At 44.5% G+C, this 288,358-nt stretch overlaps 1 long non-coding RNA gene across 1 annotated transcript; it reads left to right on the top strand.

Annotated features, from left to right (window-relative positions):
• Positions 1-34,269: 34,269 nt before the first annotated feature.
• On the top strand, positions 34,270-41,289 carry LOC144375276 (uncharacterized). Its single transcript, XR_013434896.1, has 2 exons — positions 34,270-38,657; positions 41,118-41,289. It is a non-coding gene; the product is annotated as an uncharacterized LOC144375276 (long non-coding RNA).
• The last annotated feature ends 247,069 nt before the right edge of the window (positions 41,290-288,358 follow it).

The raw sequence follows: 288,358 nt of genomic DNA, 5'->3' as shown, positions 1-288,358 counted from the left end.
TACTTTACCAGCTATCTGGGCATCCCTTTTACCCAATTATGTTAACACATAAAATTAACTTCACTGTAAGGAGTGATCCCAGGACTCCAGAAGAGAGAACAAATTCCCATTTGTGTCTTCCCTGATTTTTATTTTATCTCATCTTAGAAATTTTTCATGAATACTGATTAAACATGATTTTGACAATTATCTTTTCAAACATTCCATTAATAAAAAGCAGAATGATTGTTCCAGGAGAAACCTATCCATTCAAGTAAGTGTGTGCTGGGAAGAGAGCCGGGCTCAGAAGACAGAGTGATAAGTTCATGTTCATGTGTTATTTTGCACAAAGAGAAACGGCAAACAAGAGGCGTAATCACAGGTTCAATTTTAGCTCCCATAGAAAATAAGAGAATCAAAGGTAGACAGAGAATCCTGGCATAAGGGTCTGATGCAGTAGACCCCTATGGTGTCTCTCAGCAATCAAGTTAAATTCGCTTTCTGAGAGTAGCTGTCACTTACCCTGACACGACTGGATATTTCCTCTATGTGTGGATTCTGCTCATCTGGAAGGCAGAGGACAACATGGAAATTTCTGTGTCACCTTTGCAGGACAGCAATGTCCGTGGAGGTATTTTTGTGCTTGGTTCAGTGATTCAGTGATGTTCCTGGAGACTGGGATGAGCACCAGGATCAGATGAATCATGAGTCTCTGGGAAGGCCTCTCAGAGGCAGCTGTGGTTCTAAAAGGACACCCTTTCACTTAGATGAGCAGGAAATTGGGTCATCTGAGTTGACACTTGAAGTGGCATATCTTCAGTGCTGGTGCATCGACCCTTTTTAGAAGGATGATTTTAAACCTTCTATTCTTGTTGCCTTAACTTTCCTGGCCTGGTAGAGAAGGGCACCTGCACTGGAATGGAAATGCCTCCTGGGAATATGGTGGAAATGATGTTCCTGAGGTGGAGGGCCCCAAGTCCTGGGACTGACCTTGGCTCCTCCCCTGGCTTCTCCCTCTTCTACAGACCCACATCATTGGACGTCCCATCACTTCTGGCTGAAACACTGTGCTTCCCACTCAGATGTTGAAGCCCTGCATGCCAAGGCCAGGGGAAGGTGTATGTGAGAAGAAAGTGAACCAGATGTCCAGCTGTCATTTTGGATGCTCTTCAACCAGAGCCAAGGTGTCATACAATGGGAAGGCTCCTGTTTGGATTGTTTTGCTGCCAGAACCTCAGCTTGCTTTCTATTTATCACCAGCCTGGCCTCCGTCTAAAACACCAAGGGGTCCTCAGCGGGTGATTCAGGACCATCTGCAGAAATCAAGTTTCACAAGCATTGCATGCAAACTCGATTTCTAAATCCCTGGTCATGGAAGTAGGGCATCTTTGCCCAGTGAACTGAGTAAATCCCCCTGCTAAAAGAAAAATGTTAGGCAGATTAAACTTACCAGAATTTAATTAAGCAAAGAAAGATTCACAAATCAGATGGTCCTCAGTTCCACAGTGATTGTGGCACTGCAGCCTATGCAGGGGATGCCAGCGTTCACAGACAGAAGACAGAAGTAAGGGGCAGAGAGGGTATCCCTGGACGTAGCCAGCAAGGGCCTTTCTTAATATGGTCTCATCAGCTGGCCAAGGGATGAGATTGGACGCTACTGCTTATTACACCAGTAAACACCTAGTTAGTCTCAGCTAGTTGACCTGCTAGATTAGGTTGAAGTTCAGTATGAAGGACTCAATCAAGCAGGCCTCGACAGGCTGAATTTGCTTAATTTAACACTGGTGTTCACTTTGTCTCTAGAAGTGAAACTTAGTGGAACTTAAGCCTTAGAAGACCTTCAAATGCCCTCCTACCTCAGGACGCATTTAGTCATCTTTGATTTTTCCTTCACCCTCTGGGCCCATCTTCCATCTGGTCCAGGAGACCTGTATCCACCATGATGATGAGACAGAGTCATCGTAATCACAGGCTGGAACAGCCCTGCTGCTTGGCTGCAGCTCTCCCTGCCACATGCCCACTGCCACGGGCCCTCTCTGTAGCCTGTCCTCTCCCTGTGCCCAGCCAGCAGCCTCTGATCCCTGCATCCTTACTCAGGGCTGGTATGTGGGCCAGGCACAGGCTCAGCCCCTTGCTGACTGCTGGAGGGCCCATCAGGCTCAGCTCTCAGGATGGTCACATGCCAGGTAGGAGGACCTGTCCCTCTTCTTTGAGGGTGGTGAATAGGCCATTGCTCCCAGCTTGCTCTGCCCCCATCCCGGTACAGCAATGTGTGTGGATTATTGGTTTTAATCCTCCCCAGCCTGTAGGTAGGTTCAGACCACATCACGCCACAGGAAAGGAAGCTGAAACATATGTGGGTTATTAAGCAATTAGAGTTGAAATGGAAGCCCTTACTCCAGAGCTTGGCTGGAGTTATAAAAGTCACTACACCATGTGAAAACGATTGGCAGAAAACCACTCCCAGAGGTCTTTATCTGGTATGACCTTTCCACCAGGGACTGTTTGGGGACTGGCCTTCGGCTCACTGGGGAGCTGTGGAAAAATGTTTGCAAGTGCCCAGGAGGTGGAAATTACCCAGTCTAATGGCAGAGCTCAGAGTACACTGAAGTCCACTCGGTCAACAAAGATGCACCATACACACTGAGCTGTGATGGGTGATGGCTTCCCATGACTGCAGCAGAATGCCTGGGGGCGTCAAACTGAAGGGGCAGAGGTTTATTCTGGCTTGAGGATTCAGTCCATGGTGGGTTGGTTCCATTGTTTCTCAGCTTGTGGTGACCAGAACATCAGGGTGGGGACAGCAGGGTGGACCTAACCTGCTCACCTCATGGTGGCCAAGGAGGAAGGAGAAAGGATGAGCAAGGGGGTGGGTCGGAGTCCAAATACACCCTTCCAGGGCACAGCATAGTGACTAACTTCCTCTCAACAGGCCCTACTTTTTCAATTCCTCCAGCTCCAACAGTGCCACCAGCTGGGGACCAAGCTTCCAGCATACGAGCCTTTGGGGGACATTCTAGATCCAGACTGTTAACAGGTAGACTCCTGGGTGAGCACATCAATTGTCACGTTTTAAATACCTCTCTGGACTGGGACTTTGATAATGCTTCCTCCCTAAGACTCCTGATTATCTAACTTCATCTCGCTTTGGACAACACTCCTTCTTGAAACCCGAGTTCAGCTCCTTTTTCATCTCCGAACTCAGATCCCAAATGCAGTTCCCACCCTCCCTTGTACAAAGGTGTGCAAGCTTGCGTGAGAAGCCCCATACCTTGGCCATTTCTCCACTTGTAGTTGTCACCGTGTTTCATGCCTGGCTTCACCAGCACCAGTGCTGAAGGTTGCTCACAATACCCCCATGTCTGTTAAACCTGCTATGACGTGGTTCTCAGGGGGAACCAGCACACAGGCAGTCTGTATTGAGTTCACTCCTGATTGAATCTTCCTGGGGTAATGAGCTTCAATACCTGAGTGCAACCTGGGGAAGTGTGAGAGTGGGAAGCCACCGGGTCTGTGTGTGGTAAGCAGGGGCTGTGGGGGAGGTAAAGATCTCTGACTGCAGCTCAATGTTGCCCACCAGGAAACAAGGCCAAGAACATCCATGTCATCAATAAAAGGCAGGAGCCTGAAATGTAAGCATTTACCTGAAATCTCACTACTTAACAAAGACTGTTGGTGACTAATTAAAATTAAATGGTACCATGGAGCATTTTTAAAGGGAAAACAGTTTAGGACAGATTCAATCTGAAAACTGGCAGTGTGCAATCTCTGAAAAACATACTGCTGTTCAATCAAAAAGCTGTAGCTTTCAGAGTATTTGACATCGATAGATTAAAGCCCCTCTTCCTGTCCTTGGATGTCCAGAGAGGGTGCAACCTACATTGCACTCACCTTTTAAAAAATGTACATATGGTTAGACTGAGAGTTGTGGGAGGAAAGGCAATTTACATTAGGAAGCACACTTTGTGTTTGAAAATTAAGTAAGTCCAGTGTGAGAAATCAGAGCTACAAGGTGTGCCATGTGAAAGAATCATGCATGCATTGAAATCTGTCCTGCTCATTTAGCTGATGAAATTGTAAAATGCTAGTTTGCATTCATGGTTACAAGCAAACCAGATGTGAAGGGCTTTCTGGAAAGCTTTGTATAAAATTACTTATTTTGCATATTTAATTTTAATATTACAAGACTGAGATGATTTTTAAAAGAGCGTGTACCTAAATGAAGTTGGCTTGAAGAATAAGATTTGGAAAATAAGCATGCTTCCCCTAGACAGGTGCTACTGGAATACAGATCTAACTCTAATGAATCTAATTATACTTACACATCTCCATTGATTGTCAACTTGCTGCCATTTTTATTACATTATCTGCAATTTAGACGGCTGAATAATCTTTAGGAGCACAAACAGGCTTGCAAGGCACGGTTTTAAGAGTTTGTTGTTTCACAGAGAAACTGTCTTACTCTCTCAGTATTATTTCTCAGTTCCTTAGACTTGAATCACAAGGGGAAGCAAGAGGTAGGGATGTCTTTCAGAGAGTGAATATCTTTTAGCTGTAAAACATTGTGAAGGAAAGTGCCTGGACATTCAATTTTCAGCTAATCATTTGCTGTTGCAAATATGGGTTTCTTCTGATGAAACAAAAATTTTGATTTTAGAATTTATCCTATTTTCTTCCCTTCCTCTCTTTCCCTTTCTCTCCCATTTTGGAGTGACAGAGGAAACCCTGCTAGGGTTCATGTGCAAGCCATGAGTCCCTGCCAGGCCTTGGCCACGGGTAATGCTGGCCTCACCACAGCCTGGTGGGAGTCCCAGGAGGCTGAGGGATCACAGACCTGTTTATTGTCCTGTCAGTTCCTGTACCAGGCAGTGCTGAGGGCTGGATTCTGAGTTTGGGACCCCAGAAGACAGAAGAGGGGCAATAGCTACAGCTCTGGAGTTGTCCATGTGAGGTGGGGCCCATTTCCTAGGATTGTGGTCAGGCTGGACAGTCCACATGTCACTAATACACAACTATTGCTCTCATTCTTGCCTCTTTTTTGCTAAACTATGGGTTCCGTGGAGACAGCCTCTGTGACCTATTTAGGACATGTTCAACAAAGACATCTTTGCTGAATGATTACAGGTCACAGGCATGGGTGTTGAGGTCCTGAGATACAGAGTGAGCAGCTGAGCTAAACCAGGAGCCCATGCATTGACCTCCACATGCTGTGGCTGTGTGTGCCCTGTCCTCGCCTGGACAAGCCCTGCCACCCATGGTCAGCATGTGGTGAAAGGTGCAGGAGACACTTAAACGCAGGCCCTGCTAGGACAGAGGGTCCTTCCCCACCCTCCCTGTGCTCTTCCTGAACTCTCAGGCAGCAGGGCCCAGGGGCTGCTCCAGGGTCTCCTACTCAGATTAAAGGACATCAGGTGGCCACTGTAGGCAGCTCAATAAGCACAGAGAGACCAGTCAGTGCTCTTGTTAGTGGATTCCTTTGGAAAAACTCTGAATGGACATGAAGCCATCAATTTCAATACAACTTGAAAAGGCAAACACCTGTGCAATGCTTCAGACAGACGCCCTGGCCTAGAAAACTTTTTATATTATATTTATATTATATTCTCCCTTTTTATACTATATTGATAATTTGTCCTGCAGAGGAGACTAAACTAAGACCTTTTGTTCATCAGAAATATCCTTTTCTCTCCTGAAAATGAATATCTAGCAAAAGTGTTTTCAGAGGCAGAGAAGATACAAAGCAAAGGGAGAGAGGGTCCCTCCCGGAATAGCTCTCATTTGCTGCCTGGAATATTCTAATGACAATGGCAGCAACAGTCCTTGACATCTGCTGCTCACCCACTGGGGTCCATGTCTGTTCTTAGCTCTTCACATACGGGAGCGCATGGATTCAGGGGAAAACCAGCATTAGGATGATATTGTTGCCAGCCACAATAACAAATGGTGAGATGCGGGAACTTCAGCTCAATGGCAAAGCCACGGTGTAGACCTCAATCAGGGCCCAGAGTTCGGCTTCCATCTTCCTCTGCCTCTCCTTTGATGGCTGCAGAGGGAGCTGCTGGGTAGCACAAGGTGGCAGGGAGCATGTGGAGGGCTGAGGACTTGGGAAGGGTCTTAGAAGGATGCAACAAGGTGCCAGTGCCTGCACCGCTGCAGCAGGCCATCTTTACAATGAGGGGAATTCAAAGAAGCAGCTGACCTGTGCTTCCTGCAGGGCCCCAGCCTGGGCTATTTCAGCTGCTTTTCCTTTGGCAGCTTCATGGCATGCTGAGAGTGGAAAGTGTGCCTGCCCCTGGAGAATACCTGGGGCATGAGCACAAGGTGGCAAGCTGAGGAGACTCCTTGGGGGAAGTGTCCTGGGGTAATGAGGGAGGAGACAGTGAGCTGGGCTCTGGGAACCTCAGCCCCACACAGACAACCTGAGAGATGATGATGGCCCTGGAGGCAAGCACCCAGGCAGGCTCCCAGGAACTGGAGGGCCAAGCAGAGCATTTAAAGTGCATTAATGCAGAGGCCTGGATAGGGACCCTTGGCAGGGAAAAAAGCAGGGAGCAGAGCCCTGGTCCCCTTCATCACCACCCTTAATTCCAGCCACCCATCTTGTAGCTCAGGTTGAGACATCAATACTAGTTGGTGCACAATTTTTCATATCTTTTAAAAACTATTTTGCTTCCTATTTATACCCAGGTGGGAGTTAGGGCCATCTGTCGTAATATTCAGAGTCTGCACAGAAGGGGGCCCACACTTTTCCCACAGTATATGGGTCTGTGGGTGATGTCAGTGATCATCCCCTTGCACATCCCAGGCAGCTCAGCTGTCGCTGCTGGCTGAGAGCTGCATGCTCTTCCCCAGGCTGTCGCTCAGCCCTGACAGCTGCTGCTGCTCCCCTCACGTCCATCCCTCCTCAATTTGCCACTCTCCTGTGCCCACTAGAATAAACAGGGCCTATGGCTGTGCTACCTGAGTTCTTTCTGAACCTCACACATAGAGGATAGAAGCCTGGGCCCAGGAGCATGCGTCCTGGATGGAGCCTCAGAAGTAAAAATGGAGTAACCCAGCAGACCGTGCTCCCCTAAATTAGGCTCTCCCCTAGAACCAGTTCCTCATCTCTGGTAAAATGAGCCAAGATGACGTGAGAGTGCTCTTCCAGACCTTACCCATTAGCTGAGGGCCACAGGCTCAACACACTTGCAAACATCAAGTGGGTTTCATCTGTCAGCATGATTTGGGGAAACCTTGGAAGCCAACAAAGATCCGCCATCTAAACTGACAAATGAAAGATCTTCCATGTGTGTCCAGCCTTCCTGCAGAGATGGCCACCTTGGAAGGTGTGCCCACCCAAAGAAGGGAGAATCTGAAACTGGGAGTCTAGGTACTAGCGAATGCTGATGTGAGCTACTCAGCCTTCACCTTCAATGATGACCCTAGCTGAACTAGTACTGGGAATATTTCCAGAGATTATTATAATATATCAACATTTAATCTATAGGGTTTTTTTTTTAAGGAAAAATCTATTTGTATCCTTCTAGTTCTCCAGAGGCAGCTGCTTAGTGGCAGACAATCATTTCAAGTGGATATTTGCTAAGTTTCTCCATGAAACTACTTAGTACAGCACAGACAACCTGATTACTATCTGATGGGAAGGAGACAGCTGGGGTTCCTCTTGGGCCATGTGTCAACTTTTAAATATAAAATATTAGAAAATAGTTAAAACAGGGTAAGTGGCCATACATCAAAACCTCAAAAGCCCTTTGAATACCATCAGGTGAATTCTATCCAGCCTTCACCCCACATAGGGCATAAGTGGTTTTAGTTATCGTGTATGTATTGTCAAGATGATTTAAAGCTTTGTCTTGCTGGATCGCTTCAGCCCTTGCAGTCACTGGGCTGCTGCTTCGTCTTGAGTTTCCAGTCCTGTGTAACAAACTTTCATGTCAAGTGACCAAGGAACACACCTGCAGAAACTACTAAAAAGACATGAACACTTACTCAAGAGCTATACTTTCATTACCACCCAGAACCTCTCAGTGGAGAAAGAACCAATGGTGAACTTAGATTAAATGTAGCAAAGTGTTCAGAGACCCTTTGAGATCACTTGGCCAAAAGCACTGGCTCTTCTGGACATTTGGTCCACTTCTTTGAGGACACAAAGTCATCCCCTGTCCTTGCTGGGTAACAGCAAGTCTCAGTCAAATGGGAGTTTCCCTCTGTCACTAGAATCGGTCTGTGGGCACAGATGTGGTAAAATCATGCCTACACCCACCTGACCTCCACAGGTACCTCCACCTTACCTCCTATGACATCATAGACCCCTCACAGTCTTCAACCAGGAGGATGGATCTCCTGGAGGAGACCCCAGAGATGAATTTCTCTCCAATTGCTTTGCAAGAGACCACATAAGGTACTGTTAAACGACAAATGTGACCCTTCACGGTGAAGTAGAAATGCAGAATTCCACCCAGCTGGAAGGGCACACCCATGGTGGACATCCAGGGAAGATTCTCAGAGATGCTCTAACATCCACAGATGACACATGACCCCCTGAGCCAGGAAATGACCTCAGAAAGTGGGCGATTTACCCTCAGGAAGGCGGGCCCAATTCCTGTGGTGTTCATCATCTGCTTTGTTTGATTTTATTCCTCTCACACCTCTGTTGTTACCTCTGGCACGAATTCATGGGGCTCCTTTTCTCTTTGCTTCCCTCTTTGGGATAATTGCTAGTTTGGAATCTATTCCTTCTAATGCATTCTTATAGTATCCCCCTAATTAGCCTCTGCGCTCTGTCTTCCTGACTGCTGGGTGTTATCCTCATCATAAATGGCAAATATCTCTGGGCAACTTTTGCCTCATCATAGGAGACCCCTGGTAACCGTGGCCAACCGCAGGTCAGCTTTCACCCATCTGGAAAAATGTCCCTAAAAATCAACTCTGAATTTGTTTGCTGACCCCTCCTCCAAAAATGAAAAAGAATTGTCACAATCTGTCATTCTTATGCTAGGTAATTCTCAATTGAATTAATCAACCGTCTTAGTGCAATAGAACAATTTCCCCCTGGAAATGGACTAACAGAGGCTCCAGGATGGGCTCAGCTAATGGAAGGGCTTGGTCTGACCTCACATCATGAGAAACTCCAGTTCCTGGGTCTGTTTGTGTCTGGCTTCTGGGTCCTGTTTACCTCAAATTCTTACCTTATGGATTTTAGGAATAGAATTCCAAGGCTTGACTGTATAGAGATACCTTAATTCCACAAGCCAACTCAGACCCAGGAACCAGAAGAGGACCACCTTGGATTATTTAGGTATTCTCTGGAAGAATCATTGACTCACTGTCTCCCCAAGCAATTTGGGCAGGTTCCCAGGAGTGGGAGTCACCTAAGAGGTGACCAGATCTGTAACCTGGTGCAAAGGATGTCACCTCTGTCCTGTAGGATGAAGTTCTGTCTCAGCCTGCTAAGGTGGGTAATGATGGATAATCATGCTGTTCTAGATTTCTTATCAGCTACTTTTGGCAGCATCTGTGCCATTATCAATGCTTTATGCTCACTTGGATTGTTGTGGGAAGCAGACAACAATCAAGAAGCCACAGGCGGCCCTCAGAGAGGAGGAGAGCTACAAACTTCATTTTACACCAGTGGGCCCAGTGGAAAACAAAAATTCCAATTCTTGAGCCCTCATCCAGTTTCTCTTTGGGCATATTTATAGATTATTTGATGTCATCTTAGACCCATCCTATCATTGGGGTTTTCCTCTTTTAAAAAAAAAATTCATAATCTCTGTGGCAGAGGCCTGTGCAGGGTCTCCAACACAAAACACGCTCACAGAAACAGATAGGAAGAAAGGGGTCTTTTCATAGGCCTCTGTTACACTTCAAGAGGGAGTGGTCAGACTCCTATGGCAGTTATGTATCCAATCCCAAAGGTAGAAACCCAGGGTTAATTAGGCTTCCTGGAGAAAGGCTAAGAGGACAAGACTGAGCCTTCCCCAGGCCTTGGTTTCTAACCATGATTGTACTTGCATTTTACAACCAGGTCTGGTTTTGCCATCAGGAATCACTAACACAGCGAAGGTGGAATAGGCTACCCAGCATTTTAAGATTAAAGGTACTTGACTTCTGAAGGTTACGGGATTTATTCTTCTGACTTGTTTGGTTTTGGGGGTCCCTGGTTCTGCAGCCTCTCACAGGGGTTATTAATTGTTTTCATGTCTATCTCAGAAGCCATGATGCTGTCCTGTTATGTCCTCCCCAATCTGAGGATTCTGTGTAGCAGAGCTTTTGGCAAATGACTGCAATGAGGACATGACACCACACAGGTTCAGAGACCTCATGATGTTATTAACCGTGAAGAGAGTGGGAGAAACACATAGGTGAGGTCAGACATGCTGATTACTCCATGAGGATAACCACAAAGGTGGACAGAGAGGCAGAATAGGCAAATGAATCATGGTGTACAGTATGTGGCAAAGCCCCTGCAGTGTCCAGCCAAGAAGCAGAGCCACAAGTGTGCAGTTGTTGGCCCAGCACTGAGGACCTGGTCCACGATCAAAAAAAAAAAAAAAGCCTCCTTTCCCCACTTCTTCCAATTCTGTACCAACTATGATACAGCACCTGAGAGATCCTGATTCTCATCAGCCCACCTGCAGCTTCCTCAAGCCAACAACTTCCTATCTGAGCACATCTGAAACCTCTATGCACTCTTAATCTTCCATTTCTTGCCTGTAAGCTCTGAATACCCAGCATTTTGCTTTCCTTGTCTGTCTTCACATATTTATATACAAAAACAGCAACCGCATGCACACCATGTGCGGTTGGCAGTGCTTGGAGCTGGGAGCAGAAGAATGAGCCACCATTTTGCCTGCACAGTTCAGTCTGTTGGATAAACATCAAGGAGAGGAATAGCTGGGTCACATGGCAGATCCTTTCTGCATCTTTTGAGGAATCCAAAAGAACTAAAATCAGCATGCTATAGCGACACACACATTCCAATGTTTACAGCAGCACAACTCACAATAGTCAAGTTATGGAACCAGCCCAGGTGCCTGTCAAGATATAAATGGATAAAGAAAATGTGGCATGTTTATAGAATGGAGTTTTATTCAGCCATAAAGAAGCAAGAATATGCTATTTGCTGATAAATGGATGGAACTGGAAAACATCATGCTACGTGAAATAAGCCAGACCTGGAAAGTCCAGGGTCAAATGTTTTCTCTCATATGTGAAAGAGAAAGAGAAGAAAAGACACAAAAGTAGGATCTCATGAAAATAGAAGGGAGAACTATAGAGAAAGGAGATGGAAGGGGAGGGAGCAGGTGATGGAGAATGAAATCGACCAAATCATGCTGTATGCATGTGTGAATGCAGCACAGTGAATCCCATTTTGTGTATAATTATGATACTCCAATTAAAATAAATAGAAAGGACACCGGTAGAGTAGATGAAGGGGGTCTTGGAGAGGGGAAGGGGAATGAAGGTTATATGCGTATATGAATGGGTCACGATGAACTCCACACTTATGAATAATTATAAAGCACTAATGCATAAAAAAATGCAGAGTCTAGCAGAGAGGTCTACATGTAAACTCAGAACAGCAAATTCTAGTTTCAACAGCATAGAGGAGGAGTGAGAGAGAGTGACGTGGGTCAGCTCTGGGATGGGAGGGAGCAAGGCATTCTGGGTGGACTGGATAGCTTAGGCCTCTTCAGCTGCCACTGATTGACATTTTTTTAAATTCTTCGAGTCAGATGAAATGTGTCTGTTGGGGGACTCAGCCCCTGAAAGACCTTGCTGTAAATTATTAAGTATAAATAGTAAATGTTCATACAGCAAATTTCTCATGGCGCATGAATGCCAGAGGCTTGCATTCCACCTATGTGTACCTGGGGAGGTGGCTGGACCTCACACAGAGACAAGAGGACAAGGCTGCGTTGGTGGGACATGGCAGACGCCAGCTATGCAAAGATCACAGAGGAACGCAGCTCACAGGAGCCCCAACCACATCCAAGAGGGTGACAGTGGTGTCCCTCACTCTCTGCTTATCTGTTCCCCATTCACTTCAATGTCATTGCAGTAAAAAAAAGTCTTTGGGAAACTTATTGGCAGAATGATGGAGAAATGCACTTAATGTGAAAAGGAAACAATGACTAAAAAATAAGCATTTGAAGAGCGAGAAGACCGGAGTTTTTGATCTGACACTTCCCCTCTCCTCTTAAAGGTGGGGTGTTAAGTGCTGTCAATTACTTCCAAGTTTTGGACTTAATGAGGTTCACCAGCCCCATATTCTACATGTCATTGTCTATGAAGCTTTCATCTAAAAACTAAAGATAAAAGGTGTTTGCCTTCAAAGTAATGTGGCTTTTTTTTTTTGCTGTTTGTTTGTTTATATCTGGTGTCTTTAAGTGGCTTAAATTCAGACATAATGTATCAGACCTCAGTGATAGCCATGTTAGAAGTCCCCCTCCTTGTTCTCTAAGTCCCTAAGGATCATTGTCTTTCCAGGTATAATTGGTCCTTATGAGCAATAAGTGATGTTTATATAGGTAAATTTGTTTGTGCAGGTATCTTAATTTAGAGTATGAATAATCAGGGCAGATCTGGAAAATAGAAGAGAATTAGAAGAGAATATTCACTAAGTAAAAGAGTTCACAGGACTATAAAAAATATAAAGGATGTTTAACACATGGAAAGTTAGGTTCATCTCAGATTTGTAACTCAGGAAAACACCAGTCCTGGTCACTCTAAGCATTGCTTCCTTTGTGGGTTCTGTCTCCAGGGCCTAAGAGGGTGACAGGTGGGGGAAGAGGGCTAGGAGCAGATCAGAGGGCTGGGACTGGCTTTTCCAGGGACCAACCAGCCTCCTGGCACTGTGCCAGGGTGGAGGCATGGAGACCTCAGTGTGGGTGGGGGAGGCGAAATTTCTTTTCCCTGATCTCTGCTGAAATGGCTCCCACTGTACCTTCCACTTGCCTTGGGTCAAAGGCTGGGGTTGAATCAGACAGTGGAGCACCCCTCTGTCCCTGATGTCCTGGGCAGAGCCAGATCACAAGCATAGGCTTTGGTGTGGGACAGATGTGATTCCAAGGTGGCCTTGGGCACACTGCCTGGCACCGTTGGTCAGGATGCTTCACCCTCTGGTATCGTTTCCTTATCTAATTAGTTATTGTTTTCATTTGTTTGTCTGCTTTACCCTTTTCATATATTTTTTATAATTTTTTTTTGTTAAACATGACAGTGAAGTCCATTTGATGTAATATACAAGCCAGGAATATATCTTATTATACTTAGGGCCCCATTCTTGATGATGTACATGATAGTGAGATTCACAGTGGCATTTTCATATGTGAACATAGGAAATTCATGTCAGAGTCATTCCACTGTCTTTCCTTTTTCTACCCCCTCTCTTCCCTTCATCCTCTCTTGTCTAACCCACCGAGCCTCTATTCTTCCTTCCCCTCCATCTCACGCCAGTCAGAATGGCAATTATCAAGTATGCAAGTGACACAGATGTCGGTGAGGACATGGGGAAGAAGGCTCACTCACACACTGCTGGTGGGACTTCAAACTGGTGCAACCACTCTGGAAAACAGTATGGAGAGTCCTCAGAAAACTAGGAAGGCAACCGCCACCTGACCCAGCCCGCCATCCTCTCCTGCGCAAGGGCAGGTCTTCGTGAATTGATAGTGTTTGGCTGGGCGCCTGGAGTGGACTAATGGCACTTAATGGAATTTAATGAGACAATAGTAACCAGCTCTTATAAAACCATACTGTTGTGCTGGGAGACATATTGGTAACATGAGATTATTTTGCTATATATCATCTGTAAATTCTAATCTCCATCCAGAACACATGATTTCAGGAAGCTATAGCTTCCTCAAAGTGGCATGGTCAGCAGGGAAAGCAGAAGAGCCCCCACCTGTTCACAGCCTGCCTGTCCCTCAGCAGTCTCCTCCCCAGGTACTGCACTACCTCTGCAGCAGGTGCAGTTCCAGGCTGCCCAGTCTAGGCCACTCAGCCGTGCAGATGATTGAGGAAGGTGGGCAGGGGGCGGGTCTTGGTCCAGGGTTCTCTGGGGCGGGGCTTTTTTGCATTCTGAGTGGAGTTGGGTCTGATGGCTTCTGCAGCCACTTAGCCCTCAAATGGAGTGGAACAAAACTGTAGGCAGGATGCAAGGTCATGGGTGTGGTTTGGCTTATAAATATATCTATGTCTTTTAAAATGTTTTATTATGGAAACTTGCAAATATGCAAAAATAGGAAGAAGGGTATAATGAATCTGCACCTGCACATTTCAAGAACTGTTGAATATCTAAACCCCAAACAACAGTTTAGGCATCTGTTTGATCTGGAAGCCGAACAGGTGACCTTGGCAATGATTAGTTTACTCCCCGCACCCCTAGTTAGTTGCCTGGATAGTGAAACCATGTGGGTTTGGGACTTTTTTTTTTTAATGTTGATGCAAATCAAGAGGAAAGAAGTGGTTTCTGACCTCAACTCACATTCAAATGAGATACAATCAAGTACTAATCCAGGTGCGCACTAACTTGTCAGGCAGTGGCAGGTGCTCTTTTGGCCATTGGTAAGTTGCAGATAATTCAAAGCTTCTCAATCTGGAATACATGTGAGAACAGAAATCAAGCCTCCCTTCCTCACTCAAATCCCCCTTCTCTCCCCAAATAACTACCACTCTTCTCCAACCCCACAATCAACTCAGGTGCTTGAAGTGCCACACAGGGAATTTTTGCTCTGCAAACTCTGCAAACTCTGCAAGCCTACAACTGCAAATTATTATTGCCAGGAGGTAAGAGTGCTGTCAAAGTGGCAGGGAGGAAATGCGATTTAGCAGCCGTGCTGTGGTGGACGTGTCAAATCACTGCTAACAGACAAACAATTAACATGAACAGAACCAAGCCCAGCATTCCCTTCATTTCAATTCTGTGCTGTGTAATTCTGCCTGATGCATATTTTTAATGGTGTTAAACATGTTCAGAATTAGGTTCCTGGGCATCATATTTTGCAGGCCAATTTAGGCAGGTAAAGTAAGATATTTGAAATAAAAGATACCTGTAGCATTTTTCCCCAGAGTCTTATGTATTTGCTAATAGAGAAATCCAGGTATTTTGAGTTAAAATAATTGACCAAGGCTTGGTTCGGGAGGGACTCAGGCTAGGGGCTAGGGATGTAGCTCAGTGGCAGAATGCTTGCCTAGCATGCACTACCGGGCCCCAGTTTGATTCTAGCAAAACATAAACACATACACACACACAAACACACACACACACACACACACACACACACACACACACACACCAATGAGGGAAATAACACAGAATAATATTCTGAGTTTAACATAAATATGGAGGCATAGTCATGTAGCATCTCACAAAATACAATAACTCTGTGTGGATTGACTTCTTACAGGGCATTTGGGGAAAACCTGTGTCAGTGGCCCAGTGTTCTGCTGGAGTTTGGAGGGAGGCAGACACTATGCTCAGTGAAAGAAAAGTGGCAGAGGACTAATCACACACACTCCTGGTATAAGAAGTGGGTTTAATGTCAGGAACCTGGAGAGGCTGCTCTGCACAGAGAGAGGGACTGCAGCAGCTACTCTCCCTTTAATGTCACCTTTTATAGGCTAGAATCATGGCCTCCCACAAGGGGCAGGAGTAGTCCTGAATGACATAGTGAGCACCCCCTGATCTAGGGGAAGGCAAGTTTGTTTCTTGGGAACAGAGACAGGCAGTTTCCCAAGATCTCAGAGGGGAACAGGGAAACCAGCAGGTCCCTTCACCTTCTCAAGGAGAGAACAGGGAACCAGTATGTCCCCACCTCAGGGGCTGGTTAGTCATCTCCTGTCTCAATGAGAGAACAGGGAGAGATCAGCACATCTCCCGGGCAGTAGGTTTTATCTCAGGCTACTTTCTATTTCTTGGGAAAAAGAACAGTATTCATAAAGTAGGGGTGGGGGGGGGGAGGAAGTTGGCGGCAATTATGCCAACACTCAGCACCCACCCCCACCCACCCTTCATGGGCCTCTCAGACAAGTGTCTCAGGGACACTCTGATCTGGATCCATCTCCTCCAGACCCCCAGGGTCTTGTTTTTCCCTGTTTTCTTCTCACCCTCCTCCTCACCTTTCCAAGGGCTCCTTCCCATCAGCATTTCAATAAACTGAAGTCATTGCCATATTAAGGAGAATCAAACCCTAAGATTCTCTGCTGGCCAATCCCTTTTCTAAACTTTTCAAGTCTCTTTCCCTGAGCAGCCCCAACTCCCTCTTCAATCTGCCACTGTCTGCCTTGTCCCCAGTCACCCCACTAGAACAGTTCCTTGGGGTTGGCAAAGCCCCCATGTTGTCCAACCCGGGGTCTACTTGCAGTGTTTATTTTGATGGGTCCCATGGACTCCCTGCTTGCTGACAATGTCTTCCTTCCTGAAGCACTTTTCTCCCTGGTCTTCCTCGTTTCCAGGGATTTCTTCCCACCAGCGTTTCTGGTCCCTTCTACTCTGCTTGCTGGCTCTCACCCTGCACCACATCCACTCCCTTTAATGTCTGCTTGAATCAGATCAGTCTCTGATGCTTGTTTTCTTCTATCTAAATGTAGCTTGCATACGTTAAAGTACATAAACATCACTTTATGAAACTTTTTGAAACGCATGTTTGTATTAGTCAACCTTTTCACTGCTCTGACCAAAAGACCTGGCAAGAACCATTTTAGAGGAGGAAGAGTTGATTTGGCACTCACGGCTTCAGAGGTCTCTGCCCACAGACAGCTGGTTCCATTGCTCTGGGCCCAGGATGAGGCAGGACATCATGGGGGATGGGTGTGAGGAGGAAAGCAGCTCAGGACATGGAACCAGGAAGGAGAGAGAGAGAGAGAGAGAGAGAGAGAGAGAGCTCTCACTATGTACAAAATATATACCCAAAGGCACATTCCCCAGTGATGCGCCTCCTCCAGCCACACCCCACTGGCTACAGCTACCAGCCAGCTAGTCCCTATAAGTGGATTAATGCACTGCTTAGGTCACAATGCTCCAAACCCAACAATTTCACCCCTAAGCCTTCAGTACTATCTTACACACGGGCTTTTGGGGAATGCCCCATTCAAACCTTAACAATCTTCCTTGCCCCTATACAAGATCTAGGATGTTGGAATCCCAATGTAGCTGAAGAGCAAACATTATTAAATAAGAGTATGGAGAAGTGCGTTTTCACCTGATTGGCCTCCTGAGCTCACGGGGCCCTGAGGCATCAGATGCAGCCAAACTGGTGATGGTTCTTTATTTCTGCATCTTCACCTTAAACCTTTCTTGTCTTCAGACACATGGCCACCCCTGCTGAGTGGCCACTTGGAGGTCTTCAGCAATCAGGTGGGGCAGGGCTCACCATCTCTCCACAAACAGTCTCCTTACCATAGCTGCCGTGCACAGAGGCAACCACACAGCTGGCACTGAGAGCAATGCAGAAACTGTTGTAAATCTTTCTCTCCTTCCTTTCCTTCCTAACCAAATAGCAGCCCAATTCATTCCACTTCCCAGCCATCCACTGATGTATTCATTGGTATCCATTGCCTCCTGCCTCACAAAACCCCAGGCTCTCCTCCTCTCTTCCCTGGACTATGGCATGGCCACAGTGGGCACAACCCCTCCTGTCCAGGCTCATGTCTTTTCCACTCTGAGTTCACGAGGCTTTCCTCATGTTGACATGGCAATCAACTGTGACATTGCTGTGGCCTCCCCAGGGGAAACCCAGACTCTGTAGCAGGACTCTTTGCCATCTGTCCCCCATCTGCATCCTCAGTCATCACAAGCCAGTTTCAGTTCTTGAGATTTTGTCCCTGTTATTCCCAGGAGTAAAGCAGCCATCTATCTCAGGACTGCAGAACCAGGCCTTTCAGGAAGTTCAAATGGATAGAACAACTGATTTTTCCAAAGGAACCAAAGGAGGAGTTTGACAAAGGGCAGAGGGTGGGGAATGACATTAACCATCGATGCATGGAAAACCACCTACACTCCCTGACACCTGCCCACAGAAGACACATGATCAACTCAAGACAAAACAGCAGGCATTCAGGGAAATGAACCACTCATAGGACAACAAGGCTCCGCTGGAACGAGGGAGATGTGGGGCACATCCAAACCCAACAAGGCTGAGTGTCAACAGGGCCGGGGTCCTGAGTGGGACTGGCATGGATGTTGAGTAGGGATCTGAGTGAAAGAATATAACATGAGACAAAGATACTTTGCATGGGCCAGAGCGATGGGCCAGGGAGAGAAGTGTGAGGAATCACATTTCCCATCGGAGGTAAGAAGAGCAGGGGAGCTGTTGCAGTTGGGGAGGAGAAAGGGACTCCTGTAGGAGAGAAGGAAATGAGAAGCATATTTGTGGGAAAGTCCTTGACGCTCTGCACAGTGATTGTGGGTCTCTCAGCAGATCTCTGATCGACAAAGAATTAGAGGCTTGTAAGTTGAACCAGGTTGAGGCCTCTCCTTCCTCCCAGCTACTTCTGGGTGACCTTGGGCTTGCTCAGGAGGCCCCCTTTCCTTACCTGTGCAGGGGGGGGGTAAGAACCCCCGCCTCTCAGCATTGCAGTGGGAACTAAATGAGAAAATCTCTGAAGATTCTCAGCACTGGGCTTGAGAAATAATTAGGTCCTAGTAAATGTCGGAAATTATAATTAACAAGGCTTTATGTTTACTTGAATTTTTAATGGGATTTCCAAAATAAAGTCTGAGTGTTATGAGAAAATAGATGTGTTTTAATCTCCTCTCTGCCTCTCCCCCTCCAGCTGCTCTCAAAAACACATTGGTATTCCTAATTGTCATTGAGTGAGAAGAGTGCCTTTCAGGGAGAATTGTGTCAATTTTTGAAGAAAGAAATAGAACTTGAGCATGAGGGCTGCAGGACAGCGTTGGGGGGCTCAGGCCGCTGTAGCATAGAGATAGATGAGCTTAAGTACAACGTCTGTAGTTGATGCGGTGGGCTTCTGTTTCCTTACCTAGAGACCACATCAGAAGCTAGTATTATCTCATTTCTTTCTTTTTTTTTTTTGAGGGGGGATGGGGGGTACCAGGGATTGAACTCAGGGGCACTTGTCCACTGAGCCACACTCCAAGCCTTATTTTATTTAGAGACAGGGTCTCACTGAGTTGCTTAGCACCTTGCTTTTGCTGAGGCTGGCTTTGAACTTGCAGTCCTTCTGCCTTAGCCTCTCAGGCCACTGGGATTATAAGCGTGAACCACCACATCCTATCTCAGCTCTGAAGTTACAGAGGATATCTGTCCTGTAGTTTCAGATGATCCAGATGCACCCTGTGGTTTGCCCCTTCTTTGCATTTGCAGACACTGATTTGATTGTGGCTCTCCACTGTGAGGCAGCACATTTTGAGGATTGGATCAGTCCCACTGCATTCCCAGGGTTCAGTTCTGGTTTCACTTTTCTTTCCTTTATTGTCCCTTTACAAAGAGAAATGCTCTGTGGCTTTGACTTAAGCTGTGGTGATTTGATGGTTGCAATCATCAAATGTGTAGCCTGACAGTGGATGTGCTGGTCAGTGCTGATAGCCACATGCTTGTGTGTGGTTAATTGCATGGCATGAAAAGCCTTATCATCATAATGATGACTTGGAAACTGTCCCTTTGGAAGGTCAGTGTTGATTGTCCCCTGGTTCCTATCGGATGAGCTTGATATTTATGTGCAGCAAAATCTTTCTGAAAACATTCAGTAAGTCTTTGCTAAGCAGAGAGACTAGAGTAATAACTAAAATGCAGTCCCTTGAAATTCTCATGTTCTAGCAGGAAGACATCACAGTCACAGGAATAGTTTCTATCCAAGGTAGACATGGGGAGAAGAATGAGGAGTTACAGAGAGCCAGTCAGGGCTGGAAGCCTTGGATTTCCCATGAGGTAGGAAGGGATTCTGATGGTAGTGGGAAGAGACTTGCTGGCTGAGCCTGAGAGATGCTCAGGTCTGCAGGGGAAAGCTCCTCCTAGCACTGCCCACATAAATGCAAAAACTGCTCGCCATCTTGCACTCTTAAGGGACTGCGCCTCCTTGGACGTGAGAACTCTTACATTTCCTAGGTGTGCAGCCCAGGTATATGTGTGTCTGCAACAGATATCCTGTGTATCTGTTTTATCTAAATGATACTTGAGCTGATTAAGAAAAGTTCCGAGGCTTTTCAGGGAAACAGTAATGAAAAAGGAGGTCAGGGTTCTCTGCATTGGAGACCTGTCACATGTTCAGCTGAGATGTTTAGATGTGGGAAGAGAGGATACTATAAATGAAGATGTATGTGCATGGGGACAAGGGGTGACAGTGCTTCTGATTTGATTTCAGTGACCAAAGACAGCTGCGTATTGAAGGATGAAAAGCAGGAGTCCAGGGGCTGAGGTGCAGCTCAGAGGCAGAGCACATGCTTAGTGTATGCAAAGCTCTGGTTTGACCAGAGCACCAACACAAGAAGGAAGGAGGGAGGGAAGGGAAGAGAGAGAGAGAGAGAGAGAGAGAGAGAGAGAGAGAGAGAGAGAGAGAGAGAGAGAGAGAGAGAGAGAGAGAGAAAAGTAAGTGTCCAGGCCTGCCCTGAGATCAGGGCCATTGCCTCAAGTTCTGCACTGATTATCCCTTCCTCAGGTTACTGCCTGACCATGGTCCTTCAGTGGATGAAGACTGTATTTTAGATGTCAGTGCATCTGGTCAGCCTGAACAATCACAGAGGAGTATATATGGCATGGGTAGATCTCAAATTGGTACCAAGTTAAATATTTTAGAAATAGGACAAGAGTCCAAGACCATTATTTATATAAAAACACACCAGTAATGTACCATATATTTTCAATGTGTTTCAGGACTTTTGCCATCATATTAGTATGGACAGACATGGAACAGAGAAGGTGGGGCAGGAAAGAAGCAGTGAGCAAGGGGAAGCTCCTCCCACCAACCGAGAGCAGCCTCCTGGTCCTCAGGGAAGCGTGTAGTAGGATCCCCTTGAAGCCTTCACCCAAGCACTTTGTAAATAGGTGATAAGTGAACAAAAGAGGACTCATATATTTTCCAAGTAGATGATTCATGTTTGAGATTATCTGGTCTCTGTGGAGTAACTGGAACTGAATTTAACTTCTCATTTTATACAATCTTAAAAAAAGGAAAATTACATGAGCCAAGTTCTCAGGGCTTGGGTAACAGAAAGCCCAGGTTGGGAGCAGAGAGCTTGAGTTGGGAGATGGTCAAATTGGCAACAAATTGACCTGTACTTCCAACAGGAGGTCACCTTCTTGCATCAACTCATATTGAAATTATTGTGAAATTGTCACACACACAGGATTAATCTTTTACAGCAAAAAAAGATAACACACAAGTAATATTTGCACCTCGTGTTTAAGCAAAGCCCAGGCAGAATCTGTGATTCTTGGGGAACTACTTAAGTTTCTTCTGAAAGGCAGGGTTGTACACAGCATCTGCCATTGTCCTAGACTTCCACAGTCGTGATACAAAATTACATTTGGATTTCATTAATCATTTTTTTTGCCACCTCCTGAGCATCTCCTGAGCTAATAACATTTTAATTACAAGGGTAAAATATGTACATTTGGGATTGGCATTGAGGAAGTATCATTTTGCTATTTCATGATTAAGGATTATGAATTTTCCCTTGGCATGAAGCTGAGACCATTATGATTTCAATTATTACTTGCTACATGTCCCCAAAACCCTGTCCCTTAACACTGAATTCTAAAAGATATAAAATAAGGTACCCAAATCCTGTGGCATAGCTCCTGGGTTTATTCCTCAGCGTGGCAGATACCTCAGTCCTTGTTTCAAAGCAAGGTCCACCTGCAAACCTGTCCAGCCATACACCCCCCATCCCCGTCCAGGAGAAGATGAGCTGTAAATGGAAAAACCCAGCCAGGACCACATGGGAGGTGGCTGCAGGACCAGTGAGAATGGTGGAGCAGGTTCTCTTGTGACTTCTCAACAGGAAAGAAGAAAGCATTGTAAGGAAACAGAATCCTATTCCTGGGACTCCAGGGGTCAAAGTCACAGGGCCTTTGGATAGCAACCATACTCCTAGATAAGTAGGAGAGCCCAAGGTGAACACAGTGAATTTTAAATGGTGACTTAGGTGAGGACTCAAAAAATATGCCAATCCTATAGGAGCAGGTAGACCCCCAATGGGAAGCTGGGCTGGGCCAGGGCGAGCAACTGAACTATGACTCAGTTTGAGCAATGACTGATAGGCCTTTCTTGGTATTGATCCTAGAGATGAGTCATTCCCTGAGAACCACGCAACACAAGGCAGGTTTATTGTCTCCCTCTGATCAAAGGACATGAGTCACCCAATCTTTCTCATTTGTTGGCAGAGAGGATGCTCCAACTAATTTCAAACCTTGGGGTCCCATAGATCAAATGCAAAGTCTAAAAATAAAGTTCTGCCCAAAGTGAAGCAGCTTTGTCTGGGCCACTCTGGTTTATATCATTTTACACCTCTGTGTGCTCATTGAGCAGTCCATAAAAGAATCCACCAGAGGGGAATTGTTCGTCAAGACAAGGAGAAAATGTGCACTTTTCCAAGTGTCAGACATCAAGTATTCATTTCACATGCAAGCTTAAGTGATCAGCTGTCATTCAGATCCAACAGAATGCAGTTAGAAAGACATGCATCTAGAGCAATTTCAGATGGAGCTGAAGTCAAGTTTCCAACAGCTGCTGGTGTGCTCTGCTGCTTGGTGGCTTCAACTCTGAAAAGGAAGAACAATTGGAATTTTAAAAAGTCATGCTCCCAGTCATGTTCAGAGGGCAGCCAGGTACTAGAAGCAGAGAGTTTCTTATTTATCTGGAGACTTCTGTTAGGTATCGTGGACTTGATGCTTGATGCTCATCAAGTATTACTCAGGAAAATAAGAAATAAGTTGGATACAAATGAGAAGGAAAATTTTCTGAAAACATTGGGGAGGTGGAATCTAGTTGGGGATCTGTCACTCACTACCAGATCCCTGGATGGTATTGTCCATCTGAGCTGTTGAGAAACCTCCGAGTGGTGGGGAATGAGTCACGTGGTCTATGAACCCTGACATGCTGCCATTGTTACTACAGGCCAGGTCAGATGGATGGCACGGGGAGCTACCTGTGGGGTGATAACTGTGGACTCCAAGCAGACCAGATGAACAGGACAGGACTCCACCTGGAAGGACTCTCAATAGAAAGAGCTGTTTTGATTTGGAGGAGATAGAGGTAAGTAGTTGAGTGACTCTGGTTCCAAAGGGCACAAGCTACAGATTTAGAAGGCTTGTTTTAAGAGAGAAAGCTACCTGGTGACACTCCTCCAGCCCACGTGTTCTTTCTGGATTTGCGAATGATTCCGTTTTCTATTTTATCTTCATTTCCAGCATCCGATTCCACACCACCTCATATCTTTCTTGAATGGTACGAGGGGAAAGTGTCTTCCACCTGGCCTGTCTAGATGATTGTGAGTGGGAGTGATTTGGTGCATTTCCTCTCCCACACCTCAGTTTTCTTCCTGCTCTGGTTGCTGAGGCGTGGATGCCACCTGCCTGCACGCTCATGCCCTTGAGATCCTTGCTCTTTCTGCTTGTCTTCTCTTTGTGGTCATGGAGCTTTGGTATTCTGGCCTGCAAAACAGCTTTCTTTGTTTCCATCTCAGGAGAATGGGTTTTTAGTCTACTGGACAATTAAACAAGACTATCTTTTTTTTTTTAACTTATTTTCCTTCTGCAAACTAAAATCTATAGAAGCTAGGTTTTCTTTTTTTTATCTCCTTACATTTTATTTTATCTCCATACAGTAATTGAACCTATGTATGGGGGACAGTGTGATATCTCAGTACATATAGGTAGTGTGTAATGATGGGATTAGAATAATTGGTACATGTGTCACCTCAGACATTGGTCATTTCTGTGTTTCAGGAACATTCCAGATCCTCTCCAGTGGTTATTTTGAAATACATTTACTTTGTGATTGCTCTACTGTGCTATGGACCACAGACGCCTTCTGCCATGCAGCTGCAGTCCCATGCCCATTAATCACCCCCTCTCTCTCTCTCTATCTTGCTTCTTCACTCCCTTCCCAGTCCCTGGAAACCATTAATTCCATGAGGTTGACTTTCTTAGCTTTTGTGTATAAGTGGGAACATCTGGCCTTGTCCTGCATGCTTGGCTTATTTCATTTAAAATAATATCTCCTAAGCTCATCCATGTTGGCACAAATGACAAGATTTCATTCTAGTTTAATGACCAAATGACATCTCACTGTGCATATACACAGGATATTCTTGCTCCCTTCATCCATCAGTGGACACAGAGGTTAATTTCACATCTTGGCAATTGTGAATGATGCTTCGATAAACCTGGGCCTACAGGTGTCTCTCTGACATGTCATTTCCCTTCCAACATACCACGTGGTGGAGTGGCTGGCCATAGAGCGGTGATATTTCTAGCTTTTTTGGGAAGCTCCACGTGGTTCTCCATAATTAAGTCTAGAATGGGCCTATGAAACAGTTTTCCTGCTTCTAAAGACTCTGAGTTTCTGAGTTAGAAGGTTGACTTCAAAGGATGAGCTTCTTATTACCTTTAGAATGGTATATTTTTCAAAGTTGTTCCTGTTGCTTCTTTCACCTGACATATTCTCCTCACAATTTGGTTTGAATGCTCCTCTGCCTGAGGATTCTGTCTTCCACTCCCTTGAACTGGGGGCCCAAGTTCTGGCTGAATCATGGCCTGTCACTTTTATGGCCACGTCATTAAGGCTTCCCCCTGGATCTCCAGGCACACCTTCACTCAGAAGCCACTGGGCCATAAAGGAGTCCTAGCTCCAAAGAGAGGTTGGTGCAGAGATCATGAGGCCCACTGAGCATCCCTTGAGCTTGGATCCCAGTTGGCCAGCATTGGTTTGTTTGTGGTGGAAGTAAGCCCTATGGCTGCCACAGGAGATGCTGGGCACAGCAGAGGACTATCTTTCAAGCATTGCAGAGTATTCTACTAAAGCAAAATAAAAGATTAATGTCACTTACTCACACCCCACCACACACTCACACGTGCATGTGTGTGCATTAAGGTGTTTGGACATATTGCAATGGACAACCTTTACCTGGGTTTTAGTGTGTCAGAAAGTGAAGGAACGAGGGGAAGAGAGGTACATTTTCCTAAGCTAAATGCCAGCTTTGAAGACTCTGTCTATATTTAGAAGCTAGACTACCTATCATTTCTGTGAGAACATGGGGTGGTTCTGTTTATACCTTTGTTTCCTAACATGAATATTTGAGAAGGAAATAGGGTGTGTTCACACCAGGCTACAGCCCGGGGCCACATGAAGCCTGGTGCTCCTCATGAGCTCTGGGTGAGAGGCAGCTTGGGGTAGTGGTGGTGACCAAAGAAGCCAGGCCCAGATTTCACTCACTCAAATCCTGGCCATGACATACCCTAGTGCTGTAACCTCATGTCGATTCCCTAACCAGCTTCCATTACTTGCAAACTGGGTCTCCTGGAAGCACCTGCTTCACAGAAGCATTAGGAAGATGGATTGAGCTAATATGGCCATATCAGTGAGTGATATGCAGGGATGGCACCTGCGAGGCTTGTCCATCTACGACAGCGCTCCAGGAAGAGATCCCTGGGGAGTGGGGAAGTATTGACATCTTCTCTGTGACTCTCTTCCTCTAGCGCTCTTCAGGGTAAGACAAGCAACAAATGTTGCAAATCTTAGGTGAAAAATTAGTTACAAGGAGGATCTGGAAAACCCGGAAGAATACCAAGCAAGGATGTGGCTACAAAGGGGACATGGATGAGACAGTCACATGCCAAGCAACCTCAAGTAATATGATTACTTTTATTTCTGTGCTTGTGGGGGAAATAAATACCAAGGGTGCAGAGCTTGAAATCATGACTCTGCCCCTCGTAGAGACTGCACCATGGAGGAGGAGGGATGCTCACCTTTTAGAGGCTGAGACCAAGACCCTTGTTTCATAAGGTATCAAAATTGGCAAGTTTTCTTTTATACCTCAATTGACCCCAAATTTCTTCTAGTCCCTGGATGACTCCAAGTATTCATTGTGATCATCAGGGGAAAAGGGGCTTTTCGTTCCCTAGAAATATAACTTTGAAATAAAGTTTAATATTCATTTGGAAAGAGGTCAATGTATTTTCAAAAAGAAATCAAACCTTTGAAAACAAGGGGGTGGGGTCCATCCCCAGTGTTTGCTCAAAAGAAGAGAAGGAGTGTGACTTTGAAATCTCTAAGGGGAATGATGTCTGTTTGGAGGAGAGAAGCATCCGGGATACTTTATCAATTAGCTTTTTAAACAAATCAACAGAAAGATTCATTTAGGAGATGCTGCTCACACCAGTGTCCTCTGTGGTTGGGGCATGGTAGGCACTCACCAGGAGTTTGTCAGGAAATAACAATGGCTAACATCACTCCTGATGCCAAGCGTTCAGTATGTACAGGGCCCTTGCTGTGTATGGGAGTCCTGCTGCAGATCCACTGTCTACCTCTCTGGACTGGAGCAGGTATCCAGTCTGCTGTGAGCAGGGAGGGGCTAGAGCAGAGTCAGAGCAGATGGGCAGCAGGGCCACAGGTGAGCCTTCCTGAGCTGAGGTCTGCTTCCTCAGTGCAGGGGTGGGGACTGGCTGGGCAGCTGGAAAACAGACCTGGGAGGAAAGCGCCTGGATTCATGTCACAGAACACTCAGTGCTCTTGAGGGTCAGCTGAGGACTGGACACCGTGGACTAGCAGATAGTATCCTCCTGGGATATCCTCCCGCAGGCCTTGACAGTTGTGGAGTCTGTGGTTGACACAGCAGAGAGAGAAGGGGACTTTGTGTGCAGATAATTAAAGAGAATTGCCCATGAGACCCACACGGAGGGGAGGGGAGGCTCACCCAGGAGGGGTTGATGGACAGGAGGACAGGAGGGGTGGAAAGGGACTTAACGAGGTGTGAGGGCAGGTTTCCTAGGGAGGCCCTAGAGGCTGACTCCAGGGGAGGCTACAGCAACAGCACACTGAACAGGCCCAGCAGGCAGGGTGAGGGGTGGCCTTCAGGTTAGCACCCTGCGCAGAGCCAAAGGTCCCTGGTCTTCTCCTGCCCTCCTCAGGGGCATGGCCTCCTTTGTCAAGTGGGGGGCACACCAGCCCTTCCTGGGTTGCTTAGCAGTATTCACGTTTAACTCTTTCCTTTCACTGGGAATGAATCTCCGGTGTGAAATATATTGTCCCTATGTTTATATACTTTAAAGATCTAGCTGTATATATGTGGGATCTTATGAACTGCTATGTAAACTGTGATTTCACTCCCCCAAGCTTGTGTTAAATTGTCTGTAAAACAAAGACTGTAGTAAGTCCCTCATCAGGAGGAATCTAGATCATGTTTGCTAAGAAGATTCATATAAAATGCCCAGTCCCTCCAGTTGGTGTCTCAAGTTTTGATGTCAGAGTGAATTAGCTGCAAATCAATAGTACTTTCATTTTCCTGTAGGTGCCATTACCTTAATAAACTGGCACCATGGAAGAGTATCATTAACTAAATTATAGCTGTGAAGTAATGTGATTATTGATGCTTTACTAGTAATAAGAGTGGCATCTAATATTTCTAGTTATTCAAATAAAGTGATATTGCATGAGTACTTCTTATCACACAATGGCTAAATTGACTTTCTTTTTACAGAAATGGGAACTTTTCTGCACCCTTATTGGTTCACCTGAGATCTGCTCTTTTGGAAAAGTTCTTGGCAGTGACCTTGGGCTGGGAGCACCTCTGTGGGACCAGAAAGGCAGAGGAGAGATGAGAACCAATAGAGGCTTTTCCCCATGTCTCAAGGGGAATAGAGAACATTGAGGGTGAGGGGGCTGAGGATGGGGAGATGGAGTTGGGAACCAGAGAGGTGCAGGGAGCTGAGGATCCTTTCCAGAGACCCCTGGGTCCTCAGCAAAGTGGCCAAGTACAGCCATCTACCATGTCCCTGCTGCATGGAGGAACATCAGAGGACTGCAGGAGGTTAACTAGGCTGGACACAGATGCCAAGTGCTGTGGATTCCACTAGCTAGAGTGGCCACACTCACAGAGCCGGGAAGTGGGTAGGTAGGTGTGACCCAGGGCTGGGCGGTGGGAGATGGGCAGCTGCTGTTCAGGGGTGTGCAGCCTCAGTTCTGCAAGACCGAGGAGCTCCGGGGGTGGCCGGGTGGGGGGGCCCATGATGGCAATGCACTCCATGCCACCCAACCATACACCCCAATGGCTATGCTGGTGAATGGGCGTCATGCATTTTACCAACATTACATTACATTACATTAAAAAGATTTGTCATAGTAATGAGTCCCGCTTCAGAGGAAACAAGCTGGGGAGGAAGGAAGGAAGGTAGGTAGGAAAGAAAGAAGGAAGGGATGAATGGATCAAGGAAGAAAGGAAGGAAGGAAGGGAGGGAGGGAGGAAAGAGGAAGGGAAGGAGGGCAGGAACAGGATTGGTTCAGTGCCTTGGAAGGGGCCTCAGCCAGGGCCTCAGACATAAGTCTGCCTCCCCACAGGGCCTTGGGACCTTCCGTCCCTTGTCATGTCCTTCTCCTCTCTCACACCTGGCTGCTGTCTCCTCCCAGAGCTCAGCTCAGGCTTTAGCTCCTCCAAGAAGACTTTGGTCTTCTGCCCTCCTGGATGAGACTCCACACATAGGGGTCCTCTGTCCAATAGGTGGTAAGTTCACCCATCTGCTGACTCATTGCTCTGTGCCCATTTCTGCCACTGGACTGCAAATGCCATCAGAGTGGCGGCACTCTGTTTCTGCTCAGTTCCTGGAAGACGGAGCCCATCAGAGTACTGGGTCCTTAGTGCTCCCTGAATAGGTAGCCCCTGAGTGACAGGAAGGAGGGAAGGAAAAAGCAGGTGGAGGTGTGGCCAGGCCTTGTGTCTTGTTAAAGCAGGAAGCCGAGGTCTGAGGAGCCCTCAGCAGCACCTTGGGTCCACAGGAGGACCACATCAGAGCCAAGGCCAGGCCAGGTTCTGAGACACCTCATGGGAACCGTCAGCTCCTGGGGAGCAGAACGCACATCCCAGGGTGGTTTCTCCTGGAAGCTGGGGCACTGCTGCCAGAGCCTCTGTTGAGAAAGTGCATGAGAAGATGCCCTGCTCCTGGGTCTGCCAGTGTGGCTTAAGTCCCCGGGGAGTTGTTATGGCAAGGACAGCAAGTTCAGCCTCTGGAGGAGAAAGCCAGTATGCAAATGTATTTAAATGCACTCCCAACACCTCAAGTGCAGAAATCACATGTTGTTGTGCCTGTTGGTTATTTATAGTCTTAACTCTCCTTTCTTCAAAGTAGACACTGCACATCTTTGTAATGACATCCATCAAGGCTAGGTCCTGGGACTTTCTTGTCTGCTTGTTCTTGTTCTCATCTAAGTCATCACCACCTGGGTTTATTGTCTTTGGACGCTATTTTCCGGTAACACTCCGCAGGACAGAGTGCTGAGCTTGAGGCATCAAAGGGTGAGGCAACTGCTGAGTTTGGATTAAAACATGTTCATGGAACACTCAAGAATCTGATAGAACTACTATGTCATCTCTGCTCATGGTCAAGAGCACTGTCAGTTTTAGACCAAAACAATCCAGACTGATAGAAATGTAAATGTAAATCACAAACCTCACGCAAAAGAGGAACTGAGGTTGTAAACGATTTTACTGTTTTTCTATTAGTGCTTTATAGCTGTACGTAATATTGGGGCTCATGTTGATGAATCATAAAAGCCTGTTCCTTATTTTAGAGTAAATGTTTTCAGTTCTCTCCATCCCGCATGATGTTGGTTTGGGGTTTGTTGTGTATATAGCCCTTGCAATGTTGAGATAATTTCCTCATACTCCTAGTTTCTCAGTGTTTTTAACATGGATGGATAGGTGCTGGATTTTGGCAAAGGCTTTTTTCCTGCATCTATTGAGATGATCATATGATTCTTGTCTTTAATTCTATTTATGTGGTGAATGACATGTATTGATTTGTGTCTGTTGAACCAATCTTCCTTACCTGGAATGGAACCTCCTTGATCATGTTGTGTTATCTTCTTAATGTGCTTTTGAATACAGTTTGCCAATATCCTATTAAGGGTTTTTTTAATCTATATTAAATACAGATATTGGTCTATAGTGTTCTTTTTTCTTTTCTCTCTTTTTTTTCTTGATGTGAACTTTTGCCTGATTTGAAGTATCAGGGTGACTCTGGCTTCATGGAGTGAATTTGGGAATGTTCCTTCCCTATTTCATGGAATAATTTGAGGAGAATTGACATCAGTTCTTCTTTAAGGGTCTGGTATAAGAGCCAGGTGTGGTGGAAAATGCCTGTAATCCCAGCAGCTTGGGAGGCTGAGTCAGGAGGATAACGAATTGAGGCCAGGTTCAGCAATTCAGTGAGGCCCTAAGCAACCTAACAAGACTCTGACCCAAATAAAAAAAAAGAAGAAGAAAATTTTAAAAATGTCTGGGGATATAGCTTTGTGGTAAACCTCCCTGACTTCAACCCCCAGTACCTTCCCCCCTAAATAAATAAATAAATGGTCTCTTAGGTCTTGGCTGAGAATCCAACTGGCCCTGGACATTTCTTTGTTGAAAGGCTTTTAACTGATGTTTCAATTTAATTGTTTGATATCAGTCTGTTTAGGTTTGCTATATCCTCATGGTCAATTTGATCGGGTCATATATTCTACAGATTTTCAACATCTTCTAGATTTTTCAGCTTATTGGAGTATAAATTTTCAAAATAACTCCTAGTGAGCCTCTGTGTTTCAAACTGCTATCATCAACTTTCCTCTTAGAACTGTCTTCATAATGTCCCAGAGATTTGATAAGTTGTATTTCTGTTTTAATTTTTCCAAGAATTTTTACTTTATCCCTGATTTCTTCTATAATCAATTCCTCATTTAAAAGTGTATTATTGAATCTCCAGGGGTTAAAATGGTTTCTGTATTTTGTCTTGTCATTGATTTATAACTCCATTCCATTCTAGGATGCAAGGAATTATTATTTTTTTTGTATCTGATAAGACTTGCTTTGTGTCTAAAATATGGTCTATTTAAGAAACCATTCCATATGATGTTGAGAGGAAAGATTCAGTTGTTGATGGATGGAATCTTCTATAGACATCTGTTTGGTCCATTTGATTAAGAGAACTTTTTAGTTCTGATGAGAGTTTACATAGTTTATGATTCATACAGTGGTGAGATTAGTGCATTGAAATCACCCTGTATTATTGTTTTTTAGTCTATTTGATTCTTTATGTTGAGTAGGGTGTGTTTTATGTATGTAGATGTATTTGTGTTTAGGTCATAAATATTTTCAATGATCACATCTTAATTTTTGATGATTCATTTAACCAGCACAAAGTGGAATTCTTTTCCTATTCTGAATAATTTCTGTATAAATTCTTAGTGGTCAGATGTGAGAGTAGCTATCCTTGCTTGCTTTTGTTCCCTATTTGTATGGTACTTTTACCTTCAGTCCATGAATGGGTTTGCTGTAACGTGAGTCTCCTGCACCAACATGTGATCCTCTGTAAGCCCCTTTATGAGGTATAGTGTTGGGTGCCTGAGGTTCCCCACATGGGCTGCATGGGTTTATCCTCAGCAAATGCCTTCTGTGGATCTGTACATTGCAATGAGAATTGAGTGAACTGGCAACCCTTGGATGTCCAGCTGTAGATCCTCCCTGAGGTGTTGGAGCCTGCTTCTGAGCTCCTTCTGCTAGCAGCTCTGAATCACTGAGCACCTGCTCACCTTCCCTGCCACTTGTCCACAGAATGTTATATAAGCACTTGGTGGCTCTCTGCAACTGTGGGTCTTGTGGGTGCAGGCTCTCTGTGGAACGTCTGTGGCACAGGGGCTCCAACCTGGCTGCTGCAGTTCACAGGGCTTTACCCTTCACAATGACAGAGAGAGGGTGTCCATCATTGACCTGTCTTTGCCTAAATCAGACAGAGGCTCTCTGGTCAGCTGTGCTTTCACTGTTTCATCTCTGGGCTGTGGAGGGACCGAGGGTGGCTGCCTAGATCTGCCTAATCAAGTTCCCCAATTGGTTGTAAATATTTTAAACAACACCTTAGGAACCTACATACACCCCAATATGGTGCAATTACTTCACCCCTATATGCATTAAGCAGATCCCTCCTGAAACCCACCAATAGCAATGGGATTCAGATTTATGGGTTCTCTGGGGAGGTGGTGAAGTGCAAGAGTCACTGGACACAAGCTGAGGGGCTCTGGATTTGAATGTTCTCCTGGGCTCTCACTGGTTGTGAGACCTTAGGCAAGTTAAAACCATGGAGCATTTGCTTCCTCATCTCTGAAATCTGATGCTCATTTTATCTTTAACACAGTGTTGGGAAGAGCAAAAGAGACTGCCATGCAAGTTAGCATGAGGGTCCTCTTTATGCGATACTGATGCTAAAATAAAATAGGCTACCCTTTCCCTTAGAGCTGTGCATGGGGTAGCCATTCCTTCTAAAGCTCAAAGCTCCCGTGGGCTCTGTCACATACTAGATGTGCATTGCAGAGGAACATTTTTTCCTGAAAACATTTTTAGAAAATTGTGTTGTTTACTGGCATGATTCAGTCCATTAATTGTTAAAGGCAGAAAGCTCGACATTATCACACCCTGGATTCATGCCGCAAGCCCTCTGGGTGGCCCCCACGCATGGCTTACTTCCCTAAACTCTGTGAGTCCAATAGACCTCATGAGGTTTAAATCAGTTTTTCTCTGTATTCTTAGGTACAAAGGAGGTGGGGCCTGGACACACCACGCACAGAGGAGCCTCCAGCAAGAGTGTTCCAGGTAAGCAGCAGCTATGTTTCCATTACTGCCCAACCGACCTGCCTTTAATTAAGAGTGGTCTCAATTACAAATGGGGGCAGAGGGTAAAATTCCATCAGTAGAATAAACCAGCTGATGCACTGCTTCTAGGCCCAGTAGAGAGCTTTCTTTTCATGAGTTCAAAATTAAAAGCTGACTGCACTATCTTCTTTAATCAGGAGAACCCAGTCATTGGCCTGATAATTAAAGAAATTGCACAATTGCTGAGATTGAGAAGACCATCCCCACAGTCCCAGCCAGAACATGGTGACCAGTGCTCCCTCATAAGCACACAGAGTTTCCTGAAGTGGGGAAGTAATGGGAACAGTTGGGAGGCAGAGCAGTATTGCTCTGAACAGAGGAAACAGGTCCTGATGACCCTGCTGGTCCAGTGAGTCCCTGGGCGGGAGAGAGACCTGGGGTTGTGTCCTGCACTGAGTCTCAGCAGGACCGGGCTTTTACCTGCCTCCATTTGGTGCCCTTCATTCAATCAAGGAGTGTGGATTGGATGCCAACCCCATGCCTTGCAGATGATGCCTGGTCCTAGAGAAAACTAAATGTGACCAGAACAGTGCTGCAGAGCAACTGAGGGATGGATGGACAAGAGCTGGCCTTTCAGGAGAGGTGGCTCTTGTCTGAGTTTGAGCTCCATCTCAGGGGAGCTCCGGGTGCCTGCATTGTTGGGCAGGAAGGGTCCATCCAGGCTGCTGGGGAACACAGGTAGGGGCTGAGTGTGCTGATGACCCTGGATGTCCACCATAGCCTGGGGCTGCACAGAGGAGCTGGGCCTGCCTCCCATTCCTCCCCTGGTCTGGACCACGGCCATCTTGGTGTGCGATTCTGGGGAGGAGGACTCACCAGCAGTCAGTTCCCTTGGTTGATGGCTATAATCAGGGCACAGAGCAGCATCTTTCCCCCTCCCCTCCGCCCTTGCAGGGGTCAGACCAAGAACCCCAAGTAACAGATGGCAGAAGAGAGCTTAAAATATATAATGCCCTGTGCAGGTGTATTTTTTATATTCATAGTGAAAGGTTAATAAAATAGGTACTTGTCACTCCATTTCTCTATATGCTTAACAAAACACTGTTGAAATCTTAAGAACTGTTTGCTAATCTTGTTCTCAGAAATGTGCTGTCCCTAACTGTGGACTGTTTGCTAATCTTGTTCCCAGAATGAGCTGTCCCCAACTGCCAAACTACAAAATGTAACTTCTCTCGCTGCCCTCTCCATGGAAAGTATATAAGCTCTGCTCAAGCTGTTCTCAGGGCTCTCTCTCTCTTTGCTATAGAGGGATCCCCAGCATGCTGGTCTCCAAATAAACCCACCCTTCTGCTTTTGCATAAGACAGTCTCTTGTGGTCTCTTACTCCGACGTTTCGCTGGACCCTTACATTTGGTGCGTTGGCCGGGAACTGTGCATCGCCGGACAGGGAGACCTCAACAAGACTCCTTTAGGGGGGTAAGTAAGGCGCCTTATCTCCTTCTTCTTCTCCTCCTTGTTTTTCCTTTGCGATTGTTTGGCTTCTGGTTTCTGGCTTCTGGTTTTTAGCTTCTGGTTTCTGGCTCAGAGAAGAGCGAAAGCTCTCAGAGCTTCTGGTTTCTGGCTCAGAGAAGAGCGAAAGCTCTCAGAGCTTCTGGTTTTTCTGGTTTTGGGTTGGCAGAGTGTGGTTGTCAGCGGAGAGCGTAAGTTCTCCCTGGCGGTGGTGGATAGACGTGTCCCTGAAGCCACAGACCACGTCTCCTCAAGGGACGCTTTGGGAGACTCTGGGGGGGACGGAGGTGCCCCCATCTGGGAGGGACGGAGGTGCCCTCATCTGTATTCTGCTGCCAACCCGTCTGGTTTTGCCGGCAACTATTCTTTCTCTCAGGTTGAATTCACTGTCTGTTTTTAATCTTTGCCTCTGGATTTGTGTTACACGTTTACTGTTCATTGTGTGTCCGTGTTGGTGTCACGTTTGTATTGTCCCTGTCTTTGTTCAAGTAACTTTCATTATGAGACAGAGTCATTCACTGGACTGAAGTCCACTTAAGGGCTCAGAATCTTTCTTTTTCAGTAAAACACCAGACCTGGCAGACTCTCTGTGCCTCAGAATGGCCCGCCTTTGGAGTTGGATGGCCTCCAGAAGGATCTTTCTACTCCCCACTAATTTGAAAAGTCAGAGATATTGTCTTTGTCTTTCAGCTGGGACCACATAGCCATCCAGATCAACAGCCGTATATCTTAACTTGGCAGGACCTCTGTGAATCTCCTCCTCCGTGGGTGAAGCCTTTTCTTATCCCCGTTCCTACTCCTCCTCCCACGATTCTATCTCTCAAACCCTCTGCTCCTTCTCCACCCTTTGTTCTCCCTGAGTCTCAAGATTTGACTCTGCTGGACCCTCCTCCCTTTCCTTATCCCCTGCCTTCATTCCCCAACCCCCAACACCCTCTAAGAGATTCCCCTGCTGCTGACTCAGCTTCTCCACCACAGGAGGTTAAGCCAGCTCAGTGCCCTTCAGATGACTTTCCCAAGGCACACATAGACCCTCCTCCCCTGGAGGAAGCTAGCCCAGCTAAAGAAATGATTAAAACCCTGAAGCCCCCGTGATACTTCCCCTCCGTCCTTATGGGCCAATGATAGAGGATGGCCATGGTAGAGAAATGCAAGCCTACCAGTATTGGCCTTTCTCCTCTTCAGATCTATATAATTGGAAAAATAACAATCCCCCTTTTTCTGAGGACCCCACCCGGCTCACAGGTCTGATCAAGTCATTGATGTTTTCACACCAGCCTACTTGGGATGACTGCCAACAACTCTTAGGCACTCTCTTCACGACAGAGGAACGAAAGAGAATCCTCCTGGAAGCAAGAAAAAATATTCTCAGACCAGATGGGCGACCGACACAACTTCCCAACATAATCGAAGCTGACTTCCCCTTGAACCGACCCAACTGGGACCCCAACACCTTTGAAGGTAGGGAGCATCTGTCCACTTATTGCCGGGCTCTAATAGCGGGTCTCCGAGCAGCCGCTAGATGGCCAACTAATTTGACCAAGGTAAGAGAGATTATTCAGGGGCCTAATGAATCACCCTCTATGTTTCTGGAGAGAATTATGGAGGCACATAGGAGATATACTCCTTTTGATCCTCAGGCAGAGGATCAAAAGGCATCTGTCACGATGGCCTTTATTGGGCAAGCTGCCCTAGATATTAAAAAAAAAAAAGTTACAACGTTTAGATGGATTACAAGATATGACTTTGAGAGATTTAGTCAGAGAAGCCGAAAAGGTATACTATAAGAGAGAAACTGAGGAAGAGAAGGAACAAAGGGAGGATAAAAGAAGCAAAAGACAGACTGAGGCATTGACTAAGGTCCTGGTCACAACAACAAATAGGCCAGAATTTAAGAGACAGGGAGACAGAAAGGGATACCTGGGTCCATGCCAAAAGCCACATCTGGCTTCAGATCAATGTGCCTACTGTAGAAAAAAAGGACACTGGGTCAAAGAGTGCCCTAGAAGGAAACAGCCACGCCAACCAGCCATTCTAACTCTGGAGGATGACTAGGAAAGTCAGGGCTCAGATCCCCTCCCCGAGCTCAGGGTAACTTTTGAAGTGGAGGGGACCCCAGTAAACTTTGAAGTGGATACAGGGGCAGTATACTCAGCCCTTAAGGCCCCATTGGGCCCTCTATCAACCAAAAGGTCTCTAGTTCAAGGGGCTAACGGCAGTAAATATCGGGCTTGGACAACTAAGAGGACCATGGACCTGGGAAAAAGAAAAATCCATCACTCCTTCCTAGTGATCCCAGAATGCCCAGCCCCATTGATAGGCAGAAAGGTGCTCACCAAACTCCGGGCCAAAATAACTTTTAACCCTGAAGGCCCCCAAATGAAATTTCTAAATCCTTCAGTAAAAACTCCTATAGTCATGGCTTTAACTATGTCAGTAGAAGATGAACATCAACTCTTCACACCCCCCAAGACTGATCAAACAGGCAAGCTATCCCAGAAATGGATAACAGATTACCCAGATGCCTGGGCAGAAACTGCTAGATTAGGCCTAGTCGTAAAACAACCTCCAATAATGGTGGAGTTAAAAACCTCAGCCTCCCCAATTAATATTAAACAATATCCTCTGAGCAAAGAAGCCCTGTCAATTGGCCTGGAACATTCTCCTGCTATCAGTAAAAAAGCCAGGAACTGGGGACTATCGCCCTGTTCAAGACTTAAGAGAGATCAACAACAGAGTGCAGGACATTCACCCCACAGTACCTAATCCGTACAATCTGCTTAGCACCCTTAACCCCGAGCGAAAATGGTATACTGTCCTGGACTTAAAAGATGCTTTCTTTTGCTTGCCTCTGCATAAAGATAGTCAATTGCTGTTTGCTTTCAAATGGGTAAACCCAGAAACTGAAACGTCTGATCAACTAACTTGGACCAGACTCCCACAGGGGTTCAAAAACTCCCCCACTCTTTTTGATGAAGCCCTCCATAGAGATCTCAATAACTTCAGAACCATGCACCCTGAAGTCACCCTACTCCAATATGTGGATGACCTGCTACTGACAGCAGACACCAGGGAAAACTGTAAGTCTGGGACCCAAGCACTATTATCCGAGCTTCTGCCAAAAAGGCCCAAATTTGCCAGCAAGAAGTAATCTTTTTGGACTATTCCCTTAGGGGCGATAAACAATGGCTCACTGAGCCCAGAAAACAAACCGTTGTGCAGATACCACCCCCATCTAACAAGAGGGCAAATGAAGAGGCTAAATTGACAGCCCTAAACAGAGTAACCATGTTAACACTTTCCATACGGGGGAAATATGAGTCAGGAGATTTAACTACATCAGAGCACCCCGACAACTTAACATCTGAGGACACTGAACTCCTTGACAACACTGAACCCAACTTGCAATTTCAGAAAGCCCTACACTACGTTAAGAATATACATCAAATCACTCACCTTGGTTCAAAGAAACTGCAAGCATTCCTAAAAGATCAAGAACAGAGTTTTCCACTAACCGGCTCACAACAAAAGGAAATAGCTGAATGGGTAACAAAAGCCTGTCGGGCCTGTCAATTGGTTAATGCTTACCCCTCCAAGCTTCCTATAGGAAGGCGCCTTCGAAGAACCAGACCAGGACAATTCTGGGAAGTGGACTTCACTGAAATTAAGCCAGCAAGGTATGGACTTAAATATCTCCTAATCTTTGTAGATACATTTTCAGGATGGATTGAAGCCTTCCCCGCAAAAAAAAGAAACGGCACAAATGGTGGTCAAAAAGATCCTGGAAGATATTTTTCCAAGATACGGCCTGCCTAAGGTAATAGGGTCCGATAATGGACCGGCGTTCGTGGCCCAGGTAAGTCAGGGGTTAACCAGGACCCTGGGGATTAATTGAAAGTTACATTGCGCTTATAGACCCCAGAGCTCAGGACAGATAGAAAAAAATGAATAGAACCATTAAAGAGACCTTAATAAAATTAAGCTTGGAGACCGGCATAAAAGATTGGACTATGCTCCTGCCTTATGCACTGTTTCATACAAGAAATACTCTCTCTGTTTCTTTGTGTAACCTCACCCCCCTATAAAATTTTCTATGGTGCCCCTCCTCCAATAAGGGACCTGACCCCAACTCTAAGACCTAATGATTCCTTTCACACCCCATTGCTTGACAGACTTAAAGCTTTTGAAAAAACTCAGTGATACCTGTGGAAACAGCTGGCCACTGCCTACCAACCTGGAAACGAAGGAACTCCACACCAATATCAAGTGGGAAACTTCATCTATGTAAGACGACATCAGGTGTCATTCCCTAGAACCCCGCTGGAAAGGACCATACCGGGTGCTACTTATAACACCTACAGCGGTAAAGGTAGATGAAATCACTTCCTGGATCCATGTCTCTCATCTCAAGCCTGCGCCCTGTCCAGACTCTGGCTGGGAATTAAAAAAGATTGGTAACCCTCTCAAATTGTGTATTCGCCGTGTGGATAGGGCTATGGACCCTCCCCTTGACCATCAATAGTCCTAATCCTCATCAGCCCGTTCAGCAGCAATGGCTGATCATAAATCCTACTGGACAGGAAGTATGGTCTATCTCGCATACAGCCCCCTTAGGTACCTGGTGGCCATCTCTCCACCCAGACATTTGTCAGTTGGCTATAGGTCTTTCCTATTGGGTATCCCCGATAAAGAGGATCCCACTAAAATTCCATTAAATCCCTTCCGTACCATAGATAATGGAAACAAACATTATGGATGTAAGGACACGAGAGCCAGATGTAAATTGGCTAACCTAGATTACTATGTTTGTCCGGTGGACTATCAAAGCCACTAACAGTCACGGCTGTGTGGGGGAAAAACCGACTTCTTCTGTAAGTCATAAGGATGTAAACATACAGGGGCTACCTGATGGAACCCAAACCTCCACCAGTTCTCAGACCATTGCCCCCTTGCTGAAGTAACAGGTACTGAGGTACCTCTCCACCCACTCACTCCTCCCTTCTCCTGTCAGTGCCCACACCGGGTCCCACCAGAACTATCCAAGATGTAATAAAAATGGCCTTTAAAGTTGCTTTATCATTACTAAAAACAGGTTACTAAAAATTTAAAGTCCCTCACAGGCTTTTTGGGATACTCACTCCAGTCTTCCCCTCTGCTCTACCTGTTCTACTACTCAAGTTTTTGTTGCTAGGAAAATCCCAAGCCCCTTTCCCATTATTCTTTTACATCTCTCCTTCCTCATTCTCAGATCCATGGAGCTGCTCTCAGCACTGCCTTCCCCGTCCTCCCCCTCTGTACCAGGCCCACAGAAAAGTCTTAACTGACCTTCTCCAGAAGTCTTCACCATGGCTGACTTTAGGACTGTCAGCAAAAAAAGTCCTTATAAAAGAGTTCAGTATAGATAAACTTCCTCTTTTCATGTTGCCCTGTTCTACTTGGCCATTGGCTGGAAAAATCAGCACTCCTAAGCTAGACACCCCCTTACTAGTTTTTCACAAAATATGTGAACAAGGCCTCTGGCCTTGAGCTGGGGCTTCTCAGAGATGGCTACATTTCTAAGATAAAAAAGTTATCAACTGGGCTCCATGGTAACAGCTGACAAAGAAAAAAAAAAGTTCTCCCCCTCCCAGGTGTCCTTAAAAAGTTAACTTGCCCAGAACAGAGAAAAAAAAAACAGAAACAAAACTGCTTTTTGTGAACTTCTGCAGACTGTGAACTTCTAAGCCCCTTCCCTTACATAATGAGTACAAAATTCTAAAAACTACCTAAACTTGGGGTTCAGGGGATTAATTGATTACAATAGAAACAATGCCCTCTGAATCCGGTTGCAACCAAATAGAACTGTTTCCCTGTCTTCAGTGCTATCTTAAGTGCCTTGCCTTGTCCGTCCCTACAACAATATAATTCTATATACTTAAACATTATTTATATTTTCATAAAATGGTCAACAGATGTAATTAATTATGTAATGGTGCAGATGTTTCCCAGAGTGCTCTATCATGACGCAGGTTCATTTAAAGATCAAATAAGGGGACATACAACCTGGTTCCGCCGGAACCTGTAGCCCTCACTCTAGCCATCTTATTAAGAATGGGAATTGCTGCAGGGGTGGGCACAAGAACTACTGCCCTGGTCCATGGGACACAACAAATGACCCAATTAGAAACAGCAATGGACCAAAACTTAAAGATATTAGAAACCTCCATCACAGCTTTGCAGGAATCTTTAACCTCTCTCTCTGAAGTTGTTTTACAGAACAGGCGAGGGTTGGACCTCCTCTTCTTGAGAGAAGAGGGCCTTTGTGCTGCATTAAGGGAAAAATGTTGTTTTTATGCTGACCATACTGGAGTTGTAAAAGAATCAATGAGTAAACTAAAAAGATGCCTTAAAGAGTGTCAATGAGAGAGAGAGACCCAAAAAGGGTGATATAAATCTTGGTTCACACAGTCCCCCTGGTTAACTATGCTTTTATCAGCCTGGTCGGTCCTTTAATAATTCTTATATTGTTGCTAACTCTAGGACTCTGTTTGCTCAACCGTGTAGTTTCCTTTCTCCAATCTCAAATTGGACAAATCAAACTTATGGTAATCAGACAACAATATACCCCACTAGCAGACACAGAATGTGACACCCCCCAATGATCACTTTTATGATTAAAAGTAACCAGAAAAAGAAGTGGGGAATGAAAGGTTAATAAAATAGGTACTTGTCACTCCATTTCTCTATATGCTTAACAAAACACTGTTGAAATCTTAAGAACTGTTTGCTAATCTTGTTCTCAGAAATGTGCTGTCCCTAACTGTGGACTGTTTGCTAATCTTGTTCCCAGAATGAGCTGTCCCCAACTGCCAAACTACAAAATGTAACTTCTCTCGCTGCCCTCTCCATGGAAAGTATATAAGCTCTGCTCAAGCTGTTCTCAGGGCTCTCTCTCTCTTTGCTATAGAGGGAGCCCCAGCATGCTGGTCTCCAAATAAACCCACCCTTCTGCTTTTGCATAAGACAGTCTCTTGTGGTCTCTTACTCCGACGTTTCGCTGGACCCTTACAGTCTCACAGTCTGTATTCCTAACACACTTCCTGAGAATTTCTGTGTCCACTAATTCAAGAAATTTCTCAACCTTGCATATGGGTGAATTTTCATTCCTGTAAACGTGGCTTTTGTGCAGTTAGACGTTATGTTTTCCCAACTATTTTTAAATTGATATATTTTTAATTGATATTTTAATATATTACCGCAAAACATCAAAGCCCATTTTTTCCTAAACTTAAGTTCAACTTACAAACCTTAGTATGACATTTACAAAGCTGATAAATTTTACAATTTAAACTAACTTAAATTTCTTAAATAGCATCATGTGCCACATACCGTATTTTGATGAGTGGCAGGCCCCAGACGTGACAGTGTTACCTGCTGACACAGTATCCCTTCTGGCTTGTGAAAATATATTCTATGTGACAAAAACTGCCCTAAGGTGCCATTCCCAAGATGTGTCCTCATCATCCAGCTGCTCATGACTACATTTTAAACTGCATTATACACCTAATGCTGTCACTCATTTTCAGGTTATTAAATCGCTCATTAAGAACAAAACTACATGAGTACTTAAATGATCTTAGTTGTCACAGAGGGTTAAACTTTGAAGCAGAGTAGGCTTTAAACATGTTAAATGTTTGAAGTCCTTCTAAACATGCTAATGCTGCTGGAGCTGGAGACCAGGATATTGAGGAAGAGTCAGCCACAGAGACAAGGACTGGGCCACCTTACACACATGTGGAGAAAAACCAAAAGGACCTGGAGGAAGTCGGGAGAATAGTGTTTGCCTCAGGCTGGGGAGAGTGGGGAGGGCTGGGTGGGGAAAGGTCGTCCAACAGGTATTGGTCACAGTTAAAGGAATCAGGTCTCATAGTGCAGTAGGGTGGCCACAGAGGAGGACAGAATAAAGAGCCATAAGAGAGGACTTTCAGAAGAAGTGGTAAATGTTTAAGGAGATCAAAATGTTCACTCAGATTCAAGCAAAGCACAATGCTTATATCCACCAAAACATCATGCCACCCCATAAAGACGTACAATTTCTACGAGTCCATTAAAATCTTCTCAATACATTGAGTCACCTAACAAAAACAGGAACACAAATGACAATGTGCCAATATCATTTTAGAGTTAGTTGTCCTTTAAAGTCTTCCAACTCAAGTTCACTCTAATGTTATTGGCTAAGCTGGGGGTTTTAGTGGAGACTGCAGGGCTAACATGTGACCACGAATTGCAAAGTCTTAAACATTTCAAATACTTAAAGACAGAATATACTACATTTATACCTGTAAAAACACTGAAATATTGACAGAGGTTGGCATATTCTTTTCCTTGGTGCATTGTAGCTACACACTGTGGGGTTCATTCTGTCGTATCTGTATGTGCAGGGAATGTAATTGGAGCAATCTTTGCACCTGCACCTTCCTTGTCCCTCTGGTCCTCCCTCCTCAGATCTGCTTCCTCCACTCCATGAATCTCCCATCTACTATTGTAACTGTTATGTAAACTAGTGTGTTATAATTATCCATTTATTATACACTATATACGTATAGATGACTCATCATAGTGAATTCATAGGTGGGCTTAGCATGGTTTGGGAGATCTCCTTCCCCAGCATTTTCCTCTGCCTTTTTCTCCTCCCACCCTCTCAATCCTGTTCTTCATTGCTTTCCTGATCACCCCCATACATATGCAGAGTTTTTAAAATTATCCAGCCCCCCTCTATAGATTTGGCAAGAGAAAAAACATTCAACCTTTGACTATCTGAGACTGGTATAATACACAAAACATAGTGTTCTCAATTTCCATCCATTTACCAGCAGATGACATAATTTCATTCTTTTTTATGGCTGAGTAAAACTCCATTGTGTGCATATACACATTTTCTTTACCCATTCATCTGTTTATGGGCACCAGGGCTGGTTCCATAACTTGGCTATTGTGAATTACACTGCTATAAATATTGATGAGACTGAGTTTCCACAGAGTGCTGATTTTAGTTCTTTTGGATAAAGAACCATGCAGTGGGATAGCTGGGTCATATGGTTGTTCCATTTCTAGCTTTTTGAGAAATCTTCACACTGCTTTCCAGAGTGGCTTTCCTCCTCTGCAGTGCCACCCACAACATTTAAGTGCACCTTTTCCCTAATCTTTCCCCAAATTTACTATGATTTGTATTCTGAGGATTTCCATGTGTACTGCAATGAGATGAAATCTCAAGGTAGTTTTGATTTTCATTTCCCTGGTGGCTAGCAATGTTGAATTCTTTTTCCATATATTTGTTGGCCATTTTAGAAATGTCTGCTGAGTACTTTTGCCCATTTATTGATTGAGTAATTTCTTTGGTATTATTATTATTATTATTTTGAGTTCTTGTGTATTCTGAATACCAATCCATTGTTGGAGGAGCAGCTGTCACAGATCTTCTCCCATCATGGAGGCTCTGTCTTTATGCTTTTTTTCCCCTTTGCTGTGTTCTATTTACTATTTGTTGGTTTCATTTCTTGAGTGTTAGGAGTATTCATAAGGAAGTGAATGCTCGTGGTAATATGTTGGTGTGTTGATCTTATGCTTTCTTCTAGCATTTTCAGGGTTCCTGGTGGAATTCCTTGGCCTTTGATCCACTTTGAGTTGACTTTGGTGCAGGACAAGAGATGGAGATCTAGATGCATTCTTCTACATATGGATGTTCAGGTTTCCAAGTGCCCTTCGTTAAAAAGGCTATCTTTTCTCCAACATATGTTTTTGGCACTCTTGTCATGGAATAGATGACTGTAGCTATGTGGGTTTGTTCCTGCATCTTCTATTCTACGTCATTGATCTTCGTGTATGTTTTTACTGTCAGAATAATGTGCTTTTTGTTGCTTTGGCTTTGTAGTATAATTTGAGATCAGGTATTGTTTTGCCTTCAATCTTTCCTATTGCTCAGGATTGCTTTGATTATACTGAGTCTTTATTCTTTTATAGGAAGGACTTTTTTTTTTCTGCTTCCATGAAGAATAACATTGGTATTCTGGTGGAATTTGCTTTGAGTTGTAGATGGCTTTTGGTAACATAACTGTTTTAACAATATTAATTCTTTCTATCCGTCAATAAGGGATGTCTTTTTATCTTCTGAGGTCATCCATTTCTTTCTTCAGTGTCATATAGTTTTCATGAGGTCTTTCACCTCCTTAAATGGGTTTATTCCCAATTACTGAAGCTATTCTGAATGAAGAATTTGACTTCTTTCTCAGCAGATTCATTATTGGAGTACTGCAAAGCTATTAATTTTCATGTGTTGATGTTGTAATATGCAACTTGCTTATTAGAATGAATTTGTGAGAATTCCCTCCCTTTCTATTTCATGAAATAATTTGAAGAGGTTGGGTGTTGATTCTTTTTTCCAGTTCAGATAACTCAGCTGAAAAATCATCTGGTCTTTAGCTTTCCTTTTGGGAAGGCTTTATATTTTTGCTTCAATTTCGTTGTTTCATATTGGTCTGTTTAGATTTTATATATATCCTCTTGATTCAATTTATATATGTCACAAGTGTCTAGATATTTGTCAATGCCTTCTATATTTTCCAGTTTATTATAATACAAATTTTCAAAGTAGTCCTTAATGATACTCTGAATTTCAGAAATGCCCAGTGTTATCTCCTTTTTAAATTTTTATTATTTTGGGTCTTCTATCTCTTTGTTTTGGTTAGTTTGGCTAAGGGTTTATCAGTCCTGTTTACCTTTCCAAAGAATCAACTCTTTGTTGCATTGGTCCTTTGTATTTTTTGTCCTCAATGTAATTAATTTCAGCTCAGATCTTAATTATTTACTGCCTTCTATGTTTTGTAATAAATTTGTCCCTTATTATTATCTATTCTGCTTTGCTATGGGCTTGAGATGGAACATTAGATTTTTTATTTGGGATCTTTCTTTCTCTTTAATGTAGGCAATTAATGCTATAAATTTTCCCCTTTAGAACCATTTTCAGGGTGTCCCAGATATTTTTGAATGTGGTATCACTATTCTCATTTGATCCTAGAAATATTTGAATTTCTCCCTCATTTCTTCTATGATTCATTTCATGTTAGAAGGAGTGTATTTGACTTTCTTATGTTTATGTGGTTTCTATAATTTTTTTGCTGTTGATTTCTAATTTCATTCCATAATGATCTGATTAGGTGCATGAGATTTCATTTTGTTATTGCTGTTGTTTTGTTTGTATTTCTAAAACGTGCTTTGTGACCTAGAATTTGGCCTATTTTGGAAGTTTCCGTGAGTTGCTGAGAAGAAAGTGAATTCAACCCTTTTTGAATAAAATTTTCTATAGATGTTAGGCTCATTTGACTTATAGTATTCTTTAAGTCACAAATGTCTTTGCTAATTTTATGTATGGATGACCTGTCTATTTGTGAGAGAGTATTTTGAAATCAACTAGGACTATTGTATTGAGGTATATCTGGGTCTTTATGTCAATAAAGGTTTGTCTTATGTGAATAGGTGCACTGATATTCAGGCATAAATATTTACTATTGTTATATCTTCTTGTTGGATTGTTCCATTCACCAGGGTGCAGTAACTTTTGTCTCTTCTGATTAATTTTTTATTGAAATCTGCTTTTGCAGATGTGAGAATACCTACTTCTACATGTTTTTGTACTCAATTCACATATAATATCTTTTTTCCACCATTTTCTTTCAGCTTATTGGTATCTTTGCCTATAAGATAAGTTTGTTACAAACAGCACATAATTGGGCCCTGTTTTTTAATCCATTTTTCCAATTTTTGTCTTTAGAGAATTGAAACCACCTACATGCAGAGTAATTAGGAAGAAATGCTTGTTGTTTTCTACTGATTTTGATTTGTTTAATATATTTAATCCAGTATTAATTTTTCTTTATTTAATTGTCTCCTAAGGAGCTTCATCCATTTGACAGCCTTGAGATTTGTTTTTGAGTTACTTTTTATATAATGTTTCATTAACTATTTTCTGTATTCCTGGCTTAGTGGTCATGAATTTCTTTAGTTTATCCTTATTATGTAAAGTTTTTATTGATTCTTAGGGAGTTTTTTTGATCTTGTCTATTTAGGGCTCTACATGCATCCTGTATTTGAATGTCTACCTCATTCCAGGGATTAAAAAATTTTGGAGGATCTGGGGATGTGGCTCAAATGGTAATGTGTTCACCTGGCATGCACAGGGTGCTGTGTTTGATCCTCAGCACCACATAAAAGTTAAAAAAAAAATAAAATAAAGATGTTGTGTTTACCAAACACCAAAAAAATATTAAAATATTCTCTCTCTCTCTAAAAAAAAAGAATTTTTTTTGATATAATTTCACTGAAAAGTTTCTAATGCTATTAACCTGTCTCTCCATGTCCTCTTCTATACAATGACTTATGTTTTGTCTCTTGATGTTGTCCAAGAATCCCTGTATATTCTGATCATGGTCCTTTTTTCCCCCTTTATTACATATGAGTGTTGAAGTCCATGTACCCTGTCTTTGAGGCCTAGAGTTCTATCTTCAAGGGATGAAGGTCTATTTTCTATATAATCTGTTGGTGATATTTTCAAGTAAATTTTTATTTGATTCATTATCTTTTAATCCAAGCGCTCAGAGTGTTTTACTTTCAGAATCTCTCTTTATTGAAGTAGTGTTTCACCTCCTGTATTTGCTCTCAATTCACTCCTTAGAACTTTGAAACATTAAACATTTTACCATTTATTTTTATAGACTTTCTCTAGAATTTCATCCAGTTCAATATCTACAGGTTACTTTATTTAGTGATTATAAGTTTTGAGGGTAGAAATATTGGCTTGTTTTCTCATATTTTCACAGGTTTTCAACTTGCTTGTCTATTGAATGGATTCCTCCTTCTATTTCATGAGTGTGTTCTTTGGTGTGCAGTTATCTCTTTTGTAGTAAGTATTATATTGTTGGTGTATTAAAGTTCCAACACCTAGTCTCAGTGTTAATTTCAATCTCCAGTGCCACTCAGTTTGATGCTATAGAATTGCTAAATTAATTCACTCTTGGAGTGATTCTATGACACTATGGGTTCCTCTGAGCCATTTTCTTAGGACCCCCTTCTATTTTGGCTATATGAATAGATGTCCAGGAGTGGAACTTGAGGTACCTCTCTAGCCATTTCTACTCGGGGCCTAGTCATTGGTTTGGGGATTCTGTCTCCCATATTCTATGAGTTATGATATATTGCTGGAGCTTTAGTGGAGCTAGGTTTTGTCTGGGTTGAGGTTTATTATCATTTGACTGAGTTTGGGGTATATCTCAGCACCAGAGTCTTCACCCTGTGAACTTGTAGTGTTCCAGTGGCTTCCCAGAACTTTTAGAAAAAGAAGAAGTGAGAAGAAATAGCAACAATAATGACTAAAAATTAAATTATAATAAACAACTGATGTTTACTATGACATCTACAACACTAATTACCACACAGGAAGAAATGGTGAGGTCAGCAGTTAACATCAGCACCAGCCCTAAACAGCTGGGAAGTATAGCTAGCATTCAAGTAAACATCAGGTATCAACTGCACCATCCACAAGATAATAACTGTAAAAAATATGAATGATGGGTCACAGTCATTAGATAAATAGTTCTAAAATACAGTTCTAAACAATCTAAAATATATTTCTAAATAGTTCAAAAATTATATATCTGTTGGTAATATTTTCAAGTAAAATTTTTATTTGACAAGAAATGAAGTAAGAAGGCAAAAAAGGAGCTGTTTTCCAGCCACACTCTTCCACCATGAGGTTCTCCCTCACCCTGGGCCCAAAGTTATGGAGTCAGCCAACCATAGACTGAACCTCTGAAACCAGAAGCCAAGAGAAAAGTCTCCTACTGTCTTCTTTTCTTATCAAATGTTTTGGTCACAGCAACTGTAGAAATAATTTACTATTTATAGTTGCAAGTGTCACATTCCAAAAAAACTTGTTCTTATTGTCCTATGATGTTCAGCATCTTCTTCATTTGGCCTGATTGCTTGTTGATGAGACATTTTTAAATGGGAAAAAATCTGAACCTGTAAATATTTCATGGGCTTGTTCTCCCCATGAGGAAGAGCTGCTGGCAACTTTTCCAACATCTTTATGTCTACCTGGGTTCTGAGTCTATGTTCCCAGCAATAGGCCCTCGGTAAGGACATCACACAGTGAGGTCACATGATTTGATTATGATCTCTTCCATTCAGACGATCTCACCTCTATCCTAAATAAATGATCCTATTTACTGCTGTTTGTGTTCTAAATTCTATCACCATCCCTCCTACCTATCAGGACCTAAATAGCTATATTATGCACATTCATTATGTTTTTTTCAATTCAAATGTTTTAGGATCCAAAGCAATCCATAATGATGACACTCACAATTGTTATTTTAAAACTTTTATAAAAGTATGTTTATGCCTTTAGCTACTTTTTACTAAGTTTATTAAGTTAAGTAAATAACTGTTTTCAAATTTTGGTGTGAATGTCTCTTTTTTAATATTAATATACTTTCTAATAACACAAATAATGTATGCAAGTGCTGTATTATAAAACATTTTTCCAGTGTGCTTTCATTTTTTTTGTATTCTGAAATATCAACAGAATAGATTCAAGGTTTTTTTTTTATTATTTTACTAGTGTCTTTAACTAAATATACAGACATAATTCGAAACCCTCTTTAGTCATTATGATTCATGCTACAGTTTACATCTCAGCTGTCCCACAAAGGCCTGGATGTTGAAGCTGTGGTGCTCAAGGGAGGTGTAGGGGCTTTAGGAGGCAGAACCCACTGGGAGGAAGTTAAGCCCTTGGGGGGCATGTTGGGACTCCAGCTCCCTTCTTCTTTTCTCTCTCTCTCTCTCTCTCTCTCTCTCTCTCTCTCTCTCTGCCCCCACCCACCATGAGGCATTAAGCTTCCTCTACTGCACTCCTGCCATGATGTACTAGGCATCAGGAAAAAGCTAAGAATTTGCTATTTCTGGGAAATTTGTCCTAATATATAGAGGAGTTTCTGATATACTTCTTTACCCCGGAAATGACGAGTCCTCCACAACTTTGTGATTTCCAAACTGTCCCACAAATGGGATTACATAGCGTGTAATTTTGTGAGACCTGCTTTTTCACTCCTCAGGCTTCATCCAGACTGTTGTTCTATCAATGGGCTATTTGTCATTGCTGAGCAGAATGAGATTGTATGGATTATCAGTTTGTTTATTTAGTTTGTGAAGGAAATCTAGGCAGTATTGCTGTTCTGGGCAATTATGAATAAAGTTTTCATCAGCATTTGTGTACAAGATTTTGTGTTTACCTAAATCTTCACTTCTTTGACAAAAAGCCCAGGTACTCAATGGCTAGGTTAGGTGACAATTGTGTGTTTAGCAATTTAGAAAGCTCGCAGAGACTTTTGGAGATTGAATAAGATACTGTGCATCAGAGTCTCTCATGAAACATGGAGTGAAACAAGCCTGTGGTTATTGACCTTACTATTAGTAACAGAAATAGCAGCAGTGAGGACTTAAGTTTAACTACTTAGGGTGTGTGATTAAGTCATTGATTGCCACATGATGGCATGTGCTGTCACCATCCTGTTCTCTCCCAGTGACAGGACTTGTGACAAGTTCATTTCCAACTATAAATAAAAAGAAATGAAACAACCAAAAAAGCAGAAAAGAATCAATTGATTGTCATGTAACCCCATAATTTATAATATTAAGGACTGTTGTGTGTGCTTGGGCTTCCTGCCTGAGCTCAGCTGCAGATGAGGTAGGAGGAACTCATGTTATCCTCCTTAATCCCCTCCTAATCCATCTCCCCATGTGCCTGTGGTGATGACCAGAGCTGACTGGGCCCTAGGCTGAGGGGGCATGCCTTGTCTCATGTCTCTCATTCACAGGGCTTTGTAGGTAGACAATGACCAGCAAGTCATTTTTCAGTGAATACACAAAAGATGTAAATCATATTAATAGCTAATGCTTATTAAGTCGATAGCATTTCTCAGAAGATGTTCTAAATATTTTGCATCTATTAACAGACTTCTTTGTCACAGAATTGCAGCCAGAAGAGTTTTGCTCAGTCTATAGGACAAGCTATTAAAGAATAAAGAAGTAGAAATAAAGTGTGCTTTGTGGGCACTGCAGCAGATACTGTCATGATGACCAGGTCCTCCTCCAGGACTGGGCACTCGATCCCAACTGCCAGGAATGGTGGCAGTGGATGGCTCCTAGCAGCTAACCTCAGGGTAATGCAGAGAACTGACCCCCTTGCCTCAGCCAGTATGATGTGAAAAGGCCACCTCTGCTCCATAGCTCTCTGTGGGACTGGCTATCAGATGGTACTTCGGCTTCTTCCTCCATCCAATCCTGTCCCCCTCACTCTCTCACTGTTGACTCCCCACAAACACCCCCCAATATACTACCAGTATGCAAATTCTTATATACAGTGTGCACTGTTTCTTTTTATAGATTCCTAATTATTGCTTTTAAATGAGAGTCCTTGTTACACAGAAACAGTGGACAAGAGGGACAGGGAATGTAGAGACACACTTAAGGAATAATGTGCACAACCCAGCAGCCCATTTACCCAGGGAGGCAATGCTGCACAGGCTCAAATAAGATCCCAGGTATATACAGGAAGTATGTTGGTTTCAGAGCTCAAAAATTCCACCAGCTGTAAAGCTGTGCCTGAGGCTAATACAGCACAGGAGTTCAATTTGTAGTCACTGTTGGTCTGGGCCAGGGGCAGGGGGCGTTGTCAGAGAGCTGATTACAGAGTTGTCATCCACAGACATCTATAGAAATAAAGATGGGCTAATGTGTAACCTTGTGCAAAGGACCCATTCAATCCTCCCAGCACTGATGACCAAAGCGAAGCCCATGATCCCAGTGTGCACCTTCCCCAGGAGGATCAGGCTCCCACACTCAGAGAGGACCTGATGCCTACGGGTGCCCTTTGTACAAGAACACCCCAAATGGGGCACATGCTCTTTCTCACTGGTCATTGCTTTCAGGAGCTCAAAGGACCCTAAAGACCTAAAGCTGGGGTCACAGGTCCAAGACCCTCTATGGTCAAGCTGCACCATAGTAAGTGATGCGGTGCTGTAGGCAGGCCTCCAGCCCCCCTCCAGCAACTACCTCCATGAGGCCGCAGGGCTTATCTGCCACATCGTCCACTTCTCCAAGAGGAACCAGGGACTTGCATTTTAGTGTAAAACTTGTCAATATTGAAGTATGGATAACTAATTCAAATTTTGTCAAAATGCCACAAGCCATACCCACCAACCCATGCTTCCTTACACCTGAAAATGCAATTCAGAATTTCACTGGGTGTTAAAAATTCAGGGATTACTGGATGACTGGGTCTCCCCACTCTTCCTCTTTAGAGTTAGTAGGAGCTGATTCTCTGTCCCTACATCTTGCTTCCCATCCACACCTCTGGCTCCAGAGCTGGTCATGTGAATGACACCTGGCTGATTAGAGCATCTCACATCTGCAGGCTCCGCTATGAGTGTTGGTAAGGTGCAGGTCTCCAATGAGAGCCCAGGAGCGCACAAGACCCAGGACTCTGTGGCCCTGGTAGGAAGTCAGAGAGCTTTTGGCTGCTGAGTTTTGCATGGGTACTGTACCCCAAGGTGCCCCAGGAGCAAAGCTAGTGGCAGGTGGAAACAAACAAAAGGAGAACAGAGATAAGAGCTTGTGGGAGAGCAAGTAGCTGAGGCAAGATAAGCAAGCTCCTAATGTGCTTCAAGCCACTTGCATTTTATTTCCTGTTCTGTAAAAACCCACAGTCCTCTCATTAATGCAGCTTTTCCCTAACAGCAGAGACTGCATTTATAATGCTTTGCAAGAAGACAAAAAGTTGGCTTAGCAACTATTCTTATTGAATTAAATTGATCGTATTTGCATGAGTATTTCTTATGAGACTTAAAAACAGGGGTGATCTGTTTGAAAAGAAAAATAAACCTAAAGCTCAATTTTAAAACATTTTAGGCATGAAAATAGACATGAATAGAAAAGATGTTTTTTTATGCAGCCAGATAGATAGATAGTGCTGTGACAGGGGTCTTGGTCCATTTTGTGCTGCTCTAACAGAACAATAGATCCTGGGAGACTCTAAACAGAGATCTGTTTCTCACAGTTCTGGAGGCTGGGAAGTTCAAGGTCAGGGGAGTGGCATCTGTGAGGCCTTCCTTGCTGTTGTATTGCATGAAGGAATCAGAAGGACAAGAAAGCAAACATGCAGAGAGGGGAGCTCGTTACACCCCCATTTAATCAGGAACCCCCTCCTGAAGTTGGTAGCACACTCTCACAGAATTATAATCCACTCTGGAGGCAGGACCTAATCACATCTTAAAGGTTGTACCTCTCACTGCTGTTACCTGAGAATTAAGCTTCCAACACATGAACTTCAGGAGACAGGTTGACACCACAGCAGTAGAGCTGACAGCTCAGGAAAAACCATGAGACCAGGCCAGACTGGCATATGCATATTTGAGAATATAATTAGACACTTCTACTTATGGCACAATTATGTGGGCATGACACAGTAAGGGCAGGTGGCCTCCCAGTAGCTCAGAGGCCCAACCTGCATGCAGCAGGCAACCCAGGCACAAAAAGCAGAGGAATCTCATGCCCATTCATTTCACCTATTGCTCAGCATGAAACAGGTTCTGTGTTGCATTTGAATAGCAATTGGAGGTACAAAGCCTTCAAAAGGGGAGGCTGAGACTCAAGCTTTTACTGTGGAGGTTCTGCCATTGCTCTGAGCTGCCCTCCTCCCTTGTTCTCAGTGCCCGCCCCTTTGTGTGGGATGGCCCTGCTTTGGAGACCCAGAGGCCCCATCAATCACTGTCACATGGGCTTTCTTGCTTGCTGTGGCATCAAAGGTATTCAGCCCACTTTGGCACCAGAGTCTGCTGTGTGCTCAGCTGGGCCTGACAGCTCCTGGCTGCCCTGAGATCACCTGCCTTGCCCCAGTTTGCTCTAAGGGATGATGGAAGGGAAAGAGCATGTGCAGATGCCAATGTGGAAGTCCTCATGTCACCTTTCCAAAATGAGACAAGAGAGGGAGAAGAACAGACTGCTATTTTCAAAAAGGACATTTCCCCCATCTTATAATCTATTAGATGAGTGAAGAGAAAAGGCAGCCTTAATAAAAATGGATTGGAATTCTATTTTTGACTGGAGCCAAAATCCAGGTCATGACATGGTCAATGAATCATGAGCATTATGAGCATTGGCATTGCACCTTTTTGGACATGTTGTCTCTCTCAGAACAAGGGACACACACATGTATATATCAGCATTCTGTCCTCAGTTCATTTGTCAAGTTTTGTTTCTGGGGTTCTCATCTAATGAACATCTTTAATAATAATCAACAGTGGTAAATTTTTTACTCTATGGACAATATTTTGAGTGGGACAGAGAAGAGTGGTACTCAGGAGTTCACCAATCTAGAACCTAGCCCTTCATGTTCTAGCCTATACATAGACCTTTCATCTTTGTTGGATTTCTGAGAAGATTCCATAAAAGCACCCCTGTCTTGGGTATGGAATAAACTGATATATTAGGTATAGAAGGAAAGGGACCAAAGTTTCACTTGTCCAGGTCGGTGGGGGTGTGATGGGCAGGCTGCAGATTATGGTTGGGGTTGGTTAGGGGAGAAGATTCTCTAACATGGAGCTCCAGGTCAGCATGACTTACTCACCTGGACCCAGACAGTGACAGTCCAGGACAAAGGACCTGCAATGCAGAGTGGCTGGCGAGATAGGAGCCCTGTGCTGACAGGCAAGTCCTCTAGGAATGGACAGAGTTGGTCTGAGCACACTCAATCCTCTTCCCCCCTTTCCCCAATCAGAAACGCCACTGCAGGTGCCCCAGGAGACTCGTCCTCATCTCACTGTCCCCAGTGTACGGGCCTCCTCTGCCATCGTACTGACCCCTGGGCCACTCCTACTCTTTCTGGACCTCTGCAGTTGACTAACATAATTTAATAAAGTTAGTTTTTACAAAAAGGAAACCAAAATAGTTTGCCAAATATTCTTTTCTACTCAAGAAAAGGCAAGTGAATGCAGAAGGCCCGGTGTCTGTGGGAGAAGAGCAGAGCAGAGCAGGGGGGAGAGTCGGAAATGCAAAGAGAACAAGAGCATTAACAGGTCTGCACACTGTCCTTCTAATTAGAGAGCACCCTGCAGCAGTCACGGGAGCGTCACATCAGTGAGTCAGTTTCCAAAGAGCCCAGGTAGGTTAGGACGAGAGGCTGGAAATTCCCAGTTCCCAAGGGCAGGAAAGAAGCACACAGCTGGCCCCGTCTGTTGGGCAGGCCTTGGTCAGAGGGGACCATCCCTGGGGAGAGTGGCAGATTTACATCCTCCCTTGAAAGTCATTTTCTATAGAATTTTTCCTACTCAGCCAGTGATTGTGTCTGCTCCTCACTGTCACACAGCCCTATGAGGGGGGACTATCCTATCTCCATTGCACGGGCGAAAACACTGAGATACTGAGGTGTGGAGCTGATGGGAAAGCCGACCCCCAGGACTCTCAGCTTACAGGAGAATGAGCAGGATGCAAACCTAAGGGCTGGTGCACCAAGTTCACCCTTTCTGAGCCCACATTCAACGCCACAGCTGTACTGGTCTGTCCTCACCTTTAGCTCCAACAGAGGTAGAGTTGCAGAGTGGGTAAGGAGGCCCACACATGGATTCTGTCTCCTCATTACTGTGTGATTAACTCCTGGATACCTCAAGGTATTCATCTTTCTACTTATTAGTGACATCAGTCACTGCAGTAATGGGATGTTGGCCCTTTGTATGAGCTGAAAATGTGGTGAACACTGTGGTTACAGACCCAGCGTAACTACAATTTCTGTTTTAATGGCATCTTCTATGTTAACAGCATAGATCCAGGCAATATGTCCACACTCCAGACTCCTATTCTCCTGGGAAGGCTTAGTGTTCCTTCTCTCCCTGAGTCATGCTGAGATGCCCGTAGGATTAAGAAGGCTGACCCTGGGCTTCCTATCTGTCTACCGGGAATAGCAGTTGGGTGCCAATGCGGATATTTGAGCAGAACAGTCTGTTTAGGGAGTCACAGGCAGCCACAGACACCTCTCTGCACCAGGGAAACTCCTTCATAAACATGTGGCCCCATGATGTGGATTTGAACTTCTTGCCCCTTTGTCCTTCCTGATAGACCTGTGCCATTTTCTATGTGGTTCTTTGCAGTTATCCTATGGGCTGACATGGGCTGAAAACCAAACTCCCCTCCCAAGAGCTACTGCGAATGAAGCACTTGGCTCTGTTCAGGTCAGCAGGGCAGCTGGTGTCTGCATGAAAGAAGGACCCTGGACAGTTCACCTTGCAGAATAATGACCAGCGGACATCAACTGTGGGCTTAGGTGGAAGGCCTCTTGGGATTAGGGCTCATTCTACTCTTCCAAAGGCTGCTTCTCTCTTTCTCTGATTCTACTTCTGCTCAATCCACACAGTCTGGTCACTTTCCCTGTCCAAAGGAGTCCAGATTGATTTTGACCTGCTCCGAGCAGCAATGTCATGGTTAAGTATCTGAAGAAGGCAAATACTGATTGAAGAACTAAAAGTAAAATGAATGACTGGCTTCTACAGTGGGAAATGCTCTCTCTACATGTGGTGCTATGTGGGGTAGGTGAAGATTTCTTAAGCAAAGAGAGGTTTATTCTCAAAAAAAAATAATAATAATAATTAGTGAGTTAGATTTCATCAAAATTAAAATATTCTGCTCCCCAAACATCATCATTAAAAAAAAATACATTCCTCAAACTGGGACACCCCACATGTAGTATTTATATCTAGATTATATAAATTAAAATAATATAAATTAATAATAAGGCAAACACACTAATAAAATATGGCTCAAATACTTAAACTGAGAATTCACAAAAGAAGATATATAAATGGCCAGTTAGTATTTTAAAAGATGTTCACCCCCATTAGTCATCAGGAATGCAAGTTAAAATTATGAGGGAGATTCATTTCACACACACTAAAATAGCTTAAATGAAAAGATTAAAATTATGAAGTGAATTGGCTGTGGAACAAATGGCTGGGGTCCTCAGACACTGGAAGTGGGAATACAAAATAGCACAATCACTCCAGAAAGGATTTGGCAGTATATTAAGAAGTTAGTTACCCTCTGATCTAGGCATTTACCACTGAAAGAAAAGTCTTCTTCCACAAAAATAGGTGCACCCAAATTGTTATGGTTTAGATATGAGGTGTCATGAGTAGACAATGCAAGAAAGTTTAAAGATGAAATAGTTGGGTTATAAGAAGTTTAACCTAATCAGTGAATTAATCTCTTGATAGGGATTAACTTTGTGAGCACTGGTACAGTGTGGCTGGAGGAGGTGGGTCATTGGGAGCATGTGTTGGGGACATATATTTTATCTCTGGAGAGAGAAAAGTGTCTGATTCTTGGTGACTGAATTCTGACCTGTTTTCCGCCTCCACACTCTTCCTCATGATGTTCTGCCTTACCTTGAGCCCAGAGGAATGAAGCCAGCCATCAATGGACTGAAACTTCTGAAAATGTGAGCCTCAAAATAAATTTTTCTCCTTTGTTTTTGATAGGTTTTGTGGTCACAGTGTGAAACAGAAATGTTCACAAAGATTTTATCTGTAATAACCAACAACTAGAGTCCACTCAAATATTGACACATATGAAAATATATAAATTCCACAAGAATGTAATGCAGAATAGTCAGACCTCTCAAGCTACCCTGCAGTAAAGGGAAATAAACTGTGGATACATGCAATAACATTAACAGATCTCAAAAACAACTAAATGAAACAAGCCACGGTGCAAAATTAGAAATAAATACAAAGTATGTAGAATATGATTCTGGAAAACACAAACCTATTCTTTCTGATGGAGACCAATGCAGTTGTTGCTTGCGGTGCAGGATGTATTGCTAGGCAAGACCAGGGGAGAGCAACTCGCTCTGCTGAATGGAAGAGAGACACTCAGGAAAGCCAGATGAGTGCCCTGCCAAGGGTGTTTCCCCTCTGGGAGAGGAGAGTCCTGTGCCTTTAAGAAAATGAGAGTCAGATCAGAGCAATCATCAGTGCCACTCAACAGAGTCACTGAGGAAAAGGGACCCAGATCCCATCTCTTCTGGCTCCTTTGCATGTTTCTGCAGTGAGTGGCATTTGGTGGGCAATTCCTGCTAATTTATTGAGTGATAGTTTTGCATTCTCTGAAATAAATTCTGGCCACAAAAACTCCACTGACTTCTTTTTAAAACCTACAGACAGAAAAAGAGTGCTACACTTTGCCACACACAAAATAATTGCACCTTTATCAAGAATATTAGCTCGTGGTGGTGAGCCAGGCAGGGGATAATGCTTTAATTTTATGTTCAATGTTTTCAATATTGCCAGTTTTTCTTTGTGAGTATGCATATAAGCTTCTGTTATGATAACATCAACAAATTGAGACCTTTCATAAATGTCCCTGTATGCAGGAACTAGTTAGTCAGCTCATGGATTCACTGTGGGGCCTATTTCCCTGGCTGGCTCTCAGCTGCGCCTGGAGAAGGAGCTCTTGAGGCAACTCCATGTTAGAGTGTTCTGCACACTGTGGACTCTGAACCAGTCTGGACCAGTTTGTCCAGACGGTTTGTGCAATTAATCTCATTTGTGGAGAGGACTCCTTCTGGGAGTCTGGAACTTTGGTACATGTCTGTATCAGCCACTTCTTATAAACTCACAGGCTCAGGCGAGCTTCCTGATAGACTGCCTTTCACCTGTGTTGTCACAGTGTGTCTGGACGTGTTTAGTGTGTCCCACCCATGCAGCTGCCCTGGGACAAGAGTCTGGAGCTTGGCACCTGGCTTTGCATGACCTTGCCCTGAGCCTTTACCTTCTCCTGGTTGGCTTTGGGTCCTTTTACCACATCTACTTCATGAGCACTACCACTTTGGAGCCTGAGAAGCATTCCCACAAATCATCCCACACAACTGAGGAGGTCTCAGGGACCCTGGCACTCCCTCTGTTAAGAAATCCAAGTTCATCCACTCTTTGATTCTCCAAATATTCCAACCCAGGGCCACCTCACTCCAACAGGGCCAGCTGTGCCTTTCATCACCTGGAGTGCAGCCTTCACTGGCCAGGGCTTTGGGCACCTTCCTGATGCTACCTCTTGAGCCCACACGATGCACATTTGAACTCCTTGGAGTGTTCCTCCACCCCCCATAGACAAAATGGAAAAATAGACAATGAAATACCTTCTACTTCCAAGCCAAAGTTCCTTCTTATCATCCATCCTCACTATTAAATAATCAGGACATAATCTTTCATTGCCAAGTAGGTGTTTAAATGTTCATTTGTGTGTCATTCAAAAGAATTAAAGCTGTAACAAAACTTATTTTGTATAACCTCATATTAGTTCTAAAGCAGCATGCTTGTCTTTCACACCTTTAATGAGACATAATTGATAAAATAGTCTGCATGTATTTTCAGTGTACCATTAGATGCGCTTCACACACACAGTCACACACACACCCTGAACCACCAGGACAAGGGATAGTGAGCAGAACCAGCACCTGCAGGAGCTGGCTGTATGGTGCCCCTGAGTCACCTCCCACCAGCTCCATCTGCAGGAAACAACTGATCAGCATTTGATCACTGAATGTTTGCATTGTCTGGAAGTTTAAATGAATAAAATTAATTGTGCACTCTGCTATTTGAGGCTGGTTTTACTCAGCCAGTTGCTCTGAGGTATATCAATGCCCACTGTGGCTCGGAGAGGGCAACACTCGCTGTAGCTACTCAGAGACCCAGGCTTCAGGAGGGTTCATCCCGACAACGCTTTCATGTCATGTATCCCTGAGAAGAGAATTTCATGCAGCAAACACTGTGTGTGTGTGTGTGTGTGTGTGTGTGTGTGTGTATGTGTGTAAAGGACACCAAAATCAGTCCTCTTAAAAAAAAAGGTTAACTTTATAAGACATATTCTTATCATGGGTACAACGTTCCATTTCCAGGCTCTGGAGAGTAGCACTTAGCTAGACTGACCCTTCGTGGTCCTGGATTGGTAACTCTCCATTCCCCTTCCCCACAACCCCTGGTCGCCACCATTCCATTACCATTCCATTTGGTTGCTGAAGATTTTACTGTTTTAGAGGCTACATAGGTGGGATCAGAAAGACTTGGCCTTTTCTCACCTGACTTTCCTCACACAGCATGATGACCTCAACTGATGACCTCAACACTTATACATATTGTTGCACATTCCAGAATTTTCTTATTGTTGGTTGCTAAACAGTCCTCTCATCCACAGACACTTTCCCGCCCCGCCCTCCCACTCTCAGGCTGACAGGAGGAGATGCTTTGCTAATCTCTGGGCAGAAGCCTCACTAGCTAAAAGCTTTCCCTCTGTCCTTAATCTCGCACTTTAATCATGACACCAATGAGAGGGAACAGGGGCTTGGAGAGGAAGGAAAATAGAATAAACACAGACAAAATAAGTTGGTGGAATCTCAATACCCAAGATTAGAGTATTTGTCTTATTTCTGGGCATGGAAAAGAACAATCCAGGTTGAAGTATTTTGTGTTTCAACTCCCAGGTTTCACAGAGATGGCTTTTGGCTCCTCAATTCTTGTTGCCCTCTTGGAAGGTGACCTGCCAGGGGAGGAAGGCCATTTCCCCCAAACCAGACCCCATCAGCAAGTGTGCACTTTACGTAACTTTTCATGCTGCACAGTGAGAAGCTCCCTTCCTGTCGCCAAGCCCTACTGCCCTCTGCTCCCCACACTGTGCCTCCTTCCTGACAGAAAGAAGGACCTGTCATTTCTGTAGAAAGCAATGGTCTCACCCCAGCCCCATTTGCAGATCCCTTTTTTTCTTCTCTCCCACACTCAATGGCTCTCCCTCTAAAGTAAACTCTCCAAATGATCAGTGCAAAGCACATCCTGAAGGTCATTGCAACAGCAGCCTTCAGAAGTGGTGCAGGGAGCCCCATCACCAGCCCTGTCATTACCCACAGTGATTTTCTGTCCTTTCTCAATCCCTGAGATGCAATCATTTTGCAAAATCTTCATAAAATTGAAGGAATCAGGCAGAGAGGAAGCTCGGGAGGGGAGGTGCCCAGGTGGGTCTCATTGCCCCCATCCCACAGCACGGGGCCTGTCTATATTCTCCCTGTGAAGCTTTCTTCCCCAGGCCAGGCCAGGAGGGATGTTGGTCACTCATTGCACTTAGCATATGTTCAAACAGACACATTCTGGGGAAGAGAAGGAGGGAGAATGACCAATTCCCCACAAGCCCTGAAATTCTCTCCATATTCTGTTCCTCTAGAATTTGCCTCAGAAAAAAAAGAAGGCTCAGAGTGAGATGGGAAATGTGAATGAGCAGTTAATCCTTAACAAAAATTAAGCACTAAAATTTTTCTGAAGCCTCTCCACCTGCATTCCTTTGAATCCAGTGTATGTTTATTGTTTAAAGAATCTTCTTTAATACAACAGGGCTTCCAAACCATCACGTTCCCTGTTATGCAAAACGCAGATTATGCTCCATTTGCACCTGGTGGGAATCCTGGCTCTGCCAAGGGTGCTGAGGGATGTGACTTGACCTGCATTTCTCCTCTGCATCCCTTTATCACCCAGAGCAGAAGGCATAGCCTCTCTCCTCCATCCTTCCACTTGTCCCACAAGATTCTTTTTAAGCCATTCTTGCATGAAGAAGAAAACATCTCTAATCCCATCCCACTGATCTGCATTAGGATGTTCTGTGTGATTTATCCTTCCTGCCCCTAGAACTATTTTTTTGCTTTCAAAAGTGAAGACTAGAAAGGGCAAAGCTTGTTCTAAATAAAAGGTGGTTAATGCTATTTCTCTCCCATGTTCCTTTGAAAGCAGGGCATCTCCTGGTGACAATCTCTGGGTAAGACAAGTAACCTCTTCTGGGGACTGCTGTCAGTCCTTACATGGGAGAATTGTTCTGAAGAAGGCAAAAGCCTTGGTGCAGTCGAGTGGGGGCCCCCTCAACCTTCAAAGGTCCACTGACAAATGCCCAAAGAGGATTGCTGGTGGAGAGGTGCAGGTCACTGTGCTTGGGCTGTACCTGGGGAAGAGGGTACTGCCTGGGGCCTGGCCCTCGACTCTGGGACTCCTGGACCCGGCCCGTGGCTATGCTAAGAGGGTCCGTCAGGCCCTGGAAGAGTGCCAGTGTGTGCTGTTGTGTTTCTATGGGGTTTTGTTTATTTTTATATATGTAGATACACATATGTACATGCACACAAATACGCAGAGACCCATGTATGTACATCTGCATGGATATGCATGCTTATGTCCATATGCATATATATCATGCACACCTATACACACACAAACATATGTATACACAGACACACATACACACACATGCACACATGTGTCGCACAGCTATGTTCCAAAACACTTTACCCAGGTGTGCAAACATGATAGAGTACTTACACAAACTAATACAGCAGAACATCTCCAGGGGACCCCTACCACCATGCAGGCAGTCCATCATGGTGAAGAACATCATTATGCTGTGACTGTGTATAAACATTCCCAGTTCACATACTGCAGGAAGTACAGTAGAATGACTGACAGCTCACACCATCCCTTGGAGCCGAGGTCATAAGGCACAGTGACCATATGCAAGTGTGCAGAAGAGCCCCTCTAGCAGTCTGACCAGCAGCTTCTCACCTCCCAACCCTCTGCAAAAATGTTCTGATATTATGTGACCCAGAGGCAGATTTGAGGGGTTTTCCTTTTATTTGCTGTTTCCTGGCCCCCTTGCTGGCCAACCGTGCACTTAAGCTCTTTGTTACTGCAGAACCCAGCGCCCTGGCTTCAGCTTCTCTGCACGCCCAGCCGCAGGCTCTTGCTGGGTGGCAACAATGTTAGCTGGCACCCTTGGGCCATGGGGGCTGCTGCTGTGGCGCCTGCTATCGCGCCCCAGTTCTGCTCTGGGTAGCACCTGGCCGTGTGTGGATACAGATTAGCAAGCTATGCTGGCCTTCCAGTGGCCTTTGTGGGACACTTATTTTCCAGGCTTTCCTTGTTGCTGGGGCCACAAGGTGACCCCAAGAGACACAATGAAGTTGGCCAGGGCATGTTCTCTACCTGGGGGAATCAGAGCCTGGTTTCTCTCTGCCTCCCCACCTCTCTGAGACACAGGCACCCAGAGGTTATGTGTGGGGCTTCCTCAGACATGTTGTCTCCATGAAGGGGCCTCCTGAGGATGGGGAGGGAACAGGCCAGGGGGAAGCAGTTCTCCTGTCACCTGTCTCCCTGCCCAGCCTTCCTGTCCTTAGGTTTGAACTCTCTTCATTGACATTGACAGGATGCTTCCCTTTGCTTTTCTTTTAACCGTGGAAGTAAAACACATTCATCCCACTAACAGAAGAAAGACAGAAAAGTAGAAAAAGAGCACCATCCTGTTGACCCTGTGATTTAAAGACTTTCCTGTTTCTAACTTTATCTTCCCGGTCTTCTTAACTCCATCCTCCTGCTGAGCATGGGCAATGCTCTATTGTTTCCTTGGTCTCTCATTTGACCCTTGAATTCCCAAAGCAAACACCTGCGACTCTAAGTAAACTCACAGACAGGGGGCTAAAAGCCCTCTTTGGGTGGGTGCTGTTCTGCACAGGTCATTGTCCTCCATCTCCGGGCTCCATGAGGCCCCGCTGCTGCTCTCAGGGTAATCAAGTGCATGGGAGAAGGGGGATGGTCCCCACTCTTGGCTGCAGCTTGCTTATTCTCACCTATGGTTTTCTTCTTTCAGGCCCCAGTCATTTTGGAGGATTCACATGCTCAGGTGAGACATTCTAACAGTGAGATAATCTAGTCACAATGACAGGAAAATAGTCAAAAAGAAAAAAAATCCTAATGCAGGAAGATTTGGTTCTGAATAACAATTGATGAACGGGTTCTGCTCTTTCATCCTCCCTCATGATGCACAAAGGGAGCAGCCTTGGTGTTGAGGAGGGCACCGCAGGTCAGTGGGGGTGGTAATTAAGTGGCCTTTTCAGAAAGTTCATATATTCATGATGCAGTTTGAATATTTGAGTTTATAGGAGATAAATAATCTAGAGGGTAAGGGCATGCATTGGTTTTGAGACTGCTTTTCACGTCAAACACGTGAAAACTCATGGCTAAAATAATCCCTGCAACCCTTTCTTTTCAGGCAGGATTTTCAAAATGGGGCTGATCTTCACGAAAGTTTGAAAGGTACCTTTGTAAGTTCAAAAAAAATGTTTATGGATCGACCTAGTTGAATTTTTAAGTATGTAAATCTGTTCTCCCTAAGAATGGAAGATACTTATTTCTAAAGGTGCCCTGTCAAGGCGTTGGTGCAGAGTGGAGAGGAGCATGTTGTCTAGGGAGTGCTCCCAAGACTGCCAGAGATGTCATCGTCTCTAAACTATGGAGAACAGGAACTTTGGAGATTAAAAATGGGCACCTCGCCCTCTTGGAAACAAATGACCTTTGTAATTCTGCAATCAGTTCATTCTGTGTGTGTGTGTGTGTGTGTGTGTGTGTGTGTGTGTGTGTATGTGTGTGTGTGATGCTGGACATGCATCCCAGGGCCTCTGGCATACTAGGTGAGTGACCAGGGCTCCCGGGCTCCAGTGACCCTTCTGCCTCAGCCTCTTGAGTGCTGGGACTACAGGGAGCACCGCTGAACTCCACTCATTATTTTAAAACAAATCATTCGGCTCTATTAATATTTTTTCTTCACATTCTAATTATTAAGCAGGAAACTTATGTTTCTATGTTGTAGCTGAGGAGTTAATGTCGTAGTCGAGCACTTGGGCTTTATGTGGATAAGTGAGTTTGGGGTGTGGCAGCGACTGAGTCAAGTCACGGTGGAGGCTACAGAAGACCCCTCCACCTCAGGACCACAGCCCACAGCACAAAGCTTCTGCCTGTTACATATCTGGGTGTTCTGTAGCTAATTGTAACAGTGTATCATGGATCACCAGGAAGTGAGATATAAGCAAATCAGTGTAACAACCAGACCTTGCAGAGGTGTGGGCTCTTTCAAAAAAGGCTCCAGACTCTTCACAGACATTAATTTTCCTTTGATTCTGGGGAGGATCTGGCTTTGGAGATGGACAGGGTGAAGACAGGAACAGAGAGGCCTGGACGTGGAACCCAGGGCCCCTGGCACAGGAGCAGGGTCTGTGCTCCTTTCTCTAACTCTGACTAAGTCTGAATGAGTGCCGGCTGCTGAAAGGCTCGGGAAGCAGGGACCTGAATCCAAAGCTCCCTCACTCAGCCTTTCTCCTCTGATCTCTTGCTCCAGGTGTCCTTGCTGAGAGCATCTATCTCCATCCTGGGACACAGCACCAGGAGGACCAGTGCTGTGTCAGTCAGTTTGATTAATCCCCCTGCCCTAGTGTTTATAGCCAAAGGCCTTCAATATTCCCAGGAACATTATTGCTTTTAGTTCTTGATACAGTTGACTAAGCTTTCTGGAAACAGTTCAGCATAGGGAAGCCTTAAAATGGAAGAAGCCTTAGTAGCCGGACCCTTAAATGCATGGAATTTGTATCCAGGTTGCTTGTCCAAATCCCAGCTTTAATCCCATAGCTGTGCGAACCTGGGCAACCTACTGATCATCTCTGGGCCTCGATTTCAGTTCCTGTGAAATGGGAAATACTCTCTTAGGGTAACTATTTAAAGATGGTGGGATGTACAGAACAATAATTGGCACCAGGAAGTTCTCAGGCAGACCTGATAAGCCTGTTACTGCTAACCAAACCTTCTAGGAAACAACGGCCACTGACTCCCAGGTAACTTCTGTGTTTTCTCTCCCCTCTTATCTCTCCTGGGGCCATGATCAGGGATCTCACTGTGAGGAGGTGATAAAGGTTAATATCTCACAATATTATTTCCACCATAAATGACTGACGAGAGCCTGAAGACTCGCGCCCTCGGAGGCTCACGTGGTCAGGTCTCCATAGCCATCTGAACATAAAAAGTGGCACCGTGTTCTGCTCTCTGTGTCAGAAAATGGCAGAATATCCCTGCTCAGCTGTTTAAGGAGGTAACCAAGGATTCTGTCACTGTCAGAATTCAACTTTCCTCAAGACCTGGCAATGTGGGGGTACATTAAAAGTAAATATGTAGATTTCCCTAGTTGACTTTTTGTCCAGAAAGATGGTACATGGCTTTCCTCCCCTTGATGCAAATCAGACATTGAAATGGATGAAGTAAGTGTGGAATGTATAACGAGAACAGGGCTTGGATTCCTTGCCTCCAGGTACAGAGAGCTGGGAGCACAATTAAGCAGGATTCAATATTGCACTGAGGCCTGCTATTGGGTGATTTCTCCCGACACCAACCCTGCTGTCCTTTGGGGCATTCTTCATGGGTTACATCCTGTTTATCGAATATTTTAAGTGCTTAGGAATCAAATTAAGTCAGCTGACAAGGTTTAGAAGAAGCTTTGAAGAAGGAGCAGGAAAATACTGTTGGGAGCCACCATCAATATTGGCTCAGGGAGCACATGTCACATAAGTTGTCATCGCCTGGGAGAGGAAGTCTGTGTAATGTGAAAAGTGTGTGTTCAACTTTACAAGAAATACTCGTGGTCGTCCAGGGTGGAAACAACATTTTATATTCCCACCAGAAATACATGAGAGTTTCATCATCCTATATTTTCTTCAGGGTTGGGTGTTGCCTGGCTTTTTTTATTGAATCATTCTAGCAGGCATGAAATGTTCCACCTCATCTACATTTCTGTACCGAGTAATGACATTGAGTTCCTTTTCCTATGTGTTACCAATGCATTTGTTCAAATATTTGCACATTATTTTTGAGACTATATTTTATTAGATTGTGTGAATTCTTTCTATAATAGGGACACTGGTGTATTATTAGATAAGCACAAGACACATTTCAAGTCTGGGCTACCACCTCATTTTTGAACAACCAGATCCCCCCAAATAAGAGAAGTTAAAGGGGCTCACAGATCTTATTTGTGGACCTCCACAGAATGCTCTGGAGAAAGCTTAGGGCAGGACACAAGACCAAAGACAGCTTCCTGGTCACGCAGATATTTTTTGAATTTATAAGATAAATAAACTTGCCTAATCCAAGTTCATGAATATTTTCTCTGATGATTTGTTCCAAATGCCGTATTTATAGGTTGTACATTTAATTTTGCAATTCATTTCAAGTTGAATTTTTAATATGGTGCAAGTTACAGGTTAGGTTCCCTTTTCTTTGCCTCTCCTGTACGCATGTGAAATTGTTCCAGTATTATTCATTGAAAAGCTCCAGTTTCCTGACTGAATTACATTGGTGCCTTTTCTCAAATATCAACTCACCACTGATGCTTGGGTTCCTGGGACTCTTCTGTCCTGCTACATTAAGCTTCACATCCAGCATTATGCCAGTAAAACACTATCTTATATCTTCGGGATTGACCCTAGGACCTCCAACAGATACCAAACTCAGCAGATTCCCAAACCCAAGCTCCTTAAATATGACATAATTGTACTTACATATGACCTACACACATCTTCCTGTATATGTAAAAATCATCACTATGATCAATACAGTGGCAATTAAAAAATGAGTTTTGACACACAATTGGTTGAATCTACAGTTGCAGCTCCCAGCATCACAGAGATTCAACTGGAAATGTTTTATTTTCTAATGTGATATCATTCTTACTTTTGTGCAATAAACCCCACTTGACCAAAATGTATTATGGTCTTTAGATACTGCAGTTCTGGGTATGCTCATACTGTGTTAATTCTATTGGACCAATGTTATGAGGCTTATGGGCCAGTGAGAGGAGTTGCTGCTACTTTCTAGCCAAGGAGGCCTCTGCTCGCTTTGACAGAAGCCAGACAGATTGGGATCGCAGTGTGCCTGGCAATATCACAATCACCAACTGCAGGTCTGCACAGCCGGGAGCTCTGTGCACTTGTGCCTGCCCCTTGCCTTCCTCAAGAGCATCCAGGGGAGACCTGTAGCAAGGAGCTTATGAGGGGCCTCTAATGCTTTCTGCATTTGGGGTCTCCAGACATCCTAAAGTACATGATGGCTCTTACTCAGAATTCGTAAAAGCTTTGGCTGATTCCCTCTCCCTTTCTTCCATAGAAACCATGCAGGCTCCTGTGCTCTGCAAAGTTGAAAATGTTTCCATATATTTTCTTTCCTTGAGGGGGGCATCCAGGAATGTGTCATACTCAGGTCCCACCCACTCTCAAGAGAAGTTTATGCAAATCTCTTCCCCTCCATGTGCTCACTGACCACATTAGCAGCTCGGAATCGCCTGTGCTGGGAATATGTGTTCTATGGACTTTGGCAGTCACTGAATATCGGAGCTGTTCTCCATCAGCAAGTGGGTTGCTGAGGTTTACCAGAACCTTGGTGGGCCTGTTCCTGTTTGGGATTTACTTTAGATGGAGTTGTTTTATGACTCAGGTTTGTGAGCTGGGTTAGTCTCAGAGAACGTTATGACATTGCAAATCCCTTTCTTATTCTCACGGATGGCAGAAGGTAAGTCTTCTGGCACTTTCTACACCATAAGTAGACAAATCTTCTCATGTTCAGATGCAGATTAAAAAACTGCTTGTTTATTATACACTCATGTAAATGAATATGCAACAAAACAGAAACAGCTGAATACACAGCATTTTAAAATTGTAAATATTTCCTTGCTTACTGGGATGTTTATTTTATGGTTTTCCTGTTTCCATGTATTTTCTCTTTGGTTTTGGAAAATTTCCTGAATACGATAAAATTCTGTTATAAATATATATATATATATATATATATATTGTTTCTAAATATATATATTTAGAAACAGATTATTTTGTTTCTAAAGTTCCTCTACACAGGCACTTTTATAAGAGAATGGAACAAAAAACCCTTTCATGAATAACATGTTCTCCACATTTCTTTGTCCTTATTCATTCTGACAAGAACCGTGTTGATTTGGGGGGATGGATTTTCAGACCGTCCTGACTGATAGTCTTATTGTTCTTATTTTGTCTGCCTCTGGTGATGCTCTGATTCAAGTTTCATAACTATTTCCCAGAACTGACTTTCCACGCAGTGTGTCCTAAAGGGCTGCCCTCTCCTTTCTCTCTGTGACGTGATGATTTTCCACCATATTTTTATTGGTATATTATGGTTATACATAATGGTGGGATTCGTCCTTACATATCTATACCTGCATACAGTATGACCATATAAATTGCCCAACATTGTTTTCCAGTATTTTCCCTTTCCCTTTCTTCCTCCCCACCCTGGTCCCTTTCCTCTGCTGATCTCCTTTCTGTTTTCAGGAGAGCCCTGCCCACCTTTCCTACCCTCTCCTCTCTAGCTTCCACATATAAGAGAAAATGTACGACCCTTGTTTCTGAGTTTGGCTTATTTCACCTAATATAATGTTCTCAATTCCCACTCACTTTCCTGCAAATGACATAATTTTATTCCCTATGGATAATAAAACACCCTTGTACATATATTCTTAATCTCTTCATCTGTCGATGGGCACCTAGCCTGGTTCTGGGGTTTGACTTTTGTGAACTGTGCTGCTATAAACATGGGTTTGTGTGTGTCCCTATGGTATGGGGACTTTAATTTTCCAGGATGCATACTCAGGAGTGGCCTACTAGGTCATAGGGTGGCTCCATTGCTAGTCTTTGAGGAAAATTAGTATTGATTTCCATGTGGTTGTGCTAATTTACAATCCTACCAACGGTGTAAACTGTTACTTTTCCTTTGCATCCTCTCCAGCATTAATCATTTCTTGTGTTCCTGGTGGCTGCCATTTGGACTGCAGTGAGATAAAATCCCAGTGTAGTTTTGATCTGTACTTGCCTAATTGCTAATGATTTTCTTATACTTGTTAGCTATTTGTAATTTTTGTTTACAAAAGTGTCTGTTTAGTTCATTTGCCCATTAATAAGTTGTGTTATTAGATTTGTTGGTGGTAAGATTTTGGAGTTCTTACTCTATTCTGGATATTAATCCTCCATCAGAAGAGGAGCTAGCAAAGATATTTTTACATGATGTAGGTTCTATATTCATGTTTTTAATTCTTTCCTTTGCACTTTAGAAACCTTTTAATTTGATTCCATTCCATTTATTGAGTCTTGGTATTATTTCCTGAGCTCTTGGGGTCCTATTGAGAAAGTTGTGGCCTGAGCCTATATGCTGGAATGTTGGTCATACATTTTCTTCTAGGTGTTGCATAGTTCCTAGCCTAATTTCTAGGTTTTTGATACATTTTGAGTTGACTTTGTCAGGGGCAAGAGATAAGGGGCAAGAGACAGTCTTATTCCACTAAAAATGGATAACCAGTTTTCTCTGCATCATTTTTTCAAAAAGACCATCATTTATCCAATGTATATGTTTTTGGCATCAGCCCACTGTATCTGTGTAGGTTTGTCTCTATTCCTTCTTTCTGTTTCCTTTGCCAATGCATCTGTTTTTATACCAGTACCATGAAGTTTTCATTACTATAGCTCCGTAGAATAATTAACAGTATTGCTTTTTGGATTAGAATTTCTTTGCCTATTGTGGATCTTTTATTCTTCCAAATTAATTTTAAGAATATTTTTCTAGTTATGTGAAGGATGTCATTGACATTTTGATGGGGATTGCATTAACCTGCATATTGCTTGTGATACAATGGCTATTTAACCATATTAATTCTGCCTATCCATGAACATGGGGGATCTTTCCATTTTGTGTTTTCTTAAATTTCTTTCTTTTTTCTCCTGTAGTTTTGATTGTAGGGATATTTCACATTCCTGTTAGATTTATCCTTAGGGATTGTTTTTTGAGGCTATTGTGAATAAAATTACTTCCTTATTTCTTTCTCAGCAGATTCATTATTGGTGTATATGAAAGATATTAATTGTGTATGTTGATTGTGTAACTTGCTACTTTGCTGAATGTGTTAGCTCAAACAGCCTTAGGGTGAAGCTTTTAGATCTTTAAGTAGAGGATCATATCATCTTCAAACAGTGATAATTTGACATCTTCCTTTCCTATGTCTTCACTTTTATTTCCTTCTCTTGCCCAATTGCTCTGGATAGAATTTCTAGTACTATGCTAAATAGGAGTGATGAGAGAGGACATTCTTGTGTTGTTCCAGACTTTAAAGGAAATTGTTTCAGTTTTTTTTCCTATTCACTATGATTTTTGCCTTGGGATTGTCTCATACAGCCTTTATAATGATGAGAATAGTTCCTTCTAACCCTAATTTCCTCAGTGTTTTTAACATGAATGGTCTTTTTTTTTTCAAAGCCTTTCTCTGCATCTGTTGAGATGATCATATGATTCTTATTTATAATTCTATTTTTGTGGTAAATTTTATTTATTGATTTGCATATATTAAACAATCCTTGCAACCTTGAATTAAAACCAACTACGTCACAATGTACAATCTTCTTAATACATTATTGAATATAATTTGCTGATATTTTATTAAGGATTTTTGCAGTTAAATTCATCAGGGATATTTGTCGGTCATGTATTTTCTTAATGGGTCCATTTTTTTATTTTGTTAACGGGGTTACATTGATTTCATAGAATGATTTTGGAAGTGATCCACCTCTAAGCCATGTAATAATTTGAGGAGTATTGGCATTAAGTCTTCTTTGTTGTATGGTAGAATTCAACTGAGAATCAATCTGGTCCTGGGCTTCTTTGTATTATTGTTCAAAAAATTTTTTGACTGCTTCTGTCTCATTGCTAGTTATTGGTCTTAGATTTTTCCCTGTCCTCTTGATTCAGTTTTGGCAGGTCGTATGTGTCTACAGATAGGTCTATTTCTCATTGAGTTTCCAGTTTATTGGAGTATAAGTTTTCAAAGTATTCCTTCAAGGCCCTTGAGATTTCTGTTCTGTCTGTTGTGCTTTGTCTTTCTTAAACTCTAATTTTATTAATTTATGTTTTCTATCTTTTTGATTTTTGGTTTGTTTGGCTAAGATTTATCATTTTTTAATCTTCTCAAAGAACCAACTCTTTATTTCATTGGGCCTTTGCATTTGTTTATTCTTTTATAATCATTTCAGCTCTCATTTCAAATATTCCTTTGTTCTATGGTTTTGGAATTGGTTTGTCTTGTTTTTAAGGGCATTGAGATGCATCATTAGGGTGTTTATTTGGAATGTTTCTGATTTTCTTAGGTAGCACTCATAGCTATGAACTTTCCTCTTATAACAGTTTTCATGGTATCCCAGAGGTTCTGGTATGATATCACTATTCTCATTATTCTAGGAATTTTTGAAAATTTAGCCTGAAATATTCTTATTCATTCACCATTCAAAATCACTTCAAAGGGCATTGGTCAATATCTACATGCTTATCTAGTTTTTGTAGACTTTTTTTTCTTTTTTGGTGTGGATTTTTTTCCCACATAAACTTAACCCTAAGCTATAATTTGTTCTTTTTAGTTGTACATGACAGTAGAATGCATTTTGAGATATTTTACATATATGGAGAATGACTTCCATATAAATAGGAAAGTTGTGTCTGATTCATTCTGCTATTTACTACTAATAATCTGTTCTTTTTAGATATACATGACAGTAGAATGTATTTTGAGATTTTACATATATGGAGAAAAACTTTCAATAAATAGGAAAGTTGTGTCTGATTCATTCTACCATTTTTCCTCTTCCTATCCTCCTCCCTTCCCTCCATTCCTCCTTAGTCTAATCCAAAGTACTTCTATTCATCCCCTCACCCCTAATTGTGAGTTAGTATCTGCCTATCAGAACTTTCAGTATTGGTTTTTGAGATTGGGTTATTTCACTTAGCATGATATTCTCCATCCATTTATTTGGTATTAATTTCTAATTTTATTTTACTATAATCTGACAAGTTGCCAGAAATCATATCGATTTTTTATATTTGTTAAAAGTGACTTTGTGGCCTAAATTATGGTCAGTTTTAGAGAAGGGAGTGTATTCATCTGTTGGATGAAATAGTCTATATAGATGTCTCTTATGTCCATTTGACTTATATTTTTTAGGTCTGAAGAGTCTTTGCTGATTTATATCTGGGTGGCCTATCTATTGGTGAAGACGTGTTTGTAATTCCCCAGTATTATTGTACTAGAGTCTATCTGAGTCTTTGACTATCATCTATATTATGCAATTAGGTGTACCAATATCTGAGGCATAAATCTTTACTGCTGCTATGGCTTCTTGTTGGATTGTTCCCTTTACAATTATAAAGTGAAGCTCTTTGCATTAAAGTCTGTTTGTTGAACCTAAGAATAGTTACCTCTGCCTGTTTTTAGGCTCCATTCACATGATATATTCATTTCCATCCTTTTACTTTCAGTCTGTGACTGTCTGCCTGTAAGATGAGTCCCTTACAAACCACATAGAGTTAGATCTTGTTCTTTAATTCATTCTGCCATCCTGTCTCTTTTAATTCGTAATTTGAGACCATTTACATTCAGTGTTTTTATAGAGAGGTCTTTGTTAATTTCTGCCATTTTGATTTATTTCCAATGCTTAATTTGATTTTTTTTTCTCATTTGTTTAGGTACTCTTCAGATGAGGTTTGCCCATTTGTGATCCGCAGGATTTGTTTTTATTTCTTCTGTGTGCAACATTTCCGTAAGGATTTTCTGTAATACTGTCTTAGCAATCATTTATTCTTTTAATTTCTGCTTATCTTGGAATGTGTTTATTTCTCTTTCAACTCTAAAGAATAGATTTCCTTAACATAATAATCTCAGTTGACAGTTAATTTTTTCAGCACTTTGTACACATCTTTCCAAGCCCTCTTGGTATTTAGAGTTTGTGCTGAGAAATCAGAAGTAACTGTATTTTTTTTTCCTGTAAATGTGACCTGATGTTTTTCTCTTTCAGCTTTTAATATTCTATCCTTATTCTGTACATTAGGTATTTTAATTATACTTTTCATGGAAGAATTTTTTTTTTATCTTATCTGTTTGGAATTTAAAATGCCTCCCGTGACTTGACATGTAACTCATTCTTAAGGTTTGGAAATGTTTTAGTTATTATTCCCCTGAAGAGTTTATCCATAACATTAGCCTGCATTTCACAACCCTCTTTGATTTCAATGATTCTTAAGTTTGATCTCTATTTCATCTTTTCCTGTAGTGGTTACTTACATTCTTTTCTTTAATGCAATATGAATGTTCAGGGACACTCCCTTTGTCTTCCAGCTCTTAGAGCCTGCGTCCTGCAAGGTCTACTCTGGTAGACAGACTGTTGACTGAGCATTTTATTGGATTCATTTGTCTTTTCCCAAATTTCTGTTTGGTTCTTTTTAAATATCTCCATCTCCTTTATTGAATTTCTCATTCATATCCTGTACTGACTTCCTTGCTTTATTCAGCTGTTTCACTGTGTTCTCTTGAAATTCATTGATCATTTTATAATCATTCTTTTGAATCCATTATTTGGTATTTCATCACTTTGATGTCTTTGGATTCAGTTGTTGAGGATATGAACTTCAGAAATTAGTGTGTGGGTGTATATAATTTCTGTATTGGGGTTTGGCTTTTTTTAACAATTTTTTTTATGGACATGGTACCTTTATTTATTTATTTTTATTTGGTGCTGAGGATTGAACCCAGTGCCTCACACATGTGAGGCAAGTGCTCTACCACTGAGCTACAGTCCCAGCCCAAGGGGTTTAGCTTTTTTAAGGTACAGTATTCTCTTGCTGAAGCATTCTGTGATATCAGGTAGTTGTGAATTTTTCAATATCCTCCCAAGTGGGCTTTGTTGTATGGCTTCCTGGTATTTCTTGGTCATGGTTAGTGTACTTCAGCGTAATCACGCCCACCTGTATAGATTCCTGATCCTCTTCAGCTGGTGGCATGAGAAGCCACTCTGAAGGGGGAAAGCAAGCTGCCCTCTCCTTGTCTTTGTGACCTGACTCTCTGTTTCACTCTTGTCCTACCACATTTCCTTCCCAGGACAGCATGGCAACGTGTGCACAACCCCTGACTCTGCAGCAGCAAGCTGCAGCACAGCCTCCTCACAGAGGTACCTGCTCAGCTCTCCACTTGCCCGTTGGGAAACCTGAGAGCACTTACCAAGCACAGGGTCTCTGTGCAGCCTAGGAGGAAAGGCAGGTCAGGCGCCTTTCTGTCCTACAATTTCTTCCATGTTGGATTTTCCCCACTGTATTTTTCTCACTTTTGCACTCTCTCCCCCGCTTTCCCCACTCTGCAGTGACCCAGTGCCACTCCTACTACTGGCTTGGCTTCAGGGTGCTCCTTCTTGCCCTTTGTTCAATGCATCCAAATTTCTTAGTCTTGTAGAGTCCCTGACTGTCTGATGTGGAGTTTCGGTGGATTGCCTCTTTCATTTTTCATCTACAGAGCAGACATGCCACATTCCACTGTGGCTTCCTTACCATGGAGCAACCAGAAATGCAGCCTTCCTTTACTCTGTCATCTTGAATCTCTTCAACTTGAGCTTTTGGCTTCTGATCTAACCTATGGCCAAAGAAGAAAGAGTAATTCATCAGTTTCTCCCATTCACCTGAAATAAAGACTCCATATGCTTGAGGAGTATGTGGAGAAAGTGGAACTTTCACTGCATTTTTGATGGAAATGTCACATGCTGTTGCTATTGTGGGAACTTATCTTTTACCTTCAGTTCACACTGAGCTCCTTGATTTGGCCACATCCTACCTGGTTTCCTAACAGGACACACCTTCAACCAGGGTGGTGGAGCTCAAGCCCCAGTGTGGAGTCTCTGCCTTGCCCTCTATCCCTCTAGTATGCAGGGGGTAATATCAGCCATACATAAAATGCTTTTGGTTCTTTCCTTTGCCTGTTCGGGAAGCACAGGAGTCTGTAGTGACCTCAGGTCCCTCTGCCTGAGTCCTGTCTTTTTTTCATGCCAATAACTCCATGTGGGGCAGCTTCTATTTTCAGATTGCAAGATGGTTTAGGGAGTGTCCACCCAGATGCCACATATCTTTGCCTTTTTCTCAGACTGTCTCTTACTGGATCTAAGCACATGGAGACTTTTTTCCAGGTGAATGGGAGAAACAAATGAATTACTCTTTATTCTTTTGCTGTAGGTTATATCAGAATCTAAAAGCTCAAGTCAAGAGAACCAGAATCCTAGGAATCAAAAACACATGGTTTTCTCTTAAAAAGTATTGGTTCTGTATTGAGTTTCAAAATCCTATTGTGAATCTCAAAAGTGGAGGTAGATTTGTTTGCTCTTCATTTGCATTTCTTCTTTCAGTGATGCCATTGGGACCACAAACCAGAATGCCTTATTTCTTGTTTATACAAAAAGTCGAAGGAAATGCAGGGGAAATTCATACCTTGTTTAGTATTTCATATCACCACAACACAGGCATAGCTGTGTGACTGTAATAGGGCTGTAGGTTTTGGAAGATAGCCACTTCCCACTGCAGTATTCCACGCCCCAAATCCTGATGCTCTAGGCCTGTGCTGGAGCTTGGTTAATTTCAATGTGGTTTCCCCAGGGCAGGAGATGCTGTGGTTAGTAGAAACATCATCCCACACAGAAAAAAAAAAAAAAAAACAACCCAGATTGCTCCCAGAGAGAAGACAGATATAATTAAACAGGCCTCCTCCTTCCCTGGTGTGTGTAATATTCATTTAAATATTTACTTAGAGCAAATACATTTTAATGAATTTTCAGTTAAAGTTAAATAGACTCATTAAACCACATTTAAGAGATCAGAAATATAAAATCAGTGCTGGGAGGGACTCGTTAATTTCTGAGTTAGACTGACTTGAACTTAGGGAAGCGTGGGCCACGGGAGGGCACCATTCCCTTTCCTTAGACCAGACAGCCCTTTACAGCCTGTGAGTGGCCAGCCCAGCAGAGTGAGGCTTTATCCAGGCGAGGAAAGTGAGGCTGGGCAGCTGAACAGACGTAGGGATCCCAGCCAGCAGGCAGTGGGAGCAGAGCTGAGGCAGAGCTTTCTGTGTCCAGCCCCAACACCAGAACTGGCCCAGTAGAAAGGCCATCTCCATCTGCCAAAGGAACCCGAATTGCTCTATTTCCCTTCTTCTCCTGCTCTGCTCTGAGCCTCAGAACCATTACCCCCTCCCTAGGAGCCCTGTCTTCTCACTTCCACTGGGAGTTTTTTGCTGGGAAGCACATCTGGACTGAGGAGGGAGGACAGGAGGGCAGGAAAGTCAGGTACTTCCCCTCTGTCCCTCTTCAGGTCTGGTGCCAAGGGCCTCCTGATGTCTGTGCCTCTGCACAATTAGAGGTTCCAGGCTGTCCCTCCCTCTGGTTCCTGTCCTGCCTTCTCATTACGCTGTCACCTCCGTTTGCTATTCAGCCTAGAGGACATCAATGCATCCCTTGCTACCGGCCCTTGGTGCCTTCCCACCTCTGGGGTCTCCCTTAACCCCGCCGACACACCCCCTCTGTGACGTGTCCTTCCCCTGAAGCACCTCTGTTGTGGATATTGTTCATGTTGTCTTCATGGAAAAGACCAGCGACTGCTACTTGACAGCCCAGGGCCTGGGACCCCCTGAGTTGTGTATTCCTCTGCCTAGCTTATGGAAAGTTCTAGTCAATCTTCCCAGTAGAAATAACTGAAAGTCCCTTCCATTTCTGATCTTTTCATAGATGAAGGTAAGTGGGTGGTTTTGGTTTTGGCTTTGGGTATCATTGCTCTTTTTGCAGGATTCTGTGCTTTCAAACATTCTTGTTCAGTTGGCAAGATGTGAGGGGGATTTTTAGGAGACTGGCTGGGTGATGAGATCATGCTCCAGGAGGCTCTGCTGTCAGGTGGTTTTCCAAGCTGTCTATTCTCATGTGCATCTTCATCTTCACAAACCAGATGGACAAGAAAGCAGGAGCCACTCAGACCACTGTGGTGGCAGAGCAGCTGGGCCCAGGGCACACCTACTTCTCATCCCACCCATGCTGAGCAGGCCTGCTGCTCCGGGCTCTCCCCACAGCATGCTGGGAGTCAGTGGTCCAGGTGCTGTGGCCACGCAACCTCTGAGGGACCCGCCTTGGCTGGGGTGTCACCATTCAGGCCTCCACCCTAGGTCTACCTGTGTGTATGTGGCTTCAGGGCAATATTATAAAGCACCCTGACAACTGCTCTGTCTTCACAGAAATCCTATCTACCCCTTCAACCACTCAAGACCAATAAGTTAGAGGAGGGAATCACCTGAAGGGCTGAAGTCCCTCAGAAGCCTTCTAGAGTTAGTGGCATCCACACCAAACCAATGGTTACACCAACTGTTTCTTAAATAAACTTTTCTTTTTGGAAGTTATCAAAAATACTTAGTGACTCAGGCACCCTATAACATATTGTTTGGTAAACAGAGTTTTTTTTTTTTTAAGAATAATTAATGAGGGGCTGGGGTTGTGGCTCAGAGGTAAAGCGCTCGCTTAGCATGTGTGAGGCAATGGGTTCAATTCTCAGCAACTTATGAAAATAAAATCAAGATATTGTGTCTACCTATAACTAAAAAAAATAAATATTAAAAAATAATAATTGATGAAATCTATTTTCTCTAATTTTAAATGTAGGTGCTCTTTTATGCTTTGACTCATTCCCATGCAGGCATTTTAACACTGCAAACACTGACAAGGGTGCTGGGACCACTGGAGTTTAGAAACTGGCTGGGGGAGGGGGCTCCAACTTAAACTTCCTTTTTTCTCCTGGGGGTTGTTGAAACCTGACCCAGCCCCAGCCCAAGAGAAGGGCAGCTTCAGGACTGGAGCTGAGGATTTACATTTCCAACTCACCCCTTTCCAGGTGATGCAATGCCGGTGGTCTGGGCCCCCATCTAGGGGGTCACGCCTGGAAGGGCTAGGATTTAACTGTGAGTCACTGGGGAAAAGGTAACAGCCATGTGAAATTGATGTTTCTTGGAGGAGGAAAGGAGCCTGGGGAGGGAACTACAAAGATGGGAAGCCAGTCTCTCTTTCCTGAGCACCTGTCCTCTTGTAATGTTGGGGATGGTCATTCCAGGGCCAGCCTTCACACCTTCTATGTCAGATAGTGTAATCAGCTGCTTGTCACAGGATGCATGTCCTCTGCTCATCACCAGAAGCCTGTCTGGTGCAGAGGTCTGCAAGCCAGGTCTGCAGATTTTACAGGTAGGTGCAATTGTCCATAAATGGGGAAGCACCCTGCTCATTCTGCTTTTGTTTCTCATCTGTTTTTAAATCTTCTTTGTTCATTGTGACTCATCCACACAATGGAACAGAGCAGACAGGACCATCCCCAGAGCTAGAAGCAGACTGAGTGTACCTTCTTCAACTCCTCCAAATGAACGGGGGTTGGGGGGAGGGTAGGGGAGAGGAGAGAGAAGGGGCCTCATCATTCCTCAAATAGAAATGAACAACCTCACCAGAAGGAGTGCTGAGCAGGCAAACCTGAAAGGTGCTTGAAGCCAGGGCCATCTTTCCTCCCCTTACAGACTTTTTTCTTATTCTTTACTTGTTGCATATGAAGCTGCTGATTAATCTCAATTGGAAATTGAGCACTTAGAGGAGTCTGGTTGTTTGAGAGTCAGTTCCACTCTGCCTTCCCTTGGTGATCTCCATTACAAAAACAAAAAAAGAGATCCAGTGCCTAGGGGTGACTGTTGAGGGGTAGCTTCTCTTGAGTTTCTAAGTAAATTAGTGAAGCAGCCTCCATTCAGACATTCTGTGTGGTCCCCACCTGTCCCCACCAGTGCTCCACCCCAGGGACTCACAGGGGAACATAAGGTCACCCCCTCATCTGAGCTAGAATCCCCTTCAACACAGTGCCCCATATGGGCAGCCAGCTCACGATCTCCCAGAGAAGGCATGAAGTAAAGGGAATTGTCAGTGTGTTTGCGAGTTCAAGTACACATAAGGCAATGAACAGTGGGATTTAAAGTGAGACTCCTTTCCTACATTTCTATCTAACACGCTGACATGTGGATAAACACTAAAAAAATCAGTGGACCTTTGGTCATGCTTAAGGTGTTTGTGAGATTTATATAAAAGGCAGAGCTCAGCTTTTCTATGTGTCCTGGGACACAACTATGAAGACTTCTGGAAGCCACCGGATGTCTGCACTTGAGGCCTCTGTGAACATGAGGAACATGAAGAACCCTCTCAGTGACCCCAGTAGGGAGGGCCCAGCAGGCCTGTCTGTCTAGTCACCTGTCTTGGTCCTTTACCATCCTCAGGACCTGCCAGCAGGGGGCACTAGAGCAACACAAGAAGTGAGAGAAGGGAGGCACTTGCTCCTTCCTGTTTCCCCTACATTCCTCCAGCAGGACCCTAGCCATGGCTGTTCATCCTGTCAGCCGAAGTGGGTTCTGATTTCTGTTTCTACCCCATGTCTTTCCCTAACAGCTTTATTGTGGTACAGTTGACACAGAGCAAACGCCCACATTTAATGTGTACACTTTGGTCAATTGTATACATACACGTTTCCTTGATTCCATCAACACAATCAACACAGTAAACATATTCGTCACCTATAAAATCCCTGCGTCCTTCGGGTTTGTTTTTTTTTTTAAGATTTTGCTTGTTTGTTTGTTAAGGACACTTGGCATGAGATCTGCCTTTCACATAAGTTTTTACCTGCCCGACACCATATTGTGAGCCCTAGGCTCTGCCCTGTACTGGGAACCTCTGGAACTCATTTTTCTCTAAAGTCAAGATGTGGGCAAACTCAGGATAATTCACACATTAACTTTTTTTGTTTCTGTCCATTTCCATTCCGTATGACCAGCCTTATGTCTCCCTCCAAGACCCCAGCGGGCAGCACCCAGCACCCAGCAGTCTGGGTTCTGAGTCTTGGCACGCCCCCTCCAGGCTTCCTCTCCAATGGCTCTTACCGTCTTGTGGGGAGTGTCTCACGCCCTCCACTCCTGGGATTCCGCCTGAGAGGATTTCAAAGAAGACGTGAGACTCCTAATGTCTAGTAGGTGGAAAAAAAGGGAAAAACACTCTCAAGGGAGAGAATGGTGCTCAGAGAAGAGGGCAACAAGTCCCTTTGTGACTCAGCGTATCGGGGAGGTGGGGAGGTTCTGGAAATCCTGCCCAGCACTGCTTCTAATGGTAAACTTGTTCCTGACAGCAGGGCTGCATCTGATGTTCAAGTCCCTCCTGCAGGTTTTTAAAGCCAACTCCTTGTAATTTTGGTTTATGGAAAGGTCACAAAGTCCTCTTTCATGCCTGTTCAGCCTGGATAAGGGTAACTTGTGGAGTTTTGGGGACTGTACTCCTCAGTCCCAAGAAGGAAGAAAAACCCTGAAAATAACAATCTTGTTAGTTCAGGGTGTAACGTAGGGTTATCTTTTAAAGCCACAGCTGGTTCAGAAGGGCCTTGTGTGAGCTGCTTCAAAGAGGTGCATGCTGGGAGTGAGCACCTAGGCTCAGCCCACAGATTAACCTTAAACCCAAGACTCCACAGCTTCTGTCTCCCTACTACCTAACACTAGTACTACCTGTGCAAGATGAGAGGTCCCCAGCAGGCCTGAGTCCAGGTCCTTGATATCCTGAAGAACTGATCCAGCCATGAGAGGTTGTCAGGCAGGGCAGAGGTCTATTGAAAGCAAGAACACACTCTGATGAGTAGACTGGGCCAAGTGGCCACAGCTCGGGGCTTGTCTGCACTGTGGGTTGTGCTTCTTCTCCTCTTCTCCTGGGTTCAAGGGCACCTTGATTGACAGCCTAGCCTGTGTAATTTCTTCCCTACTGCCCACTAGGAAGTCTCTTTATCTCCAGAAGATTCAGAGTGGGAGTAAACCACAATGCCGATGACTTGCATCTAGCCACAGGCTGACTGTAGTCCCTCGTGTGGGCCCAAGATTGGGGGTTTTCCTTGAGGGGCTCCCCCCTGTGGTCTGCTAACTTCCTCCCTTTAGCCTCATGGGGGCCCAGTTTCCCCTCACTCTCAGGAGTGTGTTGGGTGGGGCTGAGAGGCATGATGGAAATCCCTAAGGGGTGGTGACACTCTCCCCTTCCCCACTCCTATCTCCTACCTCCCCGGGTCGGTCTGCCTCTCGAAGTTACAAGGACATCTGTGCCCCTCCCCCTGTTAGTCTTTTCAGTGTATCAATAATGATTTAGCCCATTCCAGGTATTACCCTGTCTCTGATAAAGTAGCTAGCCTGGCTTCTTCTTTCCTGATTGGACTCTCACTGGTGTCCACCCTCCAGCGGACATCCACTGTCTCTCCCAGATTCCGTTTAGAACAGTCCTCACTCCTCGGCATTAGTCCAGGCGTGGGCCGCGTGAAACCTGCTGGTTATTTTGCCTCTTCCTCTTCCTCCAAATCCAATCTTCTCTTATGCAAAGACCCTTCCTCACAGGACTTGGTTTGAAGTGGCCTGGTCCCATAAGTCTGGGCTGAAGACACTGTAGGAAGTGCAGGTTTGTTCTCATGGGCTTGGGACGCCTGCTGCCTTGCCCTGGACATTCTTGCTCATTAGCAGCTCCACAGCCCTGACCTTACAGATGGAAGGCCACACAGTGCTGAAGGGCAGGATGTCGGGGGCAGACCCAGAGCTGTGGGAGGTCCAGGCCTCTTGACATTCCAGAACCAGGATGGGGCTCAATTACTGCCTCTGTGCCTTGGTTTGACATTATGGTGGTTTGGAGAAAGAGTAAGTGGAGAGCTCTTTGTACAATTCCCAGAATCTGGTCACCAGTGAGACTTTTGCATTAATACTTCAATGCTCTTGTCATACTCATCATCATATCATAGTGGTGGCCAACGCTGGACATTTAGACAGCAGTTGCAGGCAGGCGATGTCCTTATTGCCAAGAGTTAAGAGAACTGGCGCATCCTCTCCTCACACTTAAGGACTCTCAGTAGAGCAGGTACTGGCTTGGCTTGATGACTCAGAGAGCTGGAAAGCACTCTGTACAGTGTGGGGAAGCCCTGGATTGGCATCCGAAATGATTGGGACACTAAAATCAAGATCAAACAGTAGCAGCAACTGTGAGAAATTAATGCGAATGTGTATAGCTCAGCAATAGATGAGATGTTTCCTCCAAGGATTGAATATATCCTGGATTTTAGCATTGACCGGAGTATCAGACACCTATGAATGGTGGAACAGAGGCCTCAGGGACTAGAGTCAGAAAGGCCCAGGCTAGAACCCCAGCTCTGTCAACTACCTGCTGTGAAGACTCAAATGTCCCTTGACCTCCAGCTGTCCAGAAGCTCAGTTTCTCCTGTTTAAAATGGGTTTTATGACAGCTCCTTGGACTGTGTGAGAATCAAGTGGGTGAAACTCACAAAGTGCTTAACCTAGAGCTGGGGACATGGTGGCAGCTTTGTGACCAGCTGTTAGTGAAGCTCAAGTCAGGGTCATTAAAACCCACCAAGGCCTTGTGCTCCAAGACTCTCAAGTCTTGACTGTAATGACACCTCACAGGATTTAGTCATGGCAATCCCAACAAAATTATTTTAAATAATGTAGTTTCTTACTGCAACATCATAGGCAGGGTCAGAGGACTGGAAGTTTTTCATACAGATAGGTCAATTTTTTGTCTTTCAGTAAAATTTTGGGCCTAATTTTATTTTTTTCATTTTTATTTTTTATTTTTTAATTTTTTGGTACTAGGGATTGAACCCATGGGTGATCAACTACTGAGCCACATGCCCAGGCCTTTTCTATTTTGAGACAGAATCTCACTAAATTGCTGAGGCTACCTTCAAATTTGCGATCCTCCTGCATCAGCCTCTGGAGTCCCTGGGATTACAGGGGTGTGCCACCTCACCCAGGTGGGCCTAATGTTTAAGCATAACAGGCAGATGGAAAAATTAATTCAGCTCATGCATTTTAATGGGAGCTTCTTCTTGCCCCGTGAGAGGCTTGTAAAACCATACAGTAAGAAGATAAGCTTGTGAAGTTCACAGTGTAGTGAAAATGTTCCTCATAAGTTTCAGGGGTCCTTCAGGTCCCTCCCACAACCTCCATGCTCAGAGCTTCCACAGAAAGATTCTCAGGAGCCAGTGCAGAGATGTGCTTACAATACCAGTACGTTCACCACAGCAGCGGAGATAAGCTGTTGGGCTGGCTCACAAGGGATGGGATTCTATGGAGTCAGTAGGTTCCAAGCACAGAATTCACACTCCCCACCACACACACCCCAGGACAGTCACACACAGCACACTTCCCCCAAGCAATGAAAATGCAGATGGCAAGGCAGACTGCCTGGGGAACAAGCCCTTAAAGACGCAGCCCAAGGCCATCTGCAGGGGCTGGTCACAGAGGCTGCTCTGCCTGGCAAGGACCCGACCCAGACCCAGGAAGGAAAGCAGCTGCTGAAGTAAACTATCATTTATGCACATGATGAGGCTCTGGGCCCCCTTATGAGTGGACTGTTGACTGGGAACACTGGGAGCTGAGCACCCACACAGAGAAGGAAGGGTGCCCTAGAAAGAAGGCCTTTCCCAGCACAACAGCCTGGGTCCCACAAGCCAGCTCTTCTGTGCACCTCATGTGTGGGGCCACCTGTGAGCCACACCCCTCAAATGGATCCATTAAATCCACCCACATCTACAACAGAAGTCAATTCTGATTCTATCTGGTTGATGAAGGGACCAAAGCAGGAGGAAATTGAGCAATGGGGTTGAGGTCCCCCTGCTGGGAAGAGGCTGAGAGGGATTCCAGCCAAGACCCTGCTGTTGTGAGTCCCTGTTCATGCCACTTGCAAAAGACTTCTTCCTGGCAGAAAATTCAGGTGAAGCTCCTCCCAGTGTTTCCTACTCAGCGCCCACAGCAAGCTCCTTGTGTCCCTCGATTCCTCCCCAATGAATGTCCAAGGTCTCTTACCAGCTTCTCTTACTGTGTCATGGTCTTTGCCTTTGCACCTGGGGACGATGGGAGCATCTATGCTGTTATGTACTTGTGATTGGAAGTCAGAGCACAATAAGACCTTGTTCTCCGCCCCCAGGAAGTGTAGACAAGAAGGCTTCAGAAGGGCCTGCTCTTCTTCCCGGGATAAAGGCAGAAGTGAGGAGTCAGGATGGCAGAGACTCCTAAGGGGGCAGCTCCTGCTCTTTCCCAGGTCCAAGGTCTTGTCACCCTCACCTGGAAGATAAATCTGGACTCAGTGCTTCTAACTGAGCAGCTGTTTCCTAGGGACTCACTTCCCAAGTCAATGGACACGTCAGTGGTCAAGTCTAGGTTGCCCCAGCTCCACCTGACCTTGTTACTGTCCGTTCTCACTGACTTGGACTCCTGTGTCTTCTCTTCTAACAATTATTTTTATTGTCTATTTTAGCTTTGCATTTTTATTCTATTTAGTTAGAATAAAATAGACAGAGGTTCATGAATTTTTTCTCAGTTTTCTCACTTGGTAAGATCTTAAATTGCTCCGGCACTTTGCATCCATAACAGAAATAAGCAAAATATGGCAGATAAAATTTAGGTTATGTCAAATGTTTATGGCCCATAAAAAGTACGAGCCAACTGAGAAACCTGTCCAAGGTAATTATATATGTGAGAATAATGTAACAGTGGGAAATTTTAGACCAAGTCTATAGCAATCGCTTTAGAGTGATTGTAAATGCATTAATTTATGATTTATTTACATAGTCCCCAGTGCTGCCCGGAGCTGATGGAGCCAAATCCAATTCCAAGAATCCCTTAAAAAAAGAAAAGCATTATTTCAGAAGCAAAAGACTAGGGAATGTCAGGGAACTTAAAAGATAAATACCTTTTGGAGATTTAAGTCTAAACTCCTCATGAGGATAGATGGTGGTGGGATGCCCCTTTCAGCCCAATAATGCTGAGATTAAAGCACCTGTCAGTCTAGTTCATGCAGATATCTGTCGCTGGCATCTTCTCCTTAATATATTATACTGAAATTTAGTAAAACCCTCAGGCAAAACTAGCAAGGAGTCATTGAATGATATTTTAGCCATTAAAACGTAGAGCAAACATTTTCCAAAATTGATGTGTTCTTTGTGTTGGTGTTCCTAGCAACACACTGTCAAAGCTATTGTGCAAAAGATGAGTTTAATACCCTTATTTTGGGAGTCTACTGATTATCCATTACAGTTGCAATGAAATTATTTCCCTAATCCTCAGAAAATAAATGTAGGGCTTGTAATTGGGTTCATATGTCATGATGGCAAAACTGTTACCCAACTTAGAAATCACAAGGCAAAATATGCAGCAGTTTGTGAGAAATTAACCAAGTTTATATTTATGAATAATTCCTGGTATAGTGTGTGTGTGTGTGTGTGTGTGTGTGTGTGTGTGTGTGAGAGAGAGAGAGAGAGAGAGAGAGAGAGAGAGAGAGAGAGAGAGAGAGAGAGAGAAGTTTTAAATCTTTTTTTTTGCATTAAAAAGAGTCATATTGCTTCTATCCATTGTGTGCTTCAAATTAAAGTGCTACTTGAGGAAGGGTAAAAAAGGACAGCTATTAATTGTCACTGTGATCTTTAGACTGTGTAAACATTGCCTACTGTGGAGCAGAAGTCACCAGCTCCAGGGAAGCACCTGCCACTCTCTGGCTCTGGCTCTGCTTGCAACATGCACACAGGGCCCCTTGGGGTTGGCCTGGGGAAGAGGGTTTTGAGCTCAGTGGTGGTTCTCAGTTAACTATTTCATCCTGATGGTGTCACTGGTTTTGCCATATGCATCTCTGCCATTGTGTTGGAATGCCCACCATAGCTGCTCTGAGTTGTATGCTTGGTGCAATTCAGTATCACACATCACCAGTGCCAGAAACCAGAAGGGATGAGCCAGGGCTTATTCTAGAAGTGTGATTTCTGTGCTAATTGCAGCATAAGACATTCAGATTAACTAACCTTAGTTACACAGACAGGCCCTCATATCCAGCCACTGTGTGCTTGAGCCATTGACAGGCGGGAGTGGCATCTCTTGAGCCATGTTCCTGCGTGAGCCCTTTCTTCACAACAAATGACACTTTGCAGTCCATGCCAGCGTCATGTCATGCAAACGTTCAAGACAATTCCAAGTAGAAAATTTCCTCCAACTCCCTGACACAGCCCAACAAATTCCTCAAGACTCCTAGGGACAGGTCAAGATGGGCTTCTCTACCTTGAGATGACGAGACACTCATACTCTAATGATACATGGGGGAGTGTGATAAAAAAAGACAGGGATGGGTGACTTCTTGTCTTCAAAGGCATTTCAATATTGAGACATTGAGTATGACCTGGCCTCCCAAGAGCCTCTAAAATAGCATGGAGGATCTCCCATGCCATGCTCAGCTGCTGAGCTCCCCAGACTCACCTGTTAATGGCTAGCACTCAGTGCAATGACATTGAGGAAGTCCTTGGGAGGGGGCAGGGTCATGAGTGAGGAGCCCTTGGGATGGCATTGGTGCCCTCTTAAGGGGCCAAGGGCCTGGAATCCTTCCCCTCCATCATGCTGGGACAGCCAGGAGGCTCCAACTGCAATGCAAATGGCAGAACCTCCCGACACTGAGTCGACCGGGTCCTGGACATGGACTTCCAGTCTCCAGAACTGCAGAAACAAGTCTATGCTGTATACAAACTGTGAAGCTCATTATTGGTTCAACATCTGAGCTAAGACTCCAGGAAGACCACCATATAGGACACTAGAGACTTTAATTGCACATTTAGGTGTTAATGGAAATGAAAGATAAATCTATGCATTTGTATCCAAAGTAGTGAAATAAAGTGAAGGAAAAATAGTTACTTTGTAGGCATTTGCCTTGATTTAGATATTTGCCTCACTAAACCACAGAAGTCCTCATGGGGTTCAACATTATGTTGTGGCTATTTCTTTAATAAAAACATTTTATTTTTATTATTTACATGTAAAGTTAAAAAATCAATCTACATTGCAAAAAACTTGACAAAGGCATTTCTGAATGCCAATTTACTGAAAATTATTTGAAAATCATTATTTCTCACTGGTAATTTGGATTTTTCTTTTCTATCTACATGCAAATGTTGGAGTCCTTTGCCTACTTTTTTTAACAGCCTTGTAATTTTGCCTATTTCATAAAGTTAAAATTAATGAAGTTCTGTAAAGGTGATGAGGTTTTCGATAGTAAGTGTAGAAGATTCATTCCTGAGTGTAAATTCTGCTATCATAGACTTTATTGGCATAAATCTACATTTTACATTTTGATATCTAAGTAAATTGCATTATTCTAATATTTTCCCATTAATAAAATTTATTGGTTCTCTAAAAAATTAGTCATATTTTAAATATAAATGTACAATTCCCACTAGCAAAGCCAAGTAGTTAAAGTTCCAACTTTGCCTCTAATTATCTGCAAGTTACTCTCTGCATAAGGACCTTTGTTTTAATCTTCTTTTTGCATCTTGATATTCATCTGGGTTTGATTTGATTTTCAATATTTAAACTGTAATTTAGATTCCCTCTGGGAGGACAGTTTATAATTTAAATTATTCCTAATTGTGAGTTTTTATTTTACTCCTACTTAATGAGAGATTATAAAACAATTCCATCCATGCAGAGAGATCTCAGACCAGAGAGCAGTTGCTATTTGGGGAAAGATTTCTCTATCTTTAGTCTCTATGACGCAAAACTGAGCACAGGTAAGCAAGGTATGTTTACAGGGATTGGGAAATATGGCGGTTGGCTTGTGTGGGACTTCTCACTGGCATTCAGCCTCATGAATCAACAGGGGGAGCTGTAAATTGTCATCTGAAGGGTGTGATCACATCCCTCTCTTGCCTATCAAATGCAGTCAGGAATTCTGCTGGCCCTCCAGCTATTTGGCTCAGGGCCTTCAGGATGGTCACATATGTTCTGCAAATACTTTGACATATTCCATTTCATTGCCTCCTCTTCATCCTCCCTCATTAACCCAACTCCTTCCCACAAGATCATCAATATGCAGAGAATCTCATGATTCTTGAATTTTTGTTTATATCTTTAATGTTTTCATTTTGATTTAGGCTAATAAGCATGAGATAATTGCTTCACTTGAGGGACAGACAGACACCATGTGAGAAATAAAATGTGTCTGTAACCATCAGAATTCATGAGTTCCCAGAGAAATCTATGCGTGTACCTTGTAAATATTTTGTTAAAGAAAAACACAAATTATATTCTGCTATAATATCTGTCAATATCATTAATTTTAACTCCTCACATATAAGACCATAGGGTTTTTTTAAAAAATAAGATTCAGAAAACTTTAAGCAAATCTACTGGAAAACAAGGGCAGTTTAAGCTTTTCTTTGGTTACTGCTATTGTCAAGTTTTCCAGTGGCTCTGTGCAGCCTAAGTCGGTCTATGGGACCAGCATTTTGTCAGGGATCCATATAAGAACAGGACAATAAAAGGTGGATATTTTGCTGGGTGTATTCATAATAGTTGCTAAAAAATTATGGTAGCTAACAGAGACCAGGGCACGGTGGTATAGAGATTGGAGAAGGGGTACCTGACAAAAAGGAAATGTCACTGGACAAGGGAACAAAGCAAGCTGTTCCCAGGTAGAGTGAAGAACCAGGGGCAAAGGTGGGGAGTTGTTGGCACATCCTAGGAGATGGTCCCCAGAATCAGCCCAGCAGCCTGTGGGCAGTGAGAAGATGCCACGTGGCACTGAGAAGCAGTCAGCCTGCTAACAGGGCCGCTTACTTTCAGTTTAAGAGAACAACAATCAGTATTTTGTTCCGCTCAGGTCACACACACAGTCTGTGTTATAGCTCGGGCACTCCAAGTGACCTTGCTGAAGTGGTATAGACAGCACGCCCACATCTATTCCCATACATACAACTCGTGCATCTGTTGTGGTGAAACTCTGTTGGCAAAAAAACAATGACATTCTGTGTTGAACCCACAGGCCACGTGTGTGCATAGAGGAAGTGAGGTCCATGAGGTTGTCACACAACCTGTGTGTAGTGCAGCCCAAACCAGGCTTTGTGGTTCTATTTTCCCTTTCCATTCTGCTCCCCTCCCCTCTATTCTGCTCTTTCTGTTTAATCTCTGAAATCAGCACCTGCACTACATTTTTCTGCCTATGGGCTCTGGGTGATAATTTGAGTGCATAAAGTTGTGGTGGTAGCCAAGGCCCAACCTACAGGGCCAGGCCCTATCAGACTCTGTATAGGTGCAGAACAGTGGACACACTTCTAGGGAAGAAGTCCTGAGTTCTTAGAAATATTATCTGATTCCGCCAGGTCTCTGAGTTGCAAGCAACAGAAAGGGCCTCCAGGTATTTTTCTGAGAATGGGGATTCACTGACTTGACACTGGGCAGCTCAGAGCAACCCAAGAGGGCAGAGGAAAGGGCTTGGAGGATATCCATGCAGGGATGATGCTCCAAGTGCTGTGAAGGACTGGCTCTAAAAAGGCACCAATACAGCTGGCCCTGAGGAAGACCCTGTGTCTTTTAACACTGAAGTCTTCAATAGAGGACTGTGGTGCTGATGCTAAAAGTACTGCCCCTAGAGCCTAGGAGAATGGACATAGTCCTGCCATAGACACCATCCGAGTCAGGGAATGTCTCCATCTGTCAGCCAAGGTTCTTCAGAGAAATGGAAGCCAGAGGAGAGAGAGGATGGATAGGCAGAGAGATAGACAGGTCCCCTCTCGCGAGTTTCTACACAGTTCACAGTGTACCCAGAGATAGGCCCAGGACCGCTCTCAGCAGTGTCACCATGTGGCCGTGTCTAGCAACAACCACGTTCTGTCAAGTGCATTTCAGTCCTTCTACTTGGCATTTAAGACTGATTTCTGCTGAGTTATACATGAACTCCCACGAATCTTAAACAATTTAGTATAGGAGGAAACCCATGTGGAAATTCTGCAATTATTACTAATGCAGCTTGATTTTTTAAAGCAATTATGCCAGAGATAGTGGTGAGGAGCAGCAGCAGGTTTGGGGATCTCCATGGACAGTGTTGTGGGGGCTACCTGACTTTTCCATGATGACCGTTCCCCAGTGCTGTTCACAGACCAAATGGACAGACGTGTGCCCTTGAGAACCAATCATTGGTCTACCACAGTCATGGCAAACCTTGCCCTGTCCTCGTGCCTGGACTTGAAATGAGCCTTCCAGGCCAGGTGTATCCAGGGATACAGGTGGGGTTCTGGGCAGGGTGTGCTCCATGAGATAACACTGGGACAGTTAGGGCCTTTCCTGCTTCTCTGCCTCATACTGCTTAGAATGGGGACCTGCAGGGCTGTGGGGCCTGGAGGCCTTCATGAGAAGAAGCTAAGAGGATTGTGGCGGCGGTGATGCCACGACCTGATTGGCAGCACAGCTGAGTGGCACAGCAAGCCACCTCAGTATCCTGGGCTTAAACAGCTGTCATCTGGGATTTCTGCTCTTTTAGCACATAATGTTCCCCTGGTTGCAGCTTTCCCCTACTATTATACTAAAAATCCACAATTATTTTGTTTTAAAAAACAAATTTATAAATAAAATGGGTTTCCAGGTTATGTTTTGGCAGAGCCAGGCACACTGTATGATGAGGATTGTCTCAAATGTAATTAAGGGACTGAGTTGGAAGAGCTGTTTGATACCCACCTCCTCCACTCAATAGCAAAGTCCACCAGATCCACATCTTTCACAACATCACCTCCTTGACATGTGGGTGAGAGCCTGACAAAACAGGTGACAGTCAGAAACATGCCTCATCTACAAGTTGGGTGATCTAACGCTGGTTCACACTTGCCTTAAACGCTGAGCTCTCCTACTGAGGGCCAGTGCAGGCTGCATTAAACTCAGAGACAAGGGCATCTTCCCAGTGAATGAGCCTGGCCAGTCTTGGGAATTGAAATGCTTCCTCCAAACTTTGGATGTATAAGAAACAAATGCCCAGCTCAGGCTGCAGCAATCACTTACTTTGATAGATTGTATGTCTTCAGAGGGGGTGGCGGAGGGAGCACAGATGAGTTCTAATGGAGAAACTCACCAAGGGGTTACTGATTCCCTCTAAGTGTCCCCAGGGGCAGAGCTGGTCCCCTGGCTGGGCGGCACCATGCAGGCTGCCATCTCCTCTAAAAGCAGAAGCCCAGGGACACAAACTGCACTGTTAATGTTTCCAGGGAAATCCTCACGGATCCTTTGTACTGAATTGGCCAGCATTGTCCAATCAGGGTCTGAGCAAGTCTTCAGTGTTTTGGACCCCACTGGCTTTCCCAAGTGTGTCATTAGTCCAATGGCAGTTGGCACAGGGTGATTCGGATAAGCTGAAGCCCTCAGACTTTGTTTGCACAGGGAGAGTTAGAGCCACCTGATTGCTGGCAGAGGTTTCTTTGTCTTCAGTTGCTAAAAGATAGGTCCCCAGAAGGTCCATTTGGCACAGAAGAGGGCTTCTTTGGAACTAAGGGAAAGCGGCTATAGTTAGCTCTATGGGTCATGAACTTGGCTATCTATATTCACTTGTTTTTCAGAGATATACTTTATTTTCTCTTGAACTTGCAAGAGTCATTTGATTTGCACCTGAATAATAAGATGTAGGTGGAGTTGGCATTTGGACTCATGACAACCCTGAAGTTCAAACCTTTTCCACGGGGGATGTCAATTACACCTCAGCTGGAGTCCAAAAGGATGATCTCACTTCCCAGAGCTGAGCTGCTTCTGAAGGTGCATCTGGGGTTAGACAAAAAGTGCTGAGGTTGACTTGTGATGTCTGTTGTGGGTGAAGAAGATGGAGTGGTCCTGGCGTGGTGAGAGCTGCTGAGGCACAGTCACATACACCAGCCATGGAAGCCACCAGAGCCCATCAGCAGACAGGTGGATAAAGAAGTGTGGTAGATGAGCGCAGCAGAGATTGACTCAGCCATAGGCAGGAGTGGAATTATGGCACTTGCTGGTAAATAAAAGGAACTGGAGAACATCATGTGAGTGAACGAAGCCATACTCGGAAGGCCAAGGGTTGAATGTTCCTCTCATATGCAGAGGCTAAGGCAAAGAGGCAGAGGGAGAGTGGGGGGCACGAAAATAGAAGGGAGATCAGTGGAGCAGAGGAAGGGCATGGAGGGGGTGAGAGGCAGGACAGGTAAAGACAGGAGTGGTGGATGTACATATATGAATCTGCCACAGTGAATCTCACATTTAGATGTATCCATAATGCACTGATTTATAAAACTATAAATAAATAAAAAATATACCAGTAGACTAGAGAAAAGGGTACAGGGGGAGAGAAGAAGGGAGGGGAAGGGGAAGGACTGGGGACTGAGTGGGGCAACTCATATTCTGTGCATGCAGGAATATTGCAATATGCACCCCAATGTTTGGCAAAATTATAATACACTAATAAGAAAATAATAATAAGCACTACTAATTGCTGTTCTGGTTCTAAGCCATAATTAGCCCCTCAGATGGGCCATCTGCATCCATGCCTATTCTGTCACTCTAGATTTAATATTTTTACATTCATTATTTTAATAGATACGCTTTTCTGTATCCTGCAGTAACAACCAGGATAACAACATGACGCTCATTACATTTTTCTTCATCCAAAGCCCTCATCTTTGCTGGAAATAGACATGTGGCGGTTAAAGCATCTTATGCCCAAGGCCACAGAACTTTAGGGACAGGTTTCTCCCAATGAGGAAATGATAGCTCCAGAGACCTTTTGTTGCTCTTGTGGGGAGGACAGTGTATTTCTAAGAGGACTTGACCCTACAGCATATAGCCTTCCCAGCTAGCACCTTGCTTCCCTGTGGAGAGGGATGAAGAAGTCAGCACAGGAGACCAGGGCCCCGGGATCACTGTGTGCATCTAATCCCACCCTTGCCTGAGTCAAGTGCTGCTCAGAGATCACTGCACAGACAGATTCCTTTCATGCCTACACTAATTTGAATTAGGTCTTCTGTCTTTTGAATAAACAGCCACATGTACATTCCTGTACTCAGTAAAGGCTACCTTGAGTTTGTTTTAGTAGATGGAGTAAGCATGCATTTAACTATTACTAAGTAACTATGGTTTTGCAACTCACTATGGCAAACTGCTGGGGACACAGGGATGTGGAAGTAATTCAGATGGAGGCCCTGCATTCATGCAGTGTCATTGGAAGGCAGGTAGAAACACCTTCAGTTCAAATATTTAAGGGAACAAGTGCTGTTACATGAAAATAAAAAGTGGGGAATTTGCACACCTGTAATCCTAGCTGCTCAGGAGGCTGAGGCAGGAGGATCACCAGTTCAAAGCCAGCTTCAGCAATGGTGAAACACTAAGCAACTCAGTGAGACCCTATCTCTTATTAAAATACAAAATAGGGATGGGGATGTGGCTCAGTGGTTGAGTGCCCCTGGGTTCAATCCCCAGTACATGCCCCCACAAAAAAGTGAGAATTTTTCCATCAGAAATAATCAAATATTAGACATTTTAGTCCAGGTATTCCTTGAAGGGTACATGGGAAGCTGATGGAAAGAGGCGATGAAGATTCTAGAGAGAAGACTGACACAGGGACATGTGGGTGGGGAAGCCCTGGGCAATTCCAAGATAGAGTATGTGTTCAGACTGAAGCTGTGACCTTGAATGGCAGACAAGGTGAGCCATTTGTGACCCTCTCTTTTAGCAATAAGGAAATCACAGAAGATCCTTCACCAAAAATGGAAAAAGTATGCAGTACAAATTTTGTAAGGATAACCATGTACCGTTTGAAGAGTAAAGGGTGGGCCATGGCCCAGAGGCATGGATTAGCAGCAGGAGGCTAATGGAGAGGAGGTGCAGTCTTGTGATGTCCACTGGATCCTGCTCTGCAAGGGTGGGGGCACAGTTTTAGAAATCTGAACATGGCCTGAACAAAATGAGAGATTTTTTAATTTGTTCAGAATCTAATAGAATTTACCTGTGCAGGAGATCCCTTATTTATTTGGAGAGGTGGGACCAGATAGGTATTTAGGGTGCATTTTTGGTGTTTGTAATTTTCCTTGAAATGGTTCCAACATAAATAAATTTAGTAAATATGGCAAAGAGTGAATCTTCATTGAATGAGGCCAGTGCATGTAGGTTGGGTTGTTACAGTTTCCTGTAAACTTCTGTGTTTAAAATTTTTAAAATGTTTTTCTCTTTTTTTAAAAAATTATTTTAAAAGTCTCTTAACTGGAACTGCAACCCAAATATTGGAGGTTAGGATTAGAGAAGCAAATGGGATTGTTGTGTGTGAGGTGAAACTTGCTCAGAAACCATTCTCTTGGCTACACTAATTTCTGAGGAGGATCGGTCTTCCCCAAAGGCGCTGCTCTTTTATGGCTCACAGGGCCCCATTTCTATTCAGTGATGTGCTCATCCTGGGGACTGTATCCCGGCTTGTCTGACACAGCCGGAGCCATTCTATTCCTCTTTGTCAATGCTTCCCAGATGTGCGGGCAGCCTGCAGAGAATGGTGGTGCCATCCTGGCCCATGAATCTGGGAATGCTTTGGCATTCAGGGTGTTTTCCAGGGTCCAAGCAAGAGTTTGAGAAGCCGCTTCACATCTCTGATCCTCTGCATTCTGGAGTCCCTGAGGAGCCCCAGGATTCCTAAATGATCCCCAAGTTGATTCTCTAATGCCCACACTGTGACAGTGCTCTCTGGCTCCATCTTCCTGGTTCGAAGGGAAATGTGTCCTGAATGAAGTCTGCATTTTGTTGACATAATAACTTGGGAGATGGAACAGAGAGGAAAATCAGAATCACAACTAACAAGGGTGAAGCCCCTGATGAGGAGAAAGAGGAGAGGGAATGAATCTGTTGGCCAATCAATGCAGTGTCACTTGGTCTTATGACTACTTCTGCAACTGACAAGGAATCCGTCATTTCTTTGACCAAGATGAACCTCAGGTGTGCAATCCAGGGTTTTTAAAATATGCAAATTAGGTCATTGTAGCAAAGTAGATCACGTCACACATGATTTCCAGACATTTGGATTTGCCACAACCTACAATTTTACAAAATCCTTTCCACTAATCCCTGACATTTTAAGTGATCCAAAAGGTAGTTAATAAGAGTGTAAATTTTTAATAACATGCCTTTAATCAGGAACACCTTGAGATGCTTCAAAGCAAGATTTTAGAACCTCTGTTTTGAGGTGCTTTTGCTTGTAGCCAGGGTTGTATCTTGGCTGAGGATGATTTTCAGAGGCAGCTATTTCCTGAATCCACCAGCAGAGGGACAAGGGCAAGGCAACCTGGTACTTGCCTTCTGATCCCTCTCTGCTTAGTGTCTCTTTCCAGGGGGACTGAAAGGAGCTTTGGCATTCAGAGACTGGGCTGCACACACACCATCAAGAGGCCCTGTGTGTAAGACCAGGCAGACCGAAGCCTCACCACAGGCAAAAACTTAGCCATAATGGAGCCTTAGATGTGATAGATACTCCTCCAGCCAACCAGATCTAGGATGCAGTCCCCTCTGTGAAGGAGGTGACGTCTCCATCCACAATGCAGACAACCGAGACGTATGATTTCACCTTGCTTCCTTCTGTGCTTCCACTTGATTTCTGCTCTTAACCTCCTTCATCCTCACAGAGCACTAACCTTACTGAAGACAGGTGCATGAGCAGCCTATGTCCCTTCCTTGTGCGCTGACACGGTTCCAGTGCCCATGCCCTGGGTGGACCTCAGGAACAAGTGAGGCAAGCAAAGCCCCTGCAAGAGCATCAGTCGCTTGTAATTACTTTCCGCTAGGATCCAGGGGTGTCACTGCTTTTTCCAGAGTTGTGTCAACATCCAGAGAAGTGGTGAAATCAGGCCCCTGCCTGGCCCCTTCTGCCCCTGCAGGCCTCTGTGGAGACCCCCTTCCCCCGGCTTTGCACTGGGCAACCAGTCCAGGCAGGCTGACCTTGAGTCTCCCTCCCTCTGCAAGGCACCTCTCACTAGGCAGCTCTTGCTTCTGTGCTGCAGAACGGGAGCTGATTCTCTGCTCTTCCTGGGCAGGAGCGTCACTCTTCAGCCAGGCACCTTCTGCTTGCTCCCTGTAGACAATCTGGGAAGAACTTACAGCTCCCCACACTTTCTCTACAGCAAATGAGTGATCTTACAGTTACACCCTGGATATTCTCCATTGGAAACATTTCAAATGTTCTGTCCTCTTTTTCTGTCCCTCTCTGTGCCCAGGAAGGGTGGCAGTGTGGGTCAGCACTCTGGATGGACTCCTCTGCCCTCCAGCTCCCAGGTGGGTTTGGAGAGGCAGCCAGAGTTGTTTGCAAGACATCAGAGCATGAAAGCAGAGGGGCAGGGTGTCCCGGCTGGTCCTTCCTTTGGAGCCGAGGCTTGGCATGGCTCTACTCCCCTTTATGAGCTTGGTGTGTCCATGTAGCTGCTGTCCTCAGGTCCAATTAACAATTACATAGTTGAGTTACTCATGTTTTTCAATGGCTTGAGGTCACCCTCAGTCCAAAGAGAGATGAGATGGAGAAATCTGCTGTCTCTTGAAAGATCTAAGAAAGTCCACTTTATTTCCCACCAGAACCCCACCATCCATCACAAGGAATTCTCCCAAGTGTGCTCCATCTCCATCAGCGAGGGAAGATGCAGCTGGAGTTGATTAGGTCTGTGCACACGGTGCTTTATAAATGCAGCCCTGGAGACATGGGCAGAACCAGCCCGGTCGCATCTGCCCTTCTGCAGCCTTTTGGAACAGAGAGGGCTCGTGCTGGCCAGGATTTTCTTCTCTTCTTCACCTCTTCCAAACTGCCTGTAGCCGTGGATGAGGGATAAGTGGTAATAGCTCTGCCTTTCAGCTATTTATTCTTGTTTGCTTATAATCTTTATGGGAGAATTAAGTAGAAGCAGAGAGAACAAGAAGATTATTTTTTGATGAAAGGTTAATGCTCCTGAAGGAGATGGCTGACTAGTTTTTATCTTCAACAAAGACTGGGGAAGTTAATTTGGAAAGCATCTTACCTTGGTACAAGTTGTGTTATCTAAATAAAGTTTTCCAGGCTCGCCTGGTCAACAAAGTGATCTGAAGCCATTATTAAATAGAAAGTTCCAGCCTCCTCACCGGGAGAGCCTGGCTTATTAAGCCCAGGCTGGGGAGCCACTGTCTTTTGTTCTGTGCTCAGGGTCACAGCTGTATGTTGTGTGTTAACCACTGTGGTGCATTTGGAGTTTGAATTTACACTGAGGCTTCATATTTATTTTCTCATTAAAGCATCAAACATTTATTGGGTCCTTCCTACTTTGTTCCAGCTCAGGTATCTCCTGCACTGTGCAGTTAGAGGAGCTGTGGCCTCCCCGACTTTGCCCAGCAATATGCCACCATGCTCCATGTGTGTTAAAGGAACCAAAAGCAAACTGGGTCCCTGCAGTCACGGTGTTTAAGGTCCCTGCAATAAGACAGTCACTGACCAAACGTGCAAACACCCATTAAATCACACAGAGAAGCAAGAGTGGGAAGGAACAGCACAGGGATCTGTGAGGGGCAGGCAGGGCTCCTGACCTTGTCCTGACTGCCGTGAGGACAGAACGTGACAGTGAGCAATCCCTGAGTGGCAGTGACATGTGTTCCCAAGCAGATGCTGAGGGAGGCCAGGCCTCCTGCAGGAGTCCAGCTCCACCCAAACTCCTGCCACACTAGGCCTGTACCTCTGGTAGCCACAGACTCACCATCCTTATCCCTGAGGATGCTCAAGGCCTTTGAAGTTGTGGCCTAGAAGCTTCTCTGGGGGCATCTCACCTCACAGAGGGGCAGACACAAAGGGGCTTCTGCAGAAGGAGGAGCCCCAAGCCTTCTATCTCCTGTTCTGAAGTCTCTAGGAAGATTAGTAGCACTGACACTGACGTTTTTCCTGTTTAATGTTTTTCTCAATTTCTATAGTCATATTTTCTCTTCTAATAAAGACACATTGAAATTGCCGTATTTGTTCAGGGCAGACTTTCTGTTCTGTGTTGTTTCTATTTCTCTCCTTTTCGTAAGACAAGGAGTAGGAAATGCTGAGACTGTTTGTGTTTCTGCCTTTGCTGTATGTCTGAGTCATTTACTTGGTGCCAAGAGAACTGTGGGTCTGATGCCACCTGCCTACGAGAGTTTCACAGATCGGCTTCCTGATCTGCTCTGGGGCAGAAGCTAGCCCTCTGCCCTCTGAGGAGAATAATATAGCCAGGCTCTCATAATCAGTGCTCAGCCCAGGTTCTGACAATTAAAATCCTCTGAGTGAGAAATGGTGCTGCATCCTGTGCCCTGTGAACATGCAGCGGGATGGGCTCAGGGTACTCGGGGTGCGCTCCCATAGAGTGAGTGCCCACAGGGTCATCTGCTGGCATGGCTCCCACTGTCCCCCACTCCTGCCAGGCATCACGTGGTTGTGTATATTGTGTGGTACCCGGTGGCTCTGAGCTCTGCAGAGTTCCTGAGTGGACTAACTCAGACCCGCCCCACCTGTCCCTAGCCTTCTCCAGGGAGCTCACCTGGTCTCTGGACCACAAGGTGCCAGGTCTTCAGGGCAGTGCCTAGTCCAATATGACAAGTGTCCTTGTAAAAAGAGGGGATGTGGTCCCAGATTCATGTACATGAGAAGAGAGAGAATGTGAAGACAGAGAGGGAAGACGGCACAGGCAGGCCAGGGAGCAGGACGGTGCTTGAGTCTTGAACTTGGCCTTCTGCCCAGAGTCCTGTGTGGGTGAGGGTGAGTTTGTCAGCACCCGGCTTCTTCAGCCTCTGTATGGAGGAGAAACCGCAGTGGCACATTTGAGCTGATGACACGAGGTCTTCACTGTCAGGCGACAAACACTCCTCTCGTCCCCTCCTCCTCTGAATGCATACTTCTCAACTATTTTCATATGTCCCTCTGTCACTGCTAAAAAGGGGAGCAAATGGATGTCTAGGGGTGTCCTCCTGCTCTCTGCTGGTGCAAATCCTCTCTGAACTCACCTATAGTGATGGCAGCCACATGATGTCTCCCAGATGAGCTTTATGCAGTTTTCACAGGCTCTCCAGCCCAGCTGGAGACATTACAAGCACACGAGCGTGCACAGGGCATCTGCCACAGGCTTTGCACTAGGCTGTGTTCTCAAAACTTGTTGAAAGCAGAAGTGTGGCCCCCGCTGTTTACATGCAAGTCACCTCTCTCTCCAGTGCCCCCTTTCCCCTGTGGAATATGCCTTGAAATATGTCGTAATTTACGCATGCTGAAGTCACTGGATATTATTTAGTTATCTTCCATGGGAAAAAATGCACGAGCCCCCTAATGCCATGATTATCACTGTGCATACCCAGATAGTGTGAATCTTCTAGAATGGAAGGATGGTTTCACAGCTAGCAGTTGCCGGGAAATAGTCCCACAGTAACTACTCTGCATTGTTCATGTGTTTTCCCTTAGTGCTTGAGAGTGATAATCACATAAGTCTGTCTTCACCTTCAGATCATAAACACAAACCCGTGGCCTCTGCAGTTCAAGCACAAGGGCCGACTCTCTAGGGGACCCTCAGTGAGATGTAAAAGGCAAATAATCTGAGCACAACCACAGCTGTGCCACCCCTGCCTGGAGCAGGTGCCCCTGCATGTTTGCCACGACTCAGCAGGCTACGGGCACTCCAAGAACTTCCAGAGCCTCACACCACAGGTGCAAGACACACAGCCTTCGCTGCATGGGTTGGGAGAAGCAGTGGGATGCCCAGGGTGGGCCCAGGGAGAAGACAGCAGGGGTACTGAGGCAAATGAACTCCTTGGCTCAAACCTGAGCTGGCTGGTCTGAAAGTAGGACGTGTGTGTGTGTGTGTGTGTGTGTGTGTGTGTGTGTGTGTGTGTTTCTGTCTGTCTCTAGAGAATGGGGTGTGATACACAAAAATGTAAGTGGTAAGTCTGCTATCTTTAAGCAGTATCCTTTTAGGTTACTTTTTTAATATTTATTTTTTCCCCAAAATACATACAATTTTATAATAAAAATATAAAGTTTGTTTGGATTAATTTTTTTTGATCCACAAATGAAATGGCAAGTGAAGAATAGGCAGATGAAATATTGGTTCTCAGGTAATCAAGGTTGGCCTCACAGTGATTTTTGCTCCTCATCCCAAGCCTGGGTGGGCGCTGAAATCCCAAGACCATGCATGGGCAGGGACGGAACAAGCCCAGCACTGCTCAGCCAACCCCCTGCAGGGGTCGATCCTCCTAGAAAGACAAGCTGCAGTCTCTGGGGCCAAGCATCCTGACCTGACCACTCCCACTTCATTTTCTTGGGCCCTGTGTCACAGTTATGACCCCAGCTAGCCAGAGAATGCTGAATGCAAGAGGCTGGACTTCTTAATTTCCAGCCCCAGGGAGAGCTAAGCCAGCTTCTGTTACTCTTTTTCTGCTTTGTTGCTTATTCCTATACTCACAGCCAAGCAAATATTAGCTTCCACTGCATGCATAGACTGATAGTTGGTTATCATCAACTGTCATTTACTGTGGGCTTTGCACTGATGGACATGGACACTGGCTTGTCAGCATGCACTGTGGCAGCTTGTGTTGATGGATGCCTGCCTTCTTAATGTTTTTTTTTCTTTGTTTTAGTTTTCTTTTTCTTTTTGCTTGCAACTAGAGACATCTATTCTCATTTTCTCTTATTCCACACTGAGACTTGTCTATTGGTCTCCAGTGTTCTTCCGGACTGCAGTGCTGTCATTTGCTTTTATGATTCTGCAAATAAGGGAAACTAATATATTTACCAGTATTTTGTGACAGTTTTCCTTCTGTTTCATACCAACATTCACTTAAGCCAATAAATTTCTTTTAGTTATGTGCCTATATAGGTTTTTCAGAGTTAATGGACTGTTATTTTATATTCCTGTTACATTCTGATACACATTATGATGTATTTGCATGAATAGAATAATATATTTCCTCGACAGAACTTCTTTTAATAGAAGTCCATAACAAAACACCCAGATCCTCCTATGAATAGTCAACAATAAGAATGTTTTCTGCTCTGATAGGACTCAAAATCTGGCATTTAAATCAAACATTGCAATGAGTTTTTAAGAAGACCCTGAACAAGTGAAATGGAATCAGCATTTGCTGAACATGGATTTTTCTTAGTGTGAAATATCTTATTTAACTTACAGAAAACACAAGGCTTTCTTAGAACCTAAGAGCAAGGGGTGTTGGAGGTTTGAGGCAAACCTTGTTCTCAGACGATCTGGAGCATCTGAGCATGTTCTTCATTTCACCATTTTTCAAAATGTGTGGCTTTGCAATCGCTCAGTTATGCTGAAATTGGTTAGGCTTCTGAGGATCTGTCTTACTTTTCAAGAACACTCCATAAATTCTGCAGAAAGACAACCTCAGGCAAAGCTACCATTTCTTTGCCCCTCACTCCCCAGTACATTATGTCCTTATCTTCTTGCATTTAGAGACCAGGGCCATTCCTCCGCATCCTTTACACAAACTTCCTACTTTCCAGAAGGTCACACTTGCATTTGTGGCAGAAAAGGGGTTTGCATGGTCCACCTAGTTACACTGGAGTCCTGCTTCCCAGAAGCCCGTCTGCCCTCAGGCAAGGAGGCCAGTGCACACCATGGAAGGTGGGAGGGAAAGCACAGGCACTTCTCACTGAAGGTCCTTGTGGGAGCAGGCACTGCAGGGAGCCACTGAGATGCCAGCTGCTTCTACCCTGTCTTTTCCCCTCCTCCTCCTTCTTTTGTTCCTCTTGGTCAGATCCCCTGGCCAACAAAGGCCATACACCTAACCAGAGGCCTGCAGGGAAAGGACTGTTTTCAAAGCCTTTCCCAGCATGCCTTCACAGTCTACTCTGTAGTGGCCCTGCCTGGCCCCTACTCCCCTGGGAGCTCCCACCCACCTGCTCACCTTTGGTTTATACCAGCATCTGAGAGGGCTGGTAAAGATGTTTCCTGGGTTCTCTACTCTCTGCTTAATTACATGCCTCCTCTCTCCCCTATATGTTTTAAGGGCTTATTCTAAACATATCTCTTATTTTGTGACATGCGTGGAGAGGCTGCTGCTTGGATCAAACTTGGGCTGATTCAGAGCTGTTTGGTCTTGATGTAATCTGCATAAAACCAAGCTAAATGACCTATGCTCAGCCCAGATTGTCAGGAAAGATGAGCAAAAGAATATCCTTCTCTGTTTTCCAACACTGTTGCCATCTTAACTGGCTTGAGTGTCAGTTTCTTGGACTCTGCAGCCTAACAGCAAAGCCATTTGTAATGTGATTCTCCACGGACCAGTCCCTCAGCCTCAGTAAGGCTGCTGCTTTAAACTGGACAGCATTATTGCTGGTGGGCACCTGAGGAAGACACACTGCTCCTGGGGCAACCTACTGGAGACCACTCAGTCACTGGACCTAGAACTCAATCTCAAAGAAGGAAATCTGACTTTGTTTCCTTTTCTTTCTCTGTCAGCCATACAGGCCATCTAGGCTTCCAGGGGACAGTGTAGCCATGCAGAAGCTCAGAAGGATTTGGCATAAGAAGAAAGTAAGCCAGGAAAATGGGGGAGCTAACATCACATCTTTCCAAGCGCCAAGTGCCAAAGTAGTACACTTGTGGCAAATGCTCCTCTGAATCTCAGGGTTTCCCAACAGGTTATTCAGAGAGGGCAAGGCAATGTGGTGGGTCTACTTGGTGGTTCTCAAGTAGGGGCAGTTTGGGAAATGGGCATTCTTATAAGTAATTTAATTCCTGTATTTGTTGATTTTCTTACTTTTAAGGAAAATGCTTGGAAAAGCATCCAACAGCCTCAAAAATATGACTCTTGTCGCATACTAGAGAGTTTCAATTCAGTAATCCTGGACCATGGTCTCCCTTGTGCTAACATGGGACCACCCGTGAGTGGTTTCATGAGATGCATTGATGCAACAAATGACCATGAAGCAAACACTGTGCCATGTGCTGCTGGGGTGGGGAGGTGCTGCTCGCACCTGGTCATGCTCCATGAACACACAGAGGGCTGGCAGGTGACCTTGAAGACAATGGGCAATTAAACAAAGAGGGATGAGTGGAGAACTCTGGGTACATTTTTATGGCTTTGCTGTTCCTGTTCTCATCTAGGAGGAGGCACAACCACATGGACCCATCAGCCATGGATAATGAATCAGGTTGTATTTCTCACTGAACTGTGAAATATGAGGGTTGCAGAGGTTTCGAGGGGGGAAGAAAAGACAAGATACTGCTTCAGGAACAACTGACAATCCACCTCCACATTGTAGCTACAGGTACTCACCAAAGTCATGTTGAGGCTTCTCAAGTCAACAGCGTCTTGGGAAATCATAAGCAAAGGATTGTTTTAGAATTCTCTGCGACCTGGGCCTCCTGGAGTCTGTGCTTTGCAATACCCCTTTGGCCTGGCAGGCTGCTTTCCCAGCTGCTTTCATTCACTGAGGAAAGTAGAATGAGCTCCAGAAAACCACTGAGTTTCTATGAAGGATATCTGGGTGCAGAATCCCAAATGTACAAGGAAGAACAGGCGCCCACCCTGAGTGAGTCCTTCAAGAGCACCCTATTCTCTCTTAGACCTGTGTAAGGTGATTTCTGTGTGCCTGAGCTTGGGGGTAAAAATGAATTCTTCATTGCTAGTATCTGTCCCTTTATTCTCAATAAGAGAATTTCCTTTCCTTCCTGTCTGTCTTCTCTTTTCCTTTCTTCCTTTTCTTTCCTCCCTGCTTCTTATGAAATGTCTTCCTGGCTCAGGAGTCCTGGGTGCTCTGATGAAGGAGGCACACGGCCCAGGCAGACAGGCACTCTTTCTTGAAGGCTGAAGCTGCCCTTGGGGAGCAGCTCATGAGCCTGCTGGAAGGATCTGGGACAGGGAGTGCCTGGGGTTGGGGAGCAGGGACCCCTGGAGTCAGTGCTATTGGTTTAACAGGAAGCAGGGGCAGGAGGGGTCAGGCTCTGACTCCTGCTCCCCAAATAAGGCCAGAAAATAAAGAACCAGGGTTATAAAGAGGAGAGAGGACAATGGATTAAAATGGGTGGGAAATGAGAAGGATGGAGAGGGCTTGGATTTCTCCGCCCAATTCTGCAAAATTAAAACTCAAACAGTAACAGGAGTCTTTTATTTCAGAACAATTCTGTGGAGGGGCATCTCCTCTCTCTTAACCAGCAGCCCTAGCACCCTGCATGGAAACTCCAGCAGTAACTAGGGCAGCTTCCCTTCCTTCCCTCACCAGCTGTGCCTGGAGTCAGCAGGTGCCCATCCACATGCGCAGGAGGACATCCTTCTGTATAAGCACTTATGCCTACTTCTCGCTCTCCTGCCCGGCATGTCCTTTCAGTACATCTGGAAGAGTTCAGGATTATTCCCGAAACCACAAGCTCCCAGGCATAGGCAGAATGTGGCCAACATAGGCAGAATGTGGCCAACAATTTAGAGGGAAGGTGCTGCGTCGGCCACCTGCCCTGAGCCTCAGCAGGGGCGAAGGAATGAAGGGTCTCTCTGCCTTGAGTGTCCATAGGCCGGTCCTTGGGACAGAACTCCCAGGGATGCTTAGCAGGAGCCTCGTCGCCAGTGTAGGAACATGGAGTTCCCATGCCAGCGGAGAGCGTCCACCTGGTAGTTCCAGCCCAGGTGAGATCTGCCCATCTCTTGCCATCTTCCTTCTCCAGGTCGCAATCTGCGCTGCCAGACCTGTACTCCTCTTGAGCCTCAGCACGTTCCTGCCAGGGTGCAGGTTGGGCCAGTGCAGCCGTGGAGCAGAAGGATTGGTACTGACCAGAAAACCAGAGGAAACCAGAGCGGATGCCCGAGACTGCGGGCGTAAGAAAGATTGTGGGGACACCAGCAGGAGTTGCGGCAGGGGCAGGAGCTTGGGGGGAAGCAGCACTGCCTCCCGCTCAGCCAAAGTCCTGGCTGGGATCACTGCTCTAGGTTCTGAGGTTGCTCTGTAGGATGTGACCTGGTGCAGGTGTGGGCATACGAAGGGAACAGGTGAGGCCAGACTCCCCGTGCTCCCACTGCCGCTCTGGCTGCAGGAACCCAAACAGGGCTTATTGTAGGGAGCCCAGAGCAGGGAGGGGCACAGATAGGAGCACCAGGAGCACCTTTGCGCCTCTCCTCCCTGGATAGGAGGATCCCATGGGGACCATATAGCCTACCTGAAACTACCTTTGCACTTGCTGCAGATCTGTGTGCAGGAGGAGCAGGGCGTGACAGAGGGGTCCTGTCCATGGTTTACCTCCCACTTGGGGACTCTGCTGGACTCTGGGGAGGGCTAGGCGAGTCTTTGCAGCCTCTTTTCCTCAAGAATAGAGGTTTCTTCTTTCTTAGCACCAGTTCATTCTAACTAAGATTGAGGAATCCTAGGGGAAAGCCAATCTCTGCACTGGTTCCCCACTCCCATCACACTTCGTGGTCCCCAGAGCAGATGTTGGCTCACCATAGAATGTGCATATGCGGAGCAGCTTGCAGAAGGCCCAGGATGGCAGAAGTGTGAAATTGCCCATCCAGTACCTAAGGTTCAGTCCATCCAGCTAGTTTGGGATTGGTAATAGGGGTTATGTAGCCTGCTGATGCTGATGTACAGGCCAGGTGACTCCAGAACAGACCCAGGCTTTCCAGATTCCTGTGTCTGCAGCCAGGATGCACATGTCTTGAGTGAAGGGGATAAAGTGAGCACATTAGGCACACAGCTCAGCACCAGAAGTGCACACACAAAAAAGCTCAGCAGCTATTATTACTGTCCTCAATACTAAGTCAAACTACTAAGGATCAGACCCAGAGGATTCGTGCAGGGAGCAGGAGGCTTCCAGGCCAAGGCACAGGAAGCACCAGGAGCCCTACAGATTGCAGGGATCTCTGGCCTGGCCAGGAGAGAGCTCACCTGCCAGGGCTGCAGCTCTGTTTATTCTTCTGTGGCTACTGGGGGTGAAAGGGCAGCAAGATCATTTTTCTACTTTTTGTGCAGGGGCGAGGGCTCTGCATGGTTCTAGCTGAGCCCAGTGAGACCTGGAGGCTCAGTGCTACACGTGGCACAGATCTCCCCCAGTCTCTCTCCCCAGCACCCACACTGATCTTCCTAGCACTATCCTCCATCAATCTATCTAATCCTCCCTGCCCCCAGGATCTTTGAGCTCAGTTGAAAATTAATGGGAGGGACATGCTATCACTTTAGGTAAAGAATTATTTGCTTTTCACAAGTCACGGGAAGCCTGAGATTCTAGGGAAAGCCAATCTCCATGCCATGGTGGGGTTCCCCAAGAGGAAAACAAAACAAAACATTTTTCTTCTACTGTTTCAAAATAATGACATTTTGTCTTGCTAGTTCCAGGGAGGCAGAATTTGCCAGTTCCAGGGAGGCATTCTGTCTTGCCAGTTCGAAGATATAGCAAGAGACCCAGTCTGAGCAGAAGAAAGCAGTGGAGCAGATGGAGAGGCAGGGCTGTGGAGGGCACAGCCAGGTGGTCAAGATTCCCAAGAAGGTCTGCTCTGAAGCAGACTTGGGTGAGGAGAGGCAGGAGCCCATGGTACTGGTGGGGCCTGTGGAGGGGAGGCAGGGCCAGTGCCAGAGCTCAGAGATGGGACTGAGTGAGACTGAGAAGTATAAAAGAAATAAAAAACTAGGTGGAAAGGAGGCACGAAAGAAGGACAAGGAAAAATAATTCATAAGTTTTATATATCTTTTCAGGCTTATCAATCCCTAAGTCAGTCTTGCTCCCAGGCCCAGGACATCTGTTAGATCTACCTTGTGCACTGTTAATTAATGCTCCAATAAAAAGATTAAGCCAAGACAGCTATCTTGAGAAACCTATAACTTAGGGCAAGTTTCTAGAACCATCTGTTGACCAGGTAATGAAGACCACATCAGTCTCATTACCCTGAGATTGACCAGATCACCATAAATCATCTTGAAATCTCAGGACTGTCAGTCCTACATAGCTTTCCATATCCACCACTCATCAAGTTTCTGTTAAAAGAAAGGCCAGGAACCACAAAAACAAACAAACAAAAAACCTCTCTTTTAAGATGACCCTCATTCTCCATTGAATGTCATCTACTTTCTTAAATAAACCTCTATGTATCTGACTGGCATAAACTGAAACTTCTTTCCATCACATAAGCCAAGGATCCCTCTTTCACAGAATTCCCAGGACTCTTACCAGGAAATATCTCTTCTCCAGGACAGGATGAGGGAGGTTGAAAAAGAAACCACCAGTGATGTCTGGGGGGCTGTGTGTCCTAGACTCAATTGTTCCCAGAGCCCATCCTGCGTCTTCTTGGTCAGGAACATCTCTGAGGCTGAGCTGGGCGCTGGACCTCCCAAGTTAAAGTTGCCCAAAGGGTCTCTGCAGCTGGGTGGGTGTGTCCTAAATGGTGACATATAAGCAGCATCAGCACTAGAGGATTCCAGAATGTGGGCGTCATCTTTCCAGCATACTACTATAGCCACATTTGTGAAAGAGCTACCAGAGAGACTCCCTGGAGGCTCAGTGCCCACAATTCTGTCAGGACCTGATTATACAGGCATATTCTGCCTACCATGTGCAGGTGCCTAGGAGGAAAGCAGTCATCCTGAAAAAACTGCAGTTTGCACAAGAGTTTAGGCACACAGCACTAATCTTACTAGTTAGGGGATGCTGAGAACCCTCATGAGACCCAAGTCCCTAGACTGCAGCCAAGGGTCAACCTTGCAGGCAGCCTTTCTGAGGATGGCAGCCTCAAACCTGTGCTGTGTGCACCTTTTGCCAAACATATGACCATTTTTAGTTGGTCAAAGGTCAAATCCAGGGGGTTACATAAATATTTTGATTTGCATAAACCAATCAGGGTTACTCCTATGTAGGGGGGACTATTTCACAAACCATGATGGCTGGAGTGAGGGGTGCTGTGAATTATCCCCAAGGAAAGTCAGGGTACTGTTGGAGGAAAAGGTAAAGCACTATTTGAGAGCATGAATGGGGGTGACTGACAAACACCCAGCAGTATGAAAAGGGCTTCTTGTCCTTGTGTAGTTTTGAAAACATTACAAATAATTAATTTTTAATTAATTTACATGGCTATTGCTTCTAGTGAAAGGATGTTTTCTTGTATTTTTAAAATTAGGTTCAGCAATTCCTATTGAAGATTCTGCAGAAAAGCTTATCTGCCCTCCTCAGTGACCGTTTAACAATAAAGAAGGCAAGAGCTGAGATGGAGCCTAGGCGGGCATCCCGTTGCCATGACAACCCGTGCAGCCAACATCATTTTAATGCTTTTTCACTGGGACAGCTCTGTGCTGGGCTTCGGGAAGAGTGTGATTGAGAAGACTGAAGACACCGGGGCACATACTATGTCCCCACGTAGCAGGGGATGCAGTGGATACTCCCAGTGCAGCATTCTGTGTCCATCGAGGGTCCTACCTGGGCTGGTGCCAAGCAGAAAGCAGGGTCCTCATGCTGGTTATTTCCTACCTCTCTGACCCACTCCTGCATTGTCCTCACAGGTGAGTCACATCCTGGGCTCTGACAGGGTAGTGCCCTTGAAATCTTAGTGACCTCTGGCACTAATGAGCACTCCCTCCTTGACATTCTCTGCTGGGCTTCTCAAGCTCCCATCCTAGGACCCACTTCTACTTAAAGTGTTGAGAATCACACCAGAAATAAATTGCTTTTATTTGTACCAATGAATATTCACCATATTAGAAATTTAAGTAGACAAATGTTACCATGTTTTTTCTTCATTCTGATGCAATGTCACACATCCTGTGGCCCCTGCCTGCCACCTCTGGAAATCTCCATTCTGCACTCAGAGGCAATGAGAATGAACAGGCAAAAATGTTGCCCCCACATCCACTCAGGGGTGGTTTAGAGGACCCAGTGCAGCAGTGCTGGGAACCCCAGGAGGAGCAACCCTCGAGAATCACGGTTCCACGTTATTCCTGTGGCTTTCCTGACAGTGTGGACTGTTTTTCCTCCTGATTCCCTGGTCATTTCTCTCAGTATTGGAGGCTTCATCATTTGACCATGGTGAGAGCTGTCCCTGCTGTTCCAGGTTCACCTTCATTGGGTGTGTTCTTCTCAGGTCACTCCTTGCTTAAGGCTGAGATCAACATCTCTCTTCATAAAGTCCCAATCTCTCTCTAGCATGGAGATGTAAGGGACTGAAGACACCATGGCACATACTGTGTCCCCAGGGAGCAGGGGATGCAGTGGACGCTCCCAGTGCAGCCATTTGAGCTTCAAATCCATGAGTATTGTCCTTGTTGGCACCTTGGTCCCCAGGTGCCTCTGCCATCTACCTCTTTTTCCACCATCATGGTTATTCTTGCAGAACAACTGAGCAGCCCTAGCCAGCCTTACTTTATGCCCTTACCTGCTCTCAATCCATTATCCACCCCAGGAGGGAAGTCTTCTCACCCATTTAGTGAGGTCTTCTCACCCACGACCAGACCATTCCAGCAGCTTCCATTCCCCTGGAAGGAGGCCGAGCACAGTGGAGTGCTTGGTGGCCATCATGACAGGCACTCATGGCATTGCCTCTCTCCGTCCTAGACTGTGGTTTGCTTCCTCTCATGAGCAGTTCCCTTAGGCTTGCTCAACTCCCAGGCTCTCAGAATGCACATGTGTTCCCGTGTCCTTTATGCATGTTCATTTTTTATTTAGTTTTTGCTGTACCCCACCAGGGCAGCTCACAGCTCTGTACTCTTCCAGGAAATGGTCTTCATGCTTCAGGAATCTAGAGATTTTTTCTCTCAGAGGGGAGAAAGCTTCCAGTGGTTCCAGCAGGAGTCAAGGGAATGACATGATCTTGTGGAGTTGCTCTTGGGCCTGTGCCACTCTTGGACCCATGGGGTGGCTGGGCTCTCCACTGGTGGAGTGCTTCAATGTCTCAATCTGAGTCATATACCACACTTGGAACCAAGGCTGAGGTGGGGTTAGCCTTACCCAGGCCATGGGGACTGAAAATGGGAAAGAGGTGGGCCTAGGGATAAATCAGGGCTCTTTCTATAGAGAAGGGGTACAGATGTGGGAGATGAAGAACCACAGAAACCAGGTATGAACCACAGAACCAGGTACTCCTGTTGCTGTTTTAATCTCCTGTTGCCTGACATCAATATTTTTCACCCATATTCCTGCATGTGACAGTCTTCTGTCCTGCCCCATTGTGAACATCCATGCACATCCCATTAACTTCTTATCCCTCAAGACCAGCTCAACCTTGTGCCTTCCCAGGGAAGTCACTGCTGTTTCTCCCCTTGGTCTGCCTTCCACGTGCCATGCACACTTGTGTGCACCACGGTGCAGCACATGCTGCATCTGTCCTTTGGGTTTAGCGTCCCCACCAGGGCAGCTCAAAAGCAATCACCACTTGTTCATTTCTACCTCCCCAGCAAGCAAACAGCCAAGGCCTAGCACAGAGCAAAGACCGCATCCAGCCTGGGGAGTTGGGTCTTGTTTTGGTCTCTCAGGATCCTCTGAGACTTGTTCAAACTGTTCCCAGTATAACTTTGAGTGGGAGACTTCTGGGGCCCATGAGAGAATAGAACCGTGTGCAAATTTTTTCCTCTTGAACTCAACAAAATAGGATGAAGTGACTAGTGACTGAATCTATTTGACATGGTCCATCTAGGAAAACAAACTCCTTCCAGGTATTTTATTAGAAAGAATCCAGTAAAGGAATTGATTTTCTAGGTACATGAAAATCTCTCATAGGCATCTTCTTATTTGGTAGGTAATTTTGATGACCTTTCTCTAATACTCATGTATATTTATTTCAAATTGGATAGATTGTAGATGGTTCAAATGAGAAAGGAAAACCCAATAACAATGTTGGCAGTCCTGCCACAATCTGAGTGGGAGGCAGCCCAGGCCTGCCATGGCCCACTTTATGCCCTGAGAGAGGCCACAGAACCCTACTGAGGCTCAGTGTTTTCTGTGTTAAATGGGATTCCACACACTAACCACCCACCAGAAACATGCCATGAGAAAACCCAATAGTGTGACCTCACTGCTCACTGCATCCTATTTTGTTTCCTTCAAAGATTCTGTTACTACCTAAAGTTAAGGACTGTGGGGTTCACAGTGGCAGAGCTCTTGTCCAGAATGCAAGAAGCTCAGAGTTCTATCCCAGCATTGCAAAATAAAAACTGTCCTTTATGTCTTCATTTTTTATTTATTTTTTTTTCTAACCATCAATTTCAGGTGAAGAAGTGCCAAAAGGTTAAATGTTGGATGGTGTTGGATGATAAAATAACCCTGAGACTAGCAACTGCTAAAAGCAGCTAGTCTACTTGAAGGTGGAGCAACAAAGGGGTGAGGTTCTATTGCTAGAGCCCTGATACTGCAACCACTTGGTAGGCCCTCCATCCATAGCAGTAAGCATCCCAGTTAAGGTGACCATGGTAAGGGGGCTGCCAGGGAAATGGAACCACAGAGATTCTGCTTTCATCAGAACATTCAGAAGTAGAAAGAAAAAGAAATGCTCTGGTTCTTCCTTCTTTCCATCTTCATCTTGCACCAGTGCCATCAGCTTGGTAGGACCTGCCAAGGGCAGCGCACAAGAGAGATGGGAGACACAGTTCTGCATGAGACCCAACATGGCAGATGGCTGGGACCTGACAGCAAACTGGAAGGTGACAGCCACAGGGGGCTTTTTGGAAGCAAGTCTTGTCAGAAGTGTGACATTTTGGGGTCAGGATTCAGCTAGAACTTAGGAGAGGAAGAAGGATGGGACTCTAGGAACTCCTTCCTCTGTGGGAAAGCCACGGTGGTGTCCATTTCAGATCAGCAGGTGAGAGAGAACCTTTCTGGGGCGGTGTGCAAGCTGATGGAAGACTGCAGTCCCTGCTCTTCTAGGACACCTCCAGGCTGAGTGCAGAGCAAGAGAGCCAGGAGGAGAGCACCAAGGGAAGGTGCAGTCCAGACTAGGAGTGGCTGTCAGACCCGAGTGGCTGGCAGGGAGCCTGATAGGCCGCACGCAGGGTCATTCCCTTTGATCAACACGATAGAATAAACTAACCCCCATCATGCATATAAAAGTACTCACAGAGGCTCCTGTATGATTTTGGTGGGGAACACTATGAACTTGGGAGTTCATGTTCTCAGCAATTCCCTTCAGGGGCACTCAGGCACTTAATAAGGCATTGACCTTGCTGAAGGATTTCAGAAGAAGTCTGTCCAGGTGTCCACTGGGGATCTCCTGAGCTTGTTTCTCCATACTGAAATTGTTTGTGTGGGTCCCAGAATGGCCTCAGCTGCAGGGATGCCACAGGCTCTCTTCTCCGATTGGTCATGTGATGGGTAATCTGCTTCTCAGAGATGTGTGGAGGGCCTGAAGCAGCCACATCCCCTTCAGCACTCTGTGCTGGTCTCCTGCCGGCTTCCAACACCATGTGAGTGGCTCCCTTCCAGGGGCCATTATTTTCTCCGGAAGCTCTCTTAAGAGTTTTTTCAGGAGCTGGCTTCTCTTGGCTCCTGGAAGATTCTCTCCCACAGAGTGTCTGGGAACCTTGCAGATTCACTCTATCTTTTCCTGAACCTGCAAACTTGAGCCCCTCTGAAGCTCATGACCAGGGCAGTAATGAGAGGCCCCATTGAGCTGGGCCTCATTAAGACTTTTCTGCTCTCTCCTCCTATGACATCCTTTATTCAGCTGGGTGCTGATGAGCAATCTGGGTAACTAGAGAGCAGAACAGTGCCTTATTTCACACCAGAAAGTGTGTTACAATGGTGACTACATGGGCTGATGGAATAAAGAATGACATTATCACTCTGGATTGTGAATGGGAGAGAGGGTTGTTGGCTTATGAAGCTATTATGCATTCCTCAAGACATGTTCCCAGGGCTCCATAAAATGATCCTATATCACATATATTTTGTTGAAATCTGGCCCTTGGTCAAAATGAGGCCCTGTCAATTAATGTTTATGGCTTTCCATATAAGCTTTCAGACAAAATTTACACTGCATTTTACTGCAGCTATTTCACATAAAGCAGGGGATTTTGCCACAAAAATGAAAAGAGAAGAAACTGTATTCTTAAGTTTCTTATAAATCAATATTTGAGGTATAAAAATATCTATATAAAAGATAAAGCAGTGACAAACACATCTAGGATGGAAAGAAAGCCTATTTAAGCTTTGCTTTTCCTCTAAGTTGCCTTCCGTATCTTGAATGCAGTCAGCATTTTAATTTTAGAAGAAGATAAGACTTGAATATCTCACCCCAGATCTGGTCAGCAGTGACTTGTCCAGCTTCAGCCGAAGGGGAGGCTGCACAGGGCATTCTAAAGACTAAAGACTGCTTCCACCAACCCACCTTGATGGCTGATTGGACAGGGGAACATAAATCAATACTGTGTTGGATTTCCCCAGATTCTTTACTCAAATGCCTCTGCAAGACTCTGCATTTTCAAACATAAATTGCAACTGATAATTCTAAGAAAGATCTCCTAAGGTTTCTAAGAAAGATCTCCTCCTCCTCTCAGCTTTCATTCAAATCCTGCCAAATCAATATGGTCACATTTCTGATAGGCCTTGTTACTGAATATTCCCAACAAAAGTCAAACATAAGTGACGTAAGTATATGCACCTATATCAATTTCCATATATACGTGCACACTTACATGAAGACTTTTAATAGCTTGAGTTAATTTATATAGCTTTCTTTTATGTCTACTTTCCACATAACACATCATAAACATTTCTAATGACATTTTATTATCTTTAAGTTACTGTTGTGATGGTGATTTAATATCCCATACATAATACCTCTGAACCATATTTACTTAATCATTTTTAATGATGGATATTTACATTGCTTTCAATGCAAAGCTTATTGCTGTCATAAATAATGCTTACCATGAACATCTTTGCCCATCTATCTCCTTCCCAAATCTTGATTATTTCCTTAGAATGCATGTCTAGATGATGAATCATTGGGCACAGGCATGTTTATATCTCTCAAAGCTCAGCTTCCCAAGGCTCCATCTTTGGCAACTGTGTCCTCCTCCCAAGTAAGTCAGCTCTATGTCCATGTCTGCCTTGATCTCTGTTGTTTCCCTGAGGCCCAACATTGTTCCAGACACATAGGTGATTTAAATAGGATTCAATAAATGGAAAAAGAAATAAACTCTTCCCTACCCCTTGCCCAGCAGAGCACGGCACAGCTCCAGCCCTCCACTGCAACACTAGGTGACAATTTGCTCTCTAAGAGCTTTTTAGGAAGAAAGGTTGTGTGATCTCTCACTCCCTGCATGTGCACCCCTCTTATGGCATCTGAATGACAGTTTCGCCCCTCAGGGAAAGGACAGCTCATTATGGACAGCCCTGAGAAAAAGCTGAAGACATATAAATCAACAGAAAATTACATCTCCCAGAACTACCAAAGTGCTGCAGAATAAATACAGCCAGGAATCAGAGCGGAGAAGTGGACATTAATCTCTTTTCATCTTCCAGTCATACCATTTTGCAAAAACCACCCTCAGATTTCACTTCTTGAATTGGTGGGAACATCTGGTGGGCCAGGGAAGAACTGTGACTATTGCAGTGTGGTATATTTTGGGGCAGGAGACAAATTTCTGTTCTTTTTCTGGCTGACTTGCCGATCCTGCTTCCTGGAGAGATGCTGCAGGTAAGAACGCATGGCATCTTTGTTCTGTTTTCCATTTGATTGGCACACATATCTGGGGCTTCTTCCCAACTACCTGCCTACTCTTTAATGCAGTGTGTGGTAGATGAAAAACAGGAACACAGTAAAAGCAATTAGATGGAGAAAAATGGACATCTGTCCCTCTGTTGAATATGGATATGTGTGTGTGTCTACTAGTCACTGTGATCAAAAGACCTGATCAGAATAATTTGAGAGGAGAAAAAGTTTATTTGGCTCATGATTTCAGAGATCACAGTCCATAGATGGTCGACTCCGTTGCTCTTGCCTGAGGTGAGGCAGAACATCATAGTGGAAGGGCGTTGTGGAGGAAAGCAGCTCAGAATGTGGGACCAGCAAGCAGGTCACCAGGCACTAGGTACATTCCCAAAGGCATGCCCACAGCAACCCACCTTCTCCAGTGACACCTGCCTGCCTATGTTCTCACCCAGTTAATCCATTCAAGTGGATTGATGCACTGATTAGGTTAAGGCTGGTAACCCAATCATTTCCTCTGGATGTTCCAGTAGTGCCTCACACATGAGCTTTTGGGGGACACCTCATATCTGAACTACACACTATACAATACAACACAGACTTATAACTTTTAAATTTTCCATTTAATAAGGTATTATGAGCATGTTTTGAGTCTGTCAAGACTGCTATACCCCATTTATACAGCTGCTTATTCCACTTTAAAAGTAGATCACTATTTATATACATTCTAATTGGCATTTAATAGTGATTATTAATTAAAAATAATAGCAAGTAATATTTTTATTTATGTGTCCTAGTGACTCAACTAAATTCTTTTTTGGGTGGCGGGTAGAAGGTGTACCAAGGTTTGAACCCAGGGCTGGTTAACCACTAAGCTATATAACCAGCCCTTTTTATTTTGAGACAGGGTCTCCTAAGTTGCTGAGGCTGGCCTTGAACTTGTGATGCTCTGGCCTCAAGCTCTGGAGCTGCTGAAATTTCAGGCATGCACCGCTGTGTCCACTGCTCAGCCCAGTTCTTTAATACAGTAACTCACATGACACTCACAAATAACCCAGAGGAGCATATTATCATTCCATGTTTTACATGAGGAAACTTCAGTCCTAGGAAAATTTAGGTCAAGACTACTCTGCTAATCAATACCAGATTCACATTCGTGGACCAGGTTGTAGCACATTTGCTGTTTATTTTGGTATGATTATAAATGTCACCACAGTTATCCCTGTGCCTCAGTCTTAATGCAGCTTTAGTCATATCTGTGAAGGAGATTTACTGATGTGCAAATGTCGTCCCATGCAGGGCTCTCATTTTAATGAAAACCATGGAGGTGTCTGAAAGTCTCCAAGTGCAGTTTCCAAAGTGCATATGACACAAAGGGCTGACAGAAATAAGTGTAAATATTCAACTTCTGAAGCACTGGCATGTCATGTGTGGCAGCTGGGATGCTGAATAATAGTCCAGACTGGTGGACAAATTATTGTCCGTATGGTTTAATGACAGGTGCTAAGTGATCACTCTTAGCCTTTGGTTTTGCTTTTCTCCAAGCCAAGACAGAGTCCACGTTTTCCCTCAGGAAGAAATTACCGTGTAGCTGGTCCACTAGTCAAAGGTAAACTGAACTTTCCCCTTTTCTGCCTATCTTTTATAGAAGTCATTAAAGAACACACTGCCTGTGACTTATTTCACTGCTGGTGAGAGTTCGGTGGCCAACGTGCAGCTGGCTGGAGGTGGCAGGTGGACATCATCTTGTATGCACTGCATGAATTAACCTTTTCTTTATCGATTCTGCAATGAGTGAGGGATCACGGATTGCGTCGGTGGTTTTCCTTGTTTCTGACCCTCTTCACTCACTTTCCCATCTGTCATGAAGAATGATTTTTCTTCCAAGAGGCCAACCAGGATGTCCTGAGGAAGTTCCATCTATAAGCCTTGGCAGAGTTTTTGTTCCCTGAACCAAGAGCCCCACCACCCTGCCTGTGGCTCATTTCATGTGAAAAGAGGATCCCAACAGGAACTCATGTTGGCTTCCATGTTCTTTGAATACAGGAGTGATTTTACTATTAGATGTTAAAATTCACATTTTCATTTTGAATAAATGTTTTATTTTGGAATGATTTTAAATTTACACAGAAGTTACAAAGATAGTGCAAAATGTCTCCTTAGACCTCTTGTCTAGGTTCCCTATTTCCAACATTCTGTATAACGCTGGTAGACTTGCCTCATAAACCAAAAGCTTCACAGTATGGAAAGCTAAGCTTCAGCCTTCCTTGGGCATCCACATTTCCCACTCAGGTTCTCTTTCTGTTCTCAGATTGGGTGCTGGCCACATAGTGCACCTAAGTCAGATCTCCTCAAACTCCTCTGGCCTGTGGAAGCTTCTTGGTCTGTCTTTGCTTACAAAGTTCCTGATAGTCTTGAGGAATACTAGCCAGCTATTTTGTAGAATGAACCCTGTCATGAGTTTGTGTATGTTTTCCTTAAGGTTAGACTAGAGGGTGAATTTTTGTGTGAAAGCTACAGATGGCATGTAGGCAAATGAGTAGGACTATGAATATAAAACTATAAGCACTGGAGTTTGAACTTCACAAACTTTTTATGTCATAAACTACTCTTTTTCATTTTATCGCTACTTAAAAATGTCTAAAAATGTCCTCTAGTTAACAGAATGGGTAAAACTAAAAAGTTCTGATTTGGCACACAGGGCATTTTTTCTGGCCATTGGAAGGAAAGAACATCATCTTCACTGTTTATTGAATTGGAGAAAAGGAAATCCATAATACTTTGCTATACAGATTCTATTTATGGGGGTAAGAAAGCAGCTGTCTTATGATTTAGAGGTTAACTGTTATTGTAAGTTTATGCCTATTTAAAAGAGCATGTGTCCCAGTCTGTACTGTCTGGTTACGAAGTTTTATTTATTAATTTGTTTTGATGCAAAGGCGTTAATTGTCAGGGTTGCTTTTATCCATGTAACAGAGTGGGACCTAGAGAAAGTGGTGGGTTCAGTCGGTGTGGCCGGCATGATTAAAGCAGCTTTCTGTAAGTTCTTAGCTGCTGTCTCCCTGACCACATACACCTTGTTCCCAAAGTTACCAGGTTTTAGTGTAACTTTTGTCTTAGGTTTGTCTTAAGGTGACAAACCCTAAGAAAGGAGGGAGCAGACAGGGAACTGCTCTGCTCTAGGTGCCTGTCTGGCAGCAGCCTGCTTTCCTATGGGGACCTTGGTGCTCTGGACCACACCTCCTCTCCCCTTTGCCTCTCCATCCCAGGCATGCTGTGCCTTCTCAATATTGCTAGAGTCTGGAAAAATTGTCTAGCACAGTGTTTCCATCACATGTGCAGCCAATGTCCTGGATTAAGTGACTCCAAAATCATTAGAGCAGTTGCTGTTTTCCTGATTGGGTTTAGACTAGCTGAGAGGATAGAGAGGGAGAATAGAAAAAAAGAACAGGCCTCACCCACCTTGATGTGTGCCTGACAAGCCTGTTCTATTCCAGCTCTGTGCCTGCTCAGGTATCTCCCATGGGTACTTGCATTGGCATCCCGACTTCATGGCTTACATACTGTGGACAAATTCCTTAAATTTGTCCTATTAGATAACATGAAAATTATATTACCCCCAGAAGGTTTTGTGAGGATCATGTAAGATGATGTGCATCAAAATGTTTTGAAATGCATCAAGTCCTAGAGAAACATCCAGCATGGACATACTTACTAGTGGTGACTGAGTGAGGAGTCTGGGCTTTCTTCTATGCAACCAGAATGCTTTCATTCTTTGATGGTTAGTGTTATACCTGTGCCAGCTTGTTGGAGCAGGTGTTGATGTGCAGAGATGCTGGGCTTGGTCCCATATGGCCAGCTGATTTAATTCATTCCATAGCAGTCTAAGCTGACAATAGCCCAGTGGGATGAGGAGTAAGGCTGGTGCCTAAGCCTCTCCCCACTGTGAAATGGCTTCAAGCCCACCCCTCTAAGATGGTGGGTAATAAAGCACAGCTGCATGCCCACTGCTCTTTCCTCTAAAGTTACTACCCAGCTCTGGACTTCACTCTTCCCTGATAATACTCAAGAACTAGAACTGCTAAGTCTGTTTGTTTTAAATCTGGTCATTAACATCAGTTTTGCTTACACTAATGGCTTCTCAAGGAAAAGATGCATGCATTATCAAATGTTGCTTAAGGAAAGAAAAATGTTTTGGATTGGTTAAAATTCTTTGATTGCAAATTATACAAAAGTCTACATAAAATGGGTACAAGAGAAAAGTAATTTAATGCTTCCTAGAAAAGCCCAGGGATAGCAGGGCCAATTTATCAAGTACAAGTAGTTACTATGGACTCACTGTATTATAAATAGGTTCATTTAAAAACAAATCTATCTATCTATATCTACATATCTATATCTATCTCTCTCTCTCTCTATATATATATATATAGAGAGAGAGAGAGAAACACATATATACACACATACATAAACACATATTTATACATGTATGTACACCTATATATGTATAAACATTTGTTTATTTATTTAAATACAGAAGGGAGCCTGGAACACACTAGTCATCCTGCAGCACTATCTGCTGTGAGGTCCTTGCCTTCATCTCCCGCTCTCCTTTCTCTCAGCCGTGCGGCCTACATTGGTAGAGGCCTCCTGTCCCCTCCGTGGTCACTCCCCTGTCCGCCCCGCCACTGCTGCCTTACCCTGTGCTTTCTCCGTAGCTCAAGCGTTCACCTGCCCCTGGGCTCTTGCGTTCCATCTTCCCTCCATCTCAAGCTGTTTTTTTTTCAGATCACTTCCTCCCTTCCTCCAGGAGTGAGGGCAGCCCCTAGAAAGGCTTTCCTTCATCAAAAAGCAATAACAAACCGGCAAGTGAAAGACAGGCGTGCACCCTGGACACCACTTCCTCAAGATGCCAGTTCCCTGGGGGAAAGACCAAGCTCTCTCACGCAGAAGACCTGAGCAGGTCTTCTTTATTCTCATTGGCCAACCCTGTGTCACATGCCTATGCATTAACCAATCACTGTGGAAAGAGGTCGTGAGTCTCATTGGCTCTGCCTTGGTCACATGCCCACACCTTAGCCAATCGCTGTAGAGAGAGGACCTGACTGACTGTTGGACTTGGTTTAGAATGAGGCTTCTTCTCTCAGTGTTGGGCGACAAGTGCTGTCGTCGAAGGATAGTTCTCCAGTGTGAATAAGGTACAGTTACCAGAAATGGAGTTGGGGGTGGGGCGAGGGGCATGTGTATCTGAGGATACATTCAGTTTCTCACTCCAGAATGTTCCTTGGGTTAGTTTGATGGGTCGTGTACCCTCCACACCTTGATTCTGGCAGTTTTCCACGCACTCCATTTCTCAGAAGTTCAGCCGGTCTCTCAAAGGTAGATTTCTAAACCTTATGTTTTTTTTTTCTTAAAATGGATTAAGTATTATTGTCTGCTTAAAAATGATTTGCAATTTAAGAATATGATAAATGGCTTATGAGCAACGGAGAACATGCAGGCCTGTGGAAAGGACAACCTTGTGACCTAGTTGAAGAGAAGTTATTCCGAAGAGAAGAAGAGTGCCCAGGATCCGGCACCCACTTCTTACAGCTGAAGAGTGGCTGTCATCACAGTAGGACAGGTGGCCACTGCTCTGCAGAGGTCACCAAGGATCTTCTGGAGAACTGTGAGGGAGAGGGAGTCTTCCCAAGGATATTTGCAGGGTCTAAATCACATAGGTTACAGATAGGCAAAATATGCAGGGGACTCTTGCAAACCAATAAGAAAAAGATGATTCTTGTCAGCACACTGGTGGGAGGGAGATTCCTGCAGTGCTGGGTCTCAGGGAATGAATCTCTCATTCATCACCCCACCCTGGGTTCCCCAGGGGAGAGTGGAGAGGTAAAAGTGTGTCATTGGTGAAGCATGGAACTTGGCACATGAGTAGGAGCATGGCATACAAGTTAGAAACATAAAAGTAGGTTTAAAAATGGCAATGTGGCTAGATTTCTCAAAAGGTATATACTGAGTGAAGAAGGAAATGTCATGAACACACTGTCTACCCCACATATGGTGATGTTTATTTTGCCAGAACATATGCAAAGCACCATGCCCATAGTAAAATAGGTGTTATTATGTTAAAGTGCTTGCCTTCAAGTGATGAACATGGAAAATGATTTCTTGGTTGAGCCATTTTAAAACACAAATATTTGATGTTTTGACCCACAAAACTGCAATTTCATATGTTCAACATAATTAGTAAACAAGAAATCTTACTTGGCGTAATAATAATAATGTTCCCTACAAGAAATGAAATTAAGTTAGCCTGACACTTGAGTTTATTTTTAATATGCATTTCCTGGACTTGATCTCTCTACATAATTTCATCCTGCTGCTAAATATTGTAGCATGGGTCCAAAGAGCAGAAGAAGAGCTTGCTTGCTCTCCCAGAGAGACACCCCTATGCAAATACTGGCTGGATAGTGACTGAGCTGTTTCTCCTGTGGATTCAAAACTACCATGTAAAGTATCAGCTCCTGAATAGGAGTAACAGAGTAACCTGTAGGGTTCGGGGTAGGTGTATTAATTGTCTTGGTCAGGGAGAGAGCTTTCTTCCAGGGTGCTCACAGATGTGAGCAGAACTCAAGGAAGAGCTACTAAAGGATGGCGTTTTTGTGTTGGGTGGATCTGTCTCCTCACTTCCTGTGCTGTGGCAAGAGACAGAACTTTATATCAACATCTGTAGAGGTCCTGTGTTTTGGGAAGCAGTGACCACAGGCAGCAAGGATAGTTTGCTGGGATGGAGCAGGGGGTGACCTGATCTTTATATGCACCGAATTTTATGAATGCAACTTTGGCCAGTTTCTTCCCACCAGAGGATTAGTTTCCATCTTTATGAAAAGTGTGGTTTGGATCAACACAGTCCAAAGTACACAAGATGCTGAAGCTGTGGCTGGGGTGGAGGAGGCTGCTTGTCAGTTGGTGTAGTAGATACAAGGTGGACTTGAGAACAGTGATCAGCAGCTGGCCAGCCTCTGCTCTGTTCCCTGTTCCAGCTGCCTTGACACTGGCCCAGGGTCCCATCTGTCTATTACTGGAACAGGCTTCAGCCCCCGGCTTCTGTTTCTTCACCTGTGAAATAGAGTTTTTAAAAAACAGTGTTTGTCTCAGGTACTGGGTCTGGCATTCTGTGAACCGACATAATGATAGTTATTTTATAGTTGAAAGCATTTTTTTTGTGAGAGAATGTGTAATGTTTCCAATAGTTACTGGTGAATTGAAAAGTATGTTGTTTAATGATCTATTTTTCATTTGCATTTCATCTATAATAAATTGTCTCTTTATATTCCTTCCACATTTTTCCTCTTTGGTTTATATTTTTTTTTCGTATTCTAAAGAATATCATGGCATTAACCTTTGTTTTTCCTAGTACCTGTATGGTTTTATAAATATTGCTATTAAGAAGCACAGTCTAGCTCCTGATCTTTGACTGGGCTGGCTTCATGGTGGCTTTGATCTATAGAAAGAGGTGAAACTGGCATTAAAGCACTTTTGATCCTTGGTAGCAAGGGATCTTGTCCTTTTGGTCCCCTTTAGATTGTCTCTGTCCTGGAGAAAAACACTAGCTTTGCCTCCTTGAGGCTGAGAAGCCATATGAGAAAGAAGCCTGGCCAGCACCAGTCTCTGTACTGGACTACCCAGTGACAATAGTCCAGTTGACTACAGGAGACTAGTCACAAGAGCCACCAAGCTGAGCACAACACACATATCTGACTCCAGATACAGCAAATACTTCAGCTATTACAGTCACTACATTTTTTGGAGTTTGTCATAGAGCTTTACATAACAAAACTCACTCTCTCTCTCTCTCTCTCCTCCTGTGTTGGTACATATGCATTTCTCATTACCACAGATTGGAGGGGAGATCACTGAAGTTTAGAGGGTACATTTTAACCTCCACTTCATGCAAACTTGTTTGAGTTTTTCCGATAAGCAGTAGTAGTTTTTCTTCATAAGAAAGTGGTCTTAGGGGGCACAGGGTGGAGTGAGGGCTGTCAGCTGGAGCGACCTCTCCAGGCTGCAGCTCACTGCACTGCTGCATTCTCCTGGGCTTTTCATGATTTATTCTTACACAAATTTCCTCTGTCTACTACCTGTGTCCCTGTCACTACTTCCTGTTGTCAGACAGAAGATCCCGTCCCTGAGCTTTCCATCAACAGCCAATGACACCTTTGCTCTCTTCCCCTGTTGGCTTTCTACATACTTATTTGCTTTTCTTTCAAGTATAGCACTCACTGCACCCATGGCGTTCTATACATTTATTTATTTTTCTTATTCCTCTCTCACCTTCCCATATTTCTTTGCCCTTCTGCTCTGACTCCTGAGAGCAGATCCCCTTCTTTTTTCTCATTGTGTCGGACTCTGAGTAGGTGCTCCACAAACCTATTCAATGCCTTTCCTGGATGTATTCATCCACTCTGTTATTAATCATCTCAAGATGTCCACTGAGATTCTGTCCTGAGCAGAAGACTGCCCTTAGTCCAAGACGCTTGCCCAGGAGGTAGAGGCTGCTGCCCAACCCACATAACCACTAGAGCTGCGTGAGTGCTCCTTGAGCACCTCCTGCCCCGTCACTCTTCCCAAGTGGGGCTCATGTGACTGCTTCCTCAGCTGAGTCTCCCTGCTTGGTTCACAGTGGCCTCAGTGGCACCTGATCCCCAGATGCTTGTGCAGACCATGCTACCACCCAACTGTCCCCCATCTCAGCTGTGGCCCTTTTCCCCTTAATGCACTCCCTCTCTCTGTGAGGTCTCCTGTATCCAGAGCTTCTTGGTGCCCCTCTGCACTGATCTGGGTCTCATGGGAACACATCACCTGCCCCCCACCCCACTGGGGCAGCAGTGCCCAGGTATCTCCTTGCTCACCATCTCAGCAAATGTAAGATGTGTATTGTCTCACAACCTCTGTAGGGGGACTTTCAACTTTGGAACAACCACCAAAAATACTTCCTTGTTTTCTTCTCCAGTGACCCTTCCTCTCAAAGCTCAAGGAATCTTCATTTCTCTTTTGACAGACCAATTGTCTTTTGTTAGGCCGAGTGTCCCTCTGAACTACTTGTGTCACAGATGTGATGTTCTGGGTCTACCCACATCACTTCACTTCCGGAAGTGTTCCGTTTTCTCAATCATTGTTATGCTATCAATTCCAAAATTGGACTTGAAGACTTTTGAAAGTCAAGAACTGATATTTGGTACTCTGTGTTTCTGTGGGTACCTTCTTGACTTCAACAGTGGATAGCAGGGCCTAAATTGAATATAGGTGGAGGAAAAATTCTAGGCACCACAGACAGTGATTAATTTATAAAAATATTCTACTCTATGGACAATATATTGTACCTGATAAAAGGGATCGTAGTGTCAAAACTGTTTTCAACCTAGATATTTCCATTAACATATGTTTTGAACATTTTCTTATACGCATTTGAGTCTGTGTAATCTATATAATTTAGCATGCTTTTTAGTAAGCCTCAACACCTTAACCAATCTAATATTGATGTACATTTAGGTTCCCCCAGTATTTGCAAATGCAAACATAGCTTCAATGAAGATCATTGCACATGTATTTTTGCACTTTTGTAGTAGGTCCTTAAGGTACTGGTCAGGACAGAAGGTGAACGCAGACATGTTGCCAGAGTGCCTTAGGCTGTCCCTCCATGGGCAGAGTGTTTTCTCTCTTTAAGAAACTTGGTGGGAAGGATTACAGGAGAAGAGTTTGGAAAGGAGACCTGAGGTTGGCCCGGGAATTGTGAACTCCAGGTATGGTCACCTACACTGCTAGCAGTTTTGCCCAGGGGCTCACCACTCAGACCTCTTAAGCCACCTCCACACCTGATGAGTGGTGGTCAGCCTTGACCAATGGGGGCACCAGCAGGAGTTTGCCAGGGAAAAGAAGAATGAGTGGTGTGTTTCCTCTCACTTCTTCCAGCACCACAGGATGGTCTAGAAGCTCCACACCCATCTAGAGCATTAGCTGTGCTTGTGCTCTCAGAGGCTCCAGCACCGCCATGTGCTTCCCTTGGCCCTTCCTGCTCAGCAGGAGTAGCAGCTTGGCCCTGATGCCAGTTTCTGGGATCTTCAACAATGTGTCTTACTTTCCTTAACCTGTACACATTCCCTTCACATCTCAAAATAGTCTCTCCATTCAATTCTGTTCCTTAAATCAATTTTCACAGAATCCTGCTCATGCTGCGACTGCTCCTTACTTAGCATGTAAAGGCATAGGGACTCTTGTTTGCCAACAGCACGCTGGCATGAGGAATGGCTGAGCATGTCACCTCTCCTTGACACCAGCTACCTGACAGCAACTGGCAGAATGGATGGTCCCGGCCCAGCCATACCATGGGCCGCCTGGCCTTGAAGCATCTGAAGGATGTTGGGGCTGGAGGACCATCCAGTGAATTTCCAGGCAGTTCACAAATTAGGAGCTAGTCTTTTAATATAAGGGCTTTTTATTCATTTCATATTTTATTACAGTTACTTGAAGGCATTTCCATGAACATTCAAGGTGCAATATTGTTGAAAACTTGTTAAGGGAGTTTAATTCATTGATATTTATTTAAGTTACAACAAGACCTGATATCCCATATCCTCTTGAATTATATTACCTCTAATGCTACAAATTTTTCACTTGGTTGAGCAGCAGTGAACTGACAACCCTTGAGTTCCAGTTGTAAAAGCAAAAATTGTTGGAAAATGGACCCTTTGACTATATTGGCTTAATTTAGCAAACCCATAGAACTTGGTAGAGGAAAATAAGATTAGGTATTAATAGTTAGACATTTCAGGGATTGTGTCATGAGGCCCTGTCAATGTTCTGGAAAGATTAGGTAGACCAAAATGGAAATATTAAACTTTAAAAAATAAATTAACCTTGTTTTTGATAGTGATTCACACTTTTGTACTGATTTCCCTATATGTTACTTAAAATAGGGTTAAAAATCAGTTTAAAATACCAAGAAAGTTAAACCACCAGTATACAGACATTGGGACTCTGCCTCATTAGGAATGTTCTGCTGTTAATTCGTTATATTAATTTCCTATTGTTACTATAATAAATCACCAAAAACCTAGTGACTTAAAACAACAAAAAACATTGCCAGCGGTTAAAAAAAAAAAAAAAAAAACTACAAGCCTGGAAGGCAGAAATCCAAAGCAAGGCTCTAGGGAGCTGAGGTCAGGGTGTCCAGAGAGTCACATTCCTTCTAGAAGGTCTAGGGCACATTTGTTCTTTTTCCAGTTTCTAGACATTTCCAGTATTCCTGGCTGTTGGACCCCTTTCTCCACCTTTAGATGCAGCAGTGCAGTGTCTTTGGACAGTGTCCTTCCACTCATGTGGACCCCTATGAGTACATGGAGTCTGCCCAGAGAGTCCAGGAGAACATCCCCATCTCAGAATCCTTAACTTAGTCAAACAAAAATGCCCTTCTGCTATGGAAGACACTGTATTTACAGGTGCTGATGATGGGAACAGAGAATCCTGGGTGTCTATTATTCTGTTTATCACATATAGTGTGTGTGATATAGAACAGTCTGTATTGCAACAGTAGAGCCCAATGGAGGAGCAAACGCATTGGCTGGAGAGTTGAGAGCCCCAGGGATGAGCAGGAAGTGTACCTGTGTATCTGTGTATTAGAAATAGCTCAATCCTTCCACTGCTTTTTTATATTGCATTGGTCACACTTTTTTAAAGTGCTCACCCTGCAAGGGTGGACCTGATTCCCTTGCTCAGGTGCTCACAGGCTGCAGGGAAAAGCTGCAGCTTTGTTTTGTGACACAGGTGTGCCTATGGAGTGCCTTTGTGTGGGCACCACCCACAGCAGAAGGAACTAAGTTATGCAGCTGTGTCTTCCCATGAATCCTGATGGTCTTGCCCCTTTTGGCTCCAGCCACGTTCTCCAATGTGCCTCTGAGCTCCACCGAGACAGGCTGTGCCCTCTGCAGGACAGTGCCTGGCATGGGGTGGGTACAATGAACTCCTTGTGAGGGCGCTCATCTCATGGGGCATATCAGATGTCGCAGTGGGTCCTGCAGGGGCCGGCACAGGTGAAGGAGGCAGGAAGAGACTGGGGACTTGCACCCCTCCTCAGGAAAGTTTGTCAAGCTGAGATCTGGCTCCAGTTCAGCTGCATCTTCCTGTTGACACAGAACCTGAAAACCTTGTACATTGTGTGAAGTCCAGATTTTAATGTTGGCAGCTTACTTGCATTGTTTTAAATTTTAGATAAAGATAGGAAAAGAAGTTTCAGGGCACTCCCTCCCTGTGTGCAACCTTTCAATTAAAGGCCTGGGGTGCAGGGGTGGGGCTGGGAGATCTGCTGCTGACTATGGACCAGGGGACCAGGCGGCAGACAACCCTGCACCCTGTGGGTGTTTGTTTGCCCTCTCTCCTGGGCTGAAGCCACCCTAGCATCTGATGGCATCTCTTCTCCCTGGCTCCTGGGATATGTGTCCAGTCATCTCGTCTTTTCAGGCCCCCTCTTTGTAACCCATATGTAAATCAATTTATGAAAACCCAGGGCCAGAATTCCAAGACCCCCACTAGTGCCTGTTGCTCCCTTTGGCCCAAATCAGGTGCCAAACACAAATCAGTCGACTGGTGAATTTGCTGAATTCCATACAGGACAAGAAAAGGTGGATGGTGGAGATAGCCGTTCCCCCCCCCCCCCCAACTGGTTGATTTAAAAGAGGAGTCACCTCTGTCACAAAATGCATCTCTGAATTCTGTAGCTCCTTGTCCCCTGCCCAGATTAGAAGCTCCCATGGCTTAGAGCCTGGTGCAGAGCTTGGATGATAACAAGCGTGTTGCAAATACTGTTGTTGCAAATACTGTTGGACTACTGCAGAACACACCCCATGTGCTTCAGCCAAGAGTTTTAGGAAACATTTTGACAACTTTGGAGAGGGAGTGGGGAAACGTAAGAGTTACTGTGTATCTTTCTTCACAGTCTCTGCAAAATGGTCCCTGGCCATTTTAGGTACATAGAAATGATCTCAAAGTGAAGACTTTTTTCTTTTTATGGATCCATCCTTTATCCATTGGAGTGTTATTTTCATGCCCATCTTGATTTCAGACAAAAAGAGGGACATTGGCTGACATAAAATTGTCAGAAAGCTGAAGATCTAATTTTGAATTCAAGGGGGTGACCCTGAAATGCCCCTTGCCATGGAAGGGACTGTTTTCCCATCAATGTGGAGATGGGGAACTGGCCCTGTTCCCTGCATACTAGTTTTGGATGGCAACAGCTTTCTGGAGTGTTGGGAACATGTCCTTCAGAAAGGTCTGTCAGGTGGGCTGCAAAGCACCTCCCCATGGTTTAGAGCCCAAAGCCCCACCTGGGTCATGGCATCGGGACCTTCCAGACTCTCCCATTTCCATCCACCTTACTCATCTTGTCCCCTGATGCACTAGGCCCTACTCAGAGCTCTTGAAATGGCCATACCTTCAGAATGCCATGACCCCAGCTGGATGGCAGTGCTCAGGCCCTGTCCTCTCCCTGCTTTAGAACCCTTGAGTTTACACTCTGCACACTGCAGTTGCCCAGGCTGGCGCTGGGCTTGGCTATGGGACAGGCTTGGGCAGCAGCATGTGGGCAGCACCCAGCTGTTCCCAGAGAGCTCAAGATTACAGGGAGCGTTGGCTGGCTCCTCTCATGCTTTGCCACTCCCCATGAAGAGAATTCACACCCAGCAGCATCCTGCCCTTGAAAGTGACCATGCTGGAATGACCCGGGGCAGAGTTGTCCTGTGCAGTGTCACTACAGCCTGGTGCCCCACATTGCTGCCTGTTGTCTAGTGGCTTCCTCCTTTCCATCCTCAAGCCACCTGTGACTCAAGCCTGCTGCCACCTGCACTGCTCCCAATTAGCCTAATCTCCCCTTCCTGTGTAGCTCACCAAGAGGAGATGCATTTGTGCTTCAGGTTTGGGCTTAGGTGTCAGTTCTTTCACAGGATGTGGGGGGAGGAGCAGTCCTTAAGTTTCAACCTGATGGTGACTTTTCGTGGTGTTTGCTGTGTTGTGGGCTTGACTGTCACTCTCAGCCCTTCCTGCAGCCTGGCCTCAGAGATCTGTGCTTGGTGTCTTTCCTACCATGGAAACAGTGCCCCTGCTTCTTTCCTCCCCATGGAGGCAGCCCACCTAGTAGTAAAATTATGGCACTAGAACCTGGGTAGAACCCCAGCTTTGCCATGTGCTTGCCAATACACCACAGTCCAGCAGTGTTCACGAGCATCTGGCCTCGATTCTTCCCCAGGGCAGTGGGGATACTAATAGGAGGAGCTCCCTTGATCTTTATGCAGAGCACAGAATAGAGGCATTGATGTGCTCAGAGCTCGGGGTGGACTGGGCAGCTCATGTCATCCCAAGTGCCTCTCACAGCTTCTGCACTTGGGAACCATCATCAGCTTTTGTTGGAAGACGAGTGCCTGCCACCCTCCCATGGTGACAGGTTATAGGTCATCCTCCGTGGTCTTCAGATAGAACTGTGATGGTCGGCAGACACCTGGCCCTCTGAGGTTCCCAGGTCCTTGGCACCATCCTCAGCCATATTTTCCTCGCCTGTATTTTCTAATGGAAAACATCTGTCATTTTCTGTCACTGGGACCAGATACTTGAGGTAATCAACTCAGGAGAAAAGTCTCTTCAGACTCATGGTTTCAGAGGTTTCAGCCAAGGCTGGTTGACACTATGCTTTTGAACACTGTGGCAGGGGGGCGTGCAGACTACCTACCTCACGGTGGCTGGGGAGTCATGGAGGAAGAGAGAAAGGTCAAGGGTGTGGCCCTGGAGGCCTCCCTTCCTTCCCCAGGGCCTCCTCCTAAGCCTCCTCCACCTCCCCTAGCACTGCTTGCTGGAGATGGAGCCTTGGGCACCTGGGCTTTTTGCAGGGGCAGTGGAGATCCCAACTGGCACAGCGTCCTGCTGAACAAGCTGCGGGGTCTCTCTCGGGCAGGTGGTGGGCACACACCCTGCTTCTCAGGTGGACAACAGGAGATAGCTTGCAGGAGAGGCAGCTCCTCCTGAAAAGCAAGGCTGGGCTGTGTGTGCCTGGGGCAGCCTGGATGAGTGTCCCCCATTACACAAGGCTCTGGAGATGAAGGGTGAAGAAGCTGAACCAGAGGGATGGCCACTGGCATGGCAGGACTCCCAGCGGGGAGCTCACCTGTGCCCAGTGCCCTTTCTCTCCACGTGCCTCTGTACTGGGCTCCCTCACCTTCCTCCTAGTAGCTCTGCAGATCGGCTGGTGGTCAGCATCCCTCCCTGCGTGACTGTGCAGCACTCATGTCAGGCACGGTGCTGAGTAACACGGCAGCCGTTTACACCCATCTCCATGTCACATTCCACTCTGTGTCCTGTGAAGTCATTGCTTTATCAAACTTTCCTCTAACTAGGGTGGCCATTGGATTCAGTGCTGGCTGGTGAGAGCTTATTAGAGATTTATGGAAAAATTACTGTTTTCCTGGTAAAAGAATGAACATAACAGGAACTTTCACTCTCTTTCTGCATGGAGAACCTGTGATGACTGGAAATATGGCAACCATCATGTGGATGTGAGTTACTAAGCATGAAAATAAGATGGTAGAGGTAAATTGTACAAGGAGCCCAGGTCCTTGGTTTCATTGTAAGTCACTGCACTCATCTACAAGCACTGACTGCTAGATTTTCTGCACTAGGAGATATTGTCAACTATATAAGCCAGTATTTTAAAAAGTTACATACTTGTAGGTAAATGTCTCAGAATTCATAGATCACTTATTATTTGGAAATTCTCCACTTATTTATGCTGAGCACAAGAGAGGGAGACTAGTCGGTACCACTGGCTGATCTTCCCAGTGGGCAATGAGATGCTATGAGCAAAATAGGAAGCAGCTGAAGAGGAGCCACCATGCCACATCTGCAGCTCTGTGTTCCCTTGTCCCCATTATCAACCCAAACGGCTGTCTCAGGAGCTTTCAGATGAACCATTTGAACTTGTCCATGTTTTATGTTTGGAATCAGGAGAAGAGGAGTCCCTTTCTGAGTCTTCCCTTTCCCAGTGTCAGAAAGACAGACAAAGAGTGCAGCTGCATGCCTGACCAGTGTCTCCAGCTCCCAAGCTCCTGGACAGCCCTCCCTCACTTGTCCTTGTGCCCCAGTTACAGGGGGACTTTGCTGTCTAAGTCACCTAACCTGAGATTTACTCACAACTTGCCACATCAGCAAAGTGTCAGTGAAGGACCAGGGGGTGACACTTGTCCCCCTCTAGCCCATCATTCTTTCCTTTGGCCTCATGAAGAGTTTGTGGGGCAAATTCTGTGTCTTCTGTTTCACTGGTGAGCAAGTAGAGGTGCAGATAGGTTCTCTGGTTGCCTGCAGGTCATGGAGTGGCAGAGGAGGAATGCCAGCCTGGCTGTGCCTGGAGAGCCACAGACTATGTGCCCGATCTTCCCTCCCCAGGCTCCCCTGGCACAGTGCTGTGGTGAATATACTCTCTTCCACAAAAGATGAGACATCTCACAAGGCTGCTGGAGTTAGAGTCATGGGAGTTGCTGCCTGAATCATGCAGGTCTCACATTAATAATCTCATCTGTCAGGCCCCTTCCCATCACAAGTGACAGAAAATCCCCTCACAATGTCTTGAGAGGAAAAGGAATTTATTGACTCAAATTACTCATAAGTTCAGCAGTTGCAGGTCTTGTTGGATCCAGCAGCCCAAGTGTGTTCATCGGGTTCTGCTTTCTCTGTGAGATGACAAGTGTGGAAAAGCAGAATTTGATCATAAGTCAGTGGCAGGGGTGATCCTCTATTACCTGACTTAGCAGGCTACAGGCAGGAAACAAGAGCACAGTGAAGGTCAAGGCCAAGTCTAGATTAGGGCTCAGAGAAAAAGATGAAAGTTTGGGCAATAGGGCAGCCTTTGTCATCAGTATAATAGAAAATATCAGCGTATATGTCTTAGCTGAGAAGGATTTGCTGGTTTCTCCGCTCACATGTCTTTTACCACTGAAGAGCCAGTGTATTTGTAGGAGGGTGGAGACCACAGTCCTTGCATAGGGAATGTCCGGACCACAAAGCTGGGAGAACAGCCACAGAAATGCCAAGGGCTGATCTAACACAAGCAAGAACATGGCAAGTGGATGACTTGACAGCCCTCCATGAGGCATTATTAGTCAGAAATTACCCTGCATATATGCAATCCATTTTATTGAAAAAAATATAGATAGATAGATAGTTGACCTGCCAGTGTAATTAGAGATGTCCTTCTAGAGAATTTTAAAGTATCCAATTTACTTGGATTGCAGTTTGCAGCTCCCTAGGCTGGCTAATCAGTCTGTCAAGCATAATAGCCTTTTGGGGCTGGGAGTCTTGAATACTGTGTGAATGGGCTGATCAGCATGTCTTAGGAAGAGAATATATGACTTCCAGCAAAGCCATGGTTGTAATTAGGGAGCAAGTATGCACTATCTTGATACTATGGTTTCAAAACACACATCTAGCAGACTTTGAGGCAGAGGGATTTGGAAGTTAAAACCAAGGATTCAGAACATTCCAGAATAGGAGATTCCTTGACTCTTGGGGTTTTGTTCTGAAATCCCCGGATCTACCCTTGGAGAGCTAAGAGCGCTGCTGAGGCTGGTGTGGCCAGTCCCAAGAGTGTGGGGGTGCTGCGGGGTGTGGCCTGGGTCTTGCTGCTGGGCTGTGTCTCTGCCTGCTGCAGGAGCTGAAGCGAGTTTCAGAGCGGTGTCCAGTCCCTTAGCCTGTCCTGTTACAACGCTACCCCACCCACACACACTTACTAAGGACAGCCAGTCTGCATAGGAGCAGATGCCCAGATGCTCTCCTGATGACCTTGAAGTCAAAGTTTTGTGTTCTGCATTTGGGAACCATCTCTCAGAATTGCACTGTGACACAAAATACAGGACAGATAGAAAAGATGTGGGCCATGAGTGGTATTTTAAAAGTCTGGCGAAGATAAAAATTTGGAGAGGAGAGAATATGGGCCCTTCTAGAAACATTTTGCATAGGAACCACAGTCTTCATCATCTTTGTCTTCACTGTATGTGTCTCTGGAAATCAAAGACCAGCCCGAGCTCGAGGATTTTAGAGACCCCCAGTACTTTCTGTTCCCTGGAGTAATCAGCAATGATTTTGATTCCAGAGCAGACATCCGTAGGCCAGCTGGTGAATCTCCACATGACCAAATGTTATTCAGAAAGAAAAGGAAGTGAATTCTGTTAGAACTTACAAGGTAGATCACCAGACTGTGAAAGAGGCCAGTTAGCAGAGGTCACATGTGCTGTGATCCAACCCATTGAAGGGTCCATATCAAGCCTGCAGAGACCTGGAGCAGATTTGTGGCTGGCACCAGGTGGGGAGAGGGAATGCAGGTGGATTGGAATGGACAACTGATGGGCTCTGGGTTTGTTCTGGGGGTGATGTTAGTATTCTGAACTGAGGATCCAAGAGCACAGCACAGCTGTAAATCACCGAAGCAATTGATTGATGTGTGCAGTCAGAGGGATGATTGTAGCTCAGTACCCATGCTGAGGAAGAGAAGCAGACAGACACAGAAGCAATTCCATCTGGAAGCCACCTCAAGACCCCTCAGCTGTGCTGGGCTACCTGGCTCCAGGAAGCCAGGAAGTGGTGGAGGTGTTTGAGGAGAACAGCAACCTTTACCACATCCACAATCTGAGGGATATTTCCCTTTGGTTTATTTATTAATGATCCAGTCCTGCTTGCATCTAAACTCTCAGAGAACAGAGTTCAAATTCATCCTTGGTGCTCAGAACAGAGCCTGACCATAACCAGTGTTCAGTAAAGCTTTTTATCCAGTACACTAATAAATGTGTCAGATAACAAAAATGATCGGTTGCAGAGTGTGATTGTGTGAGGTGTGAGCACAAATAAAAGTGTGTTGAGAGACAATTGAGCATCATCATTTTTTCACAGATAGGCTGACCTGGGTACGCTGGGAAGTCTTAACTTTGAATACTTACTTTTTTTTTCCTATAAGAGGCTCACAGTTTTCAGACTATTGACTTGATCCCAGGTTCAAAGATTTTGTTTTCAGTCATCCTAGACCAAAGAGGGAAATCAAAATATCACCACCTTGGGACTAAATGGAGTTTTCAAAGAAACTGGCATTGAGTGCCTTGACCTCGCAGGTCCAGTGCCACTGCAGAAATTGGCTCTTTGGATGTCAGGTTTTTGAGGTCACACCCCCACCAGGCTTCGTGCTCTGTTCCACAGCTTGCTTTTGCTCCTGCTGAGGGCCAGGGGAGAAGCCCTTCTCACGATGGAAAAGGTCAGTCTCATTAAACCGCCATCTGAATGGCTTGGAGCCCCTCATTAGTACAGACCTGGGACACAGGCGGGCTCCACCACCAGAACAGAAGTGAGATCCACCCCATCGAAGGTACCATATCAAGCCTGGTGAAAGGTAATTCCCAGAACTTCCATTTTGGGGATTCCATGTTCATTCCTTTAGGGGGCTACAGGAGGGTCAATTCTGAAAACAGGATCTGTTACTGATCCTTTTGTTCATTTCCTCAAGGAATGAACACAGAAACTCTGTCCACACGTGCTCCTGCCTAGACATCCTGGCGACCCAGAGTAGCTCAGCTTCTGTGTCTCATGGGCCTCTCTCTTTCTAGGCCCCCTCACTGGGGACATAAACAGATCCTGCAGGATGAAGAGAGACGTCTAGTGGTCTTGCACCTTGGCTTTCCATCTCCTCATGCCTGGATCTTGCTCATAGATTCTTTATCAAATCAAATTCCTCTTAATCAACCAGGGCTAGCACACATGTGTGACAGCAGGAGGAAATAATGGATTTGGGAAAGCTCTGTGCACATGATCCTGTCTAACTATGGTTGACTTAAGGCCTTACTATTTTAGGATAATTAGCCTATTAAAAAAAAAAAGACTTCAGGATTTCTATAGCCACTATGGAGGTGCAAGTAGTTGATGAGATTAAATCAACAATCTTAATTCATTGGCACAAGGGGAGTTCATGCTTCCAGGAGGGAAGTTCCTCATTTGGGGACATTTATCCACTTTTGGTGTTTTGAGAGCCCACAGATCTCTTCCCATACACTTCCTTCGACATTGAAGGAAGCTGAAAAATCACAAGATGTCTGATGTTATTTCTGACCAAGAGTGACAGGGGTATGGCTGTGCAGCTCATCTTAGCTTCTATGCTGAATGTGCCAGGGTCTTCATGATGGGTGCCTAGTTCAGGCTTGTTGGAATTCCTCACAAACCTGGGTGTGTCCTGCGGGTGCAGGGAATGTACTTCCGACTGCAGGGAGTGTTCCACAGACTGGCAGTGATCCCTTCATGCTGCTCCTGTCATTTGGCTTTATTTTGCTCCACACTTCTTTGTTCTTGTGGGTGGTGGTGTCCGAGGTGCCATGCTCTGGGTTAGCTGGATTCACGGTGGACAATTTGGTATATGTGACTCCGCAGAGCTGGTATTCTCTGTCACTGGTGATAGCCTTTGGTACAGGTCATCCTCATGCTTTATACAGAGCCCTTGGTCACAAACTGCCTTTACCCATTAGGGACCACTGCCCATCTCCCTGGTGCATGTCTAGACAGGAGTCTTTTCTCCTTCTCTACTGCTAAGACTCTTCTCGTTTAACCAACCACTTCTTTTTTATCAATAAAAATGTTTCAGGTACTGATTGGCGCTGTGCAGGTGGGGGTGTAGCCATGCCATAGGTCTAGCTCCCACCTCAGGAAGCTGAGAAGGCCTCCACAGACTCCTCGGCTCTCATGTTGCCCTGGACCTCTCAGAGTAAAGTGGTATGGGACCCACGGACAGGTCTTGGACCCCTGTTCCATATGACAGAGCTGACTGCTCCAGGAGAAAATTGCTGCCCCACACTAAAACCCACCAACCACAGAGGCTCTATCTCAGCCTGGGTTCTTGAGATCCTCCTGAGGCGTGGTACTACCATTCTGGCTTCTCCTGTAGAGAGGAACCTGGCAAGATAGGGCCCCTGCACTGTCTGCCATGCTGTGAAGAATGAGGAGGGAGAGCTATGGACAATTGCCCACAGGTAGAGGGGGTGAGGGGGTGAGAGGACCAGCAGGGGCCTCGGATAGGCCAGGAGAATTGGAAGTGGGATGCGGAGTCTGGGCTAACTGCAGAGTCTGGGGATGCAGGGTTCGGGCCGCTTGCAGAGTCTGGGGGTATGGGTTCCAAGCTGCCCACAGAGTCTAGGGTTGCAGGGTCTGGGCTGACTGCAAAGTCTGGGGATGTGGGTTCTGGGCTGACTGCAGTGCAGTCTAGGGTTGTGGGGTCTGGGCTGACTGCAGGAGTCTGTAATTCAGGCAGGAAATTTAAGGGTGGTCACTGCTGCTGAAGAGGACACTCCAGAGGTAGAGTGAGTTTCCAAGATGGGAGCTGGACTTTTGAGCTGCATGCAAGCAAAGAGGTGTTGTATGCAGGTGACTGTGCTTCAAGGGTCATAGTGAGCCCTTCATTCACTCATGTTGCATTTGCTGAATGGTACATACTGAGTGCTAGCAGATTCCAGGTGCTAGAGAGGTAGTACTTAACACAACTGACATGTCCCTGTCCCTGTGGAAATTTTTAGTTAGTAGGGGAAAACAGATGATAGCAACATAAATGTGTTTTTTATTTAATTACAAATAAAGTAAAATGGATAATACAACAGATGATGTCAAGTGCAAACGGGAAGCTTAAAGCAGGGGAGGGAGAGAGAGGTCACAATGGGAGGGGTTCTGAGTAAGGCCCTGGAGGTGACAACTGGGAGATATGATGAAGGAAGAAGGCTGGACATCAGGCATGGCTGCTATGGATGTCATGAATAAATGTGTTCTAGGTAGATGGCAAGCAAGTGCTAGAGTCCTCGGGTAGAAGGGTGGTGAGTCACAGTCAGTTCGCTGTAGCTGGCACAGAGTGAATTGGAAGAGAGACAGATTAGGGTGGGCAGGTAAGGGGCATGACAGGCAAGGCCAGGCAGCGTAAGGTTGTTTGCAAGGACTCTGGATTTAACACAAATGAAGAGCAAACATCACAGGTGTGGAACAGAAAGAGGTAGTGACATGTTCGGCCAATGCAGTGGAGGTTTGGTGGTGAGGAAGTGACAGGGTGTGTATTACTTCCAGGTGAGACTGACAGGTGTCTTGGTGGGTTGCATCTGGGCTGTTAAGGAAATTAAAAACAGGAATAATCAAGATTTCTGCTTTTCAAATGGAAGGATGGAGCTGCCCTTGTCTGAGATGAGAAAGGGTGTGGTGAGCATTGATGGTGGGCTGAGGCACGGGAGCTTACCTGTGAACGGACCACTGTAGAGAGGTGTGTGTGCTGTCCAACAGGAGTTGATGTCTAAGTCATTGATAAAGGAATCTTGGTGTTAGGAGAAACCTCATGCAGGAGATATAAACCCTACAATCCCTATGCATGTAAACTATGTATTACTGTCCCAAATCAATGAATCTACACATGCAGTTCTCAGAAGTATCTGAGGCCTCTTTGTGTTCTTTGGCTTGGGTAGATTTGAGCCTCTGGTGGTGAACATGATGTGGGCCCAGTCTCTGCCATCTTGGTCATGGATGAGAACCCTGCTGTGTGGCTGCTGGCCCACAGCCCCGCTCCGTGAGCTGCAGCTGCAGTGCTATTCTTCAGAGGTGATGATGTTATTGCTGAGATGTAACCTGGGCAATTGCCAGGAGAGTCTGATCCCAGTTGCCACTTCTCCACTGGAGACTAGTATGATCTACAGGGGCTCAGATGACAAGTGCCCTCTTGGCCACCAGTGAAATCTTTGCCAGTCAGCATTAACAGGGCATGAACATATGGCTATGGCCTCAATAGTCTACTCTCTCCTGGACGAGCCAGTTTATCCTTGAAGAGGTAGAAGTGTCCCAGTGAGTCAGGCTGACGCAGCAAAAAGGCAAGGTGATCTCACAGGATGATGGGGAATGTTTTGCACTTTGATAACCTGCTGGTAAAGTGACTAAAATCCTGTGTACAATTCCATGTTAGGATTTCCCACTGGACATGCACATATGCCAAGCAGCAGGTCAGGGACAGAGATGTAGGGCCAGTTAATAAATGGACGTGTGGCACACAGGTGCTGGCTATCGTGAGACCCAGAATCATGCTGATCAGATGGTGATGCTGCTGCCTCGCTTCATGGCTCTGTGACCTGATTATGTCTTGGTTACTCTATCTAGTAGGTGTATGGGAGGATTGTGTTTGCTGACCTCCCAAATATCAGAGAGGGTCTTGTTACTGTTTCTGGCCAGTGGGTCCCTCATAGAAGCCAGCCATGTCACTCTAGACCTAAGCACTTTGACCCTAGTGGCTGAACCTGAAGATATCTCCTTTCCCCTCAAGCCCCAAACTGTATAACCTGATTTGGGAATGATGTGGTTAATATGGATTATATGTGTGAAATGCATGATGAAAGCATAGAATGTCTCTAGTAACCAGTGCAGACACATAATGACATCCATGTCACAATGTCCTGGCTCCAGTCCCAGCCAAACCCATGAACATGTACCTCTTGTACCCCAGGGATGGCTTACCAGGTGTGACTGCTGCCCGCTGCACCTGTTGACAGGCTCTGTCATAGCACAGCCCACGTTCATCAGGGTGTGCTTGGCTGCCCTAGAGAGGCCTACAGAGAAATGACCGAGCCTGCCAATCCATGTGGCTCCACATCCAGGGTGTGCAGCAGGAAGAGGTAGAGATGGATGATTCCTGGAACTTGTGTTTGAGGAACAGTGTGAATCAGTGTGTGCTGTCATCTTCTGGAGATGGCTTTGAGAGGTCAAAGAAACAGGCAAAGAGAACGTTGGCAAGCAGCACTCTGGTTTTGATGAAAGACATTGATAAAATCAAATGAGCCTGAGGGAGATGGCTCAGGTTGTCAATGGCAGGTTTGACACACATTCATGTTCATGAAGTGTGTGTAAGTTGCACATATGTACTTCTACATATGTATAGACCTGTACATACAAGCATCACGCACACAGGCAAACCTTCATATATAAATAAAATTGCATCATGTGGCAGAATGAAATGACTGCTTTATATGACATGTACCTTCAATTTTACTGGATGTTATAGAATTGATTTTCCAAGGTGCTTGCATTGACTTACTTTTCATAACAATGGATGGAAGTTCTGGTCTCCTTATATATTTAAAGTGTTTGGTATAGCCAGATTTTAAATGGTGTGCCATGTGGTGGGTGTCCTGGGTGCTTCCTTATTTTAATGTGCATGCAGCTGACTGGTGGTTGAGCAGCCACTGCTCTGTGCCTGTTGCCGTGTGAATCTCTGTGAGTCCACCTGTCTGTGTTGTCCATTGGTCCTTCCTTTGGGTTGTTGTTGTGTTATGTTTTGCTTTGCTTCTATTCATTACGTACTACACATACAATGCCCTTGTGTTCTATGAGTGACAGATAACTTCTGCTGTGTAATTTTCATTTTCCTTTCAATTGATGTCTTTTCAGTTTCATGAAGTGATGTGGTTCTAACATTACACAATGTTAAAATTTAAAAAATATAATTGCCTCTATCTTTGAAGCAGTGAGTGCTGATCTTTGCAAAGTACCTCATGTAGTACCTACATCCACACTGTGACCAAGGCACTGCCATCATCTCCGTTTTACTGATGAGGACTGAGGTGGTGCAGAGCATGTGTTCAAGGCCTGTCCATCCATCCAACCACTCACCCGTTCACTTACCAAATTTTCATTAGGGCCCTACTGTGTTTCAGGTGTTCTGCTAAGACACCATTAAACCAATCAGTAAGAGAGAACCTGTGCTCAAGGTCAAGGTCACTCTTATATAGAAAAATCACCTACATAGGGTTTTGATCTGTGACAGTCAAAGAGAGTAAGAAGAGTAACATGCATAAATAAATGAATAATAAAGAAAAAAGCAAAAATCAATGACAAACAAATAGAGACAGTAAAGGAAGCCCAAAGCTTCTACTTTGAAAGGATCAATAACATTGATAAAACTCTATCCAGACTGAACAGTAGTAAGAACTACATTAGCCAGATCAGGAATGACAGGGGTGTTGAGAGCCACAGCCAAAGGGGCCCCAGCAAATTTCCAGCTGCCAGCAAACTTCCAGCTGCCGGCTGATGATTGACTCATAGCAGCCCCAGCAACATCTAGCTGATTGGCTCCTCTGCAGTGATGTTCATTGGGCTGTTTCCCTGCCCTTTCAGACCACGGAGCTGCTCATTGGGGGACTTCTTTGGCTCCGCCCACGCAACCCAGCCAATCTACCTCAAGAGCAGGAGAATTGTGGGAGGTGGAGAGGCTGGTGTTGGGGTGAGAGGCGGTGGTGGCAGTTGGACTCTGAGGAGCTGTTTTGTTTGGCCTGTGTGGTTCTAAAAATAAAGTTAGTTTCTTTTGACAAGTGGCTCTTGAATTGTGCCCAGCCAGTCTGCAGCATTTGGTGGCCCCTATGGGGAGCGACTGAGGGTAGGTAAACTGCTTGCCACTGAGGGCAGGGTGAGAGGATGGGTAGCCATTCTAAGGTTCCTCTTTTGTTTTGCTTCACTTTTGTTTTAAGTTGCCTGTCCCTGGAGATGAGTGAGACGGAAGAAAAACCACTCACATCTGAGGAAAAACTATTTGTGTCTGAGGAACAGATAGGGAGAAAAGACGGATGGACATTTCAGGAGGATAGAAAGGCTGATATAATGATTTTGTGTGGTTCCATTTTTATTTTATTCTGTTTCGGTTTTGTTTGGCATCATCTTGTTGGGTTGTATTATAGTAGAATTACGGGATCAGAAACTAGTAAAAAACAAACCGAAAGACTGTTAAGTAAATTGTTAGAGGAAGGAGGCATCTCAGTAAAATCAAGAACAGTCAGGGCATACGTTGATACAATACAAAAATGTAGCCCATGGCTTTTTAAGGAGGAGTTGTTAAATATATCACAATGGAACCATCATGGTGAAGATTTAAAAAGAATAGAAAAAAACAACCCAGGGATTCTGCCAGTTGGCACATTGCCATTGTGGACGTTCATATCTGGTTTGCTTAGTCCAAAGCCTTCAATTCAGACAATGGTAGAGGAAGGAGAAGACATATTGATTCAAGTAAAAGAGAAGGTCTCTCAAGTTAGAGGAAAAGATTCAAGTAAAAGAGAAGGTCTCTCAAGTTAATCAGACAGAGGAAAAGATTAAAGTAAAAGAGAAGGTCTCTCAAGTTAGTCAGACAGAGGAAAAGATTCAAGTAAAAGAAAAGGTCTCTTAAACTAGTCAGACAGAGGAAGAAAGTGTAAAGCAGAAAAAGCCATCAGGGGAAAAGTTACAACAGGAGACTGCTACTAACACCTTTCTATCAGAGGGAGTAAGTGTCCAACCAACAACACCACCTCTACAGGAGACTGCTACTAACACCATTCTATCACCAGAGGGCATAAGTGTCCAATCAACAGCACCACCTCCATATGCTGGGAGGCTCCCAACCCCCGCAGTTGATAGTTGGGATCCTGAGACAGGATCTCAAGTATTAACATGCCCTGTATTTGAGGTAGGAGGGCAGCGAATTTACCATGCTTTAAATTTCAAAACAGTGAAGCAGCTAAAAGGGTCTGTAACAACCTATGGTCCTCAAGCACCCTTCGCTGTAAGGTTGGTCGAATCCATTAACAACTTGAACATGACGCCAGCAGATTGGGCTAATATGTGTAAAGCTGTGCTAAATGGAGGTCAATACCTGTTATGGAAGGTTGCCAATGAGGAATTTTGCAAGGAGATGGCTAGGTGAAATGCAGCAGCTGGTTATCCTCAGAGAAATCTAGATATGTTGTTAGGAAAGGGACCTTATGAGGATCAGCAGCAACAAATTGCATATGATCCTGGCGTATACTGACAAATTGCTGTAAAAGCGATTAGGGCATGGAAGACTTTACAAGGACATGGAGGTTTACAAGGTCAATTATCTAAGGTAATACAAGGAGCTAATGAACCTTATGCTGAATTTGTAGATAGGCTTATTCAAACAGCTACCAGAGTTTTTGGGAATACAGAACAAGCAATGCCATTAAAAAAACAACTGGCTTATGACCAAGCGAATTGTTCATGCAGAGATATCATTAGACCATGGAAACATGAAGATTTAAACACATATATTAAATTATGTAGAGACATTAATGAACAAGAGCAAGTCATGGCAGCTGCAGTAAAACAGGCTTTAGATGTCAGAGACATTAATGAACAAGGACAAATTGTGGCAGCTGCAGTAAAACAGGCTTTAGATTCCAGGCCAAGAACATGCTACAATTGTGAACAAACAGGACATTTTAAAAGGAATTGTCCCATAGGAGGAGGGTTTAACAAAACTAGGTATCAAAGGAGTAGAATACCGGGTATTTGCTCACAATGCCGTAGAGGGAGACATTGGGCTAATGAATGCCATTCTCAAACCACCATAGAGGGTACTCCATTACATTGGGCTAATGAATGCTGTACTCAAACCACCATAGAGAGTACTCCATTATCAAAAAATGAACAAGGACCAAGTGTTTATCCACAATATCATGGAGAAAGGCATCGGGCTCCATTGCCAAAAAATGGACAGGGGGGCCCAATGCTCCAGGGCCCAAAACCACAAATATACGGAGCACTGGAGGAACCCAGCAACCTCATCAGGGTAGTGCCCAGGACACATTTCCATCAGATCCCTCATCAGACAAACCAGAGGGAGTGCAGGGTTGGACGGTGGTATAATTTTTTTAAAAGGAGTCGTCAGTTGGCTTGGTGTATCTTCCTCCCTTTTGCTTGTCATGATCATTCAGCTAAAATTTAGGGGCCAACAGAGGTGAAGCAAAGAACCTCACCCCCCCCCTCGCTAGTACCTCTCCACAGGTGTGGCTGTATACTGGACCGTTAGTTAATGATGGGTAAGATCCAATTACAATGGTACAAACCTAAGACAGGAGGCTGATGCCCTGAGGTCAGCTCATTCGATGACGGGTAAGGACCATATGTAGTATTGGACAGCCTAAGGCAGGCACGGTCCCTAAGCCACAAGCTTGTTGTTTAAACAGAGAGGGAGAGATGTTGAAAGCCACAGCCAAAGGGGCCCCAGCAAACTTCCAGCTGCCAGCAAACTTCCAGCTTCTGGCTGATGATTGGCTCACAGCGGCCCCAGCAATATCTAGCTGATTGGCTCCTCTGCGGTGATGCTCATTGGGCTGTTTCCCTGCCCTTTCAGACCACGGAGCTGCTCATTGGGGGACTTCTTTGGCTCTGCCCACATGACCCAGCCAATCGGCCTCAAGAGCAGGAGGATTGTGGGAGGTGGAGAGGCTGGTGTTGGGGTGAGAGGCTTGTGGGAAGCCGGTGGTGGCAGTTGGGCTCTGAGGGTGTTTTCCTTAGGAGCTGTTTTGTTTGGCCTGTGTGGTTCTAAAAATAAAGTTAGTTTCTTTTGACAAGTGGCTCCTGAATTGTGCCCAGCCAGACTGTGGCACAGGGGAAGCTTTGCTAATAGCCACAGGTAATGATGCAGTAGTTAGAGGATGTTATGAACAACTTCCTACCCACAGCTTGTCACCTAGAGGGATGGACAGATACATCGAAACAACACCAATGCTCATGTAGAGGATCAACTGGATAGTCCTGTATTTTAACTGAATTCATAGTTTTAAGCTCTCCAGGAAAAGAACTACCCAGAGTCAGGCAACTTTGATAGTGAATGCTGCCCTACATATAGGAAAGCAGCACTCCCCGTAGTACAGAATCTTGCAGCTAATGGGAGAGGGGCCCACTTGACATGACCAAATTGTCCTGGTCCCCAGGCCAGATAAAGGCAGGAGTTACAAGACCAGAACACTGCAGACCAATTTCATTTTGAATATAAATGTATATGTTTATATATATATATATATATATATATATATATATATATATATATATATATAGAGAGAGAGAGAGAGAGAGAGAGAGAGAGAGAGAGAGAGAAATATTTATCTATTGTCTTGACTACTTGAAATGATTTTGAAGAACAATGAATTTGGAGGTCTCAAGTCTTCAACTTTCTAAATTATTGGTATAATATTATTGGTATAATATGTCAATTATTGGTATAATATGTCAAAAATGAAACTAGTAGTATTGGTAAAAAAGATAGACACATAGACCGATGGTTTAAAAATGCACTTAAAAATAAGCTCACACATATGGTTACTTGACTTCCAACAAAGGTACCAAAGTATTTTCATGGACAAAATATAGTCTTTGCACCAAATGGTGCTGGAAGAGCTCCATATAAAAATATACAAAAAGTGAGTCTTAGTGCGTATTCCAAACACGTTCCCTTTCCAAAAATTCACTCCCATTTTATCACAGGCTTTAGATCCAGTACGCGAAACTACACACATTCTGTGAGCGAATATGAGAACACAAGAGAAAGAGCTTTGGATCTCAAGTTGGACAAATAATTCTTAAATATGAAACAGAAAACATGACCCATAAAAAGAAAATTGATAAATTTAGCTTTTGGAAAGTGAATAAATTTTGCTTTGCAAAGACATAAAGAGAATGGAAAGACAATCTGTGGAATGGGGAAATAAGTTTGCAGAGGTCAAATCTGACATCTTCCTAGGATCCAGAATATAATGTAACACTACAAACTCAAGTTACACATTGGCCCTCCATGCTTCCTAAACCTCTGGGAGTGAGGAATGGGCTCCTCAGATGAGCATGTCTCTTCCCCTCCTCCACGGGAGCAGTGTCAACAGTAGCCTGTGAAGAGGGCCCGGAGCCAGTCAGAAGTTCCCTTACAAGACACATCCCCATTCCCTAAGTCAACACAGCCAGTTTTCCCTCAAGTGTTTCAAAATTTGTTGGGTTAGTGCAATAGTTGCCTGGTGTACCATATTACAACACGCATACACACACACAGATTTGAACATGAGGCTCACACTCAGTGCACTGGGATCCTCACTCCATGAGAAATACCTGGAAACCGAGTGGATTATGGGAACCACAGACCATCCTCCCTCTCACTCCATCTGGTATCTAATGTTTTCCTGAGATCGTGGCTGGCTGTCCCATGCCGCTTAAATCATTATCTGCAGTTTTCTGAAACCTCCCTTTTTCCACCTCTTGCTTTTCTCCCTCCTTCTCTTTTTCCTCCTCTTCCTTCTCTCTTCCTCACTTGCTTAGGGTAAGTGTAGGGTAGACATACATTTATTTTATGTAACATTTCACTTGAAGAAAGGATCTTTACCTTAAGAAAGTAGCTAAGACTCATGTGTTTATCATTAATGAGGAAAACGGCAACTTTCTAAGCCAGGTGCATTCTTTGGGCACCAAAGCAAGTTCATGAGCGAGCCAGGACAGAAGTCAGTGTCCTGGCCTTCAGATGGGTGCTCTAGCCTTGGCCCCCCTTTTCTGTCCTGGTCCTGTCCTTTACTAGGAGTTCTTCTATTTCTATCCTCCCTTCAATCAACTGCCAGAGGACCCCTGTGGAGAAACGAGAGGTTTGGAATGCAGAGACTGTGCTTCCTCTCCAAGTTCTCAAGCCTCCTGTGTGGGCAAGGCTTGGCTCTACCAGCTTGGCCTCTCAACACTGCATGGAAGTTTGGGGAATGACAGAAGTACTCATCCTTGGCACACCTTTCTGGAAAAAATAGCAGGACCTTTATCCCTCCCTGCAACAGAACTGTGGTCATTAGCTTGATTTCTGAGCCAAGAGACAGCTGCGGGTGTCCTGCCCCTCTACCCCCAGCCCTCCTCCCTCTTGCGACCATGTGTAAGTAGATAGTGCTTCTGCAGGGCCACCTCGGGGTCTGTCAGGACCCTGTTCCCTGAAGAGGTGTTTTTCACAGAGATGGGTTTTGAGGAAGCAGGACCTTTGGAAAAAGGCCTAGTGGGGCAATCTATGCTACCACCCCACTTTAAATGTCAGCTCTCCAAAATTCAAGCACAGAGGGATGTCCTACACAGCAAACCCCCCCCCCCACACACACACACACCACTTCCCTACTCTACAGAAAAAAGATCTATTGGAAGCAACGGTACTCTGGATTCATCAAAGGGTATTGGTAATTCTTTTTCTTTAATTTTTAATTTTTAAATTTTTATTATTGGTTCTTTAAAACATTACATAGTTCTTGACATATCATATTTCATACATTTGATTCAAGTGGGTTATGAACTCCCATTTTTACCCCATATACAGATTGCAGAATCACATCGGTTACACATCACTGTTTTACATATTGCCATACTAGTGTCTGATGTGTTCTGCTGCCTTTCCTATACTCTACTATCCCCCCTCCCCTACCCTACCCTTTCATCTTCTCTCTCTACCTCATCTACTGTAATTCATTTCTCCCCCTTGTTTTTTTCCCCTTTCCCCTCATTTCCTCTTATATGTAATTTTGTATAACAATGAGGGTCTTCTTCCATTTCCATGCAATTTCCCATCTCTCTCCCTTTCCCTTCTACCTCTGGTCCCTGTTTAATGTTAATCTTCTTCTCATGCTCTTCCTCCCTGTTCTGTTATTATTTGTTCTCCTTATATCAAAGAAGACATTTGGCATTTGTTTTTTGGGGATTGGCTAGCTTCACTTAGCATAATCTGCTCTAATGCCATCCATTTCCCTGCAAATTCCATGATTTTGTCATTTTTTAGTGCAGAGTAATACTCCATTGTGTATAAATGCCACATATTTTTTATCCATTCATCTATTGAAGGGCATCTAGATTGGTTCCACAGTCTAGCTATTGTGAATTGTGCTACTTTGAACATCAATGTAGCAGTATCCCTATAATATGCTCTTTTAAGGTCTTTAGGGAATAGTCCGAGAAAGGGAATAGCTGGGTCAAATTCCCAGATTTGACCATTCCCAGATTTCCAAGGAATCTCCCTACTGCTTTCCAAATTGACTGCACCAATTTGCATTCCCACCAGCAGTGTACAAGTGTATCCTTTTCCCCACATCCTCGCCAGCACTTGTTTTTGTTTGACTTCATAATGGCTGCCAATCTTACTGGAGTGAAATGGTATCTTAGGGTGGTTTTGATTTGCATTTCTCTGACTGCTAGAGATGTTGAGCATTTTTTCATGTACTTGTTGATTGATTGTATGTCCTCCTCTGAGAAGTATCTGTTCAGGTCCTTAGTCCATTTGTTGATTGGGTTGTTTTCTTATAGTCTAATTTTTTGAGTTCTTTGTATACTCTGGATATTAGGGCTCTATCTGAAGTGTGAGGAGTAAAAATTTGTTCCCAGGATGTAGGCTCCCTATTTACCTCTCTTATTTTTTCTTTTGCTGAGAAAAAACTTTTTAGTTGGAGTAAGTCTCATTTGTTGATTCTTGTTATTAACTCTTGTTCTATGGGTGTCCTATTAAGGAATTTGGAGCCCGACCCCACAATATGTAGATTGGAGCCAACTTTTTTTTCTATCAGACGCAGAGTCTCTGAATTGATATCAAGCTCCTTGATCCATTTTGAGTTAACTTTTGTGCATGGCGAGAGAAAGGGATTCAGTTTCATTTTGTTGCATATGGTAATTCTTAAAGTTGGAGTATCATGAAACACTTCCCTAAATCTAAAAGACTTCTCAAAACAGATCAGAAACAGACAAAATTAATATTTATACACTCAATTACATGGAAATGGACTTCTAGCAAGCATGCTAGCTGCCAAAATTTTAAAAGGTCTCTTTTCTCTGGCTCCTAGAATATAACTTTAAAATACATAAAAAGTAATCCTGACCTAATCTGATTGTCCTTGCACACTGTATTTTGGCAGAGTTCCTGTCATTGGCTTAACTGAAAAGTCAACGAGGAGAAGGCAGAGCCCACAGTGTGGATTTAGCAGGATTAAATGGCCAATATCGAAAAAGTCATGCTCCATTTCCTCTCTTGCTACATTTTTCACAAATATGGTGCTGAATGTCTTTTTATTTTTAATTCCCCTTTCTTCATTTTGATCACTTGTCAAGGTGAAGCTCAGCCACCAGTTTACAAGTCCTGTCTGATAAGAATTCTCCCATGAGGCTACTCAGAGCCTCTGTGTGCTTTCCACTCCTTGTTTCCTCCTCCCACCCTTTCCCTAGCATAGGCATAGCCTTCTCAAGACCTGTGAACCATTAAAAATTGAGGCTAATCTGAGTTCAGGACTGCTACCCACATTCCAGCCTGCAGGCATTCACATGGTTAGTCTTGCTACCCAGATAGTTGAAAGTGGTGCAGCCCTTACCCAGGATGTACCTGGGGACTCAGGATGGTGACATGCAATAACATAGTATGGGGGCACTTCACATGTGGGGTCCTTGGATGTTAGCATGCATGTGTGTGTGTGTGTGTGTGTGTGTGTGTGTGTGTGTAGGACAGGGGACAAGGCTGCCCTTGTGTACTGTGGCTTCAGCCTTAGAAAGCAGAAATTCATCACTTAATGGAGAGGAGACCTTTCTGCATAAAGCCCCGCAGTAATGGCTCATCCTACAGGCTTTCAAAGGACTCTATGAATTAGGCTTTCCTCATACTGCTCTGTGCTTGGCTGAACTTGACTCTAATTATCCTCACTGGGATGGAGTGACTTATGTTTTGTGTGAAAAACAAAGTTCTCATCACAAGCTGAGAAAGACCTGCAATCCTTAGACAGCCTTTCTTGCAAGGTTACTGTGGGTGGTTCTAGTTGATCTCTGAACATGGGGGCAGTCTTGGGGACCCGTGATGCTGTCCTCCAGGATTCCTTCCACAATCTAGTGAGCTTTGGAGCTGACAGTGGCAGTGGCTTGGTCTGGCCCCAGCAACTTGCTGGCTGGCAGAGGACTTGGAAATGAGCTGGTTGGCTTGTGCTGTGATCAGTTAAGTCAGCTTCTGTGGGCACTGTCCCTCTTGAAATAGTAAGACATCTTAGCTTTAAAAAGCTGGTGCCACAGAAGGATTTTTTTCAATTCTTATTATTAAGAGGAACACTAGGTGGCTTTAGTTTGCTAATTCTCATGGACCTAATGGAAGCTGTTTAATCAGAAAAGCTACATTTTGATACCCTCTTTTTTACTGGTTGCCCCATGAGAGCTCCTGGGGTGCCTCTAGGTGATTTGCTTTGCATCTTTTTCATTTGTAAACCTTATTAAACTGGATCCAGCTGAGCCTTTGTTTTCTGTGTGCACATTGGGACCAATTTCTACGTGAAGATGGTTTCACCGAGACATATCCATGGCACGTGGCAGATGCAGCCGCTTCCTAAGTCAGGCAGTGAGCCCCTTGGAAATCAGCTTAGCTCTGAGAACCTCCCGGTGTGTTAAGGACTGGAAGAGTTTAGAAATGCCAATGTCATTAAAGAGCTGTGTGAGTAGGTGACAAACTGCTGATGGTGAGGGCCCCAGAGCCCAGACATCTGCCTTGGTTCTTTCCATTGGCTTGGAGGTGGGCAGACTCCTCCCTCCCTTGGGCTTAGTGGAAGCTCGGTTCATAAGCAGATTCAGGCTGTATCTGAGAGCAGATTAATGAACGAGAATCCAGGATCCAAGATGCATGGGGCTGTGGTTCACAAGGATGGTGGACACAGGGGCGTACCCTGGCTCTTCTCTTTTCAGTGCTCCTGGAAAATGTTCTGATCTCTTCTGTCATGGTTTGGTCTGTTATTTGGAACCACAGAATGGGGTACCCAACTAACTTATCCTAAGGGAACCTTTCAGGGCATTCCCCATCCACCCACAGGGTATTAACAGTCATCTTCCCAAGTTTATGTCCACCTGGAAGCTCAGATATGACTTTATTTGGAAACATAGGTTCTGCAGGTCTAAGTGTTTCATTATCTGTGACAATACCATCCTCGCTTTAGTGTGGTTCTTAATCCAGGGACCGGTGCTCCAATAAGAGGAGAGAAGACACATGGACACAGGGAACAGAAGTCCTTGTGGCTGTGGAAGCAGAGGCTGGAATGATCCTGGGACCTGCCAAGGAGCTCCCTGAGCCCCCAGAAGCTGGAGAAGGCTCGTTAAAGAGAGTTCCAAGGCATAATCCCCAGATCAGTTCATTTGGATTCCCATTTCCCTTTGACTTGCTCAGGTGGGTCATTTTTTCTTGCCTGTGGGTGAAAATGGCAGATCCATACCTTTGGATTAAAAACGCTCTTGGGGGGCCGGAGCCGGCCCCACCGCCAGTGCCTGCAAGGTAGGAGAACCGGCGACCCACGGGCAGGTCAGGCTCAGCAACCTGCGGAGAGACAGAGCTGACACACGCGCCTGCAGGGAACGCGGTCCTGCGACCCACCAGAGGCCTTCTGTGGGGCAGGCCCGTCCCCTCCCCCAGTGCCTGCAAGGTAGGCGGGACTGTGACCACCAGCAGATCAGGCCTAGCGGCCTGCTGAGGGGCAGGACCGTCCCCTCCCCCAGTGCCTGCAAGGTAGGCGGGACTGTGACCACCGGCAGATCAGGCCCAGCGGCTTGTTGCGGGCCAGAGCTGGCCCCACCCCCAGTGCCTGCAAGGTAGGCGTACCGGGGACCCATCGGGAGGTTAGGCCCAGCAACCTGCGGAGAGACAGAGGTGCCCCTCGCGCCTGCTGGGTAGACGGACCTTCGACCGGCCAGCAGAGCAGACCTAGATCCCGCCAGCGTGGTAGACAGATCGCACCAATTGGTGGAGGATCACAGCCACCACCTGTCCTGCAAGGGAGACTTTTCAACTATACAAGAGCAATATAAATAAATAGAGGGAAATTTCAAAAACACAACAGTTTCACCAAGCAGAAAGAAACGCCAGCAGTATGAAAAGACAAGGAAAGAAAGGACCACAGGCAATGCAGGTCAACTCAACTCTAGAAGAGGTAATAGCTGCAACAGATGGAATGTCAGACAGAGAGGTCAGGATATACATGCTTCAGATGATCTGGAATCTCAAGGAAGACATGAGACAGCAAAATCAGACAATGAAAGATAACATTGACAAGGAACTACATAAACAAATCCAGGAAGTAAAAGATCAATTTCACAGGGAGATAGAGGAAATAAAAAACAAACAAATAGAAATCCTAGAAATGCAGGAAGCAATAAACCAACTTAAAAACTCAATTGAGAATATTACCAGCAGAGTGGATCACTTAGAAGATAGAACATCAGACAATGAAGACAGAGTATTTCAACTTGAAAAGAACATAGACAGCTCAGCAAGTCTGCTAAGAAACCATGAGCAGAACATCCAAGAAATATGGGATAATATCAAAAGACCAAACTTAAGAGTCATTGGGATACAGGAAGGCACAGAGCTACAAACCAAAGGAATAGACAATTTATTCAGTAAAATAATACGAGAAAACTTCCCAGACTTGAAGAATGAGACAGAACCCCAAATCCTAGAAGCCTACAGGACGCCGAATGTGCAAAATCATAAGAGATCCACACCTAGACACATTATAATGAAGATGTCCAACATACAGAATAAGGAGAGAATTTTAAAAGCTACAAGAGAAAGGAAGCAGATTACATTTAGGGGTAAACCAATCAGGATAACAGCTGATCTCTCAACACAGACTCTAAAAGCTAGAAGATCCTGGAATAACATATTTCAAACACTAAAAGAAAATGGGTTACAACCAAGAATCGTGTATCTGGCGAAATTAAGCTTCAGGATGGAAGATGAAATTAAAACATTCCATGATAAACAAAAGTTAAAAGAATTTGCAGCTAGAAAACCATCTCTTCAAAAAATCCTTGGCAAAACACTACAGGAAGAGGAAATGGAAAACAACAATGAAAACCAACAGTGGGAGGTAGGACAGTAAAGGGGGGAAAATAATCAAAGAGGAAAACAAATCAGGTTTAGCAGCATTAATAAACAAATATGGCTGGAAGAACAAACCATATCTCAATAATAACCCTAAATGTTAATGGCTTAAACTCACCAATTAAGAGACACAGGCTAGTTGAATGGATCACAAAACAAGACCCAACAATATGCTGCCTACAGGAGACGCATTTGATAGGAAAGGATATACATAGACTGAAGGTGAAAGGTTGAGAAACATCATATCACTCATATGGACTGCGGAAGCAAGCAGGAGTGTCCATACTCATATCAAATAAAATAGATTTCAAACCAAAGTTAATCAAAAGGGATAAAGAAGGACACTACATACTGCTCAAGGGAACCATACACCAACAAGACATAACAATCATAAATATATATGCCCCAAACAATGGTGCTGCTGTGTTCATCAAGCAAACTCTTCTCAAGTTCAAGAGTCTAATAGACCACCATACAATAATCATGGGAGACTTCAACACACCTCTCTCACCACTGGACAGATCTTCCAAACAAAAGTTGAATAAGGAAACTATAGAACTCAATAACACAATTAACAACCTAGACTTAATTGACATATATAGAATATACCACCCAACATCAAGCAGCTACTCTTTTTTCTCAGCAGCACATGGATCCTTCTCAAAAATAGACCATATGTTATGTCACAGGGCAACTTTTAGACAATATAAAGGAGCGGAGATAATACCATGCATCTTATCTGATCATAATGGAATGAAACTAAAAATCAACGATAAAAGAAGCAAGGAAAAATCATGCATCACTTGGAGAATGAACAATAGGTTACTGAATGATCAATGGGTTTTAGAAGACATCAAGGAAGAAATTAAAAAATTCTTAGAGTTTAATGAAAACACAGACACAACATATCAGAATCTATGGGACACATTGAAAGCAGTTCTAAGAGGAAAATTCATTGCTTGGAGTTCATTCCTTAAAAAAAGAAAAAACCAACAAATAAATGATCTCATACTTCATCTCAAAATCCTAGAAAAAGAAGAGCAAAACAACAGCAAAAGAAGTAGAAGGCAAGAAATAATTAAAATCAGAGCTGAAATTAATGAAATCGAAACAAAAGAAACAATTGAAAAAATTGACAAAACGAAAAGTTGGTTCTTTGAAAAGATAAATAAAATTGACAGACCCTTAGCCATGCTAGCGAAGAGAAGAAGAGAGAGAACTCAAATTACTAGCATAAGGGATGAAAAAGGCAAGATCACGACAGACACTTCAGAAATACAGAAGATAATCAGAAACTATTTTGAATCCTTATACTCCAATAAAATAGAAGATAGTGAAGGCATCAATAAATTTCTTAAGTCATATAATCTGCCCAGATTGAGTCAGGAGGATATAGACAACCTAAACAGACCAATATCAATTGAGGAAATAGAAGAAACCATCAAAAGATTACCATCTAAGAAAAGCCCAGGACTGGATGGGTATACAGCAGAGTTTTACGAAACCTTTAAAGAGGAACTAATACCAATACTTTTCAAGCTATTTCAGGAAATAGAAAAAGAGGGAGAACTTCCAAATTCATTCTACAAGGCCAACATCACCCTGATTCCGAAACCAGACAAAGACACTTCAAAGAAAGAAAACTACAGACCAATATCTCTAATGAACCTAGATGCAATAAAATAATAAAATTATTTGCCTCAATAAAATTCTGGCAAATCAGATACAAAAACATATCAAAAAGATTCACCCCTGGTATGCAAGGCTGGTTCAATATACGGAAATCAATAAATATTATTCACCACATCAATAGACTTAAAAATAAGGACCATATGATCATCTCGATAGATGCAGAAAAAGCATTCGACAAAGTACAGCATCCGTTTATGTTCAAAACTCTCGAAAAACTAGGGATAACAGGAACATACCTCAACATTGTAAAAGCAATTTATGCTAAGCCTCAGGCTAGCATCATTCTGAATGGAGAAAAATTGAAGGCATTCCCTCTAAAATCTGGAACAAGACAGGGATGCCCTCTCTCACCACTTCTGTTCAACATAGTTCTCTGGCCAGAGCAACTAGACACACAAAAGAAATTAAAGGCATAAAAATAGGAAAAGAAGAACTTAAATTATCACTATTTGCAGATGACATGATTCTATACCTAGCAGACCCAATAGGGTCTACAAAGAAACTGTTAGAGCTAATAAATGAATTCAGCAAAGTGGCAGGTTATAAAATCAACATGCATAAATCAAAGGCATTCCTGTATATCAGCGACAAATCCTCTGAAATGGACACGAGGACAACCATTCCGTTCACAATATCCTCAAAAAGAATAAAATACTTGGGAATCAACCTAACAAAAGAGGTGAAAGACTTATACAATGAAAACTACAGAACCCTAAAGAGAGAAATTGAAGAAGACCTTAGAAGATGGAAAAATATACCCTGTTCATGGATAGGCAGAACTAACATCATCAAAATGGCGATATTACCAAAAGTTCTCTATAGGTTTAATGCAATGCCAATCAAAATCCCAACGGCATTTTTTGTAGAAATAGAGAAAGCAATCATGAAATTCATATGGAAGAATAAAAGACCCAGAATAGCAAAAACAATACTAAGCAGGAAGTGTGAATCAGGTGGTATAGCGATTCCAGATTTCAAACTATACTACAGAGCAATAGTAACAAAAACAGCATGGTACTGGTACCAAAACAGGCGGGTGGACCAATGGTACAGAATAGAGGACACAGAAACCAACCCACAAAACTACAACTTTCTTATATTTGATAAAGGGGCTAAAAGCATGCAATGGAGGAAGGATAGCATCTTCAACAAATGGTGCTGGGAAAGCTGGAAATCCATATGCAACAAAATGAAACTGAATCCCTTTCTCTCGCCATGCACAAAAGTTAACTCAAAATGGATCAAGGAGCTTGATATCAAATCAGAGACACGGCATCTGATAGAAGAGAAAGTTGGCTACGACCTACATGCTGTGGGGTCGGGCTCCAAATTCCTCAATAGGACACCCATAGCACAAGAGTTAACATCTAGAATCAACAAATGGGACTTACTCAAACTAAAAAGTTTTTTCTCAGCAAAAGAAACAATAAGAGAGGTAAATAGGGAGCCTACATCATGGGAACAAATCTTTACTCCTCACACTTCAGATAGAGCCCTAATATCCAGAGTATATAAAGAACTCAGAAAATCAGACAATAAGCTAACAAATAATCCCATCAACAAATGGGCCAAGGACTTGAACAGACACTTCTCAGAGGAGGACATACAATCAATCAACAAGTACATGAAAAAATGCTCACCATCTCTAGCAGTCAGAGAAATGCAAATCAAAACCACCCTAAGATACCATCTCACTCCAGTAAGATTGGCAGCCATTACGAAGTCAAACAACAATAAGTGCTGGCGAGGATGTGGGGAAAATGGTACACTTGTACATTGTTGGTGGGACTGCAAATTGGTGCAGCCAATTTGGAAAGCAGTATGGAGATTTCTTGGAAATCTGGGAATGGAACCACCATTTGACCCAGCTATCCCCCTTCTTGGTCTATTCCCTAAAAACCTAAAAAGAGCATGCTACAGGGACATTGCTACATCAATGTTCATAGCAGGACAATTCACAATAGCTAGACTGTGGAACCAACCTAGATGCCCTTCAATAGACGAATGGATAAAAAAAATGTGGCATTTATACACAATGGAGTATTACTCTGCATTAAGAAATGACAAAATCATAGAATTTGGAGGGAAATGGATGGCATTAGAGCAGATTATGCTAAGCGAAGCTAGCCAAGCCCTAAAAAACAAATGCCAAATGTCTTCTTTGATATAAGGAGAGTAATTAAGAACAGACTAGGGAAGAAGAGCACGAGAAGAAGACCATCATTAAACAGGGTTGAGAGGTGGGAGGGAAAGGGAGAGAGAAGGGAAATTGCATGGAAATGGAACAAGACCCTCAGGGTTATACAAAATTACATACAAGAGGAAGTGAGAGGAAATGGAAAAATAATACAAGGGGGAGGAATGAATTACAGTAGGGGGGGTAGAGAGAGAAGAGGGGAGGGGAGGGAGGGGGGATAGTAGAGGATAGGAAAGGCAGCAGAATACAACAGACACTAGGATGGCAATATGTAAAGCAATGGAAGTGTAACTGATGTGATTCTGCAAGCTGTATAAGGGGTAAAATGGGAGTGCATAACCCACTTGAATCAAAATGTGAAATATGATATATCAAGAACTATGTAATGGAGGGGTAAGACAAGATAATACAAATGGAAGAAATGATTTACAGTAGAAGGGGTAGAGAGAGAAAAGGGGAGGGGAGGGGAGGGGAGGGGGGATAGTAGAGAATAGGACTGACAGCAGAATACATCAGACACTAGAAAGGCAATATGTCAATCAATGGAAGGGTAACTGATGTGACACAGCAATCTGTATACGGGGTAAAGTTGGGAGTTCATAACCCGCTTGAATCAAACTGTGAAATATGATGTATTAAGAACTGTGTAAGGTTTTGAACGACCAACAATAAAAATAAATAAATAAATAAATAAATAAATAAAAACGCTCTTGGTCTAATAACCAATCCCGTGTGCATCCCAACTCCCAATTCCAAGGACAAGTTCTTCCCCTCCCCAGTAGAGCTTCTGTGGGATACATGGTCATGGCCTCCAGTCCTCTTGTCCATGACATTAGCTTCCATGTCCCCTACAGTCACCTGCTACTGAAGGTACTGAGTCTGCAGACCAGACACAGGGAGACAAAGACATGGGAAGAGCTAGGAGAGACCAGGCAGGCTTGGTGGGCACAGTGTCAGCAGGCACCCAGGTGCTTTCTGGAGGCAGGTGTTTCATAGGGTGCTTACTTGTGTCCTTGGTTTTTGTGGCCACTTTGTAAGTCCTCCATGTGGTCTGATACCTTCTCTGAACAGCAACAGGTATTTATATTGGTCTTTTGGCCAAAATTTAAGTTTAAATTTCTAGTTAACTTCTAGTAAAACTGCCTGCAGAGTGCCTGGCACACATAGGCACCTGGCAACTGGGAAATATTGGCTGTGTTACCATTTGTTGTTACCATGAGTTGGAGAATCTTCTGGTGGTAGAGACCTGGGTCACAGATGCCCAAACCTCCACTGAGAGCTATGGTATGCTTTTCAAGGCTAACCATGACCTAACATCCTCAGGTGGGCTCTCGTTCAGACAGGGGTGTCCTTAGTGTTTGGGAGCTCATGAGCTGTTGTTCTGGTCACAGAACTTGAGTTGCACAGGTGGGAGGACAGGGTGGGAGAAGCCAAGCTTACAAAATACTCCGGAGAATGAATCACAATGTGGTCTATTTCCAGTGGAACAGGTGACGGTGACATTCAGAGTAAGGTAGGAATGCTGGCCAGTGTCACCGTATATCCACTGTGGTCAGCAGTGTCCCCAGCCAGGGGCTTCTTTGGTTTGGTCTTGGTTCCTCAAGGGGCAAGAACCTTTCATAGCTTGGGGAATGGGGTCATGTAGGGGCAAGGACTGAGTCTGCCTCTGAGGCTCCTGGCCCAACTGGCCCAGTGTGGCCCCATGGCGGTTCATCTGGCTGTGTGTGTCCTGCCTCTCAGGTCTCCCGCTCGCTGCTTTTGGTTCTGGAACAGGTTCTGGTGCTGCTCATTGTGGGATTTTCCCATGGCATTGCTCTGGCCTTTAGTCTCCCCTGCTTGCCTCATTGGTCCTGGAAATTCTCTCACTTAAGGACTGAAGTGCAGAGAGGTCAATCAGCATCTGGAAGCTTTCCAGGCTGGCAGTGGCCTGTGCTGTTGCTGGCCTCCTAGCCCACGATAAAAACTGCCTCTGAAATCATGTCAAGGGACCAAGGCTGTCTTACATTTTCATACCCGGTAGACCTCTCTTGTTTGGTTGCATCCCAAATTCCACCAGCCTCCTGAAGATAGCCTTTGAGGGAGCCTCCTGCTCCTGCCTCAGAGGAGAGCCCTCCATCTTTCAGGGGCCTCCATGCGCTTGTTTAGAGCCAGACCTGGAGCAATCACTGGAAGGCCATGCCAGGCAACTTCCCCATAATGTGAGGGCAGCAGAGCCCACACCCCAAGTGAGCACCAAGGCCAGCACAGCAGAGGGGCAGTGACAAAAGCCAGTGGCCTCCAGGTTAAGACCTGGCCAGGGACAAACAGCACGTTGGCACATAGAACAGAGTCATTTTAATGGCACTCAAGAAGCTGCATTGGGATGGAACATTCCAGTACCCAAATGTGGGCAAGGAGGCATGTGGGGTTTAGTGGGAGGTGTGCCCTAGGCCAGGGCACAGATCAGATGGGAAACAGAGCATCCTGGGCCACAGAGCACTCTGTCTGGCCAGGGTTTTCATGCCAAGCCCTGAAAGTCACTTTTCCTTTTCCTCTGTCCTTGTTCCTGCTGGGCACTTCCTGCAGGGTTGGGGCAGAGGCTCTGCACATGGCACAGCCCTGAAGCAGGCTGCTTCTGCTCAATTTGTTGGCACATTGTTTCCAGTTCTTAAAACTGGATTTAGTATCTGGGGTTGCCTGGCAGGAGAGACTGAAAGTTCTTGACGTTAGATAAGCCTGGTATTTCAGGCAGGTCCTTCTTCCATTCCCATCTGATCGTGGTGGTCTAGAAAGACCACTAGGTGACCTCCCTGCTGTGAAGTCCACATTTTCTGTTCCTGGGGCCTGGTTTCCACTTTTGACTTTCAGGACTGACACCTTAAGTTTGTTTCATGGCCTCTGTCCATGGAAACACCTTGAAGTGAGCCACCTTTGGCAAGGACCATTTACTCTGAAGGCAGGAGTGGCACACCACTCCCCTAGTTTGTCACAGCTTTGGGTAATCTTGATCAGACACAGGAGATTCCTGAAAACTTGAAAAGGTGAAAAGGTGTGTATTAATTTTCTACTCCTGCTGTTAAAAAAAAAAACATGTAATTTTTATGGTTGGAAGATAGGATTCTGGCATGTCTCATTAGGTTAAAATCAAGGTATAGAAAGAGCCATGGTTCTCTGGGGCCCTCTGGAGAGAAACTCTTCTCTGCAGCTGCCAGCAGCTGCCAGCAATGAGGGGCCCACAGCCCTTTCCTCTGCCCTCAAGGTTAGCATCTTTGATCCTTCCCATACAGATGTGCCCCTCTCTGACTATGGCTGGGGAGGTTCCCCACTTGTAAGGATTCATGGGGTTCTATTGGGTCTGCCTGGATAATCCAGAATAATCTCCTCCATCAAGACCCTTAATGGTATCCTATCTGCAAAATCCCCTTTGCCACGTGAGGCAGGAACACATTCAGATCTTCTGCAGATCGGGATGTGAGAGGAAACGCTACCCTGCCATAAGCAACTTGTAAGGCTTGTGGTTTGTCCCGCTTTTTATTAATGATGTTCAATTTTTTAATGAAAATTTAAATTATGAGAATAATCCATGCCTACATTCTCCTATGGTGAAGGAGAAGCCATCCATGCAGACACTGCCAGCTCCACTGGCCACCCATTTTATTTTCCAGACCCCAGTCTAAAGTTGGCAGTGCTATCCTGTTGGAGTCTTTCTTCCGGATCTTTCTTGATAAATTTACATACTTGTGTAGCTGGACAACTCATACATGACATGTTTGGGGCATGGAGTGACTTGTAAAATAAATGTCAGTATTCTTGATGAGTTACTCTTTGCATAGAATGTATCTTGAGGAACTTTCTTCCCAGTGTAAGTGACCTCACCTCATTATTAAACAGCTGTATACTATTTTATAATACAGACACAACAGCATATATATTTTCTCCTATTTCTGGACAGTTAATTTATTTCCATCATCAGTATTTTGCTGCCTCAATGCGGTCTTGTTAAATCTCATCTCATGGGGGTGGGAAGTCTGCCAGCTGGTGGTATTTTGAAGGGCAGGGCTGGGACAGACTGGAGGGCAGAGTGGAAGCTCCCAGGAAGGGGTTTGGGATTGATGAGCATCCTAGCATCCTAGCTGCAGCTGCAGGAGGAGAGATGTTCACATTGCTCTCGAGGGTCCTGTATCCCATTTCTACCTTGCATGGTGGATCAGCCCCTGGAACCCATTTCCAGTGAGAACCACTGTTCTGAATCCTGAATCCACAGACCAGCTCCACAAGAAACCTGTGTCTTTAGTGGCAGCAGATGTCCACCAGGGCCCTCACACTCTTTCTACTGGACGACTTCAAGCGCAACTTGGTCAGCTTCTGCCCAGTTGTGGGCCTGGTGCTCAGGCTGAAGTCAATGAGTTTGAAGTTGCCTCTGCCATCCACCAGGATGCTGTCTACCTCAGGCCTAAGTGTATGATGCCCTTCTGGTGGCAGTGGCCCACGCTTTGAGGATCTACCAGAACAGTCTCTGGGCTGCCTCCTGTTGCAGGTGACAAGCCTCGGGGGTGTGTTGCCTCAGCTGTCCCCCACCACAAGCTCCATGATGACGCTGATATTTTTGATGGTCTCAATGACCTGGAAGAGTCATGTTTCTGTGTCCCATGGCCACCCTCAGATCTGACAGGACAAGGATGTTCGATTCGACCTTTGGCAGGACTTTCATTGCCACCTCTGTCCTAGTGAGAAGGTGGTGGGCAAGCTTCACCTGAGCAAAGACACCCTTCCTGGTCCTCCTAGGGACCTGCTTGTGGTCTGTGGAGATGGTCACCTAACAGGAGCTGGGCACCTGTAGCTCTACATGACTCGGACTGCACTCCCTACTCATCCTGAGGAGGAGCCCCAACCAAGGATACTGGCGAAAAGAAAAAATGAAACTCCAAGGTCAAAAAACTAAAACCACCAGCTACCACCCCTCAAATGCACTGAGTATCTGGGAACCTGACAGGTCACCACCAAGAGCTCCCTGTACTGGGGGCACAAGCCCAGCCATAGGCCACTTCTTATGTGGCCTGTGTGTGAAATTCCTTCACAATGGCTCCTTGTGAGGTCAGAGCAGGAAGGACCATTCACACCTGGCCATAACTCCCAGGGGTCATCTCATTTTTCCTGGCCCCCAGGACCTTTTTGACCTTCATAGTAAGAATAAGAAAGGATCCCAGAAGCTTTTGCTTTGGTGGTTACAGTGAGTGATATTTACTTGTTCGGAAATTAAAATGTGTAGAATGTTTAAAAAAAAAAAGATGAAGGATCCAAAATGAAATTGACATACTTTAAATAAATGTACAGTGACCCTAGAGACACTGGTGAATAAGACATTCATTTTTTCATCATGATTTTGGTGTGACCCTGGGGACAAAATGGAGATTGTTCAGTTTTTCTACTGTATTGGATGGGAAATCTCAACATGTTTTTTAAAAGGAAGTTGCTCTGTAATTACAAGGTATTTCCATCCAGTCCTGTGTTCAGTGATCATGGATTGATGGCCTGGTTGCCAGGCTCTGGGCCTGAGCTGGGCCCAGTGGAGCATTTGGTCTCAGCTGCTGGCACCGGTGAGCTCATGAAGGCCCTGGGAAGTGTCTTCTGCACAGCAACAGAATTCTACTTTCTGGCAGAAATTTCTCTAATGAGAAATGAAACAATATCTCATAATTAAAGATTGAGCTTAAAACACTGCTACCCTAAGGGGAAGTCGTTGTGCCTTCACATTCTCAGGGCCAGGGGAGAAGAGCTGGGATCTTTCCAGAGCTTAGGAAAAGGATGAGAAGCTTTTAGAAGAACAAAAGCAAAACAGCAAGAGTATTTGCCAGGAACCTCAGGACCTCAGATTTGCTGGTCATTTCAGTCTTACCAGACACACGCCTTCCTCTGAGAAATGTTTATCTGTGGCTGAGGAGGGAGCTCATTTAGATGGTGACTGTGAAATCTTGCTCTCTTCAGGGCCAGCGCTCAGAGAGACAGGCAGAGATTTAGCACAGTGCTCTGCCCAGGCAGTAGAAAACCTAATGGAACAGAACCCAGTCTGATTCTAGGGAGATTTATGTAGCCGTGCTGATTTTACAACCTCATAGAATTTTCTGGTGTGTGTCCCTTGAGGGCCATTCAGAATTCCCAGCAGAGAGACAGTCATGTACAAAGCCGACTCATGCCTATAGGGAGGTGGAGTGTCTCTGCAGGAAGAAAGTCCCTGTTTTCTGTCTGCCAGCTCTCTCTAGGACCACTGCTGACCCTCAGACCTGCCAAGGAGGGGGAAAGGGTCCTGAGGACAGTGTCCCACATGGAGTAGCTGTACTGGCATACGTCTTTATTACAGGGTGGTGACAAACTGCTGCAGAGTAAGAGAGATCAATACAAAATGGGTCATTACCTAAGGAGAATGTCACCAATCACATTTTTTTCAAAATGTAACAGGACAACTCAAACATCCGTCATCTTGTGGAGATGGATTTGGCTGTGAACACCACATTCTTCTGTGGATGCAAAACTCTCCTCTGGCTTCCTGAGGGTCTCCTCCTGCTCCCAAGGCTCCAAGTCTCATCCTAGGTGTCTCTAATCCCCTTCCCCACCTCCTGTATGCATTGCAGGATTTCACCTTTCTCTCCATTGTCATCCAGGATGAGGCTTGACCACCCTAGTTGCAGCCATCCTAAGAGCTCACAGCAGGTGACATTCTCTGGTCAACAAAGACTTATTTATTTCTGTACTTGAAATGCTGCATTCATGCTTCCTGGCTTGGTCTTGTGATGGTAGTGGCTGTGGTGTCCTGTTCACTGTTACATTTCCAGGACTTGGCACATCAGAGATACTTAATAAATACTTCTGAATGTGCACAAGGCTGTTCCCATGCTTGGCCCTGCTTCCCAACCTCTGCTTCCTCTCTTCTCTACAGGAAGCAGGTCTGAGGCTGCCTAACCTCTGCAGCCAGCCCTCTGCAGTGGCCCCATGAGCTACTTCCATGATGTTGGACCATCTCGTTGGTCCTGTTTTCTGCTGCCTGTCCCTGATGACCACCATGTTAAGTCATCTAAGTGCTCAGGATGATGAGGACCCTCTTCTGTTACCACCATAGAACTGTTACTGCTCTACTTGTGGTCTTGTGCATTTTGGCCACCAGATCTAGTGACACACTGTGCTCATTTGCTGCTCCTTAGCTAATCCATTATTTTGTTTTTGGTTCAAGGGCAAATGCTCCAGGCCACCCACGTGAAGCACTGATAGAGTGAGGGAGGCTCATTCAGCATGTCCCAGCGTGGACTGCTGTGTCCCAGCGTGGACTGCCGTGTGGAATGGATGACTGAGCTACTGCCATGCGTTGGCACACTGAGGGTAAACTCTCCTGGCATGCCACAAGGAGGCCAATTCTCTCTGGAGGTAGACATACTATTTGAAGGGCTGAAATCCTAACTCCCACACCTCAGAATGCCACTGTATTTGGAAATAGGTGTCTGTGTTATTTAAGGTGAGGTCATTACATGGGCTGCAACTCAGTTCTCCTTGCATCCTTTTAAAGTGGAAGTGGGGAGACACAGAGGGCCACCAGGTATGTGCACAGGGGTTGCCAGCTGAGACACAGCAAGGGGGCAGCCCACACACAAGGCACAGAGGCTGCTGGTACCCTGGTCTGGGCTTGCAGGCTCTAGAGCTGTGAGAAGAAAACCTCCTGGAGTCTGGGGAGCTGTGGTGGTGGTGGTGGTGTCCTGGTCACTGTTACAGGGCAGGCTCCTATCCACCCTCCAGTCCTATGTGGAGATATGACTTGTATGTTCTCTGAGCAGTTGAGAGCAACAGGAAGGCTGCATGGGCAGCAAGTGTATGGTGCCCTGGCCATGGGCACGCATCTTCTGTGGTGAGCAAGGGTCTTTCTACCAAGCCTCATCTTCCTCAGAGGGAAAGGGCACTCTAGACAGAAACCCTGTGTCATTTCTTCCTGGGAAATGGTCACCTTTTATTACTGCTCAGCATAAAGCTGACTGTGAGAGAGGTGTCACATGGTGATTGTTTTAGATGTTTCTAGAGGAGTCTTGATAGACTTGCCAATCTCTGTAACAAATCCAGCTGGAATTTTAATAAGGATTACATTAAATATATCGATTATTTTTTTAAGGATTGTTGTCTCTCACAACATCAAGTCTTCTATACATGAGCATGGGCCTTTCCATTTATTTACATTTTAATTTCTTTCAACAATGTTTTCTAGTTTTCAGTATAAAATTTTGCACATCTTTTGTTAAATTGATGCCTATGTCTTGATTCCATTCTAAATGGAATTACTCTCCTAATTTCATTTTTCTTTTCTTTTTTTTTTTTTTTTTTTTTTTTGTACTGGGAATTGGACCAGGATCTTGTGCATGCCAGGAGAGCACTCTCCTTTGAGCTCTGTCCCCAGCCCCTTCACTTCACATTCCAAGTGGGCACATCTGGCATGAATAAATGCTGGTTTTACTGTTGAAGAAAACAGCTACTCTAGAGGTAAGAATGTCCATCCCCATTCCTGCTGATGTAGGACTTCTTTACTGAGAGAATGCAGCCCACAAATCTGGCCAAACCCTAGGAGTGGGGCTTCTCTGGGGAATTTGCAGGGGTGTCCAGTAGAGGTGGTTTTCTGTGGTATGGGTTTACAGAGAACCATTTCCCAGGGTTTATTTTCTGTTCAATGAGGGAAGAATAGATGAGGGACAGAGGAAAAACTGCCTGAAAAAATCCATGAATCTTCCAAATCTGATGGCTTCGCTGGAGGAGATAAGCACTTTCCTGGGAAGTCCCTGCAAGGGGACAGGTGAGGATGGGGCGTGACTTGGTCCCTCAGCATGCTTGCAACCAGCTCACTATGTACTTCCAGGTGAGCTCTGTATGCCACACGTGCATATCTACAAACCCAGATGTCCATTTGACCATGTCTGACATCACTCTCCCCTTCTGTGTTAAACATTCTCATTGGTCCAGAGGACTTGATTTCACTCCTCCTTATGGCTTCACCCTGTAGCATGAACTTTCCTCCCTGAACTTTATGGGAAATTGAAGGTCCAGGAGATGGCAATCTTCTATGAGGAGGAAGGGCTCACAGCAGTGGGAACAGGTGTGGAGACCCTAGAGGCAGGAAAGGCTGGGTGCTTGCCAGGATTGAGGATGCTGACCCGAGCTCAAGACAGAGTCATGTAAGTTATGTCAGGAAGGTGGGAGCTCAAGTATGCAGGTTCCTCACGGTGCTGAGAGGGCTCGGGATGCTCCTTTAGGATCAGTGAGAAGGTACTCAAGTTTCTTTTACAATTGTATGCATTTGAAATACAAAATGTTTTGAAAAACATAACAAAATATCAATACCATCAAACAAACTAAAATATGCATACAACACATCATTACCATTTTACTGTTTTCTTGGGAGGGGCACCTCAAGTCAACTGTCCCTGAAAATCTCCACTCTGCACCATAGAACTGCTGATTTCTGTCACTATGCAGTGCCCTGGACCTGTAGACGCACCCATCCTGTGTAGACACGCCTGCTGTGCCTTTGCCACCTCCTCCCCGCCCCCTTCCCTGTTAGTCACCTTGCTCCTCTGTTTCTGCATAGTCGGCTGTTCATAGACTCCACATGTAAGCGAGATCATGCAGTATTTTGCTTTTCTGAATCTGGCTCATTTTACTGAAGACTTCCAGGCAAAGGAGAAGGATGCTCTGATTCCTGTTAAAAACAAATAAATCAGCAATGGAGCAGGTGGCAGGGAAGTGGCTGGAGACCTGGGTGTGGTTTCAGTAATAATGCTGGTGAGCTGGGGCTGCTGTTCCTAGCAGGAGACAGCAGGCATTCCAACAGAGGAAGACCCCTCTCTAGGCAAGCCCCCATGTGCTGGCTCAGGTCTCAGCACCCTGGTTGGCAGAATGGTGTCTGCAGGTTGGGATGCCCCATGCATTAGGAACAAGGCACACTGCTACTGGGTTTCCCTTTCTAGCATGCAGGATGCATGTGGCCCTGGGAAGAAGCTGTTCCTGCTGCATATTTAAAGTCTCATCTCAGACTTTTGGCAGCTATTGTGACATATTGTTTGTCATTGTGTATCTTAAGAAAAAGCACTCCTTGTGACAGCCAGCAGTCTGTTCAAACAGCTGCCAAAACCTGGAGGCTAGTCTCCCTTGCTGAGGAGGAGAGTGCTCTTGCGCTTGCCCCTGGCTCCAGGATATGGGAGTGAGGCTGCTCAGAGTCTTCTAACCACAGAAAAAGGTCCCCAAACTGGATCTCCACTTAGCAAACCCTTTCAAACAGAGCAGAGCTCCTTATCCACAGAGGAACTGCAGGTGGAAGAGGCAGCGAATGCATATGTCCTGTTGCAGCAGGCTAGGAGAACACCAGGGACAGAGCTCAGACTTCCCAGAGTACTTCAGGACCACATACTTAGGCATCCCCAAATGGTTTCCATTCTCTCACATCCAACTCTTATTTAAACTGCTTGAAATATACAAATCACCCAGGCCTTTAGTAGACTCCATTTTTAATGAGTAATAGGGATCCTTCTTTACAGTCTGTCAAGTGTTAGAGGTTTGCAGGAGAACCGACCCTGGAAACTGCTAGTTTAGAGTGGTAGCTTTTAGCTTTTAGTTTTGTTGAACTGCAGCACCAAGGCAGGTGTTATGGCTTGGAATGCAGGATCCTGGGCCACCAGCATCTAGAGAATAATTTGGGGTCTGTGTGTGTCATTGGACTCAGTGGTAGTGTTGGAGTCCTCAGATGAGTGTCCCATGGACCCCAGAACATGCCCGAGGGCCCTGGCAACTCACAGCATTATTTGGTACGCAGTCTTCACTTTGCTCCCCTGTGGCTTGGAGGGAGCTCTAGCTAGACGATGGAGACAAGAAGCAAGTCCCCGTCTACAGCCTCCAATTCCACACCTTTCCTTGAATGCCACTCCGTGTCTTGTTCTCTTTGTCTTCCAGCAACCTGACTTCTTTTCCTTAGAGTCTCCATAACAGTTCTTGTCCCTTTACGCTATGTATGAACACCCAAGTGTTCGGGTTTGGATATGAGGTGTCCCCAGAAAGCCTTGCATGACACAACGCAGGAATGTCCAGAGGTGGACTGATTATGAGAGCAGTAACCTAATCAGCAGATAAATTCATTTGAAGAATTAAACATTTGAAAGGACTGGGTAGTAATGGGGGAGCAGGTTGGGTATGACTGGAAGAAGGAAATGGGTCACTAGGGTATCCTTGTTTTGTCCCCGTTGCCTGCCTCTCTCTTGCCACCTTGGCCACCATGAACTGAGCAGCTCTCTTCACCACACCTTTCCGCCGTGATGTTCTGCCTCACCTCAGATTTAGAGCCATAGCGTTAGCCAACCATGGACTGAGACATTTGTAACCATGAGCCCAAAATAAACATTTCCTTCTGCAAATTGTTCTTGTTAGGTATTGTGGTCACAGAGGCCAAAAAGTTGACTAACAACAAGCTCATTTAAAGCACCATGTTACAGAATAATCTAACAAATTTCTTCCCAGATACAAAGAAGGAAAATAACGACCGTAAACTTAGCACTGCACAGAGGCCAGAGTCTGCCCATGGGTAGCTCCCCGGGCAGGAGGAGGATTTTGCTGGAGTAAACCAGGCTCAGTAAGAAGGCAACTCAAGGCCACGGGGTCCAGACTCCAGCCAGAGGTGTAAGCCCCACTCCCACCAGTGAGCTGCAGCTCTGCGTGTGTCTGGACCTGCTGGGCTGCCAGGCACACTTGGGGATTTGGGTGTAGCACAAGGAACCACATCTGAATGGCCCCTTTACATCACAGGGCTTGTAGTTTGAGATCTCAGTAGTTTACGGTTACAGCAGATGTCAATCCAGCGTCCTGTTCAGCCAGATCAGCAGTTTATGACACCTTTCAGTCAGATAGAGGCATCTCTAGAAAGGGTCCCTTTTCTCATGTGCATAGAAGAGCTGTCGCTGTCCACACTGGCACCAAACTGGGGGTGGAACCTTCTCTGGATTGGCCCAGAGTAGCAATTCATGCAGTGACAGCACCCATCTGCTGAAGGCCTGCTGGGTGCCAGCAATTCTGCAGGGCTCTCTGGAGACAAGGAGAACAAAGCAATGAAGCATGCAGTCCCTGAACTCCCCAGGGACAGGGAGACCAGATAACAATGGTCACCAGATAACACCTGCTCACCATGAGCCACAGGAGGTAAAGGAGAGTTCCATGTATACATGGGTGGAGGGGCTGAGCGCTGTGAGAGGCCTCTGAGGCAAAGAGAGGAGCATGGTGGGAAGTCCTCTGACTACACAAGCTGCTTGTTAGGAATCTGAGCTGACTTTCAGCTTCTCAGACTTGAATCTGTGGCTGAAACCAGTGATGCAGCATTTTGGCTGAGGAGAGAGGATGTTGTGCTTGCCCTCTCCCTGTTGCTCCAGGTGATGATAAGGCTCTTGAGATGCACCCTGATAAAGTTAGGGTGACATGCCCATCCATCACTGAACTGTGTTCTTTTAGCTTTACAGAAAGAGGAAAAATTCCAAGAGATCACTAAAGCCCTTTGGAGAAGGTACCATGGAGAAATGGTGACCAGGAAGAGAAAGGCAGAGTCATGCCATCACCTCTGCCTCCAGCCCAGAATCCACTTTGCTTGAGTGGCATTATGGTTCAGGAGGCAGGGGACAGGGCAGATTCCCTCCTCGAGCTTAGGGATCTCTAACAGGAATGCCCTGGGGCAGGTCCTCGGAGGGAATCAAAGAGACCAGGACAAGGCAGACACTGAGAATCCAGACAGGTCATTGATAGCAGACCCTGGTATAGGTGTCCCGCAGTCCTGTTCAGGCCCGGGACTCTGGCTCGTGGGGTGACCAGGTTTGATTCATGGACTGGACAGTTATCAGATGATTGAGACTGCCTGTGACTAGTGTCCAGTGACCTCTTCTTCCTCTTCTTTGTGAGCAGTTTGGGGAGGGGTTTTCCTTCCCGGGACAGATGATTGCATGTACTGTCTGAAGTCTGTTTCTCACAGACACGTACACATGGACATGCGTCCCCCGACTCTCCTGCACCTGCCTACTTGTGTCTGTACACTCTCTCTCTCACAGACACATACACATGGACACACATCCCCTGACCCTCCTGTGCCTGCCCAGGAAAACATCTCATCTCTGGAGTTGGCATCAGAAGCTTTCAGAATTTCTTGGATCTTTCAGGTAACCTGAGGTGTGCCTTTTGATCTCTCCTTTGACTGTGCTCTGCCATCTGTACCTCAGTGGCCATCCCTGTACCATCTTCCCCTCAAGAGAGGTAATAGGTGAACCCAGAGCTTAAAAATCCATGTTTTCTGTATAAAGTCTGTGATGTGACAGAACTAGACAGTCTGGCCTGAGGCAGATCAGACATTTGGAAGATAAACAAGATTTAAGAGGAAGGTTTTACAGGGGTATGTCATCAAGCTCTTTGAGTCTGGCCTGGGTGAGAATGGGCATTGGCAGGTGGGGGATTCTGGTCTACAGAAGCCACTGAGATCTCATGGGCAATTGTGAGAGACTTGGGGAGGCAGACATTTGTGACATGGGAAAAGGAAGATGCAAATACCACTCAACAGCCAGGGTGTGACATTCACAACACAGATGGAAGCCTTTCATTCAACACAGTGCCTGGGAAATGTCAGAAGGGTTGTGATGTTCTTTTAATTTTCAAATTTGTTTAGTTATTTACTCACTCACTTATTTTAGTAGCATATAAATCCATTCCACTTTTCAGGGAGGTTGAAAGGAGGAAGAAAGCTTTAGTTATCCTTACAAAAAATGGGTCATTAGAAAAGCATCATTATGTCCAAAGGACTTTGCTGTTAGAAAAACCTGGCCTAAAGATCAAGGTATTATAGGCAGAAAATAAGCAATCCATTAATTACTTCATCCACTGATTTATCCACTTGAAAATTTATTCACTCATCAACCTATTCATCTCTGTATCCATTCATCTACCTATCTGTTCAGCCAATCATCCATCCACCCATCCATCCATTCACCCACCCATCTACTCATCTATCTACCTATCCACCCATTCATCCATCCATCCATCCACCTACCACCCACACATCCACCCATCCTTCCATTTACCAATCCATCCATCCATCCACCCATCATCAATGCATCCATCCCCATCCATCTACCCATCTATCCATCCACCCACCCATCCATATGCCCACCCATCAATCCACCCATCTATCTACCCATCCATACATACATACATACATCTACCCATCCATCCATCCATCCTCCCATCCATCTTCCCTTCAATTCATCTCTCCATGCAAGCATCTGTCTTTCAGGTTTCAACTGCTGGTCTCAGCTAAGCACTGCTGTGAGAGAAGAAGACACAACAGTTAAGCAAGAGAAGTTTGTACCCTCTTGTGCCTGCACTAGAGAAGGCTGTAGAAGTGAGTAAGGTTCCACATAAACAAAATATTTCACATAGTGATAAAACAATCTGATGAAAAAGAGAGAATAATGGCTTTCCACGTGAGGTTAGATAGGTGGTCAAGCATAGCCCCTCTGAAAGTTGAGTAAATCAAGACCCAAATGAGAAAAATTCAGCCACACCATAACCTGCAATCTGGAGAGTGTTCAGGCTATGCACACAGCCAGGGCAGACATCCTGCAGTGCTCACAGTCCTGGGGTGGGGTCGTGGCAGGCCCACATGGCTTGGGCCCAGGCAGGAGTGCAGTATGCAGGCAATGAGGTGGGCAGGGGCAGATCGTGGCCCATCCTGTGAGCAGTGACCATGAACCTGTGTTCACTCACCAAAAGGAGCTTCCAGGCGGTGGCTCTGTGGAGTGCTCAAAGATTCCTTCCGTTTCTTGTGGAAAAATCTGTGACCCCATAGGGAATGCAGTGTGCAGGAGGTATGGCTGTGAGCGTGGCTGTCACTGGCTAGGCCTGCAGCAGGCATGCTGGGGCTGGATCACCGGGTGAGATCACATTCCAGCTGCAAATACACACCATTCTTATAAAAACCTGAGATGTTTCCACTTCCCGTCCACTCTGGCTGAGACCAGGGGCACAGGCAGGTCTCTGTTGATAATCAGGACAACAAACATTCTGGAGCCCTAGGTGTGCCCACCCCCAGAGAAGGTGTCAGCATAGAAACTCAGGTGCTGGACAATGGGGGCAAGAGGACAGGGCACCTCCTTGAAGCTCTGAAGTTGTTATTTCAGATGCTGTGCAAGGAAGTCCTGCCCAGCTGTGCCCCACCATGGCAGCTGTGATGGGTGAGGACATGTGGGCTCATCCTGAGCAGATCCAAGGATTAGCAAGTGAGAGGGTGTTTGGCAAAAAAAACGACAGGACAGAGAGGCCCGTGTATTTGTAGAAGGGTCATTTATTGCAGTAGAGGGTGAGTGCTCCAGGAAGAAGAGACAGTAGGTCACTCGGGTGCTCAGGACTTGCTGGGATCACTCTTAATACACTGTGCGACTTTGTCTAAGCCAGGGGGACTCTTTGAACCTTGGTGTCTTCATCTGGTAAATGACAGTACCCCTTCCCTGCCTGCCTCCCAGGGTTGTTATGGTTCCCATAGGTGGAAGATGTGCTATATTGGAAGAAGGAGGCAGATTCTTACAGGACCTGGGAGGTTGGCAGCAGCACACTTATGTCAAAATGAGTCATAGCCACCGGTGCATGGAAGTGGCTGGTTTGAAGCCACAGAATATCCAGGGAAGTGTTCCTGCCTGAAAATGAAACTGAGTTTCTAAGTGAAGCGCCCATGTAAATTAGGCAGCAGCTGAACTGCTGCCAGTGCTTATTGAAGGTTTCCTTGCGTCTCCTGCAAATTGGACGAGAGGCTGATGCGTTCAGTTCCTTTGACACTTAGAGTCATTGACGGTGCAGAGCTGGGAGGAAGCTCTGGGTGGAGGAAGGTCTGACACAGTCTGGCTCTCTGTCCTTAGGCATGAGACTCAGCAGCTCTGATTTTTGGCATTGTCACATGTGAAATGTAGCTGTGGGCTATATGATAGAATCAGAGACACAGGGAGGTGGGGTCCCTGGGAGGCCTGTGCACAGGAGAGGATATTTGAGTGGCAGGGGTTGGGACACTCATCCTGATGGGGTCACTTGTGTCTCATGCCAGTCTTGAACCGATCCAAGGGCTGGGAACATTCCAGGGATCGATTGTTTTGGGTTGGCCCCATACTGAACCTGGGGCACTGGTCAGCGGTGGGCAAGTCTTCAGGCTGAAGGACTCAGACAGACAGGCTTAGGTGGCCTGTTCCTGTTCATCTGGGTGTGGACAGTCTCCCTATTCTGAAATAATGACACCCTGCTTTCTTGCTGTCTTGGGGGCTTATGACCTTCAAAATCTAGATCCAGCTTCTATGTGACAAATGAACGTGTAGATTGGACCTTGTGAGTGCCTGATAGAGCCCAGGTCCATGCAGTCGGAGGAGTGGGGACAATTCCTTGGTCTCTTTTCTGGAGTCCTCACTTGGTCTCCTCAGCACAGGAAACAGCTCCTGCAGGTGAAGTGCCCCAGGGCCGGGCACCTTTCCTTCCTGCCTCACAGCAGGTGAGCTGCACCCAGATGCCCCCACTGCCTCTGAGTCTCCCCTGCAAATAGAACCTTGAGTTTATGTCTGTGAGCTTCAATTTCTCATATTAGGGAAAAATAAAACCCCATAATATGTATTTTAAATGGAATTAATGGACAAGAAATTGCCAAATGGAATTTGCTGACCTGCTGCCATTTAACCACAGATATTCTTGTTTTCCTTATCCCTAGAGTTCAGCAGAGTTAATATTGCTGTTATTGAATGTCATCTAGTAATCCTCTGGATATGGTGCTGAGAGGTGTCATCAGAAAGGGGACTCCAACTGGAGATTCTTTTCCTGTCTGAGTCCCACAGGTGGCATGCATCCAAGCAGGGCACTGACTGGCAGCCTGGGAGAAAAGAGGGTCACTCTGCCGGAAATGCCAGGTGGGCCCCATCACTGGGACAGGTCTTTAGAGAGCAAAGTTGACCCCTTAAGAGAGCCCTGAACAAAGCTACAGCATTTCAACTAGGCAGAGGAGAGACATTTTTTGAGACTGCTGTGCAGCCTCAGAGGACTGCATGTTTTGGAATTGCTAAGAGTAAATTTTAAATGATTTCCCAAAACTGATGAGCATGTGGGCTGATGGCTGTATTGCTTCACTGTTTATCACTCCACAGTGTCAACCCACACCCACATGTTTCATTCTGTTCCATGAACATCTACAATTATTATTTGTCAATGCCATTGGATATCAGGAGGCATAGAGGATGGGGACACCCTGCAGTGCAGGAACTCATCATAAAACAAGTAAGCAAACTGTTTCTCCAAACTAGTGACGTCTTTATTAAAGGGTGGGTGAGGTTGAAGCTGTTCTTAATAAAGCTGGGGCCATGGAATTTGTTCTGTGTTTTCCTGCCAAGCTGAGAGTCAGGGCTGGCCCTCCTCGCCTTGCTTTATGAGCAGGGGAGGACAGTCCACCTGTGTGGACGATGGTGATAGAACAAGAGAGTTGAATGTCTCACATTGTGAAGGAAACACCGTTGAAGCCACCAGTTTCATTTGTGGGTCCTGAAATGCTCCACGCGTGTCAGGATGCAGAGTTATTACTTGGTAAGTTGTTATAATAACTGAACAAAGCACCTAGGTCATTTTTAAGCTGAATGGCTGGGTTTATCAGTGGATGAATCTTTTGAGTCTTTCCTAAGACCTCATGGTGCCTCCTTTACAAGACGCAGCATGAGGTAGGAGCCAGAGAAAGGACAACATCATCAGAGGCTCTTTCTGAGCCTTGCTGAGCCTCCCCAGCCTTCTCTGACACGAGTAGTCACACAAGTAGGTAGGGGAAACCAGAAAAGCATCATCTCTTTTATTCTGTCATATTGATCCATAAATAAATTAACCCTATTTTAATTATGTTCACACTTCTATGGAAATTTTACCTCAAAGAAGTCCTGCTGAGGTGAGCTCTAGTTCCTGGGGCTTGGGGTGGACCATTGCAGGCTCAGTTCAAAGGACCCAAGGAGGCCTCCAAACGTCTCTTTCCCCAATGGTGTCCCCCCATTCCTTGTCCCCTAAGCACACCCACGCTTGGCAAGACCACCCAGGTCAACTGAGGGGAGCTCCTGATAGTGTGGAGCTTGCTAATTACCTCACACACCCTCCTGATTGAGGCCTCTTTTAGCAATGCAAAATTAAATCCCACTCTCCTGTGCACACGGGAGCTCTCAGTGCTGCAGAGGCAGCCATGTGAGCTGTTGTGTGGGCCCCTGGCATGGGCACATTTCTGAGGAGTGATGGCCCTAGTTGGGGCCTGATGAGCACTGCCTGGAGGGGTGGGAGCAGGAGTGGGGCTGAGGCTAGCAGCTCCTGTGAGGCCCCGTGGTTCTGCCCCAGCTTCCTGGGCTTCAGCCCACACAACCATGGGGTGGACAGTCAGACTGCTGCAGTTTTTATCTGTTATGTTTTTTTTTGTTTATTTGATTGTGAAATCTACTTTCTTAACTAATTTTAAGTGCCATTGAAACTTTCCACCACCTGATTCTGAAGCCCCCTTCTCCCCCTTGGGCCCTGGTAGCCAGCATTCCAGCCTCTGTTTCCACGACCACTGCTTTACTCAGCTCACTTAAGTGGAGTTGTGCAGGATCTGCATGTCTCCGACTAGACTGATAGTAGGATGTCCTTGAGGTTCATCTCCCTGTTGTGCATGGAAGAATTGTTCCCTTTTTTAAGACTGGCTAGTACTGTATGGTATGCATGTACCACATTTTCTTTATCATTCATCTGCAAGGGATACCAGGTTGTCTCCGTCTTTTGACTACAGTGGACAGCAAGGAACCTGGAAGCTTAGCCATCTCTTTGTATCCTTATCTCAGTTCTTTGGGAGAAATATCCCAAAAGTGACATTGTTGGCTTATTTTCTGGCTCTCTTGAGTTTTCAGGAGAGCTCCGGTGCTGTTTCCTGCAGCAGCTCACCATCCTGTAGTCTACCGACAGTGTGCAAGGGTTCCATTTTCCCCACATCTTTATAAAATTGCAATGCCATATATAAACCTGCAAAGGCCCCTAGCATCTCTCAACCTGTGCCCTCGTAGTCTAGAAAACCCTTTATATTTTTATTATTTATTTCTTTATTTGATTTTTTTTTTAACCTGGGATCGAACACAGGGGCACTGGACCACTGAGCCACATATCCAGCTCTATTTTGCATTATATTTAGAGACAGGGTCTCACTGAGTTTCTAAGTGTCAAATCATTGCTGAGGCTTGCTTTGAACTCATTCCTCCTGTCTCAGCCTCCCCAGCTGCTGGGATTACAGGCATGTGTGATGGTACCCACCCCTTTATATTTACATTTATATATATATATATATATATAAAATATCCCTTTCTGGTTTTGCTGTGCATTTTCTTCATCATTCAGGACACTGATCATCTTCTCATGTCTTCCTTAGAGATGTGTCTACTCAGGTCTTTTGCCTCATTCCTGAGTCACTAGTCTTTCTTGCTACTGAGAACCAGTCTGAACTGCTCACCAAGGATCTCATTGTCAGTGAGGTCACCAGAGCTTCATGACAACCATACAGGAGGGTTAATTCATATTCCAGAGTCGTCATTGCTGCCTTGGATTCCAACCATCTTACAGATTTCCTCCAGAGTGTTTACCTCAGCTGTGCTGGTTGATCCAGGTTGAGTTGTAATTAAACAGCAGGGCTTTGCTTGCTAGCTCTTCAGCCACTTGATGTTACATTAAATTTTAATTCAGCCTGGACTGGATAAGAAGATTCTTCCAGATGACAAGGGAACACTTTAGTGGGGGAGTGGGGGGTGTTGCAGGTGAAATTAAGCAGAGGTTTATTGAAATGCTGTCATGGCTTCCCTCAGGGGAGTGATTGGGGGTAAGTGCTCAAAATCACCCCTTAATGTTGCAGCCCCCAGGGCCTGGGCGAGTGGGGCACCTAGAGCAGGAGAGAAACAACTCTAAGCTTTACTTTTCCAAGTTTTTGCCTTCTTTCTCTCTGTCTTTCTCTGTTCTTCTAGACATGCAATTGCATGTGCACCGAGGTGTGTGAAGTGAGGTGTGGCTCCCGTGTGCTCCCTCCTCCTCCTCCTCTGCCTTGCCAACACCTGTAAGTCCCGGCTCCCTTCTGTTCTAATTTGAATAGTTTCTACTGACACATCTGCGTTCACTCATATTTTCTTTTATCTTGTCTAATCGGCTGCTAATCCCACATTTGTTTTTTCTAGTTTTTATTCCTAGAAGTTTGATGTCATGATGTCCTGTTGCCTACATCTGTGTTGGTTCTCAGTTGATTGCTAGTGACTGCGTTTTCTCCTCTTTAGGGGGGTGGTAATTCCTTTCTTTTTCACGTGTCTGGTAATTTTTAATTGGATGTAGAACATTGTAGATTCACCTTGTGTTAGATATTTTTGGATTCTTATAAATAGTCTTATGATTTGTTCTGGAGCAAGGTTAAGTTACAAGGGGAAAAGTTGACCATTTGGATCTTGTTTTATACATTTTGGGGGCAAAGGCAGCTCTATGTCTAAAGATAATTATCCCCTTCTAGTAAGGCAAGTATCTTCAGAGTATTTTACCAGATGCCCTGAAAAACATGAACTTGAAACTTGAAGTTTGTGACAATTAATGCAGCTTTTCTATATTGACTGGAAACTTCTAAGGGGCAAAACTTAATATTTGTATTTTTCTGTTCAGTAAAGCTTAGAGCAATGATTTTCCATAGAACTTACTAGTCAAGGTACTTTAAGTTGCAAATGACAGAAACCTCATTTCAGACTGATTTAAACAAAGCAACTCCTGAAGCTAATGTGCCTAGGGCAGCAGGTTCAGGTACAGTGTGATCCAACAACTTGGGTGTTCACAGGGAGTGACTCTCTCCTCCTCTTAAGCCTGCTTTTCTCACTTGGAATTCACTCCCAGGAAGTTCTTTGCCTGGAAATGTTCCTAGCGTCTCTCAACCTGTGCCCTTAGTTTAGAAAGCCCAGTGGGGAGATAATTTTATATGTCTTTTCTCAAAGAGTTCCAGCCAAAGTTCTGGGATTCAGCATAGCTGGTGTGTCTTGGGTCACATGATCACACTGGAACCTGCCACTTGGTTAAGAGAGTAGAACCCCTGATTTAGGATCCAGTAGCTTGTGGTCGTGCACCATGTCTGTGTCGATGGCAGGGGCTGTCCCACCTAGCTTGCACACACTGACAGTGGAAGAAGAATAGCGCCTGATGGAGGAGCGTGACCACCCTGCTGCTAAGGACATAGAGGGTGGCCTGGCGGGAGCTCGGCAGTCACCGCCCACAGCATGGCTGGGGCCGAGGTCAGGAGGTCATCCCTATACCTCAGTTGCCTGTGCACAAAGTGTGCACTGCCCCACCGAGGTGTGGGTACCACAGCGATGGCATTCTCCTCTGCCCAATCTCCCTGCTTCCTCTCCACCTCTGTGGCTTCCTCTCCACCTCTGTGGCTTCCTCTCCATCTCTGTGGCTTCCTCTCCACCTCAGCATTTGCATTACTTGCCTCAGGACTGGAAATGGATGGGTTTGGCCATATTTCTTATTTCTTTTGTGTTTGCTCCCTGCATGTCCAGGGGGAACCCTGGAAGGAAATGCATTCAGTGAGCAACACTGAGTGCACGGGGAAGTGGGCAGATGCATGGGCAAGTGGGCTTCCTCTGCCTGTACTTCTCCCTTCTAGCTTGTCATTATTTTCAAACACTGATTTCAAAATTGCTATTCACTGTTGACAAGGAGCTACTGATTGCACCTTTAAAATCAATGACAAACAAGTGGTTTGTAGAATTAGTCAGTGATGGTATTTACCTCTTTAGGATCATTATAAGAATGATGAGAAGAATCTAAATATATCCAACACATCTTGAGGCAGATCCAAGGTGTCTTCAGAGTGGCAAAGCTGTGGGCACATGGAGCATTCAGATCTCTTCTGGGTACACAGCGTCGTAGGTATTAAAGAAAATATCATTCTCTGTGCTGTCAGCACCTTCATTTTCTTTCCTTAGGGCAGGGATGGGAGGATGAGGGGAAGGCGTACAGATTTGGAAAGTGGTGTGGGGGACATGCTTGCCCCCTGGGTCAACGCAGATGTGTTTGACATCTACCTGTTCCACAGAGCTGGGAAAGCAGACCGTTGGGTGTTTGTGCCCTTTCACATGGGGGCCACAGTGCCTGGGGTGTGCCAGCTGCTCTGGCCCTTGCTCTTCCCCACAGAAACAGGCACTAGCAGGCACAACTGCACCCAGCCCTTTGGAACCTTTTCCATCACTCTGGGTCTGGAGCAGTCTTTCTGAGTGCCTGTGATAATGACACTAGCTAAAATTGAGCATGTTCCCTATGCGCTAGCCGAGCTGAACACCCTGGGCATCATGTGGCTCCTCAGGATCCAGAGCACCCCTGTAGGAGGGGTGCTATTTTAATCCCCATTTCCAAGATGAGGAAATCGAGACACAGGGACCTAAAAAGCACACTTTCCAGGGCTAGACTTGCAGAGGGCAGCCACATGGACATTGGCTAATGGTTCCCGAGCTGTGCCAGCCCAGCTCCTCCCCAGGGGTTCCACCTCTCAGACTCCACTGCACCTGGGAGTCATTATGAGACCTAGACAAGTGAAAAGACGAAGTGGGATGTGGGAAGAGAACAGCCCAGGGGAAGCTGTGTCATCCCAGGCAGAGGGAACTAGTGGGATGGGCATGTTGCACCCCTCTGCCCCCCATTTTTCCTGCTGTGACTAGGCACAAGCACTGGGCTCAGTGGCTGTTGCTACCTCACCACAGAGCATCCCCCAAGCTGGTGGCAAGCTGCTGTCCCAGCCCTGTGGCACTGAACCAAGGCCCTCACTAGCCTTCCTCTATGCTGCTGTGCTGGTGGGAGGAAGAAGAGGCTGCTGCAGTTCCTGGTTTAATGCACCCAATCAAGCCCCCATCATCCAGGCTGAGCCTTGACTCCGCCAGCAAGTCTGGCTTCAAGACCATGTGCTTCACCTCCCTTCTGACCTTCTGCTGAAGTGTCAAATGTGATTCCAGGGCCTGGGAGTCACTGGGGACCAGAAATGCACATGTGTGTTCTGGTGAAGCTCGCAGGCCCATGTTTTTAAATGTTTAAAATGATAGCAAATATGCTCTATTTAGAATTGCAAATTCTGCAAATGCCATGTAGGGAAAGACTGGATGCTAGGAGACTAATTTGGGGGACATTTGGCAAGGACAAACTGAGATGGTTAACTCTCTACAGTTCTCTGGTTTGGATTGTGTCTGGAGGGGGAGAGGAGATTGTTGGAATCTGGTGGGGAATCCTGAGGTGGAGATGTTTATATTCCGTGATTGGACTTCCTTTATTTTGTTTTTGTTTGTTTGTGCATCTGTGCTTTTAAGTCTGAGCCCAAAACAGGGCTACATTCTACTCTATTGTAAGCTTAGCAGAGCAGATGGTCATTTCCAAAACAAATGTTCTGGAGCCATTTTGAAAAGTGTTAAGTAATAAACAAACCCAGGCTGATTATGCGAGTGGGGCGCATGTGAGGATCACAAGGCTCCGTGGAGAAGGTGATGGTACGTGCAGCAGGGAACTGGGAGTGCCTCGTGATTATCCAGACAGAGCAGCCCCTTGCGGCCATCCCAGGTCACGGGGGACACCATCCAGGGGCCATCACTGGTCGTGTGCTGTAAGCTCAGGACTTCACACACAGATGATCTTTAAACGCAAGGTGGGGCGCAGCCCATGAAGCCCCTGTATCAGCGACCCTCTCCCCACCAACTCCGAGGCTGCTAGGCTGCTGCCGTGCACCTTTCTGTTCTTTTCAGGACATAGGTGTTTCAAACGGGGTCAACTCTCAAGGTAAAGACTACTTGACTCTCTGAAGATCGTGGCCACTGGGGGAGTTGGCTCCGCTCTCAGATCAGGCTGTGGCCCAGGACATGGTCTGCACATCACCTCATGGCTCTGCCCTTTCCCTAAACTAGGCTGACTCAGCAAGCCCTCTGAGGAGCTGGGGCCAGGTGACCTTGCCCAGAGGATGATTGACAACAGAGACTCTCCCTGATAGGGTGCTGCTGCTCCAAGCTGCCTGGAAAGAGGGCCCTGGCCCTTCATCTGGAGCAGCAGGAGCCTCCTGTGCGGCTCTCCTGATGAGGAGAGTGCCCACCCTGTGTTCACAGCCATGCCCCCAGACCCCCGGGCTGTTTCCACAGGTGATGTGCATGTCTGCTTTCTTGTTAGTTTTCTTTAACTTTTTAACTTAACAACAACCTTTAACTTAATTCCATAATCGCAAAATCCCTGGAACAATCAGAATCAGACTCCTTAGCTTTCTTAATATGTTAAAATAGACAGCTTATTGAAATGGTATCTGTTCTCACTTGACATTAATTTGAATATTAACACAGTTCCGTCTTGACATAAGAGCGTCTGGTGCTTCTTGATTCTGGCTGACCCAGTTCATGTGTGTGAATTCATTAGCATGTGGTCCACAGTTCTCTCAGGTTCTCAACGCTGTTTGAATCATGATACTTTGTGTTTCTGCCTATTTTTTTTTAACACACCAGTTGGTCTTTTTCTTGTGTAGCAGAAAAATCCGAAGTGAGCTCTTCCAGTGCAGAGTGGAGTCCTCAGAAACAGCCCTCCTCCTTCAACATTTAAAAAAGCCCCTTGGCTCCATTTAGTCATTCACCTTAGAAGAAAATACACCCAGTTCTGTGTTTCTGTACATTTCAGCTGCTCTGCACAGCAGTAGAGTTTAAGTCTGCTTCCTTCTCAAGGACTTCAAGGTAGGCAGAAAAGCCTTGAAGGTTTCTCTTTCCATAGAAGAGATCTAAGAGCGGTTAATTTCTACCCATAGTCTAACGTTAATAATTTAGGAAGGTGACTGCTGCTTAAGCTATAGTATTAGGCAAGATTGCAATAAATCACCAAGTCGTTCTTAAAGCAGGAGACAGAACCTTTTTCCACTAGCTGGTGGTTTGGATCCACCAGCTGGTGGGCCAAGGGGCAGGCTGCAAGTCTGCACCCTTCGACCCACTCCTGGGGTTTCAGTACACCTATTTTAGCCCAAACCCATATTAATCATAAGTGGCTGTTGATATGATTCAAAACCATAAACAAAAGTCATAAGATCTAAAATCACAAACAGAAAAGGGACTGGGCCAAAATGTCCTAGTGAGTAAGTACAAGTTATAGAATGGTTACTAATTTAGACAATCAATCTCTAGACAAGGTACCTTGTTTGGGAAAAATGGGATTCAAAGAGAACACTTTTACATTGTATAAGAATTGGCACTTTTGTTGCCAAACCTGCCGAGCTAAGCCATTGTGGATGGACACAGAGGCCAGTCTTCCCATGAGAGAAGCATTTCTTACCTGACGTGGAGTCTTGGGGGAAGATGGGTAAGATGGAATCTGTTTGGTCATTGTTGGTACAGCCTGGCTCATAATAATAGGTTGACTTGGTACAGAAAAAAAAAAAAGATCTTTCACAATCAATACTGAAGAATAATTTTACTTGGAAACCCCATTTGAGCATGACATGTTTCTTGGTTGTTGTGACTTAACTTTGTCATGGGACAAAGGTGATCTAACTCACCAGCTTCCTGGAGTCTCCGTGCAGTTGCCGTGTCACTGCTGGCCTTCCACAAATGGAAGGGCACGAAAGGGAGCCAAGTTCCAAAAGGTCTGAACCAGACTGTGTGGGGCCCTCTGCAGAGGCTAGAAGCCTGTCCACCCGTGGTTAACAAGTTGTTCTTGGTGCCATGGGAACTTACCTCACCTGAGGAGTCCTCTAAAGCTCCTGTGTTAATGTCAGAAGCGATATTAGTGAGTAACAGAAGTGAGCATTGGGATCTTGAGGTTAAAGAGATGGTTTTCCACACTGGGCATACTGTGCTGGGATTTCCTTTCAAAAAAACAATTTACTTGCAGCTCTGCCCATCCTATGTCAATAGGATACACTGAATTCCTCAGCAAAAACATATTATCTGCAGAAGAAAGCGGGCCTGATGGGAGGTTTGGCACATGCCTCTCATCCCATTGACTCAGGTGGCTGGGGAAGGAGGATCACAAGGTCAAAACCAGCCTCAGCAACTTAGTGAGGCCTAATTAACTTCAGTGAGACCCTGTATCATTATAAAAAACAAAAAGGGATGGGGAAGAGGCTCAGTGGAACAATTTTAGACTTGTTATTCAGAACAGTAGGTTCAATCCCCAGTGCCCCCCCCAAAAAAAATTCCTAAAAGAAATTGAGGCCTGAAAAACTCCTCCCTGTCATTAAGAAGAATGTAAGTTGCCCCAAGGGGTGAATGTTTTTTGACCTTTATATACAGCAGATTCCAGAATTCAGGCAGATATAATAATTAGAACCACTCAGTGTGGGTCACAGTGACCCAGAGTTGCCTGGATCCTCAGCATGTCAAATCCCCCCTTGTGGGGTATGGCCATGTGCAGTGGGGACTTGAAAGTCTGAGACAGTCCTATTGTCAGTCAGAAGTCAAGAGGTTGACCTGAGCAGGACTCTCCAGAAACTTCCTTGGGCCTCATTAAACCTAAAGAAGAGGTTTCCCTTTCATCTCCAAGAGGACACACTTTCTCCCTTGAGACTTTCCTTTTTCCTTTCCCACTTAATTCTCAGGCCCACTGCTCTGAGCGCCACAGCTAAGCTTTCCCAGTGTGCTCAGCAGAACTGGGGTCAGGACAGCCTCAGCAGCCATGGCTTCACGTTGGGCCCTTGCTCTGTAACAAAGTGATCTGCCTTGGAGAACTGTGGCCTCATAGGTCCGTCCTCCTCTGAGTGGACTGACTGGATGTCATCTGAGGGAAGGTGAGTGTGGCTGAGAAGGTGGGTCATGGGGACTGCTCTGGAACCATGGAGTAAGGCAGAGAGACCTCCCCATGTGGTGAGCACCCTCAGCCCTTCCTGGTTGGCTACAAGAGAAAGGTGAAAGGAGTTCACACTGACTTTCTCTGACTGCTTGGGCTCTGACATCACCTCTTGCCCTTGGACTTGAGCTGATACCATTGGCACTTCTCCATCTCAGGCCTTTACCCTGCACTGGAATTTACACCACCAACTTCCCATGTATCCAGTTAAAGATTCTCCATAGTCATCACATGAGTAAATTCTTCATAATCTATCTATCTATCTATCTATCTATATGCATATATATGTATATATGTGTGTGTATGTATATGTCTATTTATAATTATTGATACACAGGCTGTCTCCAACTTACGATGGCTCAATATTTCAACTTTATGATGGTATAAAAGGAATATGCATTCAGTAGGAGCTGTACTTCAGGTTGTGAATTTTGATCTTTCTCAGGCAGTAGTATCTCAGTGCTGGGCAGCTGCGTAGAGCTCCGCACAATCATGAGAGTACATGACAGTCTCCATGGAGCATCATGTTACCAGCTATGGAGATCCTTAGGTCAGATGTAGCAAGCACATCTCAACTTAGGTTATTTTTATGTCCATATTTAATAGACATTATCACATTATAAATTGAAGGGCATCTTTATTAACTATTTATTTTTCTCTGATATGCCTTATTTTCATAATAGTCCTCCCTCAGTGTCCATAGAGAATTGGTTCCTGGACCTCCACAGACACCCAAATCTACAAATTCTCCCTTCCTTATATCAGACATTGGTGTGTTTGACATAAACTGTGAGCATCCTTCCACATACTTTAAATCATTTCTACATAACTTACACTACCTACAAGATGTAGAAGCTGTATAGATCTTTGTTATGCTATACATTAGGGCATGAGGACAAGAAGGGAAAAAAAACTATGTTTAGTATGGAAATGGGTTTTTATTGGTTTGTTTGATTTATTTCCTTTTGCTTTTCTAAAAAAAAAAATACTTTTGGATCCACTGGTTGTTCACATCCACAGATAGAAACCTGAAGAGCTGAGGTCCAAGTGTGCTTCACCGTCTCCTGTGGAGCCTGGAAGATGCCTCACTTCAGAAGACAACAGCTCTTGCCTCCTCCCCTATGTGCTGCATAAAAATGGGGTTTTCTTCTCAGCAGTCAGCCTGGTGCTCAGAGGAAAACCGCAGGGTCCACGGACCATCAGGTTCTGAGCATGTGAACACTCTGCTGAAGGACCCCCGATTGCAGACCCAGGGGCCAGTGTCAATAGAGAGGATCTAATTAATGAGCCGCCTTGTCAACACTTTAATGTCCATGTTGGTGGCACACTATACCGTGATGACCTGAGCATTGGGTGGAGCCGTGTTTTTCTTTGACCTCTCTGGCCCCATCCTGAGCTCCTCCAGGACTCTGTGGTGCTCATCAGCATCCTTCACAGGGTCCACTCGTCAAAAGTGCAGTGACTGTGCCCTTCCCAGGGAGGGTTCTAAAGGTTGAATATCCCTGCATAGCACATGTAAGGAGTGGCTGCACGCAGTGGAGATGTGCACATTGCTCAGGGAGAAAGCATCAACCATGCCCGTGTCAATGGCAGTAATGTGAAAAGTGCATCTTTTGTGTGGCCCAGGATTGTAATCCTTTGGGGTGACAAAGAAAGACATTTTTAAGAATCCACAATTTGGAAAAAAGATTCAACAGTCTGGGCTGTTGAGCCTAATGTAGTAAAATCAGAGGAGAGAATGTAAAATTCAGGAAGCAGGTCCAGATAGAACAGCTTTGCAGTGTGAGAAGGCGGAAGGTGTGGCTGAGCCAGTGCAGGTGAGCTAGCGCCTATGGAACTGGGCAGCTGAGGAGTGCACTGCCAGGGACCAAAAGGGAGTTCTCCTTCAAAGAATAGCCTGACAGTTACAAGAAACAGCCCCCTAGGAGACATCTCACCTGGGAGACACCCTGCAGCCATCCATCTTCCTGAAACATCCTGCGCTATCTCACCTTGTGAAGACTTCTAGCAACTGCCGATAAGAGAGCTCCCCCCATCCCCAGCCCATAAATACCCGTGTGTGAACAATAAAAGTTTGCAGCTTGATCAGAACTTTTGTCTTGCTGTCACCCTTCGTGTCTCTTGTCCCTTCATTCCTCCCCATCTAGGTTCGTTGCCCACGTTGATGTGTCCTGCCAGTCCGGGCAGTGCACGGCATTGGATGATCCCTGTTGATGAGGTTTACTGGATGCACACTTGTCTTAAGACTTCAGTGAATAGAGGTGATTTCACATTAAGGTAGGTAGGTAGGTAGATTGGAGATGGCTTTCTCTGTACAGAGCAATGTGTATGGGGCTTTGGGAGCTATTATGGAGTATCTATGGCTTCTTCCTAACCCAGCTATCATCTAACTCATGATTTTAATAGAGTAGTATTTATTGAGTATTTATTATGTTTCAGGCACTATTTAACCATACTGACTGAATTAAACAATCTAACAAGCTATTAAAGGACCTAATACTACTTATCACACTTTATGGTTGAAAGAAACAGCCACCAAGAGGCTAAGTAACTTACCAACATCACTCAGCCTGCTCTGCTGGCTCCAGAGCCAACATTCTTGACCACTAGGTATTAATGAAGTGCCCCTCAGTGTGACCTTATAGAGCACATCCCTTGTTCTTATGAAATAGGAACCCAATGTCTGGTTCCAAAGGAGTTCACAGCAAAATGCTTGTCTTTCCCCAGGTGGGCATTCAGAAGCAGGTGATTGATGGCTTCCTTGACTTTACAGGAAGAAGGAGCAGGATCCTGACTTCCATAGTGTGATGACAATGTGATATATGAACATGGAGGGCTCATGTGTTCATGTATTAGCATTCGTATTGTTTATCAGCAAATCATGGCGTTCAGAGTCTCAGAAGCCTATCATCCCTCATTAACTGGGGATGCTCTCTTTTATTCTAATGGAGTGAGAGAAGTCCACTCCTGCTCACGTTGGCGATGGTGTCTGCCAGTTGATTTCTGCAGTAACTCACTTTCTCAGCCTTCACGATCAGCTGGATGAGGCACTAATGAGGTGCTTAAGTGCCCATAACAAGCACCGGCGTCTTCAGGCCATCCAGCCCCAGGAAAGCTGCTTGTTTCCAGCTCGGTCTGTGACAAGTGAGGGGAGGCAGGTGTCTTCTGATGGATGTGCTGTCAGAGGACACCTGAAGTTGCCTGCTGTGGGCTGGAAAGAGACTTCATGTGGTCTTTGGAAAAGCATCACTGGCTTTGAGATAGCAGTGGATTTCCTGGGTTAACCTGTAGCGGCTTTAAGAAAGAGACTTGGTACCAAGTTGTTTTTTAAGGGTTGAATTTATAGAGAAGATCTGCTAGAGAGCCAGAGCCAAGCCAGTGTTGGAATCCAACTCCACCTGACTCCCAAATCTTCCATGATGAATGGCACCATCCACTTGCACCCGTATGCTCACAGATGGATCCTGTAGGGGTAGGGAATGCATGCCTTCACCTCTGATGGTGTTTTATTGAGTATGCATAGATTATGTTCTAAGTGCCACGCAGGGTGACAGTTGATGGACAAGGTCCTGGTCTCCTAGACTCTCCGTTTTTAGGATAAGGAGAGATCAGCAGAGTAATCAATGAGCACACCTACCTGGGTAAGAGCAACAGAGCCTGGCAGAGTCCACTGATGCCTGTGGGCTAGAACTGAGCGGGAAGAGGCAGATCTCAGGGAAGGAAGCCTGAGCACCCCAGGGCCCCTGAGCACTGCCATTTTGGCTGGGAGGGTGTCATCCACACAGGTTATCAGTGCATGTTTTCTAAGAATGATCAGGTCACTCGACAGATGCTTTGGAGGGTATTGGAGTGAGAGAGAGAAAACCCAGGCTCCCCAGAAGGTCCAGGTGTCTCTCTGAATTGCTATCATATCATTGTGATAATTGTTATTGTTAAATAACTAGAAGGTAATTTAAGAATTACCTTCAAGTGAAGCAGACAAATACCATTCCTTTTCTTTTTTTAGAGAGAGTGAGATGGGGGGGGGACAGAGAGAGAGAATTTTAACATTGATTTCTTTTTTCTTTTTTCTCGGCAGACACAACATCTTGAGGATTGAACCCGGGCCGCACGCATGCTAGGCGAGCGCGCTACCGCTTGAGCCACATCCCCAGCCCCAAATACCATTCCTTTATGGTACAAATAAAAAGAGAAGTAAATGAGAAGGTAGACCTCATTCTGTACAGCTTTCTAGCTGTATCACAGGAGACATGCACACACACCGTGCTCTGGTACTAGAGTTTAATAAATTGAGCAGGAGTGGGGTGGCCAGGAGTGATGGAGAGAAGGAGGAGCCTTCAGCTCAACTTTCTTTCATGCCAGAAAATGAGTCTGTTCTAGAAACTTGCTCACAGTTGGAAAAGGACTTTCCCCATACACCTATATGCTGCTCCTATGCAAATACACACACACACAAGGGGCTCCTGCTTTTTGGGCCCCCAAGAGACAAGCCCTGAGCAGTCCTCTGTCCCCAGCTCTCTGGCATTGCACAAAACTTGTCTATACTCTGCCTTTTGGATGTGAACCTCAGCCCATAAATTCACAAGCTGCTATGACTGGAAGACTTCCTCGGCCCTGGACTGAAAAAAATCCTTCAGACAGTGGTGTGATGGACCCATGATTTAAAATCTCCTGAGCACAATATGATTATAGGGAGACTTGATGTTGAAGGTCAAGATCCTGTCTCAGGCCTTGCTATCTGGGTATCTCAGGCCCCTGATAGCCATTCCTGGTAGCTCCTGTATCTGCGCTGATAACCTCTCTTCAAATGCCTGGATAAACTTCTTGGCAAGCATCACTAAGCTTAGTACACCTCCAGCTGCCACCAGCCCTGAGGCCAGGGGTGCTGTCTGTTCTCATCTGCAACCTGGAGAAGAGCTCTCCTGTCTCACCCTAGCTGCCTACCTGGCCCCCCTCCAGTGTCATTAGCAAGTATATTGATTGATTTTCTTTTCTCACAGACTGTAAAAGTTTCCCTGGGGGAATATGTCATGACTTGAGCCTGTGGTAACTTGAATCATGTTCTGGGTCATGATTACTTGCACTTGGCTCAGAATAAACTATTTTCTTACTTCCTTTCAGGCAGATCATTCTACTTTGACATTTCCTTATGGCAAGAACTCCATTTAGTATTTCCCCTTGTATCTCACTTGACCCTTCAAATCCATCCATCTGTGGGTCAGACTCTAACATCATTCACATTTCCCAGAGCCAAGAGATGACTGGGCCAAATAATTCTGGATAGTTCCAGAGGTTGCAGGTCTGAAAGTTAGTCACATTGGCCTTATATTAAGTTGTCTGCAGCCCGCTCCTTCTCTGGATTGTTTGGGGAGCATATTTCCTCATCTTTCCTTGTTTAGGTAGCAGCCCAGATTTCCTGGCTCATGAAGCCTTTCCACACCTCTAGAGCAGCACAGCCAGGGGCTTCTTGCTCCTGCCTCCAGCTGTTTGCTTGTCTATCTCCCTCCCCCCTTTAGCCCACCTGAAAGACACCTGTGATTGCACTGAGCCCACCTGAAAAAGGTAGGATCAGTGTCTGCTGATGAGGAACCTCAGTCTAGTCTGCAGTCTCAATCCCCTCAGGACCTGGAAACAGCATTTACAGCTCCTAGAGATTAGGACAGGAGGTAAAAACCTCTGGGTGGGGGCCGGAGGACATTATTCTGCATGTCACCAAGAGATGACATAAGAAATCTCTGGAATTCCTGGGGCAAGCAGAGTGAAGGAAGGATCAGATTCTGCTAAAGTTGGAAAAAGTGCACAAAATGCCCCTGGGCTTCCAGCCTAACCCGTGGCCACCTGCAGGGTGCCCACTAGTTGCATCCCAAAGCTCATGGGTACTACAGATGCACACCACAAAGAGCAAGCCCAGCTCTGTCAAATGTCACCTATGGCTGAGTCTTGAATCAGGCCAAAGTGAGCTTTGTGCATACTTCCTTAATACACATTCCTCTCAACTTTGTAAAAACAATCTCCCTGTTAAAAAGAATAGTCTCTTAACAGAATCCATGAACACCCAAGCACTGTTCTGAGGGGTTGGCCTGCCACATTGCTGCTCCATGGCCACCTGAAGTGTGCCCTTCAGGTGGCTGCTCTGCAGCTTCCTTCAATGCCCGTGTGCAATATTGTTTCAGTACAATGGTCAAGAGAGGTTTGACATTTCTGTAGAAGAGACCAGTAGCAACTTACAACAGTGTGTAAAAGGAGCCCAGGGATGTCTGAACCAGCTCAGCCCTGGCCCCTACCCAGTGGTGAGAAGAAAAGTTGCTTTATTCAAATCACTTTGGAAATTTTCCACTGGTGCAGTGAATGGACCTTGCATCTTAGCATCTGAGCAGCCTAATGAGGGCCTCATGTCCTACTATGACATTGCACCCACTGGCTTGCTCATCCACCCAGACATCCAGTGCTGGGCCATAGCCTGGTGACTTGAATGCTCACTGATCAACTGAGTATAAAGAGTTTGTTGTCCTTTTCATTCCTATGAAGCTGGTGAAATGAACACTATTGGTATCTTTTGTGGCTGAGTGGGTGACTGTGCAGGCCCAAGAGTTAAAGACCAGGCTTGGAACCAGGGCCCCCGTGTTGAATGCAGAGGCTGAGGTGGCTGCAGGAGCTGACTCTGGAGCCATGTGGCTGAGTACAGACCTCCCAGTTCACACATCATCTGTGTTGAGTCGTTCACCCTTGTTGATCATCAGTGTCCTTGCCTGTCACCTGAGGATGGTGATGTCACCTGCCCTGTGTGAAGATTAATGAGCTAACATATATAGACACAGAGAACCATGCAACAACCCAATCAATCAATGGGCATGGGAATGATCTTTAGACTAATAGGTGGAATCCCAATACTCTCAATTAAATAGCACCAAGTCTGCTTCTCTGATTGGTGTTTCCTGTTATGTTCCTACTGAAAAGAAACTTCTCAGAAGAAGATATACAAGTTATCAACAAATATATTAAAAAGTGTTCAACATCTCCAGTAATTAGAGAAATGCAAATGAAGACTACTCTAAGATTTCATCTCACCCCAGTCAAAAGGGCACTTATCAAGAATACAAGCAATAATAAGTGTTGGCAAGGATGTGGGGAAATGGGTACACTCATCATTGCTGGTGGCACTGCAAATTGGTGCAACCACTTTGGAAAGCAGTATGGAGATTCCTCAGAAAACTTGTAATGAAACCACCATTTGGCCCAGTTAACCCACTTGTGCATCTATACTTAAAATCAGTACATTATAATGACATAGCCACACCAATGTTTATAGCAGCTTGAATTCACAATAGCTAAACTGTGGAACCAACCTAGATGTCCATCAATAGATGAGTGGACAAAGAAACTGTCTTTGGAATGGAATATTACTCAGCATTAAAAGAGAATGAAATCATGGCATTTTCAGGTAAATGGATGGAGTTGGAGAATATCATGCTAAGAAAACATAGCCAATCTTAAAAAACCAAAGGCCAAATATTTTCCCTGATAAGGGGATAGTGATCTATGATGGGGGGAGACATGGGAGTAATGTAGGAACATAGGATTGGGAAAAGCGGAGGGTGAAGGAGGGGTTAGGGGGTAGGAAAGATGGTAGAATGAGATGGACATCATTACCCTAAGTCCATGTATGATTGCATTTCTATACCATGTACAACCAAAAAGTGATATGTTGTACTCTATTTGTATACATTGAATTGTAATGCATTCTGCTTTTATGTACAACTAAGTAGAACAAATAAAAATCACCATCATCATCATAACAATAATAATAAAATGAAATCTAAAAAAAAAAGATTGAGCAACAGTGGTATAATAAGTGCTCTGTAAACATGGGCACTTGCTCTTTGCTGGCAGCTTCTCCCCTGTCTGATGGCTTTTTCAGAGTGATTAGACTTGGTAAACTCAGGTTTGCCTGTCTAGCCTAATGTCATCTCCCTTTCTAGCCACATTCCTCACTGAGAACAAGCCTTCCCTCTGTTCTTGCGGGGATGGGTCCAGTCTGGCCAGTTAGCACTTCAGGTCTTTGACCAAAGTGATCAATTAAAAAAATGGTATGCAAACCAGGTCTTACCATCCAAAGACTTTGCAAAGACACTGCTAAAATTCTAAGGCAATGGATTTATGGCTTGACATGTTCTGATTCAGAGGTTGCCAAGGAACCACCAGGGAAGACAAGACTCCATGGAGAGTCTAACAAATGTGAAACAGAGACCAAGAAGGAAGAGCTGTAGAAATCTGAGCACATTGTTCATAGCCATGATTAGAGGATGCATTCAGCTCAGACTTGAAGCCAATCACATCTAATCTAATTCTGATTCTAATCCAGAGTGGTCTTCCTGCTTACTGTCCTTAACATAAATAGATCTCCAGAAGAACCCAACCCAAGTGGTCATTCACAAGGAGTGAAAGCTGAGGTCCATTTGTTGGACCAGATCTCTGAGTATTCATTACCTTAGAAGGAAGCTGGGCTTGGGAGTAGATGACCTACAGGCAGCTGCCATAAGAGGAAAGGAGCAGCTATGGCCACATGGACTTGGTAAGGAAAGAAGGTGCCCCTGGTGCCACATTAGAGGACTCCTGTGTGCAAGGATGTTCCCAGAACATAAGATCTTCATGGAGGATGCCAGGAAGAGAAAGGGATACACAAATTAGTAGTGAAAGCACAGAGTCCCTGATAGTAACCAAAGGCTAGAAATTCACTCCAGAAATCTAACGTATAGGATGAGGACTATAATTAATGACATTGTATTCCATGCTAGAAACGTGCTGAGAGATAATAATATTTTAATATTCTTGATATATGAAGGAAAGAAAGAAAACCAGGTGAGGTGACAGATCTGTTAATTTGCTTGACTGCATAGTCACTATGTACATGTGCATCAAAACATCATGTGGTACAACTTATGTATACACAATACAAAAAAGAGCAATTGGAGAATTAGTCATACCTGGCCATCAGGAAATCAGACAATCTAAAATTAAGAGTGTTAAGAGTCTAAATTATTGTTGTAAAGAAAGAAATAGTGCCAAACACTTAAAATGCTACAACTAGAAAATTACTGTTTGTGAAATTCTTTTGAGAAGTATCAATTTGGATCAAGTTTGATTGTTTCAATTTTAATAATTATTGTAAGACTAGGGGGATATATAAGGGAATAAAGTAATTTCCAATCTAGTCTCAGGCAGCAGGCTGATGGTCACATGGAGATCTTGGGGACTTAAAAAGGAGGAACTATGTTTTCAATGGAGATTAATCTTACAAGATGTCCTGGGCAAGGGAACAGTTTTTGGACTAATAGGTGGATTTCCAATACTGTCAATTACATAGCACAAAGTCTGCTTCTCTGATTGATGTTTCCTGTTCTGTCCCTACAGAGGCTTTTGTTTTTTGCTCCTGCTTATTTGTTTCTACCAGCACTTCATAGAATACTCTGTACATATAATGGTCTTCAAGATTATTCCTGTGATACACTACTGTTAGTTAAATTCTACCTGCACACAATCATCAGGGTTATGGTGATCTATTTCTGGTGTAAATCTAGATTTCTCATATGGGATATTGAGAGTATGGAACAATTATAATTCTCCATAACACTGGTGAGTGTTGTGGGTTTTACTTCCCATATTGTTCAGGACAAAAATTTTATTCCCAGAAGTTGCAAATAACTATCCCCATGGTGGAATGAACTCAAAGTCAAATAAGAGAACACATTCCATGGACTTATTTCTTGATACTTTGGGTCCTTGGGCACCAAGCCTGCCTCCAGGAGCCATTGGAGACTGGCTCTGCTTTTAATTGCTCAGTCTTTCTGGAAGTATTCACTAGAGTGTAAATTTGGAAATTCAGTGTCTTGGCTATAGCCAACATTATCAGGCTTCCACCAGGTGTTTTTGACTTGTCCTTCTCTTCTGTAGAAGTCTGGAAAGCAATCCTGCAGACCTCCTTATTCCTGTGATTAATTTCCTATGAAAATCCCAAATACCTAAGCTTGTTCCAGCATGTGTGCCCATGGTTCAGTGAATCCAGAGGTAGAGAAAGCTGCCTAGCTCCATATGTCCAGCTTTAACCAGGCAAAGAGGTCTTAATCCCTCTGGGCCATAGTTTGATGCATTAGCATTGCCTGGATGCTGTCATAAGCTAACATATGTTGGTGCTATTTTTTAATCTTCTAAAGTCAGGCGTAAAATGCTTGAAATGAAAGAGCTCATGAAATGTGATCCTTATCTGGTCAAGATGGAATAACAGGAACCAAAATTTACATCCCAATGGAAACAACTTAAAAATGGACCAAGTACATAAAACAATGGTTTTTAAACATTGCTGTAGGCAGGGCCCTGTGCTGATCACTCGACCAGGGAGAGCACATTAATTGGGCTCTCTGACCCATGTCCACACATTAATTGGGCTCTCTGACCCATGTCCTGGTGCACTTCCTGGAGAACATTTTAGGGCCAGCACAGGTAGGGAATCCCAGCAGAGCCTGGCATTTTCCAGAGCTGAGAAGAGAGGGATGGAAGTTCAAAAAGAGCTCCCTGCTCTTGGAAAGGCAGAATTAATACTGTTAACAGGGCCATGTTACCAAAAGTGATCCACAGATTCAAAGCAATCCTTTCAAGATACCAATGGCATTCTTCACAGAACTGAAGAAACAGTCCTGCAATTCATATGCAAGAATAAAAAACCCAGAAGAGCCAAAGCTGTCCTGAGCACTAGAGGCTCCCAATACCCAACTTCACACTCACCACAGAGCCTTAGTAACCACCAACACAGTGCAGCCTAGAAACCAGCCATGCAGACCAATGGAATACTCTAGAAGACACAGAAACAAATTCTCACTGACAGTCCTCTGGTTCTTGAGGAGGATTATTAAAATAAAAGTGATCACACTTCATCTGAGCTGATACTTCTCAAAACTACCTTCCAGTTAGAATGACAGTCATCAAGAATACAAATTTTAGTAAACATTCGCAGGATTTGAGGGAAAAAGGAACACCAACACACTGTTGGTGGGAATGTAAATTACTACAACCATTTTGAGGAAATTCTTCTAAAGTCTAGGAATGGAGCCACCATATGATCCAGCTGTCCAGCTCCTCAATAAGCATGCAGAAGAGTTAGAGTCAGCCCACTGTGTTGGGAGGTGGATACATGTGTTTACAGCAGCACAGTTCACCATGGTTCACCTGTGGACCAGGCTAGGTGCCCACCAACTCACAAATGGATAAAGAAAATGTGGTGTATATACACAATGGAGAGCTACTCAGCCACCAAGAAGAAGGAAATGTGTCTTTTGTTGGTAAATGGACAGAACCCAAAGCATTACACTAAGTGAAACAACAGCCTCGGACAGTCAAGGGATGTACATTTTCTCTCATGTAGATGGGAGGGCCAAGAAAAGAGGAAATAAGGGGGATCTTATGAACATGGGAAGCAACAGAGCAGAGCAGATGACCCTGAGGAGGGAGCGAGGGAAAGAGGAGGTACCTGGTACTGAAAGGATAAAGTTTCTAAGCTGCAAAGCCTGAATTAAAAAGTGAAAGACCAGGTATTGTTAAGTTCCTCTGCTACACCCAGAACCTGAAATTCCTGAGATAGTTAAGACAACAATGCCCTATACTAGCCATTTAGCCTAGGGCCCTGTGCAGTTTGTCACGTAAGCATACAGGGCCAGAACCAATCAGTTTGAATGTGTACCCCTCTTAGGAGTGACCAATCACCCCCCCACCTGTTCCTTCCAATGAATGTGTTAATCATGTATGAGAGTTGTTGTTCAATTTTCCCGTGCCTCATGCTGATTTGTTCTGCTGTATACAAAGCCCCCGCCCTCCCTAAAATGTGTACTTAAGCACTGCTTAGCCTCTGCTCTGGGCTCTGGGCTGCTCTCACTTCTTGAGTGAGCCTAGAGTCTCAGTGCGCTGAATTGGATCCTCAATAAATCCCCTTCTGCAATTGCATGAGTCAGTCTTTTGGTGGTCTCTTCCTCCGACTTTTCGCTGGACCCTTGCAGTACCATAGGCAAGTCACTCTGTGTGCGCACATGAAGACGTCCTGGTGACCTCCCCCATGGTGTGCAAGTAGAGCACCAATACTATAACAGGGAAGGGACTGGGGTCTGAGAGGTCAAGGCTTCAGAGTTCACAGGCCAAGTGGAGGTCCACCCCACCAGAGAGACCTTCAGAATCAACCAAGGGATCAAGAATGGCCTTGATGAACTGAAACTCTGGGAAGAGCTTGTGGCTGGCTCTAACTCCAACTCAGTCCTAAATTCCTGAAAAACTGTTCCACGTGGAGTCCCTGTGTGAACACCACCTGCCCTTGGAGGCTGGATGTGGAGATGGAATGCAGAGTTCTCCACGTAGCCTCTTTGGTCTGGAGACCAGGTAGGCTCTACATGGTCTGTTTGATACTATATTTTATATTCTTCTCAACCTCACTTCTTACCCACCAAAACCTGGATTTGCCTTCTCACAAAGAAAGAAGTCCCCCTGATCCAGTCTGCAGATGTGAACTTGGCACCCATTAGCAAATGGGACCCAAGGGAGGCTCAGGGAAGTGTTTTCTGGTTGACAGTGTAAACCTTGGCCATGATTCTGCCTCTGAGTTCTGAGAGGATGAGGCACCAGGACAAGGCTACGCACCAGAGCTCTGTGGCCATGTCTTGCAGCCAGAGGCAACACGTTTAAAAAGACAGCAGAAGTCTCAGGATGACAAAATGCAGAGATCAGAAGTGGAATCCCTGAACTGTGGAACCAATCAGGAGCCTCCTCTCTTCTCATTGTGTGAGAAAATCTGTGGCCATCACTGTGTCTTCCATAGTCAGAGGAAAGGACAAAAGCTGGGAGTCACAGCAGCTTCTCAGTGGAGAACCAACAGAAACCTCAAAGATCCTTGAGGCCAGGTGTGGATTGCTGGATACGGGAGAATCCCTGAGCACCTGGACCTACAGGGCCTGAGAGATCCCCTTTGTGTTCCAGGACCAGGTTCTCAATGTGAGACAGGAGAAGCTACCTTAGGTGACAAGCTTCAGGATCTATTTGGAGACAGGTGGTGGTGAGATGTTGCTGAGCAACAGGCACACCACGCACCCAGAACCTGCACCCTCTCCAATACCCAGGCTGAGTCCTCTGCCACTAGGAGAGGGCAAGGAGCCCATGCAGGTGTGGTCTCCGAAGCTGCAGGGGTATGCAGGCTGGTGTGGCACGTGACCTCCTTGCTGACCTGTGAAACTATGATGGCACCCTCACTTGGACAGCAGCTGGCTCATTGCTCTGGAGGTCATTCTAGAAATGTACCTGCAATCTCTTGCTCCCCAGCATTGTCCTAAAATTTTTTTAGCACCAGCAGCTTACTTTTTATAATGCTATTTCCACAACTAGTATTTCAGAGAGACTGATGAGAGCCCCATTGCAAACACTCTGAAGGGCGGGGGCGGGGAAATAAAGATAAAACTTCTCTAAGCACCACAAAGAGCTAAGTGATCTGTGCCCTACCCCCAACACACACACTTGACTTTAGAAATGGTGTGGGCTCTAGAAATGGAGGGTTTGAGTCAGCAGATTCCTTAGTGTGTAGGCTTAACCAGATTGCAGAACTGGGTGGTCTGGGGACTGAGGTTCTGGTTTTCCAGATAGAATAGAAGTACAAATGGAGGTGTGTGTGTAGCCACCTTTGTTCCCCAGTCTTGGGAACAAAGACTGAATGAGAGGCTAAGGAGCTTATCTCTATAAATAAAGTCCTTAGCTTCTGGTGTTGGAATCTGAGAGTTCCTGGCTGGGCTGATGGCTGCCCTGCCCATCTTCCCTGTTAGTAAGCTCCTCAGATCAAAAAAAACCATAATAATAATAGGAGTGGGAGAGAACAGAGCCAGGCTGTGTGAGTAGAGTGTCCAATGGGGGCCATGAGCCAACGTGGGGAGTGCCCATGGGCCTGCTCTAAGATGTCTGTGACATTAAACCTGCTGAATTAGGCAGTAAAGGCTCTCTCCTTGTACACAGCAGCATTGACTTCAGCAATAACATGAAAGCACAGTGGAAGGAGAGAAGGGGAAGAGAATACCCCACCAGGTTGGTAAAGCACCAACCCCTGAAGCGAGGTAGCTGTGTGACCTTCTTCTCAGGGTCCTGACTGGGGAGTGCTGGCAGAGCGCCCTCTTTACCACTGAGGCTCCAAAGTTCTTGCTTCTAGTGGGGCTCTTTAAATACCAGCAAATATAACACAGAAGATACTGCTCCAACAGCCCTCAGGACTTAGCCTGGCTTCATCCCCCCAAGGATGGGCCAGACCCCCAGAGGATGTGCACCTGGAGATAAGAGAGATCACCAAGTTCCCCTGAGCCAGCCACTCCCACAAGAAGCCAGCATTCCCAGGATGTTTTGTTGGGGACATTCAAAGGTGACTACAGGCAGGGGACAGGGAAGGTCTTGATATTTTCCTCAACCTGGAATGTTCTCAGTGACGTTTTTGCATAAATTAGCTCTCTTCACTCTCACAGTGACATCATAAATGACTTTAGACTTGGTCACTGTTTTGCAGGTTTGGGCCCATGGCTTCTGTGATGCACCAGGTAAGGAAGGGGTTGGGCCTAGAGTATGTTCAGCTCACTGACTCCATGCCCACCCGAAGCAGCCTCATGACCCCCTAGGCAGGCTCCTTGCCCAGAAGGAGACATGCCAGGGCCTGGGGTTCCAGTGCTCCCTGCTGGGTCTGAGCTTTGCCTCCAACCTTGATTCCCAAAACCAAGATGGAGTTGGAATGAGGAGGATCTGGTGTCTGCTGCCCCTTTTTGGAGGACCAGGAAGCCCCGCATGGAGGTCTCTTTTGCCCTCCTGTCCACAGCCAGCATTTGCCGCACTTCTCTGGGGAGCCGTGATGGTCACCAAGAGGTGTCCAGTGAGACTTTGAGTGGACGCTAATATCTGCAGCAGGAAGAAACACCAAGACAACTCTGTGTCCTGGGTTTTACTGGAGCCTCTCAAGTTAGGAGGATCCTGATTGCCATAGTACTTGATGTGCAGCCATAGGAATGAGAAGACATTAGAGGCATTCAGCTGCCTATGGAATGTGGACTATGGCATCTAGTCACATTCCCAAAGCTCCTTGGACTCAAGGGAAATGAGTGCCCTTCAGGAATATCGTGATGGCTCAGGTGGCTGAAGGTGTGGATTGAAAGACTGGGGAGTGGAAGGTTCTCTGAGGCCATTTGGTGTATAGATAGCACAGGCAGGAGCCCTGACCTCTCCCAGCACATCATTGTCTGTGAGATGAAAACAGTGATCTACAATTTTCTATCTCACAAGATGATGCTGAGAAAAAATAAATGAACATCATCAATGTGACCTCTTTTAGTAGAAAAAAGCTAAGCTGAAAATAATGAATGCAAGCTGTTTTCCTACAAATATAAGCCTCCACTTTCTGTGTTACTGAAGACAGAGATTTTGTAAAATCTAGTGTCTCTCTGGGATCCTGTATTCCCCCTTTTCCTTATTTAATAAAATTGATTAAAGACTTGGCATAAGTTATAGTATTATTAGTTTAAGTTATAGATAATAGTACAAGTATTTAAATAACTAAGAATAGGTTTACCTTTTACTGATAATTAAAATTTTTTAATATAGACTAGTTGATCCATTCTAACAATTTAGAAAGAATCCTCAATCTTTTTGAGAGAAGGTCTCAAAATCTCTATATTTTAGAATATTATCCTTTAAATAGGTATCTCTTAATTGCCTTTAAAAATATGATTAAGGTTATTTTTTGTGTAGGGAGCAATGTATAAATCTTACTGTATTTTTTATGGACAATAGATCTAGTCAGAGAACTAATATAATATCAATTATTTTTTTAAGTTTGTAACCTTTATTGTTTAAATTTAATGTATAACTTTAATTTGGAGAACCTTAGTCTTAATAAAATGTTGTGTTTTCTTTTAAATTTTATAATTATCTAACAAACAAAATATGTAAAAATTAGTATCTCAGTGTCTTAGAATCAATCAATTTTAGTCTCTAAGGACAATTGTTAAAATCAGGATTTAAATTAGTAGTTTAATATACTTAATGTTTAATCAACAATGTGAATTTATTTACCAAAATTAATCTTTGTCTTAAACAGTAAGAATTATTAGGCAATAAGGATCTTTTTTTAAAGAAATAAACTTACATTTTAATAAGTGCTTATCATGTCAAAATATGGACAAAATCTTAGCTCACATGACTATAATTAAATTAGGAAAATAGCCTGAAATACCCTTAAATTAATTAGAGTCAGTTTAGTATATATAAATCTCTTTTTTAATGATTGTAACTTTTTACATCATCTGTTTAGATAATAATATAAAAATCTTTTTTACTTAGGAAAATACTTTTATCATTGAAATATGAATATAAAGACCTTGTTTTACCCAAAGATGATTTCTTTCTTCTTTTTAGGATCCGTGTATGATTTTTTTTGTTGAAGCATCTTTTTCTTTAGAAACATTTTTTTTTTTTGGTTATACTTTGGAACAATTTCTGAAAACCTTAGAATCTATAAACAAACTATTGTACTTTGATAAGAAATATCAATGAAAATATAGTTAAAATCTTTTTAGATATTTTGTAGACTTAATTATAATTATTTATCATCTTATGAGTTTGAATAGTAACTTTGAGAATTAGAAAATACATGAAGATTGTATTTTCACTTAAAAGCAAATTTATAGTAAATACACATATCACAAATATCTGTAACTGAAGGGGCAGAGTATCTGATAAATGTAGATATAAAACATAAATTATGGGTTTTCTGTTGAAGAAAAACAATTAGGCAAATATATATTAACTAATCAATTAGGCATGTGCTAATTATTTTATAGATTAACAAATATAGGTTATCTAAATATCTAAGAAAATATATATTAAGAATAAGAACATAACTTATAATTGTATTAACTTTTTGTAACCGCATGGTCTTAAAATATTTGGATCCATTTTAATTTATTTTTAACTAGGAGTGCACTCTTCTATGTGACATCACTTGATGTAACTGAAATAAGATCCTTGAGTATACATTTTTATTTTTTTATAGTTAGGAATGAGAATAAGGATTTTTTGGTCATCACAGGAACATTGCCGGCTTTGTTCCTGTGGCGAGCAAATGCATCCTCATAACCTCCAAAATTAAAAGTAAAATATAAAGAAGCATGTTTGATATCTCTCATCAATACAACATTATTTAGTAACACAACTATAGAGAAAAGTCAGGTTATTTTACTTAGAACTAACTTAAATTTAGGGCTGCAACATAGAAACCTGTGGAATTAAATTTTGTCTGAAAAAGATATCTTTCGTTAGCATTTACAGGTAGGCATTCTTAAAAATACAGATTCTGAAAGGCTCTGGTAGAAATCTGAAACATAGTAGTACAGGTTAGTGGCTGGAAGGCGGGACTAGAAGTCCTGTCTGAGTGACTGTGGAAGAACCAATCAGAAGCCCGCGAAAGTGTGGGAGGTGGAACTAGGAAGCCTGCTCTTCCAGCCAGGCACCCCATGGTTACCATGGTGATGCAAACAACATGGAGTCCGCTGCCCATTGTCAGGGCAAAAGTTCCCCAAGTTTTCCTAGCCGATTGCATTTTGTTTGATTTAGTCTGTGTTTCCCCCCCACCTGGCGAAGATCCTATTGCAGTAGTGAAGCCAGATTTAAAGTTAGGTAGTTAGTGTAGTTAGGTAAATCGGGTCTAATACCGAGTGAAATCTAAAATGGAGGCCATGCTGGGAATGACTCAGGGAAAATACAGGACAACTCATGGAATGTTAATGAAGTCCTGAAAAGGCCCTAGGCCAAAGTCCACCTGGAAGAAGTGTTAATGAACAGCCCCCAACAGATTTGGAGATAGCCCATTCCAGAGAAGTGATAAGCCCATCTCAAAAGTCCTTCCTGCTCAGACTACTTCTTTGGCCCACCTGTGTCCCACCCCTCAGGCCTTCCAACCTACATTCCATCACTGAAAGAACTATAAAAAGGGGAGACAACTGCACTTCCACGGATTCCACCTTTTGGGTCCCCTTCTTCCTCCGGGAGAAGTCTTTTCTTCTGTCCTTTAATAAATTTCTACTCTCTACTCTGGCCTTGCCTCGGCGTGCTTCTTTGGTGTTATTCTTCAACATCGGGGAGCAAGAACTCGTCACCGGTCAACAGCGGTAACAGTAGCAGCTTATTCTGTCTCTGCGACCTGCGATTGCAACTTGTGTACATCCTGCAATTTTTTTCTGTGGCACGTGGGTGCTCCAAATGTTTTTTAGCAGCAAATGCTAGCATTACCATCAGATCTTAAGTTAGTCTGTATTTGGAATTTAGGTCAAGTAATTTAAGGGTTAAAAGCACTGCTGGCCACAGGGGCTAGGACCCCATAGGGAGCAGCAAGCAGCAGCAGTTAGTCTCTTGTCCCCAGAGGCTGAGTTACACCCATTCTGATTCATAGGACAATCATGTAGTAAAAAGGTCCATACATACTTTCTGAGTATTGACAAATACAATAAAAAATTGAAACTTATTTCTCTCCAGGTAAACATCACATTTTCTCTCCCTTTTTCTCACTCTCCTAGCTCAAACTTCTAGAACATAAAGACCAAAAAATCTCCTTTTTTTTTTTTTTTAGCTCTTTCTTTTTTTTTTTTTATGTGACGCTAAGGATGGAACTCAGGTTCCGCCCATGCTAGGCAAGCACTCTACTGCTGAACAACAATCCTAGCCCCCCAAAAATCTTTTATAAAGATTTATAAAAACAATTTTTAAAAATCCACAAAAGTGCGCTTTCCATGGAGAGGACTCAACTCAACAACATAGCCCATTAATCATCTTAATAACTGTATTTATTTAGAGTCTCTACAATTATACCCCAATATTAAAAATTTTAACGTCACAGATTTTACTTTTGTCTAATTCACTTACTTCCTACAATTCTGCCTACAATACTCTACAATCCTAAACATGCTTAACTTCTGGAGAGAACTTTCAACTTCCCTAACTTTCTTTAATATTTAAATTGGAGTCCCCTTAGGAGCCAGCATTTGTCTTTTTTGTCCCAAAGATGCAGACTTTTCAGCCCACATTGGACGCCAATTGCTGATTTCTGTTCTCAGGACTAAAAGGCTCAGGGGTCACTCTAGTTAAACTGGGCTAACTGGGCTGCACAAAATAACCACACAAGAGACACAAATACCTTTTTCTTTGGGGTTGTTGTGATGGCTCCTCTGACCTTAAGGGTCCCCAGAAAGAGAGAGAGAGAGAACAAGCTGACCCCTTTTATTGAGGAGGAGCTATTCAAATGAGGCAAGGAGTCAGGTTTCAGGGGGCTGAGTCTATCTTCATGATGTCCACTATCAGCAGGTTGACTGACATCTGGGTAGGCCACACCCAAGGGCACAGTAAGAGGAGGGGACACACACAAGGCACTTCAATGGAAGATTCTATCCTAAACAGGGCAAGGGGTTATATTACAAAGGAACAGGTGAGCATAGCTTCACCCATGGGGCAAGACACACCCATTTCTGTGACTGAGTGCCTCAGCACTCAGCTGGGGAGTGTAACTCAGTCACCCATAAAGTTGGCCTCCCACAAACAGGAACACATCCCTGCCACTGCCTGGGGAGGGGAAGGACAAGAAGCTGCTCAAGAGTGGTGGTGCAGATGCCTTCACCAGCTTCCCCACCCAGGGGAAGTTTCCAGAATCCAGTAGCCCTGGTGACCTTATAGTGGCCTCAAGGGGCTTGATGGACTTAGAGATCAGCAGTACGCACTGCTCTGTGTCTTCTGCCTGGCCATCCTGGTCTTCCTGATCAACTGTGTGGCGTTTGCCTCAAAGTACAGGCACAAAAGGCTTGCAGTGAGCCAGCAGGGAAACCTTCCCCACTCTCACGACTGGGTCTGGATTGGAAACAAGGTGGAGCTTTTGGAGAACCAAGTGGACATCACACTCCCCTCGGAGGAGTGCATGATCATAATAGACAGGGGGCTGCAGTTCGAGGAGAGGAACCTGCTGAACAGAGGTTTCCAGAAGCCCTTCCACAGTCAGCTGCTCAGACCTTCTGACTATGTCTATGAGAAAGAGATGAAAAATGAACCTGTAAACTCTTCTGGCCCAAAAAGGAAAGGGTCAAGTTTAATTCCTACACCACCATCCTCCCCGAGGATGGGGGCCCGTACACCAACTCCATCCTGTTTGACAGTGATGACAGCATCAAGTGTGTCTGCCAGGACATGGGGCTGGGGACTCCCAGGACTTGAAATACTGTGTTATATTTGAATTCACTGCTGTAACTTCTGTTTTTCAAACAGCTGGAGCCGTGAGCTTGTTCAGCAACAGAGGGTGATTTAATAAGGATTTATTTGTTGAAGCCTGGTGTATGGGGGCAGGGAGGCAGGGGGCAGGGTCCTCTTCTAAGCACATGGAAGTGGCCTGAAGAGTTAGTGCAGCTTGTGTGTAAGCCAGGATGAGCACCTGGCATGGCCCTGTAGTATTGCTGCAGCACTGGGTCAGCAGTCGAGCACCACCTGGTACTCCCTCATTACCAGTGCGCCGAGTTCTCCACCAAGGACTTTATCTGCCAACTCAAGACAAACAAATGTTTAGAATTGGGAAGAGTTTGATGGTTAATTTTCCTATAGTTTTACATCAGCCAGGTGCATGGACAAGTCTTACTCTGGGCCTAAGAACTCTTCTGTGACAGGTGAGTGAATGTGGCCACCCTTTTTGGTGATGTGCTTTACCCACTGTTTTTATGCACATTTATACCAATGCCTGTTGTTTTTTTGGGGGGAGAGTTGTTTATTGTTTTGTTTTTGACTTCTTGGAGGCTTTTTGAAACATACATGGTTTCTCTCATTTAACTGACATTTGCTTGGATAAGACAGGAGTTGGGCTCCCTGGAACCAGCCTTGCCACATCCAGATTGAATTCCCAGCCCTTCTCTGCTTCACCCTACTGTTTATGGATACAAAATAACTGAATCCTCATTTTCTGTAGCCCTTGTTTTCTCATTGACACATCTTAAATCAACGTTGCATGGCAGATTTTTTAAAAAAATATTAACATTCAGTGAAAAAGATTCACATGAATTTTGCAAAAATTGGGGAGTATCTGTGAACCAAAAAAAATTTTTGTTTTAAATACATAGGAGCTAAAAATCCAAGTGGGATATTATAGAGTCCACTCCTAAGAGGAAAGGGCCCACTTAAAACACCTAATCACATAAACATTTTGTGGAAAACATTTCACTCACTAGACTCAAATATGAAACTGGTGTGGACATTCATGAAAAGAAGATTCCTTAAAAACAGATATAGACTAAACTGCTATTTTACCCAAGAAGAATAGAGAAAGCACCGATGAGATTCTGTTTAGCAGGATGGAAATCCATCTGTTCAGTGACCAGGAAAACATTCACATCTGTGCTTCTGGCCAAGAGAAAACATCACAGAATATGTCCTGAGGTAGGAAAGCAATGAACACACTCAATACACTCATGAAAATAAATGGCCACTTTAAACCTCAAGATTCAGTTATCAAAAAAAAGAAGGGGAGGAAGAAAAAAAATCAGTCTCCATTCTTTTTGAAAAAATACATAGTGGTTGAAACAGTGGTATGAAATGGAGTTAGAGCAAGCTTCCGAATAAGAGAACGAGACAGCTTGTCAATTAAATAAATTGAAATGGCTGCAAACAGATACTGGACATCATAGCTTCCTTAGGAACATCTTTTAGCACCAGCGAGGGGTCTCAGGAGGTCTCCCAGAAGAGAGGCCCTTGCAGGGTCTTGAAACACCTCACAGAAAAAAAAATCCAGAATGTGTCAAAAACAGGCACAGCAGAGATTTATTTAGGAAACAAGGAATGTGCACTTGGACAGCCTGAAAGTGCATGCTATCTCGAGCATAAGTGCTTTCAGGACCTTGGGCTCTTCTTTTAAGGGAAACTTTGTGCTTAGTGACCATGTCAAATGTGTGGGTGGCGTCACTTCCTCAGGGAGCACAGGGCTGTCAGAGTGCTGTGGTTCTCTTAGGGATATCTGGGTGGATGTCATCCAGGCTATAAGGTTTGGAAGGTACCCACATCGTAGCTCCTCCAACATCTCCCCATTAGCTCTGTTCCAGCAGCGCCTACAGACATTAGTGATGGTTCTTAGAAGAAAAAGCTGACAGTTCTAAGACACAGAGGGATAATTAGCTTTAGAGCCTGTCGGAGAGTGAATCGCAACAGAGGAAGGACTGGAAGGCATTGTGAAAGAAAATACCAGGCTTGGCAAAAATAATCCACCGTTATTCTCAAAAACATTTGAAGATTATTTATGGAAATCAATTACTTTCACATGTAAGTTGAAAGAGGGGAAAGAATAGAGAGGTGATTAGACCCCCTCTCACCAAAAAAAAGCTTTAAATCACTAATGAATGTGAAACACAGCTGCTAATGGTCAGACTTGTTCCAAGTTCCTGATAGAAACCTTTCTTTCTTTTTTTTCTTTTTAGTGCATTGTAGTTACACATAATGGTGGGCTTGTTTTCACAAAAGCATGCAAACGTGGAATAGAATTTGGTCTACCGAAGTCCCCAGTACTTCCCCTTTCCCTCCCCTCTGCCCTCCTTTTACTCTCCTGATCTTCCTTTTATTTATTTATAGTCTTTTAAATTATGCTTTACAGATAGACATAAGGTGCAATTCACTGTGGTACACTCACGTAGGCATAGCATAATTTAGTCAATTTCACTCCAACTTTGTCCTGTTCCTCCTCCTGCCCTGCCAAGCCTGTCCTACTCTAGAGATCTCCTCTGTTTTCACCTTCTTTCCTCTTATTGCAGTCTCACTCATGCATATGAGAGAAAACACTGGACCCATGATGTTCTGACTCATTTCACTAAGTTCCATCCGTTTACTGGCCAATGCCAGAGTTCCATTCTTCTCTGTGGCTGAGTAAACTCCACTGTGAATATCTGTCACATGTTCTTTATCCATTTGTGTGTTGATGGGCATCTAGGTTAATTCAATTGCTTGGCTCCTGTGAGTTGTGCTGCTGCGAACATTCACGCGGCTGCGACCGTATGGTGTGCTGATTTTAGTTATTTTGGAAAAATAATGAGGAGAGGAAAGCTGGATATTATGGTGACTGGTCTTTGGAGGAATCTCCATACAGCTTTGCAGAGTGGCTGCGCTCATTTACAGTCTCATCGACAATGTAAGAGTGGGCCTTTCCCCACATCCTCGCCAGCACTTGCAGTTGTTTGTATTCTTGATGACCACCATTCTGACTGGAGCAAGAACCTCTCCTAAGGTGACCCATGCACCTGCTGCCCTGAGAGGGCATGATGTGGAGGATGGAAAGCTGGGGATAACACAGAGAATAAGAGATCATTGAGGAATACGGTGCTTGTTAGGCAAGGTCGCCTTTAGAAACCATCTGGTCTGTTGAGGGAAAGGTTCCTCCTGACAGAGAAAGAGGAAATGAAGCAGATGCACTCAGTGTAGACAACCCAGTAAATGAAGCTCTGGGGACTCCATCTCCAGCTGGAACAGGAGCCTCACATCCAGAGGAAGCCTCACCGGCCAGGAGGTCCCCAGCCTCTGTAGAGATGTAGACCACCTTTGGCCCTTTACCAAGCACATGCCCCTGCATATGGGAGGAGAACACTCAGGTGTGGGAGGAGGCCTCCACCGGACTTGCTGGAGCTGGGAACCTAAGGGAGAAATGGACTCAGGTGGAGTGGAAGGGGCATTCTATTTTGTGAAAACCGTCTTGTCTTCCAAAAGTAAGGCAGCTGTTGGGGACAGAGGAGCGGCCCTGTGCACTGAGAGAAAGCTCACTGACCTGAGAAAAGACACTCGGGGAGAAGTGAGTTTGTGCTAAATTTGAATGTGAGTTTTCCCAAATGGTCCTTAAGAGGACCAGGCCACCCTCTGATTTCCAGGTCCTGGAGGAGAAGCACTAACCAGCAATGGGTCACCAACTGGTAAAACTGGGAGCTTTTCCTGTCGCCTCTGCAAAATGCATCACCTTTTATGGAGATTGGTTTCAGGTGCTCTGTCTTGTCATTTTCTCAGTGGGGAAAGGCAGGGGAGAGTCATTTTTAAGGACAGGTCTCAGCATGTTCCTTCACCACCACTTGAGCATTTCAGACCCTCCTCTCCCAGCCCAGGATTCATCTAGTTTTAGCAAATGGAAACCAGTAGGCAGTTCAAGGCCAACATAAGGGCTGTCATTTGTGAACCAAGGCACAGCTCTCTCCCAGCCAGCCCTTGCTGTGCTTCAGGACCCCTGGAAGGAGGTGACCTGTACAGGTGGCTGAGTCTTTCAGGTGCTGGCAGGATGCAGCACCCAGTCTCTGCCTGGTACAGAGCAGGGCTAGGTGACAAAAATGCTGTGTGAACAGGTCAACTGTAGCATCAGATTGCAAAGAAGTAGTCTCAATGACAAATTCAAGCACCATCCAAGTACCCCTTTGTGGGCGGCTGGCTCTGTGGTGCTGGCTCCTCCATGCTGTTCAGAACAAAAGAGCTGGCATTCCTTTTGCAGTTTTCATTCCAACTTAAACTCTACGAGAAGCATCTGTTGCTGATCATGGCACTGTAGGAGAGCCATGATTGACTGGGTTCTATTAATCCATTAAAAAGTCCTGAAGTTTGGCTTCCCCCTAAGAAGATGAAAGCTGCCTGAGAATCTTGCTCTCATATTAACAATAAGATGACAAATTGGTTAATCAACATAACCACGGGATTTTTGAAAGCCAGGATGTCAGTGAACACTGATGAGCTAAATTCAGAATGACAATCACCACATAAGAGAGTGGGAGACACTGTCTTTGATAAAGCACAGCAGGGAAAGGAGATAGCCATAAAATTAGACAAAAAGTTAATTAATTCTTAAAAGATAAAACTGAGCTACTGCAGCACTTTAGGAGATCTCAGATACCCAAAGCATGGGGAAAGGACACCCACTCACTTGCACTTTGCCATGGATCTTCAGTGGGTGCATATGAGAAGAAGCAGGTGACCCAGATCACAGGTGATGCATAAGGTCACCTTGGAGGCAAAGACTGGCAGGTGAGCAACTGCCATCACCAGGCAGGAATAAATTACCCGTGTCTCCAGCTCTTCTCCTCAATGGCAATGTGTGAAGAGCAGGGGAAACAGCACATAAATGGCTCAGCTTGGGCTGTTGACTAAATAAATTTGCTCCCTTAATTCCATATAGACTGTAGGTAAAATGCATCTGCTGTCCAGTGCAGGACAGAGAGGCCAGCTCAGGCTCAGCTTCACTCAGGCCCAAGAGACTGCCTGATGTGAAGGAGAACATTGTCATTGCTGGTGGTGCAGGACTAGCCAATGGTCCTTGGTTTGCACCAAGACCTGACACCTTGAGAAAAGAGTTCCATGTTGGTGCCTGGGAAGGAGCGGGCAGCAAGGCTGAGAAATTCCTCCCAGGGACTGAAGTGCACAGGAATAGCCTGCTTCTGAGACCCAAGAAGCAGCATGTGAAATGCCCACACCAGCCCAGCTCACTTTGCTCCAGGCAACAGTGACGAGGATCTGGCCAACATACAGAGACAGGGGTGCAGGGCTGAGGAACACTGAGATGATGGCGGTGCATAAAGAAGCTCCTGATGCTCCAGGTCTTCTGCTCCATGACGGGGTGGCTGCGAGACCTGAGGGCTGTGAAGGTCTCTGGAAAAAAACACTGAAAACCCAGCCAGTTCCTCACCAGATCCACCCAACCCCTCTCATGGCCAGCAAGATGAAGAGGAGGACTCTTCCTAGGCCTCAACAGAGACTGCCACATTCCATACAGTGCCTGATAGTCAATACAGAATCATGAGACACAAAACACCAAAGGAGGATGATGAATACATTATGTAAGCAAAACAAGCAGGAGACAGAAAGGCAAATACTGCACGATCCCATGTATGTGGAATCTAAACTAGTGAAGTTTGCAAAACAGAGAGAACAGAGATCCCCAAGGCCTGAGGTCAGTGGGCAGGGGGCAGGGGCCGCTAACCTAGGACACAGCTTCAGGTGTGTCAGGTGCCTATCCAGAAACCTAATGCATAGCTATGTGACCACCCTGCACACTGGGAATTTGCTGGGGAGATGAATGTTAATTTAATCTTCTTGCACACACGTGCAGGCAGATGACAAGCATTGTGGTGATGGTGTATTGTGACATTTTATGACTTGTATCAAAACATCTCTTTGTACACCAGCTACATGTGGCATGTGCACACATAGAGTACAAGGTTTTTATGCCAGGGATATCTCAATAAAATTATATTTAAATTAAAAAAAATCCTTGAAGTTAGATAAGGAGTGGAATTAGATTTCCCTGCTTGTATCTTGAAGAATCTTTTTTGAGAAGACTGTCAACATTGCAAAATGGATAGGGATATATCAGCAAAGAAAAAGTGTAAAAACAGTCCAATAATATTAGAAATGGAAAAGATGGCATGGGGGCAGGAGAATATGTTCTGAGAGAGTCACTAGCAGCCTGGAAAAAGCAAACTCAAAAGTATGCAACAAAATTTATACTACTAAAGCAAAACCGAAACACAAGGAGATAAAAGTGAAAAATTTCATGAAGAATTTGAAAATTGTGAGACCATATCAAACTGTGCTTAGTATGTAGCACAGAAATCCTAGTCAGGGAAGCACAAGACAGGAGAAAAAAAAATATTTGAAGATATTGTCTGATAATTTACTACAATTTAAAAGTCACAGCTCCCAGGTGCAAGGAATTGTGAGAATGCCATGTCCACAGATAAACCCCACCACACACATCCTGTCAGCCCCTGAGAGAAAATACAGAAGGCAACTGCAGGAAGTGGAGATGTTACATCTATGGGACAGAAATGAGCAAGGCAGCAGGGCCATCAGAAGCTGTGCAAGCCACGAAATGATTTATGAAAAAGAAAACACTCAAAAGTTGAAGTGAAAATACTTTTCAAACAGTAGAGAAATAAGCAGTGTTTTGTTTTGTTTTTTCCAAAAAAATAAATAAATAAAATCTGAGAGCATCCCTTATTAAAAATCTTACACATGTGAAACTGAATAAGCTATTGCTGTGCAGGAGAGACCTGTCAATGGTAGGCTTGGTGCTGGGGGTGGAGCGCAGGGCTTTGGGCATGCTAGGCAAGTGCTCTATCCCCCAAGCCACATCCCAGCCCCATGGCAGGCTGATTCCTGAGTCAAGGGAGGAAGGACAGGTGCTTGTCCCTGGTGAGTACACCAGCCAGGCCACCACTCGGTGGAATTGTCCTCAACAGTAAGAAGAAAGGAGACACTGCCAGTACTGGCTCTGACTCCTGCCACTTGCTAGTATCTGAGCACAAGGGTCTCTAGCACACTCCTGAGCACCGAGTGTGCACTTAGAAGTCTGCTAGAGATTCTTGTGGGGAAGAAAGTTTTCTTGTCCCCAGGAAGGTTAGTGGCAGCAGCGAGTCAGGTTCAACCTTAAGAACGTAGTGTACTGTCAGACTAGTGACGTCCATGAACCTGCTCTGCCAAACCAGCATAAGAAATCCTGGCAAAATCAGCTTCTTTGGGAACTCTGGAAGTTAATTGAAGGTTGCCCACAGACTGAAGAGAGTTTGTTCAGGAAAGAATTGCTGAGCCCAAGGAAAAGCAGGGTTGGTGGCATTCTGACCTTGGGGGCAGCTGCTCAAAACACTCCATCCCCCGAGCCTGCCACTGCTTGACCTGCTGACTGCTCCCTGGAAAAGCCCATGCATCAATTGACTTTGACTCGCCCTGAAGCTCACTCCCCAGGAAAGCCCTAATCCCAGGAAAATAACCAGCCACAGTTTAGTATCACACAGGCCCAACACAAAGACCCCAGGGGCAGGGGACCAGGGGTGGCAGGGGACAGAAACACATAACCAGAAGTGCCAAATGGCATCATCAAATTCAAAGCTGTTGTTCCGTAAGCTACACCATCTAAAAATAAAACAAAAGCAAGCCACAGACTGGGAGAAAATATTTGCAAGCATATATCCTAAAAAGGATTTAGGATTTATAAATGACTCATATCACAACAGTAAGACACATCTGTAAAAATTGGGCAAAAACTTGTTAAATAAATTATATGAGTGGCAAAATGTGCACACAAAGGATGCAAGACATGGTCAGTCATTAACACAAAACAGGCAAAGCCCAAACTAGGTATCATGTCACACCCTCACCAGGGAGATGATAGAGGGTGCAGGGAGGCTGCAGAGAGGAGAGGATTTCCCCCCCCCCCACCAGGTGCTGCTGGGGGAAATGCAGGTTAAACTGCCTCCCAGAAAGCTGATCCTGGACGTGTCTCACAGCCCTGTGTCCACGGAGCACCCTCCCCTGAGGCACTTCACCCCTGCGCCCCGTCCCCAGCCATTCTTACTTTTTATGTTGAGACAGGGCCTCACTAAGTTGCTTAGGGCCTTGCTGAGTTGTTGAAGCTGGCCTGGAGCTCATGATCCCCCTGGGGTCCAGCTTTGGTCCACACAGATGCCCCCCTGAGTGCGTGGGCAGCAGTGGCACTTTCAACACCCCAAGCTGGCAGTAAAGCTGCCTGTCCCCACGCTGTGGATAAGCAAGCCTGGCTGATGCTCACATTCTTGCAGAGGGAGGAAGAGGGGCAGATGTTAAGGCAGTGTCCCAGGATGGGCCATGTGATCAGCCAGAAGCCTGTGGGGTCGCAATTTCAAACTCATCCTCAGCAGACTCTGATGATAAGCTGTCACCTGAGCAAAGACTCAAAGGCAGCAAGGGAAGGGCTCATACAGCTACAGCAGGGAAAGCACTGTTCAGAACTGACAGCAGGGGCCAACAGCTCCCTCGGACATCACCCAAAACAACCAAACTGCAGGATATGGGGGCTCCTGAGGATCAATGGCAGCCCATTCCCTTCCACAGCAGGAAGTGATGGCTGCCTTTCCAGCTGAGCCCGGAATGCAGAATGTCATCAGAAATTAAAAGAGCCACGGATTCATGCTATGGCACGCGTGACCTCAAAGCATTATGTCACATGGAAGAAGCCAGCCTCAGAAGAATCATCTCATATGACCGTACAGGTATGAAACGTCCAGAAAAGGCAAAGTGTAAACCAGAAAGTAGGTCTGCGATCTGCCTGGGCCGGGATCCAGGCCATGAGAGCCCAATGGGTGCAGGAGTTAGTGAAGTACAGAAATGTTCTGATTCATCTAGGACCAGGGTTGCACCACTCAGTACAGTTACTAAAAACCATTGAATTATGTCCTGGAAATGGACAAATTTTATGATATGTAAAATCTATTTCAATAAAGCTTTTTAACAAAAAAAAAAAAAAAAAAGGAAATTAACCAATCAAACTTTCCTGGACAAAACAGGCAAGAGTTGCTTTGGAAAGAGGTCCCCACACTGCTAAGCTGACTGCATCTTAGAAGTCCGAAGAGGCGACATGAAGGGGTGCTGATTCTCCTGGGAAATGCAGACCTGTGGGCCTGCTCCTGTGGCATCCTCTCCTGAAGAGAGTGGCCCCTCTCCTCCTCCATTTCTCTGATAAGCAGAACAGTGTTCGGAGACAGTAGTCTCTAAACAGGTATCCATGGGGAGTATAATCCTGAGGTTGATGTCCATGTGGTAGAAGCTCCTCTTATTCCTATTTTGGAGACAAGGAAACTGAGCAGGAAGCTCTGATCACACAGTAAGAGGTGGAGCTGGGATTTGACCCAGGGGATCTATTTCCATCCTAAGAACCCTCTAAAGACCCCCCAGGGAGTTGGGGCAGCCCTGCCTCTGAAGGCAACCAGGCATCCCTGAAGCCATTGTGACTTAGGGGAACAGATGTTTCTGGTTGCTTAGCTACCCCTTTGTCAAGCTGCCCCACCCCCACCTGTACAGATCTTGTTCCTCACAGAAGCTGCAGGTTCTTAGGAGTGTGTCAAAGGTTTTCTCCAGCAGGTTGTGTGAGAAAGTAGCAGGACTCTCAGGAAGAAATAACAGCTGTACTGGATCCTCTTTAGAAGCAGGAGAGAGAAAGGAAGAGGGTCCCCAGGTCTCACTGGACAGGGTCTATGCAGTAGCTGCCTATTAATGTGCTCCACAGCACACCTGCTCTGTGATCACCAGCACTCCAGGGCAGGGGCTGTCCTGGGTCACAGAAGAGATGAGATTCCTGGATGCTCACACTCTTGCAGAGGGAGGAAGAGGGGCAGATGTTAAGGCAGTGTCCCAGGATAGTCATGTGAACAGCAAGGGGCCTGTGGGGTTGCTATTTCAAACTCTTCCTCAGCAGACTCTGATGATAAGCTGTCACCTCAGCAAAGACCCACAGGCAGCAAGGGAAGGGCTGTGATTAGCACATTCATTGACAGGAATAAGTTGGGTGAGAGTGATTGGTTAGTTGAAGTAGTGGATACATTTGAACTGATTGGTTTAGGCCAGGAGGGGTTGCCAGAGTGTATATGCTAAACTGCAGGGTTGCCTAATCATGTTATCAATCACCAAAACTACTGGGAGGGTCACCTGGCATTTCAGATATTTTCCCTGACTCATGTTGATTGGTGGTTGCTAGGGGGTTGCTATGGGTCCTCACCTAGCAAAACTGAGTCAGGGACACAGGGCTCCGCAGATCTCTCCTGTTATTTACAGGCAAACAACTCAGCAGGGTGGGTATGTGCCTAGGAGCACTCTGTGGGTTTTTCCAAGGACAAGGGTCACGCCCCCTCCCTTTGGACAGGCCTTGAGGTAGAAGCTGGTTCCTCAAAAAATGGAGTCACATCAGTGTCTCAGTGCCAGGGATGGACACTTCAGGGCCCTGGTACGTGACAACATGAGGATGGTATTCAGGATGACATGATTCTCAGCGACTCCAGAGGGCCACAACAGAGGGGCACCAGGATTACGCATTCTCTCTGTGTTGATCTACTACCTTTGCTCACAGTGTGGACCAAAGGCAGCCCTGAACCATTTAGATTATCATCTTTCTCTTTACTTCTCCCCCTCCCTCATTTCTCTGTTTCTTTTCTCTCTCACTCTTATCCTATATACCTGACTATCTGATTTCTGGCATCCCTATGTACTTGGATTTGGCAGGTGAGTGAGGCACACATTTACTTTAAATTTGCAAAAGGCAAAACTCTAAAGAGCAGGTGAAAGCCCTCGAGAAAGGGTTCCCTAACCAGAGCCCTGCAGGCTGAGCTGGGCTTCCCTGAGCACTGAGCTCCCTGTCTCTGCAGGACACAGAGAGGAGAGGAGCTCCTGCTGTGGTAGAGGTTGGTGGACTCTGATTGCCACAGCAGCAACAGGGCTGTGCTGCCTTAGCAGAAACTGCTTTACTGAAAGTGAATAGGAGTCACCAGAAGCCAGGAGAAGAGTAGAAGGGTGGCTGGGTGAAGGCAGGTAGGTCTGTGCGGGAGCCCTCTGCTGTCTTCAGGGCCCTGCTCCCAGATTCCAAGGCCAGCACCTCTTCCTGAGTCTGAGCTGGCAGGAGACAGGCAGAGAGTTCCTGATCTCACCTTCCATCTTCAAAGGGATGTAGAACCTCCCCCTCCTCAGGATTCACAGGAGCTGTCTGCCTAGCAGAAGAGCATGACCTGCCGCAAGGCAGTCCCCAAAGTGGGTGGAATGTCCCTAGAGACATTATAGAAAGTACTGCTGAATTGGGTGATATGTAAAACCAGACAACCTTAGAAATATCTTTCTGTAAAAAAAAAAAAAAGAAATATCTTTCTGTGTCTAAGATTCTTAAGTCAAAAGTGTTCTGGAGCAAGCTCCTAGGAGAGGAATCTCAACAAGCACTCCTGGTTTCAGAGAATAACACTCTACGCTGATACGTCAAGTTCTAGACTGCTTGGGCTTCATTTCAATTGACCAGATGGGTCAGTTCACAAGCCTTGTGCTGGACCCTGTGAAGCTTGCACTTCATTGTTGCCTGTGAAAGAGATGACCTCATTCAGCAAAGACCCAGGAGGATTGTGGTGGAAGCAGGATGCCATGGAGCATGAAAGAGCAGCCACCGGACTTAGACACGGAACTGCAATGGTCCTGGGGTTGCCTTCCTCAGCTCCCCCTCATCTGCATGCTTTGGTCTTGTAGATCTGCATTTCTTCTCGGCAGCAGATGAAGTCATCTTTAAACCCAACTTTGAGTGACACAGTCTGCTCCTGTGCTCAAGCCGACCTCTCTCTGTGGAGCAATCTTGCTTTCCATGGAACCAGGTGTACAAGATATCATCCAAGTCTTGCAGGAAAACAGCCACCAGGAGCAGGTAGCAGCTGACATTCAAACACCCCCTGTCCCAGGGTATACTGCCTCCTAGGACATGTCATTTCAGTTTCAAGCCACAGTTAAACTTGACCTCCAATTACAGCCACTATTGGCTCCTAACACAATTGCACCATAATTAACTGCCAAGCCACCACTAACAAATCCAGCTAAGTAACATAAATTTCATCTTGTTATGCATAAATGACTTTGAAGGACAATGAGGATATGCATAAACAAGTTTTCATGTTTGAATAGCAAGTTATTCTCCCATGCAAAAAGCAACATTTTTTGATTAAAGGAATCTTTTTGGGTTAAGAAAGAAGAAACTAGTTTTACACCATAATCATCTCAATCATTTAAGTGAGTTCTTTTTCATACCAATATATTGAGGATATCATTTGGATTTTACAAAATTATGGATGTTGAAAGTTCCAGATCACAAGGTTTGGGAGGTATTGCTCTTTTTTGTTTATATTTGTTTACTTTTTGACGTATGTGGATTATCCTGTTTTGTTGTAAGAGTGTGGACCAATAGTAGGACTGTGTTTATTTGCCCAGGAGCATCTGATGGCTGAATGGATTTAGAGGAAGTTTGTAGCAGGATAACAGTCTGTGCAGAGCCTGTTCACAGGCACATCTGTCACCAGGATGTCCGAAAAACAGAACCTGGGTCAAGTTCCTGAAAAGCTCATGCATCGTGTAGGAGTGTTCCGTGGTGGAAGACTCGGAGGATGAGCTCTGATCTCAGCAGGGCCTAGATCCACTTGATGGATTAATAATGTGAATGAACTGCTAGGCGGCAACGGTAGGCAGGCGAGGAGTGCCTGGGAGAAGCAAGTCTCTGGAGGCATGACTGGGATTATATCTGTCCCTGGCTCCTTGCCCCTCTCTGCTTCCTGCTGCCCTGAGCTCAGCAGCTCTCTCCCCACACCCTTCCGCCATGATGTTCTTCCTCACCTCTACCCACAGCCTCAGCTGACCTGGACTGAACATTTGAAACCATGAGCTCAAAATAAACTTTCCTCCTCTGGGTTGTCCTTAGCAGGGGTGCTGGCCACAGAAGGGAGAGCTGACCAGCACACATTCCCACCAACAGTGGGTGAGAGTCCCCATTTCTTCACGTCCCCAGTAGCATGCTGTCCTCTGTCATAATAGCAATTTCAGTTGGAGTGAGGTGGCATTTCATCATGGTTTTTATTTTCATTTTCCTGATGATTAGTAATTTTTTAGCAGTATTTTACAGTTCTGTTAGTCAGTTGTCTTTTTTGAGAAATGTCTATTAAGCCCTTTAGTCCATTTTTAAATTGGCTTATTTGGTTTGTTATTGAGTTTGAATCATTTACATATTTGGAATATTACCCACTTCTCAAACATATAGTTTCTAAATTAACTTTCTAAATATTTTTCCCATTCTGTAGCTTGTCTTCTCATCCTGTTGATTGTTTTCTTTGCGGTGTCAAAATTTTTGAGTTTGATGTAATCCCATTTGCCAATTTTCACTTTTGTTGCTTTTTTCTTCTTTCTTTTTTAAAATTGGTTCTTTTTAGTTATATATAACATTAGGATTCATTTTGTCATGATTGTCAAAGCATGGATTATAATTTGCTCTAATTCAGCGTCAGTCCTTCCCCTTTCCTCCCCTTTTCTCTTCTCCTGTTCCCTTCTCCTACTCCACTGATCTTCTGCTATTTCTATATAGTTTTTTTTTAATGAGTTTCTTATGGATATACAAATGGTTTGCTAGGATTTCAAGATCATATCCAAAAAACCTGTTCCCAGACCAGAGTCCTAAAGTATTTCTCCATGTTTCCTTCTGGCAGTTTCACAGGTTTTGCACTTAAGCTTTGAGCCGATTTTGAGTTGATCTTTGTAACTGGGGGGAGCTGAGGGTCTCATTTGTTTCTTGTGCATATCCAGTTTCCACAGAGCCATTATTAAAGGACTGACTTTCCTCCATTGTGCATAGTCAGCTTTTTCATCACTGTGATCAGAAGTCCTGATAAGAACGATTTTAGAGGAGGAAAGTTTATTTTACACTCACAGTTGCAGAGATCTCAGTCCCTAGATGGTTGCCTCCATTGCTCTGGGCCAGAGGTGAATCAGGACGTCATGGCCAAAAGATGCAGAGGAAAGCAGCTCAGGGCATAGTGATTCAGAAGCAGAGAGAGTGCTTTGCTCACCAGGGACAATACATACCCAAAGGCGCACCTCAAGTGACATGCTCCTTCCATACATACTCTGCCCAGTTACCACCCAGTTCATCCATTAAGTGGATTAAGGTACTGATTTGGTTAAGGCTCTCTCAACCCAATTATTTCATCTCTAAAATTTCTTTCATTGCCTCATACATGAGCTTTTGGGGGACTCCTTATACCTAAACCATATATGTATTCTTGTCTCCTTTATAAAAATATTAATTGACTATAAATGTGTAGAATTATTTCTTGGATCCCTTCTCTGTTTTGTGGGTCTATGGGTCTGCTTTTATGGCAGTGCCATGCTGTTTTGATTAGTATGGCTTTGTAGTACATTTTGAAACCAGGTAGTTTGATGCCTCCAACATTTTTTGTTTTGCTCAATGTTGCTATGGCTATTTGGAGTTTTCTGTAGGGTTCCATAAGCATACCAGGACTGTTTTCCTAGCTCTGGGAAGAATGACATCAGTGAATTGACAGGGATCGCCTGACTCTTAACTACTCATCAGTGGACAAATGGATACAGGATACATAGTGCTTGCACAGAATAGAATACTACTCAGCCAAAAAAACCATGTAACAGCATGGATGGACCTGGAGAATATTACATTAAATGAAATAAGGCAGGTCCAGAAAGATGAGCACCACCCCATCTCACTCATGAATGGAATCTTAAAAAGTGGGATCGTGCAAGTTGCGAGTAGAATAGTAATTTTCAGAGACTGGCAGGAGAAGAGAGTGGAAGAGGATGGATTATTCAAGAGTTAAAGGGGAGTAAGCAACCCTGCGCCTACGGCATGGGAGGGTGACATGATGTGAATCTCAAAATAAAAGACTTTGAATGTAGTCACCATAAAGAAATGATTAAAATTCAGTTTAAAAATATATTAATTATTCTAAGTCCATCATTATCCAATTAAATATCACATTATACTTCCTAAGTATATATAAAAATAATGTATCCGTCAAAAAGTAAAGTTAGTGTGGGGCTGGGGCTCAGTGGTTGCCTGGAGCGCCTGAGGTCCTGGATTTGATACTCAGAACCACAAAAACAAACAAACAAAAAAAGTTAAATACAATTAAAACATTTAAAATAAGCATTTTTAAATGAACCCTTGGTTGCAAAGCAAGAGAGAAGAGGAGAGAGGAGAGAGGGAAGATACAAGCAGCCCAAGGGCCCTGGATGAGAGAGAAAGGACAGACAGACATGGGAAGGAGGGGCAGGGAAAAGAAGAGATGGAGTCTTTCTTGGGGCTCAGGGGGCACGTGAAGGTGAAGTGGGTGGCTGGGTTGCTTCCGCCTGGGTGGGCTCTTTCTAGGACTCTCAGCCCAGGTTCAGGTCCTGGCAGGGAGACAAGGCTGCACACAGTCTGAGTGTCCACCCAGGAGAGACAGTTTGGGACATTAGCACGGGGCCCACTCTTCCCAGAAGTCCTGAGCCCCACCGACAGGGAGGTCTGAAGACTAGTGGCAGATCTGGTTTTTAGGAGAATAGGCCCCTCCCCTGTGTCCTACTGCACCTCGAGTCCTGTGCAGGAAAACCTTTCCTCCTGGTCCTCACCCTTGGCTTTCCATGCAGAGCTGACTGCCCTTGGCAGGCGTCATAAAAATCAGCAATTGACTGTCCCCACACAAGCACATGGGCAGCCAGTCAGCACCATGAGTCCTGAAATTTGGTTAAAGGAAACTCAGGACTCATGTTCTAAGAGCACTACCTGCCCACACTGTGGGGCCTCGGTCCTCACGGGACCAGCTCTGTGGAGCCGACATCAGTAGCTTTCTAGTCTGGCAGCAAAGGATGCTGCAAGTGGCTTTTATGGGACCCAGGCTGCGCAGGGATTCAGAGAAAGTGCAGCAGATGTTACTGAAAGGTGTTTAATCCAAGAGCCGCTGACCTAGAAGAAACAGGTTGACAGCTGCTGTTGTCATCAGGAGAGACATCTGAGGCATCTTCATCTGAAAAATACCGTTTTCTGCATTGGAGCTTTGAGACCAAAGCTGATGAGTTAAAACTATTCCAAAACCCTCCTCTGGGAAAAATTCAGTGCACTGAGGATTTTTTTTTTTTAATTCTGTTTTCTCCTTTGAGATCTGAATGGAATTTCCTGCTCTTTCCGCTGGACTTCTGTGATGGTTTATTCTATAAGATGCATCTAAAGGCAAGGACCCCTGCACAGCCTCTCAAAGCTGTGGACAGGTCCTTCCATTCAGAGTAGCACATCCCTGTGTGCCTTCAGAGACTCGGGCAGGAAGTGAAAAGAGACTTTCAGAGCAGGAGGGATCTCACATTGCAGAACAGTCTTGAGTGGTGAGTGTTCTTGGAGATTTTCCCCTGGAGTGGGGGCTTCCCTGACTGGCTTCCGTGTGCCTTTTGTGGTCTTGATGGGCTTACTGTCTTTTGGTATATAACTGGTTCCTGCCTCCACTGTCAAGATCTCAGTCTTGCATGAACAGTTTCTCAGCTTACATCCTCCTACCACTTGGAGCAGAGGAGAGGAGCCGTATTGCAACGAGAGTCATGATATGTGCACTCTTTTCTGACCCGATGTAGCAGATCTGTCTGTTATCCTTAAAATTTAAAGTGTCTGTTATCCTTAAAAAATAAATGGTCTTTCACCATTTATTGATGGGGCTATTTGTATTTTCCTTGCATGTTTGATTTTGTCGAAATGAAGCCAGTTTCTATGTATAATTATGATGCACTAATAAAAAATTAATATATCTCCTTGTCTCTCCATCTGCTACCTGGCTATGATCTATTCCTACCTGTACATTAATCCTAGAACAATAATTTAGGGACTTGGGGGAAATCAAATATTGGTTCTCTAGGCAGTTACATGATCAGAGAGCGGATATGAGTGCAATGTCTACACTGCACTGAGAGGCATCATCATCCATGTTAAACAGTCTCTACAAAGAGGAATACGGAATTTCTTTGAAAAAATGGAATAAATGAATAAACAGCTACATTATTGCCACTTATGGCTCTTGCTTCTACATCAAATGCTTATCTATAAAAAGATGAATCTGTGTGAGAACACTGGTATTGGCTTCAGCAACAATGTTTCCCAGCACAGGAAACATTGATATATGTCATTCCAAGCCTCAAGGAGTCCTAGGAACACTTTCAAATCTAGTTCTCACAGCTAATGGCGACAGTGCACTTAATAAGCCCAGCCCTCGGGTACACTAAGTTATAGGAGTAATCACTTAGCCTGTGTTCGAGATTCTCAGCGAGGTTAACTTTGCCCCCAAGGAGATGTTTGGCCATAGTTAAAGCCTGTGTGGTGGCATGACTGCAGAGATGCTGCCGGCACCAAGTGACAAGCTCCAGAGTGTCCGTGGAAAATGCCACTGTGCAGAGCGACTGGCCCCTAGTGGCAGCAGCCCGGTGGCCAGAGAACACCTGCATGACTGCATTATCTCCTCACATCCTCTCAACACCCTCATACCAGTGAGTGGGTCACACTGTCCTAGCACGGCTGGCTTCACAGTCAGGGGACATTCTTCCTTTTCCTCCTGGATCACACCTGGATGTTTCTCATTGCTAAGATTGATTTCTGGCCAAGGGCACGTGCGTGGAGTGAGACTGTGGCCATCATTGTTGATTTACGAGGCTTTGCACTTGGTCCTTCACATTCCTGCTCGCCCAGCTTCCTGCTGGCTGCAGGAGCTTCAGCAGAGCACTGAGTAGCCCACAGCACACAGAAGGGCCTAAACCCAGAAGAAGCCCTTGAGTGACCACATGGTCTTCTGAGTGTTAAGCCAGGAGGTCTGGGGTTGTCTGCTTCATCAGTCACTTGTTTTAACTGACACAACTATTATATTTTTAAACTGAAGGACAATGAGGATTCTGGAGTCTAGCCCAAGGTCAGATTGGGTGTCATGAAGTTCTCTTAGCCTGTCCTCCCTCCCTCCTTTTGAGGCTTAGGTTTGCTGCAGTACAGGCCTCCTGGAACCACACTGTCCTGAACATCCCTGCCCCAGGACAGGGGAAGTTTGGACTTCACCAGCTGACACAGGTTGGGTTACCTGTAGCCTTGAACTAGTCTCTATGTACAGGGCAATGCTAAGCACTGATTGTCTTGAGCTCTCTGCCTAATCCGTCATGGAGACCAGGTCACAATGAAGTTATGCCAGTTCAGTTCCAACCTTGAAGCAAACCTCCAGGCTCCTGGCCTGCCTGTTGTGGGGCTCTCCTCTCCAAGGACACGCATGTGATGGGTGCTTTTGTGTACTTGGACCATTAAGAGCCCGGAGAGCATCAGCTGTCTCCTAAAGCAGCAGGACTGTGCGTCACACAGCTCAGAGACAACATGCTATATAAATGGGATATTTATATTCAAAGGCATTGAGCAGAAGACGGCACATCAGATTTAGCTAGAGAAACTGTGTCCCTGCACCTGCTCCAGCTGCAGTTGTGATTGACATCCAAAGGAATGCATCCAGAAGCAATTCTGATCTTGCAGTGGTCCTGCTCCAGAAGTGGAGGGTTTATCCCTGCCTGTTGGAAGCATATTCACTGCCACTTTAGGTGAAGCATGGATAGCAAGAATATGAACCCCCTAGTAATTGGGACTAAGGGGACAAAGACCAGACCTGCTGTAGTCTGTCCAGGTGAGGTGCTCTCAGGCATTCTGTATCTGACTGTGACTGTTGAGTTTATGTTCCTGAACTGCTCAAACAGTCATGAAGCAGTATCCATTGAGCAGTCTGTGTTTGTTTTGAAATACTGAAGATTGAATCCAGGGCTGCTCTAACATTAAGCTATACCACCAGCCCTTTCTAAATTTTTAAAATGTCGAATAAGAGTTTTACTGAGTGGCTGAGGCTGACCTCAAACTTGCCATCTTCCCAAGCCTCCCAAGCGGTTGAGGTTATAGGTGTGCACATGGGCCCAGCTCCATTGAATCATTCTATCTAGGTGAAATTTTCCCAGGTGTCTCTCCTGCCTGATTTAAAGTCACCACTGGAATTAACATATGAAAAAAGATGGAATTGAGTGGCCAGAAACTTGGACTTTTGTGACGTTCATTAGATGACATTTCCTGGGGATCAGGGGAATATTCTTTATGTGAAACTCTTTAAATAATGACCAGTGTTTCTAAACCTTGCCACACTTGGAATAAAAAAAAAAAATCTTTAGCTCTTATCATAACCCATGCAGCATCAACAAAGGATTCTCGAGTAGGGGTGATGGGGCAGGTGAGAGTCTGCACTCTGAAGGAGGAACAATGACCCTGAAGTAGTTCTGGGGTTTATCATACAGGGTCTCACAATGAGGAAGTTAAACTGTAGGGACACAGTAAAGTGTTCAAGGCTTGTGAGCTGACAGAGGCTTCTTTGTGCAATAAAAGTTTACAGAGCTAGAAACATTTTGCAGTTGTTCATTGCATAGGGGACCAAGGAGAAGGAATAAGTGAGGGACAGCCTGTGCCTTCAGGCCTTGTGTTAGGTTAAAGACGGCGAAACACTTTTCTTCTCTCCTTCTGCAGAGAGATAAGATCCAAAGTGCATCTCCTTGAATGTGGGCCAGTGTGTGGTTAGTTCACACTTATGCACTAGTGACATCTGGAGCCACAAGCCACACCTACGCCATCCAAATCCAGGCTGTGGAGCTTCACCATGGGGACGTGCTAGCTATGAAGCTGATGGAAAGACTTCCAGCAGGTGCCTGGTCTCACCCTGACCATAAGTGGACAAGGGCCAGAGACTTAGGACTAAGCAGACCCCCGTTGCCTCACTTGCATTATGGAAATCCCCACTCGGTAAATGTTCTCAGTTGCATTTGTGACATTTAACAGTTTTGCAACCTCCTGTGACATTTCCTTATGCATGAGAAGGAATGAGTGATTAGTACCCAGAGAACAATTGGACAAGTGAACTAGAAATGCTAATCTCAGGGAAAGGTCAATCATCAAAGCCTCCCAGAACATTTTTTGACCTGAAGAATGGGGCATTTTGGAGCTCCCTCCTCCTGCACCATTAGACAGACTACTGACTGCTCAAGCACATTTATTTGCATTGAGTACATATTAGAGTGAATGGCATCTTAGGCTTTTATTTTGCATCTTCTTAGTTTAACACAGGAAAGTAAATGACCTGTAAAGAAAAGAAATATTTTTTTTTTCAATCAGAAAAGTTGTAAATATGCAAACAACATTGTGCCTATTAAAGCCTGGGGAAAAAAAGGGGAGTTTACTTCCTTTTCTTGATGGAAGTTTCACAAGCTGTTACAGGCACGTGGATTACAGAAGCAGTTAACCTCTTGCTCCATTAGATGCTGTAACCTGTTCCTGATGAACCTCCTCACTTTGTCACTAGTGTGATCTTAAATGTTAAGGACACCATGGCAGAGAATGAGGGGCTTCTGAAGTCTTAGTGATTTCCCTTGAGATCATCCTCTCAATGATGTCAGAATGCTCCCCGCTACTCTGGGCTTATGATTGTGTATTGTGAGTGTCATCACTGCACCTGTGGTCATTAAAGTAAGTTGACCAGCAATAGCATTGACTCACGGTATCAGTCAGGGTCCTCAGACACCATCTGCTCTGCTTTGCAGGGTCACCTGGGGACTCAGCCTTCTCCTGTTCTCTACTACGACACCCCTGAGACCTCAAAGGCACCCTCAGTTGTGACATCATCTCTCTTTTTGACGTCGTGACACCTGACTTTCATGTGACAACCAGTCACTTCGGCTTTTCCACACCAGTGATTTATGTTCCAAGGACATCACTGTATATTTTATGTCTTAGTGGGGGGCCACGTATTGGTCCAGTTTTGGAAATACCACTCGGGCTGTGTCCATCTCTTTCCACACCTGCTTTTCTGATCACTGACACATTCCAAAGCAAGCAGCTCAGCCCTTGAGCTGTTCTAAAAGTGATTTCTCAGAGCACAGAGCTGTGGCACTTCTTTCTTTCTCCTCTTGTGCATCGAGGCCAGTGTCTGAAAAGTGAGTCATCGTGTGAAGATTATCAATGTCCAGTACCAGACCTCTACCAAGGGTCCTCTGAAGTGTGGAATCCATATCATTATTTGTGTTTTTTCAGAAGTGGTTTCCCAAGGGTCTCAATGAGAACAGTTTCTTCAGCAAACTTGACTGCTTTATGTCATGACAGCCCTGTTAATAGTCCTTCACTTGCTGATGACATTTGAAGACTAGGGACAGTGCTCTCCCTTCTGATATCTGCATACTTGATGTCTTTATTCTGCAGGTGGCATCCTTTGGGGCAGAAAAATAAGATCTCTGTGGAAGTTTCCAGGCTCCTTGTGTAAACTCTCCCAATTTCTCAGATAGGGCGGTCAGTTAACCCTAGTTCTCATTGTCACTCTCATTCTTGCTCTTAACAAGCCCCTGACCCTCCCTCCCTTCCCTAGGCTATTTCTTCCATAAAACCTTTCCCCAAAGTCTTCTTCTGTTTTCTATGAGCCACATTGTCCTACCATGAGTGATATGTGGTCTGGAAATTTTTTGGTGTAGCACAGTGGCATAGCATGTGATATAGCATGGTGTAGCATGTGTTTAGCAAATGTGAAGCCATAGGTTTAACCCCCTGCACCCAAAGGATCACGATGATGGTGATAGTGATGATGGTGATGATGATGGTGTTGATTGTGTCCTAATATGCTCTCCTTTGGAAAGCATTTTGGAAACTTGGATCTCAGGAATTTTCCTCCATTCCCTGAGAATGGCTCACTATGTCAAAATTATTCATGCACACCCTGTGGTTTATGGTGACCTCCTGCTTTTCTTTTGAGAGTCTGGGACTTTGGTAAGTGCTGGCAGAGGCTGCCTTGGTGACCAGCTCACAGTCAAGTCCCTGGTACTGCGTCTGTAATGGTAGATGCACTTCGGATGTGCTGTTGTGAGGCAGAAGGAATTGAGAGCTGATGTGTGGCCTGGAAGGGAGGGCTCTAGGAGCTCATTTCTGATTTCCTCTGAACTTCTCCTCCTGTAGCTCTGCTGTGTACTTTTTTTTTTTTTTTTTTTTTTGCTGCGTACTTTTTGCTATAATCATAGGAATGGGTTGATTCTGTGTGGAGTCCTGCCTAGTGGACCTGGGGATCCTGACATACTGGAAGGCGCTGCAATTGCAAACCTGGTTAATGTGACAGATCCAACACAACCTCTGTTCTCTGAGAACAGATGTGTCCACACATGGTTTCAGACCAGTTGGGATTTTGATGGTGTTGCTGTGCACTGTCCACAGGAACCATGATACTTTGGTGCAGGAGGAAAATGGGCTTCAGACTGGAGATGAGGCCTGGTCAAGTGGCTAGCCAAGGGCAGTATTTAGACATGTCAGGGGGTCAGTCAGGGTTTCAGGTATTTCAGGGTGGTGTGGCTGGGGAAATCAGAGTCTTGGCCAACCAGCTTGGGCTTCCTGGAGCTGATGGGACCTTGTCCTAACAGGAGGAATGTAATCGTCTCTTAGGCGAGGACATAGGGTGGTCAAAACTCTGCCCTTGCCAAGCATCCCCCGCAGGTCCCTGAAGTAAGCGAACACTGTGTGAGGTTGACAGCACCCCAGGATCCCTGAGCCAGTCTGCTTATTGCCTCCAAGCCAAACCCTCTCTTCAGAGGTCTTGTTGTCATATATAAATTCATGCACACGTTTCTGTGTGCAGAATTCTGTCACTTGCTCAATGGCACTCTGTGCACTGATTGTCTGGGCCCGAGTTACGTGACTGTCCTGAAGACTGGGCATCAGGAGTGCAGCTGAGGAGTGGGTTGAGGGTCTCAACTCTTAGCTTGACGGGAGCAGCACCAATGTTCTACCTCAGCCAAGCCTAGGGCCCCTGCTGCACTGTGTAGAGCAGAATCCAGCACCATGACAGGTGCCCCAGGGCCCCCTCCCCTGTTGCTGCATGGGGAGGGGCCCTGGGACCCTCCCCATGGTTCCTGCATGGGGCTGAGGGCTGTGGGCCTCCTGCTCCCTACCTGCTGCTCAGCATCTTCTCCAATTTGTTCGCTATTTCTTTTTCTGTTTTCTTCTTTTCTCTTTGTCTCTTGGGTTTATAGCTCAAAATATAATCAATATTTGTATTTTAGTGGTGTTTGGGAAAGAGTCAGGGGAGGAAAACCTGATTAATTTGTCATCTCACTAAATGCTAAATTCACTAAATTTAAAAAATTCCATCTGAATAAATTAATGTTGTGTAGACAACATAATGGGCTTCAGAATTCAAGCTCTTAATTTAATTTCTGCTCCGTATGATGATTATCAATTTCTTGATTATTCCATTATGACTCATTCTCAATTTTTAGTGCCATCTAATTGCCAATAAAATACAGAGAAATTCAGCATTGGGAATTTAAAAGATGACAAAAAATAAACTCTTTTTCTTTCTTCTTAATTGTGTTAGTCAATATATTTTGTGAGTCAAGCTTTTATGGAAATGGGAAGAAAAAAGAGAAAACATTAATGCAAAGATCTATTAACGTATAATTTTCCTGCCTAGACTTGGTAAGGTGTTTGATTCTTTGTACCGTGAGTGCCTGAATTCCCCAAACCCATTTTAATTTAAGAACCTACATAACTTACTCCCTGGTGGAAAGCTGAGCAGGCAAGAGGTCAGAATGCCATTCACCCTGTGCAGGTTCTCTCCTGAGCACGCATTTCTCAAAGGGATTTTATGCCAAGCAGTGATAAGTAGAGCTCATCCCAGGTCTTAACATGTTAGGGACACCAAGATTCATGACTCTGTGAAACCAAGTCGTGCCCCCATTTTGTGTGTGCCACCAACACGTCTAGGAATGGGAAGACCTTTCCTCATTTAGCTAACCCGAAAGGGGACAGCATCTCTGTGTTTCTGGTGACAGTAATCATCCTGCCTCTTGATCTCTTTACACATTTTCTCTGTTCTTCTCTTTTTATCCTATAAGCTGATCCTTCATAAAAAGTGACACCCCCTCAACCCCAACCAACCATTGTCAAGATCTGCAGCATTTACAGTAAATGATTAAAATTACGTATTTTTACTGAGAATACAGAAAGCAATGTAGGCAACTACTCCCTCCCTCCTTCCTTACCCTGCTCCTCCGAGTCTTCCTTTCCCCTCCCTTCCTTCCGGCTTTTCTTCCTCTCACTCCCCCTCCCCCCTTTTCCTTTCTTTGCACATATTTTAATATTTTTCAATGAACAAAAAGGGAGAAGAAGAAATACCTGAGGGGGAAACCCTACTGAGTTGCAGCTGGTGGAGTCCTGGGTGGAGTCCTAGAGCAGCCGCTGTTGGAATTCGCACCCAGTTGTAGGGCTCCCAAGGGTCCCTCTTTCACTCCTGGCTTCATTGGCTTTCCCTAAGCTTCCCTTTCCTTGACCAAATGTCACCCTGATGACTTTCTGGAAAGGTAGACCTTAGTTCCACTATGATCCTGATGATGCCCCCCAGTGAAAAGGGAGCCAAAGCTCACCCCAGGGACTGTCATCTAACCCACCCAGAGGAGGGGCTGAAAACCCTCAGGAGGGGGAGGAGACAGGTGGCCTCCAGGGATGGGCCTGTACCTTTGCAGAAGTGTCCTCACACAGGGCGGGCCAACCTGCTCCCCGCATGGAGTCTCAGAGAGCCTCCTGAGTGGTCAGCCCTGCTCACTTTCTGCAGATTTTAGGAGCAAGAAATGACACAGAAAATTGGTTGCTGTTGGACACTTTGCAGTTTGGTGAAGGGGAACTCGTTCAGCTTTCAACTCCACAGCGTGTTGCTGAATATCAATCTGGTATTTTACTCAACCAGGAAGAACAGTCTCCTCTAAAGCACCCACAGGGTAAAGCAACAGTTGTGCTTCGAGAACCGCTTGTTGACTCAGGATCCAGGATGGCATCTTCCTGCCACAGACCCTGTTTCTGATGCCTTCTCCACTGGAAATGTGTTTCTTTCAAGGGTCCAGAGGCCACCTGGCAGGTTAGTGTTCCAGTTAACAGTATGCTCCAAGGAGACAGCAACCCTTCCCACCACCTTGCCACATGCATTTCCTCTGCTCCTAGCTGAGCCTGGGGAGCATCGAGATGGCACTGGTTAATATGTCATGGAAGGATCACTGGGTTACCACTTTTTGTCATGGTGGCTTTTATGCAGTTCTGTCTCCTAACGTCTTCCCTAAAAGTGGAGCTGACTTTGTGGATCAGTTCTCCTGCAAATCTCCACTCTGGATCTTAGTTCCCATGTGGTGACCCGCCTCTGTGGAACTGTCCAGAGCTGCCCAGTGTCCTTGTGCCTGAGTCACTGACCACAGCCTACACAATGAGAGCCCACTGGGTAATAAGCTGGGCAGGGGATAAAGCAAGCAGAGACGGGTCAAGGCTGGGGAGCTTGCTATCTGGTATACATATACATACATAAACTGTATTTAAAGATCAGTTATTTCTTTTTTTGACAAAAATTTTATTCCAACCATTTGTATGGATTTCTTATAAAATGTACTTAATTTATTCTCCTTTAAGCTTAGAATATGGTGAACATATGATCATGTGTGTGTGTGTGTGTGTGTGTGTGTGTGTGTTTGTGTGAGAGAGAGAGAGAGATGCATTGTTGAGAACTGTGATTGTAAGAAAAGACTATTCTGTGAGTTACCATCACTGGCTCCTGTGGGTTTTTTGAAAACCTCCTCATTCTTTGTCATACGTTGAAAATATATTTTCTGGTTTTAATCCTCCTGTCCCTATTCTCCCCTCCCTCATCTCCCTGCCAACTTCCAGGTATTTCCTCTCTGCCCTGTCTGTGTGGGTCCAGGGAGCCTTTACTGGTTAACCTTTAGGAATTCATTTGAATTTCACTGTGTTGGCACTTAGGAGTACAAATCTTGAAGACATACACTCACTTCCTCCTGCACAGCTTTCTGCTCCCCTTGACTTTAATTCCCTTGCCCTTCTTTAAATTCTTGACTGTGCACCTGGCTTATTTGCAGCTGTTTCCACCCATTTAAATCTCACATCTACTGAGTCCCTGTTCTGTCCTTATGATTTACCGGCCCAGTTGTCAACTGACTGAGCCAGGTTTTGCAGTTAATCCAAGGTCTGCCCTCATGTTGCCCCCAAGCCTTCCCTGTGCACACACTTCCCTGCTTCCTAGTTGCTCCAGCCCTGGAGAACAGCGGGAGTTGACCCAGAGGGCAGGGACGGAGCATGATGGCCACCCCCTCTGTTAAAGGAAAGATGCCTCTCCAGTGTTTATGCCCAATTCAATATGAGCGATGTTGAGAGCCACAGCCAAAGGGGCCCCAGCAAACTTCCAGCTGCCGGCTGATGATTGGCTCACAGTGGCCCCAGCAACATCTAGCTGATTGGCTCCTCTGCGGTGATGTTCATTGGGCTGTTTCCCTGCCCTTCAGACTGCCAGCTGATGATTGGCTCACAGCGGCCCCAGCAACATCTAGCTGATTGGCTCCTCCACGGAGCTGCTCATTGGGTGACTTCTTTGGCTCTGCCCACGCAACCCAGCCAATCGGCCTCAAGAGCAGGAGGATTATGGGAGGTTGAGAGGCTGGTGTGGGGGTGAGAGGTGTGTGGAAGCCGGTGGTGGCAGTTGGGCTCTGAGGGTTTTTTCCCTGAGGAGCTGTTTTGTTTGGCGTTTGTAGTTCTAAAAATAAAGTTAGTTTCTTTTGACAAGTGGCTCCTGATTTGTGCCAAGCCAGACTTCGGCAAGCTATTTGGTTGAATTTAATTTTTTAATTGCAGTAGAATATTCTCCTTAAAGTATTGTTCATTACACAAAATATGATTGGAATCTGATGCTCTTGATAGTCACTCCTCTCTTTAAAACCCATAGTAAACAGCCCAGTGCGTTTTGATTGTCAACCAGTTTTGCTCACAGTTGCTGCTGGTCATATGGTGTCTCAGGGTGTGCCTTCCCTCATCTGATTTTAGAAGATGTTAGCTGTCAAATTGTTTGGAGGATTTTCATTTTAAAATGTCATTTCTCCTTATAAATTACCAATTCTAAGCTTCCTTGTTAAGTGAAATGAATTTGGGTTGAGTGACGGATTATGTGTGTGTGCTTGTTTGTTTTCTTGGTTCTTTGAGAATGTAGTGACAGAAGACAGATGTATCAAGAGGCTCTGTAAATGTCTGCCCTCTGAATCTTGTTCTCTGAGACCCATCTTCTCAGATAGAATGAGATGTGGTACCTGAGTGTCCAGGTGACGGCTGCAGGTTAGGAATGACGAGTGGGAAATGTCCCACAGTCTGGAGACCACCACCCAGCTCAGGCTGGACAAGGGCAAGATGGGCTGAGTCCTGTCAGGGCAAGGACACAGGATGCCAAATTCCACTGCCCATGTGTGAATTGTGCTTCTCCTTGGGTGTATATTTGGTGCTAATTGGCTTGCTGCTACACCTCTGCTCTGATTTGAGCCCCTGAGTGTGCACACACACACACACACACACACACACACACACACACACACACACGTCGGTGCCCTGGGGAATATTGGGAGGAAAAGTGGTGTGAGAGGAGACAATGGGATTTGGACTGTGGAACTTTTTGTGTTTCTTCCTGACTTAGGCAGAAGCATGGTCTGGGCAAGCCATGGGGCCTCAGTATTCACACCTAGGAAGTGCTCACCATCCCTGCCCATCTGTTCTCAGGAATTTAGGATTATTGTGAGGATTAAGTTATTGGATGTGACAAAACAGATATTCTATTAATGGAAGGGAGCATGTTAACATATTATCTGAAGGAGCTCAGAGTACACACAGAAAGTTCTGGTATTTTTCTGATATTCTCATGACCCTCTGGATAGTGTTGGGAAACCAGGTTCAGGGAGACAGAAGCACTGTGCAAGATAGAGTCAGGCACCGGGACAGTTCCACACAATCTCTTGGGAGGGCCCAGGGCAGTTTTTCAGAGCCATGTGGCCGCTGATGATGTCACTTCTGTGAAGAACATGGGAGTGGCCTCATGTACCCTCTGTTTCTGCATCAGCCCAAAGCAGACAGTAGAGAAAGGCTGCATCTTCAGCTGGCCTTCAGTACAGGGTTGGATTTTATCACTGTTGTGATTTGGTGTGAAGTGCAAACCTGATGTCCAGTGCTGGAACTTCAGAGGGCAATGGTTGATTAGATTGAAAGAGCTGTCACTTCATCAGAGGATAAAACCTCCAGTATGGATTAACTGGATTAACTGAGTGGTAGTTATAGGCAGGCAGGATGTGGGGGTGTGCCTCTGGGGTTTATAGTTTTTTCCTGGCTCTTTATTCTCTCTTTTTCTCTCCCTCCCTCTCTTTCTCCCCACTTCTTTCCCTCCCTCCCTCTCTCCCTCCCTCTCCCCTGCCAGTCTCTCCTTCTCCCCCACAGTATCTCCCCCCTCTTTCTCTCTCCCTCCCTCTCTCCCTCTCCCTGCCAGTCTCTTCCCCTTCCCTCCCTCTGTCTCTCTCCCTCTCTCCCCAGTCTCTCCCTCTCCCTCTGTCCTTCTCTCTTTCTCTCTCTCCTTCTCCCCCCTAGTGTCTCCCTCTCCCTCCCTCCCTCTCCCCCACCAGTCTCTTCCTCTCCCTTCACTATCTCCCCCCTCTTTCTCTCTCTCCCTCCCCTCTCTCTCCCCTCTCAGTCTCTCTCCCCTTCTTCCTCTCTCTCCCTCCTCTCTCCCTCCCTCTCTCTCCCTCCTCTCTCCCTCTCTCTCCCTCCTCTCTCCCTCCCTCTCTCTCCCTCTCCTCCAGTCTCTCCCCCTCCCTCCCTTTCTCTCTCCCCTCTCTCTCTCCCTCCCTCTCCCTCCCAGTCTCTACCTCTCCCTCCCTCCCTCCTTCTCTTTCCCTCCTTCTCTCTTTCTCTCTCCCCCCAGTCTCTCTCTCTCCCTCTCCCCTCCAGTCTCTCTCTCTCCCTCCCCCCCACTCTCTCTCCCCTCTTCTGAGCTGCCATAGCTAGCTGCTATCCTCCATCCCCCCCTTTCCAACATGATGTCCTCCCTCACCTCTGGCCCAGATCAATGGAGTCAGCCAATCATGGATTGAATCTCTGAAAGCCATGACCCCAAAGTAAACTTTTCCTCCCCTGAGTTGTTCTTGTCTGGTGTTCTGGTCACAGTGATGGAAAGCTGGCTAAAATCCTGCCATCTGCAGCTCTGCCTGCTCACCTCCACAGCCTTGTTATGGGCATAAAATGCTATTTGAAAAGCACAGAGTTTTCCTTGAATCTCTGAAGACATACAACCACACTCTTGCCTTGCTTTGGAATATTTTGTTTTCAGAAACTTCTGGTTTTATTTTGATACAATGTTATGATTTTATGATATGACATATTTTTACTGTAGAATATGAATTGTATTCACATTAATTTTTTTCTTATATTTGAAGAAGGAAAGTTGGATTTCAAAAGGGATATTTGAAGACCAATTTTCACAAACTAACACAACATTATCTACATAAAATGCTGGGAAAGAATACAGTGGCTGGTGAAATACTTCTCTATCTCATCAAAGGGAGAAACTGGCTTTGAAAAATCTACTTGGAACTTTGAGGGAAAAAAAATGTAACAAAATACTGTTTTCCTTTATTTTAGTAAGTCTTAATTTCTTGCTTCTTATTCACAGAACGTATCAAATAATAATACAGTCCCATACTTGAGCATCATTTTGTAACTAATCCTTCAGAGTTTAGAGAGGAAATTGAATATTTTAATGGAGATATTATATGCTAGCTGAAAATCAAAGGTTTTTGTTTTTGCTTTTAAATTAAAAGGAGGAGAAAAGCACTGACCCTTTCGGATAGATAAATTACTGAGTTGCATTTGCCCCGAGGATGCACATTGGCCAGAGAACATTAAAGCTCTGCACAGTTGACGTTGCTGGATGCTTGCTGGGTGAGAACAGAGTGCAAGGAATTGCAGAGCTGCCGTGTTCTCATGATGCCTTATCTACTCTTAAAGATTTAGCTGCCAACATGAAAATCAGTCAAGACCCCATACTCAGAATCACATGCTTGCATTAAAATTGTGTGACTCTGCTTATGTGTCGGGCTTGCTGTCTTGCTTATTTTTATCTGGGCAAGTTCCCAGTAACCATCCAAGTTCTTCTTTATGTGATTGTTTGACAGAAATCAAGAGTAGCATTGAAATGGACATTTGAAAACCTGTCCCATGGTTTATCCTTGACCAAGTCTATTGGCTGTTGCACTGAAGGTGGAGAGTAAAACGGTGGGATCCTTGGTATGGAGTGCATGTGAACCGGTGGGCACAATTATCATCCCTGATGATGTAGTGAATGCCCTTAATGTTACCAAACCTCAACACTTAATGACAGATCTCTTTAAATATTTTGTGCAGGATATGAGAAGGTTGCTTAAAACAGCACTGCTTCATACTGAGCAGGATGGTCTTGAAGAAATCAGTGTTGTTAGTATTTGAGTTCTGGTAAATTGAACTAAGATAGCTGCTGTCTTCCTCCTCCTCCTCCTCCTCCTCCTCCTCCTCCTCCTCCTCCTCCTCCTCCTCTTCTCCTCCTCCTCCTTCTCTTTCTCCTGTCATGAAACTCCTTTTTCCATGAAAGATCAGCTGACAAATGGAGTTATTCCAATTTTGATGTTTGGCATATATTTTCTCAAAAATGGATCGAGTTTGTCACTTTAAAGAAAATAATTGACAGTACTTGCTTCCCAGAATAAATTTTAAGTTTTCAAGCAAAACTGAGAGCTTCGGAAATTTTGCATGAATCCTACCAGATGAACAGCTTCTCAGGGCTCAAAAATGATGCTGACGAGGTCAGTGGAGCTCTGAAGGAAAGGATTGAGGGTGTATAATGAATAGCATATGTTCTGCCTTCCAGGCAACTTCCAAATGAGTGAGGACTGTGTGGCATTAAAAATCATGAAGAGCTAAAATAACTATTCTACATGCAAGAAACTAACCGTTTTTAATTCAGCATAGTATAGAAGGGGCATTGATGTGGCTTCAAATTCATGAATACACCTGATATTTAAGAAACCACCACTTGTGGATTTGGAGTGCACTATCAAAAAATGGATTTTGACTCTTATCTGAAAAGAGTTTTCAAATGCTTCCATTTTTCCAAATCTCGCATATATGAGTAAGCCTATGTATTTTTCATAAATTTCAACCAAATGACACTCTCGCATAGTGAATGCAAAGGCAGAGCTGAGAATTCAGCAGACTTCTATAAAGCTAGACATTGTTGATGCTGGCAAAACCTTAAATATTTCTTTTTCTCTCAGCCAGTTATGGTTTGGAAAATATAATTACTTTCATGAAATATGTTAACCTGTAATGGATTTATATCACTATTTTAAATGATTTTTTTTAATTAAACAAAACCTTTAGTTTTAATTTCTAATGTAGGGAAGGTGAACATACTAAGTCACACATACAAACTCTTTAGGGTCATCAGTCATTTTTAAAATTATGAGAGATCCAGAGACAAAAATGATTCAGAACCAGCACATTAGGAAATCAAACAGTAAACTCTGTCCACAGAACACCTAGCTCATATTAGGTTTTCAGCATCACCTACTGAGTGAATGAAAGAAAACTGTGTCTCCAGACCTATTAAGCCATAAACAGGTAGAGACATCTACTGGGCTCTACCTGTGTGTATGCATGTGTGTAAGGTTTAAGCTGCTGCTGGCAGCTGTAACAAACACCCCCCAAAATATAGCTCAAATTGGTAGAAATTTTTTTCCATTATTCCTAATATGAAAGCAGTTGTCCTGATTGTGTGTGATACTTGTGTGAATGGTAGTTAGAACTCAGCACTTTGTATTTTTCTATTTTTCAACATGCCATGCTCAACATGCACAAGCCAGCAGTAGGAGAGGATGAGAAGACCAAGGTGCCTCTGTATTTTGAGCTTCCTGCTTCCTTATGACACAAGTCACTTCTGCTCCCATTCTGCTCTGAGGACCCATTACACAATCCCCACCATCATAAAGAGGTCTTGCATGCCAGGTTTAAGGGACAGCACAATGTGAAGCAATGATAGCATCCAGTTTTCAGGGGACAGGTCAGTCTCTGTCACAGTGCATAGATGGATTAACTCACATGTCTTGGCTAAGATTTTATTATCTCTTTAGTTTACTATCTAGTTGGTGCCATGACTTGTGTAATGTATTGTATGCAAGGAATGTGATTTTAAGTGTTTAAAGGTATATACTTAGCCAGTATTGTTCGTATTTTAGTATGGAATTTCTCTCCTGTCTGTTTCAACACTGAACCCTTCCCAGACACATGGATTCCCCCAGTCCCTGAACCTGTGGAGCACTTTCCAGCAGTTGCATGATTTAGACAGCCTGCAAGAGGACAATTTCTATACGGGGCATTTGGGAAGAAAGTTCTTGGGTTTTGAAACCGCACATTCCACATACACTGAAGAATACCTGAGAACATTCATTCTCATACTCAGTAGATGTATCCGTTTTTAAAAGCTTTAAATTTTGAACTGTGTATTGTATCACATGTAATTCTTAGTTGACATGAAAGTAAAGTTATACAATTTAATTTAAAAGATAAGTTTTGGGGTAATGTATTGAATGGACAACAAGATTAGCTGGTAGATAGATATATTGACCCAGAAGGGAAGTCAGAATCAGGGACCACAATGGCAGTGGTCTCTTGTCAAGCATCATCTGGAGGAAAGAGCAGTGTCTTGGAGAGGATGGAAATTCAGCCATTTGAGGTGTTTGCCTCTTTGCTCAGAAAATACCTCCTCAGTAGGGTTAGACATTTTTGCCCACTTCTCTGGCACTGGAAAGTAGGGACCATGTTAAATTCACACAGATAGTAAAATGAATCGGGGTGCTCTTAGGAAAGGGACAAAGGCACTACAAGACCCAGGAAAGAGGAGCTGCGATACCCGCATTCCTGGGCATAACCTGACCACCTTCTTCATTCAAAGCACCGTCTTCTTGCCCATCGACATATCACAATCCAATTTGTCTCGGTCTGTCTGCCAGCTCATTAGCACCATTGGCCTGCTCACCCATGTGTCCTCAGATTTCCACATCCCAATAGCACTTCAAAGCATGGCAAGAATTATTTTGTCAATACTAATGATTTACAATCAATTGTTTTTTCATCATGACCTAAACTGAAGCTAAACTGATTGAAGTCAATTGCTAGAAGGAGCTGAAGGTTTCTGTTTGCAAAAAAAAAAAATTTAACCAGTGATATAATTGAACTTAATAAATGTCCAAGAATCTAAAGAACTTTTATGCTTTATTCCTTCAGCATTCTCATTTCTAATATGAATATTCTACTATAAATAAGACCCTAGAGAAAGAGAAGGGTAGGAATACATATTACCAGGCAAACATTTCCCTCTTTCTACCTGCACACCTTTAGCTGAAACTCTGAGCTAGAAAAATATGTGTGATATTGCTCAGTTGGTTTGATTTTATAATAAAAGACAAAGGCTGACAAATTTCTATTTTTTTTTGTTTCTCATAACTAAGCAGTGTTTCACTCTGCATTGGCACTGTCTGTCCAGACAGTTAAATAATTCTTGATAGCTCACTTTGAAAAAGAATTGTGCACAGTTTCCTCCTGTCTAATTAAAGTGCCCAGTTATCTGGAGTCTCTGCTAACATGGTGTCATCTCATCTTCATGCCAGAGCCGCCTTACGTGTTTGCATGGGTGTATAAAATGGACTGCAGGTTTAACCCAATTCGCATTTCCCAGACTCCACAGACCCTAGGAAAGGTTGGGCAGGTCTATCCAGGTCTCTGATGTGCACAGTGAGATTTTAAAGTTTAATATGTGAATAGCACAAAAAAATGTGATAACATAAAATCATTTTAGATGGTCACAGATTTCTCTGCATATGTATATATACCTATGAATATAAATACATATTACATATTAAATCCACGTCAATTATAGTATGTAAAATAAAAATTCATACCCCATTTGAATCAAATGTATGAATATATGATATGTCAAAATCATTGGAATGTTTTGAGCAACCAATAAAAAAAAATTTAGAACTGCTGCTTGTGTTAAGGATCACCATATTTCTAAATGGTGATAATGTTACTTTTTGACTTATTGCTTTTACTGTTATCTACTAATTTAATTAAAATGGATATAGATTTTATTTTCTTATATTTTCCCATCATATCCTCTCTCTCCTATTATATGAATCTTCTGATAAAAAATTATTTTGGATCAAATCAGCATTTACTGCTTACATTATTATAACTATATTCACATTCACAGCTGAGTCAAATATACATGGTTTTTTTACATAAAAAATTGTTTTTCTCAAAAAAAATTAAAAATAAACACAGTGGTACTTCTTGAATCTAGCTCCTAGCTCTCATGTTCATTATATTCATCCCTTTTCCCATAATTTAGTCATTATTAACTAGACCCTCGACAACTATACGGACCTCCTTACTAACCCTCTAGAAATGAGACTTGCTACAACAGACCCTACATTTGCTCTTACATTTTGCACACTTTATAACAGACAGCATTTTGGGTTGCACACTTGCTCATGTGATAGGGTAATGGAGTTAAATACAGTTTGGTACGGGGAAACATGAGTGGGGACAGAAGGAAGATGTGGTTAGATGCTTAGGAAAACCTTGATAGATATCATCTATTGAAAGAAAAGGCTATAAGATTTGAAGTAAAGGAAGCTCACTGCTAGAGATAGATATGAATGAGAGAAGAGAAACTGCTGCTCTGACTGATTCCCCCTTGTCTCTGTCCTGACTGCTGCAGAGATGGTGAGCTATAGACATACCTGGTGCAAGAAAAAGGCAGCACCAGTCACACCAGCAATGAGCAATGAGCCCAGGGAAAAGTGCCAGCACCAGGCTGTGACCTGAGTCAGGCCTGATGGCAGGTGGTGATTCAAGAGGTGAAAGTGAAGCTACCAGGGAGATGGAGTAGGTTGCCCAGGGGATGAGGCACCACAGGGCATGTCTTTATGTTTGGTCATACTGTGGATGAGTGGGGTTTTCTGAAACTCTGTAGAACACATTTTGGAATTTTCCAATCAGAAGGACTGGAAGCATGTCTTCAAGGCCACTCACCTCACTCATCTGGGGATCCACCTCCCAGATGGTGTCTGCCTGCCCCTCCAGACTGCACGTGTGCACAGGCAGCCAGTCTTGGGCATGTCATCCTAAAGCAGACCCTGTGATTGCCCAAGCCCTACAGGAAAGGAATGGGATGGTGCTCATGTACAAAGCCTCCATTGAACTAAGGTGCCTGAAGTAAGTGTGTCCCATATTGTTACGTGTTCGCCTTTTAGTCTACTTTTATCATGGTAGTGCCAACAGGCTTAAGGTCTTGCCCTTTCAACACAGGTCAGAGCAGGTTTGGAGCAGCTTGAGCACATGGTGCATGATGAGTTCCCTGAATGTGTGCCATTTCCTTTTCTCTAAATCTGCCTGTGTTTCTCACATTCTTTTCTAACTCTTCTCCACATGGGCCCCTCCCCAATTGCATCCATATGCCTTCCCATGTTTTCTGAGACTTTAACATCATGTCCTGGTCTTCTCTGGAGGCCCCTGAGCATCTCTCTGCAGTCAAACTCTCCACATTCCACACTCACATTTCTCAGTGGCGCTCAGCCTGTTCCACTCCTCCTGTGTCTATTAATTTCCCTGCAGGCCGTGGAGCTGCAGCCAGAGAGGCTGCGGTGCATCAGGTTTCTGACTACTCTCTGTGACCCTTGAATGCTGACTCCCTATGATCTTTTATGAAGTCTGGAAAGTAGGAAATGCAGGTTGACGAAATGCCATAATATTTGTGCAACCTCAAAAGAAAAAAAAACCAAAAATGTCATTTATAATAATGTATTGAATAGAAAGTTAAATAACATACATATAGCTAACCATTTTAAAGTCATGTTAAGAATCTTTAGAGACACAGAAGGAAGAGAAAGTGAATAATTTTAGGAAGGGATTTATTAGGTTGTCTTATAAGATCAGAGGCTGAAAGGTTCTATAGTGGCTGGTGCCTGGAGGGCTAGGAATACCAGTAACTCCTCAGTCCAGGAAATTGGTAGCCTCAGAACAAGAGGGGGGCCTATGTGGAGCCCCAGTTAGAGGCTGAAGCCTCTACAGTCCTCTGAAGGTCCATGGGTGTAAGCCACCACATTCAAAGCTGACCAACCTGAAGTCTGATATGCACATGGGACAAGAGTAGGAAAGTCACCTGCCCGGGAAGGGTTGAGTGTGTGCCAGAAGGAGCGCCCCACCACCCCCTTCTATCCAGGCCCTCAGCCTATTAGACTGTGCCACTTGCATTAAGGGGGCTTCCCCATTCCATTTCTGACCCTCATACAGTCTTCTCAGGAAGCACCCTGTTTCTACCAACCTACCAATTTGGCAGGCATCCCTCAATCCATTCTGGTTGCCGGCCAAATTATCCACCAAGAGGGTGAACTACGAGGTGGCCATCACTATACCCACATGCCGGGAGCCCACCACTCTGCCTGGTGTTAAGTGCTTTCACATTCCAAAGTAGACACTTTACCCATGGAGCAGTTTCTCTTCAGTTCCTTCACCTTCCAATCCCTGCACACTCCAGTCTGCAGTCTGTGTCTGTGCATCTGTCCACCTGGACATTTCACACAAACAGAACTGGACATGTTCTCTTTAATTTCTGGCTTGCACTCAGCATAGGACTCTTAAGATTCACCCATGTTGCTATTTATATATCAAGCCTTCCCACCTTCAAGGCTGAATAATATTCCATTGTGTGGATATAACAAAATGTGACACACAGCATGTTACTTACATATATTCAAAAGTATCAACTTATAAACTATAGCTCCTGTCATCCTGTGTTCACTCTTCCCCATTAATAAACCTCTGTACATCCCTAGACCTGCTCTGTAAGTTTTGATACAAAATTGCATGGAGGTGCACATCTGTAATTCCAGCAGCTCAGGAGGCTGAGACAGGAGGATCCTGAATTCAAAGCTAGCCTCAGAAATGGCAGGTACTAAGCAACTCAGTGAGACCCTGTCTCTAAATAAAATCCAAAATAGGGCTGGGGTTGTGGCTCAGTGGTTGAGTGCACCTGAATTAAATCCCCAGAACCTAAAAAATAAAAAAAAGTATAAATCATGGCCTATGTCAGTAAAAAGACCTAGAGGGATGAATCTGGAAATACAGCATGATTGCTCTCCCTAGTATAACTCATGGTCATGATCAAGCACAGGTCCCCAGATCTAGGATATCACAGAACCTCAGCCCTCACCAGTCTCAGTCTTGAAGAGAATCTTCCTTCCCACTCCCAAGTCAAAGCTGACCTAGGTGACAAAGGGACATTGTTAAAGCAGTGCCTGTCTCCATCCACTACACATTTGAGCCAAGAGCACAGGGCACTGTTCTGGGAACCAGCAAGCAGAGTGCTGAGGGCTCAGTCTCCAACACTGCGCTCCTGTCCCAAGATGGCATGCTGCCCGCTGGGCTGAGTCATCTCCATGGCCCTTATGGCCCCCAGGTTTAGACTCACCTGCCAGACACCTACATTAGCACCGGTAACAGCAACCCGGCACAGCAACCTGGCACATGGGCAGATGTCTACGTCACTATGGTGGATCTGTCTTATCTGTTACTAAGCATCATACACCTTGAGCACCCTGCACCCTGATAAGGCAGCCCAACGTCTCTAAGCATGACGACCACTCTTCAAAATAAATGAAACTCTGTCAGAGCATCTTCAAGTGTGAGCATTGAGCTGGGTGATGGGGAGCTGTGGAAAGACCTGCTGCTGAGTTTGGCATTACTTTCATGTTCTGAGAAAGGATATAATTTCTGGGGTCTAAGCATTAGATATTAGGAGAATATCCAATATTTATATTATTGGATATTAGGAGAATATCCAATATTTCCAATCATGAAAGTATTATAAAAGTTCAGTGTTATTGCATCCAGTGGCCCATGAAAGCATTATCTGCCCACTCCCCTGTATCTCTCAATCACTAAATAGCAGTGTGCCTGCTAACAGAACCCCAGCAGTCAGTCTTCTGGGATATAAAGAGGAATATTGACTTTGCTGTCAAATGAGTCCCAAAGAATGCAATTTTACATTCTCTGAGGCTTAAATAAATGCTTTCCTTTGAGCTAATAAGAAGGCCAAGTACTTTTAAGATATCCTTACATGCCTTTAAAGAGGTCCAGACCCCATAATGAAAGTTATATGCAACCTACCTCTGAGCTGAAAAACGTTCAGAAGGCCACTACCCGCCCTGGCAAATGACTGGGCCCTTCACTAGACTAAAGGACCGGAAGTCAAGACAGCCCATTTATCCCAAAGTCGCACCCAGAAATATAATATTTTAAAACACATCTCCAGTTTCTGCTTTACCTACATGGATGCAGAATATAAATTTATGTTTTTAATCAAGACATTATTATTTTATGGCATACACCACCAACAATTACAAAATTCAAACAGAAATCATGTGTCCATTCCAAGTTAAGCAATAAGAGTTCTTGAAGCTTTCTGTTACTCTAATTTGCAATTCACTTATTTTACTTCTCTTGGACTTTCCCACTATTGAGCCATTCATTAAAACTGTCTGTAGCAATGTGCTGGCCCTGGTTTAGCATTCCTGATATCTGTAATTAGAGGGAATTAAACACTTTTTTGCACTCAAACAAAACTTGTCTTTTGACACAATCAAATATCTGTCCCATTTTAAACCAGGATTAGTTGTGAGTTATGAATAATTTACAAGAATACAACACAAAAAGTAGCTACTGGGACTCTTTACAAAGTTGGGGTAAATTTATGAAAGGTTTGATATTGACCAATTATTTATAAAGTCTATTAAATTCATCACTACTGCCGGTAGGGAAAGATTTACTAGAACAACTAATGTAAAATGTAATGAAATAGATTAAGTCTCCTTATGAAATATTAATATCCACTAAATCTGGTAATTGGAAGTCTGTATTTGCAGTCTCTCAGTTGTGGCTATTTCCAATTCAGCTTGCAGATGGCGGTTTCAGCTTGCATGCCCAGGAGCGCCAACACTGAAAATGAAGAGTTTCTGAGAAACATGACCATTGCCCAATAGCAGGAGACCACACTGGAAATAACCATGGACTTGAGCTGTGTGCACGTGCATGCATGTGCGTGTTTGAAAATGAAGTCAATGTTGGGTGCCCTGTATTTCTCTTCAATTCTTATCCTCCAAACGAGGCTGGATAAGAGACTGGTTTTAAGCTTCAGTGAACAGCAGGTAAGAAGGACATCCATTTTCCAAAGTGAGATCATAGGAAACCACTTGTAAAGACTGTTAATGGTACACAAAGTTCACAAGGAGGCAAGTCCAAGTGCTTGGGTGGGCGTTGAAGGGAACATGTCTTTAGAAATCTACTTGTGCACTTTAGTTCCAGTGTCCTCCTACTCTGGGGGAGTGTTGGTGCTCTTTTCTCAAAATTATCCAAGTGTAGGATGAGCTCTTCTCTGGTCACTGTCTGCTAGAAGCAGAAGAGGTAAAGACTCTATTCCTTTCTTTGGTGGGTGTCATTAGAAAACAGAGGTGGGGGGGAGGGAGACAGGGAGGGAAGAGCATATAAAAGGAGCACTGCCAACCTGGTCTCCATGGGCAACCAGCTGAGACGGGCAAGTCTTGGAAAAGTCAGGACCTGGAGCTCAGGGTCCTAAAGGGTGGCCAGTGGGACTCAGGTCCTTACCCGCCAATCCCTACCAATGCTCTCCAAGGACAGCTCTCGGGAGAGTGGAGGTGTTCATTTTCTGGCAAAGGCAGGTCCTTGTGTCCAGGAAGGGCCCTCAGTAAAATGTCACAATTTAAACGTTTCTCTGGAAAACCCAGCAGGGGGAATGTCCAAGGGAATGTGGATGGAGAGGGAGGGCAGCTGCTCCAGAGTTCAGGGAAACCCCGGTGCAGCGACTTGTGCTCTCTGGGGTTCATGGGGGCCCAGGCATGGATTCTATACCCACTTCTAGAAATGCCTGGCAGAGGTATCAGGCCACCCAGTCTCCATTTGGGAAAGAAATGCTTTACTGCAGGTGGAGGAGGGAGGTCTCAGGGTACTGTCACTGGGGTCTGCTGTGGATCCAGACCTACAGACCTGCCCACACTGTGATGGGGGACAGGGATTTCTCAGGACACCTGAGAGGACACTGCTTCTCCTGAGAGGGACAATGTGGAACTCCCTAGGATTTCGTGGACTGTTTGAGCGAGAACTCAGCTACAGTTGCTCACAGGGAGGCTCCCTCTGGTCAGAGACATCAGACCTTCCTCTGTCCTGGCTCCTCCCTCCCAGTTCCAACCCTGCAGGAGCCAGAGGCAATCATGGCAGAAGACAGCAGGCAATGTAGCAGAGTGAGTATTTGAAAATGAAAATGAACATTTATTTAGAGAAAATAAAGACAAGACCTTTGCGGGAGGGGAGGAGAAGGATGCCTGGCTCACACTTGGTATTCTAAGCAATTTGGCTCTGGCCCCAAATCTGCAAGCCCTGTTCAAATATAGCAAGACGCCAGAGTGTCTAGAATCTTCTCCCTAGCTTGACAGGGTCCAGCTTTCTATGTGGAACGCTGTTCATGAGAGGGAATTCTGCAGACTTCCTCTCCCCATCTGTTCATGGAAAACCATCTACTCCCCAGAGAGGCTGGTACTTTGTCCCCTGCCCAGATGGACCATTTCTACATGTACTCCTCACCAAGGGCCCAGGAGGAGTGAGGTATCTGTGGAAATGGGAAAAGGTATGTGGCTGGATGGCAAATTTAAATACGGAGTAAGAGGAGGATCATAGTTAATGACTCCGACCTTGCTTGGAAACAGGGGATGCTAATTTTCAACAGATGTCTGAGGAGGAAGCATGCCATTGACCCACCCATATTGGGTGGGTGTGGGCTAAGCACCAAGACTTGGGTGAGCAACCACAGGCACGTATTTTTAAAATCTTGTGCTTACGTCACCTTGACTAACTTTGCATGGATCAAAGCAAGTCACGTGGCCAGGTTTAATATCCAGGGCAACAAAGTACCAACGAGAAGAAAGAAAGCAGGCTCCGCAGGCCAAGGACAAAAAAGTTGACAACAGGCAATGGGGACTGGGGAACCAGAATGTGAGTAAATGGCTCACCTTGAGGTGGGTGAGAAGTTCACGGTGACTGCCACACTTAAACCATCCATGTTAATGCCCAGGGCATCACTGTCCTCAGAGGAAGATGATGTGTTTCTGCATAGCAGCCAAAGCATATTACCCAGCTGGGTGTTCATGGCACAGCCCTCCCAAACCGTCTGGTGAAGACGTCCCTGGCCCCTGTCCCTCCTGGGGTTTTACATGCTGAATACCAATGGTCTGAGTTCAGACTGAGGCAGCCAGATGGCCTGGACTGATGTAAGTCAGAGAGCAGAGAACCATTCCTATAAGAAGTGCTTTAGAGAGCGTAGTCAGAGAAGGCAGTGGTCTCTGGATGGTTGGAGTGTCCCATGAGTAGCTTGTGTCACCTGCAGGCAATGGCTGACTTTCATGCCCTAGCCCACATGCATCCCTGCTGTTGGTCACTTCTCGCTGAACTGGGGGGCACTCAGGCACAGTCCAGCCTTCCAGGCCAGAGAGGACATTTCTGCTCGTGATCCACCCCAGGCGTGATGCAGTATGGCTTCTAGATGGGCCGTCCCAGTGAGCTGAAGGAACTTCCTATACCATCAGGGTATTTGCTGTTCTGCTTCTGACTTTTTATTCATGAGGATTTTTTGATGAGAAATGTGCTGCATCTTAAGCTCTCTGCATATGATCATCAGGCCCTCTGATCAGCTTTGCTCTTTCACTGATGGGTTTTACTGATGTTGAGTTTTGTACCCTGAGATACACCTTATTTGTTGGCAAGAAAATAAATTTTATATATTACTGCAAGATTTAAAGAATTATTGGAATAGTTTTTGTCTTTATTTTAACTTCTGAGATTTTGGGGTATTTTTCTATTTCTTAAAGAATTTTGGAAATATTTCTAGAAAATTTCTACATTTCTAGAAAATTCTCCACTTAAAAACTCTCTGCTCTGAAAGTTCCCTCTTACTTCATGCCCTCTCTCTCAGCACAGTCTGTCACCATTCCTTCTTTCTCTGGAGCCCAGGCATGAAGTAGTGTCCTGTTGGTCCCAGTCCTTGGGGGCTTCACTTTCCACACAGATGACCTTTCAAATCCAGGGCTCTCGGCTTGCTCCCCTTCCTCCTCTAGAGGTCTCCTCTTCCATCCTCATCACTACAGATGCTCAGAATCTCATCCTAGTCCTCCTAGTGCCAGAGGTTACAGCAGATGAAAAGTGGGGAGGAAACAACCAAAAGTGACATACTCCCTTTGAAGAAAAATAAAGAGAGCATTTCAGATGTCAGCCGTGTTTCTGAGGGCCACTCTGTTTTCTGGGTTGGGGCAGAAGATACAAGTAAAAGTTTTTCCCCTGAATGAAGAATTACATTTGGAACAAGTTGGTATATTGCAATATTCTGCTTTGGAGAAAAAAATATATATAAAATTACATTTAAATAAATTTGGAACTTATTTTCCCTAGTAGTCATTTTTCCAGGACCCAAACTGGCATATTTTCTAAAAACCTTCATCAAAATATAAGTATCTGCCACTGTTCCTGATAGATAGATAAATAAACAATTTTAGAAAAACAAATTCCAAAGATGGGAAAGACCTGTGTTTTAGCGAAAATCATTCTTCTATTGCTCCTTCCCCCAAACCCCATTTTAATGCTTTGGAAATTCACTGCATACATCTGAAAGGAGAGAAATCAATCACTTGGAACCATGCATGTGGCTCATTTTGTGGGGAGGAAAAAAAAAAAACAGTTGGTGCAGATGGAGCCTGCAGCCCTGCATGTGTGAAATGGGCATGCATGTCACGTGAGGCAGCTGTGGGTGACCCGGGATGGTCAGGGGCATGTGCCCCTCATGAACAGAAGACCAGCTACTGGAAGAAATAAATAAATGTGCCCCCAACTTGCAGTTCCCAAAGGTAGATTATGTTCCACACTGATGCCCAAGCTCCTCCTCAGCACCCGTGACGGGACTGCAATGATGGCCTGAGATTAATACATGAATTCACTGAGACTACTGCACTCCCACCTGATTACAGGGGTCACATGCACACTGCCCACGGGTCTCTCATAGCATGGGCTGGGCTGCTGCCCATGACCTCCACACTCAAAGCACATGCCCTGGAGCATTGAAGGGGGTGTTTTCACAGACCACACTTGTGCTTTCAGAACATGAATCATTGCTCTTACAAATGAGCACTAGTTGGGTAAAACATATTGATTGTTGTCCTTTGAGTTATCAACTGATATTAAATAAAAATATAACCCATTTCTTAAAAATGTATTTCATTCAAAAGTTACAATGTTAATATCTGGTGCTATCTGCTATGTTAAAACAACTTTATGACCCAGAAGACCCACTTTGGGTGTGCACCCAAGAAACAAAATCGGGACCCTGAAGAGGTAATCTGCTTGCCCACATGAAACCCAGCACTCCTCACAATAGCAAAGATGCAGAAACAGCCCAAGTGACTGCGGAATATGAGTGAATTAAGAAAACATGATGCATATGCACAGTGGAATACTGCACAGATTTGAAAAAGAAACTGTTCCTGCATGGAACTGGAGGACATTGCATTAAGGGAAACAAGCCAGAAACAGAAACACAAATGCTGCACCCCATCTGCTACCTGCAGAATCTAAAATAATCAGACTCCAGAGACCAAGTAGAAGAGTGGATGCCAGGGACAGAGTGGCAGGGGGAAGGGGGAGATGTCCCTCAAGAGGCACAAATTCACTTCAGCAAGATTGACAGTTTCTAGAGATTTGATGCAGAACAATGTGATTGTTCATCACAATGTGACATCCCATGCTTGAAATTTGCTCAAGTGTAGATAATTATTCTCTCTAAAAAAAGGAAAGAAATAGATTTTAGCTATGCAAGATGTAAAGTATGCTAATTAACTTGACTGTGGTAATCATTTCATAATGTAAATATATATCACACTGTCAAAATGCACAGACAGTTCAAATATGCACAACTTTTAATTATCAATTGTACCCTAGTAAAACCAGGACTTTTTAAAAAGAACTTCTTTTACCACAGTTAAAATATAATTGTTAAATATATTTATAGAATATATATATTCTATAATTGTTAAAAGACAGTTTTACTATCTTCTGAAACTATAATACATTTATAAACAGTAAATTTGCTTTGAAAATATTTCACAGTTAGTTTTATACATTGCCCAGGTAGAAAACTAATCATGAAATATTAGGTTGTTTCCATGATATTTTGGACCACAGCTACAACATCATAGGCTTATGAGTACGTTTTCCTGCTGTGTCTCTAACAGATTCAGTCCACGGCCCCCGTCACCTACACGTGTCCTCTGAGTTCCCCAATCCATCGGCTCCCAGAAGCACCACTGGAAGCTTAAATTTCACATGAGAACATCTATCTGGCCAAACCAGCTCCACAATGGGGTCCCATTTCTCAGTGCAGATGCTTCTCCAAGGGAGAGACACAGCACCGTCCCGATAATGAGGAGGCATATCAATAAAAATCACTGTTAACACATTTCATATCACTTTTTTCTTGAGCATATAAAAATAATACATATTAGCTAAAGATAATTTGGAGGGTTGATTGAAGGTAAAAAGAAGAAAATAACAGTTCACTTATTCATAACACCAATATTTGGACAAACCTTCTATCCGATGTGCAAACCAACATTCAGATCCCTGGAGTGGGACATTATCCTGGGAGAGGCCAAACATGTGTGGGCATGGAGTGCTGTGAGAATCTCTGCTCCATCTTGCAGTGAACCTAAAACTGCTCTAAAGAAATGAAGACTATTTAAAAATAAACTCTTCCCATTATTTGTAAGTACTCAGCCTTATCAACACATTCTTTTTGTCCATACCTAATGGACAAAACCTGGCTTCCTTTGCTTTTTATGCAGAGCTTTGAAATTTCATCTTTTTTTTCAGGAAGAAGAATTTGACTGTAATAACTCAGGACCTGAGGGACAAAAGTCATTCAAGATCCAAATGTAGAATCCAATGTCCTTGCTCATCAGCTTCCCCAGTGCTCTGCTTGCATCTGACATTTTTCAAGTAAAAAGAAATGTGTTCCTTCTTTGTTCATTATGGTTCCTCTGGATAATGCTTACATTTCTTTCTAAAACTTTCCAAATGAGTGCAAAACAGAAGATGGGCATAGAAAAACCAAGCCATGAAAATGCTATCCATCAGCAGTTTGGTTAAAGAGCTGTCATTAAGGAAGATAAATGTAAATTACAGAATGAGGTCACCATTTAATTGATATAAATTGCAGCCACCTGCTCATCTCACTTCCAGGGGAAAGGGCTATGTGTATGCAAGGAAGTAATTTCCGAGGGGGAAGAAAAGTTGCTCAGCAGACTCATTTTTTCAACTTTATTTAGGTCTCCCAGGTCTGTCCCGCCTGCCCCTGTCCCTGGAGGACTCACAACTAGACCTCTGTGCCTGCTGGCAAAGATAGAAGGACAGAAGACAGATGCAAAAGACTAGACATTCCCCAGATTTGGAGGGTCTGGAAGCCACAGTCAATAGATCATGGCTTCCCAATGGAAAGACGTTCAAAATACATTGGGTTGGCTGGTGGAAACTGCAGAATGGCCTCCAGAGGTGAGTGTGGGTCCCTTCTGCAGGGAGTAATAAGTTTTGAACCTGGATAACTTTTTACTCAGGTGAAGAGGGACTCGCAGGACACACCGTAGACTCCTGTTATAAAGGCTGTCTGTCTGTCTTGGTCCGTTTGAGCTGCTCTAACAAAACACCACCAACTGGGTGGCTTATAAATAATGGAAATGTATCTCTCACACCCTGGTGCTGGGAAAGCCCAAGATCAAGGTGCCAGATGATGACTTGGGTCTGGTGAGGAGCCTCTTCCTGGTTCCTCCCATGGGAAGTGGCCAGGCAGCTCTCTGGGTTATAAGGCCACCCTCCCACCCATGAGGACTGCACCTCCTCCACCAAATCACCTGCACAAGCCTGTTAGTATCTCTGCCTTGGAATAGGATTTGTGTGTATGAATTTTAGTTTTTTGGAGGGGGCTACTGGGAATTGAACTCAGGGGCACTCAGCTACTGAGCCACATCCCTACCCTGTTTTGTGTTTTGTTTAGAGTCAGGGTCCTACTGAGTTGAATAACCTCTTGCTGTTGCTGAGGCTGGCTTTGAACTCAAGATCCTTCTGCCTCAGCCTCCTGAGCTGCTGGGATTACAGGCGTGTACCACCACACTTGGCTTGAATTTTATTTTTATATATGAATTTTAGCAATATCCATGACACAACTACTTACTGGTAATAAATGTCAGTTGACATTTTTTTAAAAAGTTTCCCATATCACATTTTACCAAAAATTATACCTTTTTGTCTTTATAGCATCATTGCAGAAACACTACTTAAGTTAACACATATTAATAAATTGAAGACAACATTAGTGGGGGAAAAAAACCCTAGTTAGCAATTTATTTGTAGGTTTTCTACAGCATGGAAAAATTCACCAATTATTAATAAAATTTTTCCTTCAGAAAATATTTTCATTTTAATTTGTTCCTGGTTTCTAACCTGTGTTCTTTTAGTTTTTAGGCTTTAGAAAAAATGTCTTATAGAATTAAATATTTTTAATTTAAAAATGTTTTGCTTTATAAAGAGAGAGACTTCATTAATTTGGAAGGAGAAACTGTAGGCCTATCACATAGCAATGACTTATTTAATTACATCTCCTTTTTTTGCATTCCATCTGGTTGGAGTTATTGTTTTCTTTGTTACAATCAGTTCTCAACAATTTATGTTCACCCTTGATAGGCTCATATTTTGCTCGCATTTTAAATTCCTTTCAAACTACGATGATGCCTGTCTTTGCTAGCATACAGGACGCTGGAACGGTTTGTTCCTGAGAGGGGTCTCAATGCACTATCTAAAAACGTGCAGGAGGCACACAGGCTATTTTGAGCTGAAGGCGACTAAGCAGCAGCAAATGCAGGGAGAGCTGCCTGCCCACACGGTTCTGCCTGAGGCTCAGCAGGGCTCAGCGTCCCTTCCTAAGGGCACACAAACACCCCTCTGTGGAAGTGTCCCTTCCCCGGTGTCAGGAAGAGACTGGCTTTTCCCTGCATCACAAACCTTATAAACAGCTGACTTACCACACGTGTCTTTGTCCTTACCCCACTGTTTCCTGTCCCTGGGAGCCCACCTCCTTGTCCCTCCTGTGGCCCCTTCCCTCACTTATTGCCCTAGGTGAAAGTGGTCCATAAGCACCAGGGGCTACCTGCCTTTTCCGGGCCTCGCTTCTTTCCGGTGAAGCCCTGTGCACCCTGTGACCTTCAGTGAGGAGTAGGACCTTTCCTCTTCCCCACCTATTTTCATCTCTGTGGCTTGCAGGCCCACGAAGGAAGCAGAAAGGGGGTTGTTTTGATTTTTCTTCCCCCACACTGGGACCCTAGCAATGAGAAAAGGCACATCCACTAAAAGTCGTGAATGTTCTTCAGCTTATCAGAAAGCTGTGGTTTCAGGACAGTTAAATATCTTGGAATCACTCATCAGACCTTCAGCTCGGTAGAGATGGACCCTAGGAAGCTCTCAATTCTGGTGGAGCACCAGAAGAAAGGAGGAGAGGGTGACCCCCTCAGAACCAGGTGAAAGGTGAGCATTTTAGCAAATTTCCAAGGCTGAGTGAGCCACTCTGGGGCCTGAGAACCTCTGTCTCAAGCCTAGTTGGAGTTTGCATGCACTTGAAAAATATTTCCCATAGACACTAGACTTCACACTCATGAGAGATAGATGGCAGGAGGGGAGGCAAAGAAAGACCCCTGGGTCTTCAGGAGGGAATGACAGCTGTGGGCCAGGAAAGGCATGGGGCCCTGTGCTCACCACCCTGCTCCAAGGTAGCCTTGTCCTCGCTGAAGCAAAAGGCTTGCACCCCGGAGGCAGTACTCTGGCCATTCACAGGGCACAGGCTGGTACCTCTTGTTTCATGAGGGCAAATAAAAGATGTAAATCACATCTTACCCATGGGTTGGGGTGCACTGCAGTCCTGGGACAAGGACCCCACTCTGGGGTCATTGCCAGTCTTCTTCCAGGTCCAGGGATAGTGAAATGCTGCACAGGTAGACACGTGCATGCAGGACAAGAGGCTAGGGGCTGAGTCCAACAGCCATGTCCAGGTCCCCTGGCACCTGAGTCCCACAGCTGGACCAGAGTACAGAGAGTGTTCAGCACCCCACCCCACCCCACCTCCAGCACGGCCACTACCAGCATAGGAAGCCTCAGGGGACCAGCAGCAGAGTGGTGGAGAGGTGGCACCAAGCTGGAGCTGGATCACAGACGCTGAGAACAACCTCAGGACGCCATAAGCCCATGGCATGGCAGATGGACGAGCTTGAAGCCACGGCTTCTAGGAGGTGGCCACAGCGAGGACACAATCCAGCTCAGCTGGACGCCTGACAGGAGGGCCCTTGCCCTGCAGGGTTACCCTGAGAGAGCAGCGGCCTTCATATCCAGCCTTCAGTGTGATTGGCACCCATCTCCTAATGGTCAGGTGTCATGCAGATTTCAGGAACAAATCATAACGTGACAGTTTTAAAGTCCTGGAGAAGCAACAGCGTCCAGAGTCCCACACCCCAGGAGAGACTCAGAAGTGTTGTAACTCCACGCAGCGCCCTCCTGGGTCTCACTCCAGCAGCCCTACTGGGTCCCATGAGGCAGAATAGACCACTGACATCATTCATTCATTGTCATTCTCCCTAAGGTAGCAGCTCCATGGGACAGGAACGTCACTTCTTTATCTCTCTGTTCACTCTGCTCAATGTTATCTGGCCCACGGGAGTGTGCCAAGAATGTCATGGTGCGCATGGGGACTGGCTTTCCTCTTCTGCAGCCCTAGCATTAGTGGGATTTCTGTTGAGCAGCCCTGGCCTGGGCACCTTGACAAGTGACACCTTCTGCAGCTGGCATGCAGCCGAGCTTCCACGTGGCTATCTTGCCTGGCTATCTCCGGGAGGCCTGTCCTCAGTCTTTATTCCTCCTCGTGGTTTTGTAGACACAGAGAAAGAACATGGAGGGTGCCACCTCCCTGCTCATGCCCAGTAGCAAGGGCACTCCGCCAGGCTCTCTTGGGGTCAGTCAGAGCTGGCCCAGCTTCTGTGCCCCTTACAAACTCTGTGAATAGAGTTTCGCTCTCTTGCTCTCCTGTCCCAATTTTTATCTCTGTCCTGTTTCTTTTTTTGCTAACCCTAATAAGAACTAAAATAAAATGCAAAATAATTCCCTGTGTAAATAGTGTGTCTTTGTTTTTAATTATAAAAGTAGATGAGTTGTATCGATTATGTTTATGAATATAATTCAAAATTAATTTTATTCTTTTTTAGGAAACGTTTAACTCCCCACTTTATTACTAATCATCTATAAGAGAGTGGAAACATATTCCTACACTTTACTTAACTTTTTTTTTCTAGGTACCCTCTTACAAAAATCTTTTACAATTTCCATAATCAGCCAAATGTCAATTAATAAGAATTACACATTAGCTCAAATTGGATTGAGTCAAACCCGCACAGAATGATCCCTTGTTTTCTAAAGAAAACAGAATGTTTCAGCATCTGGAATGCATTAGGAGTCCATCAAATGTTTATTTAATATTAGATCAATACAGTCTTGCTTCATTAAGCCACATAGTCAGGGAGTATGTCCCATCTCCAATATGCACTTTCTTATTGAAATTTGCCATTATGCAACTTTGAAAATTGCCAGCAGGAATTCAATAGAAAGCTTTGGAATAAAGCAATGTCAGAACTCTATAGAGCCATTGTTGCTGAATAACAACCTGGTTTTTTAAAAAGAATTTTAATGGTTTGGGAAACAAATTAGGATCTTTCTTTGGTGACTCAAGTTAAGTGGACTGAAATCGAAGGTGATTCCAAGGTGCATAAGTTCCAATTGACATTTTGCTCTCAGATTGTCTTAAACCAACATCCTTATTTTCTTTGGTGCAACCTTTTACACAGAGAGAAAGTAGAGCAAATAAGACATAAGTGATCTGTGATGATTGAGCTCCTAATCGTTCTGAGACAGAGGGAAAAGTGCAGAGATTGAGGGCCAGACCTGGGCACAGATGCCGCAGGGCTAATTAGGCTGTGCTGCAAGGGAAGAGCTGAGCTCTCCAGGGCTCCAGAAGCAATCTGTAAGACTTGGCTTTTGAACATTTCCTTCCTTTTGGGCAGGTGGTTATGAGGAGGAAGTGACGTAGGTAAAGTGCTCCTCCCAATGCTGCCTCACAGGAAGTGCACCAGGGTTGAATGTGGATGGTGACATCATGAAAGAGACCCACTTATTTATAAGTTTGTTCATATATATATATAAACTTTCTCTTATTTATTTATTTATTCTATGTGGTGCTGAGGATCAAACCCAGTGCCTCACACGTGACAGGCAAGCGCTCTACTGCTGAGCCACAACCCCAGCCCTATAAGTTTATTCTTAAAATGAACAGGTCTATTCATGCCTATTTTATTCTGAATTGTGCTCCTGGCATTCTCCTTTAGGGGAAGGAAGCATCATTTCCCCAGTGGCATTACTTTCTATTCGACACATTCTTTTAACCACAGGAGACCTGTGCCCGAGAACGTGCAAAGGGAAGGCATTTGACACTCAGGATATCACTCTCCATAGCTGCTCCAGATGCAAGGGCTGGTCAGGAAGGCCAGCCAGTGGCCGGCACTGTCCACACTGAAGCTTCTTTAAGTCATGAGGAGTCCACTTTCATTCTAAGATCTCGCTGGTTTGTGGAGGCGATGCACAGCCTGCTAGGCAGCTGTTCACAGTGCATTTTGTCAGTAGTAAAATCAAGTATCCCATAGTCTACCCTGGTGTATATTTTCCTAGAGGTAGTGAAAAATAAATGTGGCTCTGTGTTTAAGATCTTCAAATAGAGGCATGCTGAGATATGGGAGTAAATAATCCCTTTTTTAACCAGTTTCCATGCTAATCCTGAGAACCTCTGTACCCAGCTAAGGTGGAGCAAAAGGAGTTTGAGTTGTGAGTTCTGATTCTGGACGTTGGAATCTCTGGGGTTCGGCTATCTGCTAGAGTGAGGAAGGCCTGTTCTCATATCAACCTGTAGGTCTTCAAGTCAGAGTCCTGGGCTCTGGAATGCCTCTTACTCTCTCTCTGCTCATCTACTCTACTTGGAGTCTAGCTGCTAGGTGCTTTTTGAGCATCTTGGTAGTGTAGGGGTCTGTGTGTGTGCGTGCCTTGCTCTTAAAGTCTTTCAACCATTGTGCTGGGCCCTAAGACATTTAAGGACAATTTCCCTAAGATGTTGATCATATCCACAGAACCTTCCACAGTAACACGTGGCTTAGTGCTTGAAGGACGGAGAACCATAGCTATAATGGGCTGAATGTGTGTGGCTCCCCAAGATTTAAATATTGAAAGCCAAATGCCCATATGATGCTATTTAGAAGGGCACTTCAGAGAAATCCTTAGTAAGGAGGGTGGAGGCTTCATAAAGGAGATTAAGATGATTCACAAGAGGAAGCAGATGGCCAGCTTGCTCTCTTTCCAAGATGCAAGGATTTAAGAGGCCGGAACCCTGAACCCAGAGAAGCTCCTCATGGGCAGCTGACCAGGCTGGTACCTGATCTCAGATTTCTAGGCTCCAGAACAGTGTGGAATGAATTTCTGTTCTCTAAAAGTCAGAGCATACCAAACTCACTCCGACAATGGTCTAGGCCAGTGCAGACTAAAACTGTTATTTGAGTGGCAGGTCAACTTCAAGAAGAACATGGGAACAAGGACCTACAGTGACATACCATGCTAAATTTAAATGTGGGCAGATCCCATATCTAGACTTCTGACATCTCCTCTAATTGAGAATATCTGCGTTCACTTTACCTTCCCATGTATTAACGATTACTGCCGTTAAGAACTCTTTAGTTTCCTGACCCTAGGACACAGTGAGCTTGCCCCTGGGCAATACTCAGGGCAGGAGGGTGTGTGTACATATGCTCTTGTGCACAAATGATTTGCTCCAGAGTTCATGTCTCCCTGGTAAAACTGAAGGCTCTGTTGGGGCGGAGCTGAGGGGCTCAGGGGCCGAGGCTGCCCTGCAGAAGCAGTTCCACTGTGGGTTCTCAGTCTTGTCCTTTCCCAGCGTCAGAGGAGTGAGTTCTTCTTCCTAACGGTAGTGCTTGCTTACCTTGGCACCAACTTATTTACCAACTTTAGATCTAACCAAGTGCGGAAGAGAAAATCATTACGTTATCTACTAATTGTCGCCATCTACTTTATTTAACAGCAACATATTTCCCATGAATGATTTAATTCAAGGAGACATAAAATATGTGTATGTTGGAAAACCAATTATGCAGCTGAAAAACTCTACCTTATTATGGCTCGTTTTCCTGTCTGCTCTACCCTTTGCTTTTGTACATCCGGAGAGGGGATTTTTGCACCTAACAAACAGGTATCACTTTGCAAAATTCATGTAAGTCAAATATGGTGTCACTCTGGGGGAAAAAGTGGACGATTTTGTTGAGGCTCTAGTGGGAAACTGTACTCAGGCTTCTTACAAAATCAGGTTTAAATTTATTTCAAAGATCTACTGAAATTACGTATAGAATGCGCCAACACTCTACTGAATGTCCACTGTGTGTCAGGCTCCATGGGACTCAGAAAGTAGCCCCCAGCAGGAGCCCACCTTCCATTCAGCTTATGCCAGGTTGAAGGATAAATCCAAGAGCCCCCAGCTCAATGGCAGGGGGAGGCACCATACCTAGGGAGGCAGAAGTGAGGCTGGAATTCTGCAGCAGGGGGAGCAGAGAACAGTGCCAGGGTGGGGGGGGTAGGGAGGTGTTTTAGAGAGCTACTTCCCTGCTGTGGCTTGGGTCAATAATGAGAAGCAGGTGCACCAAAGGAGGTAGAGAGAGGCCTGGGGCAGGTGGAGTGCAAGTGGAGCAGAGGACCCAGTACCATGGCCACACACCTTTGTTCCTGCCCCCTCCACCCAACAGTGCCTGCACCTGGTACCTGAAGACCTCTGTCCTTTCCTTTGTGGCTGAAGCCTGCAGGGCAGCCCCCACCGGCATCCTCGCCCCAGTCCTGGAAGCCCAGGAATAATGAACACCACCCTCAGCACTTGAACTCTAGGTGGTCTCTGCCCGGCACTGGACAGTGAGGTGGACCTGCCAAAGAACCGCCTCTGAGTCTAGCTCCAAAGGCTTTGCAGGCTTCTCATTTGATTGTTAAACTCCTGACTCTAGCAGGAAAAATAGGCTCTGAGGGCTAGCTTGTTCAGGAAGAAAAGAGCCAGTCTCACCAGCAAATACATTCTACAGATGGGAGCCTAGAGGAGGGGCAACCCCCGAGAGGGGGACCCCCATCCCTCACAGAAGGAGGGAGGTCCCATGCCTCTAGAGGAGGGGCAACCTGTGAGAGGGCCCCCATTCTTCCAGGATTCCAGACACAACCATATCTAGAAGAAGGGCATTCCCAAGAACTTGGCTGGTCCCTAGAGGAGGCAGGGCACAGGTCCCCATCCCCTCGAGGTGGGTCACCCTGAGAGGGAGACCACATTCTTATAGAAGGGATGCCCAAATCCCACAAAGCAGAACACCCCAAGAGATACACCACATCTCTAGAGAAAGATGGGTGCTCGAATCCCCTAGAGAAGTGGCACCCGGGGCAATAGGAAAGCCATCCCTAGAGAAAAGGCTTCCAAAAATAGGGGGCACTGACAATAGAGGAGCAGCAGCCATCCAGTAAAAGAGGGGCAAGCTCAGAGAGGGGGAGCCCCATCCTCGTGGGGTGAGGGGTGCCAGGGCTCATCCCCCTAGAGGAGGGGCCAACCCAAGAAGAGAGCCCCATCCCTCACAAGGTGAGGGGTGGGCCAGATGAGCCCATCCCTCTAGAGCAGGGGCCACCCCCAAGTGGGGGAACCTCCCTTTTATTTTTACTGGAGGGGCACCCTTTAAGTTGGGAACCTAATTTCTAGTGGAGGAGCATCACTTTTCTTAGAAAAGGGCACCCCTCTATATGAGGACTCAGTCCATAAAGGGTACCCCTCTTTAGGGATACCTACTCCCTAGAGGAGGAACATCCCTGATTGGCACTTCATGAGAGAAGGATCTAATTGTTAACAGGAGATGGGAGCCACAATTCCCTACTAGAGGAACACCCTCCAGAGAGGGTCACCACTTCTAAGTGAGGGGCACACCATTCCCTAGATGAGGGGGCACCCCTTGGACCCCATCCTTCCTGGAAGAGCAATGCCCCTATCCCCTAGAGAAGCTTGGAAAAGTGACATCATCCTCATTGATTAGGAACCCAAACCTGAAGTAAAGGGGCACCACTTGAGTAGGGAACCAATCCCTAGAGGAAGGGCGCTCCATACCCTAAAGAAGGGGCATACCTTAAGGAGGAAACATACCTCTAGAGGTTGGGGGCACATGACCCATCCCTAGAGGAGGGGCACCCGGTGAGAGGGACCCCATCCTTCCTAAATTTCATAAAATAGGGGCACCCCCTGAGAATTTGACCCCATCCCTCGAGGGTCCATACTGACAGGGGGACCACCTGCTAGAGAAGGGCTGTCAAAATCCCACAGAGCAGAACACCCCAAGAGATACATCACATTTCTAGGGAAAGAGGGGTGCTTGAATCCCCTAGAGAAGGGAAACCCTGGAAGTAGGAAACCCATCTCTACAGAAAAGCTTCCAAAAACAGGGGGACACTGACAACAGAAGAGCGACACCATCCAGTAAAAGAGGGATAAGCCCAGAGTAGGGGAACCCCATCCCTCATGGGAGGAAGGTCTCCAGGGTCCATCCACCTAGAGGAGAGGCAACCCCGGAGAGGGGGAGCCCCATCCTTCACAGGCACAGGGGCACTTGGCCCCATTTCCCTAGAGGAGGGGCAACCCCCAAGAAGGGAAGCCCCCTTTCCTATAGAAGGTACACCCTTTGAGAGGGGAACCTAATTTCTAGTGGAGGGGCACCATTTTTATTAGAAATGGGCACCCCTCTAAATGAGGACTCAGTCCATAGAGGAAGGTACCCCTCTTTAGGGGGACCCACTCTCTAGAGAGGAACACCTGATCTTTTTATGAGAAAAGGAACCAAGTGTTATCAGAGGATGGGACCCCAATTCCCTACTAGAGGAGCCCCCCTCCAGAAAGGGTCACCATTTCTAAATGAGGGGCAAAGCATCCCCTAGAAGAGGGACACCCCCTTGGACCCCATCCTTCATGAAGGAGCAGTGCCCCCATCCCCTAGAGAAGCCACATGTCTTCAAGGGTAACTTCATCCTTATTGATTGGGAACCCCAACCCGATGTAAAGGGGCACCACTGGAGTTGGTGATTAAGCCTTAGAGGAAGGGCACCCCATGCCCTAAAGAAGGGCACATCTTAAGAGGGGAAACACATCTCTCTAGGAGTTTGGGGGCCCATGACCCATCCCTAGAGGAGTCCCAGACAAAACTAAAAAAAAAAAAGTGACCTAAAACAAACAAAAAGCCCACTGAACTAGTCCCAGATGATTTTTAGTCCTGAGACTATGAATAATAATATACTGAACAATAACATAAAATAATAAATGGCAATTGATTAAAGTGAATACACTGGGGGGTGTTTGTCATACAGCATTGTCAGGACAACAGCTAACTGATACAGTGCATGTCAAGGGTATCCATGGCCTGTTTGACAGGGGGATAGTGGGAGTGACTTTTTTAGGTGGCATAGTTTCTCAACCCCTTGCTGGTACTTTCTCATCCCTCCTGCCCATCTCCCTCTGCCTCTTTCAATCTCTTTAAATAAATAAATTGATATATACTCATCAGCCAATAGGAAAGGACATTTGGACTTTCATACTTGGCTACTGATTGAAATGCTAAGATTACTACCAGTAGATAGAAGTATAATGAGATGAATTCAGAATTTATTAACCACAAAAACTGTCTTATATGCCATTTTAGCAAAACTGAGCCTTTATTTAGTTGAAGAAGAAGCAAGACAGTTTTATCAGTATTGCTCAGGGGGCAGAGGAGAAAGTTCGGTGGCCACCCCCAGAATGGCCACCCCCCCCCCCACAGTGCAGCACCCAGGCTGCAAAAAGCCTTATCTGTTGATTCCTAAAGCCGTGCAGGGCAGGCATGATTCAGCACTGCAGTGCACATACCCAGAATTTGCAAAATTTTTCTACAGAGTGTTCAATATCCTTGACTTGACTGCCTTGCTTTACTTAAGTTCTCCATCACTGAAGTTCCCCTACATTTCAGGGACACTTTTGTTCTTCCTGGGAGCTCAGAGTAGGGCTGTGCATCACCTATTGGAACAAATTAAGTGACTAGAATTCATCAGTAAATGCTGCTGATTTTATATTTGTATCTAGGCCGAGAAGATCTGACCCAGACTGTGCAGAAATCCCTGTGCTGTTTGACAAGACCTCACTGCACCATTCAAGCTAGTGACATTAATTAAATTCAGGTTTCTCTCTGAGCTACTGCTCAGGTCTGTGTTTTTTTTTTTTTTTTCAGTTTCTGATCAGACTGAGGAAGAGACTTGGCCTCTCCTGATCATGAACAGTGTTACAACTCACTCTCCTCCACGCCAGCCCCTCTGATAGGTTAATGAAATTTGTTCAGCTCAATTTTCCTGTTTCGGTGACTGTGGATTGTCTTCTGGGATGGATAAAAAAGCTGGGATGGCTTCAGTGGGGACCACATGGCTGGGGAGGGCAAGAAAGAGGCCCTCAAAGCTACTCCCTGCCCTTGCCCAGGACTGGTATAGGAAGGCCATAGGGACAACCTGCTTTTCCTCTGATACCTCTCCTCTCTGGTTGCATACAGAGGCCCCAGACAGGCAGCTGATCCCAGGAGAGTCAAAGGGAAAAAGAGCCCCTTCCTACCCTATAATGGACTTTTAAAAAATGAAGCTATCAACTTGGATGTTGCATTCCAGAATGAAGCAAGGTCTCCTTTAAAATTAGATGTGCAGAATGTTTTGCAACAGGATGCATCTTAGTTGGTCATTCATGTGTCCATCGACATCTTTTTCTTCCTTTTTTGAACATAGCTTAATTTCTGTATTTGATGCTCTGCTGGGCACTGCAGTCAGGGGAGTGCATCCTCACCTCCTCCTCACCAGCTATGGGGCTGGTAATGTCATCTCTTTCTGAGGCTATATTTCACTGGGTTTTCTATGAAATGTATGAAAATATGTGTGCTTCTTTAAAAACAGACAATGCCCATGTCAAAGGCCCCATGGTGTTCATGAGCACAGGCTCTCCTCCTTGCCTGACTGCTATCTGCAAGGGACTCATGAACCCTAGACTTTCTGAACCCAACAGAGAGCGAGGCCGTGGCCTGCTTTGGTCAGGGTAAAGGAGTGTGACTAACATGTGTCACTTCTATGAAGAAGGTCCCAGAGTCAGCATGGCCCCGAGACACAAAGATGTGAGTGAAGTCGCAATTCTCTCCCAGTGGACATACAGATGAATAATAACTAAGCACTGATACTTGAAACATATTAGTTGCTGCAGCAAAGCCTTGCTTATTCTGACTGACACAATGAATATATTCCGAGAAGAGAGCCAAGATTGTGCCACCCACAAGAGAAGTTACATTGAATCCTACTGACTTAGGAAGCCTTCTCTTCTCCCTCCCTCAACACTCTGCAATGACTTTATCTGGCACTGCAGTACGACTATGTATTTCTATGACTACTACATATCTAAAGCTCTTTAAATGAAAGTTAATCACCTTGGGGATAATAGACAGGCCAGGCATGGATATATTTATGGGTACCCCTCATACAGATGGGCAGACACATAAAAAAGATGAACATAGAAAAGCTCTGATCTCTTCTGTACCCTTGGGTCCTATCCACACATCTCACACTTCTGGCTGTAGGTAAATTCTTCCTGAATTTAAATAAGTGTGGATGCCTCCTTATGCATTCACAAATGTGAACTTGGTTCAGGGAGGAGAACACATTCGTGTTCCTTTTTCCTGGCCCATGGCCTATTGAACCTGGAGACTTATTTGTGATGGATGAATATTTATTAAAACCACCTCTTCAATTAAAATATAAATGTTCTAAGCTGAATTAATTGAGTGATGAGGAAAAGAAGACTCCCTTGCATTCCAGAAGATAACTAACGCGGAGCAGAAGCTGTCTTTGTTCAGAGCACAGAAAATAACTCAAGAGTTACTGATATGGCAGGGGAACACAACTTGAAAGGATTTCTAAACCAAAGGTCTTTGGAAATGCTGTCGTCATCTTGACTTTCTGCCCCAAATCATCAGGGAATAAGACTCGGTTGAAAGTTAACATCCATTACACAGGTTGCTACCTTGCCCAGTGCTAGGGGGCCTCCTCCTTTGGGCACACACAGAACCACCTCTGTTTGTGTCCAACTCCCCAGAGCCCCATGGATACCCAGGGAGTCCCACCCTTTGACCCTCAGGATCAAATGACTACAGTTTTGCTAGATTGACACCTTGTAGTCAACTATCTGCTTACCGTTTCTGTTGTTGAAGTGGAGACAGCTTAGGAGTGTTCTTGAGGGGTCACTAACCAAGTTGGTCAAACGTGTGTGCTTGTCTGATTGCTTCTGCCTTTGTCTTGATATTAAGTGTGGTTTCTTGTTGGGCAGGATGACTGGGTTAAGAGTTTGTTCTTGATAGGAACATGCAGGATCCATCTGGAGGATCTTCTCTAACAGGACCATCTACAAAGGGCTTAGGATTCTGGTGGTCCTTTGCCATACTCTATGGCATGGGTACCATGGATTACATAATTCCAGGCATTGCTTTACATACATCCATTGTTCATTAACAGGGCTAGGGTACATGCCATAGAAGCCTGCCCTTGCACACAGCCAGAAGGAGGAGGCATCTCTGAGGATCTGCTGCCATGGCAGAAATCTAAAGGAGGCTTCCTTTGAGTGTGTCCCAACAACAGCCAGGAACCTCAGGAGAAAGAGTAAGCACAGGATGGCTTCCAAGGTGACAGATGCAGGAGCCATGAAGGAGCTGTCTCTGCAAGAGCCCAGCCCCCAGGTGAGCCTCAGGTAACATCAAGTTGCCTGCCTCAGGGGAACTAGCTGATGTTCATTCTCCCCAGAGGACCTGAGGCCTTCTCTCATCTCCTTGCTTTTTTTTTTTTTTAAATCAGAAATGACCCCAGGATGCTTAATGACTGAGTCACATCCTTATCTCTTTATATATTTTACTTAGAGACAAGGTCTCACTAAGTTCTTTAGGGCCTCACCAAGTTGCTGAGACTGGCCTTGAACTTATGATCCTCCCTCCTCAGCCTCCCAGGTATATACAAACCACACCAGGCCAGCTCTGTTATTTTTGGATCCCAAGCCCTGGAACTGGAGAAAGTGTTTATAAAGTCCAGTCTATGATGCTCTAGGAGAGGAAAGTAGCAATAATTTTACAAAATACCTGATGACAGATGAGACACCCAGAGTGTCTGAAGGATCACTTGACTATATGGAAAAGAGACCAATCAAGTGGCTATTGAGATAATTAATGAAGCAACAGCAGCAAAAATAGAAACTGAATATCATAGAAGGTTCTTTCCAGGAAATGTCTCAGATATGCTTTGAAGAACATGTGGAAAGACTGGGTGAGTATTTAGTAGTTGCTCTAAAGGCCACTTCCAAGATATCTGAGGGTGAATATTTTTCCATCTTCTTCTTTTCCACAAGTGTGCTTTCTAGAAAGATTCTGCAACTGCTATCTTTGCTGGGCCCTGGGTCTTGGTTTCAGTGGGTTTCACATTCCTGAGTAAGAGTCTGTGAGCTGCTTAGTTCTTTAAAGATTATTATTTTAAATATTTGCAACAAGATGGTCTCCTGGCCCCCAGAGCATCTCAGTTGGGTGGGTCACCTCGTGGGGGAGTGTGTCCCTGGGGCTTGGGTTAAGGGTTTTCTGGCTTTGCTTTTGAGGGCCAGCTCCCAAGACCACATGGAGGGTCTTCTCTAATAGGACAGTGTATTAAAAGCTCAGGATTATGGTGATAATGTAGTTACTTTTATTTTTAAGGAATTACATGAATTCTACATTGATTTTTTTCAGTGTTCCAGGATAAATTATTATAAGATACTGGAATATCAAAAAATATTAAAATAGTATTGGCTAGAGACAGGAGAAATTTCACCCTCTGGCAACTGGAACTGATAGAGATATTAATTTTCCCGTCTGTTAACACAATGCAAATAGAAGTATCAATGGGGAAAAATAGTTAAGTAAATCATCTTGGTGCCATTTAAAAACACTGATCCATTACTATAAAAAGATCCATCTTTGCTCAAAATTAACATTATTAAAAGACAGGAGCTTCTAAGGAAGGAAATGTCAGTCAGGGGAGGGAAACATAAATGATTGCAGCCAGCAGGAAGGAAGACAGTTTAATTGTAGTGTGAAAACATTTTTATCCCCTGTAGGAAATAATCATTTGTGTTATTTTTTTCTAAGAATAAATAAATCCTATTAGTTGTTTCTCTCCTTTTTCAGAGTTATCTTTGTATGCATAGTCAAAATTGGCTTAGTTACTATATTAATTAATACTGCAAGTGACTAATTTAGTTGTTTTTGTTTGTTTGTTTTGTACCAGGGATTGGACTCAGGGATACTAAACCACTGAGCCCCATCCTTAGCCTTGATTTTTATTTTATTTAGAGATAGGGTCTCACTGAGTTGCTTAGCTCCTCACTGTTGCTGTGGCTGGCTTTGAACTTGTGATCCTCCTGCTTCAGCTTCCTTACCACTGGAATTACAGGTGTGTGCCACCATGCCTGGCTTATTTCAGTTTTTTTATAGTTTTTGTTTATCTGATATTTTTCTTTTTTAAAATACTATGCCTCTTAATGAGGGTCTTAGTACATATCAGCCTACAGTGCAAAGAATTTGGCTTATACTTTCATTTTACTATATTGCAACTAAAAATCCCAAAGGGTGTAGTTAATGGGTGATTTAACAAGAAGAATAAGGACTGATGGGTCTGCTCAAATGCTCACGTGGTTTCTGGTCACCAGAGCTGCAGGATGGATAGGTAGCAGCACCCAGATCTCTGAGCAACAGATGGTCTTAGCATGCTCTCAATCAGACAATCATTGTTGTGTCTCCAGGAATGGCAGACACTGTGCAGGGCAAAATCAGCCCCAGTTAGGGAATTTAGAATGTCCTGGAAATCCCAGCCAGAACAATTAGGTAAGCCAAGAAAAAAAAAACATTCAGATTGAAAAGGAAAAAAATAAAGTGTTTCTGTTTGCAGATGATGTAATCTTATATAGAGAGAAATTTAAAGGCCCCACATACACACAATGAGAGCGTAGAAGTCATAAATGAATTCAGTAAAGTAGCAGCATTCAAAATTAGCATAATAAAAATCAGTTGTGCTTGTATGTGCTCATATATACTAAGAGCAAACTACCAAACATAATTAAGAAAAGAATCCATTTACAAAAACATCAATAATAATGAAATTCTTAGAAATAAATTCAACCAGGAAATGGAATATTTGTACATTTAAAACTATGAGATTGATGAAAAAAATTGAGCGAGACAAAATAAATGGAAAGATAGGCCCTGGTCATGGATTGAAATAACTAATATTATTAAAACACCCATACTGCCAATTCGATCTACAAATACAACATAGTTTCCATCAAAATTCCAGATATGTTATTCATAGAAGTGGAAATAATTATAAAATTATTTATGCAACAGACTCTGCTGAGAGTCACAGCCAGTCGGAATGGCCCCTGGCATTTTGCCAATAGTATTGGTTGAGAGGTAAGCCATTAAGATGATGCTGAATTGATTCAGTTGTATATTAGACCTTTACTGTTGGTCTCAGCCTGCTACTTAGGAGTTCTTGCACTACTTTGGAGTTCTCATGGGGATTCCTGGAGAGTTCCCATTGGTTGGGGAAGTTCTGGAGGAGGGATTTCCGGTTGTTGGTTCCTGGAGGAGCGGTGTGGTGGCATTCAGGAGAGTTCCCGGGGAGCGTGTGTGGAGTGTGCTAGTGAAGTTCAGAAATAAAGTTTGTTCCTGCTTCAGTGGCTCGTGATTTGTGCCCAGCCAGACGGCAGCAAGACTCCAAATAACCAAAACCATCTTCAAAAAGAAGAAATCCAGAGACAACACACACTCTAAGTTCAAATGGCATTACCAGGCTACAGAGAGAGCCCCTAACAAGGAGGTACTGCACGGAAAAACTGGAGAGCCACCAGTTAAGAATTAAAGGTGGGCTCATACACTATATTCAAAAATTAACTTGAAATGCGTCAAAAATTTATCTGTCCTTCTTCAAATAATCTACAAATGTTGACCCCCAAAGTAGTGCCAGTCAGCTAAATTCATGTGGATCTACTCAGCTTCACTGGAGAAATGAACAGGAGATTCTAAAATTTCTTGACCACTGCTTGGAATAAAGGGTAAGAGGAACTTTATTTTTTCCCATTTTTGCATGCCTCTCAATCCATTAAATTAAATGTACTAATAGAAAAAGTTGGTTTCTAAATGTAGATATGATACTTTCTAACTCTCTTACGTGCTGCAGAATTAATAGCAGAACTTTCATGTGAGGATTAACATCCCTCCATATATCTTCAAAACATTGCCAAAACAGAAATATGCTGCTAACTTTCAAGATTCAATCTGATCTCAGATATTTAGTGTCTTTTAAGAATAAATGCATATATATTCTACCTTAATTATATCTAATACATACATTTATAATGTTATAAATGTATTTCTTTATATATTTATATTAAAATGCTCAAATATACATTTACAAATGAATTAATGTATACATGTATTCGCACTTTCTCTTTTATCTGACTTTACAGAGACATGTAACTCCTCTCCATCCCTCCTTACCTATAACAGTGCACACTAGAGAGTATGTCCACAAATCTACCTATCATTTTGCTTCAGACTGGGACCTTGGAAAGGCAGCCTCTGAGGAAGCCCCACGGGAAGTGAGAGGGAGATTCCCTAATTTAGCCTTTATCTCTGTAGCTACTGGGGTGTGCGGAGTTTGCAGGCTGGCTGTTACCTGAGAACATGGTGAGCCATGAGCACACCTACCTGCAGCTCCTCCTTGGAGCCCAGTTGGGAAAGGAGCCCCACTGTTGGTCTTGAGGAGCAAAAGTGCCTCGTAGGGCATGCTTCAACCCTGTCACCACCCTTGTAAAAGGTCCCTTTACTCATCTGCCTTTAAATTTCTTTAATTGGTGTGTGCCTTATGTTTCCTCTGGAACCCTTGATTTATACAATTCATTGCTGAATTTTCTCAACCTTTTTTAATAATCCAATTAATTGTTATGAAGTGGACCAAAACTAAGATTTTGAAAATCAGCTAAGGAAGGTATTTCCATTTTCCAGAAAGGCAATATTCTACCTGGAGTTGTTGAGCCCGTGTGTCTTTAATAAAAGAAGCTATACAAAATTCAGATGGAAATCATGTGGCATTTACCTTTGCTATTGATGTAGTTTTGAGGAAAACCAGAGCAATGTTTTTACACTGTCCTTGGGACTCCCAATCCTCCCATGTGTGGCAACAAATCAGTTTTAGAAACATGGGAAATGTGCCATTAAGTTCTTTTCAGTGCTCTGTGTCAAAGAACCCCACACCTTACAGTATTATAGACTTCTTTGCAACTGCAAAACCCACAGTATAAGAGGCTAAAAAATTTTCGGAAGTTACAAAATGCTTTCATCTGAATTATTGAGTCAAAGACTCTTGTCCCCATAGAATAAGTTAATACACACTGACATTGAGACACTTCGGTCCATTGTATGGCACGGCTGAGGGACAGCAGCATTACCTAAAGATGGTTGTTAAAGCCCCAACACTGTCTAGCAACACTCTGCTGCAGATTAGCATAGACAATGTTTCAGGCTGTTAAGTCAAACCTGGAGTCCAGTAAGATACATTGTTAGGTGATATGAACATGTCCGTTTCCTTTCTAGTGTTGATCAGTAGGTGACCCTTTCTTGATCCTTCATAGCCGGCTCGAAAGCTCAGTCCTCCTTACGTTAGCAAAGCCAACTGGACACACAAAGACAAACTCCACATTTTGTCTCTGTCGTATGTTGTTCATACAGGTCAACCTGGATGTGTAGTAGTGATTCTAGAGGCTGGAAGGGTGGAGCAGGAGGCTGGGAGTGGGCAGGGTGTGTTCCCAGACACAGGGGCAGGAATGCTGTGGGTTCCAGTATTCTACAGAATAGCTCATGGTGACCTTTAGAGTCTTTATGAATAACTAGAAGAGGGGAGTTGGAAACCTTCAAACATGAAGTCCTGTTGAGGAGATGGAAATGCCAATCACCCTGGTTTGTCAGTACACACTATATACCTATATGGAATTCTCACATTTATGTACCCCATAAAATTGTACAAATATTAATAACAAGGTATTTTTTAAGTCCTCATCAGCTGCTTTTTCCTACAGCAGTTTCTCTCCTCTTGGTCAAGTCTGTTTCTTGAGCATCCTTTTGACTTTATCTGCTTACATTTCTTTTACCTGCATTTTAGTTTACACAGCTTCCTCAACTTTGGTCCTTTGTCCACACTGAGATCTCCATTGCCCTGAGCTTTCTCCCTTAGGGGACTCGGGCTGGGTGCATTATGAGAAAGTCAAGGAAGTCTAATCCCTACTGGTCTGTGGGTCTCTGGGCAGGTTGCTAATCTTCTCCTAACTTTTCTTTGTTTATAAAAAGTATGCTATAACTATCTTACAAGATGATCAGTGAGAATGAAGAAGTAAATTCTAATTAAATGTGACAGACTTAACTCATCCGATAAGTATTTTCCCTTTCCCCAAACTGCCACTACGGTGGCAACTAGAAGACACAGCACTTCTCAGTGAAGAGGGTGTAAAACAGGGGACACCTCTACACTTGTCCATGAACCAGAGGCAGACTGGAAACTCAAGGCATGAGAAAAACTGGGTTATTTACCAACCAAAGATGGGACGTAGGCTTTTTAAAATGAGAAACACTACCCTGAAAATATTTGGATCAAGAAATACCTTAATCCTTGAAGATGGTAAAGGAGGATTTCAGAGATTGCTGCTCAGCAAGGGACTTGTGTTTGGGACAAGTGGGATCTAGCCTGTGTCAGGAGACCTTCTTTGAGAAGATGTTGATTTGTGACGTGGAGTTCAGTCCTCAGAAGAAATGGACACCTGGCCTCTTTGTTCCCTTCCATGAAACTATTATCAGGCAATATGTGGTCATCTCTGGGCAAATATCCAGATGCATACTTGACTTCCTGGAAGATGCAGCCAAGAATCTTCCAGCTGTTAACCAAGGAGCGTTCAGAACCCACCTTAGTGAAAAGTATTCTCTCTTATTCAATTAAAACCCATTTATCCCATTGTCCCAGATGTAAAACTCCTTAAAAATAATGTACAGTGTATAATTATATACTATATCATGTTATTTATAGCAATGTAATTGTGTAAATATTAGAAGATAATAATAGTACAACAACAATGTAGCAATATATGTAAGCTCTAGAGTATAATTTCCAATATATTTTATTTTAATGGAATTTTGTTAATTCACAGACCCAAAACCTTAACACTTCATGGGTTAAAATGAAAATAAATCAGCTTTGGTGCGTGTCTTCATCATTATTTCTTCTTGAGACACGAAAGCTCAGAATCAGAAGACAGCGATGCAGTCATGTCCTGTGTGATAATGGAAAGGTTCACCCAAACTCACAAGGTGACTATGTTCATTTCTGTATGCGTGGGGACATCCAGGGAGAAGCTGACTCTGGCTGCCTGGTACCTGGGAGCAGGCCACCCTCTTGATTATTCCCACAACTCCCCTGGAAATACCTTTGCTCCTCATTCAAGATCTGATGTAAGCTTTGCAGTCGCACGTGTGGACGTGTGGCAGAGAGGAGGGGGACTTCTTCTTATTGCTTCCTCCTAACCAGCAGACCCAACGGACCCAGCGATGCCCACAGGGCCCTCAGCCATTTGCAAGGCTGCTGACATGAACAGGACTGGGAGCGCCCCCTGCTGGTTCTCAGGAAGGAATCCCTCCAGGGGGACATGCCAACCTGAAGAAGTGTAGTCTCCAGTTAATGCCTATTAAACTCTGATAGTCCTAATTATCCCCTCGCATTTGCAATCATGTGCTCGGTGTTTTCCAACCTCAGAGATCATGTTGACTTATTCCCCAAAATGAGCAACTAAGGTAAAAGAAAGGAGCTTTATTTTTTTATTTGAATCAGTGTTTCCAGTTAGAAGGCAGGTGATGGCTTTGTAGAGTCCAGGTCCCCTCACTCTTCTTGAGCTAAATGGCAGCTCTAGGACAGCACTTGCTCCTAACGACAGTGACCACATGTCCTTCGATGGCTACATTTCATTGCAGCCAGAGTTGTTCAAGGAACATGTGGAATGTGGACCCAGATTCAGCAAAAATGGCCACCAGGCTCACGTTAAGGTGAAACAAAAGTTTGAGATTAATATTTTAAAAATGATAAACACAGTCAGTTAGGGTAGCCACAGAAAGCAGCTCACTGGAAGGACATTGATGACTGGACAATTCACAATGGTGTTGCCAGGGTGACTGGAACCAAGAGGTGACTGTGAGGTACCCGTGGCTAGTGAGAGTAGGGGGCCCTTATGGTCCCTGGTCCTGAACAGAGAAGAGAGATGGGTGGTTTCTAGAAAAAGGCTGTGTCCTTGAATGAAGGACACCAGCAATGCCAGGAGGAGACCCTGGAGGGCCTGGAGGTAGGCAGCCAGCACTGCCTCCCCGCACTCCCCCTGGGGCCCTGGGAAGGCCTCCATATTCTGCGTGATGGACAGGAAAAGGGAGAGCTGGGTGGTGCAAGCTGAAGGCACCAGTCTTCCAGGTGTGAGGCCAGATGTGGTATTGACAAGAGACCAACAAAAACCTGCGCAGTGGAGAGACAAAGACCAGTACTTTTGCTTAAGTATACGTGGGCTTTTATTTTGCTCATAGAGAATCTCCTCATCTTTTGCCTGATGATTGGCAGGAAACCACCACAGAGAGATGCCAGAAAAAGAAGGTACTGGAGCCAGCCCAAGAGTCATTGCTAAGTGAGCTTCAGACCCAGCACAAGGCCCTCACTCACCTGGGAGCTCAGGGGTTTTGTTCCAAAGGCAGATTATCTTGAAGGACCTTGTTGGAGCTGGTGTTTGTGAAAGTTTAATAATTCAGAGGTAGGATTGCTTGGTTTCAGGATATGGATTATTGTACAGCTGACAGCCTCTCAGTAAAGGGAAATGCAGTTCGTGGAGTACTGGTGGCAGACAAACTCACAGCAGTGTCCCACTGCTTAGGGTAAAAATCAAATGCAGTGTGAAGAAACAGAACATCACCCTCTTCCAGGAAGTGCTCCAGTTGGTACCAAGACAAAGGGCAGAGACCTGCGGAGGGGAGTGAGCCTGACATGCCCTGTCCCATAAGCAGAGGCCAGTCTCACATCAGGATTTGGAAACTCGTGGGTGGATAAATTGGGAGGGGTAGAGGTCACAGAGAAGGGTGCTGAGAGCCACAGCCAAGTCGGAATGACCCCTGGCATTTTTCCAATAGTATTGGTTGAGAAGCAAGCCATTACTATCTGCCTTGGTCAGCTACTTTGGAGTCCTCACAGGGATTCCTGGAGAGTTCCCATTGGTTGGGGAAGTGCCAGAGGAGGGATTTCCACAGGAGTGATTTCTAACTGGGGGTTCCTGGAGGAGCCGGGTGGCATTCGGGAGGGTTCCCAGGGAGCGTGTATGGAGTGTGCTGGTGGAGTTCAGAAATAAAGTTTGTTCCTGCTTCAGTGGCTCGTGATTTGTACCCAGCCAGACTGCGGCAGAAGGGAAGGATTATTCTTAATTTGGCAATTTTTACTGTCTGAAAACATATGTAATAAATAGTTTCTAAGGAAATTTACCAGTCAGAATGCTGTTACTGTTGTAGATGCGTCCAGGCCATAGCTGAACCCACAAGGTTCAGGAGTTACCTCCTTCCCTGTTTGCCCAAATCTTAATCTTGTTGGTTTTCTGGGTTCTCTGGCTCTCTGATCCTCAGTAAAATCCAATTCTCCCAAGTCCTTGGGGTTGGAGGACAAATGAAGCTCTAGGAGCTCCTTTGCCTTAAATGCCCTTGACCTTGGAAACCCCAAGGCTTCCTAGACAATCCCCTCCCCTACCCATTGCTCCCTCCTCCCTTCATGTCATTCTCTCAGGAGGGTAGCTCTGGACCTGGATGGCCAGGCTTTGGTGAGTTACCTCTGGCCCCCCAAGTTGCTTATCAGATAAATGACATCTATTAAAAAAATACATGCAATTCACTGTCGTATAGACTCCCTGCCTCCATTGAGAACCTTCTCCATAAGCAGAGGCCAAGCACAGAGCCAAGAAAAGGGCTGGCCACTCCAGGCTGGTGGATAGTCAGCGGTGCATTCAGAGGAAATGCTCAGGTTAGGCCCCTGGGTGGCAGCAGGATGAGGCATCCCTGCACTCAGAGCTCAGGCCTGTGCAGCTTCCATGCTACAGACAGGAAGAGGAAGTCTCTGGTGGTGCGCTAAGCCATGTGGCTGCTTTCTTACTCCATGCACTTTCTACCTTGAGGGTTGTCACATCCTCACAATCTGGGGACACTGATAGTGTCCTGGTGGGGGAGTTCCAGCAGCATCAGTTTTCTTGGCTCTGGAAGCTTGCTCCACACTACACCCCAGGCCTCTCTTCTATTGTGTCCTGTGCAGCTCTATTCATGAGCATAATCACCAGTAGATGTCTATTGAATCTCCATCATTCAACAGCTCCTTTCCTGTTTGCCCAAATCTTAATCTTGTTGGCCTCCTGGGTTATCTGTCTTTGATTCTCTCTTACCCTCTCTCTCCTTCTCTACTCAGGGTTTTACAAGACCAGAATCAACCCTTCATCTAAGATGCCCTGTTTATAACCCGGTCCCATTCATTCTGTCTGTTCAGAAATCATTGACTGAACTTCTTGCATCTGTGAATTATTTTATTGAGTCTAATCCAACTGAAAGGTTTTCAGTAGAGAGCCACGGCTACTTCCCTGATGGACCACTGTGTCAATGGACCTACCATCAGCACCAACTGGGAGCTGGCTAACTGCAGAACCTAAGGTTCTAGTCTAGATCTACTTCCCCTGCAGGTACCTTTAAACACACCCCCAAGTAATTTGTATGGAATCACAGTTTAAACACTGGACTACACTCAGCATCTTGAAAATCCAGACCTATGAGAAAATGGTGTTGTAGTTCCCTGGATTTTAAAGCTGAAGGCCCCACTTTTTTTTTGAGACTGCTCATGCACAGAACAGTGAGGTCAGTGAGGTCAGTAGAGTTAAGCACAGCTTGCATTCCTGGTTCAGAGACTCAGCAAATCTGAAGTTAATTCAACTTCTGTGGCTTTTGGCTTTGGACCCTAGCAGGAAAAACTGATATCCCTCTTCTGTGGAGTGGGGATTATCACAGGACCTAGATCAATAAAGTGCTAAGAAGGCTTCATAACATTACCCACCCCCAGAAAAGCAGAAGAAAGACTAATTTTTACACATAATAAGCATCTTGTAAGTAGCTTCTTAATTGGGAAATGAAATCTATTTAAGACAAAAAAATGCCAGATGGATAAGAGCATTGGCCTGGGCCTAATAGGAAAGCCAGTATTGAGTGTTTGACTTTGTCCTGAGGACAAGAGCAACCCCAGATCTGGCAACCCTGAAGAGCCCTATGCAAGTAATTTGCATGCTGCATGTGTAACTCCAAACCAGAGCTTTTAGGGTGGCCAGAAGAAAGTATTTTAATGAGCTTCCCTGAAAAAGGTCAATTTAACATCAGTGCTGATGACGATCTGCAATAATTGAGCAGATAAATGAGGACAGATGTCTCCACCAGTGTACAGGACACCACACCATCGTGCCCTGATGTCATCCAGAGGTAGGGGGCCCTTTGGTCAGCTGAACAAATCAACCCCCAAATGACAGTCAGGATGGCAAGAACCCAGGAAAACAGGTTCTCAGTGCATGGGGGTGTTGCTCATCTCAGTCCTTGCTGGGCAGGATTGAAGGGGTCAGTCAATCAGTTCATTCTTCATGATCCTGATGAAGGGTCCCCTCTGAAAGTCATAGCATCTTCTAAGTTTTTCAAGTTCTTGTCTTTATTGTTGCTCTTCAGAATTAAACTATGATTTGTCCAGATTTTTAAGAAAACTTCTTGGCATTCTCTGGATCGACAGTTTGATTCTTTTTTGAAAAATTTTAAGCTATTACTTCTTCAAATACATACATTTTTACCATTTCATCCTTTCTTTTTCTGAGTTTCCAATTATATGTATATTAATCTGAAACTTACTCCTGAACCCGCAAGTTGTGTTCTATGTTTCCATACTCTTCTTTTGTAGTTGAATTTGGGAAAATTGTACTTCAGTTAGACCAAAGCACTTAATTTAACCATTTCTTAGAATAATTATTTTAACCTTTGATTTTAGGCAGCCTTTTCATTGTTGGAAATTAATGACCTGACAAGAAAAATTTGAGAGGAGGAAATGTTTATTTGTTGCTCAAGGTTTAAGTAGACACAGCCCATAGTCACCTGACTCTCCTGCTTTAGGCCTGAGATGAGGCAGAATATCATGGTGGAAGGGCTTGGTGGAGGAAAGCAGCTTAGGACATGGCAGCCAGGAAGAAGAGAGAGCTCCACTCACCAGGAACGAAATATAAACCCCAAAGGCAGTCTTTGTGCCAGTGACTCACGTCCTCCAGCTACACGCAACCTACCCACAGTTACCATGCAGTTAATCCCCATCAGTGGATTAATCCACTGATTAGGCTGCACTTCTCATAACCCAGTCATTCCACCTCTGAATGTTCTTACATCTTCACACACATGAGCTTTTGGGGGACCCCTCACATCCAGACTACAACACCATTGACTCATTTAACTTTCAGGGAGATGAATCATATTTAAACCACTGAAAATTTTTTAAAAAATGAAGTTGAAGTCAGCAAGAGTGATGCCAGATTTATACCTCACCCAGAGCAGCTGCCAAAGTTGAAAACCTGCCTTCACTCCCTAATTCTCAAAGGCCAGATCAGCCAGATTTCTAACAATAGCTTATAATTACTATTAATTAAAAACAACAATGGCATGCCATGTTGCAATCTTCCATACCCTTCTGTTTCTGTCCTACCTAATGCTCCATGAAGAGGACCAGCTCCAACTTGTGAGATTCATCTGCACTATTTCACTTAAAACTAAAATATACAGCGATTCCCAAGTTGCCTAAAGTCATCACACTATTAGGGGATGGAGAATAGGTCAGAACCCAGACAACAAGGCCCCTGAGTTCACAGGGTCTTAGATGTTCAGAAGTGCACCTCCCCCCCCCAGCAAGCTGGCACTCCTAGATGACTGGGAGATTTCACAGCCTCTGAGCCTTTGCTGCTTCCTTTCCAAACCCAGAGGGGCAAATCCTGGCCTGAGCCTGTGGACCTTAGCACTGATTCCAGTAGGGCGTGAAGAGTGGTCTCAGTGGATTCAAAAGCCACTGGTTCCTTCTGGGACAATGCCCTCACCACCTCCTAGGAGTCACTCCACATTGTTTCCTACTGCAAACCCCTGGTGCTCTTGTAGCAGCAACACAATGTAATTTCTTCATCTCCCTTGGGCTGAGCATAGCCCCGGCCCACAGCCATGCTGACTGGAAACCTATTAAATGGGCTTGCAGAAACATCCCGTTTCTCTGAGAATAAGGGGCCATTTTTCCTTCCATGCTCAAGGACTTAAAGTCTGTAGATAGATCAATTATTTTTAGCTATTAATCCATGAGCTTAAAAAAACAAAGAGCCCATGAAGCCAAATTCTATAAGGAGCTCTGTCTTGCAATATTTGGGACACAAGTAAGACAAGTGAAATTAGCACAAACTATTGCACTATTCTTGGCAGTCAAACACTTTTATATTATTAAGCTACCAAAAGGCAAAATGTGGTGACTCCTGCCAAATGAAATAGGGTAAAATAGAGTCTGAATTCAAAGCCTGGCTCTACCAGTCTCAAGCCACATGGTCTTAGGCATACAGCTAAATGCCACTGACCTCAGTTTTCCCATTTCTAAAATGATGATGAGGATAATTTCTACTGGATCTGATTTCCTTCCAGTGTTGCTCCCACCTCAGGGCCATACCTGAGCTCTTCCCTCTGCCTAGAATGCTGTTCCCCTTTGCAATGTCTCCTACTTATCACACGTGTGTCCTACGTATGATTTTTCATTGAGTGGTCTTCTCAGATTCAGAGTTTGCTTGGGCTTTCTCACCATTTTGACTCTTCTTTCCTAGATGGCTCAGATAATGAATTCATTTCAATGGATATGTCATTGATTTTCTGTTATGCATATCCATGACACTGGACACTCCACAAGAAGAAGAACCATGTATAATTGACCACCAGCATATCCTCAACACCTTGAATGCTCAGCATTTGGCAATGCTTAGTATCTAACAGATGGATGGATGGATGGATGAACATGCATCTCCATGTTTATTGTGGCACTATTCACAACAACCAAGTTGTGGAGTCAGCCTAGATACCCCTCAGTGGATGAAAGAATGCAGCAAATACTGTGTATGCACACAACGGAGTATCATTCAGTGATAAAGAAGAATAATTTTATGTCATTTGCAGGAAAAGGGATAGAACTAGAGGTCATCATGTTAAGTGAAAAAAATCCAGACTCAGAAATACAAGTATTAAATTTTTTTTCATGTAAAATCTATTAAGAGAAACAACAAAAGGAGTCAGGGTGCTGCAGTCTGGCTGGGCACAAAATAACCGAGAGGCCAAACAGGAACTACTTTATTGCCAGAACCCAACAGGAACTCTCTCGAACTCCCCCAGAAACTCCGCGAGAACCAACAGGAACTGTTGAGAGCCACAGCCAAAGGGGCCCCAGCAAACTTCCAGCTGCTGGCTGATGATTGGCTCACAGCGGCCCCAGCAACATCTAGCTGATTGGCTCCTCTGCAGTGATGCTCATTGGGCAGTTTCCCTGCCCTTTCAGACCACAAAGCTGCTCATTAGGAGTCTTCTTTGGCTCCACCCACGCAACCCAGCCAATCGACCTCAAGAGCAGGAGGAATGTGGGAGGTGGAGAGGCTGGTGTTGGGGTGAGAGTCTTGTGGGAAGCCGGTGGTGGCAGTTGGGCTCTGAGGGTTTTTCTTCAGGAGCTGTTTTGTTTGGCTTGTGTAGTTCTAAAAATAAAATTAGTTTCTTTTGACAAGTGGCTTTTGAATTGTGCCCAGCCAGACTGCGGCATTTGGTGGCTCCCACAGGGAGCGACTGAGGGTAAGTAAACTGCTCGTCCCTGAGGGCAGGGCAAGAGGATGGGTAGCCATTTTAAGATTCTTCTTTTTTTTTGCTTCACTTTTGTTTTAAGTTGCCTGTCCCTGGAGATGAGTGAGACGCAAGAAAAACCACTCACATCTGAGGAAAAACTATTTGTGTCTGAGGAACAGATAGGGAGAAAGGCTATAATGATTTTTTGTTATTCCATTTTTATTTCATTCTATCTCGGTTTTGTTTGGTGTTATCTTGTTGGGTTGTATTATAGTAGAAATATGGGATCAGAAATTAGTAAAAAACAAACCGAAAGAGTGTTAAGTAAATTGTTAGAGGAAGGAGGCAATCCAGTAAAATCAAGAGCAGTCAGGGCATACGTTGATAGAATACAAAAATGTAGCCCATGGCTTTTTAAGGAGGAGTTGTTAAATATCTCACAATGAAACCATCATGGTGAAGATTTAAAAAGAATAGAAAAGAACAACCCAGGGACTCTGCCAGTTGGCACATTGCCATTGTGGATGTTCATATCTTGTTTGCTTAGTCCAAAGCCTTCAGTTCAGACAATGGTAGAGGAAGGAGAAGACATATTGATTCAAGTAAAAGAGAAGGTCTCTCGAGCTAGTCAGACAGAGGAAAAGATTCAAGTAAAAGAGAAGTTCTCTCGAGCTAGTCAGATAGAGGAAAAGATTCAAGAAAAAGAGAAGGTCTCTCGAACTAGTCAGACAGAGGAAGGAAGTTTAGAGCAGAAAAAGCCATCAGGGGGAAAGTTACAAAAGGAGACTGCTACTAACACCTTTCTATCACTAGAGGGTGTAAGGGTCCAAACAACAGCGTCACCTCTATAGGAGACTGCTACTAACACCTTTCTATCACCAGAGGATGTAAATGTCCAACTAAAAAGGCCACCTCCATATGCTGGGAGGCCCCCAACCCCCGCAGTTGATAGTTGGGATCCTGAGACAGGATCTCAAGTATTAACATCCCCTGTATTTGAGGTAGGAGGGCAGCGAATTTACCATGCTTAAATTTCAAAACAGTGAAGGAGCTAAAAGAGGCTGTAACAACCTATGGTCCTCAAGCACCCTTCACTGTAAGCTTGGTCAAATTCATTAACAACGTGAACATGACGCCAGAAGATTGGGCTAATATGTGTAAAGCTGTGCTAAATGGAGGACAATACCTGTTATGGAAGGTTGCCAATGAGGAATTTTGCAAGGAGACGGCTAGGCGAAATGCAGCTGCTGGTTATCCTCAGAGAAATCTAGATATGTTGTTAGGAAAGGGACCTTATGAGAATCAGCAGCAACAAATTGCATATGATCCTGGCATATACTGACAAATTGCTGTAGAGACGATTAGGGCATGGAAGACTTTACAAGGACATGGAGGTTTACAAGGTCAATTATCTAAGGTAATACAAGGAGCTAATGAACCTTATGCTGAATTTGTAGATAGGCTTATTCAAACAGCTACCAGAGTTTTTGGGAATACAGAACAAGCAATGCCATTAATAAAACAACTGGCTTATGACCAAGTGAATTGTTGGTGCAGAGATATCATTAGACCATGGAAACATGAAGATTTAAACACATATATTAAATTATGTAGAGACATTAATGAACAAGAGCAAGTCATGGCAGCTGCAGTAAAACAGGCTTTAGATGCCAGGCCAAGAACATGCTACAAATGTGAACAAACAGGACATTTTAAAAGGAATTGCCCCATAGGAGGAGGGTTTAACAAAACTAGGTATCAAAGGAGTAGAATACCAGGTATTTGCCCACGATGCTGTAGAGAGAGACATTGGGCCAATGAATGCCGTTCTTAAACCACCATAGAGGGTACTCCATTATCAAAAAATGAACAAGGACAAGGTGTTTATCCACAATATCATGGAGAAAGGCATAGGGCTCCATTGCCAAAAAATGGACAGGGGGCCCCAATGCTCTGGGGCCCCAAACCACAAATATACGGAGCACTGGAGGAACCCAGTAACCTTATCAGGGTAGTGTTCGGGACACATTGTCTATCAGATCCCTTATCAGACAAACCAGAGGGAGCGCAGGGTTGGACATCTGCACCTCTGCCAGATCAGTACTAACTCCAGAGATGGGAGTTCAAATCATTCCCACAGGGGTAAAAGGACCTCTTCCCAAAGGAACAGTAGGCTTATTATTAGGACGCAGCTCTTCTACTCTAAAAAGACTTATGATAAGTCCTGGGGTAATTGATCCCGATTATGAAGGTGAAATAAAAATTATAGCCAGTTCTCCAAAGGGTATATCAGTAAGTTCACCAGGAGATAAAATAGCACAGTTACTAATAATACTAAGCCTACATGATAAATTTTCCAGTCGTGCTGTAGAAAGAGGTTCCAAGGGATTAGGCTCCACAGGTGTAGATTGGGCTATGCTTTCTTTAAATTTAGATTCTCGCCCCATGCTAAAACTAAATATTCAAGGACATGAATTTAATGGGCTACTGGATACAGGTGCAGACCTTAGCATCATCTCTCGTCAAGAATGGCCAAAACATTGACCATTACAACAAGCCACTCAAACGCTTCGAGGCCTAGGAGTGGCAACTAATCCCCATAGAAGTGCAATGGTATTAGATTGGGAGCATCCTGAAGGATGTGAAGGAACTGTACAGCCATATGTATTTGATCATCTTCCCATAAATTTATGGGGATGAGATGTCCTAGATCAATTAGGTTTGACATTAACAAATAACATCAATCAAAATGCACCCACTATTATGGCTAAACAAGGTTTTAGGAAAGGAAAAATATTAGAAAAACAAGAACAAGGTATAGCAACACCAATACAGATAGATCAAGGAACAGACAGACATGGGTTGGATTTTCACAAAGGGCCACAGAGACTATAAAAATTACATGAAAATCAGAAAGACCAGTATCGGATCCTCAGTGGCCCCTGACTAAAGAAAAGATACAAGCAGCCCACAATCTGGTCAAACAACAATTAGCAGAAGGACATATACAACCCTCTGTATCTCCCTATAATACTCCCATTTTTGTCAGCAAAAAGAACTCTGGTAAATGGAGATTATTACAAGATTTAATAGCCATTTATAGTGAGATAGTTATTATGGGACCTGCTCAACAGGAGATTCCTCAATTGTCTGCTTTGCCAAAAACTTGGTATGTTTTAGTTATAGATATTAAAGATTGTTTTTTTCAATTCCAATTCATCCTGAGGATAGTCCACATTTTGCATTTACTATCCCTGCACTGAATCATGAAGGTCCTGATCAGAGACATGAATGGAAAGTACTCCCTCAAGGGATGGCTAACAGCCCAAATATGTGTCAAATTTATGTTAACAAAGTAATCCAGCCACTTAGAAATCAAAATCCTGAACATCAAATATTTCACTATATGGATGATGTATTATTAGCACACAAAGCTAAAAAGACATTGCTAGAATGTTATGCCACATTTACAAACTTATTAAAAAATATAATCTAGAGATAGCAATAGATAAAGTACAGTTAAATTTTCCAATTAATTATTTAGGAATTCTATTATCCTCAACCATGGTCCATCCACCAAAAATTCAAATACGAGTAGATCAACTCAAATCACTAAACGACTTTCAAAAGTTATTGGAGACATAAATTGGATAAGGCCTTATCTAGGTATACCAACAGGAGAGTTAGGGCCTTTATTTGATATCCTAAAAGGTCCATCAGATCCAAATTCACCCCAAATGTTAATGCCTGAAGCAAGAAAGGCATTAAAAATCATTGAAACATATATGGAAAATATGCATTTGGATAGAGTTGATATAAGTTTGCCATTTATTTATTTTACTACCAACAAAAAATATTCCTACAGGAGTATTTTGGCAAGAAGGTCCATTACTTGGATACATTTATCTTATTCTCCTAACACTATTCTTACTAGGTATCCTGAGGCTGTAGGACAATTAATACTCAAAGTAATAAAAGCAGCACAGGGAGTGTTTGGAATTTCTCCCAATAAAATTATTACTCCGTATACTATGAATCAAATTGATGAGTTAGCTAATGAGTTAAATACTTGGGCAATAATCATGTGCAAATCTAATGTTTCATTTGATAACCACTTACCATCTAATCCTTTATTGTCTTTTTGGTCATTGCATCCTGTAATTTTTCCAAAAATGACAAGAAAAACACCTATCATGAATGCTCCAAATATATTCACTGATGGGTCAAATAATGGTACAGCAGCAATAGTTATACCTGATCAAACTTTTACATTTTTAGTACCCAAACAATCAGCTCAACAGGTAGAGCTTAATGCAGTATTACAAGCTTTTGTGAGGTTTAAAGATTCTGTATTTAATTTATTTTGCTATAGTATATAGTTAATGCTATAATATCCCTTGAAGATGTAGGTAGGATTTCCCCTTCCTCTACTGTTTTCTCTTTGCTTTCCACTATACAAAGTCTAATCTGGGATAGAAAAGATCCATTTTTTATAGGACATATCAGAGCACATACAGGATTGCCTGGAGCCCTTAGTTTGGGCAATGATTTAGCAGATAAAACTACACATGACATATATATTTTCTCTACACTAGAAGAAGCTATAAATTTTCATAAAAGGTTCCATGTCAATGCTAATACTTTAGAAAAGCGTTTTAAAATAACTAAGGAACAAGCTAGACGAATAATAAAAAAATGTCAAAATTGTGTGACCTTTTTACAACAAGTTAATCTTGGAGTCAATCCTAGAGGATTGATACCTAACCATATTTGGCAGATGGATGTCACACACTTGCCAGAATTTAGAAAATTAAAATATTTGCATGTTACAGTTGATACTTCTTCTGGAATTTTGATGGGCTCCCTTCATGCTGGAGAAAAAACTAAAGATGTTATAGCTCATTGCTTACAAAATTTTGCCACTGTGGGTGTTCCAAAACAGTTAAAAACAGATAATTCCCCTGGTTATACTTCTACCTCTTTTAAACAATTTTGCTCATCATTTGGCATTGCTCATATAACAGGAATCCCATACAATCCACAGGGACAAGGCATAGTTGAAAGAGCTCATCAAACTATTAAAATGTACTTATTAAAGCAAAAAGACGGAATTGGGAAGGGGTGTATATTCCCCAAAGATAAACTTAAAATAACCCTTTTTACTCTAAACTTTTAAAATTTGGATTCATCAGGACTTAGTGCTGCGGAAAGGCATATGTGTCCAAAAAATGTACATAAGCCCAAGGTACTTTGAAAAGATATTCTAACAGGACAATGGAAAGGTCCTGACCCAGTAATTGTCTGGAGTTGGGGTTCTGTTTGTGTGTTTCCACAGGAAGAACAGCAGCCGATTTGGATTCCGCAGAAATTAACTAAAGTCCTGACCCAGTGATTGTCTGGAGTCAGGGCTCTGAATTTGTGTGTTTCCACAGGGAGAACAGCAGCCAATTTGGATTCCAGAGAGATTAACTAAAGCTATTTTTACAGACCAAAAAGAAGATGATTTGGCTCAAATCCATAACAGCTGATATCCAAAACTACAATTTGGTTATCCTTACATCTTCGACAGAACCAGGATGTTTTTTTCAATATCTATTTTATTATTGCCCTTTCCCATATCATGAAGTTCTATTTTGTTTTTTGAGCTCATACAGACCTAGGTTAATATTTTGCTGATCAGTTTTTTTTTTGGACTATAGAGTTTTTAAACATTGCAATTGAGATTTCACCTGTAAAAAGTTATAAGGCCTTTACTATTATGTTATGTGTTGTGTGTATTATATTATGTGTGCACACTTGTGTTTTGTGTTATATGTTTGAATGTACGTATGTTCATATATCATATATGATGAGAGCTCATGAAAAAATGGATCCAATTTTTTTTATTCACGTGATTTAAATGGTTTAATTTAAATTGGATAAACAATTGTTGAGGATTGTTTTAATATGTGAACAAAAAAGGAGGTTAACAGATCTGTTTGTTTACTTTCACCTTTCCTTTTCATTATATTTAATAATTCTCTTCAAGACAATGTAAATTGTTAAGAAAATTGTTTTCTTTTAGTGCCTTCTGGAATGTTACATAATTTTTTCTTTAGCCATTATTGCAAGAATTCCTATCTTCATCCCAGTGCCAGTGAAGACAATGTAAATTATTAAGAAAATTGTTTTCTTTTAGTTCCTTCTGGAATGTTACATAATTTTATCTTTAGCCATTATTGCCAGAATTCCTATCTTCATCCCAGTGCCGGTGAAGACAAAAATAAAACCAGTCTACAGCTTCTGCAATAGCCATCACTGAACTCCTTGCAGAACTTGCCTGGACTATGTATCACTTGTATGCATTGTGAACTCACCTGTATGCATTGTGAACTATCTGTTGGTGCAGCGACTTGTGGTAGTGTTAGGGTATTTTTGCTGATGATGTCATCAGTGGTACAATTTTTCCAAAAAAAGCCGTCAATTGGCTTGATGTATCTTCCTCCCTTCTGCTTGTCATGATCGTGCAGCTAAAATTTGGGGGCCAACAAAGGTGAGGCAAAGAACCTCACTCCCCCCCGTACCTCTCCACAGGTGTGGCTGTATACTGGACCGGTAGTCAATGTTGGGTAAGATCCAATTACAAAGGTACCAACCTAAGACAGGAGGCTAACGCCCTGAGGTCAGCTCATCTGATGACGGGTAAAGACCATATGTAGTATGGGACAACCTAAGGCAGGCACATTCCCTAAGCCACATGCTTGTTGTTTAAACAGAGAGGGGGAGATGTTGAGAGCCACAGCCAAAGGGGCCCCAGCAAACTTCCAGCTTCTGGCAAACTTCCAGCTGCCGGCTGATGATTGGCTCACAGCGGTCCCAGCAACATCTAGCTGATTGGCTCCTCTGCGGTGATGCTCATTGGGCTGTTTCCCTGCCCTTTCAGACCATGGAGCTGCTCTTTGGGGGACTTTGGCTCTGCCCACGCAACCCAGCCAATCGGCCTCAAGAGAAGGAGGATTGTGGGAGGTGGAGAGGCTGGTGTTGGGGTGAGAGGCTTGTGGGAAGCCGGTGGTGGCAGTTGGGCTCTGAGGGTTTTTCTTGAAGAGCTGTTTTGTTTGGCCTGTGTAGTTCTAAAAATAAAATTAGTTTCTTTTGACAAGTGACTTTTGAATTGTGCCCAGCCAGACTGCAGCAAGGAACTCAACAGGAACTCCAGGAGAACTCAATGGGGACTCAAAAGTAGGGGGCACCCCAGGTAGCAGGAGCAGCCTTATTGCCAGACAGCAGAAGTTTATATACACAACTGAATACAAAGCTTATTTCAACTTAGCATCATCCAGTTACAGCAATCAGTCATTATCTTAATAATTATACACAGCTTAACTTAATTATTATCATCTTAATGGCTCCCTGGCATTACTTTTCATCCATTCCTTCTGGCAAAATGCCAGGCACCATCCTGATTTGGTTGTGGCTCTCAACATAAGGGGCTCAGAGGGAAGGGGTAGGAGAGAACTAGGGTAGACATAATCAAATTCTTTATATGCATGTATATTGTTACAATGAATCCCATTATTTTATGGAATAAATATTTACTTATTATACTAAAAATATGAGCATGTGAATGGGATAATAAGAACATACATATTATAGAATTGTTACATTTTTCCATGTGAAGTCCTTGTCACAGTACCTATCAAGTACTAAGTATTTGTTGCCATGGCCTATTATCACGTAGTCCTGCAAATGAAAGCATACTCTTAGTAATTCAACACAAATGTAGTGCCAATTGTAAAGACAGTAATAGTTCCACTCATGCATTTTTATTTCTGTAGTCAAAAAACTGCATAATGTGATATTGAATTTGTCTTTACTATAGATTAACAACAACAAAAAAAACAGAAGCAAGAATTTATCACAGAGAAGTATTTTACATATGCATATCTCTCTCTCTCTCTCTCTCTCTCTCTCTCTCTCTCTCACACACACACACACACACACACACACACACACACACACACAAAATCTACTCTCTCATCTGGAGATGAGAGTGGCTATGTATTTACATAGTAGTGTCTAACTGAGGCATTTCTCTCTCTCATTACAAGACTTTTCATTATTTAAAGTGTATGTGAGTGAAGATTTTGCAGCTGATTCCAAACTATATTGCACAAGTAGACATAGGGCTGCTTATTGATAATGTTATTCATTCTTTTGCTTCAAGTTTAAAAATCATTCCTGGATTTAGACTAGAAACACTGGGTGACTGGCCAAACCAGTGTTCCCTTCCTGCTGATTCATTTTTCATTCCCAGCTTCATAGTAGTTAGGGAGGTCATGTGACCAACTCCCAGCCCATGGCAGGCAAGCAGCTGCAGGAGCCCCACTCTCTGTCCCCTGCAGGGCCATCCTCCCATCGCCCATCCTGCTGCACCCTCTGCAGAGTTTCTCCAGCTGGATGCCCTGAATCACCTGAGCTGGAGGCTGCGGATTGAAGATGGAGGCGCCCCCTGGAAGGAGGCTGGTCCTGGGTCATGCCCTGTAGGAGAGCTGCTCACTTAGTGGCCTTGGCTTTGTAAGCCACTGCCTCTATTCTCTTCTCCATAACACAGATGACATCTCCTTTCTTTTTCTCAGAAGTTTATGGGGAGAAACAGAAAAACTTACAAATCTTTCTGGGTATTGCTAAAAGTGGCAGGATTTCAGAGTTAACCAGTGTGTGGCCAGTGCTGGGGGGTGCTGGACCCTGGGCTGACCCTTACAGGACAAGCTTCCCAGTCTGTCCTGTGCTGGAGAAGGGAATTCTGAGAGGTAAATTTTACATGATTAAGAGTAGGACAAGAATGCAATGGCATTCTGTGATTGTGTGAGATGGCTTCTATTTTCTCCTGTTTGGGGTGCCCAGGGTTTTTTTAGCACCAAGGATGCATTACTTGCATAGTCTAAAACATGGAAAAAAATTTCATTTATGCCATCTCTCTCTTCACCTTCTTGTCCCATCATCCACTGTGTTCTGGGTTTCATCCTTATGATTACAAATTCATCCTCACAACATGTCTACAGAAGTCCTAAGAATCACACTCTGATTGCTGTATTCTTTGTAAAATATTTAGCCAAAAATGATCATTTGATCCAGAAAGCAATCCTTCCCTAGAAATGCCCTGCATTTTACTTGGTACTAGAAGGTGGGGGGCTGTGAGGAAGCCTGGCACAATGAGGAGCCAAGGAAGGAATGATGATGAACTGTGATTATCCATGAGCCACCCATTCCTGAGGCTGGGGACATGGATGTCCAGACCAAGATGTTATGTGACTCAGGGAGAACTGGGCAGTTGATGGACAGGTGTACAGCTGGCAGTGTGCGTCTCCACCTGGGCCACAGTTCTCCCTCTGCTCTAACCCTAAACATATTTTTAAATTAAACCATAAGGGACTTAAAATTTAAAATAAGCACTTTAAAATTCTGGTCCCAACATCTTAACTTTTGTATTTGACCCACATACTCCCAGTCAAAATCCTACTTACCTGGGCAGGTGGGTAGTGTAGGTCACCATGAAGCCTGCAGCCTGTTGAGTATTTGGACAGTCACTCTGGGGCTACAGAGGACTCTTTGAGGAACACTTGCTGCTGGGACAAGCTTCCCTCAGGCCATTTGAATCTTGCCTGCACATTCTCCCTGAGAGCAGAACAAGGCCTTTGTGTAAGACCAGAAAGCATTCTCAAGGACGAGTGAGAAAAATAGCCTAGTGTGTATCAGGCATTCCCACCAGCATGTGTGCTGTTTTGAGGAGGCTGCAGGGGAGAGAAACAGGGAAGAGAGGAATGGAAGGAGCCATCCTGAGTGGATTCATCACCAGCCACTTGTACCATCTGGTTTCTGTGACCAGCCTTCTCCCCCCACCCCCAGCCCCATGGGCTCAGCTGTCTGTTTAGATCCTGGGCCTGACATGGCCAAGAGACCCTTCCTAGGATGCCTGAAATACCACCATTTACTATACCTTTAGACCCAACAGCTCCCTTTCCAGTCTTTTCATCCATAACCAAACCCAGTTCTCCTAGGGAAAGGACTGACAATAAAAGTGTCTGATTGTATGTGTGGAATATGTTTCAGAATGTGCATTTCTTAGGAGAAGTGAATCAAGAGAGTCCTATAGAAGGATCATGAAGTCTCATGACTTTTTTCTGGGTTTGGATGTAAAGATCTCAAAAATATTGTGCTCAAAATGTCTTGGGAAACCATCTAGGCAAGGTGGGAGAGGGTCAGGTGACTATTGGTTGGACCCATTGCAGTCAATGTAGTCGATGTGTATCTAGAAAGATGTCATTTCTAAGATTAAAAGTGCACATCATTAACATCAGAATTTTGGTCACTGTTGAGAGATGTTCCCACAGCAAGGGGCCTGAGGGACTGCACCAATGGAGACAGTCACTGACTTGCTCACCCAGTCTCATGTCTTCACCTCTGATAGGACAAACTCAGCAGAAATATCTAGACAGAATCTCAGACCCTACCTGGACCCTGATGATGTGCTCCATGCTTGCTCACACTCTTGTGCTAGTGCGTGATTTCTCTTGGTCTCTGTCATGGCATGTAATTGAATTGTTGTTAAGTTAAACAGGTTTTATTCCATTAGCCTGGGGGAAGATCATTATTAAGAAATAGAGGAGTTCTGCTTGGAAACGCCATGCATGCTGGCCACGGTGTCTTAGAATTAACTTAAGCAGAACTAGAGACGGCCCTGGGGTCCACTTTGCCTAGGCCCATCTGGACACTGGATTCTACACCTTCTTCCATAAAATATTTTGTTCTTTTTTGTAAAGAGGCGCTGGGTTGAGCAGCTGTTCTGATTGATGCATACTCCAAGGAGACTCAATAAATAAGTGACTATCTTGCCACACTTTCTGGGAATGTTTTAATGAAAAGTTCTCTAACATATGTGGGTACTTAATCTGCAATTAAAAAGGCAGGCATTGTAATTAATTATCAGTGAGTGTTATAAAAAACACAAGTTGCTATCTGATTAATAAGAAATTATTTGAAAAATTAATTCAAATATCATTAATATCCTAAGGATTTCCTGAAGCCCTCATATAATAGGCAATTACAGCTTTAATTAGTGTAGAGAACATCTGATTATGAAATGAAAGACTTGTGGTCAGTTATTCTACAGAGCAGATAAATTCTAAGCAAAGTTGCCAGCCTTCTTTTTGAAAATCTAAGACTGTAAATGAATTTGACTGTATCAAAATAAGAGCCAGGGGGATTTTACCCATTCTTAACATCATAGAGAGCCATGCATTTACAATTTTATTTTATTTTTTTTATTTTCAAATGAAATTGTATATCCATTTACAGAGAAAATATGGCACCCTGGGGGAGGGGAAAGCTAATTTTTAAAAATGAAATTAATATGCTAAGGATAGATTGGAAGGACTACCACATTGTGCTGTATTTAAATGTGTGGGTTGAAATAACTAATCCCATTCAAGTCTTTGAACACCCTTAGAAAAAGGAAAACGAAACCAAAATCTAAACCCATTACTAAGCAAAGCAGCAACTACTACCCTAGTGACTTCACTACAGGAATGTCTCAGAATGTCTACAAAAATGGTCACGCCTGCCTGTGTTACACTTGATCTCTGGGTTTCTGTTAAAAAAATAGACCTCTTTATTGCGCTGAGATTGTCTTAGAGTCTCTAGAAAATTCTAGTCCCCCATAGACACAGACTTCTCTATAGCATTTGCTTGATTTTATTCAAGGCTTATTACATTCCCTCCCAGTAAGTTGGTAATCTTCATTCTATGGCATAATATCCCAAAGCTCAGTGTTCAGTCTCAGTAATGGTCTTTATCATGACAAGCAATGCCCCATGATGTCAGGCTGTTGACTGGATAAAGCTTACCGGCATATTGTGTTTGCCACACGTGGTGTTCAACTTATTTTCCACTGGGAGATTTAATAGTAAGATATTTTTGTGTATTGTTGAAAAGTTAGAATCCTAGCCATGCAGGTATTAGATTTGCATTAAAAGTGTTCAGCAATCAGCTAAGTTGGTTGTAAGACTATAAAGACCAAATACTTTAATTTGGTCACAATTTTATGATTCTTTCAAGCAAAATAAAGACAGTTATAGCATCAATTGCATAATCAAAACTTGATGTTCCATTACTAAAGTGTTTGTGGCCCTTTGTCGTGCAGCAATAATATGATTGAAAAGATTTACTTTAATTTAAGATGTTTAAAGCTATTTTTCTCAACAGATTGCAAACATTTCACATTATTTTTTTTTCTTGATAGAGACCCTGATGCCTGTTTTCCAGAGTGATATTTATTGATTGGTAACTGTTGCTTTTTTTGCATTTA

Source organism: Ictidomys tridecemlineatus, chromosome 2, assembly GCF_052094955.1.
Source record: "Ictidomys tridecemlineatus isolate mIctTri1 chromosome 2, mIctTri1.hap1, whole genome shotgun sequence".
Taxonomy (NCBI): domain Eukaryota; kingdom Metazoa; phylum Chordata; class Mammalia; order Rodentia; family Sciuridae; genus Ictidomys; species Ictidomys tridecemlineatus.
This window is presented reverse-complemented; position numbering and strand designations above follow the sequence as displayed.